Source organism: Phocoena phocoena, chromosome 2 (assembly GCF_963924675.1).
Source record: "Phocoena phocoena chromosome 2, mPhoPho1.1, whole genome shotgun sequence".
Classification (NCBI taxonomy): domain Eukaryota; kingdom Metazoa; phylum Chordata; class Mammalia; order Artiodactyla; family Phocoenidae; genus Phocoena; species Phocoena phocoena.
In genome coordinates, this window is record NC_089220.1 from 3,688,215 (window position 1) to 3,974,651 (window position 286,437).

Here is a 286,437-nt window from a genome sequence, read left to right on the forward strand (position 1 = left end):
GGCAGGACCCCGCGGGCCCGGGGAGCTGCATGCGCTGGCCTTTGCTTTCCAGAGCAAACATCTCGGGGCGCGAGGCCAAGCTGGAAACAGAGGAGGTCCCGTCCCTTCCCATGGTCCTGGCCGCACTGGCGGCTAATTGACCACAGGACAGTATCTATGGCGCGTATACAATAAACATTACTTCAGCCGTCTGGAACCGTCTTTCTGACGAGCTGTCCATCACCGCAGCAGCCGCCAGCCAAGTGCTAGGAGAAAGTTCTCGCTGCAGGGCCGTAGCAGGGCTCTCTTCTAGCAGAACGTGGCCTTCCAAGTTCACCAGCATGGCTGCCGCATCTTCCCAGAACCACTTCTTCCCCACCGGTCACTCCGCAAAGGCTTACGCGGAGCCACGGAGAACACGTCTCATTTCTTCCTCACGGTGTGGGAAGATGGAGGAGGGAGACTTCAGCTGAGGAGGCAGAGACCAGAGAGGCAAAGTGACTTCTCCAAGGTCACACAGGAGTCGTTATCAGACCCTGGGTGTAAACCAAGATCTGCTAGCCTCCTGTGCTGTCCTGTGACTTCCGGGAGAAACGACCACTCTCTGGGGGGCTTAAAACAACAGAAATGTATTTCCTCGTGGTTCTGGAGGCCAGAAGTGTGAAATCAAGGTGTCAGCAGGGCCACGTGCCCTCCTAAGGCTCCAGGGGAGGATCTTCCCTGGCCTCTTCCAGCTTCTGGTGGCCACCCACGTCCTTGGGTGGTGGCTGCATCACTCAGGCTGATCTCTGCCTCTGACTCCACAGGGCCTCCTCTTCTGTGTCTCCTCTCCTGTCCCTTATAAAGACACCTGTCATTGGATTTAGGTGTCCAAGTGAGGTTCAGGGTGACCTCATCTCAAGATCCTTTCTTGATCTGCAAAGACCCTATTTCCAAAACAGGTCACTTTCACTCACTGGTTCGGAGACTTAGAACATGGACTTGCCTTGTGGGAGCCACTGTTTCATCCACAGCACCTCCCAAGCCCATGTTCCTGTTAGAACCCACTTAGCTGAGAAAGAAGCTATAGGTTCAAGAGAAAGGCTTCAGTGTGCTGGCTGGGGTCAAGGGAGAGGGAAAACTCATACCCACTGAGCTCCCCTCCACAGGCCCCACCCTGAGGAACCTCCCTCCCTCTGGGGCACCTGGAAGTTTCTAGCATTTGGCTTGGCGGGGGATTCGGGATGCGTGTAAGAAGGGGCTGAAGCCCAGGGAGAGGGCGTGGTTTGGGAGCCAACAGAGGAACGGAGCAGACTGTGGCAGTAACTCGGCTTCACCCCTGCTTGTGAGCCCTGCAGGCCCGCTCCACCTCCACGCGGCGTGAGGGTGCTACCTGTGCTGCTTGGACCAGGTTGTTGGTATCCCCAAGATCCACTCTGCCCTCCATCTGTCATCCAGCCTGTGGGACTGGGGCTGGGCTTGGAGGCCTGCAGATGCCCACAGGATTCTGTGGGGTGTGGGGCTTAAGTAGACCTTGCTGGAGGTCGGGGGGGGGGAATTTTGGGTAGGGCCTCAACATTAGGGTAGCAGCCCTGGGCTCTGGGACCAGCCACGCCTGCTGCAGTAATAAGGTAACTGTTTGTTCTGAGCCTCCGATCTCCCCAGAACCCCAGGAGAATAGAAGGCCGTGTCCCCTCCCCAGGGCCAGCCTGTCGTCATCAGCTCCCACAGGTCCCCAGAGCAGAGAGAGCTGGATGTCAGGAGACACAGTCCAGAGACAAAGGTCTGGGGATCTTCTTCTGGGGGCCCCAGGAATAGTAGAGCTTGGGGTTTGGGGTACACGGGGCCAGCATAACCTCAATTCCAGGGTCACAGGCCACAAGTGGGGTCCGTCCAGCTGCTTCTTCAAGGAGGTCACGTCCAAGCCCTGCTTGGAAACTGACCGGCCCAGCAGCATCTTGGGGGCTTGGGACCCCAGCCTGGGAGGCTGCAGAGGAAAACATGAGGTAATGGCAAGGGTGTGGCGTCCAGATGTGCGAGATGGTTCTCGTCATGGGGCAGGGGCCCCGGCTCGGGGCGGGACAGTGCTGTGAGAGCCCCACCAGCCCCGCGAGTCCTGCAGGGGAAGACTCTGGGCGTCTTTCCACCCCTCCTTCTCTGTGATTATTTTCCTCCCTCAGCGGCAGCTGACCCGAGCAGCTGTCCTCTGTGGTGAGAAGACATTCCATAAAGCACTCTTCAAGGAAAGTTCACGATCTGGAAGATTTAAAGCCCCCTGGGTAGGAGGCAGCCTCCAACACCCGGCCGGAGAGATGCTTCAATATCTCCTCTTTGCTGGGGGCAGGGGTCTGACTGTAGGCTTCTAGAGGATTCAGAGGCCCGGGGGGTGGTGGGTGACCCAGGCAAGCCCCAGGAGGCTAGGGATGTTTTATTGTTTGTTTCTTTTGTGTGTGTCGGGGGTTGTTTAGGATTAAAGTTTTGAGAACTTTTAAAAATGGACACAATATTAATACATACAGAAAAGCGCATAAATCTTAGGAGGGCAGCGTATCGGATTTTACATCCAGAGACACTCAGAAAACCACCATCCAACCATAAAACATCCCCCTTATCCCAGAAAGCCCCCTTCCCCTCCCAGTCAATACCTCCCACAAAGGTAACAATGAAGCTCTCACCAAAGCTTGGTTCTGCCAGATTTGGGCAAGCATAAGTGGCCTCGAGCAATGTGTTCTTTTGGGTGTCGACATTTTTAGCTCAAAGGCAGGTCCCGGAGATTCATCTGTGTTGTTGCCTGTCTGTACTTCATCCCTTTTCCTGGCTGTGTAGTATTCCTTTGATGGCTCTGATGTATTTGCCCACACTGCAATTGGCGGGCATGAGGCTAGGGCTTTCTCCAGCACTCCACCCACTCTGGTTGTAACCCAGGGCTGCCTCCTCCCCTCCTCCTGATGCCGAAAGCTCAGCCTCTCTTTACACTGGTGCCGAATCGAATCTCAGAGACAGAATTTTGGGTGAAGTAGAAAAGAATAGCTTTATAGCTTAGCCACGCAAAGGAGGAGCACAGTGGGTTCCTGCCCTCGAAAACTATGTGTCCCAACCTGGGAGGATTTCCTGAGGAGTTTTACAGCGATAGTTCAGGGTGGGGTTGCTGATGAGATCAGGGTATGTGCAGGGACTGCCCTCAGTCTGGTCTTTGGTAAAATCTTGACAGCTTCTCTGGTTCCTTTAGTCTGGCCTCACGTGGTCTCCTCTGGTATGGAGAATGCTGACATCTTCCATTTGTTAGGTTTTAATCCTATAAAAGGGCTTAAAGACACTGTTACGTGTGTCCCTTGAGGTGGAACCAGGACCCTGCCCCAAGGCTGTAATATTGTTTCTTGACTGTTTCTCCCTTGGCTTTGCATCCCTTCTCTTCCTGGATTAGCAACTGTTTGAATCTGCTGTTTGGAACTCAGGGAAGGTCACAGAGGCTAAACAGAAAGGCTGCCCTGCCCAGGAGCCCCTATAGGGTCCGGCTCGGTTCTACTTCCTCAGCATTGCCCACTTGCCCGAGCCTTTCGGGAAAGGCAGATGCTCAAGGAGGCAAGAGACCCACCGTGTCAGTGGTGGAGGGAAATCATATCCACTGCTCCCCAGCCAGGCTGAAGACCCCCCCACCCAGCAGTTCAGAGCATGAGAGCTGCAGAGAGAGGCCAGGTGCTCACTGATGGGGTGTCCCTGGAGGCCCTGGCCCAGCCCTAGGACAGCCTCCCACAGGGTCTCAGAGAGGAAGGCCCTGGAATTCACACCCCATCCCATCCCATCCCAGGTTTCTGGGCCACACCTGTCACTGGAGAAGGAGGGAAGTCTGTGTGTCCAGGACCCAGCTCTGTTAGCTGGAACTCAAGGTCACTGCATAGCATCTCACTGAGAAGCTAGGGGCCAAGGGCAAGTGCTTGACTCCCTGAACCTCAGTTTCTCAGTCTTGAAAATGGGTATGATTATGATGACAATTAAATTAAGTGACATGCTATCTTAAAGTGCCCAGCACAGGGCCTGGACACCAGGCAAGCTTCACGTGTGGTCCTTTCTGCATTTCACTCAAAGAATCATATTTTTTCTTCTAAAGAAACTTCCCCCAAACATTTTTCTCCCCTCTTCTTGTCCTTAATTTTAGAGAAAGTTTAAATAATTGCCCCAGTTATCCCATAGCAAATAAAAATGATTTTGACTTCAAATTCAATGTTTCCCATAACTCTCCCTCGGGGAGCTAAGACTGTGGGCTTCTTCTCCTGTCCGACCCGGCAGAGGACTGGGGCCCTGGAAGGGGCCAGGTCGACTCTAGCTCTCTAGGGGTCCTCGGAAGGCAGAGAGGCTGAGGGGCTGCCTCTGTCCTGGCCCTTGGAGCTCCCACACCTCCCCGATCACCCACAACAAAGCCTCCCACCCCCCCCTTCCAGGGTCTTGCCCTTGAACCATTGTGCTGATAAATTACTTACTGGAAGCTGTCCCCTCCCTGGGGTGGCGAGTGGGACTGAGGGCCATGTGTACGTGTGCGTGGGTATTTGTGTGTCAACAGAAGGAGTATTCATGAACTATGGGGAAATGGTGGTTTTGGAAGACAGATCTGGATTTCTGAGGGAAAAGACACTAACAAGATCTCGGTGGCCAGCCAAGTTCCCTCCCTGGCCTCTCCGGCAAGGGCCTGAACAACGAGGCCCTACAATCAAGGGCAGCCGGGGCTCTCAAGAAACCTGGATACCCCTGGGGCCAAGTATTTGCTTTCTGCTGATGAAAACTTTAACGAGGGCATTCAGAAGGGCCAGACAGCCCTGGGGTGAATGGTTAATCCCAAAAAATAGCTTCAACTGGCACTTGGGCAGGAGAGGTTTAAAACCAGAAACAGTCTTCAAAGGATGCCCTGGTCCCTGGACTGACGCATTTTCATGCCAGGGCCCAGGGACCTGTTCCCCAGGGAAACTCATCCGTGTCCCCAGCAGCGGGGGGCAGATGTGGACTCTCGCACCCTGCGTGGCAGAGGCCAGCGCAGGCTCCTGGGGTGGATGAAGGAGCCTGGGGTGAGTGCCTTTCCCACCCCTGCACCCGCCATGGAAGCCTTCCTTTCTGTTAGCACAAGTTCACGAGCTCAACACACAGTGAGGCCAAAGAAACCGAAACGTCAGCATTTGGAGCGGAGAAAGGTTTATGGCGGTGCTATGCAAGGAGATCAGTGGCTCATGCCCTAAAAAACCCTGAACTCCCCGGAAGGGTTTCAGCAAAGCATTTTTAAAAGCCGGAGTGGGGGAGGGGTGCGGGTGGTGGGGGAGAAGGGTGGGGTGAGGGATAAAATGGGAGATTGGGGTAGACATACACACACTACTATACATAAACTAGATAAGCAACAAGGACCTGCTGTAGAGCACAGGGAACTCTGCTCAATGCTCTGTAATGACGTGTATGGAAAAAGAATCTAAAGAAGAGTGGATCTATGTATATGTATAGCTGATTCACTTGGCTGTACACCTGAAACTACACAACATTTTAAACCAACTATACGCCAATAAATATTTTTTTAAAAAAGTTATTGAAGAGTCTGAAATAAAACAAAATGAAATAAAATAAAAGTCAGGTAAGGGAGGGGATCGCAGGGTATGTGATGAGATCGTGAACACTTCTCTGATTGGCTGCTGGTGAGGGAACAGGGTGATGTCACAGGGGTCACATTGTCAGTCACTAGGCTTCAGGAGGCCCGGGGCTGTGTGCTCATGGTCATCAAGTAGTTAACATCTTCCATTTGGCAGCGGTGGGGGACGCAGACGCTCAACTTGGTTCCAAAGAACAAAGTTTAACTAGTCTGTAGGCGAGAACTTGATGAAAATTTGACATTTGATAAGAAACTAATTTTGGTGTGCCTTTTTAATACTTTAAAACGCTAAAGTAATAAACAACATGTACAAATGTCAAGCTTTTCTATTTTGATTATGTTGCTTTGATTTTTATCAGCTTTTTTTATTAAAAATCCACTGTAAATGAAATAGAGAAGGGGAGAAATGGCACAAGAAGATAAATTTTGCAATTTATCGAGATGTAAGCGACAGCCTCTCTTTTTTTTTTTTTTCAGCCCTGGGGATTGTTATTATTTTGCATCTCACTGTGGTTATTATGATGTTTTTAACTTTGGCTTCAAGTCTAGGAAACCTGCGGTGCTACAGGAACAGGGGTTAAACTGCAGAACGCAGGCAGCCTTGGCTAGCTGAGCAGGAAGACGCCAGGGTGGGCCAAGGAGGAGAACGTGATTGGATTCTCTGGCCCTTCAGACAGCTGCAGGGAAAACTTGGTGCTGCCTCCTCCAGAAAGGCTCCCACAGGACCATGCCTCTCCCTTGGCAGGTTCCAAAGCTCCCCTCTGGGCTCCTGTATAATCCCCCTACTGTGGATTCCCCCATATCCACTCTCCATTCTGGGTTTCCATGTTGGACTTTCCCATGGCAGTCTAGGTTTTCCTCCAGATGCGTGGGTCTGATTCAGTCTGGGTTTCCTGTGCCCCACATGGAGGAAGTGTTTGTGGGTGCTTGAAGGAGAGGTGGATAATGTATGTATGTATGGATGGATGGATGGTGGATGGATACATGCATGGCAGACAGATGGTTGGATGAGTCATAGGTGGATGGATGGAGAAATGGATGGATGGATGAAGGGAGGAATGAATTGATGGATCAATGGAGGGAGGGAGAGATGGATGGATGGATGGATGGATGGTGAATAGAAAAACATGGATAAATGGATGGACAGTTAGATGGTTGGATGAGTGATAGGTAGATGGATGGGTAGAGAGCTTGATGGATGGATGGAGGGATGGAGGGAGGGAAGGAGGAAAGGAGTGGGGGTAGGGAGGGAAAGTCGGAGTTTCAGCCCTGCCGACTGGCTGGCAATTTTAGAACCACAACGTTTCAAGGCTTTAGACCAGACTTAATAACCTCTCGAGACTCTTCCAGTTCTGATTTTTTTCAGCCCTCCAATGTCATGAGCAAAATGAAAGGGATGGGAAATAAATAGCTTCAGGTGGCCTTCATGTGCTACTGAGAATCAGGAACCTATAGAAGGACAGCCATAATAATCATTTTCATGTTCCTTCCCAAGATGCAAAACATGTTCCCAACCTCATTTAATCCTTACACCCATGGAGAGGTGAGTATCTTCCACATTTTACTCACAGGGAAACTGAGACTCAGAGAGGAAGGGACTTGCCCAAGTTCAGACAGTAAGTGACAGCCAGTCAGAATCTGACCCTGCAGAGTCGAGCCTTCAGATCCTTTTCCCCCAATAAGTCTGGTCCCTGCCACAGGGAGCGGCAGCTTGCTGGGTGCCCAGGGTGGGAGAGGGTACGTTCGCTCAGCTTCAATTTCTGCAGTTTTCTGGGGAAGAAGATGGAGCCAGAGGACGCCAGGCAGTAGCAGACGTCTTGCCTGAGAGTGTGAACACCGAAGTGCTATGGGGTTCGTGCATTCACCCCTGAGAGTCCAGACAGGAGGGGCCGTCGGGCACATTCATGGTCAGGTCAGTGGTTCCTCGGGCCACAGCCCCCGAGAATCAGCTACATCTGAGTTTTGCATGCAAAGTGGCAGCAGCTTCAACGTGGAGCCCAAGTCATCAACATCAGGATCTGTGACTCCCCTTGGAAAACTGCAGTGTGGGGTGCCGAGCTGGGGGTGCCTCAGGGCCAACGCAAGTGTGCACGTTGGAGCCCTGCTGTTCACGGTCCCCATGTTCAGCAGTTGTGCTCCTTCTTGAGAACAGGAAATCCTGGGAGACCTCAGGCTTCCCAGCTGTCAGAGGCCTCTGTGCCCTTGAATGCCAAAACGTTTGTGATCAGAGGAAGCAGCTCGAAAATCCCTTCAACGGATCCAGAGCTGACCAGCTGCGCCACAGTAAACAAACTTCCAGATGCCCGAGTGGCTCCGGAGCAGCCCATAGTTCCGGGACTGCTGTGGGCAGGGACGACACAGCCACAGTCCAAGTTCACTATCTCCATCACCTCCTACAGCACTGCGCCCACCAGCCTCACAAAGAGATGTGCCCAGGGGGCAGGGATGCTGGCCTTCTCCCCACCCCACCACCCAGCGGCAATTGTCGCATCCAGGGAAGTGGCTTTCATTTTCCCAGTTTACACCAGATTACCCATATCCCCAGGTCTCAGCCGCTCAGGTCCTGCTTTGGCTAATTCAGTAAATTATTTCGTTTGTGCCAAGACCCAGGTCGCCTGCAAGCTGAGGCCAGCCTGCGATTTTCCTCAGATGTTTTTCCGAGGTCTGTAGCCTGGGGGCTCCGTTTCAGCCCACTCTCCGTCTCTCCTTCCATAGCCATCCATCCCCAGACCCTCTGGGGGGGGCCCTGAGGAGGCAGGAGGGAGCAGCCGGGACCCCGTCTTCCCTCCAGGAAGCTAGACTCTCGAGGGAGGTGACACATGGAGGACCCAAAGAAAACACATCAGTTATAGTCGGCTCAAAGCTGACTCTTGAGCATGGCTGGGAGCTGAAGAGGCATGAGGGTCATCAGGTGGGGATGCTGGATGTGGGGCGAGAGATTACTAGTATGGCCATGCTTCTTCCCTCCGGAATGAGTTGCCATGGGCCATGGAAAGGTGTCCTCACCCCAGAGGGTCAGGACCACAGATCACATATGGAGGGGGTACAGGCAGGGCCAGGGGATGCAGGGGCAGATCTGGGGAGGGGTCAGTGGTGGGGAGAAGGAAAGATGAGGCCAGGAGAGGCAAATTAGGGTATGGAATTTCATTCATTCCTGTACTGGTTCCTCCCTCCCTTCTCCGAGTGTCAGGCCCCGTGTCAGGACCAAGGGCTCAAAGATGACCATCCGGGAGTGGCCGGGCCAGTGGGGGACGTCATGACAGAGGTCACCGTGGCGAGTGGCCCATGGGACAGAGTTGGGGCTCCAGCTGTGCCTGGATACAGGGAGATGTTCTGGGGAGGTGGCATGTGAGGTAGGCCTGGAGAGATAAACCAGGCTCCCAGGTAGAGGGAGGAGAGAAGGTGTGCCAGGCTGAGGGCACAGCGCAGGAAAGGGCGTGGAGGAGGGACTTCTGCCGGCCGCCGCCCCCCTCCCCATCCCACCCCGCTGCCACTGCCCCTTCACCGAATGTCTTTGAGAGGATGTCCTGAGATTGACACCGGCCAGGGCGGATTGGGGAAAGCGGTGCCTCGCTGTGAGATGAGGGTCACGGGAGGTGTTCTGAGCTGGGCAGGGAAGCGGGGCCAGAACATCATGGACCAGACGTCTATTTTTAAACCCAAGCGGGGCCTCTTTCTTGGCATCTCCAGGAGCCAGGAGTTCATTCCTTTGTGAGCAGCCTCAGAGGCCCCGAGCCCTCTCGGGCCCCTCGCTCCCCCTCGGCCTCTTGACTGTTGTTATTTAAAAGCATCTAAGTCCCAGCCAGAGAAAGGGGTGATTGGGGGGCCTAGGAGATGAAAGGGGCCAATCCCCCCATGCGCCTGCCCTCGCCGGGGGCAACAAAACCCTCCTTGTGGCCCTGCCAATTACAGGCACTGAGGGGGGTGTGGGCTAGACAGGAGACGTGACGGCCCCCCTCCCTGGGGTGAGCTGGGGTCACTGCTGCCCGCCTACAGGGCCCTGGGCCGCCAGGATCAGCCTGGGAAAGTGGCCCTAGGCTGAAGCCCCCAAAGCCCCTACCACCGGAGGAGGGGCAGAGCTCGCCCAGTTTTGCTTGGGGCCCATCCACCGTGAGCTCGCCAGCCCGGCCGTCAAGGGACGAGCCTGGTGGAGGTGGTCCCTTGGGGCAGGCCACCGCGGCTGATGACTCTAATGACGGCAGAGTGAGCCCGCCGAGAGCAGGTCCGCAGCCACCCAGCAGCAGGCCTGAGGACTGCAGGTGGCACGAAACGTCACCACCTGTCCCCCCGCCAGCCCGTGTCCTGCAGCCTTGGCTGGCCTGGGTGCCAGCACCTGCACCCCACTGTCCCGGGTCAGGAAAAGAGGCCCCGATGTAACTCACACGAAGCGGTCCCCAACCTCCCATGGCTGCCCCCTGGGGTCCCCAGTCCCCCAGCTGTTCGGGTCCACTCCCTCCCAGATCCGCAGAGAGGTGCCAACCAGGTCACTGCGAATTGAGGTCCCGCTGTCTCTCTGTAACACTCTGTGACTCTCTGTCTCTGTCTTTCTCTCTGTCTTTCCTCTCTGTACCTCTCTGTCTCTCTGCACTTCTCTGTCTCCCTGTCTCTCTCTGTATCTCTCTGTCTGTCTGTGTCCGTCTCTCTCTCGCTGGGGTATCGGTTCCCACTGTGGTTCGTGGCACCAGTGTCATCAGCATCACCTGAGAACCTCTTAGAGGCACTGATTCTCGGGCTGCAGACCTGCTGCAGCGGGGAGTAAAGGTGGCGGCCCTCCACAATTCCTGGGGTCACCCTGCCCCATCCCTTGCCCCAGGCCCCAGCAAGTCTCTGAGCTTCTCGGTCTTGTCTTCATCTGAGAAGCGGGAGCTGGGGCTGGAGCCTCCCTCACAGCCCTGAGCACTTGGCCTCTGGCCCCCAAAGCTGGCCCCTGACCCCTAGGCCTCCTTCTGCCCACCCTGGAGGCGTGCCTATGCTTCCAGTCTCCCGTCCGCTCACCAGGACGTTGCCACCCCCGTCCTCTACCGACACCACTGCCGTGGAGGCCCCACCAGTGTCCTCCCAGGCCACCCTCCTCCTGCTGGTCAGGGGACCACTGGGGACACTTGCCCAGCCCCCTCCTTCTGGAAGCTGCTTTTCTTCTTGGCCTGACCGGCCCCTTGCCTCGCTCTACTGCTCTGTCTCCCCAGTCCCCCACACAGCGTTGGCTGTTCATCACCTCCCCGCTTGCCACCATCCCCAGTGGGGTAGGCAGGTGAACTTTCAAGAAGTGCCCTGCCCCTTCACAACTCCACAGTGCTCCCTGACCCTCAGGGTCATCCCCAACACAGCCAGCCTTACCCCCTGGTAATCCCAAAACATACAGGGTGGGTCATTTCCCACCTCCAAGCCCTTGCTCAAGCTGACCCCTCACCTGAGGACACGTTCAGGTGTGGGGTGAGCAGAGCAGGGACATCAGAACTTGGCATGGCCCGAGACCCCTCAAGGCTCCCCAGCCCCAGTTGCCACCATAAGGAGCCTACCCCACCTCCCAAACTCACACTAGGTAATGCTGGCTCTATCTCAGACCTGCTGCATGACACAGACAACTCCTTTCCCGTCTTTGAGCCTCAGTTTCTCCACCTGTAAAATGGGCCCCCACACCAACCTTCCTCCTAGTTTGCAAGGACGAAGTGAGCTGCTCAAAGCGAGCAGGCACCTGGCAGGTGGTCTTTCCCTCACTCACCTCCTGGGACCTTCCCATCATCTGTGAGGGTCTCGGCCAAGTAGAAGGACATCCCCGGAGGGAAGCCCTTCTGGAAGCTCACATCTCAGCCCCAGAAGCATGAGCCTGTGTCTGCGGATCTCTGGTTTCCCAGGGTTCTTTTCCTTCCTGGAAGATTGATGCATTTGGGGTCGCTGTCCTTCATCCCTGCCGGGCAAACACGACACTGACCCTGGTGGGACAGCCTGGCAGCCCCTGAACGCGTGGTGCTTCCCCAAGCAGACCCTTCTGGGCTCCCAGTGAAGCACTGGGTCACAGTGGCATGGGGCCTGGGGTGGCGAATGGGGGCACGAGAGGCCGTGCGCAGTGCAGCAGGTTCTGGGGTGAAACAGTCTTCTCCTCCTTCTCAGCAGAGAGGGCATCTGGACAGACGTGTGGCCACGAGCAGGAAATCAGCCAATCCACAACCAAACTCAGGGAGAAGAAAGCCCTGAAATCGTGCAAGAATTAGGACCAGAGGACAGAGGATACTCTGGCAGCTCAGCCTCCCAGGCTGCGCGGCGGGACCAGACGTGGCCACACTGGGCCCAGTGCTCAGCTGGTGCCCTGCCCTCCCGCTCGGCCTGGCTGACTGGGGCTGGGACAGGGCCAGTGACCTTCAGGATCCAGTCCAGCTGGTGCTCGTGTTCGGCGCACACGAAATCGCAGGGTCGGCCCATTTTACAGATGGGGAAACTGAGGGGGAGGGAGTGGAGTCCCGTGCAGAGCAAGGATTCCATCCCAGAGCCTGGCTGCCCCACCCACCGCCCGGCAGTGCCTGGAGGACAAACAGGCGCTGGATCCACTGACAGCACCGTCCATGGACTGGGGCCACAGGGCGGACTTGAGGCAAGCCTCTGCCTTGTCCAGGGGCTTCTTACCACCCCCTTCCAGCCATGACCGTGACCAGCCCATCAGCCAGGGAGAGTGAGAACGATTCACCCATGGGTGGGCAGACCGAGGCCCAGAGTGTGAGGGCCCTGCCCAAGCTTAGTCATCTGCCCTACTGGGATCTGGGCTGGCAGACCCATCAGGGGTGTGACCCACGCCCCTTGGTCTGGGGCAAGATTCAGGCCAGAGGGGATGAGCGTTTGACCAAAGACTTCCAGAGGGTCAGTGGCAGCAGCTACAAGACCCGGGTTCCTGGATCTGGGCTTCCCACCGCCTGAAGAGACCAGGCTAAGCCCCGCCCCTGGGGCCACTGATCGCTGTGGTCTCAGGGGCTCTCGTGGCATCTGCACAGCAAACAGGTCACGACTCGGGGGCACCGAGAGGAGAGTGGGGGTCTGTGTCCTTCACCTGCCCCGGGCTCTGTCTGGCTCTGCAGGTGAGGGGGCATTTGACCAGCTCATCTCCGGACGGTCCCCACCCCACCCCTGAGAGGGGCCTGTCCGCTTCACAGCCTGACTCAGCCCCGGGTCTCCTCATCTGGAAGGTGAGAAGCCACACGGGTCTCTGGGGGTCAGTCCGATTCTCAGCTGCTGCGTGATATCCACCCCCTGCTTCCCTCCTCCACGGCTGAGAAATCTCCTGCCTCGGCAGGCTTCGGAGCTCTGGGCGCCAGACCCCCAGGGCGGGGTCCCAGCCTCCTGGCTGGCTGGCTCTGGAGCACACGGTGAATCTCTCCACCCAGGGAGTCACCGCCCACCTCCCCAGGGCTTTCGAGGCCCCTGATTAGAGCCCTCATACACCCCTTCACCCCAGATTCCATTCTGAGCCCCCTGGGGCCTCCACCCTCCATACAGCCTAAGTTCCGCTCACCAGATGGACAAGGGGCCACACAGGCCTGGTGGCCCTGCCTCTGGGTCTGGCCCCTGCCCTCCTTTCGGCCCTCAGGGAGAGGATGGGGCAGGCCCCGGGGCCTCGGCTGGGACAACGGTTAACTGACAGCAAACTTTTACAGAGCATCTCCTCTCTCTGCACGGGGCCCTCGCAGGCGCCCTCTAGCGCTGCTCCTGTAGGTCTTCTTATGGAGGCGACCGGGACACAGGGCCCAAGGCCCTGCCGGGGACGGGCAGACACCCAGGGCAGCCTGACCGCTGGCCCTCCCCAGGCTGCCCTGCCGCCCCTGTGGCAGATGGGGGTACACGGGCAACGTAGCTTCCAGGGGCCGCCAGCTCTGCTGGGGGTGGGGCAGGAGGGCGTGGCAGCGCGGCTGCTCTCAAGCTGTGATTGGGGGAGGCGGACCGTGACGTCATCCCCAGAACCAGCGGGAAGATGATGATCTCCACGTGCCCACACGCAGCCCCGTGGGGCCGTGGGCAAAGGGACCACTCCTGGGGCTGGGCAGGAGCTGCCACGCGGGCGGGAGCGAAGGGGGGCTGCAGAGGTGAGGGACACCGGGTAGGGAGGGCACGGCAGGGCTGAAGACACCCAGGCTTGGGTGGGCCTGGGTTTCAGGGAGCTGCACCACACGGCTCAGAAACGGGCCGCGTATCCAAAGTTCCGCAGAGAGCGCTCGACTGGCCTTGACATCGGTGAGGGGTCCCCCAACGTCCCCCAGCGGCCCTGGCTCAGCTTCCCGGGGGGGGGGGCACTCAGAGCTCACAGCCCCTCCTTCCCCTTCCCCTACATTCCACATCACTCTGTCCAGAGGAAGTGGTCCCGAATGACCCACCGCAGGCCGCCCTGGCTGCCGGGACTCCAGGGAGAGTCACTGGACAGCAGGACAGAGCCATCCGGAGCCCTGGGCCTGAAGCCCAGGACACTGTGGGTGAGGGCAGCGGCTGCGATTCCAGAGCTGGAGCGAGCAGCCCCACCTGAGGTCATTTACACCTGGCCATGGCCCGAGGCGCCCACCGACCACTTGCTAGTGTGTCTGGACCACAGGGGAGACACAGTGCCTGCTTACAGCCCAAGGCCCGTCGGGGTGCCTAGAACCCTCCAGAACACATTACTCAGTCAGGACTCGGCATTCCTTATGCCGCAGCCGAGGCTGCCCCGCCAGCCCCAGGCCCCAGCCAGCTTCCGGCCCTGCCCAGGGCCCTGCTCAAGTCCTGTTCCTTTCTGGAGCCACTCTGATCTCCCCGGGGCTCCTGAAATCCTCGTCGTGTAGGAAAGGGCTCGGGGCCCAGAGTCAGGGAAAGCGGGGTCCAGGCCCTGGCTGTGCCTCCTTCCAGGGCCTTATCCAGTCTGTGCCTGTTTTTCCGTACGGGAAATGGGCTGCGTCGAATCCAGGGCTGTTGGCAGGTGACGGAGGGGATACAGGCAGCATCCTTAGCGCACGGCCACCAGCCCCATGGGAGGCAGGTACCTGCGCTCAGCTCTTCTTCGGAGCCCGTCTGTCTCCACGGGTCCTCGGCAGCCAGGGCAGGCCGGTGCTCAAATGCCCTTAAAATAAATCCAGACTCACTCCCTAACGTCTATAAACCCATTTACATTTCGTGGGAAATTGAATCTGCGTGTTTCTGATTCATTCACAGCTAATTGGAGAATGAATGGTGGTTCAAGGGGTGGCCTGCTTGGTCCAAACACTTCAAGGTCTCAAATGCTCCAAAGCGGAGTCTCGTCTCCCTGCAGGGACCAAGCTCCCCCCATCCCCAGGCTGGTGGGAAGCTCCCCCCGGGGACCGAGAGGCTGCACGGAAGCCACAGACCCCAAAGGGGTCAGACTCCTGGTCCACTTGGAGCCTCGTGTCCCAAGTCAGGGCCACCGTCCCTCACGGTAGCCATTCTCCATCCCTGGAGGGGGCTGGCAAGGTGCGGCCTCTTGCAGGTAAAGCAGATAGCATCCAGGGGTGGGGGCACTGCCTGGGCAAAAGCCGGGATGGGGGAGTGCCCCTGGGGTGAGCCGGCCTGTGTCCCTGTATCAGTCTGCCACAACACTGGGAGGCTTAAACAACAGAAAATTACTGTTTCGCAGTTCTGGAGGCCAGGAGTTCGAGATCAAGGTGTCGGCAGGGGTGTTTCTTTCTGAGGGCTGGGAGGGAGCATCTGTTCCAGGCCTCTCCCCCAGCTTCTGGTTGTTTGCCGGCAGTCTTTGGTGTTCTTTGGCTTAGGGACGTCTCACCTCGATCTCTGCCTTAAACTTTGTGTGATGCCCTCCCTGCGTACATCTCTCTGTGTGTCCAGGTTTCCCCTTCTTATAAGGACGTCAGTCCTGTTAGATTAGGGCCTGCCTTCCTTATATGAACTTGACTACCTGCCTCTGTAAAAACCTTGTCTCCAAATAAAGTCATGTTCCAAGGTACTAGGGGTTAGGACTCCAACGCATAATTTTTTGGAGGGGGCACAATTCAGCCCATAATGCTCCCCAACGGATGGGGAGGACCCAGAGCCTGGGTCTGGGTCTGGGATGGTACAGCCCAGGTGGGTGCCCAGGGCAGGCCAGTGCCTACAGGTGTGTGAAGAGGAGGGCGCAGTGAGCTCGTGGTGGCCGGGACAGCAGGGGCAGAGGCAGAGCAAGGCTGTGAGCCAGGGACGGCCTTGAAATTAGGGTCCTTCAGAGGAGCCGGGTGAGGGCCTACGAACATGGCGAGGGCCTGAGTCGGGGGCGGCGTGCTGTGTGGTCATCCCAGGTTATGGGTCAGGATCGTTTGGGGTGGAGCCCCAGCTCCGCACTCACTGCCCCTGAGATCCCAGGTTTCTTAAGAGCTGGAGCCTCAGTTTGCCAATCAGAGAAGCAGGGTGGTAAACACTGCCTATGGTGCAGGCCAAGTACCTGGGGCCCCAGGAATAAGCCTGGGCAGCAGGGCATTTCCGGGGCCTTCAGCGCAGTCTCGGGCCCTGGACAGCCCTTTAAGTCACCCAGTCAGACACAGGGTTGCAAACAGGGAAACTCACCCCACCTGCACGGAGGATGTTGCAGGGTGTATCAGGAAGGGGGCAGGCAAGGGGAGATTTCAAAACAATAAACTTCTTAAGTTTCTCTTATTTTCTTTATGCCTGTTTCCTAGTTTCCCCGCATGACCACTTAGCTCCATCCTGTTTTAATGATGGAGAATTACTGTTGGGTTCTGCTTGCCAGGACCCTGCCCCCAAGCCCCCAGTCACACCCACTTAAGTGCACGCCTGGACTAAGTGGAAGGAGATATGGCTTCAGATGAGCCGAGGCTATAGGAGTGCTCTCCCCCTAAAGCCCCAGGCAGACTGGGAGGGGTGAGGCCCGTGCCCAGCCAGCCCCGCCAGCCCCGCCAGGCCCGCCAGGCCCAGGGCCCTGCTGATCCCACAGAGTCTGGGCACGTCTTCCAGCCCAAAAGCCATGGTCTGCTGGCCACAGAGGCCGGGGGGCTGCCAGACCAGGCCGGCTTGGGCTGTAAACACTTCCTATCAGCGGGAGTGGAAAGAGGCTCCTGTCCCCTGAGTCCCCGTCAATTCTGTTTCCAAGTGGTCGTTGAGGAATCTGGCCGCAGAGGTGGGTATGCTCCCAGCCTGGCAGGACATGCAGTCCAAGCCCTGGCGCCTGGCTCCCCGGCTGCGCACACAGGCCCCGCTGTGCTGTTGGGTAACGCTGCCTTGGTTATTTCCAGTATTTTGCAAGAAACAATGTTTCTGTGATGTTCTACCACTGACAATTTGCTCGTGGTCTTCGACGGGTGCCAAACAAGTCTCAGAAGGCTGTTGTTCCAAAAACACGTGCGGGGTGCCAGGCCTGGCCTCCCACCTTCAGGGCTGAGCCTACGAGCAGGACTTGGTGTCCACACTGCGTCTGGGGCGTCACTCGAGGGTCAGAGCCACATGCCGCCAGGCCAGGCCTTCACTCTATCCCCCAGCCCAGGCCTCACAAGGGGCCCTCATCCCAGGGAGCTGGGCTAGCTTTGCAGAGGCCAACTCAGGGGCGGAGGGACCGTGCCCTCGGGGCTCCCTGACACCTCCCTGCTGGATGAGAAGGACCCACAGGCTCCCGGGCAAATCGTCACCTTCCCACCACCAGCCTGTTCCTTCCTCCTGGGCCCTCTTCTTACAAGTAGCTTAAGAGAGCACTTAGGGCTTGAGCCAGGAGCCCCAAGTTCCCTCCCCTCATACTTCAAGCCCCCGCAGTCCTAACCATCTCGACATCCCATGGACCCATCGCTTCTCTCCAGCCCCTGGACCAAGCCAGCTCCATCTCCACCTGACGGAGCAGGAGACTCTGCCTGGTCTCCCTGCTGCCCCTCACCCCCCAAATACCCCCAACGGCATCCAGGGTGGATTCCTGAGCGGGAAGATCAGAGCATGTCACGGAACGCGCTCCCAGTGCCTCTCCAGCCCCAGCTGCCATGAGCAAGGTTCCTGTGTCCTGAAATGCCCCAGCTGTGTTTCCGTGTATTCGTTTCTCATTGCTACTGCAATAAATTACTAACTTAGCATCTTCAGTAACACAAATTTATTATCTAACACTTCCGGAGGTCAGAGGCTCAAAATGGTTCTCACTGGGTTAAAAATCAAGGTGTTGGCAGGGCTGAGTTCCTTCTGGAGGCTCCGAGGTAGAATTAGGTTTTCTGCCTTTTCCAGCTTCTAGAGGCCGCCTGCAGTCCTTGGCTCACGGCCCCCCCTCCATCTTCAAAGCCAGGTACGCGACATCTTCCTGTCTCTCTCTCTCTTTTACCTCTGCTTCCACTGTCTCCTCTCCTTTCCCCTTTGTCATGTCTGACCCTCCTGCTTGCTCTGATAGGGACACCTATGTTTACATTGGGCCCATGCAGATAATCTGGGCTCATCTCCCCAACTCAAGGTCCTTAACTGAATCACATCTGCTAAAGTCGCATATTCACAGGGGCTAGGGATTAGGATTTGGACATCTTTGGGGGTAATTATTTGGTCAACCACACCTTGGTTCCTGGATCCCAGCTGTGCTCTGATCACAGCTTCTGACCCTCTACCCCAGCAACCCTGGCGCTGGACTGGGTGGGGACCCTTAGTGACCCCATTACTCACCCCGGTCTCTCTCACCCTCTCAGTGGGCTGGAAAGCTATATCCCCAAAGGTGAGCTTAGACTCAAGAGCCTAAGGACCTAAGTTCAAACCCCAGCTGGTCATTTAGCATCTCTGTGACCTGGGCAAGTTGCTCAAACTCTCTGGCCTCAGTTTGCTCATCAGTAAAGAGGGGCTAACGGTAACACCCACCCACTGGAGGTGAGGTCAGGATTTCATGAGGCCATATTCATAAATGCTTAAAATATTAGCATCATGTCCACCAGGCTCATCCATGTTGTTCCAAATGGCAGGATTTCCTTCTTTTTCATGGCTGAATAATATTCCATTGTACACATAAAACACAGTTGCTTTACCCGTTCCTCCACTGATGGACGTTGTTTCCCTATCTGGGCTCTTGTAAATGATGCTGCAGTGAACGCGGGATGCAGATATCTTTTCAGTTATGCTTTTATCTTCTTTGGATAAATACACACAAGTGGAATTGCTGGATCATGTGGTCATTCCACTATTAAGTTTTGAGGAACACCCATACTGTTTTCCATAGTGGCCGCACCAATTTACATTCCCACCAGCAGTGCACATGGGTTCCCTTTTTTTCACATTCTCGCCGACACTGTTATTTCTTGTCTTTTTGATCATAGCCATTCTAACGGGTGAAACGTGTTATCTCATGGCGGTTTTGATCTGCATTTCCCTGATGATTGGTGATGTTGAACATCTATCTTTTCATGTGCCTGTTGGCCATCTGTTTGTCTTCTTTGGAAAAATGTCTATTCAGGTCCTCTGCCCAGTTTTGGATCAGGTTATTGGCTATTGAGTTGTATGAGCTCCTTGTATATTTTGATACTACCACCTTATCAGACATATGGTTTGCAAAGCCTTTCTCTCATTCAGTTGGTGGTCTTTTCATTTTGTTGATGGTTTCCTTTGCTGTGCAGAGGCTTTTTAGTTTGAGATAGTCCCACTTGTTTATTTTTGTTTTTATTGCCTGTGCTTTTGGTGTCGTATCCAAGAAATCACTGTCAAGACCAAAGTCAAGTAGCTTTTCCCCAATGCTTTCTTCTCAGACTTTGGTTTCAGGTTCTACATTTAAATCTTCACTCCTTTTTGAATTAATTTTTGTGAATGGTGTAAAAGTCCAGTTTCACTCTTTTGCATGTGGATATCCAGTTTTCCCAACACCATTTATTGAAGAGTCTATCCTTTCCCCATTGTGTGTTTTTTGTGTCTTTATCAAAGATTAGTTGACTGTGTAGGCATGAGTTTATTTCTGAGCCTCTATTCTGTTCCATTGCTCAATGTGCCTTGTTTTATTCCAGTACCATACTGTTTTGATTACTATAGCTTTGTAATATAGTTTGAAATCAGGACATGTGATGCCTCCAGCTTTGTCCTTCTTTCTAAAGATTGCTTTGGCTATTTAGGGTTTTTTATGGTTCCATATAAATATTAGGGTAGTTTTTTCTATTTCGGTGAAAAATGCCATTGGAATTTAACAATATTAATTCTTCTATTCCAATATTATGGGATATCTTTCCATCTATTTTTGTTCTCTTTAATTTCAAAGAAAGAATTTTTAAGGGGTCAGAGAAACAAAACTCATCTCATACAAGGGAACCTCCACAAAACTATCAATGGATTTCTCAGCAGAAGCCTTGCAGGCCAGGAAAGAATGAAATGAGGTACTCAAAGTTCTGGGGAAAAAAAAAAAAACGGCCAATCAAGAATACTTTACCCATCAAAGTTTACCTTCAGAAATGAAAGAGAGATAAAGACTTCCCCAGACAAAAGCTGAGGGAGTTCATCCCCACTAAACCTGCCTTGTAAGAAATACTAAAGGGAGGTCTTCAAGCTGAAATTAAAGGGCACCAATTAGTAACATGAAAATATATGAAAGTATAAAACTCACTGGTACAGGTAAGTATGTTGTCAAATTCAGAACACTGTAGTAATATTATTCTGGTATATAAATCACTTAACTCTAGTATAAGGGTTAAAAGACGAAGGTATTAAAAATCACTATACTTACAATAATTTGTTAATGGATATACAGTACAAAAATTTTAAATCGTGACATCAAAAACACAAAATGTGGGGGATGAATCAAAGGTTAGACCTTTTGTACGCAAAGTTAAGTTGTTACCAGCTTAAAATAGAGTGTTGTAACTGTAAGATGTATTATGTAAGCCTTATGGTAATCACAAAGGAAAAAACCTATAGTAGATGCACAAAAGATAAAGTGAAAGGAATCAAAGAACATGCTATGGAATATCACAAAAGAAGAGAGAGGAAAGAAAAAAAAAGAGAGGAATAAAGGAACAAAGGAACTACAAAATAGTCATAAAACCACAAGATAACAATACTTAGGTCTTACTTATCAGTAATTACTTTAAATGTAAGTAGGTTAAATTTTACTCTCAAAAAACATAGAGTGGCTGTATAGGCAAAAAACCAAGACTCAATTATATGCTACCTACAGGATACTCACCTCAGCTTTAAGGACACAGATAGGCTGAAAGTGAAGGGATGGGAAAAGCTATTCCATGCAAAGGGAAACCAAAAGAGAGCAGGGGTAGCTATGCTTACATCAGACAAAATAGATATTAAGTCAAAAACTGTAACAAGAGACAAAGAAGGTCACTATATAATGATAAAGTGGTGAATTCATCAAAAGCATATAACAATTAAAAATATATGTGCACCTAACATTGTAGTACCTAAATATGAAATGAATATTAGCACACCTGAAGGCAAAAATAGACAGCAATGCAAAAGTAGCAGAGAACTTCAATATTCCACTTTCAACAATGGATAGATCATCTAGATGGAAATTCAATAAGGAAATATTAGACTTGAGCTACACTTTAGAGAAAATGGATCTAACAAACATATAGGAAAATTCCATACAACATTCTTCTTAAAACACACAGAACTTCTCCAGGATAGATCATATGTTAGGCCACTAAACAAGTCTTAACAAAGTTAAGAAGATTGAAATTATATCAAGTATTTTTTCTGACCACAATGGTATGTAACTAGAAATCAATAACAGGAAGAAAATTGTAAAAGTCACAAATATGTGTAAATTAAACAACACACTCCTGAACAATCAATGAGTCAAAGAAGGAATAAAAAGGTAAATTTTTAAAATCTTGAGAAAAATGAAAATGGAAACACAATATACCAGAACTTATAAGATGCAACAAAAGCAGTTCTAAGAGGGGAAGTTTATAGAAATAAACATCTAAATTGAGAAAAAAGATGCATGTCAAATAAACAGCCTAATTTTATACCTCAAGTAACTAGAAAAAGTGGAGAAACTAAGTCCAAAGTTAGCTGAAGGAAGGAAATAATAAAGATCAGAGTGGAAATAAATGAAATAGAAGAAAAACAATAGAAAAATCAACAAAGTGAAGCACTGGTTTTTTAAAGATAATAAAATTAGCAAACCTTTAGCTAGACGAAGATAAAAAGAGAGAAGACTCAAATAAGTAAATCAGAAATGAAAGAGGAGACATCACAATTGATACCAGAAAAATACAAAGGAACATAAGAGACTCATATGGAGTCTATACATCTCATCTATTTATAGATGGTATGATATTATATAAGGAAAACCCTAAAGATTCCATTTAAAAAAACTGTTGGAGCTAATAAATGAATTCAGTAAAGGTTCAGAATACAAAATCAATATACAAAAATCTGTTGCATTTCTATACACTAATAACAAATTATCAGAAAGAGAAATTAAGACACTAATCCCATTTACAATTGCATCAAAAAGAATAAAATACTCAGGAATAAATTTAACTGAGGAGGTAAAATATCTGTATATTGAAAACTATAAGACAATTGAAAGAAATTGAAGAAGACACAAATAAATGGAAATATATCCCATGGTGCTGAATTGGAAGAATTAATATTGTTAAATGTCCATACTACCCCAAGCCATCTATAGACTCAATGCAATCCATATCAAAATATCAATGAAATTTTTCACAGAAATAGAACAAACAGTCCTCATATTTGTATGGAACCACAAAATAGCCAAGACAAAGCTGGAGCCATCACACTTCCTGATTTCAAACTGTACTACAAAGATATAGGAATCAAAACAGTATGGTACAGGCGTAAAACTGGACACAATGAAAAAGAGACTGTCTTTTCTCTGTTGTATTTTCTTGCCTCCTTTGTTGTGGATTAACTGACCATAAGTGACTGGATTTATTTCTGGGCTCTCTATTCTATTCCGTTGATCTATGTGTCTGTTTTTGTGCCAGTACCATACTGTTTTGATTACTGTAGCTTTGTTGTATAGTCTGAAGTCAGGGAGCAGGACTCCTACAACTCTGTTCTTCTTTCTCAAGATTGTTTTGGCTATTTGGGGTCTTTTGTGTTTCCATACAAATTTTAAAATTATTTGTTCTAGTTCTGTGAAAAATCCCATTGGTATTTTGAGAGGGATTGCATTGAATCTGTAGATTGCCTTGGGTAGTATAGTAATTTTGACAGCATTGATTCTTCCAGTCCAACAACATGGTATATTATTTCCATCTGTTTGTGTTATCTTCAATTTCTTTCATCAATGTCTTATAGTTTTCAGAGTACAGGTATTTTGCCTCCTTAGGTAGATTTATTCCTAGCTATTTTATTCTTTTTAATGTGATGATAAATGGGATTGTTGCCTTAATTTTTCTGATACTTCATTGTTAGAGTATAGAAATGCAACCGGTTTCTGTGTACTAATCTTGTATCCTTCAACTTTACCAAATTCATTGATGCGCTCTAGTAGTTTTCCAGTGGTGTCTTTAGGATTTTCTGTGTATACTATCATGTCATCTGCAAACAGTGACTTTTTAAATCCTCCTTTCCAATTTAAATTCCTTTTATTTCTTTTCCTTCTCTGATTGCTGTGGCTAGGATGTCCAATACTATGTTGAATAAAAGTGGCAAAAGTAGGCATCCTTGTCTTGTTCCTGATCTTAGAGGAAATGCTTTCAGCTTTTCACCATTGAGTATGATGTTAGCTGTGGGTTTGTCATATATGGCCTTATGTTGCAGTATGTTCCCTCTATGTCTGCTTTCTGGTGAGTTTTTATCATAAATGGATGTCGAATTTTGTCAAAAACTTTTTCTGTATCTATCGAGATAATCATGTGATTTTTATTCTTCAATTTGCTAATGTATCACATTGAATGATTTGTGGATATTGAAAAATCCTTGCATGTCTGGGATAAATCTCACTTGATCACGGTGTATGATCCTTTTAATGTATTGTTGGAATTGGTTTGCTAGGATTTTATTGAGAATTTCACATCTATTTTCATCAGTGATGTCGGCCTGTCGTTTTCTTTTCGTGATATCTTTGTCTGGTTTTGGTATTAGGGTGATGCTGGTCCCATAGAATGGGTTTGAAAGTGTTCCTTCCTCTGCAAATTTTTGGAGTAGTTTGAGAAGGATAGATGTTAACTCTTCTCTAAATATTTGGTAGAACTCACCTGTGAAACTGTCTGGTCCTGGACTTTTGTTCGTTGGGAGTTTTTAAACTACTGATTCAATTTCCTTACTAGTAATTGGTCTGTTTGATTTTCTATTTCTTTCTGGCTCCATTTCTTCCAGGTTGTCCAATTTATTGGCGTATAGTTGTTTGTAGTAGTCTGTTATGATCCTCTGTATTTCTGTGGTGTTGGTTGTAACTTCTTTTTCATTTCTGATTTTATTGATTTGGGCCCCCTCCCTTTTTTCCTGATGAGTCTGGCTACAGGGTTAACAATTTTGTTTCTCTTTTCAAAGAACCAGCTTAGAGTTTCATTGATCTTTTCTACTTTTTTAGTCTTTATTTAATTTACTTCTGCTCTTATCTTTATGATTTCTTTCCTTCTACTAATTTTGGGTTCTGTTTATTTTTCTTTCTCTAGTTCTTTTAGGTGTTAGGTTAGGTTGTTTATTTGAGATTTTTCTTGTTTCCTGAGGTAAGCTTGTATGGTATAAACTTCCCTCTTAGAGCTGCTTTTGCCGCCTCCCATAGGTTTTGGATCATAGTGTTTTCGTTTTCATTTACCCCTAGGTGTTTTTTGATTTCCTCTTTGAGTTCTTCAGTGATCCATTTGTTGTTTAGTAGCATAATGTTTAGTACCCATATAGCTGTGCTTTTATTTGCAGTTTTTTTTTTCTTATAGTTGATTTCTAGTCTCATAATGTTGTGGTCAGAAAAGATGATTGATACGATTTTTTCTTAAATTTAACAAGGCTTGTTTTGTGGCCTAGCATGTGATCTGTCCAGGACAATGTTCAATGTGCACTTGAAAAGAATATGTATTCTGCTGCTTTCAGATACACTGTCATCAAAAAGAACACAAATAACAAATGTTGGCACAGATGTGGAGAAAAGGGAACACTCATACACTGTTGGTGGGAATGTAACTTGGTGCAGCCACTGTGGAAAACAGTGTGGAGGTTTCTCAAAGAACTGAAAATAAAATTACCATATAACCCAGCAATCCCACCCCTGGGTATACATCTGGAAAAAAACCTCACTAATTCAAAAAGATACATGCACCCCAATGTTCATAACAGCATTATTTACAATTGCCAAGATATGGAAACAACCTGTGTCCATCAACAGATGAATGGATAAAGAAGATGTGGTAGATAGATAGATAGATAGATACCACACACACACACACACACACACACACACAAACACGCAATAGAAAACTACTCAGCCATGAAAAAGAACAAAATTTTGCCATTTGTAGCAACGTGGATAGACTTTGAGGGCATTATGCTAAGTGAAATAAGTCAGACAAAGAAAGACAAATAATGCATGATATCACTTATATGTGGAATCTAAAAAATACAACAAACTAGCGAATATAACAAAAAAAGAAGCAGACTCACAGGTATAGAGAACAAACTAGTGCTTACCAGTGGGGAGGGGGTAGTGGGAGGTACAAACTGTTGGAGGTAAGTTAGGCTACGAGGATATACTGCACAACACAAGGCCTATAGCCAGTATTTTGTAATAACTGTAAATGGATTGTGACTTTTATAAATTGTATAGAAAAAATTTTTTAAATAAAGACAACAAAGGCAAAACAAACAAACAAACAAACAGATACATTGATCAATGGAACAGAATAGAGAGCCCAGAAATAAACCCATGAATATACAGTCAACTAATCTTTGACAAGGACACCAAAAACACACAACGGGGAAAGGATAGACTCTTCAATAAATGGTGCTGGGAAAATTGGATATCCACATACAAAAGAAGAAGATTTAACTCTTATTTTACACTACTCACAAAAATTAATTCAAAATAGATCAAAGATTTAATTGTTAAGACTTAAAACCAGACGTCCTAAAAGAAAGCACTGGGACAAAGTCCCTTGACATTGGTCTTAACAGTGATGTCTTGGATATGCCACCAAAAGCACTGGCAATAAGAGCAAAGATAGATAGGCAGGACTATCTCAAACTGAAAAGCCTCTGCACAGCAAAGGAAACCACCAACAAAATGAAAAGGCCACCTACTGAATGAGAGAAAGGCTTTGCAAACCATATGTCCGATAAGGTGGTAGTATCAAAATATACAAGGAGCTCATACAACTCAATAGCCAATAACCTGATCCAAAACTGGGCAGAGGACCTGAATAGACATTTTTCCAAAGAAGACAAACAGATGGCCAACAGGCACATGAAAAGATAGATGTTCAACATCACCAATCATCAGGGAAATGCAGATCAAAACCGCCATGAGATAACACGTTTCACCCGTTAGAACGGCTATGATCAAAAAGACAAGAAATAACAGTGTCGGCGAGAATGTGAAAAAAAGGGAACCCATGTGCACTGCTGGTGGGAATGTAAATTGGTGTGGCCACTATGGAAAACAGTATGGGTGTTCCTCAAAACTTAAAAGTGGAGTGACCACATGATCCAGCAATTCCACTTGTGTGTATTTATCCAAAGAAGATAAAAGCATAACTGAAAAGATATCTGCATCCCGCATTCACTGCAGCATCATTTACAAGAGCCCAGATAGGGAAACAACCTAGGTGTCCGTCAGTGGAGGAACGGGTAAAGCAACTGTTTTATGTGTACAATGGAATATTATTCAGCCATGAAAAAGAAGGAAATCCTGCCATGGATGAGCCTGGCAGACATTATGTCATGTGAAATAAGTTGAACAAAGAAAGACAATTACTCTCACTTGATATCACTTATATGTGGAATCTTAAAAAAAAAAAAAAAGGTTAAGCCCATAGAAAACTGAGAGTAGAAGAGTAGTTGCCTGGACCTTGGAAGTGAAGATGCTGGTCAAAGGTACAAATTTCCAGTTATAAGATGAATAAGTTCTGGTGATCTAATGTACAGCGTGGTGACTATCGTTAACTATAATGTTTTGTATGCCTGAAAGATGCTAAGAGAGTAGATTTTCAACATTCTCATCACATACGAAGAAGGTAACTCTGTCAGGTGATGGATGTATTAATTAACTTGATTATGGTAATTATTTCATAATGCATAGGTATATCATCACATTGTACACTTTAAGTGTACACAGTTCTGTCAGTTACACCTCAATAAAGCTGGGGAAAAAAGAAAGAAACCCTAACCTAAAAATAAATGCTTGGAATCACGCTCCGCAGGTAGGTGTGTTCTAACAGTTTTCACTACCTCGCTCTTTACTAGGGAAGAAGAGAAAGGAGCTGGCCCCACCCCCCCAGAAGCTGGCCTGGCACTCCCAGCTGGGCAGGGTTACTCTCCTCCTGGATATAAACCATCTCACAGAGAACAACCTCACACAAGGCTCCTCAGAGACGGTGATGTGATGAGACAAAGCAAGGCCGCTTCATAACTTTGTCTCAGCACAGACAGAAACAAGGTCGCTGCGCCTTCCACAGAATGCCAAGCAGCCCCTCTCTTGGCTTAAAATGAGGGACAGCTGCTTCTTTCCCAACTGCAGCTTCATCTCCATTCTAGTCTGCAGAAAAGGCTTATTGAGACGCCCAGTCATAGAAGCTCCCGCTTTTTGACAGGATCCAATCCACCTAGAGATTGCGTAGACCCCACTCCGACCCAAGCCTCCTAATCAAACCCACATCGGAGCACACCGAGACGCCCCCAGGCTTCCTCCCTGAGATATGTAATAGCCCTGACTTGTTCACCTGCGGGTGGGATCCTGCTGGCCTCTGGCTGAGGGCACTGACACGCCAGTTGTGTGGCTCTGGGCTGCTCCATTAGAGAGCAAAGGGGAGCATTCAGTGATGTGAGGGCCAGAGTGCCAGGCTCTCCACCACCAACAGGGACACCTTTGGCTGACCCTGGCTGTCCCTCCTACAGGAAGAGCCTTGGGCCGGGTGCCTAGTGGTGCACTCACCTGCTCTCAGGAACAGACAGGGGTGAGCACCCTGAGAAGGGGCCCCACCCACCAGGGAGCCCAGAGCACAGGCACCTTGGCCACGTTATATCCTGCATTTCTGAAGCAACTTCCCCGGGGACCTCCAGAGTTTGGTGGTGCTGGCAGGGAAGGAGGGAGTCCCCCAGAGACATCTGGGACCTGAGGGCAAGTGGGTGGGCTTGGTGGCTCATGGGGACAGCCACCCATCACAGGGTGCTCTGTGCCAAGCTGCCAGTGTCCTTCCACAGTTCAGCCCCCTGGACCGGGAGGTCCGAATCTTGTAACCCCTCTTCTCCCCTCTGTTGGTCCGGGCTCACAGCTGGCTATGTCCTCCTGCAGGCTTCCTGGAGGGGGCTGGTGGTGATGGGACCCTGGAAGGAGGCTCTGGGGTGACATGAGTGAGGTGGAGGGGGTATCGGGGAGAGGAAGAGGAGGCCCCCCTGTGACAGCCTCACTGGGGCTGGGAGCAGGCTCTCTGTGGGGAGCACCTGCCCCCTCATGTGTGCCCCAACTGTGTTCTAGAAAGTGAGAAGAATCCAGCAACTCAGAGCTGGGGTCCAAAGCTGGCCCCGTAGGCTCTGGCCATCCCGGCGGCTGGTGGCGCAGGCTGCATGTTTACATGGGCGCCGACGACCTGCTCAGGAGGACTTCCCACTGTTTGCATTTTTCATTTTACCACCTGGAAACCGAAGGCTCAGAGAGGCCTGCGCCCGCCCAGGGTCACACAGCAGATTCTTAGAGAAGCCAGGGATGTCCCAGGTCTTCCGCCTCCACGCGGGGGGTGGGGGCTGGGGGGCTTCCTACAGGTGAGGGAGCTCTGGACCCGCACCCAGCCTCTCGGCCCCCCCAGGCCTGGAGCTGACCCCCCCGTGGGGCTGTTTGGCAAGCTTCCTCCCGTCACCGCACCAGAGGGCCCCAGGCGGCCTTTAGCTTTCCCAGCGCACAGCAGCGCCTGCCGGCTGCAGCCCTGCCCCCACTGCAGCCCCCAGCTCACGGGCTGCTGTCCCGCAGACACGCGGCTTGCGGACAAACCCCAGCGCCGTCCCCCCTGCCGCCCCCTCCCCACCGCGGCGGGCGAGGCGCGCGGGAGGGGGTCCTAAGCGGGCGACGCCGAAGGCTCAGACCGACTGATCTCCCCCCTCCCCCAAGCGGCGGTAGTCTGCTTGCTGCCCACGTTTCCAGGAGTCCCCAAGCCTGGGGGAGGCCCCTAATTGTGAGTGACGATGGCAAATGGTCCCCCAGCGGCTGCCCCCGCCTGGGGCAAGGTCATGATCTCTTGCAAGCCCCTCACTGCCTACCGCCCTCTCCCCTCTCAGTACCCCCTCTGTCGCCCGCCCTCATCCTGCCCCGTTGTCCCATGCGCGTGACAAGCTCTGCTCTGCGTCCCTCCCCCACCTCCCCCGTCCCAGGCCACCTCTTCCCCCTCCCCTCCCCCTCCCATCCTGCGCCAGGCAAGTGGAGAGCAGCCCTCCAGCTACCCGCCCACCACCCTCACAGACCTTCTCCAGGCCCCCCGCCCCCGCCCCGCCCCACCCCGCCGGCCTTGACGCCAGGAGCCGGGCGGTGTGTCAGCCGGTGACTCAGACCCAGCGCACTTCATTTATTCAATAGCTCTGGGCCTGAAAAATAACGGCTAAATTGCGTCCCATTTTCCCCAAGGCCATTAGCAACCAGCAGTCTCATTCTCGGTGATTTCGCCGAACCGCCCTGGGCTACGGGGAAACACAGCCCTGAGAAGAACGCAAACTTTTCTTCTTTGTGCAGCCCGGGGTACAATGTCCTGCCTTAGCCACGGGCCAGAGGGCAGGACCCCCCGGGACCCCCCAAGCCCTCCCTCTGCCCGCTGAGCCGTGTCCTGGCCTTCTCTCTGCCGTCAGTGGCTTTCCCCGCTCTGCACCCTCCCGGCACCCATTCAAAATCCACCTCCCTGGGACCCAAGTTGGGTTCTTCCCCCGCAGCCTGGCAGCCCGGACCACCCACCGGCCACCCCGGGGTGCAAGGGTGTCAGTTGGAACAGTGACAGCCAGCACCTGCCTTTCCGGAGGGTTTGCCATTGGGGGCTGTGTTAACTCCACTGCCGCCCGCCGCCTTCCCACGGGGATCTCAGGCACATGGGTTCCCAAGCCGAAGCTGCCTTTCTTCCAGCCGAAAATGGGAGAGGTGGTATTAAAAGCTGCCAGACAGGCGGCAGGTGCATTCCTGGCGATAAAGGATAGGGACGCACTTACGCTCTTTGCATTCCGCTGCCTTCCCATGCCCTGGACGGCATCCTGGGGCCGTGGGTTCATCCCACTGCGCTGAGGGAATGACCCAAGGCTCTTTCTCCCCGGCCCTGAGAGTGGGCACCCCGTCCCGTTAACTGCCCCAGGCCTCGTGGAGTCTCACTCTTTTGTCTCCTGGCCTTGCACTTGGCTAGGGAGAGACTGGGCACCACTGGCTCTCTGTCCAGCGCGTGGGGTGCTCGGAAACCACTGGTTAAGTGGAAGCTGCGTGCTTGAATATCAACGTACGCTAATGGCTGTTGTTTTGTTATAGGTTATGGCGTGCCAGGTGGCTAGGGAAGGCCACTGAGTCCCCAGCTGTTGTTTTGTTATAGGTTATGGCGTGCCAGGTGGCTAGGGAAGGCCACTGAGTCCCCAGCTGAGACTCCTTTTGCTGCAGACACTGGCACTGAGTCCCAGGAAAAGGAGATGCAGGAGGGAACAGGACAGCTGCCGTGTTTCAGGCTGGAGAGCTACCCAGGGACCCGCTCTGCTGTGCACAAATGAGGCGGGGAAGCTGGAAACCTACGGCTGTTGGGGCCTGGGGGGGGACCGATGGCGTGACCCGCCATGGGGGAGGGGCCCGTACCACCTCTTCACCGCAAGTCCAGGGAGGAGGCAGCCTTGGTAAAGCCCAGGCCCACCACCCACACCCCGTCTCCTCCCTTGCGTGTCCCGAGCAGCCACCAGCTCCCTTCCTCCTGGACTGGCCTCAGGAAAACGTCAGCACTGTGAGGGTGATGCTAAATGGAAGATGACAGCAGACAGGAGACAAACAACAGCCCTACCGACCCAGCCAGGACTCCAGGAAGGGGCCTCCGCCCCCGCATCCTGGGGACTGAGAGCCCCTGCGCCAGTCATCGCCCATGGCCCCTCGGAGGGCTTGGTTTGAGTCTTCCTCCCTCTGCGGGGGAGAGGCTGGTGCACAGCGGCCGTGCCCCAAGCTCAAGGTGGTCTGTTCCACGCACCCAGCATCCCCCGTGTCTGCGCCAGGCGGGGGGGGGGGGCAGGGGGGGGAGGGGCCGAGGATGCTGGCAGGGAGCCCTCGGGGTGACGGAGCGCCAGCTCTCCGCACGACGCTGTGTCAGGCGGGGTCTCAGGTCTCTCTCCAAAAAATTCAGGTCACGCAGTAAGGAAACGGAAGCACATAGGGTCTGAGTGACTTCCCCAAGGTCACACGGCAAGTCCATTGCAGAGCTGGGCTGGTGGCTCAGGTGTTGGAGCGTGTGGTGCTTGCAGCATCAATGACACTTTCCTCCCCATCCCTGTCTTCAGGGTTAAAGGGTTGGAACCCAAGTGGGGCGTGAAGCACCTTTAATCTATCATCCGCTTGCCCTCCCCACCCCCCAGTCTCCCATCCCTGTCCTGGGGGCTGGAAATGTAGTTGATTCTGGAAGACAAACTTTCTTCCTGTGAGAAAACTTGACTGTATTCTCGGGTGGTACATGACCCCAGCCCTGCTCCGTCAGGTGTGCCGCCAAAGGAGGGGTGTGTCTGCTGAGGAGTCCTCAGGGCAGAGCCGCGGGAAGCAAATGAGCGTGGCCATTAGGGGCGCTGGGTGTGAGTGGAAGCGACCGCCCCCCTCTGAGCAGAGAGGGCTTGTCACCAGGAGGCCACAGTGGAGTCAACTTCATCAGTGACCAGCAGAGGATGAGAGAGTCCTGTGACTCAGAGGCATCAGAGTGACCCAGGGACAGCTGCACAGGGTGTCAGTTGCTTTAGTCTCAGAAAGAACTAGTGAGTAGCCTTACTTCAGAGAGGACCAGGTCCACTCTGACCCCAGACCTTTCTTCTAGCTCAGTTTCCGATCCAGTACTCACCTTCCACTAATGCCCATTACTCTTCACCATCTCTGGCAGTAGGCACTTCTGCTTCCTGACTCCCTTGACCCCTGTGCACCCTGTCCAGGGTCCCTGACCTTGGCAAGCACACAGGAAGCCTTCTCTTCCTCATGTGCATATCTGCATGTGTGGGCATGTGCACATGGCGGGGTCGGCAATCGTTCATACACATACACACACATTCCTCAACCCTCTGACAGTCCATGCTGGGGTCGTGGGCTGGCAGGACAGAGCACCATGCCACAAGGCCCCTTGCTGAGGTTTGGGGCTGCCAGCTCAGGGGTCCCCACGGTACCCAGAACCAGCCTGAGTCACAGCGCTGACCACTGGCCAACATTGCCTGGCCCTGTCTGTCCTGTCCTCTGACACCAAGCCCTTTGGCATAAGATACATCCAAGTGTCCCCAAGCCCGGGGGCCCCCATTTTGTCATTAATTCTCCGGCTCCTCCCACGTGCCAGGCTGTGTGCTGAGTTCTGGTCTTGTCTCCCAGCATCTAGCTCCACACCCTGACTTGAATTCTATCTCTGGACCCTCCCATCCAAGCATCCGGCCACCCCTCCCCATCTCCAGCCCTCACAGCCCGGAAGCCGGGACAGGAGTGTCCCCAGCGGAGAAGGGTCTGGAGGCTGCTGAGAAGTTGACCTCTGCGATAATCGAATTGTGACCCCTCACTCTGGGGACCAAAGGTGTCAGTGATCATGGCAAGGGAGGAAAAAAATAGTGGCGCACACCACCACCTCAACCAGAAAAATAAAGGGGGACACCTTAGATATCTCACGGGGTCTCAGAGACGATGAGCAGTGAAGCGTCTCACAGCTAATATCCATCCACTTGCACGGATTAACTCATTTAATCCTCATGACAGCCCCATTTGACAGATAGGAAGCCTGAGGCCCACAGAGATGAAATACTGCACACCGTGTTACACTGGGATGAGCACTGAGGCAGCTGGTGTGCAGAGCCTGTGCCCAGGGCACTTGCTGCACTGCCTTGAGGACATGGCTGTGCTCTGTGTCCCGGGGAGCCAGCAAAGCCCCTCTGAGGCCCCAGCATCCCTGATAGGACCGGAGTCCCATGAAGGGCTACAGGAAGGGATGAGGGGAGGCCTGGCCCCCAGGCCACAGGGGCTGGACCAGGCAACAGCACCGCTCCCCATCCTGTGGCAGAACTGAAGCTTCATGAGCAATGAGGCCTGATGCTCAGATTCCGGGTGTTCCCTCTAGGGAGCTGCAACTCCCCGGGGTAACTTCTAGAAACTTCCGTGGACAGTTCTGGCTTGATGGTGCATGGGGAAGAAAAGAGCAAGGGGGCAGAGAGCAGAGGGAGGTGAGGAGGGGGTTGTGGAGTGGAGGCAGGGAGGGGGTGAGGAGTCCCAGGGAGAGAGGGCGTGTGAGCCCCGCCCTGTCCCACCTCCCTGCGAATGCAGAACTGTGGAGGGGCTGTGATCCCCTGGATGATGGAGGGAGCAGAGATGGTGGTTGGGTGTTTTGGTGGTTGAGGGGACAGTGACCCCATAACCTGGAAGCCTGGTCACATGCGGTGATGGTACAGGAAGGGAATCTTGGGACGTCAATGTCACATAGTCTGATCCAGTTACACCCATTTTACAGATGAGAAGACTGAGTCCCGGTGCAGGCAAGTGACCTCCCAGGGTTAACGTGGAGCCAGGATCCTGACAAGATCTGCCTCCAGATTTGTGCTGTTTGCCAGGACCTTCTCCTGTGGGTTTGGATGTAGCATCCAGCTCCTGCCTGGCACAAGTAGGTGCACAGTTGGAGAGGGTGGCTGTTGTATCATTATTGGAACTGTGGGCCAGCTCCAGGGGGATCATGATGAGGAAGGAAAGGCAGGTTGAGGCCATCGGAGGAAAAGTACCTGCTCCCAGATTTTCCCCAGGAAGCCAGCCCCTCAGCACATCTATTTGGGGACCCTCAGCACCCTCGTGACGTGCTGTGGAACCTTGCTGCAGAGCTGCACGTGACCCTGAACATAACAGGCTCTGTTCCTTGTGATTCTGTTTGGGGCACGCCTTCAGGAGCTGGGAGGCAGATTGAGAGTGCCCAGGGTCTGGGCACTGTGGCCAGTAACGAGGGGTAGTCTGGACCATGAGTAGTGGGTGGTCTCCAGGCCGGGGTGGGTCAGGCTGCAGGTGTGTCGTGACTTCAGGATCCCCGGGGACCCTAACCAGCCATGGGTCAGTGGGAGGGAAACCCCACTTCAATGAGAACCTGACCCGGTCAGCACTTTGTGTACGTTTGAAACGCATTTCCCTCTCATCCCATCTGCGAGGTGGGTGCTCATTTCGTAGATGAGGAAACCGAGGCTCAGTGCCAGTAAGTGACAAAGGCTGGATGTGAACCTAAGTCCTCATCGGAGCCCACGCTCCCCAGACCCCACTGTACATTTATAAGAATGGCATCTCCTCTCCCAGCATCCCCCACCAGGTATATACAGCCAGTTCAGGTTGGAAGGGCAAACTTATGCCTGTTGCCCAAAGTCAAAGTCACTTTCAAGAGTAGAAGTGTTTTTCCAGAGGTAGAGTTTGCCCACATCAAGGGACTCTGGAGAAGAGGGGAGAGGCCAGAGGTTTGGGGGTCTACCCAGCGGCTGCACTCATCCAAAGGTCTACGCTCTGACACTACTCAGAGCAACCTCTCTGGGCCTCGGTTTCCTCCTCTGTCAGATGGGGACTGTCCATCTGGAGGGCCATGGGGGGTGCAGAGGGGGGCTGAAGAAGGTACCCCCCCAACCCGAAGCGCTGGCAAAACGGTGGCTGCCTGCCTTTCCTATGCTGGGGAGCCGGGGAAGAAGCCAAGCTGGTTCCCCCGCAGTCCAGCCAGCCCAGGTCAAGGCAGCGGGCAGAGCGCGGGCGAAAGGCTCTGGGGAAAACAGCATGAGTCACCCACCGGCCGGAGCGTGTCCTTCCCGGCTGAGAACCGGCGGTGGCAGGTTTCATAGGTAATTACGTAATTTATGAGGCTCCCGCTCAGGGCTGCGTCTGAGTCAGCCCGGCTGTGTCGTGACCAGGCGGAGGCTGGCAGAGCGAGGCGTGGGCACCGACCCTGTCCCTGGGCTCTGGCCTCTCTGCCCCTCGTGGGGGCTGGCAGCTGCGGCTGGGGGACCGTCTCAGACCTGAGACTGAGAGGAAAGCACGTCCTTCCGTGGCTCTGGTTCCCACGTGGGACGGGAGCTCACAGGTTGGGGGTGGTCCGCAGGAAGACGCTCCCCGCGCAGTGCTCCGTGGGCCAAGGCCGGGGGCTCTACGTGAGAAGCCCTCCCAGAGGCAGACGGCCTCTGTTTTTAGACCCTCCACTTAACCAACACCATCTCTGAACACATAGACACACAAACGTATTTAGATTTTTATGATGTGTGTTTATTACTCAAATGGTCTGACAAGATTCAAAGTGCTTCAAAAGGAAGAGCAGGAATTCTTACGTCCTTCTAACCAGCGTTTTCACCTCCCAGCCCCGCTGTCTGGTGGGGCAGGGCATGGTCCTTGGCACCTCCATGAGCCCACACGGTCCTCGGTCCTCCCCACGGTCCATGTGAAGGCCGGTCCTTCCCGCCGCGGGGTGGTCCCCCGGTACTCAAGTCCGGGTGCTTCAAACGGTAGGGGGTGCGGGGGCCTCCCCCAGCTTCCTGGGTGAGGCGGGGAGGGCGCTGTGCATCTGTCTCCTGGGGCATGGGTGCCCTCTGCCTCGATCACCACCAGGGACCGTGGTGCAGTCGTGTGAAGCAGGAGATGAGATCAGGAGAGGAAAGGGCTGAGACTCCAAGATGGGTTCAGAGTAAGCAAGCTGGCCACTGAGAGGGGAGGCAAAACAGAGGGGAGTCAGGAGGGACAACCAGAGCCCCCTCCACAAGCCCAGTGTCATCCCGGGGTCCCTGACGCGCTCACGACTGAATCGCTGGGCCCAGCTGGCACAGGGGTCTGCCCTCCTTCCCTCTGCCTCTGTTTCCTCCCCTGGCGCCCATCTCCCTGGACAGAAAGTGGATAGAGACACCAGGCCAAGGGCCGAAGGGGTGTCGGTCCGACCTCCCCTCTCTTCCCTCCATCGCTGCCTCTCCCAACCCGGCCCCTCCCCACTCAAGCCCCCCTTGGATTTTTCCTGGCTGAAACCTGCCACAGACACCACCACACCCGGAAAGAGATAAATAAATAAAAGAAAAACAACGTCAACTGTGAAAGGCAGTCCAAAGCTGAATGTTTTCCGGCCTGAGTTAATTACACTTTAAATTGGCATGTTTACTGATGGGGATTTCAAGTTAGCAGAGACGCCCCCCTCCCCAACTGTTTGTACAGTAAAACTCCGCAGGCTGGCGGGCTCCCCCAGGCCTTGGCAGGCCCCGCCGCTCCCCTGCCAACGAGAGAGCATAACAGAAACGTCTATTTTTGAGTGTTAGCGAAAACGAAGATATCGCAGATGGTGGGGAGCAGCATGCTGGACGGTTTCCTACACCCCAGACTCTGCACCTTCTCAGCAGCGTCCTGCCACAGGGAAGACCGGGGACCCTGGGCGTGGGGCTCGGGGCACCCAAGTCAGGGCCCAGCCTGCTCAAGCGTCCCGTACGCTTACTGCAGCACTGCCCCTGTGGGGTTCCCTCCCTTCTCTGCAGCCAGAGGAAGGAGGGATGGCCTCTGCTTGGAGCAAGGCCATGGTGGGGGTCGAGGGAGCTCCGGGCAGGAGTCAGGAGGCCCTGTTTCATTCATTCACTCAACAAACACTGTTGGAAGCCAGGGGAGCTACGTCGGGTAAGGTGGCCCTGACCCTCATAATGGGCGTGGCTCCCTGGACCCTGTGTGCCCTGGGCAAACCCCACTTCTGTTCCAGACCCAAATGGGAAGCAACCAGTGGTCCTTCCGGTGAGCACTTACCAGATCCAAGGAATGCCTCCAGGGTTGGGCCAGGATCCCGAGCTCACAGTCACATCTCTCTAGGCAGAAGTGGTCCTTGCAGCCACCTCTGGCCCAGCCCTTGGCTCCTGGTTGGGGTCAACCCAAGGCTCCGCCCATGGGATGTCCATGCACTGGGCACCTGTCGAGTGCCAGGTCCAGAGTGCCTGCAAAGGCAAGACAGGGCTAACCAGCAACATGCAGTGCCTTCCCCGGGCCGAACCAAGCACAGGGGCCTCACAGCCACCATACCAGAAATAGCCCCTGTCCCCATGGAGCGTGCAGGCTGGGCCAGGAGATACCTATTGATCAAAGGATCCGAGGACTGACATCTGATTGCAAATTGAGGTTCTGTGTGGAGGGGTGGATCAGGGAGGGCTTCCTGTAGGAAGTGGCATTGGAGCGGAGCCCTGGATAGGGTCTCATAGGTATGAAAACAACAACTGCAGCACCAAGGGCATGAGGTGGGCTCTGAGATGCCTGCCTCCTCCTCCAGCCCAGCCTGCCCCTCCTCGGGGTCCTTCTCCACCCCTAGCCCGGCACTCATTCCGCCAGGCAGGCGGCGTGGCCGTGGGCTCCCCTCCATTGCCGCCGGGATAATGCGAAAGTGATGAACAAGGTTCCATCCTGCCCTTGCTTCCTGGCCCTCAAGCCCGTCCCCGCGGTGACAAATGGCCCCTCTGTCTCCGCAGGGTCTTTTCAGCAGCCTTGACTGCAGAAGCTTGGCGGCGCTTGCTGGAGATTTATGTCCGTCTCCCCCAGGTTCTTGGTTTCTCTGCTCCTTTATTCCCTCAAAGAGCATGCTTTTATTTATTCATCCCACAAATGTCCTCCCAGTGCCTCCTGTGTGCTTCCTCCTGGCAATAAAGACCTGATTCAATACACTCCCAGGTCGAATACTTACTTTGCGCTGGTGTCTGAGCCCAGCTTTGATCCAGGCGTTAGCTGAGCACCTACTATGAGCTGGCACTGCAGAGCGAAGGCACTGGCTTCTAGAAGCTCTGGAGCAGGGCAGCAGCGTCACCCCCAGCAAGCCCCTGAGAAATGAGGTATTGAGTCCCGCTTGGCGTTCCCGTAGTCCTGGGGTGCTGGGTCACCCCTGTCATTACCAAGAGGGAAACTGCTTATTTGCCAGAGGTGGTCTAGACCCCAAAGCTTAAGACTACCCTTAAGAAAAACAGTCACAGCAAAGCATTCTACCCCCTGCCCCCGGATGTCAGTTTTCTTACGTGTATGAGGATGTGAGTAGAGGGACGGAAGAGGGGGGGAATAAACTCAAGGGTCTCACTCAGCCCTGGCATTTGGGGGGGTCTTTGCATCCTCAAGGACCCATGAGGACTGTGACCTCCATGGGTCCCCAGAGCTGCACCAGCCACTGACTCTGTGCAGGGTGGTACAAGCAAGCGTGGGGCAGAGCAGAGAGGAGAAGCAGCCTGGGGGAGGGGAGGGGTGCCGAGCCCACCCTGCAGAGCTCACCGGGCTGGTCTGAGCGCTCATTCTTGCTTACCAACTGTCCTGACTTCATCTGTACTCGCCCGAGGGGTGGATACAGCCGTCAAATGCGCTCGAAGATACTCAACGTGGTCTTTGGTATTTAGACTCCCACTGTGCTTTGGGTCTTCTGATGGAGCAAGCGACCCACTCTCCGGGCCAAGGGCCATGGGCACGGCACCCAACTGAAAACACTCCATTCCAGGAGGAATGGCACCAAATTGGAGGTGCCAGGTGGGTGCAGGGGAAAACCACGAAAAGGATGGCAAGCTGTGTGTTGGGAAAAGTAAGCCTACCTCATCATGCAAAGAGAATCTGGGGCCATGGGGCCCTTGCCCACAGAGGCACCGGAACTCAGCGAGCACCCCTGAGTTGGAACCTGCGGCTGGTTTACTTACGGCACCTGGGCAATGGCCCTGAGTCACCGATCCTCTGGCTCCAGGGTCCGTGGTGACTTTCCTCCTGGCTGCTGTGGGTACAGACATTTTCATTCGGCTTGTCAGATGAAAAAGGCCCTTTGTTTATTTTCTCTTCTCCTCAAACAACAGATAAACCAGTAATTTGGCTTTTAATGAAATTCTGCACCAAGCGGCACAGGGTCACCATCTTTGGGTCTAAAATGAGTTTGGAACCTGCACGCTGCCCAGTGTCTGGTACCCTGGGCTGACCTTTTGTCTCATGCATAATTCTCAAGTGGCGGCGATGTACCCAATGCTTCTCCCAGGCAGCAGCCTGGGAGATTGAGGGGGCCGAGGCAGCCGTGCTCATTAATGCAGTGCTCTGGTGTGGGGATGCTTACATCGGAGCCATTAAATAAGGCTAATGTCTCTTCCCGCCCCCCTACACACATTTAATGTATTCCAAAGATGTGTGGATGCATTAACAACAATTTTCATCTCCAAATGTCCCCATTTATTCAGTTCCATGAATAAAATATTAGCCCTGACGCCACGCTCCAGCCTGTTGCAGATGGAGTCCCCCAGAGCACCCGGCTCCGAGTGCTGTAGAGTTTGCTAGAAGGTGGTGGTGGGGGGCCTCAATTAGGGTCTGTGGGGTTGTACTGGGGCTTGTCACTCCTTTCCGGGCCCTGGGGGCCCCCTGGAAAGTGGAAAGAAGAGCCCAGACCCAGCAGCAAACCTCAGACTCTCAAATGACATCCTGGAAGGGGCAGAAAATGATGAAAAATCAAATGGCTTTTAAAAAATGTGAAGAAATTCTAAAAACCAATTACCATATTCATATGCTCATCACCACATCTTGAGTGCCTCCTTTGTGCTTGGCACTTTCCTAGGGATTAACTTGATAAGGTCCCAGTCCTTAGGGAGTCCGTTACTCAATCGACAAACACTCACCATTCTGCTATTATGGGCCTGGCCTGGATCCCAGGGCTGGAGGCACAGCAGGCAACATGACAGAAAAATTTCCTGCCCTGAGAAATTTTACAGCCTAGAGGAGAGAGAGAAAGAAAATATTAACATCAGGTAATTTTGGATAAGCTAGGAAGACAATGGTAACAAGGTGATGAGAGAAGGTTGCTGGGAAGAGGTGGGAGCTAGGCTGGGTGATCAGGGACAGCCTTGCTGAGCAAGGGACATTTCAACACCTTCAGAATCCCAAACCCCTGCTCTAGAAAGGGGGCAACTCTTGGTGGGGACGGGGTGAAGCAAAGAGCAAGAGATCCTGCAGTGTCCCAGGAAAGAAGCATGCAGGGCATGGGGGGGCTAAGGGAGGCCTGCACCCTGGATGGGGGGAGAAGGGCGTTCAGGGCAGGCTGCACAGAGGCGGCCACCAGGGACTCAGCTCCCGGCAGGAGGACGGACGGACGTAAAATGGGCATACACCGTAAAGTGTCATAGGCAGGGAGGGGCAGGGGGTGAGGTTGGCCAGTCTGGGGGCCTTGAGCCACTAGTTACTGTTTTAGAGCCGAGCATGGGGGCAGAGGTGCCACGGTGGGGCTCTGGGCAGGGCAGAGAGAGCCAGATTGCACTCTGGAAGGTTCTCCCTGGCAGAAGGAGGAGGGGGACGGGAAGGAGACGCAGGTGGGGGGCCTGGGTAGCGGTCCAGGCCGGAAAGGGCGATCCCTCCTGCAGGGCTATGGCTGAGGGGCTGGAGAGGAGGGGTGGGCACCCCAGCAGAAGGAGGCACATCTGTAGAACTTGAAGGCCTGACGCCCCACTGGCAAGGTCACTGCTGATCTTCCTGGAGCTGAGGCGACCCCTCGCTACGTGCTGGGCACAGAGAGGCCACGACCCGAGGAGCAGCCCATGGGGAAACGCATGCCCAGAGCTGAGACTTCCAAGGCAAGGAAGTTATCTCTTGCCAGTGGGGGTGATGCAAGCCAGGCTCAGAAAGGGCAATTAGCAAATACCAAACAGCCCTAGGTCATCCTCTGGAGGTGCTCTTCGAGTTCACCTTTCCAGGGGCCCTGGACCCTTCCCCTGCCCTGGGCGATCCTGCCGTGCCTGGGTCTCGGCAGGGCTGGGGTGGGGGTGAGGGTACCAGCGTGAAATAAGAGTCACCAGGTAAACCTAGCCCAGCACCTCGGTAGCAGGGCCGTCTGGGACCGCGGGAAGCACGGAGTCCGCTCCGCGCTGCTCTCGGGAACCCTCCAGAACGGATGCGGCTGGAAAATGAAGAGGCCAGTGGCACAGGTCCTAAACCAAGTCCACGGGTCAACCCGCGTGGAGGCTTCTACCGCCCGGAGTCTGCACCAGAGCAGAAGTCGTCCAAGGCGGGATTCGATACCGGAAAGAGGTTGACTGTATAATATTCATCGTATAGAAAGTGAACACCTCACAGGCAACCTATGCCAGGTACCACTCAGCAGGGCTGATTGCAGACAGGAGGCTCCTTCCTCAGACGGCCCCGCCCACGGCCCCGCCCACGGCCCCGCCCCATGGCCCCGGATGAGTCGGCGCGTGCTCCGCCTTCGTGGACGCTGGCCGCTGGCCGCTGGGCACCGGACACTGGCGAGCTTGCAGGAGGCATGCAAGGCGGGATGTGATACTGAAGAGAGGCCGACCGTGTATTGTGCGTCATGAAGAATGCGAACGGGCCACGGGCAACCTCTCCTCAAGCACCAGGAAGATCAGCACGCACAGCAGGCAGGCCCTCGGGCTCTTCCCCGAAGGGGGTCATCCCTCTGGGTCTGGGGGCATTGGGATGGGAGGGGAAGCGGCGAGGACACACCTGCAGGCGCAGCCATGCAGAGGGTCAGCCTTCGGCGGGACGTCCTGCAGAGTGGCAGGTGCGGGCCAGTGGGGGGCCCTCTGGAGACCCCTGCGACTCAGTGGCATTGGGCATGGGCAACAGACGGAACCCGGGCCATTCGTCACACACCAAGCAAATGCTTCATGACCAGCGTCCCAGTGCAAGCCCCGCCTCCCTCCCGAAGTCAGCGTGCCCAACAGGAAGCTCTTGCAGGACGGATGAGACGTATCACACACGAAGCCCATGCATTCACGTACCCTGAAGGAGGCCAGCCTCAGGCCCGGCCCTGCGCATGAGGGGTAGGTGGTACTGAAAACAGGCCATCTGTGTTATATTCGTCATTAATAAAGCGAACTCATCACAGACAACCTCTCCTCAAGTACCCAAAGTGGCGCCTACTCCGCCGGCCGCAGCTGGGCAGCAAGGATGGTGGCCTCCCGGGAGCCGTCCTGAGGGTGGATCACATACCACAGGTGAGAGGGACAGAACACGTCACAGGCGGCGCTCGCCCCGCCCCGCCCCGCCCCGCCTTGAGGACCTCTCCATCCGGGCACCCATCCCGGCAGTGACACGAAAGTCCCCGCTCTGCTTCCACCCCCTCAAGGGCTTCGTCTCCAACTGGTCCTCCAAGGTGAGATTTGATACTGAGAAAAGATCAACCATGTATTATTCGAAGTCAATAAAGCGAATATAACACGGTCGATCTCCCTTCAGGTACCAGGAGAGGTGCTGAGCTGAGAGGCCAGTGACTTGCCCAGGCCCGCAGGCCCCGCAGGCCGCAGTGGGTACGGACGGCTAGTGGACCAGGTGAAGTACATTAGAAACAATTACTTTCCAACTGGTCGACCATCCATCCTGTACCCCAGAGTGGTGCCAATACCGATGTTCTTCCCCGAGGTGCCATGGCCTCCGAGACGGCCTCTCTGGTGGAATTTGATACCGAAAAGGGGTTCACCGAGCAACATTCGTCGTCCAGATGCAAAGTTGCTCGGGTAACCTCTCCCCGCGTACCATGGAGAGGCTCGGACGCTTGGACTAAGGCGATGCTTCAAGGTGGCTGTGCTTCCAGAAGACTCTCCCCCAGGGCAGCTTGAATGCTGGGCATTCAGGGACTGGGACACCACCCTCGACAGGGACCCTCCCAGTGGCCAAGGCCAACCAACATCACCTCCCTGGAGTGAGGTGAATACAGAGGCCCTTCCTGGAAGTTAAGCGAGAGACCCAGGTGGGATCTTATACTGCAGAGAGGTGCCCATCCTTGGATACACTGCCCCGACGGCTGCCCATGGGAGACCGTGGACATGTGAAATGCCCTTTGCCCCCAGTCATCCCGTCCACGGACTGTCTCTGCAGGTGGAGTGAACCCTGACGCAGAGTCGATGAAGATGAACCCCCATGGGGCCAAGTCTTTATCCCCAGACCCCAGAGAGGGCGACTCCAGGCCTCCCACCCCGCACAGGCAGAGGGCCTCCCTCCGGAAGATGACGCCTTTGGAGGGAGCTCAGTGAGGTGCTGTGCGAGTGCGTGACACTGACGCCCACAGCTGCACTTTCCGAGGTCCCACCAACACTGCCTCTGGCCCCACGTGGGCGTCGTCACCCCAGCATCCTTCACAGGGTGATTTAACACAAAGAAACCGGCTGACCGTTTGATCAGCCACCTGCACAAAGCAAGTGAAACACCAAATATAAAGGGTGAGGGGCGGGGGGCGGGGGAGAGGAAGAGCGAAGCAAATGAACCGCAAATGACCTCTCTCCAAAGCGAGGCAAAGCAGCTCTGCTATCAGAACCCCAGTCTCTCTCAGAGTTGAAATGCTCAGAACGTGCCCCCAATAACGGACTGGCCTGTGAAGGCTGGGGAGCAGACGAGGTATGCCACAAGCAGAGGCCGGATTCTGTGCCCACCACCCATTTTGTGAACTTTGGAGTGGGACCGACAGCAGAATCCTTTCCCTGACGTTGGCATGAGTTCAGAAAGCCCTGTGGGTCTTGCTACAATTGGAGCAAAAGGCCAGCCACGTAAGGTCTGTCCTAAAGAAAGAAAACGTATTATGGGCAGCTTCCCTTCAGGAATCATGGATACTGACCTGCACTTCTGAGACTTTTCCCAGGGCTGGCATCACCTCCCAGAAGTGCTCATGAGAACGGGCTGGACAGTGACAGCTAGTGGACCAGATGACACACATCGTCAGTACCTTCAGGGCATGTCCCGGGGCAGCACTCATGCACCTACCCTGGAGAGGGCTCTGGCTGCTGGCCACTTCCTGTGGGTGACATGGCTTCTGGGAATCCTCCAAGGCAGGCGTCGTTCTGTAAAGAGATCCACCACGCCACGTTGGTCATGTATAAAGCGTGCCGGCAAAGGACAAGCTCTTTTCACATCCCAGGCAATGGTTTTGATCACAGAAGCACCAACTCCAGGACCACGCCCCAAGCAAGGCTCAGCCTCCACGTCCACATGACATTCAGCACCAACGAGGGGCATGTCTCTGGGGCCAGCATGGGGCCCTGAGAGGTGCCAACACTGGGATACTAGGAAGGATTACACCTGGGAATGTCCCAGCCTTCCTGTGTATTCAACAATAGTACTGGAGACAACGGCCCTGAAGGACCAGACTCCACTGACCAAGGAACTTCTGCCTCACTTCTGGAATCAGCATGTGGTCCAGAACCCTACAAGGGGGTGGAAGGAGAACGAGAAGGGGCAGACCAGGGGATGCACGTCACCAAGATGGCACCAACTCTGGTGACAACATGCACCCAACTTCACCAGCATGTCACCCCTGAAGTCAGCACGTCCATCCGGAAAGCTCTCTGGGAAGATTTGGGAAAGAAAGAAAAGGTCAGCTGCATAAAGGATGCTGTGCTTTGACCCCATCTTCCTACTGACCCCATCGACTCCAGTCCAAACACAACATGAATTTAACCATCTAAATGAGAATTGGACCAACACTGATTTTCATAAAAACTCGTTTATCAGGGTGAATTCCATTAAACTAATCCAATTCCCAGTTTAGCTTTCCTGGCTACGCTGTTGAGCTGTTTTCATTTCTTTTATTTCCCTGGTTATTTTCCCCAAATCATTTTCATTAGGATCGGTTCTTTTCCATTTAAAAATTTGAATGAAGATTTGATTTCCTCAACACACTCTGTCTACATCAAATCTCACTGTCTCGAGCGGCTGCCACTGTCAGTTTCATCGTGCAGCCACCATGTCTACAATGTTCTATTTCCCCAGGTCAAATGTGGCAGCTGACATGTTGTCAAGAAAATTGGATTCTTCTGCCAATTTGTAGTCAGTTGAATACGCTCTGCTTTGCTCTGTGCCGTTTCAGTTGTTTTTAGTTTTATTTTGTGTTGGTTATTTTTATCACTCTTATTTGATACAAATGGGATGAAACACGGATAGCCTCTATTCATTTCATAACCGAGGAGAAAATTGAGAGCACTGACTGGCAGGGAGATGGAAAGACAGAGAGAGAGGGAGAAACACAATGAGAAGATGCAGCTTCTAAAATTTCCGAGGGCAAACTCCGTACCTATTCACAAGGTCAAAGTACCTTCAGAGAAAAAATGGTGGAGGAAGAACGTCTTTGGGCTCAAAGACCAAATGTAAAGGTGATTACAGAGGGTCCAAGGTAAGAACTGAAGCAGATGCAGCACCAATGCCCTCCTCCAAGGGCCCGGGTGACCCACATCATAAATCAAGCCTGTGTTCTCTGACCAGCATCCATCCTCGTCCACTGGAGAGGCGTAGACCCTCACAGCCACACCGTCCGTTCTTGATCATGGGAGAGGCGTAGACCCTGAGCTTGCCACTGGGTCCCAGAAGCCATCCCAGGCAGGATTTGATACTCAAACAAAAGTTGCCTTTGTGTGATTCAACATAAATAAAGCGAATTCACCAAGGGCAACCTCTGCTCAAGGATCAAACGTCAGCAGGGCAAGAGCACCCAGACGCCTCTTCAGCAAAGGTGGCGCTGCCTCCAGGGTCTAGCTGTCCATGTCCCCCTGGGCGGGGGTTTTGGGGGGCTGCTGAGACTCCAACTCCTCTGTCTCTGGAGAGGCTGGCGCTACATCCAAGGAGCCCTTTGCATGTGACTGAAACACGTTTGTTTTTGGTGTTTTCCCATAAGGGAGGGTATCATGCACCAGCTCTAATGGCACTGGCAGGGGGATGGTCCCCTGAGCTGGCCTAGGCCAGGCCTGAGTGGTGGATGAGGCCACGAGCACGCACGTCACAAGTCAGGCCCATGCTTGGGGCTGCACGTGGTCCCTTACCTTGAGGAGGCACACACAGCAAGGTCCTATCCCAAGGCAGGCATCTCCGAGGAGTCCCTGAGCTGGGACTGAACACAGAGAAGGGAGCAGCCATTTAAGATTCTCCATAAGTGTTGAGGCCACGCTGGGCCCATCCTGCTCCAAGCCTGCGGGATCCCTGACCTGAAGACCAGCAACTCCTTCGTGGCGGGTAGGACTACAAGGGCAAGCAGGCCTCATCATCGGGAAGGCACAGGCTCACCACCGTCCTTCATTCACCCTTCCTTCCAGGAGGCCTCAAAGAGAGCATTTAATAAAGAAAATACGTCACCAGCCACTTACTCATTCGTCCAACATCACATCCACTGTGTGTAGCGAGGGACACAGAAGTAGGCACAACAGACAAAGACTCTGCCCCCAGGGAGCTTCCAGTCTAGTGGGTGAGGGGACAAGAAAGGCAGATCTAAGATGTGATGACAATATCATAATATAAACCATTGTCATAAGAGTCAATGCTTTTTATCTTCACTGTGTACCAGACACTGTCTAAACACCTTGCATATGACTGAGTTTTTATACCTACCCTATGAGTAGGCATTAACCCCGTTTTACAGATGAATAAACTGAGCCACAGAGAGGTGGCAGATCAAGTAATCTGCTCAAGATCACACAGCTAGCAAACATAAGGTAATAATAAATGATGTTACTGATTCTTGTCTTGCACCAGGAGTAAATGAAGCAAGCCATGGAACTGTCTTCAGATACCGTCGACTTTCCCTGTGGAGGAAACACTGCCATCTCCCCTCCCCAAACACACCACCACCTGGCCATTGTTGGTTTTGATTCCCAGAGGTCACCCTGAGGATTAGGATACTTGAGGGGCAGTAATACGTTGCATAAATAAAGTGTGCGCCTTCCACTCATTCGGGGATGATGCAGAAGGTCCTTGCCCTACAAGGTGCCTCATATCCAAGATGACTTCATATCTAAAAAGAGGCTTACCAAATATGTTTTATTCACCAGTGAGTCTTCAAGGAAGGGAAGAAAACCAAGGTCTCACCTAAAAAGTCAGCATCGTTCCTGGGAATTCTGGGCCGAGTGGCATGGGTCACACATCAAGCATTTATCACCAGTGAATGATCGGTTTCCTTACCCTGGATAAGCGCCGGCTGAAACTTCCCCTTGTGGAGTTTTCCCAAGAAGAATTTAGTACTGAAAGGAGATTGGCCATGTAATACTCATCATAAATAAAATGAACACACCATGGACAACCTCCATTCAAGTACCCAACTAGGGTGCTGGCTTCTGGCGTGTCCCAGACATTGGGCCTAAGGACGGACGGGATACCAAGAGTGAAGATGCTGGCAACACAAACCATCAATGAAACAAGCATGGACCCCAGTATCCCTTCCTTGGAATTAGCACCCCTTCCAGGAAGCCACTCAGGACGGACACGCTGCAACCAAGAGGAGCAGAGCATCATATTATACACAAAGAGAGCGCCGCAGGGATGACTTCCTGTCAAACGGGAAGTGGATCTACAGTGAAAGTACTGCCTCTTTAGGGAAGCTGGCATCGTGGACCAGTGGTACCCTTAGAAGTGGACAACACACAGAGGTGAGCGAACACAGGTGACACATACATGGGGAGACGAGCACACACTCAGCTCAACCATCCACCCAGGTGTGCGGACACCAACTCTAGTTCCTGGGTGCTTTAGGGCCAGATTTGATACCTAAAAAAAGGTCAACCATGTATGATTCGTCAAAAAATAAAGCGAATGCACCATGGAAGACCTCTCTTCAAGTACCACCAAGTAGCTCTGGTAAGAAAAGCCCCACTTCTTCCTTAATGCTGGCACCACCTCCAGGATCCTCCCGTGGATGGTCTAACACACACAGCGTGAGGACCGGGACGCACACAGAGCATCAGGAAATCACGTGTTCTGCTGTCCAGCTGTAGTCAACAGCCCCTGCACTTACCCTGCAGAGGAGCTGATACCAAGGTCCTGCCCTGAAGTGGGGCTCCGCCCCAGGAAGCCCCCCCAAGGGCGGGATTTGGTACTGAAAAATAGGTGAACCGTGTATGATTCGTCACAAGTAAAGCGAAGGCTACACGGATAACCTATCTTCAAGTCCCGCAGATTAGCACTGACCAGGTGCCAGTGTCTTGTCTTCAAAGCTGGCCTCCTCCGGGAAGTCCCCCTAAGGACAGAGTGAGCATTGAGTGTTAACAGACTGACAGAGAGGGGCATGAATGAAACACACATGCCCCCCTCCAAGTTCAACCGTCCCATCCTAGACCCTGAAGTAGTCCAGACGTCAACACCTTTGCCTGCCTGGCAAGATATCTAAGAAGCACTTTCAAGGGTGTTGCATGTGGAGAGGTGAAGGGCATAAGAATTCATTATTTATCATAGCAGGGAACACTTCCTCATTTAACATGTGCATCAAAACGGACAACAGTGATCCTTTCCTCGCTTACACCTTATGTCCATGAAGCCCTCCAAGGCTAGAGTTCTTTCCAAAGAAGCTGACTTTGCAATACTGCTCATAAAGAAAATGACAGCGTGGAACACAAACCTTATTATACCAAGGTATGGCGCTGACCTCAGAACTGTGGCCTCATCTCCAAAGGTGGGCATAACTTCCAAGAAGTCTCCCTAAGGATAAATTGCATACTTAGGGTTAACAGTCCAGCAGACATATGATGAGAAAAAATCCTCTGTTGTTAAAAATGAATTCACATACCTAGCAAATGGTACAGACTCCATGTCCATCCCAGAAGGTGGTGCTACAACGAGGCATCCTGCCAAGGGGGAAGATAGTACTGAGAAGGGGGAATCTGGGTATGATTCATGTTCAATAGACAAATGTAGAGTGCAAATGACAACAGTGAGTTTTCCAGATAAGGATGGCACTGTGAGGCCAGATCACAGGTTTCTTCCTCCTCCAGTATCTAATGAAATAAACAACAAATGACCATTTATCCCAAGACAAGACCAACATATAGAATAGAAAAATAATCACAGAAATAACAGAAAACATCCTTGAAATGAAGAAACAATTAACCTGACTAATCAAGAAGGGATAGATAATATGATTCAGAAAAAGTGCTAAAGAAATGTAATGACTGAGTCAGATCCTGGTAAAGAGGTAACAGAGAACCCTTCTCCTCCACAAACTCAGAGAAATGGTGGATAAAATGCAACCACAGCCGAAATCAATTGATAAATAAATGCACAGCTCAAAGGAGTGAAAGAAAGGGAAACCCTCAGCTGTCAGTGAAGAGAGCAACAAGTTTGCAACCTGCCACCAAGGGACCTAAGGGATGCTGCACTAGAGGCTTAGAGGGTCTGTAGTCTTCATGTCCAAGCAGGAACAGGACATGTGACATTGGGCCCAAGAGGGGTGGAGAACTGGAATGGAAAGGAAAGCCAGAAAACTCTATATTGGCCCAGAGAGATGACAAGAGAGTTTGTTTCCGCCCAGGCTGTGGGTAGAATGAGTTTCCCTGTGAGAAACCAACCTCCTGGGCCAAGATGTGGTGAGGATTTATACCAGCCATAAGGTATGGGACTCCTTAGGCCAACAGATGAGTAGGAGAACTGGTTCCGACTGGTGAAAGCCTGGTACCATACAGAACCAAATGTAGAACCATAATGTCGCAAAGGGAACAACAAAACACAAACATTAATTCCCCCGATGATAACCTCACAGCGAAAAGTTACAAAACCCATGAAGGAGAGTATTATTATGAGTCAATTGGCTCAACGAAGAGTAGCTCTTATACCCCTAAAGCTGAGAGAAATTAACAACAAGTATTGTTAAAGTGACTAAAGAGAGTAAAAAGAACTAGAAGTCATAGAGCCAAATAGAAGAATATGAAAAAAAAATAGATGAGTAAAAGTGTGAGAGCCATGGTCGGACATTCTCAGAGATGAAAGACCTCACAGAAGACAGTGCCCCAGAGTCTTTCCAACGAAGTATATGAAGATTCACTACATAATACAGTCCAGCTAAGCAAGAGGTATGTAGAGAAGCCACATGAAAAAAGCTAGTGAAATACTAAATGCAGAAGACAACGGAGCAGCATCTACAAAGTTCTGAGGAAAAAAAAAAAGTAGGCTGAGAATTTTATACCTAGCTAAATGTCCCTTGTGTATATAAACAAGAGGCAGATATCTCCAAATGTGTAAGGACTAAACAGTGTTTATGAGTCATTCTTGAAGAAACAATTATAAAATCCATTTTGATATATGAATTAAAATTTAAAATTCAGGAATAAAGAAGGTTTAGTTTAAGGGAAAAAACACTAGTGGTCAGTAATGAATCCATTTAAATATAGAACTATGATTAAACATCTATAAGAATTGTGGTTACAGAATACAGTGCAAATATTTATAATGAAAAAATTATATTGTACAGTATAACTGAAAGAAAAAAGCAGGAGGTGGAGCTGATTTCCTTATTTTTCAGAACCTCGAGTGAAATTAAAACAGTTAAAATACATAATGATCCCAACTACTTCATGTTTTACATAATAATTTTTCTTAATTTTATAGGGATCTTTTAGGAATAAGTACTTCTTTTGGAAGAGCAAGAAATATTTATCAATTCTTCCAATCTTCTTCAGCTTATTATGTTAAATCCAAGTAAAATTATAGTTAATGTTTTAAAAAAAAGATTAGGTACAGCGCGATCCCATATTTGAAAAATATTTCTCTCTCACTTTGTCTGTCTACCTTTCTATCTGGATATACGCTCAGACAGGTATTTGGAAATTTCTAAAACCCTGATGGTTATTTCCGGGTGCTCAGAAATTGGGTAATTGTCTTTTACTTACATTTTCCCACACTGCTTGAATTTTTATTTTAAGGTTATGTCATTGTTATACATATGGTAATAAAGTAAAATAATTATTCTTTTTTCAAAGAAAAACAAGAAATTGAAAATAGAGCTACCGTCTGGCCTCGACTTCAGTAGGGCTTTCCGGTTGACGGATATGGTGAATCATCCATTCACTTAGCTCAGAAAAAACGCTAACACTCACGGCCCCTTCCCTGACTTTGCCAACATGTCCCAGAGGTCCTCCCTCCAGGACAAGATATAATATTGAAAGATAAAGGAACTATCCATCGGGGTTTTTTTTTTTTTAAGAAAAACAACCCCCCGCCAGAAGCATCATGGGCTGGATGCCCCTATTACCCCAATCACTTGAGTCTTAAACCTAAATCATACGCTTCTCCCTGCAAACTGGCAAGGTCATCCATAAATCAACTGAACAACAGGAACACTAGTGGCACCTGTCTGGTAGCTCCAGGGCCAACCACACGTTCAAGTATACTGGCGTGGAGCCAATATGAGTGTGTCTTCCCCGCAATCCCCATCAGCTCCAAGAAGACGCCTGGTGAGACGTGATACCGAAAAGAGATCGACCGTGTATTGGGCATCATTAAATAATGCGAACTCACCACGGACAACCTCCCTCCGAGTACCATAAGGCGGCACTGCTTGCAGCATCCCCGCATCCACACGGTCTGGGCAGCTTGGGAGTGGCCTCTGAGGGTGAACGGGACGCTGAGGATGAGTGGACCAATTGGGTCAATCCCCAAGTCAAACCCATGCCCCTGGTTCACCAACCCAGGATTTGTGTGGGCAGCAGTGCCACTTCCTGTACTTTGCTGGTCATGCAAGTGACACTCAGTAATGGAAAGAAGTCAGCCCCACGTGAGTCATCACCAGTGAAGCCACGAGCTCTTGAAAGACCACACGTTTGCAAGAGCAGGGAGGCGCCTCCCTCCTTGGTAAACCTGGCCTCACCCTAGAGGAGGTCCCTGGAAGGTGTGAGCCTGTGGAGAGTTAGCAAACCAGGGGTCACACGGGTCCCGTCCCCTCTTCTCTCCTATATCCCGAGAGCTGACTGATAAAAGATGCTTCTAGATGCCTCTTCGAGGTTGGATTCCGTAATTTAAAAAAGTCAGCCACATGTATTTCAGTGTTAATTTTTTTACAGTTAGGGCACTCCCACAGCCTCGCTAGCCTGTCCTAAGGTTGGCAGTGCCCCAGGCATTTGCTTCAGGGTCAGTGTGGACACTGGGGTGAGCGTCAGTAGCAGGCATCCTCAGGAAAGCACTTGTGGGCTCAGCCGTCCTGGCACCTACCTTGAAAGCAGCACTGGCCCGGGAAGCCCTCCGAGGCAGAATTTGACACTAAAAGAGAGGAGAGCCGTGTATGACTCGCTTTGATGAATCGAATTCATCACGGCCAGCCTCTCTTCAAGTACCATAAGTGAACACTTGTGAGAAATCCACTGCCTGTCCTGCCAAGATGGCTGCCCTGTAAGGAAGCAGTGGAACAACCTTGGGTAGTGGGCCGAGTGACATGCGAGCACATTCATTGCATGCTCACCCGAGACGCACTTACCCTAAGTGGGGGCGGCTCTCTCTACAGTCCTCCTGGACCAGAAGGGCTGCATCCCACGGTCACCATGTCAGCACACTGTGGTTGTCCCTTGGCTCCTGTGATGGAGCCACACTGACCCGAGAACCGTGGCTACTTCCCCGGGCAGGCATCACCATGGGACCTCCTGTGGAGAGACGGGAAGCCAGGGGTTAGAGTATCGGGTATCAGATCTAAAAACAAGCATGTACTGTGTGAACAGTCACACACCCCCGAGAGGAGCTGGCCGCTGGCTTCAGGTCCCTCAATGGAAGACAACGCTGTGTCCCAGGAGCGCTTCAAGGAGGCTGTGGCAATGACAGCGATGCCACTACCAAGGGTGACTCATCGCGTTTTAAGTCCACACGCCCTCCCGACCACGGTTGTCCACAGGGCAGCCACCGTCGCAAGTCCATTGCTGCTTCCCAAAGTTGGCAGGACTCCCTCCAAGTCTTCCGGGTGGGTGGGGTTGGTGCTGAGGGTCGGTGACTAGGTGGCCCAGAGGGTGAACAGAGTGCTTGCCCCTCTGGTCAACCAGTCACACACCCTGAACTGTCCTGACACCAGCATCTCTTCTGGAAGTTAGCCTTGGACCCAGGAAGCCTCTCTTCAAAGTCTTGTAAGGTGACACTGGTGACAGAACCACAGCCGTTTCCCCGGAGTTGGCATGGCCCTTAGGAAGGCCTCCTACAGATGGAGGACGCTCAGGTTAGTGGACCAGATGACTTACAGCTAGGACAAGCCTGTGGCCCTGGCCAGCCAGCCATTCTCGTCTTCTGGAGAACACGAAGACTTCTCTCCCGAAGTGGCCGTCATGTCTGGGGAGTCCTTAGTGGTAGTATTTGGTACTGAAAAAAGTGTTGTCCGTGAATGATTCGTCATAAGTAAAGCGAATCCACCACGAACAACTTCTCTTCAAGTACCACAGAAAAGCAGAGACAAGACAGACAAGGGGTCCCCTTCCACGTCTCTGAGGGGTGCAGCTTCCAACTGCCGTCCTGTGGGCAGATTGGACACCGAGTGTTAGTGTGATGGACGACGTGTGTCCCGAGAACACGCCGGGACTCAGCGGGGCTGGCCACTCACCTCCCCGAGGCTGAATGCCCTGCCCCTTCCCTAGAGCGGCAATTGCATTCCTGAGTCCTCAGGGTCAGGGCTTGGAAACGAGAAGACAGGGGCTTCACAGTGGCACCTCGTCCCAGCTCGGGACTCTCCACATGGGTGTGGACCCTGGGGTTTCAGAATGGGGACCTTGGACTTCTCAACAGAGCACTCTCGGTTCTCCACCAAGAACATCGAGGCACTGGTCAAGCTCCTTGGTGGGACTTGTGGGATCTACCAGACTAGGGGAGTTCCAGAAAGAGCCCACGGCCACCACAGGGCGCCCTGGAGAGTCTGGCCAGCCCAGGCCCCGAGGCACCCTCAGCAGGATCTGAGGGAGGCTCACCAAGCTCTTCATGATCCCGGGAGACCCCCCACTCCCTTCCCACCCCTCCACTGCACCACCCATCTCACCCCAATGAACCACTCAGGAAAGCAATTCCAAGAAGGTTGACATCAAAGGTCCCCATCTTCTCCCCAACAGCCTCAGACCAGTAGGACCAGGTCCCATTTCCCAAATTCACCACCCAGTCCTCACCCCCCCCAGCTCTTCCACATCCGGAACCATGGCCCATCACCGTGCCCTCACTTCTCCAACATGATTCGCCATCCACCCACCAAGGGCCATTTGTCCCCCCATCTCCTACACCAAAGGCTTGCAGTGGGTACATGGCATCCTGGTTCTATATCACCTACAGACCATCTTTCTTCTCTTTTCCTTTTAAAATTCCAGTTCATCCATAGCATATTCATCGGACCTCACTGCCCACTACCTGGATAACTGCCACTCAGGTCCTCCTTCTGGGTCACCATCTTCCTCCTGGAAAACCTCCCGATTTCCCTCGTGGTAACGACCACATAGCAACGCTGTTCCCAGCTTCCCAGCACTGGCGGGGGGCGGGGGGGGCTGCCTCACCTCCAGTTACCACTGCCTCCATCCCACCCTGCCGTCCAGCCCCACGGTCGCTGCCTCAGCTTGGATCTTGGCAATACTGGTAGTGACACTTCTCCCAAAGCTCCTGGCTACCCACTGACTCACTCCAGAGCCCTGACTCAGCAGTGATCACACCTGTAGAACCCCTGGTTCATCGCCTGCCTCCACCTTCGCACTCGTGATCCTGGCTGGGCTCATCCAACCCATCCCGGGATCTACCGGCTCCACCTTTGGGACATCTCATGTTCTCTGTGTCTCCCACCTCCGTGGGGGCACCCCCCTAGATCTATCTACACAATAGCCGTCCACATGCGTTCTCTATCGCCACCCTTGTGGTCAGAGTGACCATTTCAACATAGACCACACCTCCCTCCCTGCTCAGAACCCGCCCATGGCTTCCATCACGTTCAGAATAAAATCCAAAGGTGCCCAAGCCTCTGAGGCTGCCCCTCTCACCCCACAGCTCAGTCCAGCCCCAAAAGAAGGCTTTTGAGAAAAAGCCTTCTCGCTTTTTCTCAAAGATGCCAGAGGGCTTTGAAGTGCCACACCCTCCTTCTGAAACGCTCCGACCCCAAGTTCTCCATCTGACCCACCCCCACTTCATTCCCATTTCCCCTCCCCAGAGAGAGCTTTCCAGGCCCTGTATTTAAAATAAATGTCCACTCTACCTGGGCTTCTTTCTCGCACCTTATCCTGCTTTCCTTTCCTTCATAAAACTTAACAGTGGACAAAATTATGGCTGTCAAAATTCACGTGAACAAGGACTTTACCTTGTTCACTGCTCTACCCCCAGCTTAGAGGAAACAACTAAGGTCTAGAATCATCTAGAAGACAGTAATGCACTCAATCATGATTTTTGGAATGACTGAATCATTTCTCATTCATTGATCAACTCATGGACAATTCATTAGCTATGTGGTTATGCTATTAACAAGAGAATCTGACAATATAAAGGAAGAGCCCTATTGAAAAAGCATCACGGCCAAGGCAGACATCCCTTCCCCAAAGTAGTTCTCCGATGGGCTGAGTCTTGCGGGAGAGGAAACCAAGTGCGACTCACCGGAGACAAAGATCAGACTCTGCAACTCACGGTCCGTGTGCACTGGAAAGATGCGATGTCAACACGTCTCCCGGAGGTTGGCACTGCTTCCAGAAAGCCTTCCCGGGCAAGAGCTGACCATCAAAAAGTCTTTCCTGGAACAAACATCATAAAGATGACCAATTAGGTTATCTGACAGTATCACCGCCACATCCTCATGTTGCATGGTCTCCAGGGATTCATTTTACGAAAGGTCTGGGTTCCCTTGGGACAGCTGGCAGGTGTTCTGGGTGAATGGGATTCTCAGGGGTCAACATCTTAGGATGGCTTGGTGCAGATTCCAGCATCCCTTCCAGAAGATTGCAGCCCTCCTAGGCAGCCACCTTCTGCATAAATTAGATTCCGGTCACGGGTGCGACAAGTGACAGACATCCTAAAGGACGCCTGTGTACTGTGACCCACCATCCACGTACATACCTTGGGTGGGTACAAAAACCAAGACCTCCTCCCTGCAGGCGGAATGCTGTCCGGGAAGCCCTCCAGAGCAGTATTTGATACTGAAAAACTGGATGTCCCTGTATGATTCGTCATAAATACAGCGAACACAGCAGGGATAACCACTCTTCAAGTACCGAAGGCTAACGCTAATGAACCATGTCTTCACCAGAGTCGGCCTTCCCTCCAGCTAGTCCTCCTAAGGATGAATTGGGGACCGAGGGTTATAGGAGGATCAGGTGTGGCCCGTTGTAAATAAAGCCCACTGGCCAACCATGCGTGTAAATGCTCTCTGGCCAACCATGCATTCCTGTCCCCTGGGGAGGGGCTGAGGCCAACAGCTCTTCCCAGGAAGCTTCCCAGGCAAGATCAATACTGAAAAACACAAACCTTCCCTTCTATGACTCAGCATAAATAGGGCCAACCGGCAAGGAGAAGGTCTTTTCAAGGGCCAGGTACTAGCATGGAGGAGGAACCAGCGCCTCTTCTTCCGGAGTCTGTCCCAAGAAGTGACTGGATAGGTAGGGACTGTGGATCAGTTGACATACATCATTGATAAAATGTATGTTCTCTGATCAACCATCCATTCCCCTATCATGGACCACGCCCTGCCCTCGGGTTGGAGTCCTGTCGGAGCACATCTCCAGGTGGGAGCTTGTCCTGAAACACAGCAGCTCAGATGTGATTAGCCATACGCACGGTGATGCCCCAACAGCCAACCCTGCTGCCGCTCAGCCCTGGAGACTAAGTTTTCAAGGCCTCGATGCTGCAGCTGGGGGACTAGGTGGCTTCATCCTAATGAAGGCCCAGGGTCTGCGATGGGCCATTCTTTCAAGTGTTGGGGGGAGGCACTTCCTTCCTGAAGATGGAATTAGGTCCAGGAAGGATGTAACACGGCACTACATTTATAACAGAACAAGCATTGGGGAGCGACCCTGCCATGGACCGCACCTGATCAGGTGTGGTGGAGGAGAAACCCCCCTCTCCCATGGGCTTCTCCTGTATGTAGACTAGATGCTGAGGGTCAGGGGTCACATGAGCCCTCCTTAGACTTTGGATTGGCACCGAGAGCAATAACCTTTCCGTGGAACAGAGGTACCTTCCAGGAGGTCGTCCTGGGCTGAGTGGGATAACCAGAGCGGAAAGACCGGTCACACAGCCGTTGAATACAGTGCTCTCCAGACCAAAAGCCTCTTCAAGGGAGATGTAGTGAACTTGAGTGCTGAAACAGCCTGGCCCCTGAGGTCCCCTATGGATGACTGTGTTGTGAGGGCCCGGGGATCCTCACAGCCCACCCTCCACCCATGGACCCGCGGAGGGGGCGGCCATAGATCCCCGCCCTACAAGTGGGATACCACCACTCAATCTTCCATGGTGCCAGAATCTCGGCCACGAATGACGGATGAGCACCCCAACGGTCCCTCATGCTCACACTGACAAGAACACCGGCGTCTCGCCTCCAAAGCTTGGGTCACTTCTGGGGTGTCACCTGAGGATGGAAGACATTCTCTGGGTTCATGCACTGAGGACACGTGCCTCCATCCAGGGCATGCCCTGGGGTCAACTTTGCAGTCACGTACCTTAGGGGGAGGTGGACAGTTCTCTTACTGTGAAGCTGGCATCCCCAGTGGGCGTCCATCCTGAACTGATGCCATGAAAGGACTCCACTGTGCCGGCCGCCACAAAGCCAATAAAGCCAGGAAGACGGGAGCAGCGGGGCTTTGCGGCAGCCCCGGGATGTCCATACAGTCAAGATCCCAGACGTGGTGGGGCTCAGAAGCCACCGCTCTCCACCAAACGGGATCTGGGCCAGCCTCCCGCCCCCATAAGCAGGGGAGATCCAGTCCCAGGGGATGCACTGCATGCGAGCGAGGCATCAGCCGGCCAGTTCTCCTCCTGAGTGAGGCCAGGGCCCCAAGCCAGTCTCTTTAAGTGCCACATGGAGGGACAGGAACGCTGCTGGCTCTGCTGGCAGTGCCTCGGAGAACTCTACCTGGAGAGCAAATGGACACGGGGGTCAGTGACCTTGGAGGGAAACAGGGAGGCGAGCAGAGGATGATGGCCTGCCTTTCACACACCTGGAGAGACAGATGGTGGCCCTGCTTCTGGGGAGCTCTCCTGGGTGGGACTTGACCCTCGAAAACAGATTGCCTTCAGAGGAATCTTCGCGAACGAAGTGACCTCTCCTTCAAGGTCCCAAGGGAGCAGAAACCACATCCTCTCCACCCCGGCCGGCATAGCCTCTAGGAAGCCACCCTGCAAAGGACGGGGTCTGGAGGATCAGGGCCGGGGAGAGCTCTCACTCCCTGAGGGAGGCTCAGCCGTCAGGCACCCACGGACTGGCCCTGCAGTGACGTGGACTCAGCGGTCCCGTCCCTGGAGCTGACCCTGCATCACACCCTCACCCCAAGGCAGGTTGGGCTGAAAGCCTGGGTGACTTTGTCCAAATCATAAAAACACATCAAGTTCACTGCAAAACCACTGCAAAGCAACCCCGGGCGCCTCCCACGGCCAGCCTCCCTTCCAGGAAGCATGCCTTCCACAGCTCAGCCAGGCCCCGGGCCGACAGCTCACACCAGGCACACGCTCTCACGTCTCCTGTGCGGGCGGCCCTCGAGGCAGAGTTTGATATTCAAAAAGAGGTTAACCATGTATTATTCATGATGAACCAAGCGAACATAACACGGATAACCTCTCCTCAAATATCCCTGAATAGTTCTGAAACGAAAACCATGGCCTCTTCCCCACCGTCGGTCGTCTTTGCCTCCGGAAGATCCTTCTCAGGATGAGCTGAAGCCCAAGGGTCAGGGAGCCGGGAACTCAGATCCTGTAAAGAAAGCCCATGTGCCGTCATCAATCCTCCATCCCCGTACCTCGGTCCTGGGCCCCAACACCAAAGTCCAAACCCCAGGGTTGGAACCACGGTCAGAAAGACATCCAAAGCAGGTTCTGTCCTGAAAACAACAACAAAATCTTCTCCAGGGATTCCTGAGAGGTGGGATTTGATGACAAGAAGAAACGAGGAGATGAATGCGTCACAGATAATGCAAAGCCACCATGATAATACCTTTTCTGATAAAATGGAGTGCATCATGGATCCCCAAGATATGGGCTCCCCAAAAGATGGCCTCGGTCCCAGGAATGCTGCTTTGGACTGACTGGAAACGGACAACCCCAGAATCTGATGGCCCCAGTCATCAACACGGCTGTTGGCCTGGTGCCTGACGAGTCTTGACACTGGTGGCCTCTCCCCGACGCGGGTCTTGTATCCGGAAAGCCCTCTGAGGCAGGATTTGATTCTAAGGAAGAGTAATCTCATGACATTTATGCGTAAGAGAGCCCTTCGTACAGAGCCATCGTTCACAAACCGAAGAGCAACGCGTTGACCTGGGGAGTGCTCTCATGATGGGGGACGTACGCAAGGTGGGAAGCAGGGGACACACATCACAAAGAAAGCACAACGTCTCCCCGAACTGTTCCGAGTGTCATCCACCAACCAGAAGCATTAGCATCACTTGGGAACTTGCTAAAAATGCAGAATCTTGGTCCCTGAATCAGAATCTGCCTTTTGACAAGATCCCAAGTGATGAAAATCTTAGAAGCGTGTTGGAGAACACCCCTCTAGCCAGCAATCCACACACACACACGCACGCACACCCCAGAGGTGCCGTTGACCACAACCCCTCTAGCCAGCAATCCACACACACACACACACACCCCAGAGGTGCCGTTGACCACAACCCCTCTAGCCAGCAATCCACACACACACACACACACACACACACCCCAGAGGTGCCGTTGACCACAACCCCTCTAGCCAATATACACACACACACACACATGCACGCACACACCCCAGAGGTGCCATTGACAACCCCTCTAGCCAACAATTCACACACACACACACACGCACGCACACACCCCAGAGGTGCCGTTGACAACCCCTCTAGCCAACAATTCACACACACACACACACACACACACACACACACACCCCAGAGATGCTGTTGACCACAACCCCTCTAGCCAACAATTCACACACACACACACACGCACGCACACACCCCAGAGGTACCGTTGACCACAACCCCTCTAGCCAACAATTCACACACACACACACACACATGCACGCACACACCCCAGAGGTGCCGTTGACAACCCCTCTAGCCAACAAGTCACACACACACACACACACACACACACACACCCCAGAGATGCCGTTGACCACAACCCCTCTAGCCAACAATTCATACACACACACACATGCACGCACACACCCCAGAGGTACCGTTGACCACAACCCCTCTAGCCAACAATTCACACACATACACACACACGCACGCACACACCCCAGAGGTACCATTGACCACAACCCCTCTAGCCAACAATTCACACACACACACAGACAGACACATGCGCACGCACACACCTCAGAGGTGCCGTTGACCACAACCCCTCTAGCCAACAATTCATACACACACACACACACACACACCACACACACACACACGCACGCACGCACACACCCCAGAGGCGCCGTTGACCACAATGCCTTATTCCCAGGGTCTGTGTTCCATGGGAGTGTCTCTAAGATGAGGTGGATCCAGAAACAGGCACGTAGCCATGCCACGTCCCTCAAGAGCAAAAGGAACACTCAGTAGACAGCTCCTTGGAAGGGCCAAACAGTAGTGGTGACAGGAAACGGACTGTGTTTTCCTTAATTTTGCATCTCCTCTAGGACGTCTTCCATGCTCAGAATTTATGCCAAAGATCAGGGGGTGTGGGACCCAGACGCCCCAGTCCACCTTCCAGCTGCCTAGAGAGACGCTTGACAGCACCCTCTCTTCCAGGAATTCCTCATGGCTGAGATCGAATAACAAGAAGACAAAGACGGCTGAATAGTTATCAGCATCTTCCAAATGGCCCTGAGCACCCGAACTGTAGGTCTGCCCCAAAGCCGGTGTGTGTTAGTTCAAGGGCATCGAACTGCTGGCACGCATCCTGAGGTCCCCGAATTAGTTGTTACAGATTGTCAATAAAGCCATGCTCCATGGTGGGGCAGGCCCCCACGTCCTCTTGCTGAGGTCGGCACCTGGCTCGAAAAAACTGGTGAAGCAAATTTGGATACTGAAACAATGGTTGTCCGATATTAATCACCAAGAATACAGAGACCATACTACGGACAACCATTCTTTAAGCACCAAAGAATTGTGCCATCCAGAAGAGCTTGGCGTCTTCTCTAAGGTCAGTGTCCCTTCCAGAAAGTTCTTCTCGGGTGGGCCAATGAGGGTTAGTGGGTCAGCTTCAGTCACTGAGTCAGCCACACGCTTGGGGGTCGGTCACATCCTCAGGTGGGGAGGGGAGCTGACACCAATGACCTGACCCTAAAGTTGGCTTGGTGTCCAAGCAAGACCTTCAAGAAGCAGGATTTGCTGAGCCTTGAACACATGTCCACGACCAATGCAGGTCAAAGAAGCACCAGGGAGCCCACCGGCCCCTTGCCAAGCTTGGCCCTGTGGCCAGGGTTCTGAAGGTTAGAGCACTGGTCCCCCAGCATGAACCACTGCAAGCTCTCCCAGCCCCCAGCCAGGCAGGAGCCCCAAGAGGGGTCGACACATGCGTCTCCTTGTGGAACTGATCACAGGGTCCCGGAAGTCCGCCGAGTCAGGATGTGATACTCAAAAAGAAATTGTCCTTGTATGATTCATCACAAATAAAGCGAACACGCCAAGGATAATTTCTCCCCAAGTATGAAACAGCAACGTGGACAGGAACACCGGCACCTCCAGGTCTTTGGCTCAAGGATGCACAGTGACTGCAACTCGGCCAGCCCAGGCGCGCACACACACACGCGTGCACGCACCATACGCACACACTCGCAAAGCATGCATCGTGGACCACGTCTCTCTGGGCACCGGGGAGGGGGCACAGAGCTGCTCCTTGCTCTGCTCAAGGACCACACCCTAGCGCCCTGCAGAGGGCGGAGGGTGGCTTAGCCGAGTAGCCAAGGACTGACCCCCTTCCCTGGAGCGAACGCTCTCAGTGGCCCCGCTGTTGTGGGCCTAACGACCGCCGTTGCACTTGGCCTCCTTTTCTGAATGCCATCACGGGAAGGGCTTAGCTGCTGTACTTCCAAAGCCTAGGCCACCCCCATTGTGAATACAGCATAGTCTCTGGGCTTGAGAATCCACTCACATACCTGAGCGGGGGGGAGTTTGCTGTCCACATCTCAACATTGCTCCAAAACACCAAGGAGAGATTTTAATAATCACATCACCATTACCAACAGTTTCCTAGCACACAGAGTCCTGGCTATGACTCTGCTCTAAGCCGTGTACGAGTCTTAACTCATTCAGGCCCCAGGAGCTCTCCAATTCCCCTTCCACGACAGCAGCACGGCACGATGAAATCCTTGCCCAAGGTTGCCCAGTTAGTAAGTGTCAGAGGCGGGATCCAAACACAGGAACTCGGACTCAACGGTCTGCGCTCTTGATACTGAAAAAGTGGATGACCCTGTACGATTCGACATGAGTAAAACGAACAGGACAGGGATGACCACTCTCCAAGCACCAAAGGTTATAGCACGGAAAGAAAGCCACTGCCTTGGGCGGACTTGGCATGTCTTCAAGGCGCAGTCCTGGGGATGAATTAGACGCTGAGGGTTAGTGGCTCAGTTCGCGGGCACCCAGCATACACGTGCAGTGATGATGCAACCACCACCCACACAAGCGCCGACCTGGCCTTCTCAGGCCCCGGACCACACACGCAGTGCATGCCTCCTGACCCCCGCCCCCGCCAATGCAGTACTGGGAGGGGTGACGCTCCCGGGGGCCACCGCCTTCTCCGAAGTCAGCCGTGTGCCTGAGAAGTCGCCTCTGCAAAGCGGTGACCTTAAAGCGATATGCCACACACCAATGGGCACAAGGTCATGTACACACGTACCGAATCCCTCGCTGCCTGTGGACTGGGTCCAAGGTTTGATACTCACAGAGAGCTTGCCCTTGTATATTCTATGTCAAAAAACCGAATATACAAAGGGCAACCTCGCTTTAAGTACCAAACAACAGCATTGGGCAGGTCCATCGCTACCGTTCACAGAGCTGGCCTCGTCTCCCGGGAAACATCCTAGGGAGGGGGTGGGGGATGCAGGATTGGGAGACCAGGGGGCAAACGCCTCCTGCCAGGTGTGTGCCCACTGGTCTGCTCTCCATCCCACTAGCCCGGGGAGGGGTAGAAGACAGGGCTCCTTCACTGAAATCAGCTTCATTTCCAGGAATCACTCCAAATTAGGACTTGTTCCTGAAACGGAGATCAACCTCATGACCTTCAAGAATGTGCCCAGACCTCAGCCAGCCTCTCACTTTTCACAGAACAACGCTGGGGGTGGAGCCAGCCTGGACACCTCCTCCAGGAAGTTCTCCTGATAACGCACTGAGAGCAAGGGGATTGGGTGAATTTACATCGTAGATAACGCAAAGGCCCTGTGGTCACCCTCATACCTCCCACAGGGGTGTGGACATCAATGTCCTGTTCTAGCACCAGCCTCCTCCCCACACCCCCTACCCCTGGAGGTTGGCATTACGCCCAGGAAGCCATGCTAGGAAAGAGCTGACACTGAAAAGGAGTCAAACTCCACGTACCACAAGGAAATGGAGACAGCAGACCACGAGCGCTTCCCCACAGCGGCCTCTACCCCCCAGGAGGCCCCTATGGAAGGAGAAGAAACTGAAGGCTACCGCCCAGCAGGTGACCTAACTCATCCCCCGGGTGAGGTGCCCACGTCTCGCAGACGACATTCCCTCTCCTTGACAGCGGCCGCTGCAGTCCCCTTCCCCAGTGCTGGCCTCAGGGCCTGAGGACCCCCAGGGCGGTCAGGCTGTGCCAAGTGGACAGTCACGTGGCCCAAGAAATGTCTCCACAAACGCAGAACCAGAGCCCTCGTCTTCCGGCCATCGTCCTAGAGATGAACAGAATGCAGGAAGGTCAGAGGACTAGAGAACAAACATCGAGACAAAAACACTTCCCTCTGACCTTCAGCATCCACATACCTGGCCCAGGGCGATGGCTCCCGCGGCTCTTCCCCAGAGCCAGGCAGTTCCCATGGAGGACACTGTCTCCAGGAGGGACTGGAGCCACAGATCACTAACAGAGATAGTTCTTACAGATTCAGCTCAGGGACCTTGAGCAGGAGGGTGTCCTCCCGAACACTGAAGAGGAGCACTGATGAGCAAATCTCAGCCTCTTCTCCCCATGTGGGTGCCACCTCCAGGAAGCCCTCCAGGATGGACTTGCAGGGGTTGGTCAAGCTTGCTTGGAACCATCGTAAATAAAGCCAGAGCCCTGTGGTCCACCGTCACTCATGCGTTCCCCTTGAAAGGGTCTGACGTCAAGGTCTCTCTCCTGAGCTTGACATTGTACCGGGAAGCCTCCAGGGTATGATTTGGTAGTGACAAAGGGCAGGTCCACGCACGAATCATCTTTAAAAAAGCAAACCGCCATTAAAGTCAATGCAGACAATAGACAGCATGCACAAAAGGCCACCCCTGTCCCCTGCCAGCATGGCATAGCCTCCGGGGAGTCCCCCAGAGGAGGACCTGGGGCCCGTATCACAGCCGAGGCCCACGTTAGGGCCTGGAAAGTTAGGACATACCTGAGAGGGGCTGAGAACAGTGTCTCTGTCCTGAAGATGGAGCTGGGTCCAAGCCGCCTTCCCGGTCAGAGTTTGATACGCAAATAAGAGTCTCCCTCTGTATATTCGCCATTAATAAAGTGAACATACAAAGGGTATCCTCTCTTCAAGTACCAAAGAGCAGCTCCAGTGAGGACCACGCCGCACCTTCCCCAGAGGGGGCTTCACCTCCTGCAGGGCCTGAGACCAAGGGGGAGGGGCCAGTGACAACACTGACCCTGTATACTGTGACCCAGCCCTGGGATGGGCTGTACTTCCTAGCATCTCTCCAAGATAGGACTGTCTCCCAAAGACAGGGTGATCCTGTATGACTCGACAGCAAGTGTCAGCTGGCTGACCTTCCTTCAGAGCCTGCAAAACCGCCCTCTGCCCAAAGCCTTTCCCTCCAGGATGTCCCCCTGGCGACAGGTCGGCTGCTGCGGTTAGAAGACACAATAGTATGCACCGTTAAAGGAAAAAAGCAAAAGAGAAAACCAACACATTCCATGATCCACCCCTATCCACAAATCGTATAGCAGCATTAAGACCAGTGTCCCTCCCCCTGAACTTGGCATTGTGTCCAAAAAGCCACTTGAGCTATTATTCAAAAGCACTTGACTAGAGCAAGATTCACCGAAGGAAAATAGAGTCCCCATGGGCCAACTCTATCTAATGAAACAGATGAGGACATCAGTAACCCCAGCGTCCTCCCATCACAATTGGCAATGATGCCAAGAGGAGGCCTAAAGACCAAGAGAGCACGGGGGCTTATGGTCCCACAGCAAGTCCCATAAAACATGGTGCTCTGGGGCTACCCCATTCCCTTACTCTGGACTGGCAACGGCGCCCATTCCCTCCTTCAACTGGAAGTTAAGACCTGGAAGTCAGCCCAAGGATGGCCTGGGTGCGGAGAGTGGGTAGACCAGATGACCCAAGGATGAACCAGACACTGGCTTGTTGTTGACCCTCCTTTCTCATATCTGGGAGATACACTGGCATCATGTCTGGGGAGAGAGGCCAGAGTAACAGTCCACGGGTGCTTCATCATTACACTAAACAGGCCCACCAAGGAAGGCAGCACGTTCTAAACAGAAAAGCATCTGAAAAGGAAACCACTGCATCCTCTCCAAAGCCATCATCTGTTCCAGAAAGTTCTCGGGAGGATGCAGGGGATGGGGCAGGGGGTGCGAGAGACCAGGTCACAAACAGTAAGAGGGAGGCACATGCCCCGTGGTCAACCATGCATTTGCCTACCCTGCGGCGGCTCTGACCTCTGATGCTCCCAGAGGCCAGCCTCGTCTCCAGGAAGTCTTCCCAGGCAGGCATTTGCTCCTCGGAGAGAACTTGCCCTTTGTATATTCATTACAAAGCATGCAAACACAGGAAGGATAATCTCTCTTCAAGTAGCAAACAACACCACTGGTGGGAAAGCCACTCTCATGGTGACAAAGTTGGCCTCAGCTTCAGCAGTGAGCCTAAGATAAACAGATTGGATATTGCAGGGTTAGCGAGCAGGCAACACACGGCTGCATGCAGAGTTCCCGCCCGTGGGTGAATCACGCATCCCTTCCTTCCGTATGCCCAGAAATGGTACCCCCGCCAGTGCCTCTTCCTAACACTGACAGCCTACCCAGGTAATCTCTAAGATTACTGCAGAAGAGGGGATTCTGGAAAATGCATTATAAACATGGTGAACATACAGAGAACAAAATTCATTCAAGGTCAATGAAGTAATCCTGAGAGTACAGCCTCAAGACAACACAACCAGGCCGAGGGTAAGTCAGCCAGACCGCACATCTCACGCAAAGCACAGGACACCCCTGCACCACCTCTTCTTTGATGGCGAAGTCACATCCTCGGAGGTTTCCAAGCAGCATTTGATACTGAAAACGTGGATTTTCCTCTATGATTAATCATAAATAATGTACTCATAGAAGGAGAATCTACCTTTTAAATACCAAAGAAGGATTCTGTCCAGGAGAACTCGAATCTGTGCTTGAGTCATCAAACATGAAAGTCACATCTGGTGGACAAGCCTCCACGGATAAGCAGACGGCAGACCCACAACGTAAACTTCACCGGGTGGGCTGCTTGGCCAGAAATGGCTCCTGAGTATGGAAGACCCCCCAGGCAACCGTCCTTAACTAAGACACGGCATGCTGCCCACCCACCATCTTTCCGCCTGCCAGGCCCAGGGGGCCGGAAGCGAGGCTGGCCCTCCAGTCTCTTCCAGAAATATTTCCAAAGCAGCATTTGATACTGAAAACATGGATTTTCCTCTATGATTATCTATGAATCACGTAAACATAGAAGGAATATCCACCTTTTAAATACCAAAGAAAGATGGAGTTCTGGAAAGGACCAGTGTACACAATTCACCAAAAGTGGAAGCAAGACGGCCAGGGAAGCTGTGTCCAGTCCCGTGGCAGAGCTGTGACCACACGCCACGACCTCCTTGGCCGGTGGGCTCCTCAGCGAGAGGGGGCTTCTAAAGGTGATGGTCGGCAGACACATGGCACCAACGAAGCACATGTTCTGCGGCCCACCATCTTTCCACTCACCCGGGTTGGGGGCTCAGCCTTGCCTCACACCCCTGCCTGCCGTGTCAGTGCCAACAATGTCTCCAAAGCAGCATTTGATACTGACAATGTGGATTTTCCTCTATGATTAACCATCAAACACGTAATCATAGAAGGAAAATCTACCTTTTAAATACGAAAGAGGATGAATCCTGGGAAGCATGACCCCAGGCACAATCCATCCGAAATTAGAGTCACGGCACACAGCAAAGACTGTTGAGCTGCTCTGGAGAAACCGGGACCCCAGCCTCTCCCCCTAGTCGGCAGCTCGGCGGGAAGGGTCTCCCCAAGACAAGCGGGTGGTCCACAGACACATGGCGCGAATGGATCACATGTGCTGGGGTCCACCGACTTCCACTTACCCTGGAGGGGCTTAGCCCCACCTGGCTTCCCTGATGGAGATTTCAGTCCAGGAAAGTTTCCAAGCAGCATTTGATACTGAAAACGTGGAATTTCCTCTATGTTTAACCATAAATAACATAAACATAGAAGGAATATCCACCTTTTAAATACCAAAGAAGGATTTAGTCCCGGAAAGCGTGAACCTGAGCACAATCCGTCAAAGATAAAGGTAACACAGGACAGGTACACTGGGCACGGCCCACAGCGGCGAGCTCGGGGAGGCCACCTGTCCCATCACTAAGGGAGAAAGGGGCTGGGGTCCACCTTCCAATCACTTCCTCCGTGTGTGTGTGTGTGAGTGTGTGTGTGTGTTGTGTGTGTGTGTGTGAGAGTGTGTGAGTGTGAGAGTGTGTGTGTGTGTTGTGTGCGTGTGAGAGTGTGTGTATGTGTATGAGTGAGTGTGTGTGTTGGGGGGGGCGTTAACCTTCCTCTCTCTTCCCTGAGGGGGGATTTTGTGTGCAGAAGTGTTTTAAAAGCACCTTTAGATACTGAAAATGTGGATTTTCCTCTACGCTTAACTGTAAATCCTGTAAACATAGGAGGAATATCCACTTTCTGGATATCAAACGTTGAGCAGCACTGGGAAGCACAAGCCACGGCACGAGTCAGCCAGAATGAAAACAGCGCTGGGCAGCCGAGCCCCTTCTGAGCTCCGTGAAGGAACCATGACATCAGACCCCAGCCTCGCGGGCTCCCGACGATGGGCCTGATCCAGAGGCACGTGGCTTGGGGTCTGCCCTAATGCCACTCCCCTGCCGAGGGTAACCCTGACGTCTCCTCCCCGATGGGGCCTGGAGAAGCAGAGTGTCATTCGGGAAAAGTGGATGTACTTCAAAAAGTCACCATAAATAAAGCAAATACAGTTGGAATAACCATCCTTTAAGTTCCAAAAAGGATCATAGAAAGAAAGAGCAAAAGCCTATGAAGTTCCTAAGGTCAAGGCCAACTCCATGGGGCCTCCTGAGGCACCCGATGACACAGGACATAGGAAAGTGTGCAGGACAGTCAAGCAGCCTTTCACATACCTTGGAGGGAGGAGGACATCAAAGAACCTTCCAGAAAGCGAGATTTGTGTTTGGAAGGTCCCAATGGGCAGGAGTGGATAAGTCGGCAGGATAGGCTGTTGGGTATATTAGACAAATAGATCACAAACAATATCTCTTCAAACACAACCAAGAGGCAGCAAAGCATGGTGTCCACCAGCCGCCACCACCCCCACCAAAATAACTGCACAACTTCCAGAAAAATCGTTTTTCAGGTGGATTGGGGGATACAGGGACTTACCGAAATAGGTGCTGTGAATTCCTGGTAAAGCGTGCCTCCAAAAGCAAACAATAAATCAGCAATAACCCCAGACTCAGTCCCTGTTCTGCAAGGTTGCCATCACCTCCACGAGGTCCTCCTAAACACAGATTCAGTATTGAAGAAAAATGGGCCAATCGGCATTCTTCGGAAACAAAGCACACGTTCTTTGGTTGACCCTCTGTTCGTATTCCACAGAGAGGCACCCAACTCCAGTATTGCTTTTCTCAAGTTGGAATTGGTTCAAAAAAGCCTTGACCTGAAAAAGCAGTGTCTGTCACAAGGGTGAGTCAGGCACTCCTCCTAGAGATGAATGGATCCCAAGGCGGGTGGACCAGGTCACCCCCATCATCTGCAGAGCCACAGCCCCTCCCTTGCAGCTGAGACTTGCTGAGGAAACAATCCTGATCCCCCAAAGTCCCCCCAAGCATCATTTGTCATAAATAAAGCAAACACACGGGGACCAGTGTTTTTCATGCACCATCGAGAGCTATGCCACGCCGTCCAGGTTGGTGATTTCTCCGTGAAACCTTGTCCAGAATAAGTGAGACACATGGCTGGTTAGGGGATCAGAGGGTCTAAGTCTGGGGCCAACATCGTTCATGTACCCAGGAGTGGTTCTAACAAGCACGGCCATGAACGAGAAGGGCATGCTATCAAGGAATAATTCCCAGTTGGGTTTTTTTCAAAAATTGAACGGTAGGCAGCCAGGTGAGATTTGGGACAGATGTAGTGACTAGCTAAGGAACTCCTCTTCAAGTACCCTGGGAAAGCAATGTCAGCCTACCTGTTGTCTCTTCCAAGAAGCTGGCATCACACCGTAAGTGTCCCGCTAGAGCTAAAATGCTAGCTGGGGTACCAAGGGCCTGTGAGCTGAGAACTGTGCCTACTCACTGCTTCGCTTAACCCCTTCCCTCTTCTGTTACCCCCACTTCCTCCTGGAATGACCTTCCCAGAGAGCTCTCCTTGAATAAACCACTTGCCCACAAATCTTGAGGAACCCCCTCCAAGCTTAAGACAGAAGTACGTGTTAATAACAGTGGTCTGGCCCCCAGGAAAACAACAGAAAGGTAAGTCAGAGACAATTAGATGAGACAGGATATAGGGACATTTGGAGAGAGTGTAACGACCTCGTGGTCTCTTCCCGTTAAGCATTTGGAAATTGTAACTTTCCCAAGAAGGCTGGTATTTTCCCTTCAAAAAGTTATTATTAAAGTTATTTTATTTTACAAGAAAATAAGTTATGTACTGAAACATCAGTACACCTGCCATATAGTCATAAAAATCCCCATATCGGGGCTTCCCTGGTGGTGCAGTGGTTGAGAGTCCGTCTGTCGATGCAGCGGACACGGGTTCGTGCCCCGGTCCGGGAAGGTCCCACATGCCGCGGAGCGGCTGGGCCCGTGAGCCATGGCCGCTGAGCCTGCGCGTCCAGAGCCTGTGCTCCGCAACGGGAGAGGCCACGACAGTGAGAGGCCTGCGCACCGCAAAAAAAAAAAATTCCTGTATCATCTCATCTTTATCATTATAATTTGCTCAGTGTATGCCCCGTGGTTCATCTGTTCTTTTAGAGGTTAAGCTTTGGAAACCAAGGGACTGGATGGTGTATATTTCAGGATTCTTCTTAAAATCTGAAAACCGTGTTAAACAAGTTTTTGTTCACATTTATTGGTCAGTTGTTTCAAAGAAATCGGTGTTACACAACCTCATTTTTCACATTGATAGATCGACCTTAAGAAACAGGGTGATAGGGTGATTCATTCAATAAATTCTTAATTCGCAAAATAAACTAAACAGAAGAGGAACACTCGTCATCTGGTCAACCATCTGTTCACTTGCCCCCAGAGAGGGGCTGACGCCTCCCCCCTCCCCTCCCCCCACCCGAACATGACCCCGCGCGCAGCGAGTCCTTCAAGAAGGCATTTGATGAAGAAAAGAGATCAACCGTGCAATATCTGCCGCAAATAAAGCAAATACATCACGGACAACCTCCTTTCGAGCATCTCAGAGCAGCTTCCGCGACACGCTTCTCCTCCAGCTGCCAGGGCGTCCTGCAAAGGAAGTGGACGGCAAGGGCTCATGCCCAGAGGACAGACGTTGTCAAAGTCCTCACGCTCCCCCCGAGGCTTCCTGTGACATACCTGGGTGTGCAGGTAGGAGTGGCCCTCCCCGACATCAGCTGCAGGAGCCTGAGGGCCTGCACGGTGGGAAAAGAGGCTCAGTTCTGAAAGCTGTACCTTTCATGTCTCCTTGGGCATAGGACAAAGGCATCGGGCAACGGTCCACATTCCACAGGCGACGCAGAACCAGAATCCCCTCCAGGAGGTCCTCCGGGCTGTGGAGACGCTAGGGCCCTGGGGCCAGGTGGGATGTGTCCGACCCAGGATGCCCAGCGGCCCTGTATCTCGGTTCAGAAATCCCGGCCAAGTACTCCCGCATCTGGACTTTCCCATCATCCAGAAGGGTGGTACTACACTCAGTAAAACAGGTTGGACAGCCTGTCTCGACGGACCTCAGATGACAGCTGCTTCTTGTCCCAAGGTGTTTTTGCCCCCATGAAGGTCTCTGAAGGAGGACAGGCCCCCGAGGATGGGTGGGGCAGGAGCCAACCGTTACACAGGCATCCGCTGAGGCCAGCATCGCCCGAGTGCCACCGATGGGGCTTGCCGTCAGCATCTCTTCACGGAAGTCAGTGCTGGGCTTCAGTGATGGGGTATGATACTCAAATAGAAGTGCACCCGTATTTTTCGTCATAAATAAAGCGAAGAAACACGGATAACCTCTTTTCTAGTACCAAAACATAGCACCGAGAGTAACCCTAAGGTCTCTGGTCCCAGCTGGCAGAGTTCCAGAAACTCCTCCTAGGGAAGACAGATGCTGAGCGTTAGGGGACCGGGTGACCAGGACTGCCACCAGAACACTCTCTAGACAGCAACCGGCCACTTACCCTACGGAGCCGCCGACACCAAGAGCCCCAGCTCCGACGGCCTCTCCTCCACGTTGGATTTGATACTGAAAAGAGGTTGGCCAAGACTGATTCGTCACAAAGAAAACGAATTCACCTGGGAAAACCTCTCTTCAAGTACCACAGAACAGAACGGTCTGTGGAGCCCCGCGGCACCTCCTACAGGAAGACGGCCTCGAGATGGATGGAACGCAGAGGCCAAAAGACTGGACAGCAGCGTCTTTCAGGAGGCATGTCCACGTGCTGGTCCCGATCGGGGGCTGACACCAACGTCCCTTCTCTGGCATCTGGGAGCACATCCCTCTGGCACAGGACTGGAACCTGGAAAGAGGTGGGCTGGGCAGAATTAGTCCACCAAAAATGGCTGCCCTGGGAACACTGCTCTCCCAGAACCACAGGGACCGCCACCCTCCTCTACAGCAGGTGCCCCTGATCAACTCCACTATGGATGTGTGGGTGACAGTCCCCAAGGTGACAATCACAGCTAACGTCCAGGCACCTGGGCACCATGCACCTCCATCTCTGGAGAGATCCGGTGGATCGTTTCCATCGCCCCCGTGCTTTTGTTGTCACTACTGTTATTTAGTTGTATTATTTCGGGGGCGGGCTGCTCTCATCTGAACCCCTCTCAAATGCTGGGGGAAATTCTTAGCAATAGAACCTGGAAACATGTTTCCCCAGCCTCCCTTGCAGCGGGGAGTGGACATATGATCAAGGCCTCGCCATCTGTGCCCATTTTTAGAGGCAGGCATTGCCTGCATTCGGACCGAGGATGGCTGGACACTGAATGGGCCATCACACAGTGGACAAGGGGCAATCCTCCACTGACATACCCAGAGAGGCAGTGACACCAAAGTTCCATCAGGGCCAGGGAGCTCCTCCAGGTGAGATTTGATACCGAAAAAGAAGTGCACCATGTTTGTTTCGTCACGTATCAAGCGAAAAGAACATGGGCAACTTCTTTTCAGGTACCAGAGGTCCGCAGTGATGGGCAGGCACTGTGCTCACTGTCAGTGGTCCACCTGTGTGGAAGGGATACTGAGTGTTAGGGCGCAGTGGCCAGGCCGTGGCCAACACCGTGTGTCCAACGTGTGCTCGAAAGCAATGGGGCATCTGCTCACCCTGGAGAAGGCAGATGGCACTCCTCGCCTGCAGCGTCTGGGAAGCCCTCGCGGGTGACGTTGACACAGAGCAGAGGCGGACTGTGCAGTCGTCATCATGGATAAAGCAAACCAACCCAGCCTCCCTCTGCTTCAGGATTCCAGGAAGAGCTCATGGGCAGAATTCAATAATCAGGGCAGATGGATTCCAGACCGTTTGACATCAGCTCCACAAAGGTTGAGGGAGGGCATCATTTCAGAGGAAACGGGATGGTCTGGGACCTTGAAAGAAAATCTCTGTGAATCAGTGGTTCCAGTAAGGCATCCTCTTGAGAGATGGGAAACCGCGGACCTCGAATTAGGTGAAACAAGCCACCGAAGCAGCATCTGCGGTCCTTGGACCATCCCTCCGTGCTCCTGGCGTGGTTCTGACTCCAGTATCCCCTCCTTACAGGCACTCCTGGTTCCTCTGAGATGTGGTTTAGTTCTATAATGCCGGCCATTCAATATGACGTGACAAATACAGCAAACCCACCACAGAGAGCCACAGAACAGCAGGGGCGAGGAAATGATGTCTTCTCCAAAGTCACTGTCACTGTCAGGAAGTCCTCCAGGGAGAAGGGGACCCTGGGGGTGAAGGAGGCAGGGGAGACGCTCTGGGGTCCACCGTACTTCAGGTCTCCTGGAGAAGGGCCCATGTCAATGGTCCTTCCCTGGACACAAAACACATTAATCAGGCATTATTTGTCATCCATAAATTAAACCACGAGGACAACACTTCTGAAGTACAAACAAACACAGTAAGTCCACAAGAAAAAGTCACTTTTCACCAAGAACCCACCTTGGGATATTGAAGACAGCTGAACCAAGGACACATAGAACTGAAAAGAAGGGCAGGTTTTCCAATCACCACAGCACTGTGGTATCACTGTTTCTATCCCAAGTAAGATAAAACCCAACTCAAACTGGCTTAAACAATAAAGGGATTTATATGCTTTATATAACTGATAGGCTTATACAACTGAAAAGTGCTGAGGCAGGGCAAGCTTCAGGCAGGGTTTGATCCAGGGGCTCAAACAATGTCTCCCAGGTCCTTTCCTTTCTAACGACCCAATATGCCTTTTGTGGTATAGGTTTCCTCCTCTGAGTCTGCATAACATTCCCATGCACAGTCCCAGGCACTCTCCTTTTGATCTTTAAATAGCTATAGGAGCTTCAAGGCTCACATTATCATCACATCACAAGGCTGAAGCGAACATAGATGGTCTACTCTGGCAGCTCTCACAGGGAAGGGAAAGATAGTTCCTTTCCCAGAAGCCTCAGCAAACATCTTGCATCTCATTGACTCAGTGGAGTTAAGGGCCCATTTTTGAACCAATCACAGCATCAAAGGGGGAGGGATAAAGCGACTCACTAAGCCCTGGGCTGGTGTGTGTGTGTGTGTGTGTGTGTGTGTGTGTGTGTGTGTGTGTGTGTGTGTGTGTGTGTGTAGGGTGGTGGGAGAGGTTCAACCCAAGCCGAGCCACGTAGCAGACATGAGAGAAATCAGGGGACATTGGGGAAGGGAAAAGCCGCAGGGTAGCAAAAATCTTGACCACAGCCCACTACTAGTACCCACATGCCTTGCCTGAAGTTGGCACCAGAACCAAGGAGTCTTTGAGGCAGAATTGGATACTGAAAAAGAAGTGCACCGCGAATGTTTCGTCACATATAAAGCGAAAAAGACACGGGCAACTTCTCCTTAAGTACCACAGGTCAGAATCGTCCAGCAGCTCTGCTTCGCGGTAGTGTCACTTCGGCGGACTTCCTGAGAGCAAGCGGGTCCTGCTAGCCCACCAGGCAGCATGTCTTCATGAGACGGGTGCCAGAAGGGATGTTTCATGATCGTCAAAACACAGATGATGGCTCGTGGACAACACTGCCTCCGAGTAAAGGGAATGACCCTGACTATTACCGTTGCTGACCGCCTCAGCTTGCGGAAGTGTTCCCACGGCAGACAGGACACTGGAGGTTAATGAGCTACGGATAAACAGTGGAATGCAAGTTTCTGGTGGCCCACGTGGACGACTGATCAACTGGCTCCACACCCTCTCCATAACCTCCTCGGGGGTGGCGTGTACCTCCCACCCCTTGCCTTTGGGCTTAGCCGTGTGACTTGCTTTGGCCAATGAGACGCGGACAGAAATGTGCCAGTTCCAAGTTTCAGCCTTAAGCAGCCTCTGGGTTTCCACTTACTTTCTGGTGCCCCTGCCATCACTGTGAGACCAATGCGCTGGCCAGCCCAAGAAGAGGGTGACAGATGTCGAGTCCCACCTTCACCCCCCAGAGTAGGCCTCATCTCCGGAAGTCGACCTAAGGATGGAAAGGATATCTAGGATTAGTGGACCAGGAGACACACATGCTAAGCTGACCGTATGTTCTCGAGTGAAACATCCATATCCATACCTTCATTGATGGTGACTCCAAAACCCCTTCTCTGAAGTTGGTGTCACGGCCAGAATGCATCTTAAGCAGGATGTGACACTGATGAGCAACCGGTCCATTTGGGTCCTCCTAAGTCAAGCGAAGCTGGACGACCGACACAGAGATGGGTGATGACAACAAAGCCTCCTTCCCCAAGTCATGATCACGGACTTGAAATCCGCCCAAGGAGAGGCTGGATTCTAGGCGATAACGACCCAGAAGGTCACATCAAGACCTCTCTGTGAGGACAGCCCCCCATCCACGCACTCACCAGTAGTGGTACAGACACCAGTGGCCCTGCCTGGAACTGGGCTTCACATCCAGGAAATCCTTCAGGGTGGAATTTACTGCTGAAAAGAGATGAGCCGTGTGATCTTCATCTTATACATGACGAGCTCATCAGACAGCCTCTCTTCAGACCCCATAGAAGAGAGTTGACATCACAACCCCAGATGCTCCCAACATTAGTACTCCACACACACACACACACACACACACACACCATCCTGAGGACAGACTGGACCCCTGAAGCAGGTGCTACAACACATCCTGCATTCAACCTGTGCTGTGCGGTGGGCCTCCCCCGGCGCAGGCGCTGACACCAAGGCCTCCTCCCTGACGTTTTCCGTGCAGGTTAACCGTCCTCCTGAGAACGATTCGACTGGGAAGAGATTATTCATTGACAACTGCTCCTATTTATTTTTAAAAGGCGGGGGTGGGGGTTGGGGGGGCCAAGAGGCAGCCCTTCTCTCAATACGGCAGATTCACACTGGCTCCAAGTTCTCCCACATCTTTTCCAAAGTCGCCATGTGCACCAAGATGTCATCCCACAGATGGACTGGGTGCTGATGGATAGTCAAACGGGTGACCTACATCGTAAATGAAGTGCACGTCACCGGTCTACCATCCTTTCAGCTACCCTGGAGACCGGCTGGTGTGTCCAGAAAGCCATCCGAGCAGGACCTCACCCTGAAGAGCTACCACCCACCACCATGAGGCATCGAACAGGAGCAAAGCACAAGGAACAACCTCCCTCCACCACAGAAACACGGGCCCCTCTCCAAACTGGCTTCCCTTCCAGGAGCTGTCCTTGGAGGGCTGGGTCCTGCAGGCCGCCCTCCACCCCACTCTGCGACACACAACACACAATCCACCTTCCTCGTGCCTACTCAGAGTGCAGCCACGTCCCTTCCCTGAAGGCTGCATCAGGAACAGGAAGTGCCTCCAGGGTGGGATTTGATACTAAAAAAGAGGTTTCCCGTGTATGTTTCATCATAAATAAAGAGAAGACAACACGGACAACCTCTCCTTCGAGTATCAAGGATTAGCACTGATCAAAGAAAACGAAAACAGAAACAGAAACGAAACTGCTGAATCTTCAGCGACGTTGGTGTCACCTCTGGGAAGTTTTCCCAAGTCTACGTGGCCCTGGGTAGACCAGATGTCACGTGTCATATGCAAGTGGAGAGTCCGAATGGAGCATCCTGGGTTGGTTTCTGGGGGTCAGCCAGGAAAACCTTTAAGAACTGATACTGAAAAGAGGTCACTTGTGAAATATTTTCCACCAGTACAGAGAACATTTAGTTACACCACTCTCCAGGAATTGGAGCTTTCCTGATGGGGGAACCATAGTCTCTTTCTGGAAGTCCATCAGGCCTCAGCAGGAAGTGCCCCAGCAACGGTCTGCATCCCAAGGTCAATGCATCAGGAGAGAATTCACAAATAAATCCCACATTTTGTGGTCAAGAGGCAGGTGATATGGTCTGCAGTGGACTGACACCCAGGCCCCTGCATGGGATTGGCTGTGGGTCCAAGTCATCTTCCAGGTGAGCTGTGGTTGGTTCTAAAAACAGATGCATGGTATCAGGTTAGGCGTAAGTCAAGTGAGCGCCGAGGTAGGGTAGGGACGGCTGGGAACAGGGCCAGGCCTCCATCCTCCAGATGGTTCCGTAGAATTGGTTCCGTAGAATTAAGGGAGAAAAACAATTTTCATTTCTGGAAGTCAGTTCACCAAATGTTTGTGACAAATCTGGACTGGTTTTTCTGTTTGGCTGCAAAATGCCTTTGACCATAACTTTTTCACTGTAGGGGGAACACTGATCTCTTCAGACTCTTTTATCATTTCCGTGGGGATGTAGGCCCACCCTAACAGGCATGGAGAGACAGGAGTCAAAAATCAAGGAAAAGAAAAGTCCAGGTTTTCTCTTACAAAGTTGTGCAATTGTGCCCTCCCTTGTCTCTGAAGCTGGCCTCTAGAACAGAGGACAGAGAGGGTCATGGGCCACGCAGCCTCCCTCCACCCTGACAGTCTGCCTTTGACTCCTGCCTAGCCACCAGAATGGCCAGCCTGCAAGAATGTAGCAGCCACCTGCCCTGGATCCATCAGAGGTGATGGCACCTCACCACTGCCCCATTTCCTCATCTCTCTCTCTCTCTTTTCCCTCGGGGCTCTTCCCGGGTGGAAGGAATGAGGTTCGGGCATCATCTAAGAGGAAAGACTGGTCGCGCTGCGTGTGAAAGATCACGGCTGCCACCGCAACTGTTCTGACCCTCATCGAACTAAGTGGGGTTGACGTAGAAAGACCTGGGCCTTTTCAAGAACCCGGTGCCCCTTCCCCAAATGCCACGACAAAGCCCAGAACTGAGTCACGGCCTATTGCCATCAAAACAAATGCACTGCCAACAACCTACCTCTGTGCCCCCGCTTTAGAGCCGGCCAAGAACCACTTCCTTTCCCAGAGGTTGGCGTCGCCTCCATGAAGTCCTCCTGAAAAGGATGGGGTAAGAAGCATCAGTGTCAGACACACCATGAAGATCAAGGAAAGCAGACATCTCAGCTCACTCACCCCGGACTGGAGCTGACAACTTCTGTCTCATTCAGGAAGTCTTCCAAGCTGGTATTTGATATTGAAGAGTGGTCGGTGGGAACGATCTGTCATAAAAGATCGAGTACGCCAAAGGAAACCTCTCCTTAGTACCGCAGAGAAGAACCACCTACAGACAGCTTCTTCCCTAACAGCAGCATCGCCTCCTTAAGGATGAATTAGATACAATGGTAAGTGAACCAGGTGTGTCCCTGGTAAAGCACATGGCCTGTGGCCAGCTCTCTGCTTATTTCTCCTGACCCAGGGTTGATGATAAAGCCCTTTCCCCTAAACTGGCATAAATCAAGCATTCCTCCAGATTTAAAATAAGCCCACTCCAGAATTCCTGTTGGAAATAAACAGGTCCTACCACCGACCAATTCTAGAGACCCCCGAGGCTTCATCTTGATCTCAGAACTGGCTTTTCTCCCCAAAGGTGTCATTATGTCTAGGACACCTTTTCAGAATAAACCAGAGGCTGAGGGGCAGTGGTCCAGGCCACCTACACTGTCCAGGGCATGCTCTCTGTGCCACAGGCATTCACCAACATGGGTTGGGCTAAGTCCAAGATAAATGCAGCCACAGATAACCTACCTGCATGTTCTAGGCATGGAGCTATCTTGGGGACCACAGTCTTCCTCCAGGTGGGCACCCCCTTGGGAAGTACTCCTAAGAATGGATAAGATATTGATGGTTAGTGGAACAGATGATTAAAGTCAGAAATATGGGACAGGCTTTGTGGGCAACCATTAATTCGTGTCCACAGCGCCCCTTCCTGGAAGCTGAGATCTGTGCCAGAAGGTCTCTAAGGTGGGATCTGATACTGGAAAAAAGGTTAACCAGGTGTGTTTCATCCTCATGAAAGAAACAGAGACCTAGAAAACCTGTCCTCAGGTACCACCAATTACGCCGATACAGTCGCCGCTGGTTCTTCCCCAGACTTGACAGCCAGTCCTGGAAGCCCTGTTAATACGGATCGGACACGGATGGTTAGCAGAACAGGTGACATGAGTCATAAATAGAAGGCATAGATTTTGTGGTCAACCACTTATTTCTGTCCACTGGGCGGAAGCTGACAGTAACGTCTTTCCCTGAAGCTGAGGTCTGGACCAGAAGGCCTTCAAGATGGGATTTGATACTGGAAAAGAGGTTAACCAGGTGTGTTTCATCCTCATTAAAGAAACAGAAACCCAGAAAACCTCTCTTCAGGTACCACGGATGAACACTGACCAGAACACCAGTGATTCTTCCCCAGACTTGACATTCAATCCTGGACGTCCTGTTAGTGTGGAATTGGATACCGCAGTGGTTGAAGTGCTGGTGTAAGCCACCGGATGAATGCATGCTGTCAGTGACCCATCCATCCGAGTACCCCAGTGGAGCAGACCCCGACGGCATCCTCAACGTCCTGACATTGGCATCGTGGCCAGAGGGTGTTGAGGCTATAGAGACGCTGCTCATGAAAGCTGTCCCATTTTTGGTTCACCCCCACCACAGGACAAACTTTTCTCAGTTATCATAGAGACACGGATGCCCCAAGCCAAGGCGGGCTCCCCCAGAGGTCCTCCCAAGGACTCCCTGGATATGCAGGTGTGGTGGCCCAGGTGACCTGGGTCATAAAGAAAGTGCACACACCCTGGCCAGTGGGTCACTTGAGTCCTTTGGGGTGGTGCAGACAGCATGCCCTCCCCCTGAATTGGGATGGCCTCACACCTGCGAAGCCCTCCAGAGAAAGATCCTACTGAAAACAAGTCCAAGTGTGCAGTGTCTGGCACGTGGGTAGCGAACGCCTTGAGGATGCTCTCTCTTCCAAGTCTAGTGGAGCCCAGCTGGCCCTGCTTTATTGTCTCCTTCCCCAGAGTTGGCACTTCTTCCGGAAGTTCTCCAAGGGGGGATTAGATACTGAGGGTTAGTGGACCAGGTCACAAACGGCACAAATAAAGCGTGTGCTCTCTGGTCAACCATCTCATGTACCCAGGCACGTGTTGAGGCCACTCTGCTCGTCCACAAGTTAGTCCTGCCCTTGAAGCCGCCAAGCCAGCGTGGTCTGCCGGGAATAAGGCTGCCACCCGTGAGTCATCATCACACACAAGACAAACGCATCGCAGACAGACCCTGCCGAGCTACACGGAGCGCAGACCTAGTGTCCCCACCCCACCGTTGATGTTAGCTCCAGGAAAGCTTGCAAGGCGGGATTAGATACTGCAAAGAGGTCGACCGTGTAATGTGCGCCACAAATAAAGCGAACGCGCCACGGACCACCTCTCTCCAAGTACCAAGCAGCAGCAGCACTGACACCAGGGCATCTCTCCAAGTACCAAGCAGCAGCAGCACTGACACCAGGGCATCTCTCCAAGTACCAAGCAGCAGCAGCACTGACACCAGGGCAGTGGCTCTTCCTCAAAGCTGAGATCACCTCCTGGGAGTCTTCCAAGGCGAGATGTGATATTGAGAAGAAGTAGACCATGTGTCCTACGTCATAAATAAAGCGTACACACCATGGTCAACCGCGTCTTCAAATACCAGGAAGTGACGCCAACCCTGCCTCTCTTCCCTTCCTCTGGGATCACCTCCAGGGAGCCCTTGCCATCTGCATCACGAGTCATCAGCCATCAGCAAGGGTGGCAACGACCACAAACCCACGCCCACTGCTCCTACCACCTCCAGGATGCCCTGTAAGGCTGGGATTGAGTGCCGAGTGTTGGCTGGGGGGGGGGGGGGGGGGGGTAAAGCACGTGATCTGTGCTGGATGGCGCCTACCACGCAGGCCCTGCTCCCAGGTTGGAATGGCCTCCAGGAAATCCCCTCAGGCTGACTGATGCTGAGAATTAGTGGACCATGTTACATACGTCATAAACATCACGTACGTTTTATGGTCGACCATCTCTCCACATACAGGGGAATGGAGCTGAAGCCAGACCAGTGCATCTCCCGCGAAGTTGGCTTTGCCTCTGGGAAGCCCTCTGCGACTGAATCTGATATTGAGAAGACGTGGACCACATTACATACGACATAGAGACAGCGCATGTTCTATGGTCAACCATCTTTTCAGGTACCGTGGGAAGGGCTGATGTCGGACCCGGAGTCTCTTTCCTCTCGTTAGCATCACCTTCCGGAAGCCCTCTGAGGCTAGACGCAGTATTGAGAAGAGGCCACCATGCAATGTTTGCTAGAGGCATGGTGGACATGGCACAGAGGAACCCCTCAAGGACCCAGAGTGGAGATGACGCCAGGATGAGCACTATACCTGATACTCAGCATTGCCTACAGGAAGCCCCCAAGGTGCAGTGGCTGTTATGAAAAGGTGGACCGAGTCACATGCGTTGTAAGTAAGACATATGAAGCGTGGTCAACTTCTAGTAAGCATCTCAGAGCGGTCCTGGTGCCAGAACCAGTACCTTGTCTCCAGAGGTTGACGTGACCTCCCTGGAGACCTGTGAGGCTGAATATCTGATACTGAAACGAAGCAGACCACATTACATACGCTGTTGATCAAACACATGCAGTGCGGCTGAACCCTCTCCAGGTACCGTGAGGTCGGCGCTGACGCCAGAACCAGGGCTCGGACTCTACTGTCAGACTGGCAGCATCTTCCACAAGTTCTCCAAGGCTGGGTTGGAGGGAGGGGAGGAAGCGGACCCACGGACCATACATCGTCTGTGAGCATATGTGGCCCGCCAGATCTTCGTGGAGGAGCAATGTTGAGTCCCGAGAAGACTAGACTTGATATGGAAAAAAGATAGACTGTACACGCACCGTCAGTGAAAAATACGGGTCAGTGTGTCTTCAAGTACCTGGTGTGGCATCGTCTCGCGGGCACCCATATCCACCTCTACACGGGCACTCGGTCCTGGAGCCATCTGAGGATAGCTTTGAGGCTGACGAGAGGCAGAACATGGAACAACAGCCCTCCTTCGTGAACATTCGCGGTGCCAACCACCACTTCTTCGCGTACTATGGGGGGGGGGGATGCACCAAGGTGGAAACAGGACACCTTCCTAGAGGTTATCATTGTCCTAGGGAAGCCCTTAGAGGCTGCATTTGACACTGAGGAGAAGACTGTCGCAAGCATTAACAGATTAAGTACACATCTAACAGTCTACCATGCCACCAAGTACCATGGAGCAGGGAGGATGCTGAGACCAGTGTCGCTTCTCTAACTTCAGGCTCTCTTCAGGATGGTTTGGATGGCTGGGCTGGATACCAAGAAGCGGTTTACCGTCCCACATACATATTCAAAATGTATGTGGGACGGTAAACCATTTCTTCAAGTACCGCACGATGGCAGTGATGGCTGGAAGAAGGCTCGCATCTGCAAAGTTGCCTCTGGGGACCTCTTCAAGGCTGTATTTGATGCTGAGAAGAAGCAGGTCATGGTGTCATACTAAACAAGAGTCGCGAAGTCAACCATGTCATTGAATGCCAGAGAGCAGCACTGATCCCAGAAAGAGAATCAAGATCTCCTCCCCAGAGATGGTGAGATTTCCCGAGGCAGAACTTGATATAAGAAGAGTGAGAGTATGTCATTTCGCACCATGCAGAAAAGAACATGCCATACAGAAAACCATCTCTTCGAGTGTCATGGAGAGGCCTGATGCTGGGTCCAAGGGCGCCTCCCTGAAGACGACGTCATTTCTGGGAGCCTCGAGGATGGATTTGATACTGAGGGTTAGTGGACCGTGTTACATACGTCACAGATAAAGCGTACGCTATACGGTCTACTATCTCTCCAAGTACCACACAGGGATGCCGAGGATAGAGGCTGAGGACACGTCCAGAAAGCCTTCCAGAGCTGGAGGGAATCAGAGGGCAGGTCGAGTACAACACATGCATCATGCGACAAGCACACACAGGCTAGGAGTCTTGTCTCCACTGTCAGGAGGTGACGCAGACGCTTGAACTGGTGGCTTATCCCCAAAGCTGGCAACTCCTCCAGGAAGCCCTCCAAGGCTGAAAGTCCCACTGAGCAGAAGTGGACGACGTTCTGGATTTCATCATTCCAGAAATACCAATCAACGTGCCTACTAGATGCCAGGCACCATGTTGGATCTGAGGGAACGGGTAGGTGGGCGTGGTGGGAGGGTGGGCATGGCATGTGACTAACAGGACTGTGTGGGGGATGGTGGAGAGCAAAATGAGAAATAGAAGATGGCGTGTGCACCACCGAAGAGAACACCTGTCTAGTTATCCTGAGCAGGCCAAGCAAATAGCCTCGGGGCACGTGAAGCCCAGGTCATGAGCTCTCGTTTTGAGCGTTAAAAAAAATAACTGTGCCACAAGGAAAGACTGACGGCCGTCTCTGCCTCAATTCCGGGGGCATTTCCAGGAGGTCCTCTCGGGCCAGATGGGATCTGAGCAGTAACCACCGTGCCATCTTCATAAACCAGGTGGATGTTGTTTTGGTCAATGGATTCCCTAAAGTCAGAACCTCCTTCTCATCCCCAGTCTTGGCACTGCCTCCAGAAAACCTCTGACACTGAATTTAATATTGATCAGAGGTGGGCCTTCGTACAAACATAGGAACTTCAACACAGGGGAATATCTCTTCAATACCACACAGTGTGATGGAGGCTGGGCTGCTGGGTCTCCCTGAAGGTGGTGTCGGTTCCATGAAGCCCTCCAAAGCTGGCCAGGCTACTGGGAAGTGGTGGGCCACGTCACACAAATCTTTCCTCGTGCATATGCCACACGGCAAGCCATCTCTTCAAGGACCATGGCTGAGGCTGGAACCGGTGTCTCTCCCCAAAGCTGCATCACCTCCAGAAAAGCCCCCAGGGGCTGCATTTAACAGGCCTTGTTGTAAGACTCAGACATCAAACATGGGCCCCAGGGATTACCGTGGAGCAGGGCCGCAGCTAAACCCAGTGTCCTCTTCCCTCACGTTGGCAACACCTCCGGGGTGCCCTCCGAGGATGGATTGGATACTGAGAGTTAGTGGACCATGTTACATAGGTCAAAAATCATAAAGCCTACGTTCCATAGTCTACCATCTCTGCAGGAACCATGGAGTGGTGCTGACCCCAGAACCAGGGCTTGTCCCTGAAGTTGGTGTCGCTTCCAGGCTTCCAGAAAACTTTCTGAGGCCTGATTTGGCACTGGGAAGCAGGCACGTAATGAACATAAACTGCTCCCCTCAAGTCTGGGGTAGCATTTCTGATAGGGAACACGTGCTTCTCCCCTGAAGCAGCATCTCCCTTAGGAAGGCCATGCCAACTTGGAAAGACCGAGAAGCAAACCATGCAATGTTGATCGTGCTTTGGCCGCTACACGGTCAACTGTTTCTTAGTCACAGTGAAGGGCAGCGGTTTGCTCTGCATGGCAGAATGGGACATTCTAAGAGCAGAGCTCATATGTGAAAGGGGGGCCTTGACTTCTGGGTAACAACCTGCCTGAGCTCACCCAAGCTCTGAAAGTCCTCGCCACATGCCACATGCCCTTGTAGACTCAAGCCACAGAGCTGAGTGGGCAGTGGGTGCTTCCAGATCCTGCTCAACACCTCCACTTCCTCCCAGAGGTCTTCCTTGGGTCTCTCCATCCCCTCTCATAGCCCAGCTGTCAATACCATCACCCCGCATGAATGGGAGGCACGGCCATGAGGTCAGTTAGTCTCCAAGGAAAGGGCAAGGGCAGGCTCCTGGGCAGCATGGTGGGGGGCATGGCTATCCTCCAACATCTCGAAACCCACTGCATGGCACTCCCCTGCTCGCAATCCATATGTTGAACAACACACTCCACAGAACAGCATTCAAGGCTTCAGCCTTTGTCTCCGTCCTCTTCCCTGATCCCTGAGCTCTGACACTACCTTCCAGCTCCAAGCTTTGCATCCCCGATCCTCCACAGCACCCTGATCACGTCTTTCCCCCAGCTCCATCACACCTTCCATGTGGTGACTCAGAGAAATAAGCTCATATTTATAAAAAAAAAAATGGTCTCTGTCCTCCTGGAGCTTCTAGCCTTGCAGGGGAGACTCACAGGGAAATAATTATTGCAGAGCATTGATTTCAAAATTAAAAGGGGCCAAAATGTTGTGAAGGAGCAGGGAGCATATAAGAAGAAGATCTGATGAATCAGGAGGAGTTTCTCAGAAGAAGTTTAAAATAAAAGATGAAGGATGAGGAAACTAAGCTAGGAAGAGAGGGGACAAGAGTGGACAGTGCAGGGCTGAAGCAGAGGAACGGATGGAGCATGGACCATAGAGATGGCTCATGGACCAGATGGAGCATGGACCAGATAAATGGCTCATAGACCAGATAGGTGGCTCAGGGACCAGACAGCCAGAGCGTGAGCCAGATGGAACGCAGAATGGATGGAGCATGGACCAGACAAATGGCTCATGGACCAGATGGAGCATGGACCAGATAAATGGCTCATGGACCAGATAGGTGGCTCATGGACCAGACAGGTAGAGCATGAGCCAGATGGAACACAGAATGGATGGAGCATGGACCAGACAGATGGCTCATGGACCAGATGGAGCATGGACCAGATAAATGGCTCATGGACCGGACAGGTGGCTCAGGGACCAGACAGGTGGAGCATGGTCTGGATGGAGCATGGTAAGCAAAAGAGCATCTATGTGAATGATACATGGAGAGCCAGAAATGTGCCAGAAATGATGCCGAGGAGCTAGGTGGGGACTAGATCATTCAGAGCCTTACGGCAAAGGTTAATGATTACAGATTTTATCCTTAAGCCAAGGGAAAGCTCTTATTAGTTGGTAAGGGACTTGAGTTTTACATTTTTACATCTCTTGCTGATACGAAGAGAAAGCGCTGGGGGAAAAAGTGGAGGCAGGGAGAAAGAGTATAGGGTCTAAAAGAAGAGAGTGGCGCCCTGGACAGGGTAGGAGTCATGGAAATGCAGGAAAGTGGGCATGTTTGGAAATAGTTAGAAGGAAGGGCATAGCAGACTTGGTAAGGTCCCAGATGTGGGTGAGGAATGTGGAGCAGTAAGACAATGTGAAGAATCTGTGCAAGTGTTTGGAACGGACGTCAGGAGGGGTGGCACCTGCCTCTGAGCTGGGGAGCATCTGATGAAGAATAAGCGTTGGTGGGGGAACGGAAGTTTAGTTCTGAGTGCTCTGAGTTCGAAGCACTGGTGAGAAATCCTAGCAGAGATGCTGAGTCAGCAATCAGATGGAGGTCGCTGGTGATCCTAATGAAAGCACTTCCAGGGGAAAGATAAGGTGAGAAGTCAAACGAAAATGAGATACAGAGACTCTACCAAGAGGGTGGTAGCTGGATGGAGGAGGTGGACTCCTGGGATTTTTCAGACTCAAAGGACAGCAGTGTGGTAGGGGCCAATGGGAAGGCTGCAGGGTTGGGGAGGGCTGTGTGAGACTCCTGAGAAGCTGGAGGGACGGAGCCCAAGCTCGGAGGGGTGGGTGCTGCTGGCCCAGCAGCAGGTCACTTCCTCCCTGGTCCTAGGGAAAGAGAAGCCAGTGGGCGAGGAAGATGGTGGGAAGCTGCGGGGGTTCATTTGGATGGCTTTTATTTTCCCTGTGTCTGTGATGGGAGAGGAACTCAACCCCGCCGCTCCTTGGTATGGGAGCTCCTCTGATGCAGGAAGGGGTCACCGACCTTGGTTTTGCATCTCCAGTGCCCAGCACCAGATATTCCACAGAGTAGTGGGCAAGGAAAGAACAGACAACTCTGAATAGCAGAGGTGAACCCTGAAAGTACCCTCGTCCTCCTGGATAAAGTGACATGCATCCCTACTAGCCTCCTGGATCTCTAGAGACGTGGGTGAGCTCACTTTCCCCACCCAGCCTCCCGACCCCAGATGGCTGGTGGCTGGTGGCCCTTCTCACTTCCCCAGGCATTGCTCCTCTCCCTCACCTGTCCACTGGTTTGGTCACTCTTTCAACGGCACATCGATACACCCGTGCACTCCTCTGTCTCACAAACTCACCCCTTCAGGCACACATTTACTTCTCTGCTACTCATCCTTGCATTGACTCACCCACACATCCTTGCAGACACTCAACCTTAAGCACACATGTGCTAGCATCAGTCCCGTGTGGAGCCCGAGGCTGCCTGAGGGGCAACCTCAGTGTTCCTGCCTCCCAGGAGCTCACAGGATGGGAGAAGACAGACACGATCCACACACCAATACGTGATGATGGAGGTATGCCACGTGCTAGGATTTCAGGCTTCCATGATCTCTAGTCCAGAAACGGTATGGAGTTTCAGCTACCACAGAGGCGGGCTAGAGCACAGAAAGCAGATGGGTGATTTGTTCCTCCCAAAGATTAGGAGACAGGGGTGGAAAAGCTATGTAGAGGAGATGGTGATGAATCCCACTCATATCTTAGCATTTGGAAGGGGATACCCAGGAGGAAGGGGAAGAAACAGATACCTCCTCAGCTTAATAATGACAGAGGGCAGAGTGAGGACAATACTATTTCACTGCTTTACCATACAGGAATTTAGATGTAGGCATGTTTTGTTTTGTTTTGTTTTAACTGAGGCATAAGCATTAACAGACTTAGAAACTGGTTGTGTACTTCCTAAATCAGCAAAAAAAAATTTTTAAGAGAAATGTAGTCTATATAATATACTAAAAGATAGCAGGGAAGAAAGAAAGGGTGAAAGAAAGAAATCAAGCATTAAGTGCAGTTTTTTAAAGTCCAAACAAGACAATCCAGAAAAAAATGTAAATGAGTTAAACACCCTTAGAAGAGGGAGTTTTCAAGTCAAAAATTCTCAAAGCCAACTATATGTTGTCTATTTGAAGCACACTTTCAATCAATTAACTCAAAAAGACTCAAATCCAAGGGATGGGCCTCAATTTTCATGCATTTGCCTCTCTGGGAGCCCACACAATCATGCATTGACATCTGAAAAAACTACGGAATTTATACAGCAGCTGATGGCCACCAATCAACTCCCTATCAACGGCATCCCCAGTTTTGCATACACAGCAATTTGTTCAATTTGTTTCTGCAATTCCTTAAACATCTCATTGCAGAGGCTTTAAAAGGGTATTCTTAGGGGTACCTGGGGCCCCCTGTCACTGGCAGGATGGTGCCCACAGCTCAAGGTCTCCACCCAGCTCCAAAGAGGGCAGCTTTGATTTGATCTATTTTACTTACTGAGCTTCTGGGTAATATTTGGTCTGAATAAAAGGCTTGGCTGCATTTGAAAACCAGCGTTTAATTACATTTTGCTCTTATTGTTTTATAAAGATAAGTGGGAAATGGAAAAATAAAATCGCTGATACCGGTGGTAAGAACATAGATCTCGTATATACTTAAGAAATGAAGACAAAGATGGAGACCATGAGGTGAACCTAATGTGGCCAGTCCTCAGCCTCAATAATTGAATTTAAGGCAGTCAACTACGTGTTTGGAAAGAACGAAATTAAAGAACATCCGTGGAATGCTAGAAATTGCCTGGGAGGTACAGAATGTCGAGCTCTCGAAGAGCAGAATTCTTTGGAACATGCAAGTCTCTAGTTCAACTTTCAAACAACACTTTGCCTTGAATACAGACTTCCAGAAACAATTATATGAGAAAGCAGGGTTACCTAACTCGGGAACACAAATGAAAATAAAGCAGAGGTGCTTCTGAATTTCAAGTACCCAAGAGCAAAGTCATTAAGCAGGTTGAAGAAAACCACCTCTCAGAGACAGAAGGTACCATCCACAGCAACGACATTCACAAACATTTACATTAGGAATAAAATAGCATCCAAAAATGGGGAAACAGAAACAGTGTCCAAGCCCTCTCAGTCATAAAGACATCAAATAGGCAAAAAGTAAGTGAGAAACATACCTCAAATCGAGAAGCAAGTAACATTGTACTTAGAAAATGAGAAATAAAGATGCTTACTTCATCAATATTAGTATACACTGTCCTAAAAGCTCTAACCAATACAATAAAACAAAAAATAGATAAATGCTATAAACTATTAGAATGACGTTTAAATTATGGTTATTTACAGTTATTTAATTCTTTACTAAGAAAATCCAAAAGAATCAACTGAAAAGCTAGTAAAACTAAATGTCTTTACATCAAAATCTGTATCCTATAAACAAGATGTACACCTTACTTTTAAAGGCGCATGAAACATTCACAAAATTAATTAAAGAAAGAAGACATCCATAAGTTCCCCAAAGTAGAATTTGTGTGTCCACATTCTCTAAACGCAATGAAGTATGACCACAATTGAATAAAGAAGTATAAGCAACAATACACAACCCACATAAAGTAGAAATTAATTTAAAAAGTAAGCTCTACTTTTGCATATTTAATTCAGATAATCATTTCTTCTAAGAACTAGAAGAAATGAAAAGCATAATTACAAGAAGAAATGGAAAGCATAATTATAAAAATTTTTAAATATTGAAAAGACTACATATTAAAACTTATGACAGGCGGTCAAAATTGCAACCAGAGGCAAATTCATACTACGAAATGGTTTCACTATTAAAGAAGAATAACATAAGACACATATGAACAGATCCATAAAACAAGGAAATCAGAAGGAAGGGATCAATAAAGATAAAAGCAGATATTGGTGAATTTGAACACACACAAAAACAGTTGAATTGATAAACTATTCCCAAGAACTGATTCTTTGAAAAACCTCTAAAATATACACTCCTCTACCTCACCTAATAAAAAAAGAGATAAAGTACACATATACAAAATTAAGAATGAAAAAGATGATATAATCACAGAAATAGATACAATTTTATTATAAAAATACTACTTATAATTCTATGCTTAGAAATATTTAAATCTCAGAAAAATAGATTATTTTCTAGGATTAGCTTTAAAAGCATCATGGAGCACTCGCTATGTGCCAGACTCAGTTCAAGATACTTTATCTCTTTAATTCTCACAGTGGCCCTCTTAGCTACAGGCTCTCATTAACCATTTAACAAATGAGGAAACTAAGAATTAGGGAGAAGACATAGTTTTCCCGAGGTCACATGAAAAATGACAGAGCAAGAATTTGAACCCAAGTTGTCTGATTCCAGGGCCTGCACATGTAAATGCTGAGCTATATTAGGAAAAGAAACAAACATTCTAAAGATTTAGAAAATCTAAAGAATCCAATAAATACAGAAGAAATAGGAAAAGTTGCCAGAATTATCCCAGGAGAGCTATATGGCTGAGTTCTTTCAAGCTCTCATGAAATCGATCATTTAAATGATGTATATATGGTACAGAATACAGAAAAAGGTGGATGGTTCCCTAATTCATTTTACAAAGCCAGCATAACTTTGAAATCAAATGAACAAAAAATTAATTTGAGATACTAGCGGACCAAATCATGTAGTATATTAAAAGGTCAGTATACCACAACCAGGTAGAATTTGATCCAAAAATGTTTCTAAGTTATGAAACATTATTAAAATTCATTGCATCAACAGGTCAATGGAGAAAAACAACACCAGTATCTCTATAGATATCAAAAAAGTATTTCATAAAATTCTAATCCATTCCTGATTTTAATCGTACATGAAATAGAAATAAATACTTAATTAGCATGATAAAAACATACAGCCTTAAAAAAGTATTTGTTATCATACTTAACATGAACCAGAAATGAGACAAAGTTTTCTGTTATCAACAATTTAATGTTTTGGAAGATCTAGCCAATACTATAAGACAAGGAAGAGAAATAGAAGAGATAAAATTTTTTAAAATGTGCTGCAATTGTATAGATATGAATGACTCTTTACCTAGAAATTCCAAAACATTCAACTAAAAACTTGTAGAACATACGAGAGAATTCAAGGAGATAGCCAAAACAATACATACATAATCTCTTCCCTACATACCAGTAACAACCAGTCAGAAAATACAAGAAAACATTCACAATAGAAGCAGTACTTAATTCCTTGAAATAAACTTAATGACAAATTGTGAATATATATTAAACTGTAGAATATGTAAAGCCACAGTATCAAAAAATAGCAATTCTCTTTAATTTACAATTTTATAAAATTCCACAGAATATCTATAAAGCATGTTTTTAACTTCACCATATTACTAAAATTCACCTGGAAGAATAAACAAATGAGACTAAACAAGAAAACCTTGAAAAATAAGAATGAAGGAAGACTATTGCTATCAAATAATAATACATATTACAACTATACAATATATTATAACAAAGCAATACTAGGGTAAGAATAGACAGATTAATGGCATACTAGAAAGCCACAATGAGAAACAAAAACTATAAAAGTATCTAGCATGTGGTAAACGTGGAAATGAAGGATATAGTTGTTTCTCACAATAATTAAAGGATTAAAGATTCAATATAAAGAAGAAATCATGAAAGAACTAGGAAAAAATAAAAGTGACTAATTATATGAGCTTCTAAGCAAGAAGAAACTATAAGAACAAATTAGTGATAGATTTTTAGAACATAAAATTTTTTTAAATAAAAAAGTTGAAAGCTCCATGAACGAAATGGAATGGCAAATGAAAAATGGTGTGTGTGGGGGGGAAATGTTGGTAATATAGGATGGAAAAAGAGTTACTCTTCTTATTTTGAAAGGTATTATAAAATAAAAATAAAAGATACACCAGTAGAGAAAAATGGGAAAATGACTTTCAGTTCAATATGGTGAATTACATATAGATATTCACCTGCCCTCTCTCTTGAAACTGTGCTAAATGAAAGTGAAGGGATTTTCATTTGGAGCATGAGTACACAGGGAAGAGGACAAGAAGATAGGGGAGTGGTAACTGATTCAGAGCTGGGAACACTAGACTGGCAGTGAGGAAAGCTGAAATAAAGGCCAGGGTATGCCATGGAACCCACTGAAGTCTCAGGACTTGGCAGGACCAGGTGCCTCCAGGAACACCTGGGCCTAAATAAGATGAATTGGCTAAAAGTCTGTTACAGAAGAAGACAGAGCCCCAGATCTTCACCCATTAGGCAAAGCCTTCCCTAACTGTGAGAGAAGACTGAAAAGGTATTACATGCAGAAAGCAAAGCAGAGGTGACTGGAGCAGAGATGCACCAGTTGAGGGCAAGAGTCCTAAAGTTTAAAAAGAAGGCCAAGCTTTGCAAGTTGGATGCTGAGACCACCCAGTCTTCCTCCACAAATCTCCCAGAGCACTGGCAGCTAGTAATACTCTAGACCAGAAACTGAAGAACTTTCTTTGGAGCATCTGAGCAATCTAAAAGAAAAAAAACATAAAAATGCTGAAACCTGGGTTCCCCAATAAAAAAGACCAGTTAGTTCACTCTACAGTAAAGCCCATAGTTTACAAGGCCCAGCCACATACTGAGAGCTTCCAAATAGCTCAGTAGTGTATTTGGATGCGTGCATTACAGATGTGTATCTATATCATCTATATCTATATATCTATCTGTATGACCAGAGAGTTGAGAAAAGCACCTAACATGGAAGTTAGAGACTCACTTGGAAGGAGGAAGAGACAAAAAAAAAAAAAAAAAAAAAAAAAAAAAAAAAAAAAAGCTTGGAGACTCTGTAAGAGAAAGAAAATTTCAGAAAACCTATTATTAATATTTTCAGAAATATCAAAGAAGCAATTACATCCATGAAACAAAATGCTATAAAATACTGTTTAGGGTATAATAAAAAAAAAACCCTTGAATATCAGAGATTGCAGAAGTGAAAATAGGTTAAAAGAAGAAGACAGAGAAATCTCTCAGGAAGAGAACAAAGAGGTGAAGAGGTGAAAATCAGAGGAAAAATACATGAGTAGCAGAGAACCAATCAAAGAGATCCAACATACAAACAATATAAGTTCAAGAAAGAGAAAAATGATAGGAGGACCTTGTCCAAGGAATCATTTAAGAAAAATTTTCACAACTGAAGGACACATATTTTCAGATCAAAAGGGCCTGGAAAAATGGATGAACGTAGATCCCCATCAAGACGCACACACATGAAATTCAAAGTACAAGAAGAAAATAAGAAAACACTGCAAGTTCCAGAAAGGGAGGAGGAAAAAAAGATCACATACAAGGGATGAGGAATCAAAAAGTTTTCAGACTTCTGGTCAACAGCACTAGAAGCCAGAAAGCAATTATATATGCTTTCCAAATCTGAAGGGGAAAAAAGTTACTAACTAGAATTCTATTCCCAGACAAGCCATCAACATCAGTGTGGACTAGACATTTTCCTTTTCAGATGTGAAAGGTCTCCAAAAATTTACCTCCTATGAACCCTTTCTCAGGAAACTGCTAGAGGATGCACTCTAGCTAAACAAGGGAGTAAACCAAAAGAGAGGATAACACGGCATTTACAAAATCAGGGATCCAACCAAGGAGAGATGGTCAAGGGAAGCCCCGGGTAGAGAACGAGGAGGAGATCCCAAGATAAGGGCAGGAAGCCCAAAGATGAACCAACCCAGAAGAGAACAGGCAAGGAGGCTCCAGGAAGAGATTTCTTCAAAAAGATAAAACACATTAAATACAAACAAAAAATACTGATGTGTTTGAATGTCTTGAGAGGCTGGGGATAAATTTGTGATAAGTTCATTAAAAACTAACCAACCAATCAAAGAGAGAAGGAAAAAAAGAAAGAAACAAACAAAAACCAAGACAATTATTACCTCCAGAGAAAACAACAAGTTGTAAGGAGAAGTAAATAAACATCGTGCTGTTGTTCCACTATCAAGAGTATTTACACTGTTAAAATAATGTAAACACTGAATATCGATCAAACCAAAAATGTGAGCTAAATATATTGAAAGGATGAGACAGAGAGGTCTTCCTGTGTGTGGTGAGGCCAAGGGCATTTGTGAAAGAGATTTAAATCTTCATCTTCTGTGGTTGAAAGTCAAGATAATGCTTAAGCTAAAAAACTTTTTCTGAGAACTAGAAAAACCAGAATGTTACTTAGAAAAATGGTTGTAAATGTCAAGAGACTCAGTTAAAAGAGTTAAAAGCTGTTGCTTCTGTGGAGCAGGCTATGGGATTGGAGTGGAGAAGGCTGATGCTTCTACAAAATTTTGTAAAACTATTTGATGCTTAAAATGACGTATGTGCGTGACTTCAACAAAAATAAAACTCAATGAAAAATGCAAAGAACCTGAAATGACAACTCAGATACAAGGCACCAATAAAGATATGGGAGGAAATGCTCTTATCGCAGGTAATAAAATAACTGAAAATGAGAACAATGAAATATTGCGTTTTGACAAATTGGCAAATGTTTAAAAACTCTGATAATTCCCAGAAAAACGGTCACTTCTTAAACTAATTCTGAGCATGTAAGTAAGTTGGTACAAAGGAGGGCAATTTGGCCATAAAATGCTCACACCTTTTGACATGGCCATTCCACTTTCAGAGTGCACTGCAGGAAACTGAAAGATGAAAAAAACAAAGTTGTTCAGCCCAACTTACACCATCCAGCTTTTAAAAATCATGTAAATATCTGACAAGAGCAGGTCAATTTAAATCAATTATGATATAGTCATTTGCTAGGATACTAGGTTAAAAAATCACAAGACAGGAAATTACTTAATGGCATGAGAAAATGTTCAGGATGTATAGTTAGGTGAAAAATTAGGATGACTGTGATGAACCCAATTTACAATATAGAGACATATGTGTGTACACGCACACACACACACACACACGCATACACACACACTTTTGCAATTTATAGGTGAAACCAAAAGACCAGAGGCTGGTCACCAAAATGCCGGCAGTGGTCATCTCTGAGCAGTGAGACTCTTGTTCTTTTTAGTATTTTACAAGTTTTCACGATAAACGTATTTCTTTTTTCTAGAATTATTACATGCAATAAAGTTTAGTTATCAGCTTAGTAACTTTTACGGGAAAAACTCACATGGCTCCCCCGTCTTCATTCTCCACGACAGAAATGAGAATGCATAATTTATAAGAGACTCAGCGGGGGACAGGGGTGTGAAGGTAACCCTGAGTCCCAGCTCAAGCGGCCAACAAGGACTCTGGCGTCTGGTCAGCTGCAAAGTGACCACTTGGGTGGGACCAGAGATGAGGGCCAGGTGTCTGGGGTCGGGACCCTGCTGACCTCCCTTCTGTGCTCGGGGTAGCTTCTGAGTGGCTTCATCCTTCGCCCAGAGAAGCAGCTGCCAGAAACAGCCCAGCCTCTACCTGCCACTGCCCAGGTGGGCAGGGCGTGCATCTGGGCCCCTCGGAGGCCTTCACACATGCTAGTATCGCCTCTAGTCTTTACCTTTTCTAGACCAAGCCTGGCCCTTAGTCATGGGCACACAAGCCTCTTAGAGTGTAACCAGGAAAAGCACAACTCACCCAGCGAAGCAAGGGCTCCACCCATTGGAAGTGTCCTCAGGAAGCCTCGTGCTCAAGCAACCACACCTCCACGGCCTCCGTGCGAACAACCTTCCAAGACAAGAGGGCCGAGTCACAAAACCACGTCCAACTGTGTGAGCACGTGTCTGACCCCCAGGGTCCATCCCTGGAGGGGTGGCTGGTTAATGGTGAGGCCAGCCCCTGGGACGTGGGGCCAGAGCAGAGGCAGCTCCCCAACTCAGAGTGCTCCTAACCCAACGTGAGATGAACGGGGCAGATCTGGGTCCGGGTGATAGGAGGTGTGAATGGGGGAGGGACGAGAAACTCAGGCTGGAGCAGGGCGGAGGGGAGGAAGGAGAGGATGACCTCGGTTTCGGCCAGTTGGGACGTCTGTCAAGATAAAGAACACAGGGGCCTGTGGGACTGGCCTAGCCGATCAGTGCCCTCGGACCTGCACCCGCCGAGTTAGCGCCGTTGTTAGTATCACTGTCATTGTCTGTTGTATCCAGGGATACACGGAATTGGACTGATGACAGTCTTCATCCCATTACGCCAATCATCACTGGTCCACGAATGGCTCTTTTAGTTTATTCTTTTTAACTTCTTAAGGATTTAATGCTCATTCATAAACCCACCAGAGCTCCAACCCAGAGCTAGGACACTAAGTTGCATCCCCCAGGGCTGGGTGGCCATTCCGTAGAGCCCCGGGGTCATGGGGCTCCCCTCCAGCCCTGCCACTGGAGGCTGACACCCCCCGATGATGGATTTGGGAGCCACGCCCCAGCTATTTGCTCCCCGCTCCGATCCGTTCCAGCCACGCCATTCCTGACCTGGGAACTAAGCGAGGCCAGGCTCTCGACACTGTGAAAGAAACGGGCTGGTCTCAGACAAAGCCCCAGCTGGAGTTCTCCCTGAGGTCACAGAAGCCAGGGTCTGGGGGCAAGTGGGCACCAAGTGGGCTCTGGGGCAGGGGGCAGTTTGGGCGGGCCAAGGGTGGCCCTACACCTGCTCCCCTGATGGTTGGAGCCTCGCGTTCAGTGTATTTTGAAACATGCTGTTTGGGGCAACACCCAGGAGCAGAAGAGCATTTTCCAGAAGGTTCCCTGCAGGGCTTTTATGAAAGGTCACCACGCTCGCTGGTGGAGTCGGCCTGGAACATTTGTTCAGTTCTTTCATCCTGATGGGCAAACCATAAATACGTGCTGCCCTCAGGACCTGACCCCTTGCACGAAAGGGGACACTGCCTCCGATCCCACAGGTGAGGACAGCAGACACCCAGGCTCTGCCCCCAGAGCACCCCTCCGGCTTCACTCTCTCCTACCCTACGACCCAGAAAGGTGACCAGTGCCGGGACTGCTGCGGGACCCAGGGGACCGGCCCTGGGCTCGGGCACAGAGCTGGGCTCATCGCACTCGTCTGAGCCTCGGTTTCCTTCGTTGCGAGGGGAAGCCAATGATGTGCCCCCTGTGGCACTGGGGGCTTCGGTGAGGTGCAAATGCAGCAGCACCCTCTGACCCAGCCAGCTCCCGGGGAGGGGCGGGAAGGGAAGGGAGAGCAGCTCCTGGGGCGGGGGGCAGGGAGGATGTGCAGAGGTGGGCTGTGGGTCCCCGAAGGGCCTCTCCCTCCCTTGTGTCTCCAACATCTGCCCAGCATTTTCTAGCTCATAAAACCCTTCCCTCTGTGTGCCCTGTCGCAGCCCAGAGAAGGGTTATCATATGGGGAGCCTCATCTTCCAGCCATCCCCGGCCTCACGTCCCCCAGTCTCCCTCCAAACCGGGCACCAAGCGCAGTGCCCAGTTGGCGTGCCTGAGAAGGCGTGGCAGGGAGAAAGAGTTGGGAGGAGAGGCTGGGAGACGTGCAAAGTGAAGGACTCAGACCGGAGGGTCCCAGTGGCCCTCTCACGCCCTGTCTTCTGCGAAGGGAATGAGTCTCCTTTGGTGACCTCCCCGCCCTTCAAGCACGGCTCCTTCGAAGTGTGACGAGCGCCCGCCAGCTGGATAAACAGCCGAGCGAGGAATGTGGGCTCACGGCTTGCTGGGGTGCTGAATATCTGGATTTGCGACCTGCAGATCAGCGGGGTTGTTTTGTGGGGAGGGAAGGGGGGGCCGGGCAGAGGGTCTATATAGAGAGGAGGGGCATGAACAGGAGGAGGCATGGGCCCAGAGATGCAGGGGGAGGCCAGGGGCGGAGGCAGCTGGACACATGGCCTTTGAGAAGTCTGAACGTGGGCCAGGCTTCCCTGGAGAGCCCCCCAGGAGGGGCCATCAGAAAATGAAGCCAGGATCCCGGCAGCACCGGGGGTGGGCAGTACAGCAGAGGTGAGTGGACAGCTGAGGCTGCAGCAGGGACACCTGTGCCCAGGCCCACCTTCCTCCCCGCTGGGCAGCTGCCAGCAGCTCGGGCCGATACCAGGAACATCTGCCACAGACAGGGTCCAGCCCCCACCAAGCTAGCGGGACCGTCATCATATCATGTGGAAAAACCATGTGCTGGGAGAAGCCTCGGATCTCAGGGAGAAGAAAATAAAACTGGGGACTTCCCTGGTGGTCCAGTGGGTAGACTCCGCACTCCCAATGCAGGCCCAGGCTCGATTCCGGGTCAGGGAACTAGATCCCGCAGGCATGCTGCAACTAAGAGTCCACGTGCTGCAACTGAGAAGCCCACATGCCGCAACTAAGACCCAGCAAGCCAAAATAAATAAATAAAGTAATAAATAAATAAATAAATATTGAAAAAAAAAAAGAAAACTGGCCCCAAATTACAAGTGAGGCTCAAGGGCCTGGAAGGACAGAAGAGAGCAGGGTCAGGACCACAGTGAAACAGGGAGACATCTTTTCTCTCTCCCCAGCAGGCAAGACATCACCCTTCTTCCAGGTCTGCAGATGGGGAAACTGAGGCCAGGCTGGGTGGCCACTGGCTCCAGCTTGAGTCTCAGATGATGGAAGGAGGAAACATCACCCTCTGTGAGGGTCCCTGGGGGATACTGAGGTCCCCTGCGAGCCTGGGAGGCCAGTGGAGGGAAGACGTGAGGACGAAAAGGCAAGTGGGAGATTCCTCATGTGAGTGAGCACGTCTGAGGCTCCGGAAGGGCAGGGACAGGAGAAGAACCCATGGCACAGCACACGCGCCACAGGGGCGGAGCTGCATGCAGGGGCCACGAGCTCTGGTCAGTGCACAGCTCTTAGCACTTTCGAGGTGTCTGCAGAATAAATGAATGAAATTTACTTCCCTTTTACAGATGACGGGCATGGGACTTGGAGGGGCCTGGTGACTTCTCCAAGGGCACTCTCTGCTATCTTTCCTGGCAGAGAAAAGAACAAAGAAGTCAGAAGAGAACGAGAGACAACAGAATCACCTGTCCTTAGGGGCAAGTCCAGGGCCAGTGTCCACTCACCGAGGACAGCAGGGACAGGGGCCACGGGGCATGAACACTGAGAACTGATCTCCAGGACTGTGTAACCCTGTGCCCCACTGCCACCGCTTCTGTGATCCTGGAGCCCGGCCTCAGGCTTTGCTCTGTGTGTTGGTTGCCCATTGAGGAAAAGCCCAGGGAGAGCGCAGGATGTGGAATCAGGACTGTCTGGCTGAACTGCGGCCCTGAGGGGACCCAGGGCACATCTCCACCCCTCCCCCCAGGCCCCAGTGTCCTTGTCTCCACAGTGAGGAATGAGTGTAACCCATCTCCAAGTGAGATGTGGACACTTTGGGCTGTGAGAGCAGACACACTATAACGTCATTATTCTTTCACCCCAATGTCAGGCCCACTGAGCTGCAGTGCACAGCCCCTCCGGGGCCTGCTCCCAAAGCGAAGGGGAGCCTCTGGTCGCCGCGGTCCCCCAAGTGGGGCTGGATGGTCCCCGAGCCTGTTCCTGAGCATCTCTCTCCTCCAAGCCTGGGCCAAAGCCCTGGTCCCTGTAGTGCTCACACCCTTGTCGCATTGATTTCAGGACCAGCTCAAACTCCCCTCTGGCTTCGGGAGGGTTTGAGGCCTCTGCCGAAAGTTTGAAAGAAGAGCTGATGAGGGTGACCCAGCCCACTCAAGTTTCATCAGAGAAGCAAAACCAAACCGCGGAATTCTGTCTTGCAAACCTTCAGCCTATTCGGTGACGGCTGAAGGTTTGTTTTCAATCTTCCCTTCCCTTCTTTGGGAGGAGGCCACAGCGACCCTCACAAACCAGACTCGGCTCTGGCCAGTGGCCACGGGGTTTCAAATTCTGGAACGGGCCTTTTGCAAAATGTTCAGTTTCGAGCCCTGGTCCGATTGCCCACATCCTGTCCAAACTTCCTGGGGGAGCGAGATTTATTTAAGAAAGGAATAAAATCCCCATGTTCAGGCCATTGAGTGAAAACACGCTCCATCACAGGCAATTTCAAGGATTAAGGTTACATATCTCTTAATGAGTCACAGGCAGAAAGCAAAGTGGAGTTGGCTGGAGGAGGAGGGCCGGCCTCGGTCCTGAGGAGGCGCTAGGCCTCAGCGCCAAGGACCCCGGTTCTCTGCCAGGGATATAATCTGCCCCCCAGCACGGCCTCACAACCATTCTTTTGTGCATTCATTCATTCTTTCACTCAACCCATATTCTTACTGATGGATGAGCTACTCTGCACAGGTTCTGTACTGGAGAGTGGGGAGTCCGAGGAACCCAAGACCGAGCACCCCGAGTCGGGAAGCTCAAGGTGTGGTTGGGAAGAAGATGCCTAACCAGATCATGACCAAGCAACAGGACCGGTTTCAAGTTCATGGAAAGTCATGGAAGTCAAGTTCATGTCCATGGAACAGTTGTGAGTGTGGGGGCACTCATCCCATCTGGAGGGGCAGGACAAGCCCTCCGGTGATTGAGCACCGTGGGGTGAGGGCTAAAGGGTGAGCTTGTGCAAAAGGCACAGGGACACAGATGCACGCAAACTCGGGGGTGGGGGGATGGTCTGCTGGGTGATGTACGAGGTCAGGGAGCTTGTGGTGGGAGGTGTGATGAGAGGCCAAGTCATGAGGATCCTTGAGCATGAAGCCAAGGAGCCTGGACTTCACCCTGGGGCTTTGGGAACTCATGAGAGAGCTCTAAGGAGCAGAGGACTCTTTCTCAGTCATTCTAGAAGGATGCACATGGAGGAGAGCAAATTGGAGGAGGAGCAAGAAGACCAGTCGGAGGTGGATGACAGCCCAAGGAGCCTGGACCAACATGGGGGTGATGGTGATGAGAACCGTAGACTCATGGGCTCCCTGGAGAGATGCTGAAGGGGGTGGACTGGAGTTGGAAGCAGAGGGAGGGAGGCATCAGGGATGGCGACTGAAACAACGTAGGCCCATTTGCCGGGGGTGCTGTAGAACATTCTAGTAATGTTAGCGATAGCCAGTGTCCCAGGCAGCCGTTTTGAGAAACTCAAAGAAATATGGTAGAGGGAAGCAAAAAGGTCAACATATATTCCATTCTACCCTCGGTTTGTCATTTGGCAACACATCTAAGAGAAATACTTGAAAGTTGACAGGGCAGACCAAACCCTGACACTCAACAGAACTTTCCTTAACAAGCACGGTGCTTGAGTGAATGTTGTGTTGGGCTGGCTGGTCACAACTGCCCAGGAAATGGCCAGGCAGCAGCTGCACAAACTCCAAAGTACACTCGTCTCCCTTTCCTCCAAGGATGTCCAAAGACTCTGCTGACCTGATTGACCCCAGGGAGCCAAAGCCATCAAGCAGCTCCCACCAAGCCTATGGCTTCGTCCTCCTTTCAGTGGCCCCCTAAAACACAGGAGAGAAGCAGATTCAGCTTCTTATGAGGGTCAAGACCAGTCCAGCTGGCAGGTTAACAAAGCCCCGGGCACCTGGGCTTCATAGCACTGGTCACATGTGTAATCAGGTAATTTTGCCATATGCATAGTTGTTTAAAATCTATCTCCCACTCAAGACTTGACGCTCCACCAGGATAGAGATGGGATATGTCTTACTTCTTGCTATTTATCACCCAGCTTCTGGCACCATAGGAAGGGCCCAATATTTTTTGAGTAAATGAAAGAATGAATGATTAATTCGCCAAGCATTTCCAGGTGCCCAGATCTTCTGCTGGGTGAGCATGACTCAAAAAGAAGACCCCGACTTCAAGAATTTCAGAGACCTTTGGGAGAGACTGGCGGCTCATAATTTAACAACGTAATATGGGCTCTGTCTGTGGTACTGATGAAGGATGAATGAGTGAGGAAGGGCAAATTTGGACACAGGGATGTGGGAAGTCAAAGGAGGGGCAAGGGACTGTGGGAATGTGAGAGGCAGGTGACATCTGTGTTAGGCAGTGAGGGAAGCACACCTCGTTTACCCAGGAACTCTGGGGAAATGTGAGAAACTGATTCCCATATGTGTACACACTTGACAACTGAATCTTAGCCTCTGGCCCAAAGGCATCAACGCTGACCATGCTGCTCACCCTCAGCATGCGGAGGGCCCACCTGCTACCCACACGGTCTGAACACCTCGCCGGAGGGACTGGAGTTTGCCCAGATGGGAGAGAGTTGACCCAGAAGACTCAAAATTAGAGGCCCAGATGCCCACAGTTAAAAAGGGGGATTCTACCTGATTCAGGTGAATGGTTTGAGTGGACATCAAATCCTTGAGAAGGAGATGGCTATATTCCAAGCCAGATGACCAAGTACCATCACCAAGTTCAAAGGAAGGATGCAAGACCAGGAGTGGGAGACGGAATCCAGGATCAGGAGCTGGTCAAGACAAGAGAGGAAGAGTAGTGGTCGGTATTAGGTAAATAGTGGATACTGAATATGTAATTGCTGGGGGGAGGGAGGGAGGAATAGAAGGAGGGAGGGAAGGAGGACGGGAGGGAGGGAGAATCTTGGGCAAATGCCCCACACAGTGCAAAATTGTTGCCAACTCACATTTCTTGTTGTCTGTCCCTGGTAGAGGGTATGATATGATGCCTTAAATGTGCATGGTCTGGGCTGGCCTGTCCCATCCAAACTGGTATTCTTCCAAAACTTAGTTGAACTCTCTATTCTTCTGGGACAGGGGAATTTGGGTACCACATCCATTTGGGAGCTTTTAAATGAATGCAGTTGACACCATCAATTACAGCTCCTTCAGGTAATTTCTGAGGCATCTCTTTCCTCTCTGGTACCATACTATTATGTATAGAATAGGTATTACGCCAGATAAGGGCCTTATAATAAGCTCCTTTTAGACAAGGTTAATTCTCACAACAATCCAGCCAGGTAGGTATCGTTATTCTCATCTAATAGGTGACACTGAGGCTGGAGGTCCGGAGTGCTTCCTGTCTAACCCAAAGTCCCACAGCTAGAAGCAGGATGAAAGACAAGGAGTGCCCCCCCTCACTGGAGGCATGAAAACAAGACTGGGTTATTTTCAATCTCCTGTCTTGGCAGAGGCCGGGGCAGCTTTCGGGAAGACCCAGGGTTTCCATTCCACCAGTCCAAGCCAATGTTGCCCAAGGATGGGCCAAGGTCCAGGGCAGTCAGAACTGCCAGGATCCTGTCTCACTGTCTGGCACTGGCCACAGGAAGCTGGACTCAAGGGAGAATTTGCACTTGGGCAGGAGGATGCCACAGACCATCTGACACACAGCACACCTCCCTGCAGAAGAGTTCCCGGGCCGTTCTGAGAAGGGCCATCCCGGTTCCACAAAAGCACATGTATTTTTAGCTATTCATTCATTCATTCAGCAGTAATTTACCGGGCGCCTCCTAGGCTCAGGCTGGGCAGGCCCTGGGGAGACAGAGAAGAATTTGACCCAGTTCTTGGCTCATGGAGCAGGTCAGTTTAATGGTGACATGTAAACAAATGCCCACGACGGAGTGGGATGGGTGTTCCGTGCGGTATTTAGAATGTGCTCTGAGGCTGGGGTGTGGCTGACTTTGGACTGGTCAGGGAAGGAAGCCCAGTGGGACCTCATCTACTCATTGCCTCACACACGGCTCACTGACTCATTCATTTACTGATTCGTTCACTTATTCACTCGTTCATTCATAGAGCACTCAATTTATTCTTGGATGACATATTCATTGACTCGTTGAATCACTCAATTATTAGTCTTTTATTCAATGACTCTAAGATACTCATCCCTCCATCCATTTGCCTGTCCATTCCCTCATTAATTTGTCTCAGGCCTTGACTTACTTATCTAGTCATTAGTTAAATTATTCAACGTTGTCCTCTTTTCATTGACTTCTTTATTCCCACACTCCTTTTTTGACTTATTCATCAATTAATTCATTTGGTTCCTCATTGACTCACTGGCTCACTCATTCTGTCCTTACCAATTAACTTTCACTAATCCATTTATTGATAAACTCATTCTGGAATCCACTTATTAATTCACCCATCTGGTTGCGTACTCATCTTTCTCTTATTGAGTCATTGAACAACTAGTCTTTCATTCATTCCCTCCTTCACTTACTCATTCATCACTCGCCATCCACCTCTTGACATCTGTACCTACACATCGACTCATCCACTCATGAATTCATCATACACTTAAGTACTCATTGATTTAGTTACTCTACACGTTATCAATGTGTTCACTCATTTGTGTACTCCACATTTTCGCTCCTTTTTTTCCATTCCTTTTTTTACTCAAAGACTCATTCAGGGGCTTCCCTGGTGGCGCAATGGTTTTGAATCCACCTGCCAATGCAGGGGACACGGGTTCAAGCTCTAGTCCAGGAAGATCCCACATGCCGCGGGGCAACTAAGCCTGTGTGCCACAACTCCTGAGCCTGCGCTCTAGAGCCTGCGAGCCACAGCTACTGAAGCCCGTGCATCTAGAGCCTGTGCCCTGCAACAAGAGAAGCCACCAGTGAGAAGCCCTCACACTGCAACAAAGAGTAGCCCCCACTCGCCACAACTAGAGAAAGCCGGCAGGCAGCAACAAAGACCCAACACAGCCAAAATTAAAATAAATAAAATTAAATAAATAAATTTATTTTAAAAAAGACTCATTCACTCACTTACTCGCTGCTTCATTCATTCATTATTTCATTCACCTTTTATTCAATGACTCATTCAACAAATGTATTACATGTGCTCTTTGTGCAGTGTGTAGGAGGAGTGTGAGTCCTAACGCCCTGGACCTTACAGCCCAGGGAGGTGGTCATTGGCACAGGCATCTTCTCTTTTATAAAGCATCTGATACTTGAGACTGAGCTGAAGTCCTGCCATCTGTGCTTCTGGAAAGCCCATCTACTTGCCCTATTTATACTGAATTATTATATTTATCAGTAGGTCTCCACCTAATCCCAAAGATCTACTTGATTGCTGGAACTAGAACAGATTTAGATATGAATGCCATAGGGGGCTTCCCTGGTGGCGCAGTGGTTGAGAGTCCACCTACCGATGTAGGGGACACGGGTTCGTGCCCCAGTCTGGGAAGATCCCACATGCCGCGGAGCGGCTGCGCCCGTGAGCCATGGCCGCTGAGCCTGCGCGTCCAGAGCCTGTGCTCCGCGCCGGGAGGGGCCAGAACAGTGAGAGGCCCACGTACCGCAAAAAAAAACATAGCCAGTAGATATGAATGCCATGACCAATACAGAGCCTGACACAGATTTGGATCAATACTTGTTGAGCTGAAATTAATACCTTAGTATCAGTTATTTTTGCACTCTCTCAGATACCAAGTGCCAGAACATTTTAAAATATGGGGTACAGGGACCTCTTGCCACCACCCCCAATCAGGTCATTAGTATTTGTTCCTGAGATAGGGTGAAAAAAAAAAAATCCAGGTAAGCAGCATGCAAAAATATCCAAATTAGTTCAGTACAACATGAACTACACACTACATACTATTAAAACAAACATTTTAAAAAGTGTTTTATTTTTATAAATGTCAGTGGCTCAGAACCGTAATGTGTTTCAAAGCACATTTCCATCACTGGCCCCCTTCTAACTTACTTTTTCATAGATTGATTTACTAAACAATAATAATAATGATGATAGGAACACCCAAGAACCCACTAAAATACAACAACAAAAACAACAAATATTTTAATATCTATGTCCCCCTTATAAATGGAGGTTAACAGATTAAATCTTTTTGGTTAAATGGATATCAGAGAAGTAAAGCTGGGCCACTCATAATTCTTGTTTCATAAAATGTTATCAGTGAAGTACTCTTGGTCATTTTCATTTTCTTTATATATGGATTTTCTCTTATTTATTAATTTAGTCAGGTACTCATTTTCAAAAGTAAAGTCAACAGCAAAGAATCCACTTCCAAACAAGAGGGTAAACTTTGACTCTTACGTCTCCCTATATACTCCTTTAACAGAGTGGTACAATAGCTGACTTGAGTTAAACAAATCCTTGTTTCATGAATAATCACATCATTGGTCATGAGTGGCCATTGTGATTTTACTAGCATATCTATCTTTAATTTGCTCAATTATTTATTACCCAAGGAAAACACAACCGACCCAAGAACAAGATCTTGGACTAAGCCTAGAATTCATCTATGCTCTTCTTACTGTAAGAGGTAGCAGTCTAAATCTATTTTTTAACAGAAATCTTTTTTTTTTTGGGTTTTGCAAAATGAATTAACCACGATCCTTGTCAGACAAAGTCTTATCATTGGTCCCTGCATAATCTTCTTTGATTTGTTCTATAGTTACATGCAGCCATCTATTCTTTTTAAAGAATATAGTCATCATCCATAAACAAAATGACCAAACCAAGAATAAAAACTTAATCTCTTACTTACCCTGATCTATACTCTCCTTGGCCACACAGGTAACAGTCAAGATCTTCATCATTAAATAATGACTAAAACAACCAAGGTGTGGCCATTCTGGGGCACAAAGCAGATGGAAAAAAGAATAACAGGCATTGATCATTGGTTCCTATTTTGCACTCTTTCATTTAGTTAACCATTTGTTTAATCCTAATTTTGTTTCCTTCATGAATCAAACATCTAGTAACCCACTTCAGACCAAAAGCTGAATATTGATTATTAAATACCTCTTTCTAGCTGCTTCCTACACAAAGTGGTAACAACTTTATGTATATGTTTTCTTATTGGGCCAACATATTTCAGAACTGAAGTAATTATATTCCTTATTTTATAACACATCCTAAAAATTGGTCCATGTTTTGACCTCTCTTTCTTTTCTTTCGAATGTATTTGTTTATTGATCCATTCATGTATTCACTAATAGTATAAAAGCAATATCTATGAACTAGATTCTCAAACTTTCCTGAGATCATTCCCAAAAAAGTCAAACACTAGTTCTCTTTTTGCCATGGACCTCAGTGGTTCAAAAAATGATTGATCATAATTTTTATTCAGATGCATTCCATTCACATCACTGGTCCAGGTGTGGCCCTTCTGCATTTAATTTGAACAATTTTTAGATGTTACAATGAACAACCATGAAACTGTTGTCCTACTCAACAACTAGAGTACTGACTTCCTAAATGAGTAACAGCCTAGATGTTTATCAAGAGGGGGATGTTTAAATAATCAATGGGACAAACATAAAATGGGACATTTCAGTTTTGAAATGAATGGGAAAAGTTAAGTTTTTTTCTTATACTTCATTTGTGCTAAATTGCATTAATCATAAACTTTGGCTCATAACACATTCGCATTGTAGGTCTATGCATGGCATTTAATTTTAATTACATTTATTCTTTTTTAATGATACAACGGAAACCCATGAGCTAACCACCCAAACCAAGAACTTTATTACTTACATGGCAAGATATGGTCCTCCGCCAGAGGGATTAGGCAAAGATCTTCATGATTGGAGAATAATTTAATTAGTGATAGTTCATCCATCCTGTGGAATGTAAGATGCTGACAAATGAAAAAGCCTGGATTGGGGTTTTAATTTAGTGAACATGAGGTAACCATGACAACAATTAATTGTAAACAATGATTTATGCCACATTCTTATCTCTGCTTCATGAATGGACCTCCATTTTATTAATTAATGTATTCAGTTATTCATTTTAATAACACAATAAGCACCTGTAAATGAACCACCCAATATAAGAAGAACTATGAGTGTTGCAGACAAGAGACTCTAGGTCCCTTACCCACAGAGCTAAGAAGTCAGAACTTCATTTTTTTTTTTTTAATTGGGGTATAGCTCTTTTACAGTGTTGTGTTAGTTTCTACCATACAGCGAAGTGAGGTAGAATTCCCTGTGCCACACAGCAGGTTCTCATGAGTTATCTGTTTTATACATATTAGTGTATATATGGCAATCCCAATCTCCCAATTCATCCCACAACCCCCTTACCCCCCTTGGTGTTCATACGTTTGTAGAACTTCATTTTTTACAAGGGGTCTGTTGTGCTGAATCAGATTCTTCACGAACCTTGGTTTACGACCCAATCTTATCATTGGTCCTTATGTGGCCTTCTTTGATTATATTCCATACCTTCTCTTTTTCAATTGTTCGATCTGCAAAAATCAGGAGTCACTATCGGACAGACAATCCATCCGCATGGTGCTCTGAGTGAAAACAGATCAGCTTGCTATATGATGGACTAAAATCCCACTACCCAAGATGTAAAGTAGTGAGAGGAACAGCCATCAAATGTATTCCATACTTTGAAATCATACACTGAATATTCTAAATAAGTTATCCCAACAAAGACAAGAACTTGACCATTACTCACATTGAGCCATGAAGGTCTTGATAATTACAAAATGATTATCCACTCATGTCCATTCTGTGAAGCACAAATTAAACAGCACAAAGAAGTAGGGGGGTGGGAAATGATTACAGATTCTTTTATAACTTTAAAAATGTTAAATAAAATATGACAGAATATCTTTTGGCCAAAAAGGCAAATATGCAAAATTCTCTCCACTGATTCGTGTTTTCCACTTGATTGACTTGCTATTTAGGTATTAATTCATTTCATTATTTGTTTCTGTTTCTCTTAATTAAATAAACTAGAACTCACCACTGACCTAGACCAAGAACATTGACTATGACTATTCTCTGTCTAAATGACCTTCATCCCAAACAGGTAACACCTCTGATTTGTTTGTTTATTAATGAACCTCAGTGTCCTAGGATGATATTTAAAAATATATAGTTCAACAGTTATACTGACTGGTTACATACTAATCCTTGATGTGTAATTCATTCTCATCTCTGGTCTTGTAAAATTTTGTGTACATATATAGGCATTTATCCAGTTTTTGTAATACAGCGAACACCCATGAGCAAACTACCCACCCAAGGATGAGAACTTTGTGTACCACGTATACAGGCCTATAGGCTTCTTACCCAGAGACTCCCCAGCCATGACGTTTAACCATGAGAAGACATTCTGGGGAGTAGAAAGCAAATGTTAAAAAGAATGAAACAGCCTAGATCTTGACTTTGCTCTAATACGCTAATGGATGCAGGGTGAGCTGGTTGAGATTAACCTTAAAACTTTGGGCCATGTTACTTGCTACAATCGGCAAAAAGGTAACCCCTCTTTTAATTTAATTAATTCAATGATAAAGTTTACATAAAAAAGGGACACCTTTGAATCCAGTACCTGAATCAAGGACAGGAGCATCTGTGAGGCATCCGTCTCTATGCTCCACACATACATACAACCACCTGAATCTCTGAGCCTTACTTGCGCAGAATTAGATTCATCTCAGCCCTTGTTCCAAGGTAATTTCATACCAATGAACAATACTCAATCCTACTTTATTTATTTATTTATTCATAAATTAATTCGGAAACTAGTCATTCTTTTTAAAGAAATGGAACAACGTTTAAAACCTCCAAAACCCTGAACAGAAATGCTACTGTATATATCAATGTTCTTCTTACCCAAACTAGCAAGAGCCAGAATGTCTGCCCTAAGAGGGACATCAACTGAATGGAACTGGTTAAATCATAATTACTTCAAGACACGCTCATTACTGGCCCACACTTTGTCCCTTCGAGCTAGTGATTGTTATTAACTTATCCATTTATTCACTGTAAAGATAAAACTGCACATGCTCAATGTGATAGCATGAATAATAGTAATACCTGCACAGGTTGCTGCCCACTAGCAAGCTGATAACAGACTGTAACTCTGCAGTGGAGTTCAGTGAGCACAGTAGCTCACGCTGCCCAACAAACTTTTATCACTGGCCTTCTTTAATTTAAATAGCACTTAATCTTTTATTTAATTTGATAAACATGTTTCCGAATTAGTAATAAAACAAACAACCCGTAGACCAAAGACATCCCAGAATGAGAACATTGACAATTCATGCATCTGTCTGTATGTGCTGCATTCTGAGAGATAAGGAACATGAATCCCAACTCCTCAAAACTAGATTAGTACTGATACCTGTTTCATCACATCTGCGATAGTTGGTCCAGGACTGGCCATGTTTTTATTCACTTATTCCTATTTTTTAAACCTCCATGCATTAATTCACTTATACTAATATAATCGTTATCCTTGACCCACAAAAGCGCAAAAACAGGATAGCTGAATATTCGAAACAACTGTCTGTAAGATCATTTCCAGTACAGACATAGACTAGATTCTTCTTGTGGTGGACCTCAGATGTCCCGACACATATTACTCAACATCCTTGACTCAGACATCACGAGTTGTCAGCAAAGGTCCAAGCACGGAATCTTTTGCCTTCATTTATACTTTGCCTCTTGATTTTATTTATTAAGTTACGACTTACAGATAAAGAAATATACATGAATCAGAAAAAACCCAAAATAAGAACCTTGATATCCCTAATGTAGATCTATAAAATCATTTCCTAGACACTAGATCTGTTTCTTGAATTGACCTCAGTGTTTCATACATGGATGACTCAACGTGTTTCCATGTCCATTATTGGACTATGGTCGCCCTTCTCTGATTATATTTCCTATTTCTTAATAATGCATTGACCACCATAAACCACCCAAACCAAGACAAGAACTTTGACTATTACTCACACTGGTCTCCATGTTCCTAAGACAACTGAGTTTGAGGCCACAGTAGAATGCTAAAATCAGTGCAGGAGTGACCATTCTGAGGAGTAGAAAAAAGAACAAAAAGTAAAGTTTGAGACCTTCTATGTATTGATTGTTTGCGTTCCACCTTTCATGGACTCAGTCATTTAATATTTATTAGTTTATGGTAATTCTTTCCAGTTGGACCTCAGAGTTCCAGACACGCATTCATCATGTACGACTCATACGCCACCAGTAGTCATCATCGATCCAGTATTGCCCCTCTTTTTCTTCATTCATTTCTATGTGTTTATTGATCAAATCACTAATTCACTAATAATAATTTTAAATCACTATGATTCACAAAAACCCAAGAAGAGTTTTTACATACATAATCTGTACACAGAATAATTCTCACATCAATATATATTTAACTATATCCTCAGTTTTACAAACATTCAATAAACAATACAATGCATCATATCAATCTCATATTTATTGCTAGTCTAGAGTTGACCATCTTTGATTATTTTTCCACTTTTTAATAATATTTTGAATACTCTTAAACAAACCAACCAAACCAAGACAAGAACTTTGACTATTACTCACATGGTCTTCATGCTCCTAACACAGATGTAACCAGAAAGCTCCTGATAATGGAAGATGCTTAAATCAGCTCAAGGGCATTCAGTCTGAAGAGTACAAAGCAGGACAAAGAAATCAAAAAAACTCAGACCTCATCTCCATTGATCCTTGATTTCTGCATTTCAATTACTCATTGAGGTATTTATTAATTTTGCATAAATATACATTTTTCCTTAACAAAAAAGGACTAACCTTAAACTTGGAACTGATCCAGATCAAAAAGCTGATTCTTACAAAACAGTGTCCAGATGATCCTAAACCGAAGAGGTAACATTCTTTAATCATTTATTTCTTAAGGAACAACGTTTTAATATTAACATGAAAACTTTTATGAGCAATATTTTTTGGGTCACCACATATGCTCATGTTGAAAAATGCTTCACCCTCCTCTTCTTTATCTATTTATTTATATTTGCTTAATGGTTCTATCATTGATTCATTAGTAATAGCAATTCTAAATCTATGAATCTAAATAAGAACACGATATTTGTGTATTGCTGACATCTGTCTATAGGATCATCTCAGAGGGAACAGACTAGATCTCAGGTTGACCCCGAGTTCCACACACATACTATTCATCATCCATGACTCACATGCCCCAGACATCATTAACGGTCCACATTAGACCCTCGTTTTCTTCATTTGTTTTACATTGGTATCAATTAAATAACTCATTCATGGATTTTAACAAAAATCAAATTATTTAAGAAAACACACAAACAAGATCCTTAAATATTCCTGAAGTCTGTCTACAGAATCTTTTCCCATAAACACTATATTTTTTCATTAAGTGACTTCAACATTGATTAGTCAACACGATGGTTCCTATGACATCTCTTATGGATAATTTTTCATTATATTTAGTACTTTTTAATAATGCCAGGAATGCTCAAACAAATTACTGAAACCAAAATAAGATCTCTGACTACTACTACTCATCTGTTCTCTTTCCTGACACAGAGGCAACATAACCTTGATCACGACAGAACCTAAGATCAGCTCCATTCTGAAGAGTAGCAAGCAGACAGAATGTAAAAAAAAGTTGAGATATTCTCTTCTCTCCATTTATCCACAATTTCCATCCTCCGTGTACATAGTCATTTAAGTGTTTATTAATTCACGGTAATTTTTATTTTTCTTTCAATACAATAAATATCAAACATGCAACTGACTCAGGGCAATAACTGGCTACTACTTATCACTGTCAATATCATGCTTATTTAGTTCAAGACATAATATATTTGGTCCATATCATTATCTATTCCAGTATATATTAATATTCATTTTGCTGACTAAATATTTTATTAATTAACAATGCTTCACCCCTCTTCATCTTTATTCATTTATACATTTGTTAATTTATTCTGCCATTGATTCTTTTATAATTATATTTTTTAAATTCATGAGCACAAAGACCAAGAAAAAGATCACTGTATAATCCTGAAATCTATCTATAGTCGCTTAAAATATGATGAATAGACAGAGTCCCTTTGTGTTGATCCTCAGACTTCTGGACACGTAGAATTCATCGTGTATGACTCATACACTAGTCATCATCATTAGACCATGATTGGCCAACTTTCTCTTTATGTCACCAATATTTGTTTAGTAATTCACTAATAAGGAAATACATGTAAATCACCAAAAAAAGACAAGAATAACGTTCTTGAATATCTCATAACATCCACCTATAGACTCATTCATTTCAATCATCTCTTTCAATTAACTGAACTCAATGTTCCATTTATGGATTAATCAATGTAATGCTTCATATTAATCCGATATTAAGCATCAGTATGGTTGGCTTTCTTTGATTATATTCAATACTTTTTAATAATACAGTGAATAGTTGTTTTAAAAAAAACACTCAAACCAAGTCAAGAACTTTGACTATTATGCTGTTCTCCACACTCCTAATACAAAGATGCAACCATACAGCTTGTGACTTTGGAAGAACCTTTATATAAGCTCGAGTGGGTCCATTCTGAGGAGCAAAAAGAGGAGCAGATGATAAAAAAAAAATAAGACATTCTATCCATTGATCTATAGACTACACCGTTCATTTACATAGTTGTTGAAGTATTTATTAAAATAGGTTAACATATTTCTCCTTAATAAATCAAATTGTCAAACTGGAAACTGACTCAACAATAACTGACTCTTACTTACAAGGTTCTGTTATCATCCTTTTGTCAAAGACAAAACACACTTGGCAAAATGCACACGGTACGTTTACTGTCCATTCCAAATTATAATATTATTTTTCCTCATACATTCCTGCCATTAGTTTAAAGGGTCAATTCAAACAGAGATAATGAACTAGATTTTTTTCAGGTTGGACCATGTTCCAGACACATTCATCATATATGACTCATATGCCATCAGTGGTCATCACTGATCCAATATTGCCCCTCCTTTATTTCATTAATTTCTATAGGTTTGTTGATTAAATCATTACCTCATTAATAATCATTTTTAAATGTTATGATTCACAAAAACCCAAGAGTACTTTTTGTGTCCCGAATCTATATATGGAATTATTCTCACAACAGTATATCTCTCACTAATTATCCTCAGTTTTTCATATATACATTGATATGATAACTTTATCCCATATTTATCACTGAGACAGAGTTGCATTCTCTAAATCTATTTTGCACTTTTTTAAAAATTAATTAATTTATTTTTGGCTGTGTTGGGTCTTCGTTTCTGTGCAAGGGCTTTCTCTAGTCGTGGCAAGCGGGGGCCACTCTTCATCGCAGTGCACGGGCCTCTCACTATCGCGACCTCTCTTGTTGCAGAGCACAGGCTCCAGACGTGCAGGCTCAGTAGTTGTGGCTCACGGGCCTAGTTGCTCTGCGGCCTGTGGGATCTTCCCAGACCAGGGCTCGAACCCGTGTCCCCTGCATTAGCAGGCAGATTCTCAACCACTGAGCCACCAAGGAAGCCCCTTATTTTGCACTTTTAAATGAATCACTTAAAAAAAAAAACAACACTGAAACCAAGAGAGTAACCTCACGATTACTCACATTAATCTCTGTCTTCCTAGTATATACAGGCAACCGTAGAGCTCATGAGGGTGGAAGATGCTGAAAGCAGCTCGAGGGCATCTGTACTGAGAAGTACAACACGGAGCAGACAATTAAAAAAATGAGACTTAATCACCTTTTCTGAATAGGTATCAATGTTTTCAATTTTATTAATATCTTTTGCCACGCAACATACATTCATAATTGGACAATGCTTCACCCTATTGTTTTTTAGTGTATGCATTTATATTTGTCTAATGATTCTATAGTAATTCCATAATAGTAACAAATCTAAGTTATGAAATGAATACAAGAATATGATATTTGTATATGTCTCACATCTCTTTATAGAAACAATTTCAACAGAGGAACAGGTTAATTTTGTTCTGTGTTGGACCTCCGAGTTTCAGACACAAATTGTTTCCTCGTCCATGACTCCTATGCCATCAGACATCATCACTGGTCCATGATTTGGTCTGTTTCTCTTCATTTGTATGTTTGTACTGATTAAATTATGAATTCATTGATAAGAATGAAAATAATACATGGTTCACAAAAACTCTAGGACAAGATTCCTAACACTGGTTTACGGAATCATTTTCCACACAGACTATATCTTTTTCATTAATAGACCTCAATCCTGCACATTATTGATTAATCAACATAATGTTTCATATCCTATTTATCATTAGGAATTTTTTAATGAATTTAATACTTTTTAATAATATTGTAAATACCCTTAAACACATGACCCAATCCAAGACAACAGTGTGGACCATTACTCACCTTGGTCTCTTTCCACACAAGGAAGCAGCAGACAATCTTGATGACAACAGGTGCTGAAGTCACCTCCAGCATCTGTTCTGAAGAGGACGAAGCAGACAAGATGATAAAAATGTTGAGACTTTCTCTCCACTGATTTAAAGTTTCCACAACTCATCTGCATAGTCATTTAGGCATTTATTAATTTATGGTAAGATTTATTTATTTTGCTCTTAAGAAATCAAATGTCAAAGTTGTAACTGAATCAGTAAATGACAATTATCACTACTATTCTCACTCAAAGACATATACACTTGATCATTTTATTTTCCATCCCAATTTACATCATCAGATTTCTTCATAATACTTTTTAACAATGAACAGTGTTTCCACTCTTCATATTTATTTACTTACCTATTTATTTACTTATCTTGCCATTGATTTCTTAATAATAATACTTTTAGGTATTCTGTACACTAAGACTAAGAACATGATCCTCATATATGCCTGGCATCTCCCTACAGGATCACTTCAAAAGAGGGGAGAGGGCTTCCCTGGTGGTGCAGTGGTTGAGAGTCCGCCTGCCGATGCAGGGGACACGGGTTCGTGCCCCGGTCCAGGAAGATCCCACATGCCACAGAGCGGCTGCGCCCGTGAGCCACGGCTGCTGAGCCTGCGTGTCCGGAGCCTGTGCTCCGAAACGGGAGAGGCCACGACAGTGAGAGGCCCGCATACCGCAAAAAAAAAAAAAAAAAAAAAGAGGGGAGAATGTTAGATTTGTTTTGTGTTGGGCCTCAGAACTCCAGACCCGTAGTGTTCCTCATCAAAGACTCGTACCACAAGTCATCATTGTTTATGCAGACTTGGTCCTCATTGCCTTGATTCACGTCAACACTTTTTATTGATTAATTCATCAATTCACTAATAATAATAAAATAAATGCTTCACGGTCACAAAAACTTAAAACAAACAAGGTCCTTGGCTCTTTCATTTATCTATAGAATTACTTCCCACAGAAACTGTCATTAATTGACCTCAAAGTTTCCTATATAGATTCATTAATATGAATCCTATATAAATTTATCAATGCTTCATATCAACCCTACTTTTACTGTTTAGCCATGGTCGACAATCATCAATTATATTTCACATTTTTTTTTAAGATTTTTTGATGTGGACCATTTTAAAAGTCCTTATTGAATTTGTTACAATATTGTTTCTGTTTTATGTTTTGGTTTTTTGGCCCCGCGGCATGTGGGATCTCAGCTCCCTGACCAGGGATTGAACCCACACCCCCTGCAACCACTGGACCACCAGGGAAGTCCCTCACAGGTTTTAAGATTGCAGGGAAAATCTTATAAAAAAGAAAACCACAAAACCAAGAAAATAATTTTGACTATTACTCACTTTGCTCTCCAAGCTCTTAACACATAGATGCAACCACAGGATTCGTGACATCGGTGGAACACTTAAGTCAGCCCATTGCAACGATTCTAAGGAGTACAAGACAAAGTAGAAGATAAAAAAAGAGTAACAGATATTTTCATTAGTCCTTGAATTCCACATTTCATTTAGTCAGTCATTTAGGTAGGTAGTGAATTGGGATAATTTGTATTTTATTTTCTCCTAAGTAAATGAACAATATCGATCTTGACAATGACAGAGAACATGAAAATTTGACTTATCAATAACTATATCATCCTTAGTCAAAGAATAACCCCCTTGTACCATATGTTTCCTAACATACATTTGTTTTTAGTATATGTTGATAGTATTTCTTGCATAACCACATATTTCTATAACTGGAGAAAGTTCCACCACCTTCATCTTTATTTATCATATGTTTCCTAACCATATGTTTCCTAACATACATTTGTACCATATGTTTCCTAACATACATTTGTTTTTAATATATGTTGATAGTATTTCTTGCATAACCACATATTTCTATAACTGGAGAAAGTTCCACCACCTTCATCTTTATTTATCTATTTATTATTTGATTGATCCCATTATAAAAAGAAAAAGAAAATGAATGAACATAAAACAAGATTCTTGCATACTCCTGACATGTGTCTATAGGATCACCTGAAATAGGGGCAATGGGCCAGAATCCATTTGCATTGGACCTCAGAGTTCCAGACACGTATTCATCATACACGACTCATAACGCACCGAACAGTCATCATGGATCCAATGTTGTACCTGTTTTCTTCATTCATTTCTACAGTGTTTATTGATTAATTCACTAATAATAATTTTAAAACCCAATTATTCGCAAAAAGCCAGAAAAGCCCTGAAATACCTATTCTGTATATATAATAGAATTATTTACACATCAGTATATCTCTTTGTTTATATCCTTTGTTTTTATGTTACATATTAATTCAGGATCTATCACTGGGCTGCAGTTGGCCATTCTTATTATATATGGCACTATTCGATAACACATTAAATACCCTGAAAGGAATCACTGAAATCCATACAAGACTTTGACTATTACTCACATTGGTGTCTGTTCTCCTAACCCAGAGATGCAATCACAGAGGTCACCATCACAGTACACTGCTTAAATCAGCTCAAGTGTTTCCATTCTGTACAAAGTACAAAGCAGTCGATGATAAAAAAATGTTTAAGTATAATCCCCATTGATCCTTGATATCCATATTTCATTTACTCATGCATTTAGGTATTTATAAATTATTCACAGTGGAGATATTTTTTTGTTTGTTTGTTTTGTTTTTTAAATTTACGGCTTTATTGAGCTAAGATGGACAAATAAAAATTGTTCATGTCTAAGTTGTACAAAATGATGTTTAAAGCTATTCAACATTATTTAACACACATACAGATTGTGAAATGATCACTAAAATCAAGTTAATGAACACATCCATCACCTCACGTAGTTGACTTTCTGTGTGATGAGAACACTTAAGACTTACTCTATTTGCAAATTCCAAGAACACAATAGAGTATTATTAACCATAGCCATGAAGGTGTGCATTACATCCCTAGATATTATGCATTGTGTAATGGAAATGTGTACCCTTTGACTAACATCTCCCATTTCTCCCACCTCCCGGTGGTCCCTGGCTACTCAGCATTTTTTTTTTTTACATCTTTATTGGAGTATAATTGCTTTACAATGGTGTGTTAGTTTCTGCTTTATAACAAAGTGAATCAGTTATACATATACATATGTTCCCATATCTCCTCCCTCTTGCATCTCCCTCCCTCCCACCCTCCCTATCCCACCCCTGTAGGTGGTCACAAAGCACCGAGCTGATCTCCATGTGCTATGTGGCTGCTTCCCACTAGCTATCTATTTTACATTTGGTAGTGTATATATGTCCATGCCTCTCTCTCACTTTGTCACAGCTTACCCTTCCCCCTCCCCATATCCTCAAGTCCATTCTCTAGAAGGTCTGTGTCTTTATTCCCATCTTACCCCTAGGTTCTTCATGACATAATTTTTTCTTAAATTCCATATATATGTGTTAGCATACAGTATTTGTTTTTCTCTTTCTGACTTACTTCACTCTGTATGACAGACTCTAGGTCCCTCCACCTCATTACAAATAGCTCAATTTTGTTTGTTTTGATGGCTGAGTAATATTCCATTTTATATATGTGCCACATCTTATTTATCCATTCATCCGATGATGGACACTTAGGTTGTTTCCATCTAAGGGCTATTGTAAATAGAGCTGCAATGAACATTTTGGTACATGACTCTTTTTGAATTATGGTTTCCTCAGGGTATATGGCCAGTAGTGGGATTGCCGGGTCATATGGTAGTTCTATTTTTAGTTTTTTAAGGAACCTCCATACTGTTCTCCATAGTGGCTGAACCAATTCACATTCCCAACAGCAGTGCAAGAGTGTTCCCTTTTCTCCACACCGTCTCCAGCATTTATTGTTTCTAGATTTTTTGATGATGGCCATTCTGACTGGTGTGAGATGATATCTTATTGTAGTTTTGATTTGTATTGCTCGAATGATCAATGACGTTGAGCATTCTTTCATGTGTTTGTTGGCAATCTGTATATCTTCTTTGGAGAAATGTCTGTTTAGGTCTTCTGCCCATTTTTGGATTGGGTTGTTGGTTTTTTTGTTATTGAGCTGAATGAGCTGCTTGTAAATTTTGGAGATTAATCCTTTGTCAGTTGCTTCATTTGCAAATATTTTCTCCCATTCTGAGGGTTGTCTTTCGGTCTTGTTTATGGTTTCCTTTGCTGTGCAAAAGCTTTGAAGTTTCATTAGGTCCCATTTGTATATTTTTGTTTTTATTTCCATTTCTCTAGGAGGTGGGTCAAAAAGGATCTTGCTGTGATTTAGAATACATAGAGTATTCTATGTTTTCTTCTAAGAGTTTGATAGTTTCTGGCTTTACATTTAGATCTTTAATCCATTTTGAGCTTATTTTTGTGTACAGTGTTAGGGAGTGATCTAATCTCATAATTTTACATGTACCTGTCCACTTTTCCCAGCACTACTTATTGAAGAGGCTGTCCTTTCTCCACTGTACATTCCTGCCTCCTTTATCAAAGATAAGGTGACCATATGTGCGTGGGTTTATCTCTGGGCTTTCTATCCTGTTCCATTGATCTATATTTCTGTTTTTGTGCCAGTCCCATATTGTCTTGATTACTGTAGCATTGTAGTATAGTCTGAAGTCAGGGAGCCTGATTCCTCCAGCTCCGTTTTTCGTTCTCAAGATTGTTTTGGCTATTCGGGGTCTTTTGTGTTTCCATACAAATTGTGAAATTTTTTGTTCTAGTTCTGTGAAAAATGCCAGTGGTAGTTTGATAGGGATTGCATTGAATCTGTAGATTGCTTTGGGTAGTTGAGTCATTTTCACAATGTTGATTCTTCCATTCCAAGAACATGGTATATCTCTTCATCTATTTGTATCATCTTTAATTTCTTTCATCACTGTCTTATAATTTTCTGCATACAGGTCTTTTGTCTCCTTTGGTAGGTTTATCCCTAGATATTTTATTCTTTTTGTTGCAATGGTAAAGGGGAGTGTTTTCTTGATTTCACTTTCAGATGTTTCATCATTAGTGCACAGGAATGCCAGAGATATCTGTGCATTAATTTTGTATCCTGCTACTTTACCAAATTCATTCATTAGCTCTAGTAGTTTTCTGGTAGCATCTTTAGGATTCTCTATGTATAGTATCATGTCATCTGCAAACAGTGACAGCTTTACTTCTTCTTTTCCGATTTGGATTCCTATTATTTCCTCTTCTTCTCTGATTGCTGTGGCTAAAACTTCCAAAACTATGTTGAATAAGAGTGGTGAGAGTGGGCAACTTTGTCTTGTTCCTGATCTTAGTGGAAATGCTTTCAGTTTTTCACCATTGAGGATGATGTTGGCTGTGGGTTTGTCATATATGGTCTTCATTATGTTGAGGAAAGTTCCCTCTATGTCTACTTTCTGGAGGGTTTTTATCATAAATCGGTGTTGAAATTTGTCGAAAGCTTTCTCTGCATCTATTGAGATGACTATATGGTTTTTCTCCTTCAGTTTGTTAATATGGTGTATCATATTGATTGATTTGCATATATTGAAACATCCTTGCATTCCTGGAATAAACCCCACTTGATCATGGTGTATGATCCTTTTAATGTGCTGTTGGATTCTGTTTGCTAGTATTTTCTTGAGGATTATTGCATCTATGTTCATCAGTGATATTGGCCTGTAGTTTTCTTTCTTTGTGACATCCTTGTCTGGTTTTGGTATCCGGGTGATGGTGGCCTCGTACAATGGGTTTGGGAATGTTCCTCCCTCTGTTGTATTTTGTAAGAGTTTGAGAAGGATAGGTGTCAGCTCTTCTCTAAATGTTTGGAAGAATTAGCCTGTGAAGCCATCTGGTCCTGGGCTTTTATTTGTTGGAAGATTTTTAATCACAGTTTCAATTTCAGTGCTTGTGATTGGTCTGTTCATATTTTCTATTTCTTCCTGATTCAGTCTTGGCAGGTTGTGCATTTCTAAGAATTTGTCCATTTCTTCATGGTTGTCCATTTTATTGGCATAGAGTTGCTTGTAGTAATCTCTCATGATGCTTATATTTCTGCAGTGTCAGTTGTTACTTCTCCTTTTTCATTTCTAATTCTATTGATTTGAGTCTTCTCCCTTTTTTTCTTGATGAGTCTGGCTAATGGGTTATCAATTTTGTTTATCTTCTCAAAGAACCAGCTCTTAGTTTTATTGATCTTTGCTATCATTTCCTTCATTTCTTTTTCATTTATTTCTGATCTGATCTTTATGATTTCTTTCCTTCTGCTAACTTTGGGGTTTTTTTGTTCTTCTTCCTCTAATTGCTTTAGGTGCAAGGTTAGGTTGTTTATTCGAGATGTTTCCTGTTTCTTAAGGTAGGATTGTATTGCTATAAACTTCCCTCTTAGCACTGCTTTTGCTGCATCCCATAGGTTTTGGGTCATTGTGTCTCCATTGTCATTTGTTTCTAGGTATTTTTTGATTTCTTCAGTGATCACTTCGTTATTAAGTAGTGTATTGTTTAGCTTCCATGTGTTTGTATTTTTTACAGATCTTTTCCTGTAATTGATATCCAGTCTCATAGCATTGTGGTCGGAAAATATACTTGATACAATTTCAATTTTCTTAAATTTACTGAGGCTTGATTTGTGACCCAAGATATGATCTATCATGGAGAATGTTCCATGAGCACTTGAGAAAAATGTGTATTCTGTTGTTTTTGGTTGGAATGTCCTATAAATATCAATTGAGTCCATCTTGTTTAATGTATCATTTAAAGCTTGTGTTTCCTTATTTATTTTCATTTTGGATGATCTGTCCATTGGTGAAAGTGGGGTGTTAAAGCCCCCTACTATGAATGTGTTACTGTTGATTTGCCCTTTTATGGCTGTTAGTATTTGCCTTATGTATTGAGGTGCTCCTATGTTGGGTGCATAAATATTTACAATTGTTATATCTTCTTCTTGGATTGATCCCTTGATCATTGTGTAGTGTCCTTCTTTGTCTCTTGTAATAATCTTCATTTTAAAGTCTGTTTTGTCTGATATGAGAATTGCTACTCCAGCTTTCTTTTGGTTTCCATTTGCATGGAATACACAGTGGAGATATTTTTATCTTAACAAAATGAACAACAGCAAACTTGAGACAAACCCACAACAATATAATTGACTCTTAATTATCTGTATTGATATGATCCTTAGTCAAAGCGATGCTCTTGACCCATTTATTCCTGAGTTCCAGTGTTTTCAATTTTATTAATAGTATTTCTTGTCTCACCACATGTTTATACTTAGACAAAGTTCACCCTTTTTTCTTTACCTGTTATTTATATTTATTTAATGGTTCTATAATTAATCCATTAATAATAATAAATCTAAATCTATGAACCAAATACATATACTGGGTATATCTTAACATGAAATACAAGAAATACACTAGGTATTTTGTTGGACCTCAGTATCTAGACATATATTACTCATTATCCAGACTCATCTGCTACCATTCATCATCACTGGCCCATGAAAGCCCTCTTTCTTTTCATTCTCATAAACATCTGTTTATTGATAAATTCATTGCTAAATACACAGAAATAAAAAATAAACTAAAATATTGTCAATATCTATCTCTAAAATCTTTTCCAGAGACTAACTCTGTTTCAAAAACTGACCTCAAGGATACATTTATAGATTAATCAACATAACATTTCATGTCACTCTGATACTAACATGGCATTTTTCCTTCTTTGATTATATTTCATATTTTGAATAATACATGAATAACCTTAAACAAACCACTGAAACTAAAACATTGACTATTACTCACATGGTCTTCATACTCCTACAGCACAGATGAAACCAGAGAGCTCGTGACCACGCAGGATGCTTCAATCAGCTCCAGTGTGTCCGTTCTGAGGAATATAAAGCAGAGGAGATGATAATAAAATGAGATGCTCTTCCTGACATCTGTCTATAGGATGCCTTCTCAAGTTGAGAATGGACTAGCTTAATTCAATATTGGACCTCAGAGTTCTAGATATGTATTCATCGTATATGACTCATATTGATGATGACCAGAAATCATCATCGATCCAATATTGGTCCTATTTTTCTACATACATTTCTATATCTTTATTGCTTAAATCAAAAATCCACTAATAATTTCAGCAGTACAATTCAAAAAATAAAACAAGAAGAGCCTGGGTGTACACAGAAGTATTGTTACTGTAACATATCTTCCTCGATAATACATTGTTTTCCATATATACATTAATCAATAGAATGGTTCATATATTCATACTCAGCACTGAGATGTGGCTGCCTTCTTTACTTATATTCCACATTTCTTAATAATACCGTAAATTACTTTAATAAAAAAACAGAGAACGTCAACTGTTACTCAGAGCTCCTGTCCATGGAAGATGCTAAATCATCTCTACTGCCTTCATTCTGAGGAGTACACAACACAGAAGATGATAAAAATATTGAGACCTAATAACCACTGATCCTTGTTTTCTGCATTTCATTTACTCAGTATTTAGGTATTTATTACTTTTTCTTTCTGTCTATATTTTTTATCTTGTTAAAAGAGAAAGCTTAATCTATAGTCTGAGGCAGAACAATTAAACTGTCTTTACTGATGCATTTCTATCTAAGCTTGGTCAAAGAGATGACCTTCAGCCATTTATTTAATGGGCATCAGTGTTTTCAGTGTTTACTAACACTGTCTTTTGCTAAACCAAACACGTTCATATTTGGACAGCGCTTCACCCTATTTTTCCTTATGTTTATTTGTATTTGTTTAATGGTTCTATCAGAGATCCATTAATAATAACAAATCTAAGTCTGTGAAATCCATACAAAGATATGATCTATTTATATTCCTGTCATCTCTCTATAGAGACAATTTCACCAGAAGGAAGAGATTACTTATGGTCTGGGCTGGACCTCAGAGTTTCAGACATGTTTTCATCATTCAGGACTCTTCCCATCACGATCATCATCATTGGTCCATCACTGAGTCTCTTTTCTTCCATCATTTCCATATTTGTATTGATTAAATCATTAATTAATGGGTAATAATAAAAATAATATATGGTTCACTAAATATTCCAAGAATAAGACTCTTCAATGCCCCTAACCTCAGTTTACAGAATCATTTCCCACTAAGGGCCCATCTCTTCCAATTTTCAACCTCAATCCTATCCATTATCAATTATTCAAAAGAATATTTCTTAGATTTATCATTGAACTATGAGTAAGTTTTTGATTAATGTAATACTTTTAAATAACACCATGAGTACCCTCAAACGCACCACCAGTCCAAGACAACAACCTTGCCCATTGCTCACCTTAGTTTCCTTCCTGACACAGGGGCAGTGTGACAAGTGAGCACAGCAGAAGCTGAAATAGCAGGAACATCCATCCTGAAGAATAACAAGCAGACAAGGTGATAAAAATACTGAGATATGCTCTCCATTGATCCAAATATCACACTATTCATTTGCACAGTAATTGAGGCATTGACTAAATTATGGTAATAATTGTTTCTTTTTCCCTTAATAAATCAAATGTCAAAGTTGTAACTGACTCAGTCAGTAACCAATACCTGTCACTTTCTATATCACCCAAAGAGGTAACACCCTTACACCACATCTTTCTCAATGGTTATCAGGCTTTTCAATATTTATTAATGTATTACTATATGATAGTAACTTTTGCCTAACCACATATTTTTATAATTGAAAAAGGCTTCACTTTCATCATTTTTTTATTCTACACATTTGTATATTGACTATTTCATTGATTCAATTATAAAAATAGAAAAAATGCACGGTAATAATAACCGAAACAAAGATCTTTGTATATTCCTAACCACTGCCTATAAGGTCACTTCAAACAGGACAATGGACTAGATTCTATTTGCATCAGACCTCAGAGCTCCAGACACATATTCATCGTACACAACCCATATGCCACAGATAGTCATCATCAGACCAATACTGTCCATCTTTTTCAACATGCATTTCTATTTCTTTATTGTGTAAATCACAAATTCACTAATAATTTTAATTAGTACAATTTAAAAAAAACAAAGAGAGCCTTGATGTATAAAGAATTATTCTTACTTTAACACATTAATACAAGAATATGATCTATTTATATTCCTGAAACCTCTCAACAGAAAAAGTTTCATCAGAGGAAATATACTACTCATGTCTGCATTGGACCTCAGAGTTCCAGACATGTTTTCATCGTTTAGGACTCTTCCCGAAACGATCATCATCATTGGTCCATGATTGAATCTCTTTTCTTTGCTCAATTCTGTTCATTGACTAATTCAGTAATGCACTCATAATAACTAAAAAAACCCTATTATTCACAAAATCTTAGAAGAGTCATGATATCCCTATTGTGTATATAGATCATTCTCACATCAACGTATCCCTTTTTTTAATTAGATGCTGTTTTTCACTGATGCAGTAATCAATTAATGTGTCATAAAATTCAATAGTTATCACTGAGCTACACTTGGCCTTCTGTTATTCTATATGGAACATTCAAACAATACAATGAATACACACACAAACAAAAACAAACAAACAAACAGAAATCAACAAAATTGTGACAAGAAATTTGACTATGACTCACATTGGTCTCTGTGCTTCTAACCCAGAGATGCAATCATAAGGTGCATCACCACAGAATAATGCTTCATCAGCGCGAATGTGTCCATTTTGAACAATATGAAGTACAGCCAATGAGAAAAATAAAGGAAAGAAAATTTATCGTCATTGACTCTTGCATTCTACGTCTCATTTACCCAGACCTTTAGGAATGCATAGCTTTTTCTAATGTAGACATTGTTTTCTCCTGAAAGAAAGAAAAACCTCATACTTGACACTGACTCAGAAAAACAAAATCGACTTCCCATACTTCAAGTCTATCTGAATCTTAGCCACAGAGGTAACATCTTTCATCCACTGATTTCATAACGGGCACCAGTGTTGGGAATTTCTCTTACTATTTCTTTCCTCACCATTTATGTTCACAATTAGACAATAATATATCTGTTCTTCTTCATCTATTATCTATATCTTTGAAGGTACTCTCACTGATGTATTAATAATTTTAAAACTCAATCTTAGAACTTGAACTTTAAACATTCATAACGTCTGTCCATAGGATGAAATAAACAAAGAACTAGAGTATGAAATGTCTTGGGCCTCAAGGTTCCAGACCTTTTTCATTTGTCATCCATGACCCATCTGCTAATCATCACTGGTTCATTTGAGACCTAGTTTTAGTTCATTCATTTATATATTTGCATCAATTAAATCCTTATTCATTGATAATAATAAAATAAATACATGATTAACAAAAAACAAAGAAAAAGACACTCGAATACCCCTGACTTGTCTCTAATTAATACCAAAATAGATTATACCTTTCATTAATAAATATCAATGTTATATATTATCAACAAATCAACATAAGGTTTCATATCATATTTATCATTGGGCCATAGTTAACCTTTTGATGATATCGATCACGTTTGAGAATACAATGAAAACAGTTGAACCAATTCCCCAAACCAAGACAGGACCCCACCCGGGTCTCTGTCCCACAGCAACCTGAAAAGGAGAACCTTGATCAAAATGGAGGCTGAAATCACCTTGAGCTTCTATTCTGAAAAGTACCAGAGAAGGTGATGACCGAGATTGAGACTTTCACACCATGGATCGGCGGATTTGTTGACTGATGCTTTCATTGAATCAATTAGCATAACCAATGAAAACGCATGAAGAGAAAGACCACATTTCTTGTGTATTGGACCTCAGAGTTCCAGACACGTAACGATTCGTCATCGATGACTCATACGCTGGCATTTATCGTCATCGATACAGAAAAGATGACTTTCTCTTCATTCTATATGGTTCACTGATTCATACGTTAATTCACTAATGCCAATTTTGACACTCTTGGGTTTGCAAAACCCAACGAGGCCTCAATATCGTTCACCTGTCTCTATAAACATTCTCACATCATCATACCTCTCTCATATTTATTACCGGGTTTTTGCTTCACAACAGTTCCTTGTTTATCAGTGGGATAAAGATGCCCTCCTTTAATTTTCTTTCACTCATTTTGTTAGCACAGTCATTACTTTTAGAGAATCCATCGACCCCCAGACTAGGAACTAGATGATGCTCACATGGGTGTTCTGGCTCTTACAACCAAGATGCCATCCTAGGCTGGCACTTGAGGAAGAATCCTCATTTCTGGTCCAGTGTGTCCACTCTGAGGAGTATAAAACAAAGCAGAAGATAAAAATGGTGGAGACACTCCACTCATCCCTGCTTCCACATTCACATTGTTATGTAAGCTATCTCTAATGTAGCAGATATGTGAAATCTTATGAAGATGAACCATTTTGATCTTGACACTGCGCTACATGATGAAGATTGTCCATCACTTCTCTCGGCCCTCCCATTCTTACCCTAAGTGGTAACAGTCAGGTACCATTCATTTTTAATTGAAATTCTGGGTGTCCGTGGTACATCAATAGTATTTTTTGGCTCAGCACATATTTCAGTAATTGGAAATTGTTTTACTCCATTCATCTTTATTTTTAATTATATATTTATTTACAGATTCTCGCATTTTCCAATTACAATAATAGAATGACTATCCATGAACACAAAGACCACAAAGAAGCCCCTCCTTTATTCTTGACATCTGTTTACAGGATGCCTTCTCGAGTTGAGAATGGACTCAATTAATTTAATATTGGACCTCAGAGTTCCTCAGAGCTCCAGAGTTCCAGAATATACTGGTATATTCACCATATACCACTCATAATGATGACCGGAAATCATCACTGATCCAATATTGTTCCTATTTTCCTACATATATTTCTATTTTTTATTGATTAAATAAAAAATTCACCAATACTTTTGGCAGTACAACTCAAAAAAAAGAAACAAGAAAAGCCTTGATGTATATAGAATAATTTGTACTTAAATATATCTCTCTTTAATACATTGTTTTCCATATGTGCATTAATCAATATAATAGTTTGTATATCAATACTCAACAATGAGATGTAGCTGCCTTCTTTACTTATATTCCACACTTCTTAATAATACGGTAAATTACTTTAATAAAAAAACAGAGAATTTCAACTGTTACTCACATTAATCTCCATCCTCCTATTATACCGAGGCAACCAGAGCTCCTGTCCATGGAAGATGCTAAGTCATCTCTACTACCTTCATTCTGAGGAGTACAGAACACGGAAGATGATAAAAATATTGAGACCTAATCGCCACTGATCCTTGTTTTCTGCATTTCATTTACTCAGTAGTTAGGTATTATTAGTTTTTCTTTCTCTCTTATCTCGTTAAAAGAAAAAACACTCAATCTTTAGTCTGAGGCAAAACAATTAAACTGTCTTTACTGATGCATTTCTATCTAACTTTGGTCCAAGAGGTGACCTTCACCCATTTATTTAATGGGCAGCAGTGTTTTCAATGTTTGTTAACAGTAACTTTTGCCAAACAAAACACATTCACATTTGGACAACGCTTCACCTTATTTTTCCTTATGTTTATTTATATTTGCTTAAAGGTTCTAACACAGATTCATTAATAATAACAAATCTAAGTCTGTGAAATCCATACAAAGATATGATCTATTTATATTCCTGTCATCTCTCTATAGAAACAGTTTCACCAGAAGGAAGAGACTACCAGGGTCTGGGTTGGACCTCAGAGTTTCAGACATGTTTTCATCGTTCAGGACTCTTCCCGTCACGATCGTCATCATTGGTCCATCACTGAGTCTCTTTTCTTCCATCATTTCTATATTTGTATTGATTAAATCATTAATTAATGGGTAATAATAAAAATAACATATGGTTCACTAAATATTCCAAGAATAAGACTCTTCAATACCCTTAACCTCAGTTTACAGAATCATTTCCCACTAAGGGCCCATCTCTTCCAATTTTCAACCTCAATCCTATCCATTATCAATTATTCAAAAGAATATTTCTTAGATTTATCATTGAACTATGAGTAAGTTTTTGATTAATGTAATACTTTTTAATAACACCATGAGTACCCTCAAACGCACCACCAGTCCAAGACAACAACCTTGCCCATTGCTCACCTTAGTTTCCTTCCTGACACAGGGGCAGTGTGACAAGTGAGCACAGCAGAAGCTGAAATAGCAGGAACATCCATCCTGAAGAATAACAAGCAGACAAGGTGATAAAAATACTGAGATATGCTCTCCATTGATCCAAATATCACACTATTCATTTGCACAGTAATTGAGGCATTGACTAAATTATGGTAATAATTGTTTCTTTTTCCCTTAATAAATCAAATGTCAAAGTTGTAACTGACTCAGTCAGTAACCAATACCTGTCACTTTCTATATCGCCCCTAGCCAAAGAGGTGATATACCACTTCTTTCCCCATGGTTATAAGTCTTTTCAATAAATTTTTAAAAAAAGAATTATGGGGGTTTTTTTGGATGTGGACCACTTTTAAAGTCTTTACTGAATTTGTTCCAATATCGCTTCTGTTTTATGTTTTGTTTTTTTGGCCACGAGGCATGTGGGATCTTAGCTCCCCGACCAGGGATCGAAACTGCACTCACTGCATTGGAAGACGAATTCTTAACCACTGGACCGCCAGGGAAGCCCCTCAAAAAATATTAATGTATTAATATACGATAGTAATTTTTGCCTAACCACATATTTTTATAATTGGAAAAGGCTTCACATTCATTTTTTAAATTTTACACATCTGTATATTCACTATTTCATTGATTCAGTTATAAAAATAGAAAAAATGCCTGGTCATAATAACCAAAACAAACATCTTTGTGTATTCCTAACCACTGCCTATAAGGTCACTGCAAACAGGAAAATGGACTAGAATCCATTTGCATCGGACCTCAGAGCTCCAGACACGTATTCATCGTACACGACTCATACGCCACCGGTAGTCATCATCGATCCCATATTGTCCCTTTTTTTCTAAATATATTTCTATTTCTTTATTGTGTAAACCACAAATTCACTAATAATTTTATCAGTACAATTAGAAAAACAAGAAGAGCTTTGATGTATATAGAATATTCTTACTTTAATACATCTCTCATGAACACTCTCAGTTTTCCGTATATTCATTAATCAATATAATGATTCTTTTACCAATACTCAACACTGAGATGCAGCCGCCTTCTTTGCTTATAGTCCACATTTCTTAATCATACATTGAATTACTTCAATAAAAAAACAAACTGAGAAAAGAACTTCGACTATTACTCACATTAATCTCCATCCTCCTACTGTCCAGAGGCAAGCACAGAGCTCATGCCCATGAAGGATGCTAAATCATCTCTATTGCCTTCATTCTGAGGAGTACAGAACACAGGAGATGATAAAAATATTCAGACCTAATTGCCATTGATCCTTATTTTCCAAATTTCATTTACTCAGTATTTAGGTAGTTATAATTTTTTCTTTCAGTACTTTCTATTTTGTTAAAAGAGAAAGCTCAGTCTTTAGTCTGAGGCAGAACAAGTAAACTGACTCTTACATATGCATTTCTATCCAAACTGGGTCAAATAGGTGACCCTCAGCCATTTATTTAATGGGCATCAGTGTTTTCAATGTTTGTTAACAGTAACTTTTGTCACAAAGTTCCAGTTTGGACAATGTTTCACCCTACTTTTCCTTATAGGTTTATTTATACTTGCTTAATGGTTCCATCACAGATCCATTAATAACAACAAATCTAAGTCTATGAAATCAATATAAGAATATGATTTCTTTATATTCCTGACATCTCTCTATAGAAATAATTTCAAACAGGGAATAGACTACTTTTGATCTGGGTTGAACCTCAGTTTCAACCATGTTTTCATCGTTCAGGACTCTCCCCATCATAATCATCATCGTTGGCCCATGATTGAGTCTCTTTTTTGTTCATTTCTATTTGTTTATTGACTAATTCAGTAAGTCACTCATAATAATTTTAAAACCCTATTATTCACAAATCCCAAGAAGAGTCATGATATTTCTATCTATAAATAGATCATTCTCACAGCAATGTACCTCTTTTTAAATTATATGTTGTTACTCATTTATGCATTAATCAATTAATGTTTCATAAACTTCTGTATCACTGAGCTGCATTGTCCCTCTGTTATCCTATATGGAACTTTCAAATAGTACACTGTATACACACACAGAGGGGAAAAAAATCACTGAAACCAAGACAAGAAATTTGACTATTACTCACATTGGTCTCTGTGCTTCTAACACAGAGATGCAATCATTAAGGTGCATCACCATGGAATAACGCTCCATCAGCGTGAACGTGTCCATTTTGAACAATATGAAGTATAGCCAATGAGAAAAAAAAAACAAATTTATTGTCATTGACTCTTGCATTCTACATTTCATTTACCCAGTCATTTAGGAATTTATAACTTTTTTATAATGCAGACATTGTTTTCTCTTAACAGAAAGAACAACTTCAAACTTGAGATTGACTCAGAACAATAAAATCAACGCTGAATAGTTCAAGTCTATTTGATACTTGGCCAGAGAGGTGATACCCTTGAGCCATCCATTTCCTAATGGACATCAATGTTGGCAATTTTTATTAATATTTCTTGCCTCATTATATATATTCCTAACTAGACAATAATTTACTGTTCTTCTTCATCTATTATCTACATATTTTTAATGGTGCTCTCATTGCTGTATTACTAATTTTTAAACTCGGTCTAAGCACTTGAACTTCTTAACATCTGTGCATAGGATGAAATAAACAAAGAAAAAGAGTATGGATTGTGTTGGGCCTCAGCGTTCCAGACCCTTATTTTTCATCATCCATGGTCATGTGTTAATCATCACTGATTCATTTGGGCCCATGTTTAGTTCATTTATTTATATATTTGTATCAATTAAATGATTACTTCACTTATAATAATAAAATAAATATTTGAGTAACAAAAACCAAAGAACTAGCCATTGGATATCCCTGACTTGTCTCTAATACCAACATAGATTATATCATTCATTAATAAATATGAATGTTATATATTATCAATTAATCAACATAAGGTCTTATATGATATTTATCATTGGGCCATAGTTAACTTTTTGATTATATTTACTACTTTCAAAGAATACAATGAAAACACTTAAACCAACTCCCCAAACCAAGACAGGAACCCTGGCTATAGCTCACCTGGGTCTCTGTCCCATAGCAACCTGAAACGGAGAACCTTGATCAACATGGAGGCTGAACTCACCTTGAGCTTCTATTCTGAAAAGTACCAAACAGAGAAGGTGATGACCGAGATTGAGACTTTCACACCATGGATCGGCGGATTTGTTGACTGATGCTTTCATTAGCATAACCAATGAAAACACATGAAGAGAAGACCACATTTCTTTTGTATTGGACCTCAGCGTTCCAGACACGTATTGTTCGTCATCGATGACTCACACGCTGGCATTTATCATCATCAATCCAGAAAAGTTGACTTTCTCTTCATTCATTCTATATCATTTATTGGTTAATTCATTAATTCACTAATTACAACTTTAAAACAATATGATTCACAAAACACCAAGAAGTCCTTGTTATTCCTGATATGTATCTTGAGTCATTCTCAAATCAATGTATCTTTGTTATTAATTATACAACTTTTCATAAATGCTTTAATCATTGTGATTCTATTAATCACATATTTGTTACAAGGACACATTGGACTTTCTGGAATATTTTTAATTATTTTTGTTAACACAATGAAGACCCTTAACAAAACATTCAAACCAAGGAAAGAATTTGCTTATTACTCACATAGATCTCTGGGATCCTAAAACACAGATCCTATCCTAAGGCTGTCAATCAAGGAAAGGTCCTTAAATCAGGTCCACTGTGTTGCTTCTGAGGAGAAGAGGGAAGAACAGATGACAAAAATGGTTGAGACATTCTCTTCACTGATCATTGATTGCTTTTATCTTCCATTTAATCAATCCTTAGGCAATCATTAATTTGGTGTGAATATTCATTTCTCTTAAGAAAATGAACAAGTTTGACCCTTGACCAGATTATGAACATTATGTAAGACTATTATTCCCTTAGAAAATAGTTAACAGTCATATACCATTCCCATATTTATATAATGGCCAATGCTTCACGTATTCATCTTTACTGATTTATATAATTCTTTATAGATTCTCTCATTTATCCAATTACAATAATAGATGAAAATGCATGCACATAAGGAACAAATCAAGATCTCGGTATATTCCTGACATCTGTCTATAGAATACCTTCAAATAATGAAAATGGACTAGATTAATTTTATTGGGCCTCAGAGTTCCAGACACACACTCATCGTATATGACTCACACACTGCCAGTAGTCCTCATTAATCCAGTACTGTATCTCTTTTTATTCATTCCTTTCCACACTATTTGTTGCTCAATTCATAATTCAGTAATTATAATTTTTTAAATGGTTATTCATCGGAACCACCGAAGAGCTTAGAAATATCTAATATATATTTAGAATCATTCTCGTGTCAACATCTTTCATTAATAACTCTCATTTTTCATTTTATGAATGAATCAATATAGTACTTCATATTAATCCCATATTTCACTCTGGGCTATTTGGATTTCATTGATTATATTTCACAACTTGCAATAATACAGTCAATAGCCTTAAATAAAATATTGAAACTAAGGCCAAAATTTGTCTATTACTCACATGGTCTCCACAGTCCTAACACGTGAATGCAACCAGAGCTCTCAGGACCACAGAAGAATCCTTCAACCAGCTTAAGTGCTCCCATTCTAAGGAGTACAGAGCAGAAAAGATGATAAAAAATTTCAGACCTTATCTCCATTGATCCTTGTTATCCACATTTCATTTACTCATTTAAGCATTCATGAATTTTTCATAGTGTAGTATTTTTTTCTCTTAAGAAAAGAAAACCTTAAATTTGAGACTGACCCAGAACAATAATGTTGACTCTTATTTATCAGTGTCTGTATGATCCTTTCAGCAAAAGGGCAAGACACTTATTCATTTATTGCTTAAAGGGCATGAATGTTTTCTATTTTATTAATAATATTTCTTGCCTGACCACATATGATCCTGGTGGACAATGCTTCACCTTCTTCTTTTCATCTTTTTTTTACATTTTTTCAGGGCTCAATTACTGATTTATTATTATTAATACATCTAACCCCCAAAATGGAATATGATGTTTGTATTTTCCTAACATTGACCCGTGGGGTCATTTATAACAGAACATTGGCTAGATTTTGCATGGATAGATTTTACATGGTATTCACCATATATAACTCCTATGCCTCCAGTCATCATCAGTGGTCCAGGAGGGGCTCTTTTCTCCAGTATCATCTACATCTGTTTATTGATTAATTCACTATTATTTAAATAACTTCCCTGGTAGCCCAGTGGTTAAGACTCCATGCTCCCAATGCAGGGGGTCCGGGTTTGATCCCTGGTCAGGGAACTAGATACCGCATGCCACAACTAAGAGCTCACATGCTGCAACTAAAGACCCTGCATGCTGCAAATAAAGATCCTGAATGCTGCAACTAAGACCTGGCATAGCCAAATAAATAAATAAATATTTTAAAATAAATAACATAAGTCACATAAATAAATCATGAGTAAGACCCTTAAATATCCCTAACATCTATCTAAACCATCATCTCCCCTGACACTCAACTCTCTCAGTAACTGAACTCAGTGTTTCATATATGGATTCATGATCATATTCCTTGACTTTGGCAAGTTTGGACTTCTACTATATTTTTTAACAATACAGTAAGTGTCTTTTTAAGAATACGGCTCAAATCCAAGACACGAACACTGACTACTACTCACATTGTTCTCCATCCTCCTAACACAGATGCAACCATAGGGCTCCTGACCATGCAAGATGCTTAGATCAGCTCAAGGGCATCCATTCTGAGGAGCACAGGGCAGAGCACATGATAAAAAATTGAGAACTAATCTCCACTGATCCTTGTTTCTGCATTTCATTTTTCAGTGGTTTAGACAATCGTTAATTTGGAGTATATTTATTTCAATTTCTCTTAAGAAAATGAACCTAAAACTTGATGCTGACCAAGAAAATGAGCAGTGATTATTACTACAATTGTCCATCTTTCTCTTAGTCAAAGATTTTTCATGTACCATTTATTCCTCTTTGGACTTCACTGTTTTCAAATTTACTAATATTGTTTCTTCTATCACCACATATGTTTATAATTGGACAATATTTCACTGCCTTCATCTTTATTTATTTATATGCTTATTTATTGCTTATTTGATTAACCCAATTATAAAATATAAAGAAAATGCACACACATAAAGACCAAAAACAAGTCCCTTGTATATATATTAGACAAGTGTCTCTAGAATCAACTCAAATAGGACAATGGACTAGATTCCATTTGCATCGGACATCAGACTGCCAGTCATCGTACACAACTCATACGTCACCAGTAGTCATCATCGATCCAATATTGTTCCTCTTTTTCTTCACTCATTTCTACATGGTTTATTGACTAATTCAGAAAATCAATCATAATAATTTAAAAGTTTATTCACAAAACCCAAGAAGAGTCATGATATCCTTATTCTGTAAATAATTCATTCTCACAGCAGAGTATCTTTCTTAAAAATAATGGTGCCATTTTTCATCTAAGCAGTATTCAATATATGTCACTGAGCTACAGTTGGCCTTCTTTTATCCTGTATGGAACTTTCAAATAAAACTGAATAAATGCACAGGAAAAAAAAATCACTGAAACTGAGACAAGAAATTTGACTATTACTCACATTGGTTCCTGTGAATCTAACACAGTGATGCAATCATAAGGTGCATGACCATGGAATCATGGTTAATCAGTTCGAACGTGTCCATTTTCAGAAGTACAATGCACAGCAGATGTTTAAAAAAAAGGAAAATGTATTGAGATTGATTCTTGCTTTCTAGATTTATAGTCACAAATCATGAGGAATTTATAACTTTTTCATAATTTAGAGAACTTTTCTATGAACAAAAAGAACCTCAAACTCTGAGAATGACACAGATCAATAAAACTGGCAATCATCACATCTGTATGATGCTTGGTCAAAGACGTGACACCATTGATCCGTTCATTTCCTAACGGGCATCAGTGCTGGCAATTTTCATTACTATTTCTTGGCTGACAATATATTTTCATAGGTACATAATAATTTACCTTTTCTTCTTAAGCTATTATTTATATATCTTTAATGGTTCTATTATTTATCCATTAATAATACTAAATCAAAATCTATTAACCCAAACTAAGAGCATGACTTTATATATTTCAAACATGTGTCCATAGGACGAAATCAATGTAGAAAATAGAGTGTGTACACTTCTTGGTCCTCAGGCTTCCAGATACTTATGGTTCCTTGCCCATTAATGCCTCATCCTCTACCCAACTTCATCGTTGGTCCCCTTGGGTCCAATTTTAGTTCATTCATTGGTACACCTCTATCAATTAAATCATTACATTATTAATACTAATGAAAGAAAAACATGAATACCCCAAACCCAAGAACCAGACCAGCGAATATCCCTAACTTCTCTGCAAACATTATCACCATACATGAGATCTCCTTGGTTAATGAATTTCCAGGTTCTAGATTATCACTTCATCAGCATAAGCTCTCATGGTTTTTTATCAACAGGCCATCATCAACCCTTTGATATATAACGATTATGTTTGAAAATACAATGAAAACACTTAAACCAATTCCCCAAACCAAGAGAGGAACACTGGCCATTACTCACCTGGGTCTCTGTCCCATAGCAACCCGAAAAGGAAAGCCTTGATCACAATGGAGGCTGAAATCACCTTGAGCTACTATTCTGAAAAGTACCAAACAGAGAAAGTGATGACCGAGATGGAGACTTTCTCTCCTTTGATCCGCAGATTTCTTGATTGATGCTTTCAGTGGCTTAATTAGCATAACCAATGAACATGCATGAAAAGAAAGACCACATTTCTTTTGTATTGGACCTCAGAGTTCGAGACACGTATTATTCATCATCGATGACTCATACGCCGGCATTTATCATCACTGATCCAGAAAAGATGAATGTCTCTTCATTCTATATTGTTAATTGATTAGTTCATTGATTCACTAATTATAATCTATAACTCTATGAGTCACAAAACCCAACAAGGCCTTGATACCACTAACATGCCTCTGGAAAGATACTCACATAATTATATCACTTTCATATCTATGATCAGTTTTTCAAATCTGCATTAATCAATATAATGCTTCATATTAATCTCTTTATTATCAATAGAATAAAAATGGCCTTCTTTAATTATACTTCAAATATTTTATTAATACAGTAAATATGTTAGACAAACCACCCAACCCAAGACTAAAAATTTGATTTTGCTCACACTGGTCTCTTGGCTCCTAAAACAAAGATGCCATCCTAGGCTGGTGCTCAAGGAAGAATCTTTCTTTCAGGTCCAGTGTGTCCACTCTGAGGAGTATAAAGCAAAGCAGATGATAAAAATGGTGGAGACACTCTCCACTTACCCTTACTTCAACATTCACACAGATATTTAGGCAATCATTAATTTAGTGTATGTATTAAGTCTGTTGAAAACGAACCACTTCAATCTTGCCACTGAGCCAGAATATGAAGGTTGTCTACAAATTATCCTGTCTACCTCATTCTTACCCTAAGTGGTAATGGTCATGTACCATTCATTACTGATTGAACTTCAGGGTTTCCATGATATACTAATAACATTTCTTGTCTCACCACATATTTTGGTAATTGGAAAGTGTTTTACTCCATTCATCGTTAGTTTTAATTACATATTTATTTATAGATTCTCATATTATCCAATTATAATAATAGAATGAAATGCATGAACACAAAGACGAAAAACAAGCCCCTCATTTATTCCTAACATTTGTCTATAGGACACCTTCTCAAGCTGAGAATGGACAAGCTTAATTTAATATTGGACCTCAGAGTTCCAGACATGTATTCATCATATACAACTCATATTGATGATGACCAGAAATCATCATCGATCCAGTACTGTTCTTCTTTCTACATACATTTCTATTTCTTTATTGATTAAATTAAAAACTCACTAATAATTTTAGCAGTACAATTCAAAAAACCCAAGAAGACCCCTGATGTACATAGAATTATTCTCAGTGTAATACATCCCATACTAACAGTCTCAGTTTTCCATATATGCATTAATCAATATGGTGGTTTGTATATCCATACTCAATACTGAGATACAGCTGCCTTCTTTATTTATATTCCACATTCCAAACAATACAGTGAATTACTTTAATAAAAAAGCAAACTGAAAAAAGAACTTCAACTATTACTCACATTAATCTTCACCCTCCTATTATACAGAAGCAACCACAGAGCTCATGTTCATGGAAGATGCTAAATGATGCATGCATTCTGGGGAGTACAGAACATGAAAGATAATAAAAATATTGAGACCTAATCACCAGTGATCCTTGTTTTTTACATTTCATTTAGTCAGTATTTAGATATTTATTAGTTTTTCTTATTCTCTCTATTTTTTGTCTTGTTAAAAGAAAAAACACAACCATTTGGCTAAAGCAGAACAATTAAACTGATTCCTACTTATGCATTTCTATCTAATCTTGGTCAAATAAGTGACCCTCACCCATTTATCTAATGGGCATCAGTGTTTTTAATGTTTATTAACCATATCTTTTGCCTCACGAAATACGTTCAATTTGGACCATGCTTCACCCTATTCTTTCCTTACATGTTAATTTATATTTGCTTAATGGTTCCATCACAGATCCATTAATACTAACAAATCTAAATCCATGAAATCAATACAAGAATATGATCTTTAAATATTCCTGACCTCTTTCTACAAAAGCAATTTCAAAGAGAGAGAGACTATTTATGTTCTGGGTTGGACCTCAGAGTTTCAGACATGTTTTCATCGTTCAGGACTCTTCCCGAAACGATCATCATCATTGGTCCACGACTGAGTCTCTTCTCTTCATTCATTTGTATATTTGCATTGATTAAATCATTAATTAGTTGATAATAACCCCAAGAATAAGACCCTTCAATATCCCTAATTCTCAGTTTAAGAATCATTTCCTATTAAGGGTCCACCTCTTGCATTATTCAACCTCAATCCTGCCCACTATCAATTACTCAAAATAATATTTCTTCTCAGATTTATCATTGAACTATGAGTAATTTTTGATTAATTTAATACTTTTTAATAACACCATGAGTACCCTCAAACACATTACCTAATCCAAGAACACCAACCTTGCCTGTTATTTACCTTAGTTACTTTCTGACACAGAAGCAGCAGGACAGCTGAGCACAGCAGAAGCTGAAGTAGGGGGAACATCTGTCCTGAAGAGTAACAAGCAGACAAGGTGATAAAAATATTCAGATTTATCCATCTATTTATTTATTCTCCATTTATCCAATATCCTGCTATTCATTTGCACAGTAATTTAGTCATTTACTAAATTATGGTAATTATTTATTTGCTTTTTCCTTAATGAATCAAATGTCAAAGTGCTTACTGACTCAGTCAGTAACTAATACCTATCATTTTCTGTATCACTCTTAACCAAAGAGATAACATCGTTATATAACTTTTTACCTAAAAAGTCTTTTCAATATATATTAATGTATTTGTATATAATAGTAATTTTGACCAACCGCATATTTTTATTATTGAAAAGCCTTCATATTCATCATTATTTAATTTACAAATTTGTATATTGACTACTTCATTGATCCAATCATAAAAATTTTTTAAATGCATGGTCATAATAACCAAAACAAATATCTTTGTATATTCCTAACCTCTGCCTATAGGATCACTTCAAACAAGACAATGGAATAGATTCCATTTGCATTGGACCTCAGAGTTCCAGACACGTATTCATCGTACACGACTCTTACGCCACGGGTAGTCATCATTGATCCAATATTGACCCTCTTTTCTACATACATTTTTATTTCTTTATTGTATAAATCACAAATTCACTGATAATTTTAGCATTACAATAAAAAACAAGAGCACTGATGTATATGGAATTATTCTTAGTTTAATATATGTCTCATATTAATGCTCAGTTTTCCATATATGCATTAATCAATATAATGGTTTGTAATAACATACTCAACACTGAAATGCAGCTATCTTCTTTACTCATATTCCACATTTCTTAACGATACAGTGAATTTCTTTAATAAAAAAAAACTGAAAAAAGAACTTCAACTGTTACTCACATTAATCTCCATCCTCTTATTATACAGAGGCAACCACAGACCTGGTGACCATGGATGATTCTAAACCATCGCTAGTGCATTCATTCTGAGTACAAAACACAGAAGATGATGAAAATACTGAGACCAGAAGCCACCGATCCTTGTTTTTGGAATTTCATATACTCAGTATTTAATTATTTATTAGTTATTGTTTTTCTATTTATTTTTTACCTTATTAAAAGAAAAACCTAAACCTTTAGTCTGAAAAAGAATAATTTAATGACTCTTACATAGGCATGTCTATAGAACTCTGGTCAAGGAGGTGACCCTCACCCATTTATTTAATGGGATTCAGAATTTTCAGTTTTTATTCACAATATCTTTTGCTTCAACAAAGGTGTTCATATGAGAAAAATACTTCACCCTATTTTTCCTTATACATTTATATTTGCTTAATGAGTCCATCACAGATCAATTACAAATAACAACTATAACTCTATGAAATCAACAAGAATATGATCTTTTGGTATTCCTGACATCTCCCTATACAATTTTAATGAAAGAAATAGACTACTTATGCTCTGTGTTGGACCTCAGAGTTTCAGACATGTTTTCATCACTAAGGACTATTCCTGGAACGATCATCATACTTCGTCCATGAATATGTCTCTGTTCTTTGTTCATTTCTATTTGTTTATTGACTGATCAAGTAATCCATTCACAAACATTTTTAAATTCTATTATCTGCAAAACCCAAAAAGAGCATGATATCCCTACTGTGTAAATAGCTCAATTTCATATCAATGAAACTCTTTTTTGAATTAGATGCTGTTTTCATTTATTTATTAATCATTTAATGTTTCATCAAATTCTCTATTTCTTATTGAGCTTGGCCATCTACTATTCTGTATGGAAATTTTGAACTTTACCCTTAATACACACAGACACACACACACACAAACACAGAAATCAACAAAACCATGAGAAAAAATATGATTAAATATTTCTTAATAGATCTTTATTGGAGTATAATTGCTTCACAATACTGTCATCTTTAGTTTCTGTTGCACAACAAAGCAAATCAGCCATATGCATACACATGTCCCCATATCCCCTCCCTCTTGAGCCTCCCTCCCATCCTCCCTACCCCACCCCTCTAGGTCATCGCAAAGCACTGACCTGATCTCCCTGTGCTATGCTGTTGTTTCCCACCAGCCAAATATTTTACATTCGGTAGTGTATATATGTCAATTCTACTCTCACTTCGCCCCACTTTCGCCCTCCCACCCCATGTCCAAAAGTCTATCTTCTATGTCTACCTCTTTATTCCTGCTCTGCATCTAGGTTCATCAGTACCTTTTTTCTTTTAGGTTCCATATATATGCGTTAGCATACGGTGTTTGTTTTTCTTTCTGACTTACTTCACTCTGTATGACAGACTCTAGGTCCATCCACCTCACTACAAAACTCAATTTCCTTTCTTTTTATGGCTGAGAAATATTCCATTGTTTACATGTGCCACATCTTCTTTATCCATTCATCTGTCAATGGGCATTTAGGTTGGTTCCATATCCTGGCTATTGTAAATAGTGCTGCAATGAACATTGTGGTGTATGTCTCATTTTGAATTATGTTTTTCTCAGGGTATTTGTCCAGTAGTGGGATTGCTGGGTTGTATGGTAGCTCTATTTTTAGTTTTTTAAGGAAACTCCATACTGTTTTCCATAGCGGTTGTATCAATTTACATTCCCACCAACAGTGCAGGAGGGTTCCCTTTTCACCACACCCTTACCAGCATTTACTGTTTCTAGATTTTTTGATAATGGCCATTCTGACCAGCATGAGGTGATACCTCATTGTAGTTTTGATTTGCATCTCTAATAATTAGTGACGTTGAGGATCTTTTAATGTGCCTGTTGGCCATCTGTATGTCTTCCTTGGTGAAATATCTATTTAAGTCTTTGGCCCATTTTTTAACTGGATTGTTTTGGGTTTTTTTGATATTGAGTTCCATGACCTGTTGTATATTTTGAAGATTAATCCTTTGTCTGTTGTTTCATTTGCAAATATCTTCTCCCATTCTGAGGGTTGTCTTTTGTCTTGTTTATGGTTTCCTTTTCTGTGCAAAAGCTTTTAAGTTTCATTAAGTCCCATTGTTTAGTTTTGTTTTTATTTCTGTTACTCTAAGAGGTGGGTGAAAAAGATCTTGCTGTGGTTTATGTCAAAGAGTGTTTTTCCTATGTTTTCCTCTAAGAGTTTTATAGTGTCTGGTCTTACGTTTAAGTCTTTAATCCATTTGGAGTTAAGTTTTGTGTATGGTGTTAGGTAGTGTTCTAATTTCACTCTTTTACATGTAGCTGTCCAGTTTTCCAGCACCACTTACTGAAGAGGCTGTCTTTTCTCCATTGTATGTTCTTGCCTCCTTTGTTGTAAATTAGGTGCCCATATGTGTGTGGGCTTATCTCTGGGCATTCTATCCTATAACACTGATCTATATTTCTGTTTTTCTGCCAGTACCATACTGTCCTGATTACTATAGCTTTGTGGTATAGTTTGAAGTCAGGGAGCCTCATTCCTCCAACTCCGTTTTTCTTTCTCAAGATTGCTTTGGTTATTCAGGGTCTTTTGTGTTTCCATAGAAATTGTAAAATTTTTTGTTCTAATTCTGTGAAGGATGTCATTGGTAGTTTGATAGGGATTGCATTGAATCTGTAGACTGCTTTGGGTAGTATAGTCATTTTCACAATATTGATTCTTCCAACCAATTGATCAGAAGATCAACTGATCGCCTCCTTAGGAAGATTTATTCCTAGATATATTATTCTTTTTCTTGCAATGGTAAATGGGAGTGTTTTCTTAATTTCTCTTTCTGATTTTTCGTTGGTGGTGTAGAGGAATGCCAGAGATTTCTGTGCATTAATTTTGTATCCTGCAACCTTACCAAATTCATTGATTAGTTCTAGTAGTTTTCTGGTGGCATCTTTAGGATTTTCTGTGTATAGTATCATGTCATCAGCAAACAGTTACAGTTTTCCTTCTTCTTTTCCAATTTGTATTACTTTTATTTCTTTTTCTTCTCTGACTGCTGTGGTTAGGACTTCCAAAACTATGCTGAATAAGAGAGGTGAGAGTGGACATCCTTGTCTTGTTCCTGATCTTAGTGGAAATGCTTTCAGTTTTTCACCATTGAGTATGATGCTTGCTGTGGTTTTGTCACATATGGCCTTTATTATGTTGAGACAGGTTCCCTCTATGCCCATTTTCTGGAGAATTTTTATCATAAATGGGTGTTGACTTTTGTCAAAAGCTTTTCTGCATCTACTGAGATGATCATATGGGTTTTATTCCTTATTTTGTTAATGTGGTGTATCACATTGATTGATTTGCACATATTGAAGCATCCTTGCGTCCCTGGAATAAACCCCACTTGATCATGGTGTATGATCCTTTTAATATGTTGTTGGATTCTGTTTGATAGTATTTTGTTGAAGATTTTTGCATCTATGTTCATCAGTGATATTGGTCTATAATTTTCTTTTTTTGTGATATCTTTTTCTGGTTTTGGTATCAGGGTGATGGTGGCTTCGTAGATTGAATTTGGGAGTGTTTGTGCCTCTGAAATTTTCTGGAAGAGTTTGAGAAGGATGGGTGTTAGCTCTTCTCTAAATGTTTGATAGAATTCGCCTGTGAAGCCATCTGGTCCTGGGCTTTTGTTTGCTGGAAGATTTTTAATTACGATTTCAATTTCACTACTTGTGATAGGTCTGTTTATAGTTTCTAATTCTTTCTGGCTCAGTCTTGGAAAATTGTACTTTTCCAAGAATTTCCATTTCTTCCAGGTTGTCCATTTTATTGGCATATAGTTGTTTGTAGTAGTCTGTTATAATCCTTTGTATTTCTGCACTGTCTGTTGTGATTTCTCCTTTTTCATTCCTAATTTTATTGATTTGCGTCCTCTCCCTTTTTTTCTTGATGAGTCTGGCTAAGGGTTTATCAATTTTGTTCATCTTCTCAAAGAACCAGCTTTTAGTTTTATTGATTGTTGCTATTGTTTTCTTCATTTCTATTCCATTTATTCCTGCTCTGATCTTTATGATTTCTTTCCTTCTACTGACTTTGGATTTTCTTTGTTCTTCTTTCTCTAGTTGTTTTAAATGTAGAGTTAGATTGTTTATTTGAAATGTTTCTTGAGGTGAGAGTGCATTGCTCTAAACTTCCCTCTTAGAACTGCTTTTGCTGCATCCCATAGGTTTTGGGTCGCTGTGTTTTTATTGTCATTTGTTTCTATGTATTCTTTTATTTCTTCTTTGAGTTCTTCAGTGATCTTTTGGTTATTAAGTAGCACACTGTTTAGCCTCCACGTATTTGTGTTTTTTACAGTTTTTATCCTGTAATGGATTTCCAGTCTTATAGCTTTGTGGTCAGAAAAGATGCTTGATATGATTTCAATTTTCCAAGCCTTCATTTGTGACCCAAGATGTGATCTATCCTGGAGAATGTTCCATGTGCACTTGAGAAGAAAGTGTAATCTATCACTTTTGGGTGGAATGTTCTATAAATATCAATTAGATCTATCTGGTCTGTTGTGTCATTTTAAAGCTTGTGTTTCCTTATTTATTTTCTGTTCGGATGATCTGTCCATTGGTGTAAGTGGGGTGCTAAAGTTCTCTACTATTATTGTGTTACTGTCAATTTCCCTTTCATGGTTGTTGGCATTTGCCTTATGTATTGAGGTGCTCCTATGTTGGCTGCATAAATATTTATAATTGTTATATCTTCTTCTTGGATTGATCCTTTGATCATTATGTAGTGTCCCTCCATATCTCTTGTAAGAGTCTTTATTATAAAGTCTATTTTATCTGATACGAGTATTGCTACTCCAGCTTTCTTTTGATTTCCATTTGCATGAAATATCTTTTTTCCATCCCTTCACTTTCAGTCTGTATGTGTCACTAGGTCTAAAGTGGGTCTCTTGTAGACAGCACTGGTCTCCTGGCTCCTAAAAAAAGATGCCACCCAGGGCAGATGCCCAAAGAAAAATCCTTAGATTAGCTTTGAATAGGATATCAAAGTTACAGACACAAATTCAACTTTCATGACCCATAAGCCACCAGGAGTAATCAGCCATACAATGTAACTTCTGTGACCTCAAGTATTTGGTCATTGTTTATTGAATAATTCAATACATCACAAAATAATTGAAAGTGCTATTAAACACAAAACCTAAGGAGAATCATGATATCCCTATTCTGTAAATAGTTCATTCTCACAGCAATGAATCTCTTCTGTGAATTATGATGCTGCTTTTGTATTTTTTTTCAGCTATGTAGTAATCAACTAATGCTTGAAAAATGCAACATTTAAAACTGAGGTGCACTGGCTTTATGTTATCCTATATGGATCTTTCTAAAAATAAACTGAGTGTATACTCAGAGGAAGGAAAAAGACTGAAAGAAAGGCACGAAATTAGATTATTGATTACATGGGTTCCTGCAGTTATATGATGCATCACCATGGAATCGATCTATTATGGCCCTTCCTTCTCTTTGCTTATTACTACATTGTTTACTGATTGAAGAAATAAATCTCTCATAAATATTGGAAAACCTATTAATCACAAAACCTAAGGGCAGTCATGATATCCCTCTTATCAAAAGAGTCCATTCTCACAGCAGTGCGTCTCTCCTGTAAACCATGATGCTGGGTTTGTGTTGATTTGTTTTGTATTGTCTTGATTTGTTTGTTTTTTCCATCCGGGCAGTAATCAATTAATGTTTCATAAAATGTAACATTTATCACTGAGCTGCATTGGCCTTACTTTTCCTGTATGTATCTCTCCAATAATACACTCAATGCACACACAGAGGGACAAAAAAAATAACGGAAACCATGACATGAAATTTATTACCCACATGGGTTCCAGCAATCATAAGGTGCATCACCATGGAATACTGATAGCTTAATCAGCTTGAACATGTCCATTTTAATCAGTAGAAAGCACAGTCAATGAAACAAAAAAGAGAAAGAAAAAGGAAACTGTATGGACATTGATGCTTTCTGTCCAAATTTAGAGTTCTCAATACTCACGAATTGATCACTCTTTCATAATGCAGAGATTTTTCTTCTTCTACAATCAAAAATACCTGCAAACTTGAGAGTGCTCCAGAACAATAAAACTGAATCTTAATTATTCACATCCAAATGATGCTTGGAAACAGTTGACCTCCTAGGTCCATTTGTTATTAACGGTCCTAACTGATGGAAATATTTAGGATTGCTTCTTGCCGAACCCCATGTGTCCACAGTAGACAATAATGGACCTTTTCTTCTTAATCTACTATTTATACATTTTGAAGTGTTCTATCACTGACCGATTAATAGTATGAAATATAAATTGAGTAACGCAAAGTAGGAGCATGATTTTATATATTCCGAACATCTGTCCAAGGGAAGAAATCAATGTAGAAAATGAAGTATGTAGCCTTTCTTGGACCTCAGGATTCCAAATACTTATAGTTCCTTGGCCATGCCTCATCCTCTACCAAACATCATCGTTGGTCCCCTTGGGTCCAATTTTAGTTCATTCATTGATACATCACTATCAATTAAATCATTACATCATTGATATTAATGAAAGAAAGACACAAAAAACCAAAACCCAAGAACAGTATACCCACGAACATCCCTAATTTCTCTCCAATCACTATCACCATACATGAGATCTCTTTCCTTAATGCATTTCCAGTATCTAGATGATCACTTCATCAGCATAAGCTATCATGTCTTGTTTTTAAATGGGCCATATCATCAACCCTTTAATATATATCGACGACTTTTGAGAATACAATGAAAATACTTAAATCAATTCCCCAAACCAAGGCAGAAACCTTGGCCATAACTCACCTGGGTCTCTGTCCTACAGCAACCTGAGAAGGAGAACCTTGATCACAATGGAGGCTGAAATCACCTTGTGCTTCTATTCTGAAAAGTACCAAACAGAGAAGGTGTCGACTGAGATTGAAACTTTCTCTCCATGGATAGGCAGATTTGTTGACTGATGCTTTCTTTGGCTTACTTAGCAAAACCAATGAAAAAGCATGAAGAGAAAGATCACATTTCTTTTGTATTGGACCTGAGTTCCAGACACTTATTATTCATAATCAGGGACTCATACGTTGGCATTGATCATCATCAATCCAGAAAAGATGACTTTCTCTTCATTCTATATGTTTCACTGATGCATGCGTTAATTCACTAATGCCAGTTATGACCCTCTAGGGTTCGCAAAACTCAGTGAGGCCTTGATATCGCTCACCTGTCTCTAGAACCATTCTCACATCATCATATCTCTCTCATATTTATTATCTGGTTTTTGCTTCACAAGAGTTCCTGTTTATCGATGGGATAAAGATGCCCTCCTTTAATTTCCTTTCATCCATTTGGTTAGCATAGTCATTACTTTTAGTGAAAGCGCCCACCCCTAGACTAGGAACTAGATGATGATCACACAGGTCTCCTGGCTCCTACGACCATGATGCCATCCTAGGCTGGCCCTCGAGGACGAATCCTCGTTTCTGGTCCAGTGCATCCATTCTGAGGAGTATAAAGCGAAGCAGGTTATAAAAATGGTGGAGACACTCTCCACTCATCCTTGCTTCCACATTCACATCGTTACTTAGGCTATCCCTAACATAGCAAGTATGTGAGATCTGTTGAAAAGGAACAACTTCAATCTTGCCTCTGTGCCAGAATATGAAGGTTGTCTACCACTTCCCCTGGTCCCCTTCTCCTTACCCTAAGTGGTAACAGTCATGTCGCATGGCTTTAAAATTGAAATCCAGGCTTTCCTTGACATATTAATGGTATATCTTGTTTCCACCCATATATCCATGAATAGAAATTGTTTTCCGTCATTTTTCTTTATTTTAACTCATATATTTATGAAGAGGGTCTCAGTTTTTCATTTGCACGAACAAAATGAAAAGGCATGAACACAAAGACTGCAAAGGAGCCCCTCATTCATTCCTGACCTCAGCCCCTAGGGTCACTTCCAATAGGACAATGGACTAGATTCCATTTGCATCGGACCTCAGAGTTCCAGACATGTATTCATCATACACGACTCGTACGCCACCAGTAGTCATCATCAATCCAATAGTGTCCCTCCTTCTCTTCATGTATTTCTACACTGTGTACTGATTAAGGCAATAAATCTCTCATAAATACTGAAAAGCCTATTAATCACAAAACCCAAGGGCAGTCATGATTTCCCTCCTCTCTGCATAGTTCATTCTCACAGCAGTGTGTCTCTCCTATAAATCATGATGCTGATTTTGTGTTGTTTTGTTTTGTTTTGTTTTGTTTTGTTTTTTTCATTGGGGCAGTAATCAATTAATGTTTCATAAAATGTAACATTTATCGCCGAACTGCACTGGCCTTTTGTTTTCCTATATGAATATCTCGAATAATACCTTGGATGCACACCCAGGCATACAAAAATAAATGGAAACCATGACAAGAAATTTGCTTATTACTCACACGGGTTCCTGCAATCATAAGGTGCATCACCATGGAATACTGATAGCTTGCTCAGCTCAAATGTGTCCATTTTAATCAATAAAAGCACAGTCGATGAAACAAAAGAGAGAGTAAGGAAACTTATGAACATTGATGCTTTCTTTCCACATTTAATGTTCTCAGTCATGAGGAATTGACCACTCTTTCATAATGAAGAGATGTTTTTTTCTTCAGAAAATAATACCCTCAAACTTGAGAGTGGCCAAGAACAATAAAATTGACTCAATTATTCACATCTACATGACTCTTGGCCAAACAGTTGACCTCCTAGGTCCAATTGTAATTAAGGGGCGTAAGGGGTGGAAATCTTTAGGATTACTTCTTGCCAGCCCACATGTGTCCACATTTGGCAATAACTGACCATCTCTTCTTAATCTACTATTTACATATTTTGAATGGTTCTATCATTGATCGATCAATAGTATTAAATATAAATTTAGTAAACCAAACTAAGAGCATGACTTTATATATTCTGAACATCTGTCCATAGGAAGAAATCAAAAAAGAGTACGTATCCTTGGCCCTCAGGCTTCCAGATACATATGGTTCCTTGCCTATGCCTCGTCCTCTACCCACCTTGTTTGTTGGTCCCCTTGGGCTCAATTTTATTTCATTCATTGACATATCTCTGTCAATTAAATCATTATACCATTGGTATTAATGAAAGAAAGACACGAATATCCAAAACCCAAGAATAAGACCTGCGAATATCCATACATTCTATCCAATCACTATCACCATACATGTGATCACTTTCCTTAATGAATTTCCAGGATCTAGATGATCACTTCATCAGCATAAGCTCTCATGGCTTATTTTTCAACAGGCATCATCAACCCTTTGATATATATCAATGACTTTTGAGAATGTAATGAAAACACTTAAACCAATTCCCCAAACCAAGACACGAGCCCTGGCCATAACTCACCTGGGTGTCTGTCCCATAGCAAACTGAAAAGGAGGACCTTGATCACAATGGAGGCTGAAATCACTTTGAGCTTCTATTCTGAAAAGTACCAAACAGAGAAGGTGATCACCGAAATTCAGACTTTCTCTCCATAGATCCGAAGATTTGTTGACTGATGCCTTCACAGGCTCAATTAGCATAACCAAAGAAAACACATAAGAAAGACCACATTTCTTTTGAGCCAGCTGCACTGGCTTTCTGTTTTCCTATAGGGATCTTTCCAATAATACACTGAATGTAACACAGAGGGACAAAAAATAATGGAAACATGACATGAAATTTGATTATTACTCACATGGGTTCTGGCAATGATAAGATGCCATCACCGTGAAATACTGATAGCTTGCTCAACTCGAATGTGTCCATTTTAATCAGTAGAAAGAACAGTCGATGACAGAAAAGAGAGAGAGAAAAGAAACTTTATGGACCTTGATGCTTTCGTTGCAGATTTAATGTTCTCAGTCATGGAGAATTGATCACTCTTTCGTAATGCAGAGATTTTTCTTTTTCTACACACCAAAATACCCTCAAACTTCACAGCGACCCAGAACAATAAAACTGACTCTTAATTATTCACATCTAAATGATGCTTGGCCAAAAATTTGACCTCATAGGTCCATTTGTTATCAATGAGCATCAGTGGTGGTAATCTTCAGGATTACTTATTGCTGGAACACATGTCCAATGTAGGCAATGATTGACCTTTTCTTCTTAATATACTATTTATATATTTTGAACCATTCTATCACTGATCTATTAATAGCATGAAATCAGAATTGTGTAACCCAAACAAAGGGCATGACTTTATATATGCTGGACATCTGTCTATAGGAAGAAACCAATGGAGAAAACAGAGTATGAATCCTTCTTGGCCATCAGGCTTCCAGATACTTATGGTTCCCTACCCAGGCCTCATCCTATACCCAACTTGATCGTTGGTCCCCTTGGTTCCAATTTTATTTCATTCATTGATATATATCAATTAAATCATTACATCAGTGATACTAATGAACAAAAGACACGAATACCCAAGAACAAGACCCGCAAATATCCCTAACTTCTCTTCAATCACTATCACCATACATAAGGTCACTTTCCTTAATGAACTTCCAGGATCTAGATAATCACTTCTTCAGCATAAGCTCTCATGGCTTGTTTATCAACAGGCCTTCGTCAACCCTTTTATGTATATTGATGACTTTTACAAATACAATAAAAACAGTTAAACCAATTCCCCAAACCAAGACAGGAAACCTGGCCATAGCTCACCTGGGTGTCTGTCCCATAGCAACCTGAAAAGGAGAACCTTGATCACAATGGAGGCTGAAATCTCCTTGAGCTTCTATTCTGAAAAGTACCAAACAGAGAAGGTGATGACGAGATGGAGACTTTCTCTCCATGGATCTGCCTATTTGTTGATTGATGCTTTCATTGGCTCAATTCACATAACCAATGAAAACCAATGAGGAGAAAGACCACATTTCTTGTGTATTGGACCTCAAAGTTCCAGACACATATTATTCATCACCGATGACTCATATGCTAGCATTTATCATCATCGATCCAGAAAAGATGACTTTCTCTTCATTCAATATGTTTCACTGATTCATGCGTTACTTCACTAATGCCAATTTTGAAACTCTAGGCTTTGCAGAACCCAGCAAGGCCTCAATGTCGCTCACCTGTCTCTAGAACCATTCTCACATCATCATATCTCTCTCATATTTATTATCGGCTTTCTGCTTCACAGCAGTTCCTTATTCATCAGTGGGATAAAGATGCCCTCCTTCAATTTTCTTTCACCCATTTTGTTAGCATACTCATTACTTTTAGTGAAAACACCCACCCCCAGACTAGGAACTAGATGATGCTCACACGGGCTCCTATGACCAAGATGCCATCCCTAGGCTGGCACTCGAGGACGAAGCCTCTTTTTTGGTCCAGTGCATCCACTCTGAGGAGTATAAAGCAAAGCAGAAGATAAAAATGGTGGAGACACTCACCACTCATCCCGGCTTCCACATTCCCACTGTTATTTAGGCAATCTCTAACACAGCGGATATGTGAAATCTGTTGAAAAGAAACCAGTTCAATCTTGCCGGTGTGCCATATTATGAAGTTTTTCTACCCATTATCCTGGCCTGCTCTTTACCCTAGTGGTAACAGTCATGTGCCATGGCTTTCTAATTGAAATTCAGGCTTTCCTTGATATATTAATTGTATATCTCGTCTCCACCCATATTTCTGTGATTGGAAATTGTTTTCCATCATTCATCTTTAGTTTTATTAATATATTTATGAAGACAGCCTCAGTTTTTCAATTGTTGAACAGACCGCCAAGAAGCCCCTCATCATTCCTGACCTCTGCCTCTAGGGTCACTTCCCATAGGACAACGGACTAGATTCCATGTGCACTGGAACTCCTAGGTCCACTTGTTATTAATGGGCATCACTAGTGGCAGTCCATAGGATTACTTCTTGCTGAGGCACATGTGTCCACAGTAGGCAATAATTGACCTTTTCTTCTTAATCTACTATTTACTTATTTTGAAGGGTTCTATCTCTGATCGATTAACAGTATGAAAACTAAATTGAGTAACCAAAATAAAAGCATGACATCATATATTCCGAACATCTGTCCATAGGAGAAATCAATGTAGAAAACAGAGTATGTATCCTTCTTTGCTGTCCGGCCTCCAAATACTTATGGCTCCTTGCCGATGCCTCATCCTCTACCCATCTTCATCATTGGTCCCCTTGGGTCGAATTTTACTTCATTTATTTATAAATCTCTATCAATTAAATCATTACCTTATTGATACTAATGAAAGAAAGACACAAATACCCAAAACCCAAGAACAAGACCTGCGAATATCCCTAACTTCTCTCCAACCACTACCACCATACATGAGATCTCTTTTCTTAATGAATTTCCAGGATCTAGATGACCACTTCATCAGCATAAGTTCTCATGGCTTGTTTTACAACAGGCCATTATCAACCCTTTGAAATATGTCAATGAATTTTGAGAATACAATGAAAGCACTTAAATCAATTCCCCAAACCAAGACAGGAACCCTGGACAAAACTCACCTGGGTCTCTGTCCCACAGCAACCTGGAATGGAGAAACTTGATCAAAATGGAGGCTGAAATTACCTTGAGTTTCTATTCTAAAAAGTACCAAACAGAGAAGGTGATGACGAGATGGAGACTTTCTTTCCATGGATCAGCAGATTTGTTGCTTGATGCATTCATTGGCTCAGTTAGCATAACCAATGAAAATGCATGAAGAGAAAGATCACATTTCTTTTGTATTGGACCTCAGAGTTCCAGACACGTATTATTCATCATCGACGACTCATACGCTGGCATTTATCAACATCAACTCATACGCTGGCATTTATCAACATCGATCCAGAAAAGATGACTTTCTCTTCATTCTGTACGGTTCACTGATTCATGCATTAATTAACTAATGCGAATTTTGACACTGGGGTTCGCAAAACCCAATGAGGCCTCGTTATCGCTCACCTGTCTTGAACTATTCTCACACCATTATATCTTTCTCATATTTATTATCAGCGTTTTGCTTCACAACAGTTCCTTGTTTATCAATGGGATAAAGATGCCATTCTTTAATTTTCTTTCACCCATTTTGTTAACATACTCATTACTTTTAGGGAAAACACCCATCCCCAGACTAGGAACTAGATGATGCTCACAAGGGTCTCCTGGCTCCTACGACCAAGATGCCATCCTAGGCTGGCACTCAAGGAAGAATCTTCATTTCTGGTCCAGTGAGTCCACTCTGAGGTGTATAAAGCAAAGCAGAAGATTAAAATGGTGGAGACACTCTCCACTCAGCCCTGCTTCCACAGTCACATCATTATATAAAAAATCCCTAATATAGTGGATATACAAAAGCTTTTGAAAAGGAACCACTTCAATATTGCCTCTGTGCCAGAATATGAATGTTGTCTACCACTTCTCCGGCCCCCACCTCATTACCATAAGTGGTAACAGTCATGTGCCATGGCTTTCTAATTGAAATTCAGGCTTTCCTTGATATATTAATTGTATATCTCGTCTCCACCCATATTTCTGTGATTGGAAATTGTTTTCCATCATTCATCTTTAGTTTTATTCATATATTTATGAAGAGAGCCTCAGTTTTTCAATTGTACAAACAGAATGAAAAGGCATAAACACAAAGACTGTAAAGAAGACCCTCATTCATTCCTGACTTCAGCCTCTAGGATCACTACCAATAGGACAATGGACTAGATTCCATTTGCATCGGACCTCAGAGCTCCAGACACGTATTCATCGTACACGACTCGTACGCCACCAGTAGTCATCATCAATCCAGTAGTATCCCTCCTTCTCTTCACGTATTTCTACATCGTGTACTGATTGAGGCATAAATCTCTCATAGGTATTGAAGACCCTATTAATCACGAAACCTAAGGGCAGTCATGATATCCCTCTTCTCTCCATAATTTATTCTCACAGCAGTGTGTCTCACCTGTAAATCACAATGCTGATTTTGTGTTGTGGTTTGTTTTGTTTTGCCTTGTTTTTTTAATTGGGGCAGTAAGCAATTAATATTTCATAAAATGTAACATTTATCACTGAGCTGACTGGCCTTCTGTTTTCCTATAGGGATCTCTCTAGTAATATACTGAATGCATACACAGAGGGACAAAATAATAACAGAAACCATGACATGAAATTTGATTATTACTCACATGGGTTCCTGCAATTATAAGGTGCCTCACCATGGAATACTGACGGCTTGATCAGCTCGAACATGCCCACTTTAATCAATAGAAAGCACAGTCGATGAAACAAAAGAGAGAGAGAAAGGAAACTTTATGGACTTTGATGCATTCTTTCCAGATTTAATGTTCTCAATCATGAGGAATTGGTCACTCTTTCATAACGCAGAGATTTTTCTTTTTCCACTAACAAAAATACTGTCAAACTTGAGAGCACCCCAGAACAATAAAATTGACTCTTAATTATTCACATCCACATGAAGCTTGGCCAAACAGCTGACCTCCTAGATCCATTTGTTATTAACGGTCATCACCAGTGGAAATATTTAGGATTGCTTCTTGCAAGACCACATGTGTCCACAGTAGGAATTAACTGACTTTTTCTTCTTAATCTACTATTTACATATTTTGAACGGTTCTATCACTTATCGATTAATAATATGAAATCTAAATTGAGTAACCCAAACTAAGAGCATGATGTTATATATTCTGAACATCTATCCATAGGAAGAAATCAATGTAGAAAACAGAGTATGTATCCTTCTTGGCCCTCAAATTCCAGATACTTATAGTTCCTTGCCCATGCTCTATCCTCTACCCAACTTCATCTTTGGTCCCCTTGGGTCCAATTTTACTTCATTCATTGACATATCTCTATCAAATAAATCATTATACCATTGATACTAATGAAAGAAAGACACAAATACCCCAAACCCAAGAACAAAACTTGCAAATATCCCTAACTTCTGTCCAAACACTATCACCACACATGAGATCTCTTTCCTTAATGCATTTCCAGGATCTAGATGATCACTTCATCAGCATAAGCTCTCATGGCTTATTTTTCAATGGGCCATCATCAACCCTTTGATATATACCCTTTGAGAATACAATGAAAACACTTAAACAAATTTCCCAAACCAAGACAGGAACGCTGGCCATGACTCACCTGGGTCTCTGTCCCATAGCAACCTGAAAAGGAGAAGCTTGATCAAAATGGAGGCTTAAATCACCTGAGCTTCTATTCTGAAAAATACCAAACAGAGAAGGTAATGACCGAGATTGAGACTTTCTCTCCATGGACCAGCAGATTTATTTACTGATGCTTTCATTGGCTCAATTAGCATAACCAGTGAAAACGCATGAAGAGATGGACCACATTTCTTGTGTATTGGACCTGAGAGGTCCAGACACATATTATTCGTCATCGATGACTCATGCGCTGGCATTTATCATCATCGACCCAGAAAAGATGACTTTCTCTTCATTCTATATGTTTCACTGATGCATGCGTTACTTCACTAATGCAAATTTTGACACTCTAGGGTTTGCAAAACCCAGCGAGACCTCGATATCGTTTACCTGTCTCTATAACCATTCTCATATCATCATATCTCTCATATTTATTATCGGGATTTTGCTTCACAACAGTTCCTTTTTTATCAATGGGATAAAGATGTCCTCCTTTAATTTTCTTTCACCCATATTTTTTAGCTTAGTCATTACTTTTTGAGAAACCACCCACCCCCAGACTAGGAACTAGATGATGCTCACATGGGTGTCCAGGCTCTTATGACAAAGATGCCATCCTAGGCTGGCACTCAAGGAAGAATCCTCATTTCTGGTCCAGTGCATCCACTCTGAGGAGTATAAAACAAAGCAGAAGATAAAAATGGTGGAGACACTCTCCACTTATCCCTGCTTCCGCATTCACATCATTATTTAGGCAATCCCTAATGTTGAGGATATGTGAAATCTGTTGAAAATGAATCTTTGATCCTGCCGCTGCGCCAGAATATGAAGGTTGTCAACCACTTCTCCTGACCCTCCTCCTTACCCTAAGTGGTAACAGTCATGTCCTTTGGCTTTATAATTGAAATTCCGGCTTTGCTTGACATATTACTGGTATATCTTTTTTTTTTTAAACATCTTTATTGGAGTATAATTGCTTTACAATGGTGTGTTAGTTTCTGCTATATAGCAAAGTGAATCAGCTATACATATACATTTGTCTCCATATCTCTTCCCTCTTGGGTCTCCCTCCCTCCCACCCTCCCTATCCCACCCCTCTAGGCGGTGACAAAGCACGGAGCTGATCTCCCTGTGCTACGCGGCTGCTTCCCACTAGCTCTCCATTGTCTCCACCCATATTTCCCGTAATTGGAAATTGGTATTTTTTTCGCTCACCTAATATTTTAAATTTTTTATTTGGGTATAATTCAGCATAGTTTTGGAAGCCCTAACCACTGGTATCAGAGAAGAAAAGAATTAAAAGTGATCCAAATTGGAAAAGGAAATTTAAAACTGTCACTATTTCCCAATGATATTATATTATACATATAAAATCATATATATGATACCGGAAAACTAGTAGAGCTCTTCAATGAACTTGGAAAAGTTGCAGGATTCACAATTAATACACAGAAATCTCTTGCTTTACTATACTCTAACAACAGAAGTTCATAAATAGGGATTACGGAAACAATCACATTTACTGTTGCGTCAAAAAGAATAAAATAGCTAGGAATAAATCTTCGTAAGGAAGCCAAAGACGTGTAATTAGAAAACTATAAGATGCTGATGAAAGAAATAAAAGATGACACAAACAGATGATGAGATATACCATATTCTTGGATGAAAGAATCAATATTCTGAAAATGGCTACATATCCAAAGATATCTACAGATTCAATGCAATCCTTATCAAATTACCAATTTTTTTTTCAGAATTAGAACAAAAAACTTTAAAATTTGTATGGAAATACAAAAGACCATGAATAGCCAAAGCAATCTGGAGAAAGAAAAACAGATCTGGAGAAATCAGGCTCCCTGACTTCAGACTCTTCTAGAAAGCTATAGTCATCAAACAGTATGATACTGGCACAGAAAGAGAAATATAGATCAATGGTACAGGATAGAAAGTCCAGAGATAAACCCATGCAGTTATGGTCACCTAATCTATGACAAAAGTGGCAAGTATACATATACAATGGAGAAAAGGCAGTCTCTTCAATAAGTGGTGTTGGGAAAACTGGACAGCTACATGTTGAAGAATGAAATTAGAACATACCCTAGCACCATACACAAAAATAAACTCAAAATGGATTAAAGACCTAAATGTAAGGCCAGATAGTGTAAAACTTTTAGAGGAAAACATAGGGAGAACCCTCTGTGACACAAATTGCAGCAAGATCTTTTTTGATCCATCTCCTAAACTAATGAACATAAAAACAGTAATAAACAAATGGGACCTAATTAAACTTAAAGGCTTTTGCACAACAAAGGAAACCATTAACAAAACGAAAAGAAAACCCTCAGAATGGGAGAAAATATTTGCAAACCAAGCAACTAACAAGGGATTAGTCTCCAAAATATACAAACAGCTCATGCAGCTCTGATTCATTTTGTTGTGCAGTGGAAGCTAACACAACATTGTAAAGCAACAATGCTCCAATACACGTTAATTTAAAAAATAATAAATAAATAACAACAACCCAATCAAAAAATGGGCGATCTAAATAGACATTTCTCCCACGAAGGTATACAGATCATTCACCTTTATTTTTAATTACATATGTATTTATAGATTCTCCCATTTTCCTATTTTAATAATAGAATGAAAAATATGAACACAAGACCAAAGTAAGCTCCTCATTTATTCCTGCCTATAGGATGCCTTCTTGAGTTGAGAATGGAATAGATTAATGTAATATCGGACCTCAAAATTCCAGACAAGTATTCACTTTATACCACTCATACTGATGAACAGAAATCATCATCGATCCAATATTGGTCCTTTTTCTACGTACACATCTTTTTTTTGATTAAATAAAAAATTCATTAATTATTTTTAGCAGTACAATTCAAGAAAAAATACGAAAAGCCTTCATCTATATAGAATAATTATTACTTAAATATATATCTCTCTTTAATACATTGTTTTCTATATATGTATTAAACCATATAGTGGATTTTATATCCATACTCAACACTGAGATGCGGTCTCCTTCTTTACTTATATTCCTCATTTCTTATTAAATACACTGAATTACTTTAATAAAACCATAGAGGAAAGAACTTCTACTATGACTCACAATAATCTCCATCTCCTATTTCGTAGAGGCAAACCCATAGCTCATATCCATGGACGATTCTAAATCACGTCTAGTGACTTCACTCTGAGGTGTGTGCAACACACAAGATGATAAAAATATTCAGACCTAATCACCACTATCTTTGTTTTCGGCTTTTCTGTTACTCAGTATTTATGTTTTTATTACTTTTTCTCTCTAAATTTTTTACCTTGTTAAAAGAAAATCTCAGTCTTTTGTCTGAAGCAGAACAATTAAACTGACTCTTGCTTATGCATGTCTTTCTATCTAACCTTGGCCAAACAGGTGACCCTCACCCATTTATTTAAAGGGCATCAGTGTTTTCAATATTTATTAACAGTATCTTTTGTCTCGCTTCACCCTGTTTTTCCTTATGTTCATCTATATTTGCTAAATGGTTCATTATAGATCTATTAATAATAACAAATCTGTCTATGAAATCCACACAAAAATGTGACCTATTTATAATCCTGTCATCTCTCTATAGAAACAGTTTCACCAGAAGGAAGAGACTACTTACGGTCTGGGTTGGACCTCAGAGTTTCAGACATGTTTTCATCATTCAGGACTCTTCCTGTCACAATCATCATCACTGTTCCATCACTGAGTCTCTTTTCTTCCATCATTTCTATATGGAAGAATAATAAAATAATATATGGTTCACTAAATATTCCAAGAATAACACCCTTCAATACCCCTAACCTCAGTTTACAGAATCATTTCCCATTAAGGGTCCATCTCTTCCAATTTTCGACTTCAATCCTGCCCATTATCAATTATTCAAAAGAATATTTCTTATATTTATCATTGAATTATGAGTTTTTGATTAATACTTTTTACTCTTTTCTTCATTCATTTCTATTTGTTTATTGACTATTTCAGTAAGTCACTCATAATAATTTAAAAATTATTAGTCACAAAACCCAAGAAGAGTCGTGATATCGCTAACTGTAAATAGATCATTCTCACAACAACGTACCTCTTTTTAAATTATATGCTATTATACATCTATGCATTAATCAATTAGTGTTTAATGAAGGTCTATACTTATCACTGAGCTACACTGGCCTTCTGTTACTCTATATGGAAGTTTCAAGTAATACACTGAATACACAGGGGGAAAAAAATCACTGAAACTAAGACGAGAAATTTGACTATTACTCCCATTTGTCTCTGTGCTTCTAATACAGAGATGTAATCATAAGGTGCATCACCATGGAATAACACTTCATCAGCACAAATGTGTCCATTTTGAACAATATGAAGCACAGTCAATGAGAAAATAAGAAAATTTATCTCCATTGACTCTTGCATTCTACATTTCTTTCACCCAGTCATTTAGGAATTTATATAACTTTTTCTTAATGTAGAAATTGTTTTCTCTTAACAGAAAGAACAAGCTCATACTTAAGACTGACTCAGAACAATAAAATTGACTCCTAATTGTTCAAGTCTATCTGGCATCTGGAAAAAGTGATGACACCCTTGATCCATCTATTTCATAATGGTCATCAGTGCTGGAAATTTTTATTAATATTTCTTGTCTCATCATAGATGTTCATAATGAGAACATAATTTATCTTTTCTTTGTAATCTATTATTTATGTAATTTTAATAGTGCTCTCATTGATCTAGTAATAATTTTAAAACTTAATCGAAGAACTTGAAAATTATACATTCCTAACATCTGTTCATAGGATCAAATAAACACGAAAATAGAGTATGTATTGTCTTGGACCTCAGGGTTCCAGATACTTATTATTTATTGTCTGTGCCTCAACTTCTACCAATCCAATTTCAGTCCATTCATTTATATATTTGTATCAATTAAATCATTACTTCATTGATAGTAATTAAAAAAATATATGATTAACAAAAGACAAAGAACAAGACACTCGAATATCCCTAACTTCTCTCTAATCATTACCAAAATAGATTACAACTCTTTCATTAATGAATATCAATGTTATACAATATCAATTTTTTAAAATAAATTTATTTATTTTTGGCTGCGTTGGGTCTTTGTTGCTGCGCTCAGGCTTTCTCTAGTTGTGACAAATAGGGGCTATCTTCGTTGTGGTGTGCGGGCTTCTCATTGTGGTGGCTTCTCTCGTTGCAGAGCACAGGCTCTAAGTACACAGGCTCAGTACTTGTGGCTCATGGGCTCTTGAGCACAGCTCAGTAGTTGTGGCACACGGGCTTAGTTGCTCTGCAGCATGTAGGATCTTCCCGTACAAGGGCTGGAACCCGTGTCCCCTGCATTGGCAGGCAGATTCTAACCACTGCACCACCAGGGAAGTCCCTACAATATCAATTAATCAGTATAAGGTTTCAGGTCATATTTATCAATGGGCCATTACTAACCTGTTGATTGGATTTATTACTTTTTAGAATACAATGAAAACACTTAAGTAAATTACCCAAACCAAGAGAGGAACATTGGTCATTACTCACCTGGGTTTCTGTCCTATACCAACCTGAAAATGATAACCTTGATCACAATAGAGGCTGAAATCACTCTGAGCTTCTATTCTGAAAAGTACTAAACAGAAGGTGATAAAGATTGAGACTTTCTCTCCATTTGTCCACATGTTTGTTTATTGATTCTTTCATTGCTTCAATTATAATAAAGAGTGAAAATGCATGAAGAGAAGAAAGACATTTCTTTCGCATCGGACCTCAGAGTTCCAGAACGTATTCATTGTACACGACTCATACGCCACCAGTAGTCATCATTGATCCAATACCATACGTCTTTTTACTCATTCATTTATATATTACTTATTGCTCAATTCATAATTCAGTAATTATAATTTTAAAAATGGTTATTCATTGGAACCACCGAAGAGCTTAGAAATCTCTAATATATATTTAGAATCATTCTTGTGTCAACATCTTTCACTAATTACTCTCATTTTTCATTTTATGAATGAATCAATATAATACTTCATATTAATCCCATATTTCACTCTGGGCTATTTGGATTTCATTGATTATATTTCACAACTTGCAATAATACAGTCAATAGCTTTAAATAAAATATTGAAACTAAGGCCAAAATTTGTCTATTACTCACATAGTCTCCACAGTCCTAACACGTGAATGCAACCAGAGCTCTCAGGATCCTTCCACCAGCTTAAGTGCTCCCATTCTAAGAGGTACAGAGCAGAAAAGATGATAAAAAATTTCAGACCTTATCTCCATTGATCCTTGTTATCCACATTTCATTTACTCATTTAGGCATTCATTAATTTTTCCTAACATAGTATTTTTTCTCTTAAGAAAAGAAAACCTTAAACTTGAGACTGACCCAGATCAACAATGTTGACTCTTACTTATCAGTGTCTGTATGATCCTTTCAGCAAAAGGGCAAAACATTCGTTTACTGCTTAAAGGGAATGAATGTTTTCTATTTTATTAATAATATTTCTTGCCTGACCACATATGTTCCTAGTGAACAATGCTTTGCCACCTTCTTTTTATGTGTTTTTTTACATTTTTTAATGGCTACACTGCTGATTTATTATTAATAATACGTCTAAATCTATTAACCCAGAATAGGAATATAATGTTTGTATATTCCTAACATTGGCCCATGGGGTCATTTATAACAGAAGATAGGCTAGATTTTGCGTTGTGTGGAATCAGGGTTACAGACACATGGTATTCACCATATATGACTCCTATGCCTCAAGTCGTGGCCAACGGTCCAGGAGAGGCAGTTTTCTCTACTGTCCTCTACATTTGTTTATTAATTAATTCCCTATTATTTAAATAAACATAAATCAGGGACTTCCCTGGTGGCCCAGTGGTTGAGAGACCACCTGCCGATGCAGGGGACACGGGTTCAATCCCTGGTCCGGGGAGATCCCACATGCTGCAGAGCAACAAAGCCCATGCACCACAACTACTGAGCCTGCACTCTAGAGCCCGCGAGTCACAACTACTGAGCCAGCACACCCTAGAGCCCTCATGCCGCAACTACTGAGCCCATGTGCTACAACTACTGAAGCCTGTGCGCTCTAGGGCCTGTTTGCCACAACTACTGAAGCCACATGTCTAGAGCCCGTTCTCCGCAACAAGAGAAGCCACTGCAACGAGAAGCCTGCGCACCACAATGAAGAGTAGCTCCCACTCGCCGCAACCAGAGAAGCCCATGCACAGCAACGAAGACCCAACAAAGCCAAATAAATAAATAAATAAATCACACCAAAAATTATGTGTAAGAGTCTTGAATATCCCTAACATTTATCTATACAATCATTTCCCCTGACACCCAACTCTTTCATTAACTGAACTCAGTGTTTCATATATGGATTAATCATACTGTTTTGTGTCAATGGTATTTGACATTAGCATGCTTGGACTTTTTTATTATATTTAATTTTTTAAATAATATCTTTTAAAGTAATAATTAAAAGAAAATATGGCTCAATCCAAGACAAGAACATTGACTACTACTCACATTGTTCTCCATCCTCCTAACACAGATGCAACCATAGGGCTCCTGTCCATGGAAGATGCTTAAATCAGCTCAAGGGCATCCATTCTGAGAAGTACAGGTCAGAGCAGATAATAAATATTGAGAACTAATCTCCATTGATCCTTGCTTCTGCATTTCATTTTTAGTGACTTAGACAATCGTTAATTTGGAGTATGTTTATTTCATTTTCTCTTAAAAAAGTGAACTTAAAACTTGTCCCTGACACAGAAAATGAGCCATGACTTACAGTAAGTAATCTTACTGACTACAGTAAATAATCTTACTATTGTCTGTATTATTCTTAGCCAAAGATTTAACAGTTATGCACCATTCGTTTCTCATTGGACTTCACTGTTTTCAAATTTATTAACAGTATTTCTTGCATGACGACATATTTTTATAATTGGATAAGGAACCATCCATTCAGCTTTATTTATTTACATATTTGGTTTTTGATTATTTCATTTCTCCAATTATAACAGTAAAGTGAAAATGCATGAATGAACACAAAGAATAAACAAGATCCTTGTATATTCCTGACTTTTATCTATAGGATCTTTACAAACAGAGTTTATGCATTAGATTTCTTTTGCTGCACCTCAGAGTTTCAGACACATATTATTTATCATCCTTGATTCAAATCATCAGTCATCATCATTGGTCCAGGATTGGCTCAATTTCTCTTTGTTCATTTCTAAATTGTTTATTAATTCATTAATTCACACTAATCATACAGTAACTACTCTTAAGCAAACCACCCAAACCAACACGAGAACTTTGACTTACAGTGGTCTCCATGCTTCTAATGCATAGATGCAACCAAAGAGCTTGTGATCATGTAAGATGGTTAAATCCCTCAAGGGTATTCACTCTGAAGAGTATAGAGCAGAACAGTTTATAAAAAAAAAAAAAAAAAGTTAGGACCTTATCTACATTGGTCCTTCCTTTCCACATCACTTACTCCAAATTTTTAGGTATTCATTAATTTTTTCATTATATATACACATTTTTTCTATTAACAAAGAGAACAACCTCAACCTTGCAACTGATCCAGAATAATGAAACTGACTGTTAATTATCTATGTCTACATGATCCGTAGCCAAAGAAGTAACACCCTTGATCCATTTATTTCTTAAAGGGCTTCACTGTTTTCAATATTTATTAATAATATATCTTGCCTCACTACATATGTTCATGATTGAATAATGCTTCATTTTCACTTTTACCTTTCTCTAATGGTTCTATCTATGATCCATTAAATCTATGAATCTAATATAAGAACACGACCTTTGTATATTGCAGACATATTCTGTCTATATGATCATTTCCAAAAGAAGGATCAAACACATTATGTTGTGTATTGGATCTCAGCATTTCAGACACTTATTTTCATCATCCACTACTCATATGTCACCAGTAGTCATCAATGTCATGTTATTCCATATTAGGTTGTCATTTTCTTCATTGGTGTTTGTATTGATTAAACTATTAATAATTATTAATTCTTTGATAATAATAAAATAAGTATATAACTCACAAAAAAAAAAACAAACCAAGAGCAAGATCCTACAGTCTGTCTATACAATCATTTCCCACATGGATCATATCTCTTCTGTTATTCAATCTCAGTGTTACACATTATTGATTAATCAACATGTTTCATACATATTTATCATTGACAATAGTTAACTTTTTGATTTAAGAATTTTTAATAATACCATGAACACCCTTAAATGAAGACCCAAACCAAGACAAGATCTTTGACCGTTACCTACCTGTGTCTCTTTCTTGACAAAGGCAGTACGGTAACCTTGATCATGGTGGAAGTTGAAATCAGCTCCAGTATCTGTTCTGAAGAGTACCAAGCAGAGAAGGTAATAAAAAGATTGAGACATTCACGCCCTTAATCCATACTTTCTACCATTCATATACATAGTAATTTAGGTATTTATTAATTTATAGTAATATTTATTTTTCTCTTAATCAATCAAACATCAACCTTACTCTGCTATTGATACTTTTATAACAATATTTTTTAAGTCTATGGCCACAAGTTCAAGAAAAAGATCCTTGCATATATGTGACAAATGTCTAATGGAACATGTCAAACAGGGTGAACGTACTAGATTCTTTTTAAGTTGGACCTCAGAGCTCCCGACACGTAATATTCACTGTATATGACTCATATGCGCCAGTCATCATCATTGGTCCATAATTTACCCTTATTCTTCATCTTCTGTTTAACTCAATCATTCACAAATAATAACAAAATAAATTCATGTAAATCACAAAAACCTAAGAAGTTTCTTGAAAATCCCTAAGATCTGTCTATAGAACTATTTCCCACAGAGACTAGATCTCTTTCTCTACTTGACCTCAATGTTTAATATATCAATTAATCGACATCATGCTTCATGGCAACACCAGCTTCACTATCAGGCTATGGTTGGTCTTCTGTCATTATATTTCATAGATATTTTTTTTCTGGCTGTGCAACATGTGGGATCTTAGTTCCCCAATGAGGGATTGAACCCTTGCCCCCTGCAGTGAAAGCATGGAGTCTTAACCGCTGGACCACCAGGGAAGTCCCCAATAGTGAATGCCATTAGTCGCCTTGACAAGAAATTTAATTATTACTTACGACGGTCCGCACATGTAGATGCAAGCGTAAATTTTTTGATCACAGGGATCATGGCAGAACCTTGAACAGCATTCAGTACCCACCCTGAGGAGTATAAAGCATAGCAGATGATAAAAAGATTGAAGCATTATTTCCATTGATCATTGCTGTCCACATTTCATTTTCTTAGGCATTTAAATATTTACTAATTGATGTTAATAATTATTTGTCTCATCTCCTAAAAAAAGAGAACAACATTGAACTGACTACTGATTCAGAACAGTAACATTGACTATATATTATCCCTGGCTATGTGACAGCTGACTATATATTATCCCTGGCTATGTGATAGTTAGCCAAAGAGGTAATACCCTTTATCCAATTATTTCTTTTATTTTTTTAATACAACTCAAGTAAATTTATTACATAAAACAAACATATGACAAGGCCAAGTAAAATGAAGGCTCAGTGTTTGGTATAAGTGAAAAAATTATTCATGAAAATTCAAGATAGGTCAATTGCTACTAAAATACTTGCCAGAGAGAGGAGCTTCAAGATGGCAGAAGAGTAAGACGTGGAGATCACCTTCCTCCCCACAAATACATCAGAAATACATCTACACGTGGAACAACTGCTACAGAACACCTACTGAACGCTGGCAGAAGACCTCAGACCTCCAAAAAGGCAAGAAACTCCCCCACATACCTGGGTAGGGCAAAAGAGAAAACAAAAAACAGAGACAAAAGAATAGGGACGGGACCTGCACCTCGGAGAGGGAGCCGTGAAGGAGGAAAGGTTTCCACACACTAGAAGCCCCTTCTCAGGCAGAGACAGCGGGTGGCGGAGGGGGAGCTTCGGGGCCACGGAGGAGAGCGCAGCCACAGGGGTGCGGGGGGCAAAGTGGAGAGATTCCCGCACAGAGGATCGGTGCCGACCAGCACTCACCAGCCCGAGAGGCTTGTCTGCTCACCCGCCGGGGCGGGCGGGGCTGGGAGCTGAGGCTCGGGCTTCGGTCAGAGCGCAGGGAGAGGACTGAGGTTGGCGGCGTGAACACAGCCTGAAGGGGTTAGTGCACCACGGCTAGCCGGGAGGGAGTCCGGGGAAAAGTCTGGACCTGCCGAAGAGGCAAGAGACTTTTTCTTACCTCTTTGTTTCCTGGTGCGCGAGGAGAGGGGATTAAGGGCACTGCTTAAAGGAGCTCCAGAGATGGGCGCGAGCCGCAGCTAAAAGCACGGACCCCAGAGACGGGCAGGAGACGCTAAGGCTGCTGCTGCCGCCACCAAGAAGCCTGTGTGCGAGCACAAGTTACTATCCACACCCCCCTCCCGGGGAGCCTGTGCAGCCTGCCACTGCCAGAGTCCCAGGATCCAGGGACAACTTACCCAGGAGAACGCATGGCGCACCTCAGGCTGGTGCAACGTCAGGCCAGCCTCTGCCGCCGCAGGCTCGCCCCGCACTCCGTGCCCCTCCCTCCGTCCGGCCTGAGTGAGCCAGAGCCCCCGAATCAGCGGCTCCTTTAACCCCGTCCTGTCTGAGCGAAGAACAGACACCCTCAGGTGACCTACACGCAGAGGCGGGGCCAAATCCAAAGCTAAGCCCCAGGAGCTGTGTGAACAAAGAAGAGAAAGGGAAATCTCTCCCAGCAGCCTCAGGAGCAGCGGATTAAAGCTCCACAGTCAACCTGATGTACCTGCATCTGTGGAATACCTGAATACACAACGAATCATCCCAAACTGAGGAGGTGGACTTTGGGAGCAACGAGATATATATTTCCTTTTTCCCCTTTTTCTCTTTACGTGAGTGTCTACGTGTGTGCTTCTGTGTGAGACTTTGTCCGTATAGCTTTGCTTTTACCATTTGTCCTAGGGTTCTGTCTGTTCGTTTCTTTTTTTTTTTTTAGTATAGTTTTTAGCACTTGTTATAATTGGTGGATTTGTTTTTTGGTTTGGTTGCTCTCTTCTTTCTTTCTTTCTTTATTACTTTAAAAAACTTTTTTAATAATTATTTTTTATTTTTTAAAAACTTTTACTTTCTTTTATCTTCTTCTTTCTTTTTTTTTCTCCCTTTTATTCTGAGTCATGTGGATGACAGGCTCTTGGTGCTCCAGCCAAGCATCAGGGCTGTGCCTCTGAGGTGGGAGAGCCAAGTTCAGGACATTGGCCCACAAAGGACCTTCCAGCTCCACGTATTATCAAACAGTGAAAATCTCCCAGAGATCTCCATCTCAATGCTAAGACCCAGCTCCACTCAAAAGACCAGCAAGCTACAATGCTGGTCACCCTATGCCAAACAACTAGCAAGACAGGAACACAACCCCACCCATTAGCAGAGAGGCTGCCTAAAATCATAATAAGGCCACAGACACCCCAAAACACACCACCAGACGTGGACCTGCCCACCAGAAAGACAAGATCCAGCCTCATCCACCAGAACACAGGCACTAGTCCCCTCCACCAGGAAGCCTACACAACCCACTGAACCAACCTTAGCCACTGGGCACCAAAAACAACAGGAACTACGAACCTGCAGCCTGTGAAAAGAAGACCCCGAACACAGTAAGTTAAGCAAAATGAGAATACAGAGAAATGCACAGCAGATGAAGGATCAAGGTAAAAACCCACCAGACCTAACAAATGAAGAGGAAATAGGCAGTCTACCTGAAAAAGAATTCGGAATAATGATAGTAAAGATGATCCAAATCTTGGAAATAGAATGCAGAAAACACAAGAAACATTTAACAAGGACCTAGAAGAACTAAAGAGCAGAGAAACAGTGAGGAACAACACAATAAATGAAATTTAAAATACTCTAGAAGGGATCAATAGCAGAATAACTGAGGCAGAAGAACAGATAAGTGACCTGGAAGATAAAATAGTGAAAATAACTACCGCAGTGCAGAGAAAAGAAAAAATAATGAAAAGAATTGAGGAAAGTCTCAGAGACCTCTGGGACAACAATAAACGCACCAACATTTGAATTATAGGGGTCCCAGAAGAAGAAGAGAAAAAGAAAGGGACTGAGAAAATATTTGAAGAGATTATAGTTGAAAACTTCCCTAATATGGGAAAGGAAATAGTTAATCAAGTCCAGGAAGCACAGAGAGTCCCATACAGGATAAATCCAAGGAGAAACACGCCAAGACACATATTAATCAAACTATCAAAAATTAAATGCAAAGAAAAAATATTAAAAGCAGCAAGGGAAAAACAACAAATAACCCACAAGGGAATCCCCATAAGGTTAAAAGCTGATCTTTCAGCAGAAATTCTGCAAGCCAGAAGGAAGTGGCAGGACATATTTAAAGTGATGAAGGGGAAAAACCTACAACCAAGATTACTCTACCCAGCAAGGATCTCATTCAGATTTGATGGAGAAATTAAAACCTTTACAGACAAGCAAAAGCTGAGAGAGTTCAGCACAACCAAACCAGCTTTACAACAAATGCTAAAGGAACTTCTCTAGGCAGGAAACACAAGAGAAGGAAAAAATCTACAATAACAAAACCAAAACAATTAAGAAAATTGTAATAGGAATATACATATTGATAATTACCTTAAATGTAAATGGATTAAATGCTCCAACCAAAAGACATAGACTGGCTGAATCCATACAAAAACAAGACCCGTATAGATGCTGTCTACAAGAGACCCACTTCAGACCTAGGGACACATACAGACTGAAAGTGAGAGGATGGAAAAAGATATTCCATTCAAATGGAAATCAAAAGAAAGCTGGAGTAGCAATTCTCATATCAGACAAAATAGACTTTAAAATAAAGACTATTATAAGAGACAAAGAAGGACACTACATAATGATCAAGGAATTGATCCAAAAAGAAGATATAACAATTGTAAATATTTATGCACCCAATATAGCAGCACCTCAATACATAAGGCACATACTAACAACCATAAAAGGGGAAATCGACAGTAACACAATCATAGCAGGGGACTTTAACACCCTACTTTCACCAATGGACAGATCATCCAAAATGAAAATAAATAAGGAAACACAAGCATTAAATTATACATTAAACAAGATGGACTTAACTGATATTTATAGGACATTCCATCCAGAAACAACAGAATACACTTTCTTCTCAAGTGCTCACAGAACGTTCTCCAGGATAGATCATATGTTGGGTCACAAATCAAGCCTCAGTAAATTTAAGAAAACTGAAATTGTATCAAGTACCATTTCCGACCACAGCACTATGAGACTAGATATCAATTACAGGAGAAAAAATCTCTAAATAGTACAAACATATGGAGGTTAAACAATACACTACTTAATAACCAAGACATCACTGAAGAAATCAAAGAGGAAATCAAAAAATACCTAGAAAAAAATGACAATGAAAACACGATGACCCAAAACCTATTGGATGCAGCAAAAGCAGTTCTAAGAAGGAAGTTTATAGCAATAAAATCCTATGTAAAGAAACAAGAAACATCTCAAATAAACAACCTAACCTTACACTTAAAACAATTAGAGAAAGAAAAACAAAACCCAAACTTAGCAGAAGGAAAGAAATCATAAAAACCAGATCAGTAATAAATGAAAAATAAATGAAGGAAATGATAGCAAATATCAATAAAACTAAAAGCTGGTTCTTTGAGAAGATAAACAAAATTGATAAACCATTAGCCAGACTCATCAAGAAAAAAAGGGAGAAGACTCAAATCAATAAAATTAGAAACGAAAAAGGAGAAGTAACAACTGACACCGCAGAAATATAAGCATCATGAGAGGTTACTACAAGCAACTCTATGCCAATAAAATGGACAACCTGGAAGAAATGGATAAATTCTTAGAAATGCACAACCTTCCAAGACTGAATCAGGAAGAAATGGAAAATATGAACAGACCAATCACAAGCATTGAAATTGATACTGCCATTAAAAATCTTCCAACAAACAAAAGCCCAGGACCAGATGGCTTCACGGGCGAATTCTATCAAACATTTAGAGAAGAGCTGACACCTATCCTTCTCAAAATCCTCCAGAGAATAGCAGAGGGAGGAACACTTGCAAACTCATTCTATGAGGCCACCATCACCCTGATACCAAAACCAGACAAAGATGTCACAAAGAAAGAAAACTACAGGCCAAAGTCACTGATGAACATAGATGGAAATATCCTCAACAAAATACTAGCAAACAAATCCAACAACACATTAAAAGGATCATACACCATGATCAAGTGGGGTTTATCCCAGGAATGCAAGGATTCTTCAATATATGCAAATCAATCAATGTGATACACCATATTAACAAACTGAAGAATAAAATCCATATGATCATCTCAATTGATGCAGAGAAATCTTTCAACAAAATTCAACACACGTTTATAATAAAAACCCTCCAGAAATTAGGCACAGAGGGAACTTACCTCAACATAATAAAGGCCATATATGACAAGCCCATAGCCAACATCGTCCTCAATGGTGAAAAACTGAAACCATTTGCACTAGGATGAGGAACAAGACAAGGTTGCCCACTCTCACCACGATTATTCAACATAGTTTTGGAAGTTTTAGCCACAGGAATCAGAGAAGAAAAGGAATCCAAATTGGAAAAGAAGAAGTAAAGCTGTCACTGTTTGCAGATGACATGATACTATACATAGAGAATCCTAAAGATGCTACCGGAAAGCTACTAGAGCTAATCAATGAATTTGGTAAAGTAGCAGGATACAAAATTAATGCACAGAAATCTCTTGCATTCCTATACACTAATGATGAAAAATCTGAAAGTGAAATTAAGTAAACACTCCCATTTACCATTGCAACAAAAAGAATAAAATACCTAGGAATAAACCTACCTAAGGAGACAAAAGACCTGTATGCAGAAAATTATAAGACAGTGATGAAAGAAGTTAAATATGATACAAAGAGATGGAGAGATATACCATGTTCTTGGATTGGAAGAATCAACATTGTGAAAATGACTCTACTACCCAAAGCAATCTACAGATTCAGTGCAATCCCTATCAAACTACCACTGGCATTTTTCACAGAACTAGAACAAAAAATTTCACAATTTGTATGGAAACACAAAAGACCCCGAATAGCCAAAGCAATCTTGAGAAAGAAAAACGGAGCTGGAGTACTCAGGCTTCCTGCCTTCAGACTATACTACAAAGCTACAGTAATCAAAACAGTATGGTACTGGCACAAAAACAGAAATACAGATCAATGGAACAGGATAGAAAGCCCAGAGATAAGCCCACACACACATGGTCACCTTATCTTTGATAAAGGAGGCAAGAATATACAATGGAGACAAGACAGCTTCTTCAATAAGTGGTGCTGGGAAAACTGGACAACTACAGGTAAAAAAATGAAATTAGAACACTCCCTAACACCATACACAAAAATAAACTCAAAATGGATTAAAGACCTACATGTAGGGCCAGAAACTATCAAACTCTTAGAGGGAAACATAGGCAGAACACTCTATGACATAAATCACAGCAAGATCCTTTTTGACCCATCTCCTAGAGAAATGGAAATAAAAACAAAAATAAACAAATGGGACCTCATGAAACTTATAAGCTTTTGCACAGCAAAGGAAACCATAAACAAGACCAAAAGACAACCCTCAGAATGGGAGAAAATATTTGCAAATGAAGCAACTGACAAAGGATTAATCTCCAAAATTTACAAGCAGCTCATTCAGCTCAATATCAAAAAAACAAATAACCCAATCCAAAACTGGGCAGAAGAGCTAACTAGACATTTCTCCAAAGAAGATATACAGATTGCCAACAAACACATGAAAGAATGCTCAACATCATTAATCATTAGAGCAATACAAATCAAAACTACAATGAGATATCATCTCACACCAGTCAGAACGGCCATCATCAAAAAATCTACAAACAATAAATGCTGGAGAGGGTGTGGAGAAAAGGGAACACTCTTGCACTGTTGGTGGGAATGTAAATTGATACAGCCACTATGGAGAACAGTATGGAGGTTCCTCAAAAAACTACAAATAGAACTACCATATGACCCAGCAATCCCACTACTGGGCATATACCCTGAGAAAACCATAATTCAAAAAGAGTCATGTACCACAATGTTCATTGCAGCTCTATTTACAATAGCCAGGACATGGAAGCAACCTAAGTGTCCATCAACAGATGAATGGATAAAGAAGATGCGGCACATATATACAATGGAATATTACTCAGCCATCAAAAGAAACGAAATTGAGTTATTTGTAGTGAGGTGGATGGACCTAGAGTCTGTCATACAGAGTGAAGTCAGTCAGAAAGAGAAAAACAAATACCATACGCTAACACATATATATGGAATCTAAACAACAAAATGGTCATGAAGAACCTAGGGACAAGACGGGAATAAAGGCGCAGACCTTCTAGAGAATGGACTTGAGGATACGGAGTTGGGGGGGAATGGTAAGCTGACACAAAATGAGAGAGTGGCATGGACATATATACACTACCAAATGTAAAATAGATAGCTAGTGGGAAGCAGCCGCATAGCACAGGGAGATCAGCTCGGTGCTTTGTGACCACCTAGAGGGTGGGAGGGAGAGAGATGCAAGAGGGAAGAGTTATGGGGATATATGCATAACTGATTCACTTTGTTATAAAGCAGAAACTAACACACCATTGTAAAGCAATTATACTCCAATAAAGATGTAAATAAATAAATATATAAAATTAAATAAAATACTTTCCAGAATTTAATAACTAACTTTTATATAGTGTTGATCCAACTATATCTTAATGGATACTCATATTTACAAATTAAATCAATAGTAGTTCTTGTCTCATATAACTGGACAGTACTTCACCCTTTCATCTTTATTTACGTAATTGTATAGATTTTGTTATTGATATCTTGTAGCCATAATACCATCAAAATTCATGAACCACAAAAGTCCAAGAACAGACTTCAGTGCATTCCTAGTCTGTCTTGAGGATCACTTCCAACAGAGACCATAGACTAGATCTCTTTCTGTACAGTTCCTCAGAGCCAGATACATATCATCCATCACCCGTGATTCATACCCCACCAGCGGTCCCTTATCAGTCCAGGATTTGCCCTCTTTCTCCTCGTTCATTTGCACACTCGTTGATTTTTAATTTTTAATTGCCTAATAATAATAAAATAAATTTACATGAAGCACAAAAACTCAAGAACAAGAGTTTCAAGTATCCCTAACACCTGTACATAGAATAATTTCCCTCAGCAACTATATCTTTCATTAATCAATCTTAGTTTGCACCTATTCATTAAGGGACATATGTGACATATGAAACCCATAGTGGGCCATGGCTAACTTCTTAGATTATACTTAGTACACGTTTTTAACAAAACAGTGAATATTCTTAAACAAGCCCCCCACACCAAGATAAGGGCTTTGACTATTACTCATATTGGTCTCTTTGCTCCTAATACAGAATTCACAGCCAGGGCAAAAGGCTTACGTCAGTTCAGTTCATTCATTCTGAGTATAAGCAATGCAGATAATAAAATATTGAGACATTCTTCCCATTAATACATGGTTTTCTCATTTCATTTTCTTAATATTTAAGTATTTATTATTTATCGTGTGGTACACTTCTTTTTATCTAAAGTAAACAAACTACTCAAACTCATGACTGACTCAAAGCAAGAAGACAGACTAATACATACAATTATCTATATCATCCTTACCCCAAAGTGTAACCTGCTTGATCCATTTATCACTTAATGAACTCTCATGGTTCTAAGTTATATTAATAGTAATTCATACCTCACCACATATTTTCATAATTTGATATGCTTCACCCTTTTCATCTTTATCCACTGACATATCTGTTTATTCTTTCATTTATTCACTTAACAAAATCAAAATCCATGAAGCACCAAAGACTGAGAATACGATCCTTGAATATTACTGAAATCTATCCATGGGCTCATTCCCACAAATGTAAACACTTAATATTTTTTTGTAATGGACCTCAGTAGTTCGTAGATGTTTTCATCATAAAATATAGTTCAGAATCGGTCCATGGTTGGCCTTTTCTTCATATAATTTGTATATTGTTTCTATATATAGCATGAACCCACCATGAGCACAATACTGACTAGTACTTACGTATCCTATGTGCTCCGTCCTCATAATGAAAGTAGCTTACATCGTTATCGATTAAGGAATGTGTAGGGAAAACCTAAAACACATTTAAAGAGCTATAAAATGAATGACATGGACTCAACCTGTTTTTAAAATCATCCTAAGTGATCAAATTAATCATAATCAAATTAATCATAAACTTTGGTTCCCCATCCTTAGTACAAGCCTAACCTTGTTTGATTTTGTTCATGTATGTAGCCACATACTCATTTTACATATACATTCCTAAACATACTGGCAGCCTACAGATCTTGGTCTTTTCAGAATGCTTAAATCAGTTCAGGGGCACCCATTTTGTAGAGTACAAAGATGATGTTAAAAGAATGAGACATTTTCTCCATTGGACCATGCTTTTCTCCTTTCGTTTACTTAGACTTTTAGATGTTTATTAATTAATGTATTTGTTATTTCTTTAAAAATGAGCAACCTGGAACTCATCACTGACACACAGCAACAGCACTAACTATTATGACATATATTTGACTTTTTCGGTGATTCTGGAAACGTTGTTTCCTGATAGGCAGCATTAGCAGAACTTGGGAACGTGTTAGGAATGCAGATTAGCGGATCCGACACTAATTTTACTGAATCAGAAATGCTGAGAGTGGGACCAGCAATCTGTAGTTTAACAAGCCCTTCGGGTGATTCTGATTCTCACTCAAGAACACTGCTCTATTATTAACCTATCCCAGAGAGGTAAAACCCTTGATCTACTGGTTTCTTAATGCACTGCTGTGCTTCAGAATTATATGAACAAAAATTTCTCTCACAACATTTCTTCTTAATTAACCCAGCTTTACTCTCTTTATCTATCTACCTATCACCTATCTATCCGTCTTTTGATTCTTTAATTTATTCCCTTAGAATAATGTAGTAAAAGTCCCCATGATCCATTTAAACCCCGGAATTAGTTGCTTGAAAATTACTGAAATCTAGCTATACACTTATTCCCACAGATATCTCAAATCTCCTTTTGAAATGAACTTCAGTGATGCAGAAACGAATTAATCACAAGACACATTCAGACTGCATTCCATTCACATCATGGATCCGTGCTTGACTCATTTTCATTTAACTTCTGCATTCTTTAAAGATGTAAGAAAGAACCACCATGGGCCTGCCAACCACTCCACATCCAAACGCCGTAAATATCTGACATTTTCCTGTGGGTTGCTTCACTCAATTCACAGCTTAGATCTTTTCCACAGAGGAAAGTTTATAAACTGTGGTGCAAACCTAATATGGAATAAGTAGCTGTGAAAGTGAATGTAAAACCCTCAGACTTTTAAAAAATTGTACTGAATTCGATGACTTCATAAAACTTGCCACATTGCATATCTTCAGCATATATTCATATTTGGTCTCCTTTGAATTTATTTGTCGGTAGCTATTTATTAATAGCTTTAATTTTCATTCATCCATTCTTTAATGCGTGAAAGAATCTGACAAACTATTCATGTCGTAAAGAAAATGCAAAACGTTTAACTTCCCAGAAACCAAGAGACAAATGCCTATTGTGTATATCTGTCTAATCCCCCTTATTCAAACTGGCCAGAGCTAAGATTCGTTTTTCTCAAGAGGGACACAACAGGAGTAAAACGGATGAATCATGCTTCATCACATATTCATCACTGGCCAGGTGCTTTGTCCCCTCTGATTTTATTCAGGTATTAACATATATTAATTTATAATACTAAGATCAGTATCCTTGTATACAAACTCAATTCAATAACACTCTTTAATAGTAACTGCATCCAGCCCCTCATTATCATTAAGCATCAAGGGACTATATACTTTTTATTCCCAACTTTATTTAGGAGGAATTGACAAACATAGTTTGCATATATTTAAAATGTACAACATGAAGATTTGATTTACATATACACTGTGGAATGATTACCAATGGAACACTGAAGCTAAGGGCTTGATCATAACTTGTCATATGACACATTTTTTGTCACTGGTTCATGTTAAGCCCTCTTTAATGTAGTAAGGGGGTTCAATTATATAAACTTTTTTTCCCATTTCTTAATTAAAAAAAAAAATGCCTGCAACCCAAAGATAACCCAGAACATAACCATCAACAATTACACACATCTTTCTCTGGGTCTCATGATATAAAAGCCTCTACATATTTTTAATAGACTTTGGTTCCTTAGAAATAGATTGGTAATTATTATCACATACTCTATAGTTATTCCAGATTTGGCCCTATTTTTCCTTCATTTATTCATACATTTGTTTAGATATTATTGTACTGATTAACTTTTAATAAGCAATCAATATCTATGAAACTCAAAAGCCTAAGATCTTATCCAATAAGATCCTTGGATATCCGTAACAAGTCTTTATAGGCTCATTTATATCAGAAGAATGGACTAGATTTCTATTGCTTTGGACTTCGGCGTTCTAGGTAAGCATTGCTCATCCTTGACTCACATGCCACCAGTCCTCAATATTACTTCAGACTCCATCCTCTTTTTTTCATTCAATTATAATTTTGTTTAAAGATAAATCGTTAATTCATAATGAGAGACATATACTCATAAATTTTTAAAGTAGTTTTAATAACCCTATTATCTGTATGTAGAATCATTTTTTACAGAGTGAAAAGTCCAGATCTCTTTTGTTAATCGGCCTTGTGTTGAATGTAGGGATTAGTCATCATATTTGCTTCACTTTCACGTCTAACTTTACTTATTGTTAGTCCAAGGCTAGCATGGACTAATCCCTAACATCTGTCTGTAGAATTATTTCCCTCAGCAAACCATCTCTTCCATTAATTGACCTCAATGTTTTGACTTGGATGAATAAACATAATGCTTCATATTAATTGCATTTGGGGGCCATGGTTGGCATTCACTGATTATATTTCACATTTTTAAATAATACAATGAATACCCTTAAACAAACAACCCAAACCGAGGCAATAACTTTGACTATTACTCACATTAGTCACCATGCTCTAAACCATAGAACTTGTGACCATGGAAGAATCATTAAGCCAGCTTGAGGGGGTCCATTCTGAGTAGTACAGAGCAGACGAGATGATTTTAAAAGGCTGAGACCTAATCAACATTGGTCCTTGTATTTCACCTTTCATTTAGTGAGTTATTTAGGAAATTAGCAACTTGGGAAAATGTTTACTTAATGTCTCCTAAGTAAACAAACAATAACGATCTTGCCACTGACACAGAATATGGACATTGCCTATTAACGACTTCACACTGCCTATAAAATTCTTAGCCAGAGGTAACACCTTGTATGATTTGTTTCCTAATAAATAGAAGTATTTTCAAAATATGTTAATAGTATTTCTTGTCTTGCTACATATTTTTATAATTGGACAATGCTTAATGACCTTCCTCTTTATTTATGTATGTATTTATCGATTATTTCATTGATCTGACTATAAAAATAGAGAATGCATGAACGTAAACCAAAAATGAGATTCTTGTATATTCATGGCATCTGTCTATAGGATCACTTCACACAGGGCAATGGACTAGTTTCCATTTGCATCGGACCTCAGAGTTCCAGACACAGATTCATCATACACGACATACATGACTACACCAATAGTCATCATCGATCCAGTATTGTCCCTCCTTTTCTTCAATCGTTTGTACATTGTCCATTGATTAATTCATTAATTCACTAATAATAATTTTTAAATGCTATTATTCACAGAAGCCCAAGAAGAGCCTTGATAGCCCTAAACTGTATACAGGATAATTCTCACATCAATATATCTCTCTCATTTATTATTCTGATTTTCCTATATGCATTAATCAATATAATCAACCCCATATTTATATAATCAATTCCACATTTGTCACTGGGCTATAGCTAGTCTTATGCAATTATACTTCACATTAATACTTCATAATGATACAGGGAATATGCTTTTTTTAAAAACACTAAAATAAGACAAGAACTTTGTTACTCACATTGGTCTGTATGCTACGGGTGCAACCGTAGACCTGGTACCCATGGAAGATGCTTAAATCAGCTCAGGTGTGTCCATTCTGAGGCCTACAGAGCAGAGCAGATGATAAAGGTAATTGAGACCTTACTTCCATTGATCCCTGCTTTCCACCGTCCAGTTACTCAGTCATTTAGGTATTTATATATTTTTCATGATATAGATTTTTTTTCTCTTAACAAAGGAAACTCTCTCAAACGTGAAACTGATCCAGTAAATAAAACTGACTCTTATTCATCAGCCTACGTGATTCTTAGCCACAGAGGTAACATCCTTGATTCATTTATTTCTTAGGAGGCAGCAGTGTCTTCTTCCATTTTTATGAGTAATATTTCTGGCCTCACCACATATGTTCATAGTTGGACAATGCTTAACATTCTTCTTTATCTATTTACTTCTATTTTATTCTACCGTCAATCCATTAGTAATAATAAATCTAAATCTATGAACTCAAAATAAGAACACAGTATTTGTATATTTCTGACATCTGTCTACTGCAGGGGTCTCCAACCCCCAGACTGTGGACCGGTGCTGGTCCAAGGCCTGTTAGGAACCGGGCTGCACAGCAGGAAGTGAGCAGCGGGCGAGCGAGCGAAGCTTCGTCTGCCGCTCCCCATCGCTGCTCTCCATCGCTCGCATTGCCGCGTGAACCATCTCTCTCCATGCCATCCGTGGAAAAATTGTCTTCCACGAAACCGGTCCCTGGTGCCAAAAATGTTGGGGACCGCTGGTCTACTGCATCATTTCCAAAAGAGAGATTCAACTAATTATGTTTTGTGTTGGACCCCGGAGTTCCAGACACGTAGTATTCATCGTTTATAACTCATATGCCACCAGTTGTCATCACCGGTATATGTTTCTCTTTTTCCTCATTCATTTCTGCATCTGTATTAAGTAAATCAAATTAATTCACTGATAATAATATAATGAATACATGATTCCAAAACCCAAAAGCAAGATATTTGCATATCCCAAGCATAGTATATAGAGCCATATCCCATGTAGACTTTATCTCTTTGATCAGTGAATTTCAATGTTGATTAAATAACATAATATTTCACATGATTTTTAAATTTAGACATAGTTCATTTTAATTATATTTATTATTTTTTTAAATAATACTGTGAAACCTTTAAACAAATAACCCAAACCAAGACAAGAACTTTGACCTTTGACCGTTACTCACCTTTGTCTCTTTCCTGACACGGGAGCAACATGACGATCTTAATCAGCTTGGAAGATCCATTCTGAATAGTACCAAGCAGAGAAGAAAATAAAAAGATGGAGACATTCTCTCCATTGATTCATTGTCTCCGCCATCCAGATACATAGTCATTTAGGTATTTATTGATTAATGGTAATATTTATTTATTTTCCTCTTAACAAATTCAGCATTAAAGTTGTAACTCACTCAGATCAAAAACTGTACATATCACTGTCTATACCATCCTTGGTCAAAGATGTAATACACTTGATCCATTTAATATTGATTTCAATTTATATTAGTATTATTTTCTTTACTATACACTTTAAAGATGAACAATACTTCAGCCTCTTCATTTTTACTTACACATTTGTTTATTTATTCTGCCATTTATTCTTTTAGAATAAGGTTTTGTAAAATTCACAGACACAAACATCAAGAACAATATCTTTGTATATTCCTGACATCTGTCTATAGAATCACTTTAAACAGGAGGAATGGGCTGGATTTCTTTGTGCTGGACCTCAGAGTTTCAGACACACAAGTACTCATCGTATACAACTCATACGTCACTAGCCGTCATCATCGGTCCACGATTGGACTCTTTCTTCATTCTGATCTATATTTACTGATCAATTCATCAATAATAATAAAATAAATATCTGTGAATCACAAATACTCAAGAACTACTAGATCCTTAATATCCTTAATATCTATCTATAGAATCATTTGCCTCATTGAATATTCTTCTTTCATTGATCATCTTCATTGAGGCAAATACCTACTAAGCAACATAACATCTCATGTCAATTCTATATTTATCCATAGACCATGACTAGCCTTCTTTGAACACATTTATTTATTATCACAGCGAATAAACGAACACCCAAACCAAGAGAAGAATTTGACAATTACTTACATGGACCACATGTACTTATACACAGGACAACCAGCAGAGTTCCTGATCATGGTCAATGCTTAACCAATTCAGGTGCATCCATTCTGAGGAATACAAAGCAGAGAAGATGTTAAGAAGATTGACAGACACTCCACTGATACGTACATTTCAACTTTCACGTGGTCACTTACTTAGGAAAACAGTACATTGGGGTCATGTTTATTAATTTATTCTTAACAAGCAAAACAGCATCAAGCTTGACACAGACCAATAATAAGAACTTTGATGGTTATTTACTGTCTGTATCATTCTCAACCAAAGAGGTCAGACATTTGAGTCACTTACATTTCCTAATGAACTTCCGTATTTTCAATCAATGTTAATAGTTTTTATTGACTCACCACATATATTAAGAGTGAATATGCTTCAGCTTCTTAATCTTAACTTATTTAGGCTTGTACATTGATTATTTCTTTGGGCTAATTTTTACAGTATCAATAAAATCAAAGACTCATAAACACAAACCAAAGAAAATGTTCTTTTATTTTCCTAATACTTGTCAGTAATAGCATGCCAAATAGAGGTGACAAATTATACTTCTTTTTTTACTGGACCTCAGAGTTTCAGACACATAGTATTCATCATCCATGACTCATACGATATCAGTCATCATCACTGGTCCATATATGGGCCTCTATTTCTTTATTCTCATCGGCATAGTTCATTGATTAACTCATTAAGTGACTGATATTATATTTCACACTTTTACAATATAGTGAATACTTGAGAAAAAAAAACTCTCAAAGACATGAATTTATACTGTATTACTCACATTGGTCTATAGAGCACAGGACTGTGCAAGATGCTTCAACCCACCAGCATGCGTCCATTCTGAGGAGTACAGAGCAGAGCAGAAAAAAAAAATTTGAGACGTTCTCTGAATTGGTCCTGGTTTTCTTCATTTTATTTACTCGGACATGAAAGTTTTTACTATTTTCCATAATTTATACACATATATAAGCATAAATATAAATATAATATGATCCTTAAAAAAACGATCCTAACATCTTTCCATAAGATCACTTCAAACAGAGGCAACAGATTATATTTCCTTTTTGATTGGACCTCAGAGTTTCAGACACAAAGTAGTCATCGTCCATGGCTCATACTCCACCAACGGTCATCACTGGTCCACGCCTGAGCCTCTGTTTCTTCATTCTCTGGACATTTTCTAGGACTGGTGTTTTGGATTATATTTCACACTTTTAACAGTGCAGTGAATACCCTTAAAAAAAACCTTCTTAAACACAAGAACTTAACCTTTACTCACATTCATCTCTAGGCTCTTAACACACAGAGGAAACCATAGACAATGCTTGAATCAGCTTGAGTGTGTCGATTCTGGGGAGTACAAGATGAGGCGGGTGATTAAAAATCTAGACCTTTCAAAAGAAGATCCACATCAGTCTTTGTTTACATCATTTCATTTTTTCATTTACAAAGGTATTTATTAATTTTTCTGAATATATGTACATATGAGATATATACATATGAAACAAGATTGACATCCTCTACTGAGACAGACCCAGGCCTATAAAACTAGGTATTACTTATCAAGGTCAGTGTCTGTATGATCCTTAGGAAAAGAGGTAACACCGTTGGTCCATTTATTTCTCAACATGCATCAGTTTCCTCAGTTTATATTAATAGTATTTCTTGCCTCTCGTGTATATTCATAGGTGGGCAAAGCATCATCCTCATTTTTATTTATTTGTATTTTGTTTATTGGCTCTATCACTGATCGATTTATATTAATAATATATAAGTCCATGAATCCAAAATTACAAGAACAGTATCCTTGTAAACTCTTAACATCGATCCACAGGATCATTTGTGAGAGAGGAAACAGATTAGATTTTGTTTTGTGTTGGACCTCAGACTTCCAAACATGTGGCATTCATCGTATTAAGACTCCTAGGTCATCAGACATCATCACTAATCTGGGGTTGGGCCCCTTTTTCTTCATTCTCCTCTACAGTTGTTTATACATTAATTCATCAACCTACTAATAAAAATTAAGTAAATGTATGTGAATTACAAAAATGCAAGGACAAGAGCCTTCAGTATCCCTGTCATTTATCTTTAGAATCATTGCCTAATTGAATATACCTCTTCCATTAATCATCATTGTTGTAAAAACATTAATCAACATAATGTTTCAGACACTTTCAATTTAATCGCTGGACCATAGTTGGTCTTTTTTCTTATATTTAATACATTTTTAATTATTACAGGGATACCCTGAACAAATCACCCAAACCAGGACAAGAACTTTGATTATTACTCACACTGGACTTAATGCTCCTACACAGAGATGCTCCCATGAGCTCCTGCGTTCAGGGTCCTCTTTCTGAGAAGTACAAAGCAAAACAGATATAACAAGATCAAGACATTATCTCCATTGTTCTGCGCACTCCACCTTACATTTAGTCAATCATTTAGTAATATGTTAATCTGGGATAATGCTTAACAAATTTCCTCTTTAAAAAATGAATAAGATCAGACTCGCTATGGACTCAGAATAAGAACGTCTCTATTAGCATGAGCCAAAGAGGTAAGGCACTCGAACCACTTATTTTTCGTAACGGCATTCAGTATTCTCAGCACATTTTAACAGTTCCCATTGCCTTACCCCATACCTCAAGAGTGCATATGCTTCATGCTCAGTGTCCTCGCTGTTTTATATTTGTACACTGATTCTTTAATTGATCCATTTACAATAAAAGAATCAAAATTCACAGAAATAGTCTAAGAAAATAGTCCCTTTAGATTCCTAAAATCAGTCTATAGGATTTCAAGCAGAGGCAACAGACTATATTTCTTTCTGATTGGACCTCAGATTCCAGAATGAAGTAGTCATCATCCACGACTCATACTCCACCAGCGGTCATCATCGATCCACATATCAGCCTCTTTTTGCTCATCCCCCTGTACAGTAGCTCATTAATTAATTTCTTATCCACTGATATTAATTTTTAAAACCCCATGATTCACATAAAAACAAAGAATAAGAACCTTGGGGCTTCCCTGGTGGTGCAGTGGTTGAGAATCTACCTGTCAATGCAGGGGACACGGGTTCTAGCCCTGGTCTGGGAAGATCCCACAGGCCGCGGAGCAAGTGGGCCTGTGAGCCACAATTACTGAGCCTGCGCGTCTGGAGCCTGTGCTCCACAACAACAGAGGCCACAATAGCGAAAGGCCCGTGCACCGCAATGAAGAGTGGCCCCCGCTTGCCACAACTAGAGAAAGCCCTCGCGCAGAAACAAAGACCCAACACAGCCATAAATAAATAAATAAGATAAATTTAAGAATAAGAACCTTGACTATTTTACTTCTGTCCATAGAATCATTTATCACATTGATATCTCTCTTTCATTAATTACTCTTACAATACCATAAATTGATTAATAAATACTATTGGGAATAATCCCATATTTATCACTGGCCATGGATGGCCAATAAGTACACTTTTTAAAAAAATGTTTCAAATGAAGACATGAACGTTATTACTCACATTGGTCTCTAACACCAAAGACGTGGAGACAACCAGAGAACGTGACCACAAGAGAATTTTCCAATCAGCTCGACTGGTCCATTCTGAGGAATATAAAGCAGAGTAGATGATGTTTTAAAAATGAGACTGGGCTTCCCTGGTGGCGCAGTGGTTAAGAATCCTCCTGCCGATGCAGGGGACATGGGTTTGAGCCCTAGTCCGGAAAGATCCCACATGCCACGGAGCAACTAAGCCCGTGTGCCACAACTACTGAGCCTGCGCTCTAGAGCCCACGAGCCGCAACTACTGAGCCTATGTGCCACAACTACTAAAGCCCGTGCGCCTAGAGCCCGTGTTCCACAACACGAGAAGCCACCGCAATGAGAAGCCTGCGCACCACAACGAAGAGTAGCCCCCACTCGCCGCAACTAGAGAAAGCCGGCGCGCAGCAACGAAGACCCGACGCAGCAAAAAATAAATAAATAAAATAAATTTATGAAAATGAGACCTTGTCTGAATGGATTTTTCCTTTTCACAATATATTCGTTCAGTCCTTTAGGTAGTTATTAATTTTTCATAATTTAGATTTTACCTCTTAACAAAAGGAACAACCTTAAATTTGAGACTGATCTAGAAAATAAAATTGACTCTAATTATGAATCTATATGATCCTTATCCAAAGAGGTGACACTCTTGATACATTTATTTCTAAAGAGGCATCAATATTTTCAATTTTTATTAATAGTAATTCTTGCCTTACCACAAATGCTCACAGTTGAACAATGCTTCACTCTCTTTTTATCTGTTTATTTATTATTTCTTTAATGGTCCTTTATTTATTGATACTTCTTCAACAGTAATATCATTCATCCATTCATTAACAATAATAAATTTAATCAATGAATCCAGGGTAAGAACATGATCTCTGTATATTTCTAATATCTGCCTCCAAGATCATTTCCAACACAGGTATTTGACGAATTATGTTTTGTGTTGGACCTCAAAGTTCCAGACACATATTATTCATCATCCACAACACATACACCACCAGTTGTCTTCATTGGTTCAGGTTTGGCTGTCTTTTTCCTCATTCATGTATCAAGTAAATCATTAATTTATTAATAACAATAAAATAAACACATAATTCACAAAATCCAAGAATAGGATCCTTGAATATTCCCAACATCTGTCTATAGAACTATTTCACACATGGACTGATTCTCTTTATTAACCAACCTCAATGGTGCACAATACTGATGACTCAACATAATGTTTCATATCATATTTATCATTGGGCCATAGTTAACTTTTTTATTATGTTTAATACTTTTAATAATTCAATGAATACCTTTAAACAAATGACCCAGTCTAAGATGACAAACTTGACCATTACTCACCTTTGTCTCTTTCTAATACAGAGGCAATAGGACAATCTTGATCACAGCAGAAGCTGAAATCAGCTGGGGCATCAATTCTGAATAGTACCAAGCAGAGCAGGTGATAAAAAGTTTGATATTCTCTCCATTGATCCATACTTTCCACCATTCATATACGTAGTCATTTAGGTATTTATTAATTTATGGTAATATTTATTTGTTTTTTCCTTAATAAAACAAACATCAAGCTTGCAATAGACTCAGATCAATAACTGAATATTACGTATCACTGTCTATATCATCCTTACGCAAAAATGCATAATATACTTGATCTGTTAATTATCCATTCTAACTTATATTAATATTATTTCTCTTTACTATGTATTTAAGTAATGAACAGTACTTAACCCTCTTCATCTTTAGTCACTTATATACTTGTTTATTCGGCCAGTAACATTTTATAATAATATTTTTAAAAACTCGTGAACCACAAAGAATAAAACAAGGTCCCTATATATTCCTGACATCTGTCTATAGGAACACTTCCAGCGGAGGAAATGGACTAGATTTCTTTTGCTGGACCTCAGAGTTTCAGACACGCAGTATTCATCATATACGACTCATATGCCATCAGTCATCATCAATGGTCCAAGCTTAGACTCTTTTTCTTTATTCTCATCGACATTTGTTTACTGATCACTTTATTAATTCATTAATAATAATAAAATAAATATCTGTGAGTCAAAAAACTCAAGGACAGGATCTTAAATACTAACTTCTGCCTATAGAATCTTTTGCCTCATGGAATGTACTTATTTCAATAATCATCCTCATTGTGGCAAATATCGATTAATCAACACAAAGTTTCATGTCAATTCCATGGTAATCATTAAGCCATGTTTGGCCATCTTTGAATATATTTAATAATTTTTAGTATCACACTGAATATCCTATACAAACCACCTAAACCATGAGAGGAATCTGTTGTTCACATTGGTCTTCATGCTCTTACACACAGGGGCATCCATGGAGGTCCTGATCATGGCCAAATACATAAATAGGTTCCAGTGTATCCATTCTGAGGCGTAAAAAGCAGGAGAGATAATAACAACATTGAGATACTCATTATTGATCCACACATTCCACCTTCATCTAGTCAGTCATTTAGGAATATAATAAATTCAGGTCATATTTCCTATTTTTCTCTTAGAAAAGAGAACAATATCAAACCTGGTACTACCATAGAATAAGAACTTTGACTGTTATTCATTTTCTATATCATTCTTAGCCAAAGATGTAAGACATTTGCACCATTTACATTTCCAAATGGACTTCAGTATTTTCAATCAATATTAATAGCTTTTATTGCCTTACCACATATATTAAGAGTGAATATGCTTCAACCTCTTCATCTTAACTTATTTATACTTATACTTATTTCTTTGGGCTATTTTTTTAAAGTAAAATCAAAATTCATGAACACAAAACAAGAAAATTGCTCTTTTTTTTTCCTAATATTTGTCTGTGGTGTAATACCAAATAGAGGCAACAGATTATATTTCTTTTTTTTAACTGAACCTGAGTTTCAGACACGTAGTATTCATCATCCATGACTCATATGATATCAGTCATCATCATTGGTCCATACATGGGCCTCTATTTCTTCATTCTCATCTGCATAAGTTCATTGATTAACTCATTATTACTAATATTAATTCTATTCCACACTTCTAACAATACAGTGACTATTTGAGGAAAAAAAGAAGCTCTCAAAGACATGAATTTGCTTACTGCATTACTCACATTGGTCTATAGAGCACATGACCATGAAAGATGCTTAAATCCACTAGCGTGCATCCATTCTGAGGAGTACAGAGCAGAGCAGATGATAGAAAAAAATTGAGACTTTCTCTAAATTGGTCCTTGTTTTCCTCATTTCATTTACTCAGTCACAAAGGTATTTATTATTTTCCATGATTTATACACATATATAAGCATAAATGTGAATATAATGACATGATCCTTAGAAAAAGAGCTAACACCCTTGGTCCATCCATTTATTAATATGCATCAGTTTCTTCAATTTATATTAATAGTACTTCTTGCCTCACCACATATACTCATGGTTGATAAGGCTTCATTCTTGTTTTTATTTAGTTATACTTTGTTTATTGGTTCTATCATTGATCTATTTATATTAATAACATAGAAATTCATGGATCCAAAATTAGAAGAACAATATCCTTGTTTATAGGGATGATTTGCAAGAGAGGAAACAGACTAGATTTTGTTTTGTGTTGGACCTCAGACTTCCAGACACATGGTATTCATCGTATATGACTCCTACGCCACCAGATGTCATCATTGGTCCAGCTTTGCGACTCTTTTTTTTCCTCCCATCTACTTCTGTTTAGTGATTAATTTATCAATTTACTGATGGTAATTAAATAAATATCTATGAGTCACAAAAGCTCAAGGACAAGGGCCTTCAGTATCTTTATAATTTTCTTTAGAACCGCTGCCTAATTGAGTACACTTCTTTCATTAATCACCCTCATTATTCTAAAGATAGATTAATCAACAGAATGATTCATACATTTCCAATTTAATGACTGGACCATGGTTAGTATTTTTTCTTATAGTGAATTTTTTTTAATATTTCAAAGAATACCCTAAACAAACTACCCACAGTAAGATGAGACCACTGACTATTACTCACGTTGGTTTCCATGTACAGGCAAATTCAGAGACTGTTGACCAAGACATATGTTTAAATCAGCTAAAGCGTGTCCATTCTAAAGCACAGAATGCAGAGTAGATGATAACATGATTGAGATGTTTCCTCTACTGATCTTTGTATCTACATTTAATTTTCAGTGATTATGTTATATATGAATTGGGTAATATATAACTTTTTCCTAAGAAAACAAACCACATTGAACTTTCTACTAACCCAGAGTAAATACTGGCCATTATTTATATTATCTATAACATCCTTAGCTAGAGGAAACACCCTTGAACCATTTATTTCTTAACTGACTTAGTGTTTCCATATTTATTAATATTATCTCTAGCCTTAACTTTCTTCATAATTGGACGATGCTTCACCTCTTCATCTTATTTAGTTACATCTGTACATTGATTCTTTATTGATCCATTTATTATAATAGAATCAAAATCCATAAACACAATGACCCCTGAGCATGAGCTTTATAAAATAAATCCTAAATCTGTCTATAGGATCATTTCCAACAGAGGCAATAAACTAGATTTCTTTTTTATATTGGACCTCAGAGTTCCAGACACGTATGCATCATCCACGATGCATATGCCACCAGTGGTCATCACTGCTCCAGGTTTGGCCTCTTTTCTTCCCCACTCTCATCTACCTTTGTTTAGTAATTAATTCAACAAATTCTCTAATAGGAATAAAATGGATACCTATGAAGCACAAAAAACCTAGAACATAGGCCTTGAATAGTTTAACTTCTGTCTATAGAATCGTTTACTACACTGATATAGCTCTTTCATTAATTACCCTCAAAGGTTCATATAGGAAGTAATCAATATAATGCTGCATTGTTAATCAACGGACCACGTCTGGCATTCTTTGCTTATATTTCATACTTTTCAAATAGGGTGTTTACCCATAAAAACTCACATTTGTCTCTATGTGTCAAACACAGAGACAGCCAGACATCTTGTGACCTTAGATGAATCCTTAAATCAGCTCCAATGTATCCATGCTGAGAAGTACAAAGCACAGAAGGTGGTTTTAAAAAATTGAGACCTTGTCTGCATTGACTTTGCTCTCCACGTTTCAGCTCTTCAGCCTCTTAGGGATTTATTAACTTTCATAATTTACAGTGTGCTTCATTTCATTTATCTGTTTATACGAATAAAATCAAAGTTCTTGAACACAAAAACCAAGAACACAATCCTTGTATATTACTAACAGCTGTGAGTATGGCAATTTCCAACAGAGAAAATAGACTAGGTCTCCTATTGTGATGGACCTCAGAGTTCTTGACACATAGTATTCATCATCCGTGACTCATACACTACCAGTGGTCATCATTGGTCCAGGCTCAGCCCACTTTTTCTTCATTCACTTCTACATTCCTTTACCGATTAACTTACCAATAAAGCAACAATTGTAAAATAAATATCTATGAGTCAAAAAAACCTTGAAAATAAAACCTTCAAGAATCTCTACAAACATATGGACACCAAGGGGGGAAAGCGCAGGGGGGGTGGGGGGATGAATTGGGAGATTGGGATTGACGTGTACACACTAATATGTATAAAATAGACAACTAATAAGAGCCTGCTGTATAAAAAATTAATTAATTAAATAAAGCTCAAAGAAAAAAGAATCTCTAACATGTCTCTATAGAATCATTTGCCTCCTTGAATTTACATTTCGCTAATCACCTACGTGGTTGCAAATACTGATTCATCAATATAATGTTTCATGTCAGTTCCGTATTTATTAGGGGGCCATGCTTGGCCTTTTTTATTATATTTAACTATTTTTTAATATTACAGTTAACGTCCTAAACAAACCACCAGAAACAAGACAAGAACTTTGACTATTTCTTACACTTAGAGCTCACGATCATGCAAGACATTTAAGTTGGCTTGGTGCACCCACTCTAAGAAGTACAAAGCAGAGAAGATTAAAAAAAAAAAACTGAGATATTATCTTCATTAATCCTTGTATTTCACCTTTGATTACATCAGTAATTTAGGTATTCATTAAGTGGGGTAATATTTATTGATATTTCCCTCAAAATAACATCAAACTTGCCACTGAGCCAGAATAGGAATAATAATTATTACTTGTACTTTCTATAGAACCATTAGCCAAAGAAATATCATAAAACCATGTCCTTCTTAATTGAATCAGTGTTTTTAACATATATTAACAGATTCTCTTACTTCATGACATATTATCATAATTGGACAATGCTTCACCCTCTTTATTTATTTGTATACAGTTGACCCTTGAACAACACGGGTTTGAACTGCATGGGTCCATTTGTACATGGATTTTTTTCAATAAATATAGTACCTGCATTTTCATTTTAGGGATCTTTAAATTAACTGAGTGTGGGAAAAATTTGTGTTTGATTAGAGATCACAACATGTGGTATGAAAAGAACCAGGGTTTGAGTCCTGATTCTATCCAAATTATTTAAGATTCCTGGCCTTGGGTGAGTCATTTATCAATTCCTTTGCTTCTGAAGCAGAGATAACCGTACAAGGACTTTCGACTGCGTGGGGTTACACCACGTTGTTCAAGGGTCAACTGTATTTACTGATTGATTCTTTCATTGATCCACCTGTAATAACAGAATCAAATTCCATAACAAAAACTAAGAACAAGATCCTTGAATATTACTAACATATGTCCACAGGATAATTTCTAACGGATGTATGGTATAGACTAGATTTCTTACTGGGTTGGACCTCAGAGTTCCAGACAAGTACTCATCATCCATGACTCACACCCCACCAGCATCACCATTGGTCCAGGATTGGCCCTCATTACCTTCAATCATGTCTGCATGTTTTTATTGATTAAGCCATCAATTCACTAGTAATAATAAAATAAATGTCTGGAGGTCATAAAAACTTGAAACAAGATCCTTGAATATCTCTAACATTTCTCTATAGAATTACTTCCCACTGACAATATATATATATTTCATTAATTGGCCACAATGTTTTCTATATAGATTAATTAATACAATACTTTATATTGACCCCATTTTACTGTCTGAATGTGACAAAACCATGTCTTTATAGAGGGAGGTTTAAATCAACTGTGACTCAAATTAAAATTGATAATACATTGTACATTAATTAATTAATTGAATAATTAACTGTGAAAATAAATAAAATGTCTTTCTTTTTTCTCCTTAATTGACCACAGATATACTGAATTGGCCCGCACATGATCTCCATTCATTTAATTTGTACATGTAGCCATTTATTCCCTTCCAATAACAGAGTTAACACCCATGACAAACCACCAAACCAGAAGCAATTACTTTGACTGCTACTTACGTAAGTTTCTATAGTCCTTAATTGAATCATTGTGCATCCAGTCTGTAGAGTACAAAGCAAATATGAAAATAGACAGATTAGATTAGGTAGATAGATAGATAGATAGAAAGGGCTAGATTCAGATTTTTCTAGTTGACTTCAAGTCAACAACTGATGAGGAATAAACCTTAAGTGCTTGTTGTATATTAAAACTCTCCATGGTATATTGCTTGATTGATTGAATCAAGTATTAAATGTAACAAATATAATGAACACCTCTGAAAGCAACACCGGACAAAAGAATAAGAACTATGTGTGTCCCCTACCCAGTCAGGTAAGAGCTACAACAACTTTCTAAATGAACCTTTCTTGGAGAGAATCGGTTAATCTGAGTCTTAGATTCGAGCACATTCTCAGCAATTGTCCATGCTTGTCCCATCTTTATATATGTATGTATGTATATAGCTATACATGGAGTCATTTTATCTTCCATTTTTTTAAAGTAATTGCACCAACAAGCCAGGAAGAGAAATCCTCTCTAAGTATATTGACCATTTCAAAAATTAAGAGCCTAGGTCTACATTTTTTATCTAGAGAGCAGCTGTTAGAACTGGATTAATCACTCTCCTTGTTTCAAAACACATGGTCCTCACTGGGCCATGCGTTACCTTCTTTCAAGGAACTGATTAAAATATCAACTTATTCCTTGATACATTTATAATAATAGCATTAATACTGTGACTCCACAGAAACAGAACAATATTAATGCCTGTGCATATGCTCATTAGGCACAGAAAAAAGATCAGGTCATTCTTTCTTGTTCTTTTTTTAATTAAAAAGTAGAAGATCATTGAATTAATCATAACTTGTCATGTGACATTCTCAACATAGGTCCAAGTATAAGCCCACTCTCAATTATGTAGTTATTTAATCAATAATTAAGTAAATGTTTTGCCCTTCTCTTAATAAAACAAAAACCAACAACCCAACCCAGGAAAACAGCATGAGCTCTTACACCCATTTATCGAAACGCTCTTTACTCAAAAGGGTCAGCTTTAATCAATTTATTTTACTGGAACTCAGTGCTTCAGAAATGTATTAATAATGATTTTTATATCACATATATTACATTACATTCTCCCATATTTGGACCAGGAATAAACCATTTTGTCCTTATTCATGTATACTTTCTTGATTTATTCATGCACTGATTTACTGAAAACACAATACTCAGAAACCCAAGCACAAGAACAAACTCTTGAATATTTTTAACTCTTTGAACAAGTTCATTTCCTGTACAGATAAAGAGGAATGAATCTTTTTGTAATGGACCTCAGAGTTATAGGGTTTAATCAAAGTCCTTGACTTCAGACACCCCAGGGTACTCATCATCGATCCAGGCTAAGCAATCTTTTTCTTCATTTATACCTTTGTTCATTGATCCATTCATTGAGCCACCAACAGTAATAACATCAATATCCATGAATTTAAAAAAAGCCAAGAACAAGACCCTTGAATATGACCAACATCTGTGTATAGGCTCTTTTCCCATAAACTAGATCTTTCTCAATAGATGAGATCTCTTTTTGTAGTGGCCCTCATTGAGGTATGTATGGATCAATTATCATCCTTGCTTTCTATGCTTCCCCTTCCAGCTCTCTTGCGTCTTCCCAATCTAAATAATTCAACAAACACTAATGAAAAATTCACTCCAAGATCTTTTGACTATTATTATTTTAGTTTAGTCATTAGAATCCTTACCCCCAAATGTAACAGTCAAGATCTTCCTCAAAACAGACTGATTAAAGCAGCCACGGTCTTCATTCTGTGGAGTCAAATGCCAATGTTCAAAAGAATGAACAGTCCAGAATTAGATTGATTTAAAAGGACATTAGTTGCGTGGTACTAGGTTAATCATTAAGTTGATTCAAGTGTCATTTTCATCACTGACCTGAGAACAGCACTCCTTTTTATTACTTGATTTAACTATTACTTATAAATAATATAATGAACACTGTTGAATTCATCACTCAAAAATAAGAACTATGACTATTGCTCATATCTGTCTATAGACCCCTACTCACATAGGTAAGAGCCTAGATAACCGTTTTTTAATGGTCTTAATTTGTGTAGAAATGGTTGAATTTAAAATCTGTGATTTATGGCATAGTCTCACCAAGGTCTATGCTTGACCCTACTCATATATTAATTCAATTGTTCATTGTTTTATTTATTCATTTATGGAATTATTCATGGAATACTTGATCTATGTTCAAATATACAAACACACGCACACACAAAGTGATAAACCCATGAACAACCCAGAATAGAAATGATCTTCATGTACATGTCTATATGTTCATACCTAAACTAGGAAGAGAGGATTAGTAGTATACATAAAGATTAGTCATTATTCTTGCTTCTTACTGAGCCATGTTTGCCTCCTTTTAGACTATTGACTGTGATTAGGACTTCATCTATTTACATGTAAGAATACATCAATATCTAGGAATTAACTAACATTAGATAGGAAACTTGAATAATATTTATTGTCTCCATATGTCTATTTCACTACACAGAGGTTTAAAAACTAGATGCTTTTATCATTTTTAATAAAACTCAGTGAACAGAGTTGGATTAATAATAACTCTTCTCATAAGGCACATTCTGAAGATGAGCTTTGCTCATTCTTTTTTCAATTAAATAATTATTTAATAAGCATTTATTTATGTAATTTTTCCCTTCTCTAAGTAAAAACAACCAACCAGCAAACAACCACCTACATCAAACAATAATTCTGAATCTTACATACATCTGTATACATATTCCTTCCAAAAGAAGGCAAACAGCCTTTATGTATATATTTCACTGGAATTTAGTGCTACAGAAACATATAACAATAATCCATGTTTCATTACATACTCTCATAACTGGTCCAGGCCCAGCTTCTTTTACATTTACCCATCTTTACATTTCTTCATTTATTCATGCATTGATTTACTTATGAAAATCAATCTATACCCAGAAGGTGTGGACACCTGTCATCAAGACACCTGAATATTCTGAACTTCTGCTCTACACTCATTTCCATAAGGAAAAAAAAGAGAAGGTCACTTTTAAATGATGGACCTCAGAGTTACAGATGGCTTTAATCAAAAGTTTTGATTCAGACACCCTCCAATCTCATCATTGGTCCAGGCTCGGCACTCTTTTTCTTTGTTATTTATACCTTCATTTTCCCATGAGTCACAGACTCCCAAGAACAGGATCCTTGATATAACTATGATAATTGTCTCTAGACTGATTTCTGGCAGAGCTTTCAGACTAGATCTAAGGGTAGCCTTGCTTCATCTCAGTACCATCACAAAAAATGACCCATGATTGGGCCATGTTCATTTAATTCACCCAATTTTAAACGTGCTGTAGTGAACATCCAAAAACCACAATGGTACCCTACATCTAGAACACACACAGTAAGTTCCACCTTCTAAGAGCTTCCTCTAAACAATTAATAGGCTGGATCTCTAACAATATGGAAATGCTTAAACCAACTGCAGTGCAGAAATAATATGAAATAGCAAATCGTTCTGAAAATTAATTAAATGCCTTTCATTTCTTTTTAAAGTGAATCTCAGAGGTGCTGAAATGTGTTCCTTCTACTCCTTGGCCCATAACACATTCTTCACTATTGGTCCATACTTGGAGTTCTTGGATTTGGTTTTTATGTATACAGCCTTTTGTTCTCTTGAACTACCTCAGTGACCACATATGAACAAACCATACAAACAAAACACAGAAACTTTGATTGTTACTTACATTGCTCCTTACCTACAGAAGTAACAGCTAAGATCTTCATCATTGGACAACGACTGAATCCAACGTGGAGTGTTCATTCAGAAGGAAAAGGCAGATTTTTAAAAAAATGAAAAGTGTAAACTTAGATTTTTAAAATAGAAGTTAGTTCTGCATTACTAGATTAACCAGAAACATTGGTTTGTGTCACATTTTCATCAACCCATCCAACAGTGGTATCCTTTTCATCTATTGACTTAATTTTTAGTGTGAAATAAGATAATGAAGACTTCTTAAATGTTTTTATGAAGGTGTTTTAATCTATCACCCAATATAAGGACTATAACTATTATTAATATTTGTCTATACCCCTACATAATCGCAAAAAGGCCACATAATTTTTTTAATGGGGAAAACTTTTGCAAAATGTGATAAATTTAAATTCTTATTTCAAAACACAATCTGATCCCTTGGTGCCATATACTTTAACTATGTACTTATTGATTAATTTATTCACTCATTTATTTAATAATTCTAAGCATAATTTAATTATCTAGACTTTTTTTTTTTTGAAAGGAAATACAAACCGATAGAGCCATCTGCTATTCAAAACTAAATACTATTACATGCAACTTTCTCTATCAGCAATGACCAAAATGGTAGCCACTGGCCACTTATAGCTTGAAATGTGCCTACTGTTACTAAGGAACTAAATTTTTATTTTTGGCTGTTTGAACTTAAATGTTAACAGCAAGATGTGTTTAGAGAGTGGGGTCTATGTGATCCTTCCTTAAAGATGGAGGGGCTCAGATCTTTTTTATTTAAGTGGATTTCTAGGCGATAAAACAGGATTAATCATGCTCCTTCACATATTACATATGCTCCTAACGGGCCCACAGTTTGTACTCTTTTAAATAATAGATTGAGATATGAAATTATGCTTTTACTCACTTATAATAATAGCACCAATATTGGTGAAGCCTAAGAACACTTGACAAAAGCGCTGAGAGACACTAATCTATCCATTTGATGATTACTCACAAAAACCATCAACAACATGCATTTACTTTTATAAAAATAAAAATCAATGAACACAAGAGGATTCATAATGAGTATATTCTCATGCTTAGACCTTTTGTATGTTTCAATAACTATCTAATCATTTGTATTTTATTTTTTCATTATTGATTATATTAAACTACTACTTATTAAATATGTTATATTAATATGTTTATCATTATTTGTTATATTACTATTGAATATATTTATTATTATTATTGTACAGCTATGTAAATATTCTTAAAGTAAGACATACAACCAGAAACTCACCACCAACCAAGAACAACACTGATGTTCACATATATCTATGCTCCCAAAGGAGGAGTAGCCTTGGTCTATTTTATTGAACTCAAATTTTCAGAAATGTATTAACAATCATTTTTGGTTCATAAGCTCCTTTCATAATTGGACAAGATGTAGCCCTCCTATTCATTTATTCATACATTTATTTACTTACAATAATACAATCCATATTCATAAACAACAAAAGGTCAAGAACACAATCCTTGAATATTTCTGACTTCGTATGCACATTTCCCAAAGATGCAACGGACCTCAGAGTTACAGACTGGGTTTAATCAAAATGTTATTCAGATGCCCCACGCATACTCATCATTGATCCAGACTTGGTATTCTGTGCCTTTGTTTGATATATTTTTCTTGACTTATTCATTGATTCATTAATAATAATACAGTCAATAATGTCCATTAATTAGGAAAATAAAACCAAGATCCTTGAAGATATGAATATGTCTGTGAACATTCACTTCCTACAGAGCTAGAGAAGTAGCTCTCTTTGTGCAATGCAGCCCAGCATTGAAAATAGGAGTGAATCCATTTCGTTGCATCATATCAGTTCCACATTAGCCATTCGTCCATGCTTGGACCTCTTTCACTTAACATCCATATTTTAAAGATGAACAATGAACTTCCATTTTATACCACAACTAAGAAAAATGCAAAATTTTCCATTTTTGTATATTCTCCTCCTCAGTGGGTTCATGGTCTATAACAATACCAATGGAGAAGTTTATATCCGCTGTGGTAAAAAAATTAAATGGAATATTAAAATTTTCTGAAAATGAGTGAAATGCCTTTCATCTTATTGTCCTAATAAATTCAGTCATGCTGAAATATTGAAATGGAGTAATCATAATTCTGAATTCCTAACACACTTTAACCGTTGGTCATCCACCTTGAATTGTTTGTGTATGTAGCCATTTATTCCTTCAAAACATCTCAGTGGATACCCATGACCAAGGCCCCCAAGTAGAACAAGAACTTTATTACTTACATAGATCTCTTCTCTCTTTATCCAAAGAGGTAAAACTCAAGATCTTTGCCATGGGCTAATAATCAAATATGGTAGAGTTGTTCATTCTGAGCAGTAAAAAGCAAATTTTAAAAAGAATCAATCTACAATTACCCATTTTTAAACATCAATAATCAGGTAACAATAATCCTTGGTTTGCATTCTATTCTCAACATTTGGAAAGAGAGAGCCCTACTTTATATTTATTAACTTGTGTAATTTTTAATTTTAAATAATACAATGAACACCACTGGATCTAGCAGTAAACAGAAGAAAAATAATTATAATTATTAAGAATATGTCTCTCTACTTACTACCCACGAAGAGCCAAGATCATCTTTTTTATTGAACTTTATTTGTGTGGCATTGGATACATGGGAGATTCAACTCATGGCACAATCTCACCAATGGTCCAAGCTTTACCCTACTTAATATATTTATTAATTCACTCACTAATTCCTTTATTTAATTACTCATGGAATAATAAGACCATCCCTTTATTTTTCTAAAATAATTCCAAAAAGCTTAAATAATCATCAAAACAGAACTGAAACACTATTATTTACAAATGTCTATGTACACCATTGGAAAGGCCTATGACTCTTTATCTTCCTGTGGACATCAGTTGTGTAAAACATGATGAATCGCAATCTTTACATCCAATTGCATGCTTTCCATTGAGGTAATATTGACTGACTTTTTTGAAAACTTGATTGAGATACAAATGTATACATTTGTTCACTTATAATTAAACTTCAATATCTGTGACCCACCCACACTGGATAAGTACCTTGAATAATATTTACATTTGTCCTAATGTCATTACCCAATTGAATAATATTTACATTTGTCCTAATGTCATTACCCAAAAGAATAGCAAACTGGTTCCTTTAAAAGTTTGTTTGTATGCAACATAAAATTGCATAAAAAGATTGAATTAATCACAAATGTGGCTGAATAAAAGAGTTTCATCATCATTCAATGCTTTCCCTCCCAATTACACAGTTTATTCAATCAACTATTTATGTAAATGTATTTCTCTTTCCTTAATAAAATGATTGATTGGCAACTCGCCTCCACACAAAACAAAAACATTGAGTTTTGTGTGCAAATGACCATATGCTCCTTACAAAAGTGATAAGAGCCTTGATTATTAATTTACTGGGACTAAAAATCTCAAAATTGTTTTCGTAATTATCAAAGTTTCATTGCATGCCTTAAAAAGTAGTACACATATATCTCTCTTATTCCTCATTCACTGATATATTTCTTTATTCATAGGCTAAATTTATTCTAATAATGCTATTCATACCCCAAACCAAAAAGCCTGAGAATAAGGTGTTGTACGCTCATTTCCCACAAAGAGAATAATGAGATGTCTCTTCGTTATGGACCTCAGAGTTGCAGATGGGCTTAATCAAAATTCTTGTTTCACAAACCCCATGAGATTCATCACTGGTACTTGCTAGAAAATTTTTTTCATTTATTGATTAATTTTCTGATGCACAAATAATACAATCACAAAATTCCAAAAACAAGATCCTTGAATTTTAGGCTCTCACCCTATAGAGCTAATAAACGACATTTCTTCTATAATGGAACTCAAACCTGCACATGTGGATGGATCAACATCCCGGCTTTGTATCAAACCCACATTCAGCATTGCTTCCTGCATGGCCCTCTTTTATTTAATTCATCTGTATGTCAAAGATGGTCCCATAAAAAATAATGAAACCACCATCTGAATCACCTCTGGGCTGCCCACAAAGAGTTATCAGCCCCTCTACCCATATGCAAATGGTGAAATCAACCATGGTAGAAAATAGAAAATAATATTAAACAGCTAGGAGAATAAATTAAATAATTTCTATCTGTTTTTAAAATGACCTCAGTTGTGCTGATTTAGATTAAACATAATTTGGGGTTTGTAACACATTCCCATCATTGGTCCATACTTGAAGTGTTTTATATATTTCATGTATGTCGTACATAATTATTACTTTGGAATTCTTCAGCTAACACTCATGAATAAACTATTCAAACAAAGAATGTGAACCAAGGGACTTACTTATATTAGACTTTATGCTCCTTGCTTGCGACAACAATTCTTTATTAAATGATTAAATCAGCTGTCCTGTGTTCACTCTGGGGAGGAAGAAAGCAGATTTAGACTAGATTTCAATTTTTAAATTATTGTTAGCCAGGCAGAACTAGATAACAATAAACTTTGGCTCAAAAATGTGATTTTTTTACTAATCCAGTATTGAATTCTTAGTTATGAATAATATAATAAACATTATTAACTCCACCACTTAGTCCAAGATTAAGATCTGTAATGATTACAGATATCCACGAATATAAACATCTGTTAAGTACATGGTGATTTAATAGATTTTTGACTGATGCAAACGCTTTTCCTTTTCCTAATTAAAAAATAGCAAACTACCAAAACTCAAAACATTGCCTCCTGACCACAGATACTCATATGCTCCATGTGAAAGAGGATTGCAGATTAAACCTGTTCATTCTACTTCAGAACTGTATCAATATTAATACTTAATTTATCGCACTCTACTGATTGCTCCATGAGCAGATCTCTTCGTTTTTCAGATGTACATTTCTTTCTTTATTCACGCACTGATTCACTTGCAATAATACAATCCATATCCATGAGCCACAAAAGCCCAGGAACAAGTTTATTGCCTTTTCCTAACTTCCACTACTAGTTAATGTCTACAGAGAATATTTACTAGTTCTCTTTCCATAGTGGACCTCAAAGTTACACAGAGCGCTTAATCAAAGTTATTGACTCAGATACCTCCACCAACACCCATCATCGACCCAGGCATGTCCTTCCATTTCTTCATCCACTTATGCCTTCTTGAACTGATTCACTCATTCATGAATTCACGAATAATTATACAATCAATTACCTTCGGTGACGCAAAACTAAGAACAAAAGCCTTAAATACAACCAAGTTCTGTTCGTTGCCCCTGTTCATGTAGAGTGAATAGACTCAGTCACTTTTCACCGTGAGGCTCTGTTTTACATGTAGGGGTTAATCAACATGCTTGCTTCATATCAATCCTTTACTTAAGATTAGTGCCCACCTGCTACTCTTTCACTTGATTCGTCCTTACGTTAAAGCTAGTGTAATCAACAACCACAGACCTATCATCTTAGCCCACAACTGACAAAAATGACATCTGCCATCTTCCAAAGTACTCCAGCCTCAAAGAGTTAACAACTGAGATCTTAATCAATGAAGAAATGGATTCAGCAAATGCGGCAAGAATATTAAGTAGGAAGTTAAACTGCTCTGAAAATATGTGAAATGCCCTCCATCACTTTAGTAACGGTCCTTAGTTGGGCCGAGTCAAATTAATCATAAATGTTAGTTTATGACACATTCCAATCATGGGCTGGTAATTGGCATTCCTTAATTTCATGTACTATTTAACTATTTATTTTATTGAAATAATTTAGTGGGATCCCATTAATAACCCCCATTGGAGCTTAGAACACCAACATTGATGTTTCCTTATTTCGGTCTTTAAGCTCCTTAGTCTCAGAAGGAAGGGTCTTCACCTTTAGAGAATGATTAAATCAGATGTGTGGTGTTCATTCTATAAAGAAAAATAAGAGCCTATTATCAAAAACTAGAGAGTTAGCTTTTTTCAAATTGCTATAACACATTCTCATCATTTTCCTAAGAATGGGACTCTTTTATTTACTTACTTAAATTTTACTATTAAATTATATGAATACCACCGAATTCATTGTTCAACACAAAATTAAAACTACAATTACAGATATCTGACTTTACCTGCTACTTACATAGGAAGAGCCAAGATCATCTTATTGGACTTCTGCAGAATTGGACATATTTAATATGTTTCATGGTACAATCTCACCGATCCTCCACTATATGGACTTATGGATTCATTCACCTACTGATTTATTTTATTTTTCAGGGAATAATATTATCATGTCTTTAGTTTTCTAAAGAAAACTCAAAATGTTTAGACACTAACCCATAATCAAATTACTGGAACTTGGAAAAGTTCAGGTGTACCTCTCAAAGAACAGAAGAGCTTAGAATTTTTCCTAGAATATCTGACTCAGAAAACAAGATGAGTCAGTATCCTGATATCAGAACATGTGTTCTGAATTGGTCTGTGGTTTGCTGACTTCCTAAAAAATAGATTAAGATATAAAATTATACCTTCTTTCTCTTATACAAACATATCAGTATCTGTGATCTTATCCACTAGACAAGAACACTGAACAAAATTTATGTCTATCTATGGTCATTGCCACTGAGAATAACAGACTTGCTTCTTTTTTTATTGTTTTAACAAAAATCAATAAAAAAAGGATTGGATTAATTAGAAGTGTTGTCTTACAAAACATTCTCATCAGTGGTCTCTGGCTCTCAATTACGTGGTTATTTAAACAAGTATTTATACAAGTAGATGCATTTGCATTTCCTTAATACCACAACCAGTCAGCAACCCACCACCACCACAGAACAAAAACTGTTATATACAAATGACCATACATATACCACTTTCCAGAGCAGTAACAGTCTCTACTATTAATGTATAGTAAAGAGTCAGAGTCTCAGCTAGATTTTAATAACAATCCATGTTTCGTTACATTCCTTAATAACAGGGACATGACTTATTATATTTTTAAATTCATTGATACATTTCACTTATTTATGGCTCAACTTTATAATAAAAATACAATCCATCCCCAAGAACCACAAAAGTACAAACACAAGGTACCATGTGCTCATTTCCCACAGAGGCAATAATTTAACCATGTGCCTCTTTGCAACGGACCTCAGAATTGCATATGGGTTTAATCAAAACTCCTGTTTCAGATACCCCATGGAACTCATCATCGATCCAGACACGTTGTTCTTTCTGTATTTACTTATTAATTGATCCATGAATAACAATACAATCATAAAAATCCAGGAACAAAATCTCCTTTTATAATGGACCTCAGAGAACATGTGTGATCAATCAACATCCATGCTTCATACCAAATCCACATTCACCATTGGTCCATCTGGGTGTTACTTTTATCTAGTTTGCCCATGTTTTAATGATGGTTCAATGAAAAGTGATGAAAGCACCATCTTTAATCACTTCTCAAACACAGAGTCTTCCATGGGCTTGTGGGTTGCCACACAGTTACCAGCCAGTGCTATACCGATATGGAAATGTTTAAGTCATTTGTGGAGGAACATAAAATGTAATATTAAGTAGTTCTAAAAATGAATGAAACGACTACTGAATTCGACTGCTGAGTTAGACTAAACATAATTTTTGATTCATAACATATTTCCATCACTGGTTCATATTTGGGATTTTTATTTCCTTTATACACATTGATTCTTTTGAAATACCACTAAATATTTGTGAACAAATCATCCTACCCAAGGATAGGAACTTCAATTCTTACTTACTTATTTTTCTCTAGGTTCTTAACTCACAGAGCTAACTGCCAAGATTTTGCTTCTTAGAAAATGAATAAGTGTGCTGTCCTGTTGTCATTCTGTGGAGGAAGAAGGAGAATTAAACTAGAATTTAAGCATATTTTAGTTACTTGGAGCTAAGTAGTTATAAACTTTGGTCCTTTTTAATTAATCCAGTATGCGACTTTTACTTTTAGATACTTTTAGTTATAGTCACTGTTGAATTCACACATAAGAATAAGAAAGATATTTATCAAAAATATCTTTATAGGGGGCTTCCCTGGTGGTGCAGTTGTTGAGAGTCCGCCTGCCGATGTAGGGGACATGGGTTCTTGCCCCGGTCCGGAAAGATCCCACATGCCATGGAGCAGCTGGGCCCGTGAGCCATGGACGCTGGGCCTGCGCGTCCGGAGCCTGTGCTCCACAACGGGAGAGGCCACAACAGTGAGAGGCCCGCGTACCGCAAAAAAAAAAAAAAAAAAAAAAAAAAATATATATATATATATATATATATATCTTTATAGTTTAACAGTTTTAACAGAATAAAAGATAATTTTAATGGATGCTACTTTTGCAGAATTAGGTACATTTAAATCTTTATTTGGGTACCTTTAAATGCAATAAGGGGTTAATATCTAACATATATAAACAGCTCATACAACTCAACATAAAAAAAAAAAATTAAAAATGAGCAGAAGAACTGAATAAGCATTCTTCCAAAGAGGAAAAGCAGGCACATGAGAAGATACTCAACATCGCTAATCATCAGGGAAATGCAAATCAAAACCACAGTGAGATATCACCTCACACCTGTCAGAATGGCCATGATGAAACATAACACAAATAACAAATGTTGGCAAGGATGTGGAGAAAAGGAAACCCTCATATACTGTTGGTAGGAATGCAAAACATGGAAAACAGTATGGAGGTTTCTCAGAAACCTAAAAATAGAACTATCATATAATCCAGCAATTCCACTCCTGGGTATATATTCAGAAAAAAACCCACTAATTTGAAAAGATACATGCACCCCAATATTCACAGCAGCATTATTTACAATTGCTAAGATATGGAAGAAACCTAAGTGTCCATGAACAGATGAATGGATAAAGAAGATGTGGGGTGTGTGTGTGTGTGTAATGGAATACTACTCAGCCATAAAAAAGAATGAAATGATGCCATTTGCAGCAACATGGATGGACCTAGAGATTATCATATTGATATTAAGTGAAGTCAGACAGAGAAAGTATGAACCTAACAAATACAACAAACTAGTGAATATAACGAAAAAGAAGCAGACTAACAGATACAGAGAACAAACTAGTGCTTATCAGTGGGGAGAGAAAAGGGAGAGGGGAAATATAGGGGTAAGGAATTATGAGGTACAAACTATTAGGTATAAAATAAGCTACAAGGATGTGTTGTATAACACGGGGAATATAGTCAATAGTTTATAATAATTATAAATGGAGTATATAACCTTTAAAAATTGTGAATCACTATATTGTACCCCTGTAATTTATATATTATATATCAACTGTACTTCAGTTTAAAAAAAACAGAAAAGGAAAGAACCCATAATCTCATTTTTTAAAATTCTTATTTCACATTCTCAGTGATGACTCTGCTTGATTCAATTTTATATGTTCATTTATTTATTTACTTAACTACTCATGGAATGATTAAATTATATGCTTATTATATGAAGAAAGTCAAAATGGTAAACCAGCCAGTAATCCAGAACAGAAATATTATTATATGCAATGAATTATATGTCCCTTATCAAAAATGGGAGTAGGCTAGGAATTTTTTCTTTCTATAAACATCAGTAGCAAAAACCCAAACTAATAATTATCATTGTCTCATAAAACATGGTCTTCCAATGATCTGTGCTTTCTCTTATTTTAAACAATTAAGATAGGATTTTATTTATGCATTCAATTATAACAATACATCAATATCTATGAATGCAAAGACACTAGGAATAAATCCTGAATGATACAAACATCTGTCTATCCACTTGTTAGTCACAGACATAACTGACTAGATCATGTTTGGGCTGTTAATAAAATTTAGAGAACACAATCTGTTCAATCCTAATGTTTTTTATATGACCTGTCATCAACATATGTCCATAATTGCTTCTCATTCAATGAGCTTCTCGTTCATTTATGTTAACGTCTCCTGTTTCAAAAACACCAAAAAAACAAAAAAATGGATGCAGCAAAAACAGTACTTGGAGGGCAATTCATAGCATTGAATGCATACATTAGAAAAGAAGACCTAAGTGTTTGCTGGCAGATGAGTGGATAAAGAAATTCTGGTATATATATACAGTGTAATATTTTTCAGCCTTAAAGGAGGACATCCTGTCTTTTGCAACAACATGGATGAACATGGAGGACATTATGCTAAGTGAAATAAGCCAGATACAGAAAGAAAAATGCTGAATGATCTGACACATGGAATCTAAAAAAAGGTGAATTCATAGAATCAGAGACTAGACTAGTGGTTAACAGAAGCAGGGAGGTAGAGGAAATACAAAGATGTTGGTCTAAGGTACAAATCTGCTATTATGTAAGGTAGGTAAGTTCCAGAAATCTAATGTACAGCATGGTGACCATAGTTAATAAATATATTGTATACTGGAAATTTGTTAAGAGAGTAGTTTCAGATGCTCTTATCACAAAAACAAAAAAGCAAAATATAAAAGCGTGTGAGATGAATATGTTAATTAGCTTGTCTGTGGTAATTATTTCTCTCTATACATATGTACATCAAAACATCATGTTGTACATCTTAAATATATACAATTTTTATTTAAAGAAAAAAAAATATGCAAAATCAGTAATCTAAGTTTCTGCCTTATAAAACTAGGAAAAGAACAAACTAAATCCAGACTAAGCAGAAAAAAAGACATAATAAAAATTAAAGCAGAATCAATGAAATTGAAAACAGAGAATCAACAGAGAAAAATCAATGAAACGAAAATCTATTTATTTTAAAAGATCAATAAAAACAGTAAGCTACTAGCCAGGCTAAGAAAAAAAATGAGAGGACACAAATTACTATTATAGAAAGTCTAAGGAGAAAGCACTACAGATCCCTGGGACATTAGAAGAATAGTCACAGAATGCTGTGAAATCTATGCCCACAAATTTGATAACCTAGATGAAATAGCCTAGTTCCTAAAAAGACACAATTTGCTAAAACCCAAACAAGAAGAAATAGACAATATAAATAGGCCTACATCCATTAAAGAAATAGATCTATAATTAATAACCTTCCAAAACAGACAGAACCACACCCAGGTGGGTTCTCTGGTGAATTTTACCAAATATTTAAGGAAAAAATTATAACAGTTCTCTTAAAGCCTTTTTTATGTATTTATTTATTTAACATCTTTATTGGAGTATAATTGCTTTTCAATGCTGTGTTAGTTTCTGCTGTATAACAAAGTGAATCAGTTATACATATACATATGTCCCCATATCTCTTCCCTCTTGCATTTCCTTCCCTCCTACCCTTCCTATCCCACCCCTCTAGGTGGTCACAAAGCACCGAGCTGATCTCCCTGTGCTATGTGGCTGCTTCCCACTAGCTATCTATTTTACGTTTGGTAGTGTATATATGTCCATGCCACTCTCTCACTTTGTCCCAGCTTACCCTTCCCCCTCCCCATAACCTCAAGTCCATGATCTAGTAGGTCTGTGCCTTTATTCCCGTCTTACCCCTAGGTTCTTCATGACCTTTTTTTTTTTCTTAGATTCCATATATATGTGTTAGCATATGGTATTTGTTTTTCTCTTTCTGACTTACTTCACTCTGTATGACAGACTCTAGGTCCATCCACCTCACTGCAAATAACTCAATTTTGTTTCTTTTGATGGCTGAGTAATATTCCATTGTATATATGTGCCACATCTTATTTATCCATTCATCCGATGATGGACACTTAGGTTGTTTCCATCTAAGGGCTATTGTAAATACAGCTGCAATGAACATTTTGGTACATGACTCTTTTTGAATTATGGTTTTCTCAGGGTATATGCCCATTAGTGGTATTGCTGGGTCGTATGGTAGTTCTATTTTTAGTTTTTTAAGGAACCTCCATACTGTTCTTCATAGTGGCTGTATCAATATACATTCTCACCAACAGTGCAAGAGTGTTCCCTTTTCTCCACATCCTCTCCAGCATTCATTGTTTCTAGATTTTTTGATGATGGCCATTCTGACTGGTGTGAGATGATATCTCACTGTAGTTTTGATTTGCATTGCTCTAATGATTAATGATGTTGAGCATTCTTTCATGTGTTTGTTGGCAATGTGTATATCTTCTTTGGAGAAATGTCTGTTTAGGTCTTCTGCCCATTTTGGGATTGGGTTGTTTGTTTTTTTGTTATTGAGCTGAATGAGCTGCTTGTAAATTTTGGAGATTAATCCTTTGTCAGTTGCTTCATTTGCAAATATTTTCTCCCATTCTGAGGGTTGTCTTTTGGTTTTGTTTATGGTTTCCTTTGCTGTGCAAAAGCTTATAAGTTTCATTAGGTCCCATTTGTATATTTTTGTTTTTATTTCCATTTTGATGTAAAATGATGACTTTTTAAATACAACACCAAAGATATATGTGAAACAATTGATAAGTTGGACTTCATTAAAATGAAAAGTTTTGGCTCTGCAAAGAAAGTTTCAAAAGAACAAAATACAAGCCACAGATTGGGGGAAAAAATATTTGCAAGACATGTCTGATAAATGACTATTATCCAAAACACACAAAGAATCCTTAAAGTCAACAATAAGAAAACAAACAACTTGGGACTTCCCTGGTGGTGCAGTGCTTAAGAATCTGTCTGCCAACGCAGGAGACACAGGTTCGAGCCCTGGCCCAGGAAGATCTCACATGCCACAGAGCAACTAAGCCCGTGTGCCACAACTACTGAGCCTGCGCTCTAGAGCCCACAGGCCACAACTACTGAGCCTGTGTGCCACAACTACTGAAACCCACACACCTAGAGCCCGTGCTCTGCAACAAGAGAAGCCACCACAATGAGAAGCCCATGCACTGCAACGAAGAGTAGCCCCTGCTTGCTGCAAGTAGAGAAAGACCATGCGCAGCAACAAAGACCAACAGAGCCAGAAATAAATAAATAAAATTAAGGGGAAAAAAAGAAAGTAAAGAACTTCATTAAAAAATGAGTAAAAGAAGCCACTTCGATAGCCTCATCCATGAGAGGGCAGAGAGCAGAAGCAAGAAGAACTACAATCCTGCAGCCTGTGGAACAAAATCCACATTCACAGGAGGATAGACAAGATGAAAAGGCAGAGGACTATGCACCAGATGAAGGAACAAGATAAAACCCCAGAAAAGCAACTAAATGAATGGAGATAGGCAATCTTCCAGAAAAAGAATTCAGAATAATGATAGTGAAGATGATCCAGGACCTCGGAAAAAGAATGGAGGCAAAGATCGAGAAGGTGCAAGAAATGTTTAACAAAGACCTAGAAGAATTAAAGAACAAACAAACAGAGATGAACAATACAATAACTGAAATGAAAAGTACACTAGAAGGAATCAATAGCAGAATAACTGAGGCAGAAGAACAGATAAGTGACCTGGAAGACAGAATGGTGGAATTCACTGCTATGGAACAGAATAAAGAAAAAAGAATGAAAAGAAATGAAGACAGCCTAAGAGACCTCCGGGAAAACATTAAACACAACAACATTCACATTATAGGGGTGCCAGAAGGAGAAGAGAGAGAGAAAGGACCAGAGAAAATAGTTGAAGAGATTATAGTCAAAAACTTCCATAACATGGGAAAGGAAATAGCCACCCAAGTCCAGGAAACGCAGTGAGTCCCATACAGGATAAACCCAAGGAGAAACATGCCGAGACACATAGTAATCAAATTGGCAAAAATTAAAGACAAAGAAAAATTATTGAAAGCAGCAAGGGAAAAACGACAAACATACAGGGGAACTCCCATAAGGTTAACAGCTGATTTCTCATTAGAAACTCTACAAGCCAGAAGGGAGAGGCATGATAAACATAAAGTGATGAAAGGGAAGAATCTACAACCAAGATTACTCTACCTGGCAAGGATCTCATTCAGATTCAATGGAGAAATCAAAAGCTTTACAGACAAGTAAAAGCTAAGAGAATTCAGCACCACCAAACCAGCTCTACAACAAATGCTAAAGGAACTTCTCTAAGTGGGAAACACAGAGAAGAAAAGGACCTACTAAAACAAACCACAACAATTAAGAAAATGGCCACAGGAACATACATATCGATAATTACCTTAAATGTGAATGGATTAAATGCTCCAACCAAAAGACATAGACTGGCTGAATCGATACAAAAACAAGACCCATATATATGCTGTCTACAAGAGACCCACTTCAGATCTAGGGACACATACAGACTGAAAGTGAAGGGATGAAAAAGGATATTCCATGCAAATGGAAATCAAAAGAAAGCTGGAGTAGCAATACTCATATCAGACAAAATAGACTTTAAAATAGAGAATGTTACAAGAGACAAGGAAGGACACTACATAATGATCAATGGATCAATCCAAGAAGAAGATATAACAATTATAAATATATATGCACCCAACATAGGAGCACTTCAATACATAAGGCAACTGCTAACAGCTATAAAAGAGGAAATCGACAGTAACACAATAATAGTGGGGGACTTGTACACTTCACTTACACCAATGGACCGATCATTCAAAATGAAAATAAATAAGGAAACAGAAGCTTTAAATGACACAATAGACCAGATAGATTTAATTGATATTTATAGGACATTCCGTCCAAAAACAGCAGATAACACTTTCTTCTCAAGTGTGCATGAAACATTCTCCAGGATAGATCACATCTTGGGTCACAAATCAAGCCTCAGTAAATTTTAAAAAATTGAAATCATATCAAGCATCTTTTCTGACCACAACACTATGAGATTAAAAGGAATTAAAGGGAAAAAACCTAAAAAACACAAACACATGGAGGCTAAACAATACATTACTAAATAACCAAGAGATCAGTGAAGAAATCAAAGAGGAAATCAGAAAATACCTAGAGACAAATGACAATGAAAACACGACGATCCAAAACCTATGGGATGCAGCAAAAGCTGTTCTATGAGGGAAGTTTATAGCTATACAAGCCTACCTCAAGAAACAAGAAAAATCTCAAATAAACAATCTAACCTTACACCTAAAGAAACTAGAGAAAGAAGAAAAAACAGAACCCAAACTTAGCAGAAGGAAAGAAATCATAAAGTTCAGAGCAGAAATAAATGAAATAGAAACAAAGAAAACAATAGCAAAGATCAATAAAACTAAAAGCTGTTTCTTTGAGAAGATAAACAAAATTGATAAACCATTAGCCAGACTCATCAAGAATAAGAGGGAGAGGACTCAAATCAATAAAGTTAGAAATGAAAAAGGAAAAGTTACAACAGACACTGCAGAAATACAAAGCATCCTAAGAGACTACTACAATCAACTCTATGCCAAAAAAATGGACAACCTGGAAGAAATGGACAAATTCTTAGAAAGGTATAACCTCCAAAGACTGAACCAGGAAGAAATAGAAAATATGAACAGACCAATCACAAGTAATGAAATTGAAATTGTGATTAAAAATCTTCCAACAAATAAAAGTACAGGACCAGACGACTTCACAGGTGAATTCTATCAAACATTTAGAGAAGTGCTAACACCAATCCTTTTCAAACTCTTCCAAAAAATTGCAGAGGAAGGAACACTCTCAAATTCATTCTATGAGGCCATCATCACCCTGATACCAAAACCAGACAAAGATACTACAAAAAAAGAAAATTACAGACCAATATCACTGATGAATATAGATGCAAATATCCTCAACAAAATACTAGCAAACAGAATCCAACAACACATTAAAAGGATCATACACCATGAACAAGGGAGATTTATCCCAGGGATGCAAGGATTCTTCAATATATGCAAATCAATCAATGTGATACACCATATTACAAATTAAAGACTAAAAACCATACGATCATCTCAATAGATGCAGAAAAAGCTTTTGACAAAATTCAACACCCATTTATGATTAAAACTCTCCAGAAACTGGGCATAGAGGGAACCTACCTCAACATAATAAAGGCCATATATGACAAACCCACAGCAAACATTATTCTCAATGGTGAAAAATTGAAAGCCTTTTCTCTAAGATCAGGAACAAGACAAGGATGTCCACTCACCATTATTATTCAACATAGTTTTGGAAGTCCTAGCCATGGCAATCAGAGAAGAAAAAGAAATAAAAGGAATACATATTGAAAAGAAGAAGTAAAACTCTCACTGTTTGCAGATGACATAATACTATTCATAGAGAATCCAAAAATTGCCACCAGAAAACTACTAGAGCTAATCAATGAATTTGGCAAAGTTGCAGGATACAAAATTAATGCACAGAAATTTCTTTCATTCCTATACACTAATGATGAAAAATCTGAAAGAGAAATTAAGGAAACACTCTCATTTACCAATGCACCAAAAAGAATAAAATACCTAGGAATAAACCTACCTAGGGAGACAAAAGACCTGTATGCAGAAAACTATAAGACATTGATGAAAGAAATTAAAGATGATATCAACAGATGGAGAGATATAACATGTTCTTGGATTGGAAGAATCAATATTGTGAAAATGACTATACCACCCACAGCAATCTACAGATTCAATGCAATCCCTATCAAATTAACAATGGCATTTCTTATGGAACTAGAACAAAAAATCTTAAAATTTGTATGGAGACGTAAAAGAGGGAAAAAAACGGAGCGGGAGGAATCAGACTCCCTGACTTCAGACTATACTACAAAACTACACTAATCAAGACAATATGGTACTGGCACAAAAACAGAAACATAGATCAATGGAACAAGATAGAAAGCCCAGAGATAAACCCATGCACCTATGGTCAACTAATCTATGACAAAGGGGGCAAGTATATACAATGGAAAAAAGACAGTCTCTTCAATAAGTGGTGCTGGGAAAACTGGAAAACTACATGTAAAAGAATGAAATTAGAACACTCCCTAACACCATACACAAAAATAAACTCAAAATGGATTCAAGATCTAAATTTAAGACTGGACACTATAAAACTCTTAGACAAAAACATAGGAAGAACACTCTTTGACATAAATCACAGCAAGATCTTTTTTGATCCACCTCCTAGAATAATGGAAATAAAAATAAAAATAAACAAATGGGACCTAATGAAACTTATAAGCTTTGGCACAGCAAAGGAAACCATAAACAAGACGAAAAGACAACCCTCAGAATGGGAGAAAATATTTGCAAATGAATCAACAGACAAAGGATTAATCTCCAAAATATATAAACAGTTCATGCAGCTCAATATTAAAGAAACAAACAACCCAATCCAAAAATAGGCTGAAGATCAAAATAGACATTGCTCCAAAGAAGACATACAGATGGCCAAGAAGCATATGAAAAGCTGCTCAACATCACTAATCATTAGAGAAATGTAAATCAAAACTACAATGAGGTATCACCTCACACCAGTTAGAATGGGCGTCATCAGAAAATCTACAAACAACAAACGCTGGAGAGGGTGTGAATAAAAGGGAACCCTCTTGCACTGTTGGTGGGAATGTAAACTGATACAGCCACTGTGTAGAACAGTATGGAGGTTCCTTAAAAAACTAAAAATAGAATTACTATATGATCCAGCAATCCCACTACTGGGCCTATAGCCAGAGAAAACCATAATTCAAAAAGACACATGTACCCCAATGTTCATTGCAGCACTATTTACAGTAGCCAGGTCATGGAAGCAACCTAAATGCCCACTGACAGATTAATGGATAAAGAAGTTGTGGTACATATATACAATGGAATATTACTCAGCCATAAAGAGGAACAAAACTGGGTCATTTGTTGAGACGTGGATGGATCTAGAGTCTGTCATACAGAGTGAAGTACGTCACAAAGAGAAAAACAAATATCGTATATTAATGCATGTATGTGGAACCTAGAAAAATGGTACAGATGAACCGGTTTGCAGGGCAGAAGTTGAGACACAGATGTAGAGAACAAATGTATGGACACCAAGGGGGGAAAGCCGTGGGGGGGTGGGGATGGTGGTGTGATGAATTGGGCGATTGGGATTGACATGTATACACTGATGTGTATAAAACTGATGACTAATAAGAACCTGCTGTATAAAAAATCAATAAAATTCAAAACAAAAAAGAAACGAAATTGAGTTATTTGTAGTGAGGTGGATGGACTCAGAGTCTGTCATACAGAGTGAAGTACGTCAGAAAGAGAAAAACAAATACCACATGCTAACACATATATATGGAATCTAAAAAAAAAAAAAATGATACTGCTGAACCTAGCTGCAGGGCAGGAATAAAGAGGTAAGCACAGAGAATGGACTTGATGACATGGGTGGGAGGGTGAAGCTGGGGCGAAGTGAGAGTAGCATCGACTTATATACACTACTGAATTTAAAACAGTTGGCTGGTGGGAAGCAGCAGCATAGCACAGGGAGATCAGCTCGGTGATTTGGGATGACCTAGAGGGGTGGAACAGGGAGGACGGGAGGGAAGCTTACGAGGGAGGGGATATGGGGACATGTGTGTGCATTATGGCTGATTCACTTTGTTGTGCAACAGAAACTAACATGGTATTGTGAAGCAAGTATACTCCAATAAAGATCTATTTAAAAAAAAAAAGTCAAAGACCTCAACAGATAGCTCACCTAAGAAGATATACAGATGGCAAATAAGCATATGAAAAGATTCTCCACATCATATGTCATGAGGGAAATGCAAATTAAAACAATGAAATACCACTACACACCTATTAGAATAGATATTTGGCAGCTCCTTACGAAACTAGACACCTTCTTACCATACGATCCAGAAATCACACTCCTTGGTATTTACCCAAAGGAGCTGAAAACTTATGTCCAGACAGAAACTTCCACATGGATATTTATAGCAGCTTTATTCATAATTGCCAAAACTTGGAAGCAGCTAAGCTATCCTTCAGTAGGTGAATGGATAAACTGTGTTATATCAAAATAATGGAAGATTATTCTTCGCTAAAAAGAAATGAGCTATCAAAGCCATAAAAAGGTGTGAAGGAACCTTAAACACATATTACTAAATTTAAAAAGACAATAAGAAATGGCTATGTGCTGTATAATTCCAACACTACTACATTCTGAAAAAGGCAAAACTAGGGGGACAGTAAATGGAGAGGTTGCCGGAGGTTAAGGGGAGAGAAGGATGAATGGAGCACAGAGGATTTTTAGGGCAGCAAAATATTCTGTATGATACTATAATGGTGGATACATGTCATTATACATTTGTCCAAAACCACTGAATTTACAACCAAGAGTGAACCCTGAGGTCAACTATGGACTTTGGGTGAAAATGATGTGTCAGTGAAGGTTCATCAATTATAATAAATGTACCCCTCTGGTGCAGGATGTTGATAATGGGGGAGGCTATATACATGTAGAGCCAGGGGGATTATGGGAAATCTCTGTACATTCCTCTCAATTATGCCATGAACCTAAAACTGCTCTAAAAAAATTAAGTATTTTAGAAAAATAAGCAACATCTAAGAAGAAAAGAACAAAAACAAAAAATTTGCTTTTCATCAATTGCAACATTGACTCATATAAAATTGTCTTTTATGTTTCTTACTCAAAAGTGTAAGAGCTTCGATCTATTTAATTTTATTGGAACTCAGCATTTCTAAATCATATTAGTTTTGTTCCTTATTTAATTACATACACTCATAATTGATCCATTCAGGACATTCCTTGTCTTCATTCATTTACATATTTTATTCTGATTTAGTTAAAATATAATCTATACTCAAGAACCTCAACAGACCAAGAATAAGAACTGACACTTTCTCAGTTCTGCTATATGATCATTTCCCACAGAGATAATAGGGTAATTTTCTTTTTCTAATAGATCTCACAGCTATAAGGCTTAATCAGAATTTCAGATTCAGACACCCCAGGATACTCATCATTGGTTTAGGCTTGGCACTCTTTTTCTTCATTCATTTGCACCTTTATTGATTGACTCATTCAGTGATTCACTAACAATAAAAAGTAAACACACAAAAATCCCAAAATTAAGAACTCTGATATTGCTAAGATCAATGTATGAATCTCAAAGTCACACACATGGATTAATTAACTTCCTTGCTTCTTAGAAATTCTGTACTCATGGCAGATCCATGCTTACTCCTTTTCATTTAATTTGTCCCTATTTTAAACATGATACAATAAATGACCATGAACCCACAATCTTTACCCCACAATAGGAGCCCTGACAACATCAACCATCTTCTTATGTGCTCTCATTAAAGAGTCAATAGCCTAGGTCACTTGAGGAAATTTAAATTAGCTGTGGTACAAAAATACAGTGGAATAATCATCCACTCTGAAAGGGATGAAAATGTCCTCCATCTTATTTTCTTTCACAGCCCAACTTAGGTTGAGTAGATGTCACTTGTGCAGGATTGGATTCACTTAAATACTTCTTTCATGGCACATTTTCACCAATAGTCCATGCTAGACCCTACTTTGTGTATTTATTTATCCATTCATTGTTTTATTTATTCATTTACTTTTGTATTCATGAATAATTTGAACATCAATTTATTTTTCCAGAGAAAACACAATATGATCAATCCATCAACAACTCAAAATGCAATACAATTAGATACACATGAACCTGAGATAATGTGGGAAGAGCCTAGTTTGATTTTTCTTTGTCTTAATATCAGCAAGGAACAATAGGACAAATGAGTCACATTGTTTTTTAACACATGTTCCTCTTTGGTCCATGCTTTACCTAGTGGTCCTCAATGGGGGCGATATTGCCCCCAGAGGACATATGTCAATGTTGAGATATTTTTGGTGGTCACAATGGGAGAGGGGGTCAATACTGGCATCTAGTTAGTAGAAGTCAGTGAAGTTAACAAACATTCTACAATGCACCGGACAGCGCTCCAACAGCAATGAGTTACCCAGCTCAAAATGTCAATAGTGCGAGGTTGAGAAATTCCACTTTACCTTCTTCAAGATAACTGGTTGAAAGATGACTGTATTTATACATTCACTCATAATATCACCAGTACCACTGAACATAGAAACTGGATCAGACATTTCAATGGTATTAACAGCTGCTCATGTGCTCATTACTCCCAGACATAACCAATTAGATCATATCTCCTTATCTTCAATAAGCAAACAGCACTGCCCAAATAATGCAGAACAACATTGATTTCCAGGTATTTATCTCTATATGCTACTGACTCAAATAGATTCATGTTGGAACTGAGTATTTCAGAAAAATATTAATAATAAAAAATATATTAAACATTCATAATTGGGCCACATATGGCTCTCCTTGTCTTCATTTATATATATATATATTTCTTTGTTCATTAATTCACTTACAGTAATACAATCCAGACCTACGAACCTTAATAGCCTAACAAAATCCTAAATATTATTAACTTCTGCTGTAAGTTCATTTACCATATAGGTATTAACTAGGTCTCTGGCTTCAGAGTTATAGGGTTTAATCAAAATCATTGATCCAGGCACCCCAGATATTCACTGGTCCAAACTTGGAGCCTTTTCCATTCATGCATACTTTTGTTTACTGATTCTCTCATTAAGCCACTAATAATAATAAAGTCAATGTGTAAAAATAAAATTAAAAAAACTAAAAACAATATCCTAGAATGTTACGAAGCTCTATCTATAGGTTTGTTTTCCATAAAACTAAGAGGCTACATCTTTTTTGCAGCAGATCTCAGCATTATACATAGAGATTATCAGCTGACTTGCTTCATGCCAATCCCATATTTATACCTTGTCCATGCTTGTCCATCTTTTATTTAATTTTTCCACATTTTAAAGATGGTAGCTGTGGTAGCCAGCCTCCAAGATGGCACCCAATGATCCATGAGGCCTGGTATTCATAGCCTTGCACAATCTCCTCCCATATTAAATCATGCCTGGCCTCTATAACCAACAGAATACTTGAGAGAGTGATGGTGTATGACTTCTGAATTTAGGTTATAAATACACTGAGTTTTCCACCTCCCTTTCTCTTGTATTTATTACTTTTGGGGAAGTCAGCTGTCATGTTGTAAGGACACTCAAGCAGTCCTGAGGAGAGGCCCATGTAGGGAGAAATTGTGGCCTCCTGCCAACAACCAGCACCAACTTCCTAGCCACGTAAGTGAGCCATGGAGGCAGATCCTCCAGCCCAAGCTTTCATATATCTACAATTCTACCTGACATCTTGACTGCAACCTCACGAAAGACCCTAAGCCAAAACTGCCCACTAATCCTCTCCTGGAGTCCTGCCCCATAGCAATTGTGATAGGTAACAAATACTTACTGTTGTTTTCAGCCACTAACTTGTAGGGTAATTTGTTACACAGCAATAAATGACTAATACAATACAATGATCAACCAACCACTGTCATATCTCACCATGAGGACATTAATACTATTTTCTCTTCTATCTACTCCCCCTTCAAGGAGTTATGGACTAGTTCTTTATCACTGAGGAAAGGTTTAAATTAACCATGGTATAAAATAAAATAAAATATTAAAAACTCTGAAGATGAATAAAAGCCCTCCATCATTTTTAATGAATCTCAGTTGCCCTTAATTGGATTACATGTAAAATTCGGTTAATTACCATTATTGGTCCCTGCATGGCATACTTTGATTTTATTTATGTATTTAGTATTTTTTCCTTTAACATAATGTCAGGGTGAACAAATCACCTTCACCAAGGACATGAATTGTGACTGTTGTCTACCAGCATCTCTAGACTCCTTACCCAGAGGTAAAAACTAAAACCTTATGACTATTGAATAATTAAATCAGCTATAGTGCTTTCATTCTGTGACGTGAGATGCACATTTTTATAGAGAATGGAACAAGATAAATTTAACTATTTTTAAAGAACTGGAGTCATGAGGTACTAGATTAATCATAAACCTTGGTTCCTATCACTTTCTTATTATTGAATTTTCATATATCGACTTGTTTACTGTTTAGTTTTTAATTAACGTAGTGAATGCTGTTAAGTCTGCCACCTAACATGAGAATAATTAACGTAACTGGTACTTCTATTGATCTATATACTCCCTAGCCACACAGTTCACAGCCCCATTCATCTTTTTTAAAGGACCACATTCATGCATTGCTCAGAGTGTACCATGAAATATTGGTCCAAGATTTACCCTAATTTTTCATCCACTGACTCACTCATGTTTTTCTCTTATTTAAATACTCAAAGAATAATGTGATCATTTATTCATCTTTTTAAAGAAAGAGTAAAACCCACCAGTATTCAGAATTGAAATACCATTTCATGCAAATGCTGACATGCTTTGTCCAAAGTAAAATAAGGCTAGATTTCTTTTCTTTCATCTAAAATGGTGTAATCATTATCTTTGTTTCATGATGCCTGCTCCTCACTGACCCACGTACTACCTTCTTTTAAATAATTGAGCAAATGTGAACTCATTCATTTATTCACTTTTAACAACACATCCGAAATGAATGCAAGCCAAGACCCTGAAAGAGAATATTAACAAATACTAGTTTCTGTCCATACACTCATTGTCCACAGATATAACTTGTTAGATCCTTTCTTGTTTTTTAAAATAATAGTCAGTGAATAGAATTGATTTCATCACATATACTATCATATTCCCAGTATTAGTCCATGCTTGGCCTTCTTTCAATTAGGCACTTATTTAAACAATTATTTCTAATGTAAATGATTTGTTCCTTTTCTAAATAAACTAACAACAAACTACCCAACACCAACCCCAAAACAACATGGACTCCTGGAATAGAATATATCCCATATGTAGAACAGTTAAGAGAGACTTGATCTATTTAGGTTATGAAACTCAGTGCTTCAGGAAATAATATATTTAAATAATAATCCTTGTTTCATTGCAGACTTGAATCATTGGTCATCATTCATTTACACTTCTTCATTTATTCTTGCATTGCTTCACTTACAATACATTTCACAGGCATTAAGAACTAAACCTCAAGAACCACATCCTTGACTACTCCTGACTTTCGCTGTAAGCCCCTCTTCCACAAAGGAAATAAACAAGATTTTTTTTTTCTAATAAATCTCAAAGTTACAGAGCTTAATCAAAATCTTTGATTGATACATCTCAGAATACTCATCATTGGTCTATATTGGGCATCTTTTTCTTCCTTTTTTATGCATTGTTTATTCCTTTATTCATTGATTCACTAATAATAATATAATCAATTCTCATGAATCAAAAAGTCCAAGAACAACATCCTTGAATATCACTAATAACTGTCTATATGCCTATTTTCCACAGTACTAACAGACATTTTTTGCAATATATATATGTGCTTTTTGCACATATAGGTTAATCAGCATCCTTGCTTCATATCAGTCCCATTGGTCCATGCTTGGCCCTTTTCATTTAATGATGACGCAGTGAATAACTAAGGGACCCATAATCTCACTCCACAACTAGAACAATTTTTTCCATCTTCTTATGTGCTCCTCCCTCAAAAAATTAATAGCTTAAATCTTTATCAATGGAGCCATACTTAAATGAATTGCACTACAAAAATAAAACACAATGTGTTTTATTCTGTCACAAAGTGATGGAAACACCTGCATCTTTTTTATTGGACTTTAAGAGTACTAAATCAGGGCTTCCCTGTGGCACAGTGCTTAAGAATCCACCTGCCAATGCAGGGGACACGGGTTTGAGCCCTGGACCGGGAAGATCCCACATGCCACGGAGCAACTAAGCCCGTGCGCCACAACTACTGAGCCTGTGCTCTAGACATCGCAAGCCACAACTTCTGAGCCCGCGTGCCTAGAGTCCGTGCTCTGCAATGAGCCCGTGCTCCACAACAAGAGAAGCCACCGCAATGAGAAGGCTGCGCACCGCAACGAAGAGTAGCCCCCGCTCGCCGCAGCTAGAGAAAAACCGCGCACAGCAACGAAGACCCAACGCAGCCAAAAATAAATAAATAAATAAATTTATTTTTTAAAAAGAGTACTAAATCAGATTAATCAATCATAAATCCCAGTTCTGGTCTATGTTGGTGCTATTTGGTTTTATTTATTAATATACCCAATTATTACTTTGAAAACTTTAAGCAACACCCATAAACCAACCGCCCAACCCAAGAACATAAACTCTGTTACTTACATCACTCTCTTCTGTCCTTACCCACCAAATTTGTAAAAGCCAAGATCTTTAGCATTAGATAATGATTAAATCATCTGTAGTACGTTCACTTGGTGAAAACACAGACTTTCCAAAAAAGGAAAGAGCCTATAGTTAGATTTTCTTTAATGGGAGTTACTTTTTCAGTATTTGATTAATTATAAACTTGGGTCATTTAATAATCTCATCATTGCCCAAGAATGGCACTCTTTATTTGTTGATTCATTTAATTTTTATTTTTAAATAATACAATGAATACCAATATGAGAATAAGAAGCTTCATCTGTCATAAATTGTGTCTACATACTCCCTATTCATAAATTTAACAGCTTGGTGAGTGCTTTTAATGGATCTCACTTGTGCAAAATTGGATACATGTAAATCTTCGTTCTGTGGTATATTCTCACCAATTCACACAATTTTTTCTGATTTATATATCTAGTGATTCATTTATTGATTCACGTATATAACTAGGCATGAAATAAATTACCCATTTTTCTAAAGAATTTCTCCATGTGAATTTCTATATCAGTCCCATTGGTCCGTGCTTGACCACTTTTAGCCAAAGTGGGGAGAAACCCAGAATTCTCGTTCTTTATCTGGACAACATTTGGGTATAACTGGAGTAATCATTACCTCTGGTTCATAACACATGTTCCTCACTGGCCCTTCCTTGGCCTTCTTTTGAGTAACTAATCTATATATAAAATACATTCCTTCATTCTCTTATAACAACATATCAATATCAATGAAAAGCAAGGCACTGCATAAGACCACTGAATATTACTGCTTAGTGCTCCATGGACATAACTGACTAAATCCTCTTGATTTTTTTAAAAATAAGACTCAGCGAATAGAGTTAGATTAATCCTAACTCTGATCATATGACACAGTCTCAGTATTGGTTCATGTTTGGCCCTCTCTCAATAAGACAATTATTTAAGCAACTCTTTATGTAAACTTTTTTTTTCTCCTTTTCTAATTAAAACAACCAAACCAGCAATGAAAGCAGCAACCTGGACTCTGAGGTATCTCTGTCTATACTGTCCCTATGGAAGGGTTCAGAGCTTTGATCTCTTCATCTATGGAACCCCGTGTTTCAAACAGGCGCTAATAATAACCTTTATCACATAATTTCATAATTGGTCTCTGTGTGGCCCTCCTTATCTTCATTCATTTACATATTTCTTTATCCATTCATGAGTTCATTTCCCAGGGAGTTTACCTTCTGCTTTTTACTCAATAGACCACAGATTTTGAGATAGGAATTAATTACAATTTTGGATTCAGACCTAACCCCCACTCTAGGAGTCATCATTGGTCTAAGCTCAGCACTCTTTTTCTTCAGTACTTTATCCCTTTGTTTATTGATTCATTCACTAGTCCAATAATAACACAATCACTACATATAAATTACAGAATCTTGAGAATAAGATCCTTGAATGTTACTATGATCTATCTATATGCTCATTTCCTATAGAGTCAATAACACTAGATCTCTTTGCAATGACCCTCAATGTAGGACATATGTCCTTCCTCTCACTGAGATCTTTTGAAGGGAAAAATGTTGATATCAACTGGCATGTAAATATAAAAGAGAGTAGCAAACATCTCTGAAAATGTGTGAAACACTTCCGTCTTTTTGTAGGAGTCATCAGTTGTGCAGAAGTGAATTAAACATCATTACCTATGGTTCATAAGCTATTCTTGTCATTGGTAATGTACAGCCTTCTTTAATTTTATACTTTTATCGAGCCATGTATTTTTTTTAATATTTCAGTGAGCACAAATGAACAAATTCCCCTAGCCAAGAACATAAACTTTGAATGTTACCCACCTTGGTATGTATGCTTCTTAAACAGAGAAGCATTAGCCAAATGCTTCTTCATTAGATATGATTAAATCAGTTATGGTGTGTTAATTCTGAGGTGAAAAGCAGGCTTTAATGAAAAACCATGAATTTAGGTATGTTTAGAGGATACTAACTGTAGAGTTCTAGATTAGACCTAAAACTTGTTTCATTTCTTTGACCCAAGAATATCACTATTTTTTATTTACTCAATTATTTAATTTTCACTTTAAGTAATATAATGAACAACACTGAATCCACAGTCTAACCCACAAGTCAGAACTCTAACTCAGATTTCCTTTTTAATGACTCTTTCTTGTGCAAATTGGACAAATTTTAATCCTTGTTTTTCATGGCCCAAGCTTGACTCTTCTTTATGTATTCATTCACTCACTCACTCATTCATTCATTCAGTTAATTACTCATGGAGTAAGTTCACCAGCTGCTCATTATATAAAGAAAACAGAAAATGCTAAATTGGGCAGCAACCCAGAAACAAAATACTATTATGTGCATCTGTCTATGTGCACATTATGCAAAACAGGAAAAGCCTAGAGTTTTTTTAAAGTATGGAAATCAACTGTGTAAAACAGGATAATCACTATGCTTATTTCATAATAGAGCTCCTCATTGGTGTGCGATTTGCATCTTTTAAGGAAAATATGAATCCATTCATTCACAAACAGTAATATGTAATTATAATATGTCACTATTTTAATTATAACCCACCGGACAAAAACTTTCCAATAATATTAACATGTGATCATATACTCACAGTCAACCATCTTAAATTAATCATAACTCTCGTTATAGGACATATTCTCATCACTGGTCCATGATTTTTTTTCCATTAGATATTTAATTATTTGTGCAAACATTTTGCCCTTTTCTTAACAAAATAAATGATCAGTAACCCACCATCAATCCGTAATAACAACATTCAATCTTGGGCAGACTTGTCTGTTTGCTCCCTGCTGAAAGAGGTAAAACCTTGATATATTTATTTTCCTAGACCTCAGTGCTTCAGAAATATTTGAAAACATACTCTCATAATTGAACAGTGTATGGCTTTCCTTGTCTTTCCTCATTCCTTCGTGTCTTTCTTTACTCATGCATTGTTTCATTTATAATAAAAAAAAATCCATAGGGAAGGTGGGAGGGAGACGCAAAAGGGAGGAGAAATGGGGATATATGTATATGTATAGCTGATGCACTTTGTTATACAGCAGAAACTAACACACCATTGTAAAGCAATTATACTCCAAAAGAGATGTTAAGAAAAAAAAAAGCCATACCCAAGGAACACGTAGCCCAAGAACAGGATCCTGAATATTCCTTTCTTATGCCACAAGCACCCTTACCATAGAGTGAATAACTAGATCTCTTTTTATAACGACCTCAGAGCTCTAGAGTTTAATCAGAATCCTTAATTCCGACACCCCAAGACACTCATCATGGATCCAGACTTTGCATTTTTTGTCTTCTTCATTCATATCTTCCTTTCTGGATCATTTTTACATGCATAAATTATAATACAATCAATATCCATGAATTATAAATGCCAAGAACAAGATGAGTGATTGTTACTAAGGAAGGTCTGTTCACACTTGTCCCACAGAACTAATACATTTAATGTCTTCTTTCAATGCACCTCTGTGTTGCATGTACAGATTGATCAACAGTTGTGCTTCATAGCAATGCCATATTGATAAAAGGTCTTTGCTTGTCTCTTTACCTAATCTGTCCATATTGTAAAGATGGTAGAATAAAAACTATGAACCACCATCTTCCCTCACAACTAAAACAATGTAATTTTCTTCCTATGTTCTCCATCCTCAACAGGTAAATGACCTTGATCTTGATCAAGGAATGGATTTCTAAATATATTTGGGGGTCAAACTAAAATGGAATATTATGTGGCCCTAAAAATGATTAATCATGAACCTTGGTTCATAACATTCCCATTCTTGGTCGATGTTTGGTGTTCTTTAATTTTATTTATATATGTAAAACCAGTTTTTAAAAAATAACTCCTTAAAAATCCATGAACAAGCTCCCCAAATTAAGAACATGAACTTTAACAGTTATTTATATTGGTCTCTGTGCTCTTTACTGACAAAGGCCAACAGCTAAAATATTCGCCATTAGAAAATGATTGAGTTGGCTGTGGTATGTTCATTCAGTAAAGGAAAAAGCCAGTTCTAAATAGTCTACATTAGATGTTTTTAAATGGATGTGAGCTCTGCACTGCCAGATTAATCATAAACTTGGATCATATCACATTCTCATTATTGGTGCAAAAGCTGCAATCCTTTTTAATTTATCAACTTATTCTATTTTTAATTTTAAGCTATGTAGCAACAAGCATCATTGAATCCAACACCTAACTCAAGAATCAGGCTTTTAAACATCACGGTGCGTGACTGTATACTCCCTGCTCTTAGTTAATAGCTTACTAATTATTTTCACGAACTTTGTGCAGAATTAGATAAATTTTAAATCTAGCATCATGGCACATTCTCACAAATAATCCTAGCTTTATCTTACTTTATGACTGTACAAATCCTTTCATTTATTTATTTAATTTTCAATGGAATAATCTGACCAGGATTAGTCATTAACCTTACTTCACATTACATGCTCCATATTTGTTCATAGTCTGCCCTTTTTTAAATAATCATTTGAGATACAATCATATTAATTCAATAACTTATAACCATAAATAATTACCTGAGAATCTATACCTGAACACCAAAAATGCTAACAATTGCCCACAGGCTGATTACCCACAGAAATACATGACTAGATCACCCTCCCACCAACCCAGAATGCCAACATGGACACTCAGGTGTAACCTGTTTTGTCTTCATTCACTTACACATTTATTCATTTATTCATTCATGCACTCATTGATTCATTTACATCAATACACACCATAACCAGGAACAACTAAGACCTAAGAACAGATCCCCAGTTGGCTCTGAACTCTATTCCCCTAGAGGGAAAAACTAAGTCTTTTTCTAATGGACCTCAGAGTTAGGGTTTAATCAAAATTCTTGATTCATATACCCCAGAACTCTCATCATTGATCCAAGCTCTTGTTTATGGATTGTTTATGCCTTCATTATTTACTGGTTATTTCATTCATGGTTTCATTGAGTTAAAAAAAAAATGATTCCCGTGAATCACAAAAACCCAAGAGCAAGATCTTTGAATATTGCAGAGAGCTGTTACAGCTATTTATTCCCCACAGAGCTAGCAAATGAGGTCTATTTTCAATTGGCTCTCAGTGTTTCACATATAGATTAATCAATAACCTTGCATCATGTCCATCCCATGGGCATGTAGTTTTACTACTCCCTGCTTACTCATCTTTCATCTAATTTCTTCATCTTTTAAAAGTACTACAATGAACCTACTATCTTACCCCACAACTAGAGCACTGACAATACTTTCTATCTTTCTAGGTGCCCCCTCCTCCATGATTTAACAATCTAGACTGTTATCAGCTGAAAAATATTCTTAAAATGTTGTGCAAAAATAAAATGGAATATTAAGCAACTGTGAAAATGAATGCAAAACCCTCCAACTTTGTTTTTAATGGATCTCAGTTTCACTAAAATGGATCAGTCTTAACCCATGGTTCATTACACTTTCTCAGCAGTGGTCCATATGTGACATCTTTTGATTTTATGTCTGCAGTAGCCACTCATTCCTTTGAAACAATTCCATGGACCACATGAATTATCTTCAAACCAAGAACACAAACTTTTTTACTTACATGAGTCCCTTTGCTTTTTATCCACAGAAGTGACAGCCGAGATCTTCATCATTGGTAATGAATAAATCAGATTGGGGTATATTGAATCTGTGCAGTAAAAAACAGATTTTAGAAAACTGAAGAGGCAGTGTAGATTTTTTTTAAGAGACCTTAGTCTTACTGTAACAGATTTATCATAAAATCCTGTTTTCATCACACTCAGTTAGCCCAAGAATGGCCCTCTTTTTATTTATTTTTTAATTATTAATGTACATAATATGATGACAACTGCTAAATTTACATCCTAGTAGAATAATTAAGAACTATGCCTGTTCCAACTTCTTTCTATTAAACCTTACTCACATAGGTAAGAGCCCATATTACCTTCTTTATAGGTCTTCCTTGATTAGAATGAGGTGAATTTACATCATTGTTTCTTGATATATTCTCACCAGGTTTGACCCTACTTTATGACTTTATTCATATATTTGTTTATTTTTTATTTATTTACTCATGGAATAACTTGTTCATTTTTTCAAAGCAAATGCAAAATGGTCTAAAATACTATTATAGGTAACTATCTCTATGGCTCTTTACCCAAAGTGGGCATAGCTCAGTCCCCTTTTATTTATACGCATGGCAGAAGAGTACAGTGAGATTAATAAACCATTTTTAATGACACAATATACTCATTGGTCCATGTTTGCCCTCTTTTAAATAACCTCTTCCTTCATTCACGAACAATAATATCACTTACATACCTCAGGTAAGGATCCTAAATAACACTAACGTCTGCCCATAAACTCAATACCCACGGACTTCCCCGGTGGCGCAGTGGTTAAGAATCCACCTGCCAATGCAGGGGGCACGGGTTCGAGCCCTGGTCCAGGAAGATCCCACATGCTGCAGAGCAACTAAGCCCGTGCACCACAAATACTGAGCTCACGTGACACAACTGCTGAAGCTCGCGCACCTAGAGTCCATGTTCCACAACAAGAGAAGCCAACGCAATGAGAAGCCCATGCACTGCAACGAAGAGTAGCCCCGCTCGCCACAACTAGAGAAAGCCGGCGCGCAGCAATGAAGACCCAATGCAGTCATAAATAAATTTATAAAAACTCAATACCCACAGAATAACAACTAGATGTGTTTTTCAAAAATGATACTGGTTGAGACAAACTGATTTAATCATAACTCCTCTCATGTCATGAATTCTTAATATTGGCCCATGCTTGATCTTCTTTAATTAAGTAGTTCTGTAATCGATTATTACGTTTCCCTTTTCCCCCCTTTCTTAATAAAATTAATAACCACCAACCCAGAAACAACACTGACTCTTACATAGAGTTGCCCATAGTTCCTGATCAACATGTTAAATGCCTTGGACCCTTCATCTATTAGAACTCAACTCCTCACAAATGTTTTAAGAATAATCTGTTTTTCATCAGATACTCTCATTGTTGGTGGTTATCTTGCCCTCTTTGCCTTCATTAAATAATGCATTTATTTATTTACTCATTACTGATTCACTAATAAAAGGATCTATACCTAAGATCTATCAAAGCTAAGAGCAAGATGCCTGCATTCCTAACTTCAGCTACAAGTTCATGTCCCACCACGGCAGGAAATTAGGTTTGTTTTGATAATGGACCTCAGAGTTATGGGGTTTAATCAAAATCCTTGGTTTGGACACCTCAGAGTACTCATCAGTGATCTAGGCTTGGGCCTTTTTTCTTTATTCATTTATACATTTGTTTATTAATTCATTCATTGATTGACTAATCATTAATCAATATCCATTAATCACCACAAAGCAAGAATAAGATCTAAGAACATTACCACCTTCTGGTTTATGCTCATTTCTCTCAGAACTAATACACTCTTTCTACAATGGACCCCATTATAGCACATATGGATCAATCAACAGTCTTCATGCAAACCCAAACTCATCAGGGCCATTCTTGGTCCTTTAATCTTTCTTTAATTTGTTCAAATTTTAAATGTGCAACAAAACAATCCAGGAACATCTCATTTTACTTCACTAACAATTTTCCAGCTTTCCTTGTGTTTTGCCTCTCGATAGATTAGAAACCTAAATCTTTATCCCTGACAAATGTGTAAATCAACAGTGGTAAATAAATAAATAAAGCAAAATAGTAAACAACTGTAAAATGAATGAAGCAACCTCTTTTATCTTTTTTTTTTTTTTTTAAGTGGACCTCACTTGTTCAATCTTAGGTTAATCTGGGACTTCCCTGGCGGGCCAGTGGTTAAGACTCCGAGCTTCCAACGCAGCAGGCATGGGTTCGATCCCCGGTCAGATAACTAAGATGCCACATGCCACAGGGCATGGCCAATTAATCAATTTTAAAAATTGAAGAAGAAACAAAGTTGGGTTAATCTAATATTTCATTTCATGGCACATCTTGCCAGTGCTCAATTTTGACCCTTATTATGTATTTATCTATTTGCTTATCTATCATTTAATTTGATTAGTCATGGATTAATTTAATCATATGCCTGTAGTTAATTAACAAGAGTAAATCCAAGCTCATATAACTCAATATCATAAAAACAAACAACCCAATCAAAAAATGGGCAGAAGGGGCTTCCCTGGTGGTGCAGTGGTTGAGAGTCCGCCTGCCGATGCAGGGGACACAGGTTCGTGCCCCGGTCCGGGAAGATCCCACATGCCACGGAGCGGCTGGGCCCGTGAGCCATGGCCGCTGAGCCTGTGTGTCCGGAGCCTGTGCTCCTCAACGGGAGAGGCCACAACAGTGAGAGGCCCGCGTGCCGGGAAAAAAAAAAAAAAAAAAGGGCAGAAGACATCAATAGACATGTTTCCAATGAAAACATACAGATGGCCAACAGGCATATGAAAAGACGCTCATAACGCTATTAGAGAAATGCAAATCAAAACCACGATGAGGTATCACCTGTCAGAATAGCTATTATCAAAGTCTACAAAAACAAATGTTAGAGAGGAGGTGATGGGAATGCAAACTGGTGCAGCCACTATGGAAAACAGTATGAAGATTCCTTAAAAAACTAAAAATAGAACTACCATATCATCCAACAATTCCACTCCTGCGATATATCTGGAAAAAATGAAAACACTAACTGAAAAAGATATATGCACCCCAATGTTCATAGCGGCCCTATTTACAATGGCCAAGACATGGAAGCAACCTAAGTGCCCATTAAGAGACACATGGATAAACAAAATTATACACACACACACACACACACACACACACACACACAGCAGTAACGTGGATGGACCTAGAGAATATTATGCTTAGTGAAATATGTCAGACATAGAAAGACAAATACTATATAACTTATGTGTGGAATCTAAAAAATAATACAAATGAATGCATATGCAAAACAGAAACAGATAATAGAAAACAAACTTGTGGATATATTGTATAGCACAGGGAATTATACCCACTATCTTGTAATAATTTATAATAGAGTATAATCTGCAAAAATACTGAATCACTATGCTGTAGAGCTGCAAATAATATAGTAAATCAACTATACTTAACTTAAAAACTAGTAAGCCCACAAGCAGCCCAAACTGAAACATTATAACATGAATTTATCTGTGAACCTTAAACAAACAGGTTGGAGCCTAGACTTCATATTCTTTACATGGACACCAGCAGTGAAGGATGTACTTGCTTTATAACTTAAAAGTGTTCATCACTGGTCCATGATTTGTCCCCTTTTAAATAACTGACTGTGACATAAATGTATTCATTCATTCCCTTACAATCCATAGCTTGGAATCCAAAGAAACTGATCAAAAACTCTGAAAAAAAGAAACGAAATTGAGTTATTTGTAGTGAGGTGGATGGACCTAGAGTCTGTCATACAGAGTGAAGTAAGTCAGAAAGAGAAAAACAAATACCATATGCTAACACATATATATGGAATTTAAGAAAGAAAAAAAAAGAGGTCATGAAGAACCTAGGGGTAAGACGGGAATAAAGACACAGACCAAAAAAAAAACAAAAACAAAGACACAGACCTACTAGAGAATGGACTTGAGGATATGGGGAGGGGGAAGGGTAAGCTGTGACAAAGTGAGAGAGTAGCATGGACATATATACACTACCAAATGTAAAATAGATAGCTAGTGGGAAGCAGCCGCATAGCACAGGGAGATCAGCTCGGTGCTTTGTGACCACCTAGAGGGGTGGGATAGGGAGGGTGGGAGGGAGGGAGACGCAAGAGGGAAGAGATATGGGAACATGTGTATATGTATAACTGATTCACTTTGTTATAAAGCAGAAACTAACACACCATTGTAAAGCAATTATACTCCAATAAAGATGTTAAAAAAAGAAAACTAATATCTGTCAACCTGTTCTTTTCCTACAGAGATAACAAACTAGATCTTTGTTGTTGTTTAATGAACTCAATGAATAAACTGGATTAATCATAATTCTTATCATCTGACACAATGTCAACACTGGCCCTCTTTAATTTTCTTATTTATGTAAATATCTTCCCTTTTTAAAAAAAGGAATGTCAGTGCCTTTTTTAATGGACTTTAGTGCTTCACAAACATATTAGTAATAGTTCTTGCATCATTGGTCCATGCTTTGCCCTCTTTTTCCATTCATTTATACACTTGTTTAATTTATGCATTGATTCACTTAAACAGTAATAACATAATCAATACTCGGGAGACTCAAAGTCTAAGATTAAGACCTGGCGAACTTCCTAATCACTGACTAGAGGCTCATTTCCCACAGAGCTGAGACTGGATTTTTTTTGCCGTGGATATCAGTGGTGCCAAAAGGATTGACCAATACCATTATCACTATGCTGTCTTCATTTGACACTTGCCATGCTCGACCCTCTTCTATTTAGTTGGTTAATTAATCAGCTATTTGTCCATGTCATTTTCTTTAAAAAAAATAATAATAAATTAATTTAAAAATTTAAGGCTAGCAACACACCACCAATCCAATACAACAGCACTGATTACTACACACATCTGTTCGTATGTTCATTACCCAGACGGATTAACCACTTTACATTGTTTTTATGGGCTTTAGTGCTTTATTTAAAATAATCCTTGTGTCAATATACACTTTAATATTTAGTGTGTGCTTTTTCCCATTTTTCTCATTCATTTATCCATTTTTCATTAATTGGTCCATTAGTTGACTAATAATAATACAATCAATACCCATGCGTCAGAAAAACATAAAGGAAAAGATCCTTGAGTATCCCTCTCATTAGTCTATAGCAGTGCTGGCCAATAAAAATATAATGCAAGCCTCCCATATATTTTAAGTTTTCTAGAATCTATATTTTTAAAAAGAAACAGGTGAAATCAATTATAATTTTATATTTTATTTAATCCAATAGATCTAAAATACTATCATTTCAACAAGTAATCGGTATAAATAACTTACTAAAGAAATATTTTATGGGCTTCCCTGGTGGCGCAGTGGTTAAGAATCCACCTGCCTGGGCTTCCCTGGTGGCGCAGTGGTTGAGAGTCCACCTGCCGATGCAGGGGACACAGGATCGTGCCCCGGTCCGGGAAGATCCCACATGCCGCGGAGCGGCTGGGCCCGTGAGCCATGGCCGCTGAGCCTGCGCATCTGGAGCCTGTGCTCCGCAACGGGAGAGGCCACAACAGTGAGAGGCCCACGTACCGCAAAAAAAATAAAAATAAATTAAAAAAAAAAAAAAAAAAAAAAAAAAGAATCCACCTGCCAATGCAGGGGACACGGGTTCGAGCCCTGGTCCGGGAAGATCCGCCGTGCCGCAGAGCAGCTAAGCCTGTGCGCCACAACTACTGAGCTTGAGCTCTAGAGCCCGCGAGCCACAATTACTGAAGCCCGCATGCCTAGACAACTAGAGAAAGCCCAGGCACAGCAACAAAGACCCAACACAGCCAAAAATAATAAATAAATTTTTTTTAATATTTTTTTAAAAAAGAGAAGTATTTTACACTTTTTGGTACTGACTTTTCTGAATTTGGTGTGTGTTTTCCACATAGGTCACATCTCAGTTCAGCCTAGCCATGTGCTCAGTACCCACCTGTGGCTAGTGGTCATTGTATTGAACAGCACTTGTCCATAGGCTAATTTCCCACAGAAATAGGACACTAGATGTCTTTCTATAATGATCAATAACATATGAATCAATCAACATTCTTGCTACATAGCAATTCCCCACTCATCATTGGCCTGTTCTTAGCCCTCTTACTTTTAATTTGTCTATATTTCAAAGATGACACAGTGAACTCTTCTGAGCCTACCATCTTCTTCCACAATAGAACACTGATAATATCTCTTCACCTTCCTATGTGCTACCATCTCAACCAGTTATCAGCATAGATCTTTGTCAGTGGGGAATGTCTAAGTCAAAGTCACAGTGGATATAACATGAGTATGGAATAGTCAAATGCCAATAACATAAATTAAATGGCCTTGGTGTATTTTTAATGGAATTAAGTAGTGTTGAATTAGATTCATCACGATTCTTGGTTCATATCACACTCTAAACACTGGTTCATGCTTGGTCTGCTATTATATTAACAAGTGATGAATGAAGCCATTTGTTTCTTTTAAGTAATACAGTCAACGTCCATGAGCAAACCATCCAAACCAAGAACAAGGACTCTGACTGTCACTTACATCGGCCTCCATGCTCCTTACCCACAGAGGTAAGCCCTTCATCAGTTAAGGATGGCTGATCAGCTCTAGTGTGTTCATTCTGTAGAACAGAAATCAGGCATAAAAAAAAGTGAACAGTATTCGATGTAAACTTTTTAAATGAATGTTAGTTGTGAAATACTGAATTAACCATAATCCTTGCCTCGTGCTTGGCCCTCCTTCTCCCCTTTGACCACAAACAATACTCCATTTTTTAACTTAATTAATGACTCTCAACGTTTATATCAATGAACATCATTGAACTGATCACCTACAAGAAGGAGACGAATGGCGGCCATTACCGACATCCACCTTTGTTCTCCCTCCTATACAGGTGACAGCTGCAGGTAGGAAAGCTCACATCTTTGGCCCAGCAGACTTGGAATGAACTGCTTTGTGCCTCCCATTTTCTCCCTTTGCAAGTGGGGGTGTTTCCAACACAGTACGTTTACCATGTGGGGACAGATAACCCATCTCTTATTTATAAGTCTCTGAATAAAGAAGAGTCACATCCAAACCAGAAGTGAATCAAGATGCTCTGGATTACAAACTAAAGCACTGGTTTCATGGACTTCTGGGATGTTTTGAAGAGAGAATGATTGTGTTTCATGTAGGAACATGAAGTAAACATTTCTCACCAGTTGGGAGAAATGGGGTAAGTTATGTCATTTTTCAGCAAATATCCCCTCTCCCTTCCCTATCCTCTATAGGAAGACTGTCCTTCCCCACACCACTGATGCTGTGCCATATGACTTGCATTGCCCAATGGAGTATGAGTGGATATGACTTAAACCACGTCAAAGCAAAGTCTTTAAATGTGCAGGGGTGGTTTTGCTTGCGCTCTGGAGCTTCAGGCTTTCACTGTGAGAAGAGCATGGCCCAGACGCTACAACTCCTTTATCTAAGAACCTTGAAAAAGAAGGCAAGTTGGGCAGATGTGAACCCAGCCCACAGCCTGGAGCACAACTGCTGCAAGATACCCACAGATCCATATGTGAGAAATAAATATTGTAATTGTTGTAATAATTGCTGTTTTTTAAGTCATTGATATTGTGGGTTACTTGTTATGCAGCACTGCCACAACAATGACTAACTCATACATTTCCTTCCTCTTATTTTTAAGAATTTATTCATGTATTGGTTTTTGTATAATATAGTCAATGAAATCACCATGAATGTACCATCAAACCTAAGAAAAACTATAATTTGTATCCATATCTATGATATATGTATATATAATATGTATGGATATAAAGGATAGGTAGATAAATCTTTGTAATTCTTACCCATAAATGGAGAGGAACAAAGACCTTTATAAAATGAGTTTCAGTTGTTCAGAAATGTATTAATATAAAAATTTGGTTCGTGATATACTTTCTTCATTGGTCCTTGCTTAGTCCTATACGTATATTGACAATTAGGTACATATGTCTCTATGTTCCTCACCAAAAAATGTAAAAGAGATGTTTTATTTATGGACCACAGTTATTATTTATGTATTAATCACAAATGTCGGTACATGTCATACTGTCTTCCTTGCACCACACATGGACTCTCTATTATTTATTATTCATTTTTTGAAATAAATAATAATATAATGAATATCTGCAAAACCTCTATTCAACTCACCAGCTACAACTTTGACAATAAAATTTTTGATCTCCTCTCACCAAAATACGTAGATCTTCAATATTAGAGAAATGTTCACATAAACTATGGGGCACACATTCAAAGTAGTACTTCATAGTTGATAAAATAAATGAATAAGCGTATGTCTATTTTTCATGAACCAAAGACTTTTTTGCCAGTGAATCTCAGTTGTGCAGAACTGGATTAATTATGATCTTTTTCTCATGGTATATTCTCATCTCTGGCCCATAATCAACCCTCTTTATTAATTTATATATTTAATTATTCATACCTAATAGTCAAGAAACTCTCATTAACCAACCATCCAATGCAACTAATAGAGTAGCCATGATCCACATATGACTATTTAAGTTCAAATTAATAAAAATAAAGTAAAATTAAAAATTCAGGTCCCATGAACACCAGCCACAATTTTTTTTTTTTTTTTTTTTTTTTTTCGGTACGCGGGCTTCTTACTGTTGCGGCCTCTCCCACTGAGGAGCACAGGCTCTGGACACGCAGGCTCAGCGGCCATGGCTCACCGGCCCAGCCGCTCCGCAGCATGTGGGATCCTCCCGGACCGGGGCACGAACCCGCGCCCCCTGCATCGGCAGGCGGACTCTCAACCACTGCACCACCAGGGAAGCCCCCGGCCACATTTTAAGTGCTCTGTAGTCACATGTAACTAATGGCTACCATATTGAACAGAACAAATTACAGACCATGTCCATCAGTGCAGAAATTTCTATTGGACAGCACTAACATACATTCTTTACCCTTAGGTAATAGTCTAGAACTGTTTCTAATGAAGCTAGAGGGAATTAATTATAATTCTTAATCATTGGTCTATGCTGATTCTCTCTGGTTTGAGTCGATCATTTCTAAAGGAGTTTTAATTAGCAACCATAAACCCAGTCTCATACTCCACCGGTAGAACACTGACGTTATCTTTCATCTCCTTTTGTGCTCCTTGCTCAGTGAGTTAATAAGCTAGATCTTTCTCCATGGAAGGATGTTTAAATAAACGAGGTACATATACACCGTGAAATACAAAATATCTGGTAAAAGGAATGAAACATACTATTTTTATGGCAGTAAAGAGCACAGAACTAAATGAACTGTAATCCTCTAATCTTTGGGTCTTTCTCATCACCAGTCTCCGTTTTGGCTTCTTTGTACTTTATACATTTACTAATTTTTTTAGCACTGAAATTAACATGCAACACACCACCATGTAAAAACAGGAATAATGAGTATCTGCTCCTTAACCAACACATACTTTAAATGGACCTGGAATGTACACAATTAGAATAATTTTAATTCTGGAATAATGAATCATTATCGGCCCATGTATGCCCTCTTGTTTTATTCATTAATTTGTTCATTCATTCATTTACTTACTTATCAACACCCTTAAGCCACTTTCCAGCTGAAGATTTAAGAATGTCAACTATTACTTACATTTTATTTACCTTATCCACCCAAATAAGAATCAAAATTCTCATAAATGTTGTATGATTATATAAACTATGGTGTGTCCATTTCATGCAACAGAAAGGAACCGTTTAAAAGAATGAACAGCCTGGATCATTTTTAATGAGTCTCACTTGTGTAGAATTGAATTAATCAGCCTTAGTGTATGAAACATTCTCCTCATTGGTCTGTGCTTTGCCTTTTTTAATTTTATTTATCCCTTTTAAAAAATCCTGAAAGAACACCCATGAATCTTCCCCAAAATATAATAAACTACCAATTCTTTTCATTTCTATGTGCATCTCTGAGTTAACAGTCTAAACTTCACCAACAGGAAAGTGTTTATATAAACCGTAGTGTATAAATAGTAGAATGCTATTAAAATACATGAAATAGTATAGATTTTTTTGTTGTTTTAACGTCCCTCAAATTTGCAGAATTGGCTAATCATAAGTCTTGGGTCGTGATACATTTTCTTCATTAGTCCACGCTTGACCTCTTTGATTTTATTTATGCATGCATCCTTTACTTTTTAATAAATCAGTAAAGATACCTGGGCATACCATTCACCCCAAGAATAAGAAAAAGTAACAATTATATTTATATAAACATACATTATTAATGTATAATGTAATTATACATACACATATATAAAATTAACATAATGAGTCATATATAATCATTTGTTTTTATCTGCTCATTTACTACACAGAGAACAGCCCAGTTATATTATTTTTCAATTTGCTGACAGTTATGCCAAAGGAGATTCATCACCCGGGTTCATGACAGAGTCTCATCGTTGGTCTATGCTTGGACACCTTTGATTTCATTTGTGTCCATTCATGTTTAATAGCGCATACACACCCATCAACCAACCACCCAACCGTAAAACAACACTAACCATCACTCACGTCGGTTGGTCCATGGCTCATTTCCCACAGAAGTCACAGCCAAGATCTTCATCAACAGAGGGTCAGTAGACCCACTCTGGGGCCCCCATTCTGTGGAACACAAGGCAGATATTCAAAAGGATGAAACAACCTAGATATTTTCTAACAGCCGTCGGGGGGCCCCCATTCTGTGGAACACAAGGCAGATATTCAAAAGGATGAAACAACCTAGATATTTTCTAACAGCCATCGGGGGGCCCCCATTCTGTGGAACACAAGGCAGATATTCAAAAGCATGAAACAACCTAGATATTTTCTAACGGCCGTCGGGGGGCCCCCATTCTGTGGAACACAAGGCAGATATTCAAAAGCATGAAACAACCTAGATATTTTCTAACGGCCGTCGGGGGGCCCCCATTCTGTGGAACACAAGGCAGATATTCAAAAGCATGAAACAACCTAGATATTTTCTAACGGCCGTCGGGGGGCCCCCATTCTGTGGAACACAAGGCAGATATTCAAAAGCATGAAACAACCTAGATATTTTCTAACGGCCGTCGGGGGGCCCCCATTCTGTGGAACACAAGGCAGATATTCAAAAGCATGAAACAACCTAGATATTTTCTAACAGGCGTCGGGGGGCCCCCATTCTGTGGAACACAAGGCAGATATTCAAAAGCATGAAACAACCTAGATGTTTTCTAACGGCCGTCGGGTGGGCAGCATAGTATTAATCACATGACACAGTCTCCTCATTGGCCCAAGCATAGCTCTCACTGTACATATTTCTCCATTTAATAACCGTATTCATTACAATAAACATGTATGAATTCACCACCCTAATCGAAAACAAGAATAATGGCTATTACAAGCATCTGTCTCTATGCTTCTAACTCAGAAGAACCAGCCCAGATCTTCTTCCTAATGGACTCGGCTATGCAGAATTGAAGTAATAATCATCTTTGATTCCAGATATAATCTCATCCTTGTTTCCTACTTGTCTTTTTTATTGTTTTTACTTATTTTTTGAAACACAGTAACCACACAGGAGCTCAGCACTAACCCACAACAGAAACATCGATTAGTACTTATAGACCAATGGTAAGAGAGGTAAGAGCTTTGGTTTCGTTGTTTTAAGTACTCCACCATTGTCCATAAATGGATTCACCTTAAGCCGTAAGCCATAAAACATGATCTTTGGTGGTCTGCTCTTGGCTGCCTTTCATTTTGTCATGTATTTTATTGTCATCTAATTCATTCCTAACCATATATCAAGAACACCTGAAGCCACCATTCAGCCCAAGACCAATGACTGTTCTGTCTACCTGTTAATATGCTTCCTACCCACAGTCCCAACAGCCTAGAACCTATTGGTGTTCGTACTATTCTTTTTAATAACTACTGTCGTGTAGAACTAGCTTACTCATAACACTTGTCTGAAAACACATTCTCATCAGTGGTGTGAGCTTGGCTCTCTTTAATTGGATCTGTGCGTTCATTCGTTTGTAACTATGCAGCGAGCACCCATGAATCCCCGCTTATACCTGCCTACAGTGTCTTTCCCCAGAGCCAGGATCCTGTCCAGCGGAGAAACCCCAGTGTGCCCATTCTATGGAACACAAATCCCCATGAAAAGGAAGAAAATTGCCCAGACCTTCTTTGCTCGTTAATGTCAGGTTAGCAGACCTGGATTCATCACCACCTTTTATGCAGAACACATTTTCACCCTTGAGCTACTCAAGGCCATTATGACAGTATTTCTTTATTCTTTTATACTTTTTAACAATAAAATGAAGGACCACAAACCACTCTGATCTCTTTTTTCACATCCCTCGGGTGTGGAGAATTAATCTCAATCCTTGGTTCGCAGCCCACTCTCATTCCTGCTCCTGACATGCCTCTCTTATTTTACTGATTATTAAAAGCTGTACAATAACCATGCACTGCCCCCACCTCCTGTTCTCCACCCCGTAGTCCCCTGCTGCCCTCTACCTTAAATAATCCCTCTCAAATCTCCTGTGTACCCTCCCCTTCCCCTTTCATATATGTAAAATTTTACCACATACGTATTCTTAAAAAATATTTTCCATGGTTCAGTGGCTGGCTGGGCCTCTGCAGGGCCTTGTCAAGAGGGAGAATTAAATACATATGATTGACTTACAAGCACACCCAGCAGGGGGGTGGTAGAAGGACTCGAACCCAGATCCTTGAACTCCACGTGCCCTCTTAATCTGTGCTCACAGCCGTGAGGCACTGTGGGCCAATGGTTAAAGCACATATGTTGGCATCACACTGCCTGCCTCAAATCCAGCCTCAAATCCTGACTAGCTGGGCCACATCAGGAAAGTTAACCAAACTCTCTGTGCCTGTTTTCCCACCCGCAGTCACAGCCCTAGTCCTTAAGCAGAATCAGCTATTATTTTCATGCCAAAGTCAGTCAGGTGACCCCCACCCACCCACTCCCAGCCCAGGCTCTGAGCCCATCCCCCAAATCTTTCTTTCCTCTGCAGCAGCTGTGGTGCTAGACAGACAGACAGACCAGGTTCCACCCCAGCAGGCACTCGTGAGCTGTGTAACTGCAGAGACGTGACCTGGCTTCTCTGCCTTGTGCCCCGACTTGTGCGACTGGTCGACTGAGGACAGCGACAGCCTCGAGGGTCCAACGTGAGGGTGCGTACCGACCGTTCCTCAAGCAGCTCCCACCCTGCACTCACCCTGCCCTTCCCCCGCCCCACGCCGCCCACTCTGCGGGTCCAACAGCCCCCCATCTGATTAGAGAAACGAATGATCTCGATGCTCAGGCCAAGCTGAGTGTTTCGGAAAGGATGGGCCTCGGGCAGGAAATTGTTGGGATCTGTTCTTTTTGGACCCGGCATCAAAGCTTAAACAAGTGCCCTGGAAAACAGAAATCCAACTAAGGGATGCACTTTGGAAAACTAAAATTCATTTCATGAAATGGGGCTGCCTTCAGAGGAGTCCATGCCATGAGATTCTTGACGTTCACGTTGTTTCCCAGAAACCAAAAAACTGTGACCCTTACTGACAAGACACAGCCAGCTTCCCTCCTACCCTCCCAGACTGTCCTGGTGGGTGCCCAGCATGCTGGCCTCAGAGCAACTCTGAGGCACGAGAAATAAAAAATAAACGACAAGTTAAAACATACTTCCATTACGTAGATGTATATATAATGTAATATGTACATACATATACCCAAGTGGGGACTTAACATAAGGGAGACGTAGAAAGACCCCTAGGCTGGGGAGCCCAGCGCAGTCTCCTGCCTCTGCCTTGAGCCCACTGTGAGCCTCCGGCAAGGCCCTTCCCCGTGCTGAGCCTCAGGGGGCAGTGATCTCTCAGGCTTCCCTCCCTCCCAGGTGGTGTGAAAATGAAAAGCATAAAGTTTAAGTGTAAGTCCCCTCAAAGTAGCAGAGGATCATTAATGCTGTACCTCCTGCCCTGGGCACGCAGAATTCACAGAATGCCTCCGCATACATTATCTTGTTTGATCCCCACAACAGTCCTGTGAAGAAGACATAATAATCAAAATTAGCCAATATTCACTGAATGAACACTCCACCCGGCACCATGCTGCCTACTTTGCAGGCACTGACAATACTCTGGGATGGGAACAATTCAACAGCATCTCTTTCTTTTTTATCCCCCCAAAAGTTTTGAGCATGCATTTTGTGCCAGGTACAGGCCAGGGGAGACAGCAATGAATGAAACAGACAAAATCTGAGAGCTAACTTCCTTGTGGGTGGAGACAGGACCAGACAATATTCAAATTAAACAAGTACTACATACAGGATATAAGATGGTGATGAGAGCTATGGAGAAAAAGAACGCTGAAAAAAGGAGTGATAGAAAGCAACAAGAAGGCGAAAGTGTCACTGAGAAGGTGATATTTGAGCAAAGCTATGATTAGCCCCATTTTACACGTGAGGAAATGGAGCCTCAGAGAAGTTAAGCGAAGTCGCACACAGCTAGGGAGATGCTGAGCAAGGTAGCCAGTGCGGGAAGTCTGGCCCCAGTGTCTCTTCCCCAGTTAGCCCCAATGCCTCATTTTGGGGGCATTTCTTGCTCTCTGATACCTGACTCTCAGCCTACAAGGTGAGCGTGTGAATGCATGTGTGGGCAAACAGGAGGGCTTGTCTCACCTCCCACACAGGCATCCCCAGGGGCACAGGGCATTTCCAGGATGTACCAATAATCCTGAATGAATAAGTAAACTTTCTTGGAGGAGATGCAGTGGTGTCAGTTCCCACAGGACTTGCACGGATTCTGGGATCAGGTCATGCTGGGATCATCCGCCCAACGTGGCCCAGCAAGTCAGCAGAGATGCTAAACCCATCTCCTGTCACCTGGCTGTTAGGGCGTCCAAATGCCCTCACCCCCCACCCCCGGTGCCACCCTCACACACAGTCACATGCCACCTAGGCTTAAGTTGCAAATGTTCTGCCCAGGAATGGGAGCGGGTCACCCAATCCTCATGCCCCACATGGTGTGAGACTCAACTAGAAAGAACTATGCTTTGTTCCAACTGGCCACCCTCAAAAGACCAAACAAGAAACATGTCTAATGTGGCTATTTTCTACCCCCCACCCCCATCCCCCCCAAAAAATGTAGGGAAACAAGTTTGGTCAGAGCATATATGGGAAACTTGCCCACTGCTTCTAGAAGCCATGAAGCTGAACCAAGAGAATTGTAATTCATCTTGCCCTTCAACTACTCAGCTTCTTCTCAACTCCCATCCAACCTCATTAAAACTCTCAACACCCTCAAGTAAATCTCTTCAGAGGAGTTTCACCTATTCCAGGGCTTAATCTTTTATAAGACAGATCATGTCCAATTGGTGCGTACAGCTCTTGTTTCTACAACGAGAACTGAAATTGTCTAGTCTTAAATTTATATTTCTACTTCACTGACTCCCCTCTCCAAAGGCAAAGTCTCATACACCTCTACGGGCACCTACTCAGCTGTCTGTAAAAAGTGGGTAATGATTCTTACCAGTCAGAGATATTAAATATGCCACCTCAAGGAAAACAGTGATAACAATTATAATTTTAATTATAATGAAATATTTATTTGCATCTCACCAAATGGGAAGCATTGTTTCAAGCACTTTAAATGTTTGACTCATTTAATCTTCAAGTACCCATTAATAAGGTACTATTGGTATTTCCATATTACAACTGAGGAAACTGAGGCACAGAGATTAAACACTTTGTCCAAACTCACGAAACTAGTACATGGCAGAGCTGGGACTGAAATCTGAGCATCTTGGATGTGTGTAACATGGCTTAGCCCATAAGCAGATTATCGAAACATATCTGAATTTAAGCCAGGTCTTTGGGGACACTAGCTGAATTGCCCTTCAGCCCTCTGTCTGACTCCCTCTCTCCTTGCCTTGCAGCCTTCTGGGCTCTAGAGTCTACATCCGCTTCTCTGAGCATTCAGTCCGAATCTGAGCTACCAGAAATTTAAGTTGTAACTTGATAATTGTACCGCAGGGGTCAGTGATACGTTTGATCCCTGCGTGTGTGATAGCTACAAGTAGGATAAACTAGAGAAGGTGTTACTTGAGAAATAAATTTAAAGTCCGGGGGGTAGAAGGCCAGCTCCCTGACAGGCCGGGAAGGTGAGTCTGACATGGGTGAACCCCAAGGAGTGCAGACTTTTTCAGGCACGGTCACAGAGAAAGCAAATGGGAAAAGGGTATGGGTTTGTTAGAAGAGTAGACTAGGGTTCAAATCCTGGTTCTGCCCTTGGTCCCTACACGATGTGCGGCAAGGCACTTACCACTTCTAAACCTCAGTTTCCTTTTAATTTGATTGAGGATGGTAACGGCGATCATGGAGGGTGGCTCTGATGATTTAGAGGTCAGAAAACTATGCCGAGGAACTAGAGAAAGACTGAGCGTGGGGTCGGGCTTAGGGCTTAGTCACCCAGGAGAGTCAGTGGAAAGGAGGCTGTCTTCTGTTTCTCAGTGAGTGTGAAAGCAGCTGGGACCGAGAGCTGCAACTGAGCAGCTCCAGCCCCAGAACTGGAACTTGGTCCCTATCGGCTGGCAGCCCACCTGTTGTCCCAGAGCCCCCTGAGCCAGTGAGTGCGCTCAGAAGCAGCACATCTTCACCAGCAAGCTCCACTCAGAGGAAGCCTCTCTCCACAAATCAAGTGAGCCTTCGATCTTGGTGAGAAACTGACTATTCTCTCCCATTCGTCCATCCATCCACCGTCTGCGCTTTCATTCATCCACCCATCTCACCAGTCTTCATCAGCCAGCCAGCCATCTCTCTACTGCATCCCGATGCAGGGTTCCATCCATCCGACAGACCTAACATCCGTCCTCTGCCTTTCCATTATGCAGAGGAAACAGACGAACCTGGATTGGAATCCTGGGTCCTGCTTCCTAACTGACCTTGGACAAGTCACTAACCTCTCAAAGTCCTCTCATCTGTAAAAGAAAGGGAAATCAGACGTAGCTGGGGCGAGGATTTAAAGAGAGAGTGGATATACCAGCACCTGACCTGAGCAAATGATCATGAAATGTTCATTCCCTCTGCGTGTGCAATCAGGCTGGGATTTACGCAGAGAGAAAACTGCTGTATCTTGCATGACATATTGAGAAATGCTTTTCAGAAATTATCTGCAGTGTTTCAGTGGCATGCAACCCCCTGCGGCACCCAGAGCTGGGCGGTGGCCAGAGCAGGTTGGGGTAGTGGTCCCCCCTGGACTCACAGCAGAGATTGCCATCTAGTGGATTGGCAACCTGTGGGATCCCCAGTGGGTCCCCAGTTGCAGCGGCTACTGTCTGCGGTTGGGCAGCTGAGTTGCGAGCCAGCTGGGAGGTCCCAGCCCCCTGGGCTGCAGGCTGCCATGTTGGGATGTGGTGCACGTACTGTCTTAATCACTCAGGGGGCCTGGCCTGCCAGGAGCCTTTTGTTTTGCGGACGATTGCCAACTCTGATTTGTCTACCCCAGCCCAAGTCCCCTTTAGAAGTCTCCAGGAAAAAAAGAATAATCCTAGCGGCTACAGCTTGCTGAGTGTCTGTTATGTATTAGATACAGGGCTGGGGGTTTCATATGCATTATCTCTAATCCTCTAAAGGACCCTAGCAGAGACCCAGAATTTGCCCCATTTTCTGTGAGAAAACTAAAGTTTGCTGAGGTTGAGTTACTCACTTAAGGAGAGAGACTAGATATTCAAACCCCTGGATTTGTAACTGCATTTACCTTCTCTAATCCCAGTGCCCCCTGAAAGTGCAGGAAAGAGTTTGGGCACTGATCTGAACAAGCCAACTGTAAAGGAAATTTATGAGTCCACTGGGGCCTATTTGAATATGCTGAGCAGCTATTGGATGACATTAAGAAAACGCTGTTAATTCTTTAACTGTGATAATGGCATTGTGGTTATGTTTTCAAAACAGAAAAGAGTCCTTCTTTTTTAGAGATACACACTGAAGAATGCTGGAGGAAAGGGCACGGTGTCTGGAATTTGCTTCAGAGCAGTCTGGGGGCGGGTGGGGGTAGTAGAAGGACAGTATGAGGTTTGGATAGAATGAGAGGGGCTGAGAGTTGATGGCGGCAGCAGTATGAAAACTGTGTTAATTGCGATGAAAATAGGTACCGTTTTCTCTACTTTTGTGCTGTTTGAAATTTCTCATAATTAAAGGTTTTTAAAATCATCGTGTAAAACTAAAGTGCAGGAGCTGAGGAGGTAGGAGAGGGGAAGCCTTTTCAAAGAGCAAAGGGGCCCAGGGTCTCAGCTAAATCCTGGAGCCTGTTAGGGAGCCGATCCAAAGGCAAAAAAAAAAAAAAAATGCCTCAAAGTGGAAAGGGGGTGAGAAAGGGGCCTGGGTCAGTGGAAGGAAACCATTCTAAGTTGGGGAGATGAAGGAGAAAGTGCGAGGCACTGCAGAGCAAGGCCCCCAACTGCTACCCCAGCCCCTACCTTCCAGACGATCCTGCCCCCCCTAGACCCTCCAGACCCTTCCCAGGCCCTCCTGTCTCCCCCGGGGCCTGCTGATCCCTTTCCTAGGCCCTGCTGCCCCCTCCCCGGCCCCTCTACCCCGCTCCGCAGGTCCTCCTGGCCCCATGCAACCTCTTCTGGCTCTGAAAGGGCCTGCAGAAGCCTCCCTTCTCCAAGGCAGCGCTGGCCACCTAAGACTCCTTCCCTGGGAGCAGCTCAGCCAGGCTGGGAAGGATTCAGCTGTCTAGCTTGTCAGATGCTTTTATTTACTTATTTATTTTTTGGCTCGTTCTGGGAGGACAAGAGGTGGCGGTTTTTGTCCTAAAACTGTGTGCCAAGCTGGCCTCACCATCCTCGGTCCCTCTCTGCCCCACCAAAGCCTCCCTCTTTTCTGTCAGTCACATCACTGGAAACTGACTCACGCTCCAGCCCAGGTCCACACCAATCTCCCCAGACCCCCGGGGCCCCTCATCCCTGCCCCCCGCCTCTTCCCACTCCAGCCTTCCTGCAGCTGCCAGACCCTCTGCGCAGTCTGCTTCCTGGGCGCCACTCCACCCTCTGCCCCTCCAGGAAATGCTCCCTCCCGCAGCCTTCCTTTCCCACTTTGGAAAGCCGGCCACCGGACAGCTCCCCGGACCCTCCCGGCAGCCTGCTGCCTTGCAGCTCGGCCCTCGGTGAGGGAGGGGCGCAGCCTGCAGTCACCCCCAAGGTAGGGTGGGCCACCCCCTCCTGGCTGCCCCCAGCCCAGGGCAGGGCCCGGCCCCTGCACGCATGCACGCATCGGGGCTGCAATGGAAATCAAAATCGCCGCTGCAAAAGCAAAAAGCGCCGATCCCCACTGTCTGTCTCCCCCTCCTCACTTTCCGGGCTTAAAAATGTGGCCCAGGCAGCCCCCTTGTGGCACTTGGGGGCTCCACAGACGCTTGGCTGGTGTCTGAAGAATTCGGACTGTCTGATTCCACTGCACCGTGAGTTGGCACAAATCTGAAGTAGCCCAACTCCTGCCCAACGCAGAGCAGCCTCTCTGAGTTGGGGACATCAGCCCCCTCTCCTTTCTCCCTTCCACGTCTCTCCCTGTGGCTCCCTCCCTCCCCCCCCCCACCCGGATCTGGGATCTGGAGCTCTCCTGTCGAGTACTTCTCCGACAGGCAGACAGGTGTCCAGGGACTGTCACCACCACGGTAGGGGGCTGGAGGGAAGGTGTGGGACCGGAGCTCTCCCTGCAGTGACGATGGTTTTCATCTCCATCTCACACGGATGGGGAAACTGAGGTGAAGGGGGCCCATCGTCCTAGCCTGTGTCGGAGAAGGAGCAGGGGATCCTGCCCTGGAGAGGGGGCTCCAGCTCGGGCATTTTTCTGAGTGAGAGGGCTGCCCCTCTCAGCCAGCAGGCCCTCATCCTCGCCAAAGCTAGTCCTCCCCAGGAGGCAGCCCCGATGGGCCCCCCGATGTGCTCCCTCCCCTCCAACTCCCCGTCCACACAAACAAGCCCCAGCCCCCTCTATCTGCAAGCTGCCTGGAGGTGGGCAGGGCCCCCTCCACATCAGGTTAATAATGCCATTTTCATAAGCCTCTGCCCGTAGGTGCTACCACCTAATTTTGAATCTGCCCTTCAAACGGATTGGGCCACAGAGGAGCTGAGATCTCAAGCACCACTGGGAGGTGCTTATAACTAATCAATCCATCCCCTGCCCACCCACACCCCCCCAGCACTCAGCACAGCCTCGCTGAGCTGTCTTCAGCAGCAGGGTGTGGTGGGGAGCCTCGGAGGGACTGGGGTTCCATCCCAGCCCGGCCTCACACCAGCTGAGAGACAGTGAGTATGGGACTCTGTCTTTCCCTGCCTCAGTTTCTTCATCAATCAAATGGGGATTTTTGAGGCTGGTGCTCAGAGTTCCTGCTGGGGTAAGTCCTAGGCAGACAGCCCGGCTCAGGGCTTGTCCCCTAGAACACAGGACTCCGTGATCTCAGCTGCTTCATCCCCCCTTCATCACTTGATTCACAGTGACTTATTCCCTGTCTCTTTCCCCCCACCCCAGACTGAGCTTCGAGGACAAGAAGCCGGCCGATCGGCACTGCTCCGTGTCCAGCCTTCCAGTCGGGTCTGGGCCCAGGAAGGTAGGTGCTCTGCGTTGGTTTGGAGAATGAGTGCCCAGAAGGATGACTGCACCCCACAGTCTGTGGGGTGCCTGGACTCCACTGGGCTTCTCTTCCCCAGACACCGCCGTCTAAGCTGACCCTTCTAGGGAGCAGCCGGGAAAAATGTTCCTTTCTGCCTTACCCCAGGGTCCCCTCGTGCTGCTGTAGAAGTGCGAATTCTTGCTCTATTAAAGGCAGATGTGGGCTTGCACGTCTTTTCTGCCGCCTTCTGCATCTACTGTGAGCTCACAGGCCAGAGGCTTCCTCTGGCTGACTTGATTTGTGCGATGGAGCCGGCAGAGGGGTCTCTGCCTGGTGAGGTTCCTGTTTGTATTCGGAGCAGAGTCTCCAAAGGCCAGACTGTCTTCTTTCCTGCGACACTTGTTACACGCGGGCGTCCTCTCCGGGTCCCACCGTCTACCCCACGAGCACTGATGAACTCTCTGATGTGTGTTGGGCTACTCTTATCTCATTTAGCCTCCCTTCGAGCCGGTGTGGGGGCCCCTCTCATCTCCACTTCACAGAGGAAAAACCGAGGCTCTGAAAAGAAAGGGGAATCGTGTGGTCTCCCAGCTAGAGAGCGGGGAGCGGAGCCTGGGAGCCCCCAACCCCGCCGCGGGCGCCTGCCGCCGCTGCGGGCTGACCAGGGCCGGCCCGGCCGCCAGTGGCTCCTGCGGAAAAGGCAGGGGGTTTGCATAGAGAGCGTTCTCCCTGGCAACTGGCAAAGGGGCCATAAAAAGCCGAGAGGGCTCAGAAGCCACTTAACAGATAGCTACAGAGCAGCTGGACCCGGGAGGGGAGACCTGCGCCCTCCCCTGGGCTCTGTGCAGAACAGCAGGGCAAAGGGCTCCGTCCCTGATGCGGGCGGGCAGGGGCAGAGGCGCCCCGGGACAGGTGTAGACGGCCGAGATCGGACGGGGCCAGGGGACCCCAAGCCTGATCCCACGGTGGATGGAGGGCTCGCTACCGAGCACGGAAAAGAGAGGACTGAGAACGAGCTTGCTGCCTGCAAAGAGACGAGGGCTGAGGGGGCGAGGGGGCTGCGTCGGAGCCGCGGAGGCAGACGCAGAAAGCGGGAGGGCTCGGCAAAGCAGCTCGGTGTGCGAGCCCCAAGCGGGCTGCTTGGGGAGAGAGGGAGCTCCCTGTTACGGGAGGCATCCGAGCAGAGAGAGGCAGGCCGGTACTTGGCCAGGAGGCTGCAGCACGGCTCCCTGCCCGGGCTGGCAGCCCGCACGTCTAGGCCTTCGAGACGCTCCTGCAGCAGTAGGTCCCGGAGAAGGCAGGCTGGGGTCAGAGCGAGGATGGGCAGACTCGCCCATGCCCCTTGCCCCGAGCTCAGTGGCAAAGGCACCGAGATGGCAGGTGGAGCGCTTCTGTGTCGATGAGGCAGTGAGGGGAGAGGAGCGGAGGATGGGGGTGAGTGCGGGGCGGACGGGGGAGGGGGGAGCTGTCCTGCGGCCAACTCCCCGTCTCAAGGGCCAGCCCACCTGGAGTGGCCAAGCACCCGCCCCGCTCCCAGGCCCGGAAAGGCTGGCCCGGGTCCTCTCTGGGGCAACAGGCTGGTGCACAGGACTGGGGGGAGCCTTTCTGGCTGGGGTGGGGAGGACAGAAGTAATGGGGGTCTGGTGAGTAGAGGGGCTGGCCCGGTCATGGGAAAACCAGGGCCCTTTTCTGGAGGCTGGGCCGCAGCCCCGGATTCGGCCGGCGGCTGGACCGTAACTTGGATGCTCTGGGGACTCGTGAAAGCCCCCTCACCCGGCGCCGGGGCCGAGGGGCCTGCATGTTGATGAATGCGGCCCACGCTGATGTCGGGCGCTGGCCCTCCAGGGCCATTCATGGGGGCTCAGTTCCCAGGAACTCTGGGTGGATGGGGCCTTTATCAGGGGACCTGCACTAGACGAGGCTCTGTTCTGCAGTTTCTAAAGGAGTTTTCTTGTCTTTGTTCCCAGCGCAGGCACTGAGCGCGCGCGCGCACACATGTGTGTGTGTGTGTGTGGTGTGTGTGTGTGTGTGTGTGTGTGTGTGTGAGAGAGAGAGAGAGAGAGAGAGAGAGAGAGAGAGAGAGAGAGAGACAGGCTGGCTGAGGGACCAGCCCGGGTTCCTTGTCTGAAATGACCGGGCTGCCCTCGCTAAGCCTTGGGGGCAGGGATGCACCTCCACAGGGCAGAAAGATTCGGGTAAGACAACAAAGGCACCCAGGTACCCAGGGATGGCAACCTCGTCACAACTGCCTAACGGTCCCAGTCCTGCCAGCCTCGAGGTCCCGACAGCTGCTCTGACCCGCCGGGGGGGGGCAGCATCGTGCCGTAGGTGGAGAGTGCGGGCTGGCTCCGCAGACAGACAGACAGACTGCCCCGCCGTGCCCGGCTCAGGAGCTGGGAGCAGCCCTGGGAGAAACTGTTTGCTTTCTCAGAGCCTGGGGTGGGGGTGTGTCGGGGGGGTGTCGGCTGTTTTCCGTCGTTGCTGTTGTTTCAATCAATTAAAAGATGGCTTTGAAACTGTCGATGTGACAATGTTTGGTAAAGCATTTACAAGTGCGTCACAGCCTCTGCGGCAGCACATGGAGGTGGGGCAGGGGAGGGGGGATGCGGCAGAAGAAATCACGCACGTGCGAAATTTTGCAAATACCGGATCCTGATCCGGGTAGCAGCAAAGGGTTCAAAAGAGCTTTGGTGTGGATTTGAAAAGTCACCTGCCCAAATCTCTAACGGGGCAGAGGCCACGGGGCAGCCTGGCTAGAGAGGGGATTCCCACTAACGGTTCCTTTTGCCCCAGACACAAACAGAGCCTCACCCAGGCACGAGGACATTAGGGATGGACGGGGCTCCATGCTAGAGGCACGGACAGCTCCACGAACAGCACAGAGAAACACCCCGGCGTGAGACGTGTGTCTGACCAAGCCCGTGCTCCAGAGTAAATAAACTGAAAATACAGGAGAGAGGGGTCTTTGTGCTTGGTGGCCGAGGAAGTTCACTTTTGTGTAAAAGGCGAGTCACGCTCCCACTAGGTAAGGCTGCACTGGCGCACAAAAACCTCATTTAGGCTGGGCCTGGCCCAGGGAGCAGTTTCTGTGAATTTTAGGAGAAGCCAGGTTTAGCTAGAAGTTTTTCCAGGAATTATTAACCTCTCTAGACTGTAACCACTGTTTCTTCCGAACTGCCCTTGCCAAAGTCTATAAAATACAAGCCTAAAAAATCTGCCTGAAGAGCAGTCTGACATTTTATATATATTTATAAAAAAATAAAATAAACTATCGCCAAACTTTTTAGGAGAACCCAATTAAAGCTGGCGGGGGGCAGCCCCTTCCCCAGCTCCCCAGGGTTCGAGGAAAGGCCCGCGTCTCCCTTGGGAGGGTGTCTGCACTGGGGCGACAGGAGCAGAGCCGTTCCCCCCCCCCCCGGTCACTCGCCCTCTTGGCCTTTGTGTCTTCCCCTGTGGGTCTCTCTGCCCTCAAAAGGAGCTGCCTGTGTCTCTGGACGCAGGGTTAAGGACTTCGGGCAGGATGAGGTGGGACAGGCTACTGAGCTTTGCTGGGTACTGCATACCGGCTACGGTGCAGCGTGGTTTAATTGTACTATTGTCTCACTCAGCCGCTCAATACGCTGTGTGGGCGATTATGATTCCTTCTTTTAATGTGAGGAAACCGAGGCACAGAAATTCTTGGGAGATTTGCCAAAGACACACAGCTCTATGTCTGCCCTGTAGCCAGGTTTGTGCTCGAGATGGCCGCCCTCCTGGGGTGCTTCCTACCCGTCCCCAACCCCAGGGAAACAGAGGGGACCAAAACCCTGAACACGCTGGTGCGCCTGTGCTTTCCAATAAGCAGCTGAAGTCCTCTGCCCCAAGGGAGCTGCAGACTTGGCGTCACGGCCCCTCTACCCGGAAGCCTGTGCTCTTTCTAGAACATGACCATGTCTCAAAGGTAGAAGCACCACTCTTAACCTTGTCCCCTCCCCAGGGCATCACCATCACCCCTGCTGTCACATGCTACGTCATGGCTCCCTCTCATGTTCCAGAACCCCCTTTTCTCTCTGGCAAGGAGCAGGTCACAGAAGATGCAATCACCATCACCCGTTTCCAGGATATAATTATGTTCTGAGAACCCATCACTGGCACTCCACCCCTGAGACGTAGCACCCCAGCCCATGCACCCCAGGACACAGGGTTCCAGGGCCTGGGGGAGCCTGGCGTGCGCACCCAGGAGGGTGGGACAGAGCGGCCCGGGGCGGTGGGGATGCCAGCCTGGCCCCCCGGTGTGCATCTGCAGTGTGACGGCGTTCTGAGGACTCACCCAGCGCCACAGAGCATACAGCTCAGTCCTCTGAAGCTGCCCATGGGCCCGGGGGAATATGAGGCGGTTTTCAGTTAGGGGAAGTTGGATCCAGGCGACATGGGAGCCAAGGGCACTGGAAAGGGACAAAGGAAAGGGGGTGATTAACATGTGGCCAGTTTCACGAATTCGAGAAAAATGTAAAACGTTCTCCTAGATGAGGCAAATGTGTCAATGAGTCATCACGATTCCACAGACTATGCTTTGCTGAACTTTAGCATGAGGCGTTGGGGGGGCAGCGGTGCCTCTAAATTTGGGTTCACCCTAGCGAGTATTTCAAGCCTTGTCTTAAGCTCCGAGGGGAAGCTGGCTGGGACGGCTTGGCCGGAGCCCTGAAGGGTAAAAGGCAGGGCACACACAGAGAGGAGAGGGTAGCTGGTAGGGGCTGCCGTGTGCCTAGCACACATATGTGTGCGTGCGTGCGTGTGTGTGTGTGTGTGCATGGGGAGGGGGCGCGAGGCTGGGGAGCTTCCAGCCAGACCCTGAAGGGTCTTACATGCCAGGCTAAGGCTCTTGGACCACGTCCCAGACACTCCGGGAAGTCAGATGGAGGATTTAAAGCAAGACAGCGACAAGGTCAAAACGGCATGTTACAAAGATCACTCAGTGAAAATAAACTTTGCTGCAAACCATTTAATCTAGCTATCCCACCTCTAAGAAGCCAGACCAAAAGAACAGTCAGGGACGTGTTTACAGATTCAGCTACAAGAATGCTCACTGCAGGGTCGCTAGCAATAACAACAAAAATAAAACAGGACGGCTTAGATCTTTTTCAGCAGGCGTCAGTTCAGCAAAATCATATTAATTAAAACCTCGGTTCATGACATGCTCTCCTCATTTATCTATGCCAGGACCTCTTTTATTTTATGTTATCTTTCTTATTTATTTTCTTAAATAATGTAACGAGCACACATGGACCCGTGACCCACCCCGATGACTAGGACTTTGACCAAAGCATCTATAGGCTCACACTGGCCTACCCCAGCAGACTTACAGCTGGGATTTTCAACAACAGAGGAAGCTCTAATCAACAATGGTGCAAACACACCCCAGAATATTAAACAGCTCTTAAAAAGAATGAAACAGCAGAGACCTATTGTCTTTTAATGGACCTCAGTATTCTGCGCAGAGCTGGATTAATCACGATCCTTTGTTCACAAACACTTTCTCATCATTGGTCCAGGCATGTCCTGCTTTTATTTTGCTAATTTATGCATTCATATATTCATTTGTAATAATGTCATAAACACTTGTGAGCCCACTCCTCAAATCCAGACCTTGGCAATTACTTACACCTGCTTCCACAAGCCAGCCCCGCCGGGGAAGGACCCGGAGCTTTAGTGACAGCGACAAGGTGGTGAACTCAACTTCAGTGTGTACAGAATACAGGCTACTAAGGTGTTGTTATAAGGAATGGTGTTTATCTTTTATGATCTCCAAGCACATTCTTGAGTGAAGAGAAACAAGCTGTGCAAAAAGAAATGTACATGGTGATATAGTCTACGTTAAAAAAAAAATCATATATTGGAGAGGTCTATTTAGATATATATGCAAATGCACAGGGAAAAAAAAAAGAAGTCTGGAACCAGACACCTGACTCTGACAACAGGAGTTAAAATGGTGGTGATTGGGGGGTGGGGGGGGCTACTGGGATGGAGGAAGGAGTTGACGATGGCTTTAGCTTTTATCCGCAGTGTTTGATTTTCCGTAATGAGCGTATTAATTATCAATGCATTTCTGGCATAATTAAAATAAACATTTTGTGTGTGGGTTTTGTTTTGCTTTGCTGTGTTTGTGTGTGGGGTTTCTGTTAGCTTTTAGCTTTTTCTTTTTTAACAAATACAAAAGGAAGAGCATTTTGACTGTTGGATCAGGAGTGAGCATATCTCCCCCAGACAAGGTCTGCAGACATGAGGGATTTATTGTATCTCCCAGATCATTCTTTTCAGAATTTTCTATGTTCTAAAACTGGAGCCCTGGGCCTCCGAGTGGCGTGTCAGTGACATGAGGCCAGCAGGTGTGTGCCTGCTGGCTGTGACTGAGCCACCCACAGGCCCCAAGTCCCTCCAGAGCCACGGGGCGGGTGTCTGCAAGGCACCCATCGGGGAGGACTTTCCTTTCTGGTCTTTAAGAGGCCCTAAAGCTAATGCCCTGGTCCGTGTTCTCAGGGATTAGCTAATTAGAATGAGGACTCGGGAGAATGTGACACGAGACAGTCCTGGGCGAAGGGTATACGGGATCCTCTGGGGAGCAGCAGCCCTGTAGCCCACGTGCACCGGCAGCCTCCCAGCCGGGCGGAACCCACAGCTGTCACATTGCCCACGCCCCAGTTCTAACCAACAGGGGGTGTGGCTAACATGTCAGCTCCCTGAGAATGGGGTGCAAACTTGCAGGTCCTTGCCTGCCCCCCTTCACGTCCCGGGTAGCACACCGCACCCCGACTTCCCATCAGAACCCCTTCTCTCCCCCAGGCACCCCAACCCCTGCTTGCACAGTAAGCTTCAGACCCGGCTCCCCAGGTCCCCTCCAGCTGTCGCAGGCACAAACTGAGTGTGCGACTGGGAAGACCCTTTATCCGCAGATCAAGACATCAAGGCTCGGCGAGCCCAAGAACACAAAACTAAGCCAACTTGAAACCCAAAGCGGCCTGAAATCAGGTTTTGTCCTGGCCTCCCTGTGCACAGATGGACTGACTAGTTAGCTGGTTAATGTCTCCCCCTCCCTAAGCTAACACAGGCAGGACCTTCTGAGTTCTCTCCCCTCTGCCAGGCAGACACTTATTTTCAACCACGACTTTGGGCGGAAGAAATGTGAGTACAGGTTAGCCAGCCCTCTGCCGGCGCTTAATCACCTTTCCCGCATGTAAGCCTCCGCTATTTATTACATGGTGTTTTATCTCGGACAGGGTTTGGTCCTGGTGAATGCTTTGAGATGCTTGTCATAGTTTTGCAGCTACAAAAGATTTTTACGATAAATAAAAATAAAATACAGCAGTACCCAGGTTACCTGTATCTGCCTCCGGACCAAGGTCATTCCACCTGAAGAAGTTCATTCCTCAGAAAGGCTACATAAATCCCACAATGCCAATAAAGTTACAGGGTTGACTCAAGAAAAGGCCCTCTGTACCCAACGCTGACCTGTCTAACCCTCCCTGTTCCCCTCTGGACTCTACAAAAATGAGAAGGGCTTTCAAAGGGACAGTTAAGGGACAGATCCACCTGAAAGAAGAACCATTTTTGCATAGGCTGAGCACCTAATATGTGCCAGGCATTTTATAGTTGACTTCATTAAAAGCGTCAAGGCGACACTTGAAGATGGCTGTCCCCATCCTACCAGAGCAGGCGAGGGGAATTATAGTCCAAGGCCACCCACCTCCTCCCAGGGCAGCCCACCCTCTCCTGCCCCCCGAGCAGACCCCTTAAGCCCCCATCACGGACACCCCAGCTGTAGGCATCCCTCTGTATTACGGTGAGAGATTTTAACATCTCCCTGGGGGGATGTATAACGGACAGAAAAGAGTAACAGTGTCGTCCTGGATTTTTAATTATATTACTATCTTAATATAGGGCCCCCAGTCTTTGAGGGCCCTACCTCCCAAAGAGGCTGTCAGTGTGACAGAGCAGGGCATACGTACCTGGTCTGCTTCAAGGTCAGCCTAGGAGGGCCTCACACTCCTCTGGGCAAGTGTGCCATCCTGGGGGCCAGGGCTAGGCCACACCCTGGCCTCGGGAATGCACCGACTCACTGCCCACCGGGGGCAGTGAGAGCCTCAGCTGCAGAACAAAGGGCTTGAGTTAGTTCCCTCCTGAGGACTCTACACATTTACAAATTGTTCAAATGTACAAATCAGGGATTAAAAAATATCATTTTTCAGACCTTTCTATTCGATCCTGGGCCAGGCATCTACTCCCTTCCTGGAGAAAGCCGCCATCTCACCTCTCCGCCACCTGGGAGGGGAGAAGAGAAAATGCCCACCAGGTCCCCTGGCAGAGGCGCAGGCCACCTCTCTGAGCCGCTGCCCCGGGCCTCGCCTGCTGCCGGCGGCCCTACTCTACTGTGTGCTAAGGGGGAGGGGTGAAGCAAGGAGTAGCCAGTGCAGACTGACATCAGGGGCAGAACAAAACACTACAGGGGTCCAGCAAGAACAGGGGGCTTGCCGAGAGCTGAGGTGTCACAGAGCAAAGGCAGGACCCAAGTGCCGCCAGTGTGGACCTTAGCTGGGTTGACATGCGGGCCCTGAGACCGATGAGATGTGCGGCCTGGGTCAGTCCCAGTTACAGAAGTGAGATCGACCCATAGGCTCTGAGGTTTGTCTCTGGGCCTCAGGCTCCTCTTCTGCAAAATGGGGATAATAACTAACACCTTGACGGGGTATTCTGAGGATCAGAGGAATGAAAACAGTGCCTGGCACATAGTAAGTGCTCAAGAAATATCACGGAGGGACCCAAACGTAGCGATGGGGGGACTGTATCACATGACGTGATACAGTCCCATGAGAAAAGCAAGACAGAGGCTGTGAGTGGACTGTGGTGCTACTGTGGAGAGCGCATGCACCTCCCAAACCTAGGCTTTCATACTTAAAGAAACCCATTTATCCAACAACTTTCTAGAAAGAAGCGAAGTTCCAGCTGACGGGACAGGAGCAGAGCCACTGATCGCTTGCATCAAAGGTAAGACTTGGGGTGGGGACCTCATGCTGACCTCCCCCTGGGGGGCCTGGGCAATGAACGGGGCCTGGGCCAGCGCTCAGGAAGAGAGGTTAAAGGGTTGGCTTGCCTGCAAGAAAAAACCATGACATGGAGGACTCCATAGCTCTGCTCAAATACTTGAGCGGCTATAATTAGCAGGTCCTGGGCCAGCTGTCCTGTCCCTCTGCCCACGACCAAACCAGCCAAAATGAGTCGGGGATGACCGCGTGAGTGAGATTTTCGAGGAGACGGAGGGGAGACACCGAGGTCCCCACTCCTTTGGTCTGGGCTCCCGTCGGGCCATGAAACGCAAGGGGCCCCTCCAGTCCTCAGGGGCCCCAAATGGCCACTGCCCACTGCACCCAGGGCATCGGTTCCTGCCCCTCAGTCCACCAGTGCAGGGAAGAAAGCTTAAGCCTGGCTTTGAACACTGCCTCTGCCTCTTCCTTCCTGATCCGAGCTCTCTGAATCCCAGTTAAAGCTGTGAGACCAGAACACGCCCACCCGATAAGGAACGAAGTCAGTATTAGGGGCCCTGTGCCCAGGGTCAAGCCTGACACAGAGCAGACACTCGGGAAACACCCATTTTAATAAATGAGCGCTAATTACCCCCATCTGGAGGACACATGCCTCTGCACCCTACACCGCCCCCCCGCCCCCGTCCCTCAGTAGCTCCAGTCACAGGCGGCTTATTGCCGGGGCCGTTCAATGACCTGGATCCGAGCGCCTTCGTCCCCGCTAATTACGGCTCCTGGGCAAGCCGCTCCACCCTCTGGACTCTGGTTCACTCACTTGCAAGGCAGGGCGTCATCACCTCTCAGGGTTAATGGGAAAATTAAAGTTGACACCATGCGTGAAAACAGTCTGAGTCTGTCTGACCATTCCAATTATAGCGGGTGTTCTAAAAGTAGTCATCGCAAGGGTCCTAATGAAAATAACAGGCCCTGACTCGTCGGTAGCATTTCACAGTTTACAAAGGGCTTGCTGCGCCCACCTCCCCTGGGAAGGCCGTGCTCCTTCCATTATGTGAATGGGGAGGCTGAGGCCAGCCTTGGCCTCCCACTCCGGCCCAAGATGCCCTGCACGCCCCCAGACCCCACGCTCCTAGGCCTGAAGCCACAGCACACCAGGCACAGAGGGAGCCCACCAGAGATGCGGAAAAGTCCACCGAGACCCCTCCCAGCCCAGCTGTCAAACCTGGACCAACACTGAAAGAAGCCACCCAGCCTGTGTTCCCAACTGTGGAACTAGTACGAGAGCCCCCAGTTTGTAAGAGTGGCTGGTGGAACTACCTTCCGCCTGCCAGGGTCACCCCTCGAGCTCCTCTCAGGACCCCAGAACTACAGGGGACAAGTGAGAAGACCACAGCCTAAGCCTCCCTGCAGATGTGGGGAAACTGAGGGCCCAGGGGGAGAAGGGCAGCCTGCAAGTCAGCGTGGGCCCCAGGCTGGCAGCTGGTACGGGCTCCTTGCCCTGCCCACTTGCCTTGAAAGGCAAGAGCAGCCTTAGGACCAACTGATTGGCCCGGCCGATTGGGGCAGCCCAAAGAAGGAGGCCACTCTCCCCGTGACCCTCTCCTGGCCCCGCCCGCAGGTGGCACTCTCCCCCTCCCCGGGTTATTCTGGTCAGAGGGATCCAGCTGCCCCAATTGACTGTCAGTCAAGCGGTGGCAGGACAGGCACTCTGCATCGGAGGGAACACTGCTGGGTCAGGGGCACTGCCCTTCACCTCGACGGCCTGGGGAGGCGAGGGGCTGCAGGAACCCTCTCCAGGAGACCTCCACCTAGCCCAGGATGGAGGTGGAGGTGAAGCCCAGGGGACAGCCCCAGCTCTGCCATAACTCGCTGTCTTCCTGAGTCACCGTTTCCCCCTTCTAGTGTCCCCAGTTATGTCGGAGGCCCGGGGGGGGGCCTGACAGTCAAGGACCTCTGTCCAGGCCCCAGGGGAAGAAAGGGGAGTAACAGAGACCAGCTGTTCTGGGCCAAGGTGAGAAGGGTCTCCTATCTGTAAGGCCCAAGGGGTCTTTAGCGCAAGTCAGGGAGTTGAGTGCCAAGGCAGGGTCTCGGAAGGGAGGGACCCCCAACTTGAGCTCTGCCAGGCCAGCAGCCCTTGAAGGTCCCATGGTCCACTGGGACCCGGGACCCAATCCCAGCTACTCTTGGGACCCTCAGGGAGCCACCCTCAGAAGTCCCACCACCCTTCTCCTCTGCTCCCAACTAGCAAGCTGAATGCGGAGAGGGACCACGCCACTGGTCCACACCAGGGGAATCAAGAAGGACCCCCAGCCTCAGCCTGCTAAGGGCACAACTTGACCTTGACATTAGTTTAACAGAATAACTAACAACAGCCTGTGGCCCTCCCAGCGCCCCTGTGCGCCCACCCGCATCGTGATACCCCATTCCATCCATGCCACCAGCAGGACTGGGGCAGTGCAGGGAGCAGCACATGAAAGACACTCATTTCCAGACGACCGAGCCCCCAAGACCCGGCAGTTGTGTCCCTCGAGCCCAACTGGTTCTGAGCACAGCCTTGAGGCCGCGCAGGGCAGAGAGGGGTCTTCACCTGACAACAGCCCTGGTGCCCACCTGACGGCCTAGAAAGCCAGGGGGCTCCAGGTGTGACAGCCAGCGTCTGGGAGGCCGGAAAAGGGGAACACGAGAAGCCCTCCTTCCCCTTCCCCCCTCACCCCTCCTCTTTCTCGCTGTCCTACCTTCTCCCCAGCAACTTGGGCCTCCGCCCCCCGCCCCAGGCTCAACCCCGCTCCTAAACATCCTCTCAGCTCCTCTTCCAAGCTCTATTTTTAAAATCAGATTTCCTTTACTGTGCAAGTGAGCTGACGGGGAGAGGTATTCGCTGAGGGATTGGCGCCCCCACGTCTCCCCACACCCAACCCTTCACAGACACACGTTGGCAGCCCTGACCCAATGGGTCACTTGCTCAGAGGCGAGCGAGGAGCTGACCTGACCGAGAAGGCTCCAGGCACTGAAGGTGGTGAGGCTGGGCTGTCTGTGTGTGAGGGTCGGGAGGGCAAGAAAGAGGGTCCAACCCAAAGAACCCAAACCGGGTGCACTAAATCATCCTGGATTTTGGAGGGTTTTTTTCTTTTTTTTTTTTTTTTGGTAAGGTTAAGAATTTCCAAATCAGTAGACATTTCTGAAAGAAATTTTTGTGAGGTTTGAGACTTCAACCTGTGTCCAGCTTCATTCGTAGGACTGCGAATTCTACTTCCGGAGAGCCCAGAGGAGAGGCAGGGGCAGCCCCTGGGCTGCATGGGGCTGCGGTGGGTGGGCCCGTGGAGGACAGGAGTCAGAAGGAAGCCCACAGTGGTTGTCCAAAGCGGTACGTGGGTCTCCGACGATGCCCAAAGCCCTTGCAAAGGGGCAGACAGCTGAGCCCAGTGGAGCTTCAAGGGGGCGCTCGCAGGAGTACAGGGAGACCCCCGCCCTGCCCCTCCAGGACCCCGAGCTCACCTCCGCCACAGTATTGAACACAAGGGTGTGGTTCTCATCTCTTTGCTGGTGACGTTCTGCAAGGTTGCCTCCATTCCTTTATCTTGGAGATCTAGCGTAATGCCTGGTCCGGAAAAAAAGAATCAGGGCATGCTGCGTGAATTAATGAATCATAGGTAGAGAGATGAGTTTTAAAAAATAAAAGGACCTGGGACAGTGAAATCCAGATGTGTTTGGGGGGCGAGAAGTAAGAAACCCAGTCTTTGAGGAGTGAAGGGTGAAAGGAATAAGAAACTGAAGCTAAGAATCGTAGACGGTGCAAAATGTTGGTTTTGTGCAAATTTAGGCTTTTTACACCCTAAGTAATAAAGAGCAATGTGACGACTCTTCAGTATAGCCAACACGTGGTCCAATTTGCATTTCATGCTCAGGCAATTGGATTGTATGTTATGGACATGCATGTGGAGGGTTTTAAACTGAGGAAACCATGATTAAATTTGGAAGCCATGCTAAGACAGGGAGACATTTTGTTAGTGATGAAAATTCATTAAAAAGATTTTAAGTGGGGGGTTTCATGAATAGATTTGGGGTTTGGGGGGAAGAAATTTGGACTTTATTTTGAGAAGTGACAGGATCAAACCTTTATAATCATGCTGAGTTTGGATTCTTGCCAGTGTGTTTGAAGAAATGTGATGGGGAGATTTTTGCTTGTGGGAGGTAAGTCTGCAAAAAAACATCAAATATGTTTTAAGGCTTTGGACTTTATATCACAGGCAATGAGGGAACATTGGAAAATTGTGCAGAGAAAAGTAAGAGGCACACATTTAAGTATCATGCTAAAACATCTGGACTTTACATGTCGAAGGGTGCCAGAGTCTGACTTTAAGAGCACACCAAGGAGATCTGATTGGTGCTGACAGTCAGGCTGAAAGACTTTGATCAGAGGAGTTACATGATCGACATTGGGAATACGCACAGAAACGTGGAATTTATTTTGAGGCTCTGACATGATGAGATTTTTGCACGTGCCTAGGAATTTGATTTTAGGCAATAAAAAGTTCTAAGAGCGTGACATGCTGAGCTTTGTTGTATTAGATAAAGAGTATGCAGCGACATTACAAAATAAAATTCACATATGATGCTAAGATTTTGGATTTTTTTTCCATAATTCCACAATCAAGAGACACTGTGAGATTTTAAGTGCAGTGACAAGATCAAACTTTATTGACCGTGCTAGAAAGCGTGAATTTTATTTTAAGGGATGACAAGATCAAATTTTTATATCATGCTAATAAGTTTGGATTTAAGCCAATAAAGGGTTTCAAAGAATGACGGGGTGAGATGTGAGGATGTTTTTATAGACCAGTCCGAAGATAAATTACATGGTAAAACGCTGTATTTTACGATGAGTAGTTGGGACTTTATGTTACAGGCTATGAAGAAACCTTGAAAAGTTTTAAACTGGGGAGTTACACGATCAAACGTACACATTTCAGCAGAGCTACGAGAGTGGATTTTTATGGTAAAGACAATATGATCAGATTTTTATAACATGCCAAGGAGATGTGATTTTATGTGAGAGTTGAAGGCATTCAAGCATCTCATTCGGGGGAGGGATATGATCTCATTTTTGAACCCTCATGCAGAGGCATTTGGGTTTTAGCCAGTGAAGGGTCTTAAGGAGTGACTGATGAGAGTTTTTTCTCCAGGGGAATTAGCTGGTATAATATATCTTATGCTAAGGTGTCTGGATTTGATGAACCAGATAATGAAGGCACATCGACAGCTCAGGGGAGGCACCCCTTGGTACAAGCGCACGCTGTCTGTACTTTATGCTGAGGGATTGGAGCATTTATGGCAAGTAATATAGAGGCAGGGCAGGACTTTACGCTTATACAGAGGTTATATGATTGAATTTGCACAGCATGCTAAGAAGTTTGGACACTATTTTGAGGAACAACAGGATCACTTTTTTGTGTCGGGCTAAGGAATCTGGACGTCAGCCATTAAAGAGATTTTAAGAAAAGTTTCTGTGTTTGATAAGAGCAGTGTGCAGAGAAATTGTATAGTAAAATGCGTATTTTCTGCTAAGGAGTTTAGATCCTATCTCACAGGTGACTAGAGACATTGTAAGATTTGAAGCAGAAGTTACAAGACCAAATTCACGCATCTGGCAAGGAAATGTGACCTTTCATGACATGGTCAAATTTTGATATCATGCCTAATTTAGAGGTTTGGAATGAAGCCAATAACAAGTTTAAGAAGTGACCTGGTGAGATGTGGGGTTTTATATCCATGAGTTTGCAGATAAATTACATGATAAAAATTTTTATTTTATGCTAAGTGATTGGAACTTCATATGACAGGCAATGAAAAGAAAGTTTTGTAAGCTTTAAATAGAGAAGTTATGGATAACTTTTATGCCTCTTGCTAAAAGTTTAAACGTTGATGTGAAAGAGTAGCAAAAGCAAGTTTTCACAACACGCCAAGGATATCAGATTGTAGGGTGAAGTCGAGAAAGCTGAAGGATTTAGTCAGGTACCTCATCAAATTTATAAATATGCTGAGAGTCTCGGCTTTTTATTTATTTATTTATTTATCTATTTATTTATTTAAACTGAGCGCCAGGTCTTCGTTGTAGCACGCAGGATCTTTAGTTGGGGCGTGCGGAATCTTTCAGTTGTGACATGCGGGCCCCTAGCTGCAGCACATGCAGGACCTAGTTCCCTGACCAGCGATCAAACCCCGGGCCCCCTGCATTGGGAGCGCAGAGTCTTAACCGTTGGACCCCCAGAGAAGTCCCAAGAGTGTAAACTTTATATTAAGAAGGGGATAATCTAGTTTTGAAATCAGCTTGCTAAGGTGTTCAGATTTTAGCTAATTAAGGGTTTTAAGAGACATAACTGAGATTGTGTATTTTACATTTTAGCCAATTTCAATTTTTCAATTGTAAATTTTAGCCAATAAAGGATTTTAAAGGTAGTAAGAGACCTACTTACTGAGATTTTATATTTTAAATTTCGGCCAATTTAAAATTTTTAATTTTAAAATTCAAATTTTAGCCAATTTAATTTTTTTAGTTTTCAATTTTAGCCAGTAAAGCACTCTAAGGGTTTTTAAAGACATACTGAGATTTTATATTTCAAATTTTAGTCAATTTAAAATTTTAGCCAATAAAGGGTTTTAAGGGTTGTAGGTGACATACTGAGATTTTATGTTCTAAATTTTAAATGTTAGCCAATTAAAATTTTTATTTTAAAATTCAAATTTTAGCCAATTTAAGTTTTCAATTTTTAAATTTTAGCCACTAAAGTGTTTTAAGGGTTTTAAGAGACATACTGGGATTTTTATTTCTAATAGATGAGTCTGCAGATGAATTACTGTGTCAAATTTTGTATTTCAGTTAGAGACTTGGAATTTTATAATAATACACAGTTAACAGGACTTTCATGAAGAGGAAATGAGTTAATTTATGCAATGTGCTATATACATATTCTCATAACGGAGATGATGGTGATGGTGATGATTTTACCTAAAAAAATGTAATCTCTGCCTTGAGGGAATGACATGATCAGAATTTTCTATTATTCTAAGGCCTTAAATTTTAGCCAGAAAAAGATTTCGGTGAGTTTATGTGTCAGGAATGTTTATGCTAACAGGTTTGGATTTAATATCGTAGACAGCAAATAAACAGCGAAAGGTTTTAATCAGAGGGACTGCAGGATCAAATTTAACTGTCATGCTAACAAGAATGTATTTAATTTTGAGAAACAGCAGATCAGAATTTCGTATCGTGTTAGAAAGTCTGGATTTTAGCCAATGAGGAGTTTTACACAAGGGAATGCATTTTTTTTCTAATAGATTGGCCCGGTGGCTAAAAAGAAAACTGGGAAGCAACAAAAAGCGTTAAATGCATAAAGAGTGGTAACTGTAGAGCTAATTGATTGGAGAGCCAGAACTCAATCCGCTCTGGCCCAGCACAGAAGGGTACAAATAACCCCAACCAAAACATCTCTGTAAATTCAGCCTTGGCCCACTAAAAGCACCCATGATCAGATTTTCAAAAATCCATCCTAAGTCACTCAGATGTCAAAGTTATCTGATGCCCTCCGCACACCCCGACCCCTTACTGAACATCCCAGCTCTACTAGATATACCCTGATGCTGGCGGGGAAACCAACCAGCAACGGAGAAGGGGCATCTGCTAGAGCAAAGAGATTGCAGGGGCATACGAAGATTTTTGCGCAAGCGGAACGGAGGCCAAATGTTTGACGTTCCTGAGCCCCCACAGACAGCGAGGGCAATCTCGGGAGAGTGCAGGTTTTAGGAGGGGTGGGCAAATGATTTGCAGGTCTCCTCGACAGCTCAGAGCTAGGGAGAATGCTGCACTGGAAGTTGGTGAAAGACAGGAAATCAGCAAAAACTCCTAGTCAGAATCAAGTCACAAATGCACAAGTCTCTGGCACACAGTAGGTGTGTGTGCCACACACAGATCACTACTTCTTCCTGCCCCCGATGTCTGCTTCGAACCTCTGAGAGGAAAGAAGAGCTATTTTGGGCGTCTGAGCCAACCGACGGGATAGCAGCCAAGTGCCCATGTTCTCCTCTTGCCCTGGACTTGTTAAACAGTAGGCATCTCTGCTGGAGATCCACACCTCAGAAGCGAGGAGGCCCAGCCTGCCAGGGGCGGCTTTGGACGGCACTGAGATGTGACCTCTGTGACTCTCTGGTGACCAAGGAAGGGAAGGGAGGCTGACCAGGCCTGTGTGCCAGGGTTGAAATGAAGCAGCTAATGCATCCTGCCAGGTGCCTGCCTGCCACGGCGGCCACTCCGGGCCCATCAACTCCACAGAATTTATGGGCTGTGAATTTCTTACAGCCACGGGGGAGTAGTCAGGCCAGAGGGGCAGAGTAAGCCTGGGAGAGTAGGCGGGAAGGTCAGGGGTTTGCAGATTTTTCTCTCCATGGGATGCCCCAAGTTGGACCCAGGGAGCCTTTCCCCAGCTTCTCTCTGCTCTGCCAAGTTGGGCATCTGATTTGTCCTGGAGACACTGACCTCGTGAGACCCTAAACCACTGCCTTTCCTTGCACCCCCTCCCCACCCCCAGGTTCTGACCTCTGCCATCCCAGTCACTGACCGGACACGTCACAACCTTACCAGTCTTCAGAGAACACTCCTTCCCATCCGACGAAATGATAGAACCCTCTGAAGACTCATTTGAGACGATGATGGAGCGTAAGAATCCATCATCAAAACAAATGGAGTCCTCCGAGGGCTCATCCAACACCACCGTGGAGACACCAGGGAGCAGAGTGGAGGCGGCGGCAGCGGCGGCAGGGCTGGCCAGTGGCCTGGCCCGGGAAATGGAAGAGCTGCCCATTGATCTCCTCCAAGACATGGAGGAGCCATCCAGTGGCCCACATAGGGAAATAAAGGATCCACCCAATGACCTACTCCAAGACCTGGAGGAGTCACGCAATGGTTCACATCTGGAAGTGGGGGGTCCCTTTGGTGGGGCACCTGGCAGAACGGAAGAGGCATCAGTCAACCCACGGGGAGCCCAGGAAGAGCAAGACGACTACACTGACCTGGCTGGGTGGAAAGAGGCGCACCCCGAGGAGCCGGCGGACAGCGTGACCGCAGAAATCACGGGCATGGTGAGGTCCATCATCTCTCTGTACTTCCGGGTGCAGGACCTCAGAGAGCAGCAGAGGGAGGCGGAAGAGATCTTGGCGAAAGGGATCAGCGCCGGCCAGCTGCCGGTCCCGGGCAGATTCTCGGGCGATCGCAGAGAGTACCACGAGTTCATCGTCCTCTGCCAGCTGATCTTACAGAGCTGCCCCAGAACACTCCACGACGACCGCCTGCGGGTGGGCTACGTCATCAGCCACCTCTCGGGCCTGGCCTTGGAGTGGGCCAAAGATCTGGTGGAGAGAGAAAGCCCCCTGATTGACGACTTCCCGGCCTTCCTGGAGGCCATGTCCGATATGTTCCAGTACCGCCAGGCCCTGCGGGTGGCGGAAGAGGCCATGTTCAACCTCAGGCAGGGGGATCGCGCCGCCATCGAATACATCCACGAGTTCCAGGGCCTGGTGCCCACCCTGGGCTGGCCAGACGAAGTCCTGCAGGCCCACCTGTGCCAGGGGCTCAAGGAGGAGATCAGGCACTATCTGTTCCGTGTCCCTCAGCCGGATTCGCTGGACAGTCTGATCCTGCTGGTCCTGCAGATAGAAGAGAAGCTGGCAGAGAGAAGGGCGATGCTCAGGCTGCCCCCGGAGGCCCGCCCGCGGAACCTGACCTGGATGGACTCGCCTGCCCCGGAGAGGTGGGTGGTGAGCAGCTGGCTGCCCCGCGAGGCCCACCCCGCCATCAACCGCGACCACCTGTTCCTGCTGCTCATGGTGAGGGTGAACCCCTACCACAGCGTGGCGGTTCAGGCCCTGGTCGACTCGGGGGTGGGCGGCAACTTCATGGATGAGAGGTTCGCCCAAGAACACCACGTCGAGCTCTACGAGAAGCCCTGCCCGCGGTCGGTCCCGTCCGCGGACGGCTCGCCGGTCGGCCACGAGCCCGTCTGGCTCTACACCGGACCCCTGGTGTGCATCCACCAGAGCCACCACGAGTCCCTGCAATTCGACATCATTCCGTCTCCCAACTTCTCCGTGATACTAGGCATCGACTGGCTCCGAGTCCACACCCCAGAGGTCGACTGGGTCAAAGGCCGCTGCACCTTCCACTCTCCCTACTGCCTGAAGAACTGCTTCCGCCCGCCCCCACCATGCATCGCTCTGGAAAGACATGCCATAAGCTTGCTGCCCGGACTGCCACCCCTGTACTCCGACCTGGCCGACGTGTTTAACCCGAAGGAAGCAGATGAGGAGACTTCCGACCAGCCAAGCTCAGACGGATCCGATGATCTTTCTGAATCAGAGCCCTCTGAGCTTCAGCAGGCTGGAGACAGTGATCACAGCGAGACCTATCGCGAGTGTCCCTCCACCGCGCCGTGGGAACCTGTGGGAGCCGGGATGCGAGAAAGGGCCAGGCGGGAGGAATACTGGGACCCGCAGGACATGCTGACCAGCACACACGACTACGTACAGATGATTCCAGAACTGTTTGACCAGTTACACGGAGCCACGTGGTTCACAAAGCTGGAGCTGCGCGGCACCATCGTGGAGGAAAGCATGAACATACACCAAACGGAAGATGTGTGGAAAGCAGCGTTCGGCTTGGAGCTTCAAGAGATGACGAGCTACCGGCCCTTCCTGATCTGCGCAGACCCTATCATCCCTCAGGGCGTGATTCACTTTATCCTAAAGGACATGCTCGGTTTCTTTGTCCTCTCATACGGGCAGCACGTCCTGGTCTACTCAATGAGCCAGGAGGAGCACCTCCACCACGTCCGCCAGGTGCTGGCCCGCTTCCGCTACCACCACGTCTACTGCTCCCTGGACAGGAGCCAGTTCCACCGACACACGGCCGAATTCCTGGGATTCGTCATGACCCCCAAAGGGGTGAAACTCAGCGAGAGCATCGTGACCACCATCACAGGGTACCCCATCCCCGGCTCTAAGAAGTCCCTGCGAAACCTCATCGAATTCGCCTTCCCGTACCGGCACTTCGTGGAGCGCTTCGCCGTCATCACGGAGCCCCTGGTGCGGCAGCTACTGAGCGACCGGCCCTTCTACTGGGGGCACGAGGAACAGGAGGCCTTCGAGGGCCTGAAGTGGGCTTTCCGCAAGGCGCCCCTCCTCCACCACCCCAAGCCCCAGAACCCGTTCTACTTGGAAACGGGCGTCACCAAGACGGCCCTGCACGCCTCCCTGATCCAAGTCGACGACCAAACCGGCAAGCGAGTCTGCTGCGCTTTCTATTCTCGAAACATCTCCCCGATCGAGGTGGAGGCCTCGCCGGCGGAGATGAAGACCCTTCCAGTACGGGCTGCCTTCGTGGTGTGGTGTCGCTACCTGGAGAACACCGAGGAGCCTATCATGATCCTTCTCAACACAGAGGATCTGGCCTCTCTGAATAATGACAGGCTCACCGTACTTCTCCCCGGGCATTGGGTCTTCTTCTTCTCCCACTTCCACTTTGACGTCATGGAGCGGCCAGAACAAAAGGGTGGCCGGCCCCCGCCGCCCACGCGGAAACGCCTCCAGAGAAGAGCCTTCCAGCAGCGTGCTGCCACTCGGCCAGGGATGCTTTTTGCTACGGGAGGGTCCCCCAGGGCTCAGTCCCCAGAACCGGGGGACGAAGAGGAGAATGAAGATGCCCTTCATCAGGACGGGCCGCATGGGCAGCGCCTCCGGCAGGAGCTCCTGGCTCTGATACCAGCAGACCAAATACTCAACAGCTTCCTTGCCCATTTCAGCATGGCCCAGATCAGGGCAGTCATTCTGCACTTCTTCCGAGGCCTCCTGTTCTGGAAGAACCTCCTGGCCGTGGCCGCCCTCCTCGTGCTGCTGAGGTTCAGGACGCCCCTCGCCCTGCCGCCCGCACCCACCTCGGACACGGCCTGGCCGCCGCCGCGGCGCTCTCTGTGCCTGCTGCTGGACCCGTCCCTCATCGCTGGCAGTGGCATCGCCCCCGCCGTCGCCCAGCTGTTCACCCAGATGCCCCCGCTCACGGGCGCCAACGCCATCCCAGCCGAGGAACCGGCCGAGCTGTTCCTGGGCCCTGGCCAGCGGCGGCGCGACGCTCTGCTGGGCCTGCGACTCACGCCCGAGTCCTGGCAGATGCTGTGCGAGCTCTTCGCCGTCAGAGTCGCCCCCCGTGAGGGGACCCACCCCCACCTGCACCCGAACCGCTACCTGGAGCTGCACGTCGTCGACGATGAGGATGTCGTCTTGCGAGAAGCCCTGCAAGACGACCTGCAACGTTACCGTCAGTGTGGCCTGCATGACGGCCTGCAAGACACCTCGCAGGACGAGCAGGAGAACGACGTGCAGGAGAGCCTGAGCCCCGACGCCTCGGGCGCCCTCGGGCCCCGCCAGCACCTCCCCAGCGACACCGATGTCCACCGCCTGCTCTACCTCCGCAGCGCCCAACGGGGTTCCATCGCGATCAACAGGCAGCTGGCAGCCAGGGCCCTGACCCACTTCCTGACCGCCGTCTACACCCAGTCTACATCCACCCTCGCCGGGGTGAGCCCCCCCGGGGAAGGAGCAACGCTGGAGGAGCTGCCCGGGGAAGAGCAGGACGCGGACCTCGACTGAAAACGCCTCCTCTCCTCCGCCCCGCCGCCCCACAGATCCTCCCTCCAGCCTCCCCGTGCCTCAGCCGGCTTCGCTCGGACCCCGGGCCCCCTTCCTGCCGCTCCTGACCCAAGGGGGAAACACTTGAGAAGGGCAAACAATCGACTCATCGACCAGCAACAGTATCCGTGCCAACAGGCTACCCAGTGGGCCGTCCAACATCAGAGACCCAGAGTCGGCTCAGGGCTACCCAACTCCGTCTTAATTCTCCAGGTCCCAGGCCTGCAACTGGGCGTGAGATCAACGAGGGGAGAGAGCAGTGATGAGCAGGAGATGACCCCGTGACCCAAGGCCGGGTGAAGAACCAGCAGGGCAGACGCAGCCAAGCAAGCAGACGCCAGGGACCCCCCACCTGAAGCGACGAGTGGCCACCTTGGGCCACCCTGGGACACTGACCTCGGCTGCTCTACTGACATCTACCTCCACCAGCGGCGCTCCCACGCCCCCGGGCCCGACCCCGACCTCCCACGCCTCGTGGGGTGCTGGGGGGCCTCCCCCAACCCCCCTCCCTGCCAAGCTGCACCCGCGCCCCTGTCTGGTCCAGCGCCCTCGACACCGACTGTCTGACCCTGAGCTCTGGCTCTCACCTGGATGGTGCCGCTACAGAGGGGCCCGCCGTGCCAGTACTCACCGGTTTCGCAGCCTCAGGCGTCCCTGCGACCGTCCAGGACACTGATGGGGTGACCTCACCTGGGGGGGCTCCCTCCCCCACCCCAACACTGACAGCACAGGGGCCTGAGGCCCGAGACAAGGGGAGGGGCTCCAAGAGAGACTGAGAGAGGCCCGAGAAGCCAAGTAGCTGAGAATGCTCCCACCAGGCCACCGCTCTCTGCCACGCCTGCGCTCCTCACCGCCTCCCACCCCCAAAATAAAGTAGAGCTAAAAGATGATCTGACTCTGTGGCTTGTTCTGAAGGTGGAGGGTGGGGACAGGCGGGGTGGAGGGCCGGCAGGTGGAGGGGGGGAGGGGAGGGGGTGGGGCTCCCCCTGGACCACGCCCACCAGGCGCCTGGCACGCAAGCTGGGGGGGTGGGGGGGCGGGGGAGGAGGGCAACACGGGGAGCTGACTCTTCCAGAGGGTCCGGATCAGGGACGCCAGAAATCCAAGTCCCAATTCGTCCCACACGAGAAATGGGGGTGGGCGGGCTGTGCCCTGCCCCCCTAACTCGGAGGGTCTTTGAACCAAGGAACCTCGGCTTCAGCAATTCCCCCACCACCACCGCTAGTGGAGAAGGCCAAGGTCCCACCATCCTAAAAGTGGCAGAAAAGCTGTTCTGAGGGTGCACTGCCCTGGGCAGGCAGAAGGCATCCCGGGGAGGGAGGACAGCAGTGACCGGGCACTCAGGCACTCAGGGCTCACTCAGCCCACAGCCCAGTCCATGCTGACCGAGGGTCCCTCTGCCTGGCCTCAGGGCCCACCCATCCGGCAGCGGCCTTGGACCTCCCAGATCCGCCACCCCTCCACATGGGACCACTCCTTGCGGGGGACCTAGAACCTCCACTTGGGGGGGGCTCCAACACGGATGTCCATGCACGTGGGCCCTCACACACCACGGCATGGGCCTTAAGTCTGCCCTCTGGGGCACAGAATCTGCCCCTGACAGTGGCACCATGAGACCACCAAGCAGATCTCAGGTTCAAAGGTCAGGGGCTCTGCAGGGGCCTGACTCCCTACCCCCTCACGGGCCTGACTCCCTACCCCCTCTCAGGCCTGCCCCTCCCCAACCCTAAGGAAAGTCGTGTCCCTCACGGATCCCCCAGAGTTCCGTGCCCTCTCCGGCCCCACCCGGCGTTATGCCCGGTGCCCTCACTGGTCCCCAGGAGCGACCGACTGTCACTCACCACCCACCCGTCTGTCTGAGGCATCTACCCCCGACGGCAGCACCGCGAGATCATGGTCAGGATCCCCAGGTTCAAAGCCGGGGGCTCGGCTACACCTCCGGGCTTCTCACCGCCCCCCTGGCCCCCTGCTGACCGGCTGCACCCCCTCTCCCAGCCTCCTCTCCTCTGTCGCTCCGAGCCATCGGAGCTCCTGTCACAAAGGAAGTCACACTCGGAGTCCCTGCCCTCCACCGCCCCCCATGCATGGACTTCTCAGGCAGCTTATTCAGGAGAAACTTGGGAAACCGAGGCCCAGAGAGGGCAGTTGACCTGATGCTGGCTGAGAAGGGGTCAAGAACAGAGCCGGGACTGGGGTCCACCTCGGTGGCCTCCGCCCTCTCACCCTGGGCCCCTCCATCCCCGCCACGCCCTGCACACGTGCAGTCACGGACCCAGGAACGACGCCCACAAACAGCCACCATCACTGAGGCCCCAGGAGCCAAGGGCACGCTACCTGTCTGTCTGTCCACCCACTGGCAGCAACTCCAAGAAGCCATGGGCAAGCCGCGTGGGTCGAGGTCAGGGGCTCATCTCCAAGCACCCCAAGACCCCCTTAGCGGCCCTGACTCCAACTTGCTGGGTGACCCTGGCTAGCAGCTGTCTGGTCTTCAGGGCTGTTTTCCTATCATCAAATAGGGGGTGTGGTTAGAGGGGAGGGGAGTCTCAGGGGCAATGAGACACAATCTCCAAGGGCCTCTGATTCCTAAAATCCCCTCTGTTCCCAGATGACACTCTTCTGGGGGTTCCCGAACCCCTTGGCATGAGCTCCCCTGGAGCAGAGCCTTGGGGTCATGGTGGGGAGGCCACGCCCAGCACTGGCCCCTCGCCCAGCCCACCCTCGGGGGGTCCTACAGGCTGAACCTCCAGGGCAAACCTGCTTGGAATGGGCTGCCCTGGGCGATGGGATGGATGATGACCCCTCCCATCCCTGCAGCCCAGGACCTGCCAGGAGAGCCACTCTTTCCAGCCAGGCCTGTGCAGGTGGAGGGGCAACGGGACAGCCTCTCGGCTAAGGTCGAACAGAATTCGCCACCAGACAACCAGCCCTGCCCTACAGTGGGGAGCCCAGACGCCCAGCAAGGTGCACACACTTATCCACGGTGACACGCCTGCACGCTCACACACACGTAGAGCAGTGGGGCTGCCGGCGCAACAGTGCGTCTGGACACAGTGGACGGCGGGGCACTGGTCTAACTGGGTCCCCTGCCCCCGTCCAGCCAGAAGGGGCTTTATCCCCATTTACAGACAAGAGAGGCAGCTCCCAGGTCAAGGAGGACAAACTCCTGACAGGGCAAAAAAACACTGGGTGATGGTGTCCCCACTTTCCTAGAAAAAGAGGTTAGAGAACACAGTACAAACCTTTTTTCTCCTGAAAGCAAGAAAAAAGTCAGTACTGAATGAGGTGCTGGGTTATGACATCATGGCACCACAACAAAGGTGGAAACTCAAGACAAAAGACAGGTTACACAACCGCCTGTGCCCAGGTCGCCCCTCCCTCCACAAGACCACTGCCATCCAGTGAGCTCTGACAGCATCCAGGGACACAGGGGAGCCCCGGATTCCAACCAGGTGAGGCTGCCAGCCTCTTTGCCACCCCCCTGCCCTTCCCAGCCCACCCCAGCCCCCCCAGCCCACCCATGGCCAAGAGCTCCAGCCTCCAGGCCTGGTACACATAGGCCTGTTTCTGGAAACACGTAACAATACACACTCCCCGGCAGCTGGTGGCTACTCACCACTCGGATCCTGATATGCCCATCCCTCTTGCAGGCAGCCGCAGGTCCAGCCTCTGTCAGGCCCCCCGACACAGGCTCCCATGTTAGGGGGTGTGACAGGAGCTTGAAATCCCCTCCCTGCCCACCAGGGCGGTGCCCGCTTGTGCCCAAAGTGAGCAAGAAGCCAGCATCACACAGAGCCCATCCCCACAGCCCGGCCCCCACTCCACCCATCCACCAAGCAGCACATGCTGTCCACTCCTCAGAGCTCTGGTTTCTATCCAAGGTCCTGAGCAGGAAGAGGCCTTTCCTTGGCCAACATCGAGGCCTCTCGCGATGGGACCTCGATCTTCCCCGTGCCACATCTCGCTCCAACACACTGCACCTGACAGAGGCAACCATGACACTCCCACCACCACCTGAAGGCCCCGCCTTTGCTCAAGCGGTCCCCTGACCAGGAGGGCCTTCCCGACCTCAACAAGGACGTCCTGAAGCTGCCAAGTGGGGAAACATGCAAAGCTGGGCGGAGGCAGGGGAGGATGGTGGAAGGCCCTCCTGTCCTGGCTGGGGGCCTTGGCTGCCTCGTGGGCAAATGACTAGTCACACAGGGGCTCGGTGTGGTCTCCTTCCGCCACGCGTGGGACCTAAGTTAGCGGGACAGTCAAAGTCAGCAGCCAGGGCCCAGGGGGACATGAGTCTAGTGCCCTTGGGCACCAAGCTTGGACAAGGAGAAGAAGGGGGCACCTGCTGACAGCTTCCAGCCGAGAGACACGGGACCCAGGGTTAGGAATAGCTGGGGAGCCAGGGATGTCTCCAGACGGGGTTTAAGGAGAGAGTAGGAAGCAGCGGCCTGTGAGGGGCCTCAGCCTCCTGGTCATGAGAGAGTCCTGGGCAGAGGCTAAGGCCCCTCGAGGAGACCCTCCTCCAGGGGCAGTAAGAAGGGGCAGGCCTAGGAAAAAAGGGCACTGTCTCTCCGACGTCCACCTGTCTGTCCTAGGAGCTGGGTCCTCTCAGAGGGCTCCCTACAGGAGCACAGCCACTGCCCCATCAGTGGGAGAAGCCCCAGGGCAGGCCCTGTCTCCACCTCTGGCCTGGGCCCACCCCTGGGGAGTGTCCCACCGGGGGCATAACTTTCCCCTCCAAGAAGGGGATCTCAGAGATGGCCCAGCCATAGGCCCTCCCCTCCGGGAACTCGAGGTCTGCAGACCAGAAAGAAGACCATGCCAGGAAGAGGCTGGGGGGGCAGCAACGAGCTTGAGGACATGCCCCCACGCAGCCAGGGACTCAGAGGATGGCTGGGGAATGGACTCCACAAAATACATGAACGAGTGAGGGACTTAGCATGGCACATGGGGGAGGGGCTCGTTGTAAAGCATGGGTGGAAGGTGGGCTCCCTGTCACACACGAGTGGGTGAGTAACTCAATCTGACACATGAAAGAAGGGGCTCAGTGGGACACATGAGAGGGGGAGGGGCTCAGGGGGACACATGTATGTTGCAGGCTCTCAGTGTAACGTACAGGTAGGGGAGGGACTGGTGTGACACATGAGCAAGGGAGTTTACTGTGACACACAGGTGGAACAGAGCTCTACTGGCACGGGAGTGGAGAAGGGGCCTAGGTGACTCACACGTAGCAGGAAAAGCTCAGTGTCCAGTGTCATACCTGAGGCAGGAAGGGACTCGGTGTCACACATGAGCAGCAAATGATCCGTGTGACTCAATAATGGGGGAAGGACTCAGTGTGACAATGAGTGGGGAGATCCGGTGTGACGTGTGGAGGAGGGGCTCCATGTGACAAATGGGCAGGGGAGCGGCTCAGGGTACACATGAAAGGGTTGCGGGGCACAAAGCGACACAGTGAATGGAGGAGCAAGGTGACCCAAGCGCATTAAGGCTCTAAATGTGACACAAGAGTGCAGGAGGGGGTCTCTGTGACACATGACTGGAGGAGGGGCTCTGGTGACACATGAGTGCATGAGGGGGTCTGTGTGAGACGTCAGTGCAGGAGGGGTTCTGTGTGACACATGAGTACAGGAGGGCGTCTGTGTGACACAAGAGTGGAGGAGGGGGTCTGTGCGACACCTGAATGCAGGAGGGGCTCTGTGTGAGATGTCAGTGCAGGAGGGGTTCTGTGTGACACAAGAGTGGAGGAGGGGGTCTGTGTCACACATGAGTGCATGAGATATTCTGTGTAACACATGAGTGCAGGAGGCGGTCTATTTGACACTGAATGGAGGAGGGGCTCTGTGTGACACATTAATGGAGGAGGGGGTCTGTGTGACACATGAGTGGTGGATGGGGTTCTGTGTGACACCTGAGTGGAGTAGTGGGTCCGTGTGACACTTGAGTGGAGGAGGGTGTTCGGTGTGACACCTGAGTGGAAGAGGGGGTCTGTGTGACACCTGAGTGGAGATGTGGTCTGTGTGACGCCTGAGTGTAGGAGAGGATCTTTGTGACACAAGAGTGCACGAGAGGGTCTCTGTGACACCTGAGTGGAGGAGGGGTCTGTATCACACTTGATGCAGGAGAGGGTCAGTGTGAAACATGAGTGCAGAACGGGTTCTGTGTGAATCATAACTGCAGAAGTGGGTTAGTGTGACACATGAGTGCAGGAGGGGGTTTGTGTGACACTGAGTGGAGGAGGGGGTCTGTGTCACACCTGAGTCGGTCAGGTTGTCTGTGTGACACCTGAGTGGAGGAGGGGGTCCGTGTGACACCTGAGTGGAGGAGGGGGTCTGTGTGACACCTGAGTGCAGGATGGGTTTTGTGTGACACATGGGTACAGAAGTGGGTTGGTGTGACACATGACTGCATGAGAAGATCTGTGTGACACGTGAGTGGAGGAGGGGGTCTGTGTCACACATGAGTGCGTGAGATGTTCTGTGTCACACATGAGTGCAGGAGGCGGTCTATTTGACACTTAGTGGAGGAGGGGCTCTGTGTGACACGTTAGTGGAGGAGGGGGTCTGTGTAACGCATGAGTGGTGGATGGGGTTCTGTGTGACACCTGAGTGGAAGAGGGGTTCTGTGTGACACATGAGTGTAGGTGGGGTTCTGTGTGACACTGAGTGGAGGACGGGGTCTGTATGACACCTGAGTCGATGAGGGTGTGTGTGTGACACTTTAGAGGGGGAGGATGTCTGTGTGACGCCTGAGAGAAGGGGGTCTGCGTGACACCTGTGTGGATGAGTGAGTCTGTGTGACACCTGATAGGAAGTGGGGGTCTGTGTGCCATCTGAGTGGAGGAGGGGGTTCTGTGTGATACATGAGTGGAGGAGGGGGTCTTTTTGACACCTGAGTGGAAGAGCGTGGTCTGAGTACACCTGAGTGGAGGAGGGGGTCTGTGTGACACCTGAGAGGAAGTGGGGTCTGTGTGACACATGTGTGGAGGAGGGGGTCTGCATGACAGCTGAGTGGAGGAGGGGTGTGTGACACTTGAGTGGAGGATGAGGTCTTTGCAACACATGAGTGGAGGAGGTGGTCTGTGTGACACATCAGGGGAGGACGGTGTCTGTTGGACACCTGAGTGGCGGAGGTGGTCTGTGTCACACCTGAGAAGAAGTTGGGGTCTGTGTCACACCTGAGAGGAAGTTGGGGTCTGCGTGACACCTGAGAGGAGGAGGGGGTTCTGTGTTACACATGAGTGGAGGAGGGGGTCTTTGTGATATCTGAGTTGAGGAGAGGGATCTGTGTGACACCTGAGTGGATGAGGGGGTCTGTGTGACACCTGAGTGGAGGATGAGGTCTGCATGACACCTGAGAGGAAGTGGGGGTCTGTGTGACACCTAGAGTAGTAGGGGGTTTGTGTGACACCTGAGTGGAGTACGGGGTCTGCATGACACCTGAGAGGAGGACGGGGTCTGCATGAAACCTGAGAGGAAGTGGGGGTCAGTGTGACACCTGAGTGAAGGAGGGGGTCTGTGGGACACCTGAGAGGAGGAGGGGGTCTGTGTGACTCATGAGTGCACAAGGGGATCTGTGTCACTGAGTGGAGGAGGGTGTCTGTGTGACACCTGAATGGAGGAGGGTGTCTGTGTGACATCTCAGTGGAGGAGAGGGTCTGTGTGACACCTGATTGGAGGATGGGGTCTGCGTGACACCTGAGTGAAGGAGGGCTCTGTGTGACAGCTGAGTGGAGGAGGGGTTCTGTGTGACACGTGAGTGGAGGAGGGGGTCTGTGTGACACATGAGTGCACGAGGGGGTCTGTGTTACACATAAGTGCAGGAGGGTGTCTCTGTGACACCTGAGTGAAGGAGTGGGTCTTTGTGACACCTGAGTGCAGGAGCGGATGTGTGTGAGAAATGAGTGCAGGAGGGTGTGTGTGTGACACATGAGTGCAGGAGCGGGTCTGTGTGACATCTCAGTGGAGGAGTGGGTCTCGTGACACCTGAGTGGAGGAGAGGGTCTGCGTGACACCTGAGTGGAGGAGGGTGTCTGTGTGACACCAGAGCGTAGGAGGGCCTCTGTGTGACAACTGAGTGGAGGAGGGCGTGTGTGTGACATGAGTGGAGGAGGTGATCCTTGTGACAACTGAGTGTGGGAGGGGATCTGTTTGACACCTGAGTGGAGAAGGGGGTCTGTGTGACACCTGAGTGTAGGAAGGGGTCTGTGTCACACCTGCCTGGAGAAGGGGTCTGTGTCACACCTGCCTGGAGGAGGGGATCTGTTTACACCTGACGGGAGGAGGCGGTCTGTGTGACACATGAGTGTAGAAAAGGGTCTGTGTGACACCTGAGTGTAGGAGAGCATCTGTGTAACTCATGAGTGAAGGAGGGGTCTCTGTGACACATTTGTGGAGAAGGGGGTCTGTGTGACACATGAGGGTAGGAAGGGGTCTATCTGACACCTGAATGGAGGAGGGGCTCTGTGTGACAGCTGAGTGGAGAAGGGGGTTGTGTGACACCTGAATGCAGGAGGGGGTCTGTGTGACACATAAGTGCAGGAGGGAATCTGTGTAACACCTGAGGGAAGGAGGGGGTCTGTTTGACACCTGAATGCAGCAGGGTGCCTGTGTGACACGAGTGCAGGAGGGTGTCTCTGTGACACCTGAGTGAAGGAGTGGGTCTGTGTGACACCTGAGTGCAGAAGGGTGTCTGAGTGGCACCTGAGTGCAGAAGGTGGTCTGTGTACACATGAGTGGAGAAGGCGGTCTGTGTACAAGTGAGTGAAGGAGCAGGTCTGTGTGACACCTGAGTTAAGGAGGGGTTCTGTTTGACACATGAGTGGAGGAGGAGGTCTGTGTTACACCTGAGTGGAGGTGAAATGCGTGACACCTGAGTGGAGGACGGGGGTCTGTGTGACACCTGAGTTGACGAGGGGGTCTGTGTTACACCTGACGGGAGGAGGGGGTTCTGTGACACATGTGTGGAGTAGGGGGACTGTGTGACACATGAGGGTAGGAAGCGGTCTGTGTGACACCGGAGAGTAGGAGTCGGTCTATGTGAAGACTGAGTAAAGGAAGGGGTCTGTGTGACTCATGAGTGGAGGAGGGGTTCTGTGTGACACCTGAGTGGAGGACGGGGTCTGTTTGACACCTGAGTGCAGAAGGGAGTCTGTGTGACACCTGAGTGCAGGAGTGGGTCTGTGTCACACCTGAGTGGAGGAGGGCTTCTGTGTGACACGTAAGTGGAGGACGGTGTCTGTTTGACCCCTGAGTGGAGGAGGGGTGTCTGTGTCACACATGAGTGGAGAAGGGGTTCTGTGTGACACGTGAGTGGACGAGGGGCTCTGAGTGACACATGAGTGCAGGACGGGGTCTGTCTAACACCATAGTGGAGGAGGGGGTCTACGTGACACGTTAGTGGAGGAGGGGGTCTGTGTGACACTTGAGTGCAGGAGGGCGTTCTGTGTGACACATGAGTGGAGAAGGGCGTCTGTGTGACACCTGAGTAGAGTGGGGGTCTCTCTGACACCTGAGTGGAGGAGGGGGTCTGTGTGACACCTGAGTTCAGGAATAGGTCTGTGTGACACCTGAGTGTAGGAGGGCCTCTGTGTGACAACTGAGTGGAGGAGGGTGTGTGTGTGACACGAGTGGAGGAGGTGATCTGTGTGACACCTGAGTGGAGGAGGGGGTCTGTGTGACACCTGAGTGTACGAGGCGGTCTGTGTGACACCTGAGTGCAGGAGTGGGTCTGTGTCACACCTGAGTGAAGGAGGGGGTCAGTGTGACACCTGAGTGGAGGATGGGGTCTGTGTGACACCTGAGTGTAGGACTGGGTCTGTGTGACACCTGAGTGGAGGAGGGCGTGTGTGTGACACCTGAGTGCAGGAGGGGGTCTGTGTGACACCTGAGTGGGGATAGGCATAGCTTTTGCATGAACCTAGCAGTGCTTTTCAGCCTCCAACTGCCATGAAGTGCAGCCCCACCCTGCGAGATGATGGACATTCTCGGGTCAAAGCGGAAACCCATGGGACCACCTCATACCTACAGACTCCCAGGCAGTATGCACATGCCACACCAATTCTGATTCAGATTCAGAGTCTAACAGGCAATTTAAGGATCGTCAACGTTACAGAAGTTCCTTCTCCAAGGGGAGAACTCCAAATAACCAAACCTAACACATCTGATGACTGACACCCAAGGTCCCCTAAAACCGAGTCCACTCCAGGACTTGCAGAGGACCTTGAAGACATCCGCCATCACTCCCCACAAGCCGGTGCCCCTCGCCCAGCACATCCACAGGGTCCTGGTGGACACTAGAGGGTCCCAGTTTCTGACTCTCCAAGACCTGGAAAATGCCCAGATGGATATCTGACAACTACCACCTGGCCAAGCAAAGACATTCAAGTCAATAGACCAAACCATCCTTGACCACCATGATGTGAGAGAACAGAAGTGCATCGTAACAGACCAAACTACAAGGACACAGCTCAGAATTTTACAATGAAATGAATTTTGCTTTACAAGAAATTCACTGCCTTGTCCACCATTGTCTGGTTTTACCCTAACCCTAACCCTCCATCACAGACTTGGCTGCCCCTCCCTGACCGCTGTGACCCCCCGTCCTCCAATGTGGCCTAACTCTGCCCTGAAACCCCTCCAAGACTGAGAAGTCCGCATCTTCCCCACCACCCACCTCCTTTCTCTTACGTCATCAATTCATTCGTTCACTCATTCGTTCTTTCATTCATTTCAACTTTGGTGGAAAGAGCACAAAATTAGTCCTTAACCCTCCCTCCAAGTCCTGACATGTGACACTCAGGGACCCAGTCTGAGCAACAGTTTACCATCTAAAAAGTGGAAATATGTGACCAACATCGAAGGATCTGGGCAGGACTGGGTGATCCCCAGCAAAGGGGACAGCAAGGAGGCTGAGTCAGAGAACAGGGTGCACAGTGCAAGGAGCCCAGGCTGCCAGAGGGGCTGGACTTGTGCCAGGGGCCTGGGAGCAAGGACCCTGCAGGCAGGCTGGGAGGGCCTGGGCTCCTGGTGCCAGTTTTGAGATGCCGGCCACCAGCAGGGAAGAAAGTGGGCACAGGTAGGCTCTCCTTGCAGAACTCACTCAGCAGGACCTGGGCTGAACGTCCCCACCGCCATGCAGTCAGACCCGCCCTTCTCTGCACCACGTCCCCAAGCCGCCCTGGCCCAGGCTCTGTGCCATCCGCCGGCTCTCGTGCGTCTCCCCGAGGTGTGCACTCCCACGGGCCACGTCCATTTACTTGCTGCCTGGCACAGGGCCTGGCACACAGTAGACCTTCACCGAATGAGCAAACGAATGAATGAAAGCCTACCATGTACAAGGCCCTGGGGGCCAGAGTGAGCCCCGAAGCAAGGTGAGGCAGAGGATGGATGGGTGATGGCCAGGTCCACAGTGACAGAGGTGAGATGCTGCGCTCAGGGTGACAGAGGCCAGGTGGAGGTGATGGGAGCCCGAGATGGCCAGCCCACGGGGAAGGATGGGCCAGGCCCCGGGACCCGGTAGTTGCAGGGTATGGTGAAGTGGTGATGATGGGTGCCAGGATGATGGAGCCCACAGTGACAGACATGCGTGAGATGGACCCCAAAGACTAGAGGCGGGTGGAGGAGGAACCCAGGACCCCACGAACTGGGTGTGGAAATCTCTGAGGCTCAAGACCTGGGCGTCCTGCTCTACACCCCCGCCCACTTGCATTAACAGAATAGCCATCGTGTGCTAAAACTCAGAGAGCAACTACCAAGCTGACAACCTTGCCAGTGAGGAGCAGTGGATGCCCTAGACTGGGGGTCAGCAAACATTTTTGCTTGCAGACCCCATTAAGGAATTTTGCAAAGCCATCCCGCCTTCCCCCAGCCCCTTTTTAAATTGGCACCAAAGCTTTCATGCCAAGCTTACAGAGTTGCAATGATATAACCTCCTGGGTATCGCATACTAGATGTGTAACATGTAGATATATATCTGTCAAAAGCACAGAGCTCGTTGGACTCATCCACTCTCAACCTCGCTGGCAAACCAATCGGACAAAACAGACTTTCATCAGCGAGTCTGTCACTTTTAGCACTTTTCACTCCAGGCCAATGCGATCTATGCATCGCGACGGCAAACGTGGCCCCTCTGGGTTCTGAGTCTCAGGTAGACGCGTCACCTGGGTGAGAAGAGGGTGGGGCACCGTGGGGCAGGCGGGAACTGACCTGGATGGTGCAGCATCTGGGCTGAGTGCCATGGGGGCGCAGGCATACTCCGGGTCCGAGGCTCTGTGGAGGGCAGAGTGCAGCTGCCAAGGTCTGGCTCCAGAGGTCCCGGCCAGCGCCCGTGGGTGGCAGCCGCTCCCAGGCGGTGGCCAGGGAGGCTGGGCAGGCTGCGGAGACCGGCACAAGACCCAGTGCACCTTGCTCAAGCCATCCTTGTCCCTCCATCCAGGAAGTGGCTGAACGTGTCCTGCGAGCTGCCGGGGAAGCTGGGGTCTGAGACCTGGCGTGGGGGAGCTGAGCAGAACCCCAGGTGGGTGGGGAGGAGGTGGGGGGCTGCGGCAGGGAAGGCACCACTCCGGGACACTGGGCAGAGCTGGTGAGTGGGTGTGTCAGCAACTCACCGGCGCAAGTTCCCCCCCACCTGTGGGCGCATCGCCAAGGAGAGGCAATGTGGGGGGGGTCACAGAAGGGTTGGGGTGAGGGCCAAGGCTGCCACTTTTCTACTTGCTGTGGCTGCAGTGGACGCACAGACGGGCTGGTGGAAAGCTACGGGGGGCACGTGGCAGGGGTGGCTGCGCGGAGTGGGTCTAGAGGAGAGTGGACGTGGAATCCACAGTCAGGGCGTCTGGCATTAGGGAGAGACCCACTGTCTCTCATCTCCAGTCACTCTCCACCCTGTGTCTCTCTTTCATACGCATGCACGTGTGTGCACGCACACACTCGCACACGTGCACACACACCCAGGCGCACACACCCGTGCACACCCAGGCACACACAGGCAGGCTCAGGCTCACATCTGTCCCCACCCCGGGCCAGGACCCCCTGCACCCTGAGCACCGTCCCCCAGGGCTGGGACAGCACTTGGGCCTAACCTGGGGTAGCCACGTGACACCAACCGGGCACCCGTCTGGCACTGGGGGCAGTGCAGGAGCTGCGGTGAAGGGGTGCAGACTGATCCCTGGATCAGGGGTCCCAGGTTGCAGAAACCTCCAGAAGCAGCACCCGTGCAAGGTGGCAGGAGCCCAGGCTGCATGGGGGGTTTGATAAGACCCTTTGGAGTCACAGTCAATTCTAAAGAGGTAAGTTCCAGCCTGGGTAATTAATCCCAGACGGCCAAGCAGGGGTGCCCTGGGCGCTTTCTTCCTAGCAGAGTGGCCTCTGATTGCCGTGCACTGAGGCCCCGGCCAGGACATCGCAGAAAAGGCCGCTCCTGGCTCCATCGCCCCTACGGACATGTGAGTGTCCTGTCTCTGAGCCCGAGGTCTCCACCGTGACATGGGGGGGCCCGAGGAGCACCCAGCCCCTGACAGGCACACATCCATCCACTCCTTCCACCATCAGCCACCACCGAGCAAACAGATAAAGTGCTTTGTGAAGTGCAGGTATATAGGTAACATTCCACAACGCCCTGCCAGCCCCTCCGGACCCTCACCCAGCCCCCCCAAGGGCAACTCGGAGTCCAGGGGAGCTCTGGCCTCGGAGGCTCCTCAGCCGCAGAAGACAGCTCCGGGACTGTGGGCTGTCTGGGAAGCACACAGCTATCAAATTAGCCTTAAAAATGTCTCCCGGGAGTAGGGGCTCCCCCTCGTTGCTGTCGCATTTGGCTGGAATTTGGCCCGACTCTAGACCACTTGGCTGTTGTGTTACCCCTTACTGCCTGCCATCTGTCCTCCCAACCCACCTCCACCCACCCCCTGGGCGGGCCCAGCCTCTGCAGAGAGTTTTGGCCACTACTGGGACTGGCTTCCCCAGAGACCCGACATGACGGCTGCGTGCAGGAGTAGGGGCAGAGCACAAACTGTCTCCTGAGACGTACAGGGAGGGCCCCATGGGAGAATACCCCTCCCCGTGAAGGGAGCTGGAGAGAAAGCTTTCCACGGGCCGCCTGCCCCTGCCTCGCTCCGGCCGCCAGCTCCAAAACGATGGCCACCAGTGTGGATAAGAGGGGAAGATTACAATCTGCTGGGAGAAAACTGCAGCCCAAGGCATCTTCATTCCCTGCTTCCTCTAGGAGCTGAGCTGGGAGTGTCTGTGAAATCTGAGGCATGGCCCGACCCCTCCTGGGAAGGAAGAAGGCCATGATTTTCCTCTCCCTCAGTACTCGTCTGCCTCTTTGCCACGAAGCCGTTTCACCCAGTGGCCACTTCTGACAAAGCGGGAGTGGGAAATCCCACCAGAGAATGTCCCTCCAAAAAGCGGGAGGAGGACAGCGTGAGTGATGGGGAAACTAAAGCCCCGAGGGAGAGTCAGAGACCAACAGTGGCCGGGCCTGGCTCCCTAGACTCCCGGACGGGGGTCCTCCTGTGCCATCCCCCCCACCCCCCAACCCTCTGGCCTGGTCTTCCAGGATGGCGCTGGGGCTGGGCTCTTGGAGAACGGGTACACAGTCACTCCGGCGCCAAGCCTTCCTACTCCTCTTGATGGGTGTCTGTGGGCAATCCACTCAGCCTTCTGGGCTCTTCCTGAATCTCAGTACAATCAGAGGCTGCCTGGGGTAGGGAACGTTGACCTCCAGAGAGGTCTGGTCTTAATGGACATCGAGTAACCAATCTTTCTCTCGGCCTCAGTGCTCTCATCTGTAAAGTGGGAGCTGACTGGGAGACCACGATGGCCGGCCGTCCAGCCCTGCCCAAAGGGCAGCCCTCCACACTGAGGGCTGTAGCAGTAGCACCTGGAATTTGGTCTTTTGCACTTGGAGGGCAGGGGCTGAATCAAATTCATCTCTTCCTCCAGAGTCTCGGCACAATACCTAGCACACTCCAGAAAATCTTAAGAGTTCGGCAACCTTCCCGGGAGGGGCTGTATCAGAATCTCTGACCTATGTTAAGTCAGGAGATCCAGAAGTTCCATCTGTCCTTATTTCCACTACTGTGGTTCTACTTTGAGCCTCGCCCCCTGAAGCTGATGATGTCATGGAGTGGTTTCACATTTTCTTCACAAACATTACAAGCCCGCTGGCTCACCCATTTTTCATTTGGCTTCAGAATTTGTTGTGGAAACTTCTAGGAAGTCAGCAACGGGTGATTCTAATAATTGCTTGTTCTTGGAAATCTCCTAAAATAACTTGGCCAAATGAGAGTGGGGGCGGGGGAGGGGGGAGGGGGGCAGGGCAGTCCTCTAAGAGGACATTTCTCCTCCATTCCATCCCAGGTCTCGAGTTCCAGTTACTCATAAAAGAAGTTTTTGTGTGCATAGTTTCAAATTCGAATGAATTTCCAGGAAATATCACCAAAATGATGTTGGCATCGTTAGGATGTGTTTTTCAAGAACGCTTGCTAGCTGCTCCCTTTTCCTGCAGACTCCAACTGCAGAAAATAAGTCCGTTTCTGGGATATATTATTGTAGCTATGTCTGAATGGCATAAATGATGATATCAGATCCTCAGAACCTCCCAGTCTAAAGATTTCAAAGTCAGCACATCCAGGCCCACACTCAGCGTTCTCTCCTCCCAACGTTGACACTTTTCATCACTTCAACTGTGTCAACCCACGACGTTCTTACGGTTTCTGAACAAGGCGATGTTTTCAGCCTTATTTCATTCGTTGCCATCTCTCTCCAGTTTAGTGGACAGTCTTGTGTCAACCCAATGTCTGAAGGGCCACAGTGACCTTCAAGGTGCTCGGGGCAGGGTCCCAGCCCAGAATGCAGCTGCATCTGGGAAGCTGCCATCGTGTCCCTGTGTACTGGGGGGCCTCCTTTGCTGTCCATGCCATCTGCACCACCCATCGCGATGGCCTGGCCCCGTCTCAGTCCCAACCTCAGCGGACTTCCATTGCTGGAAAGAGGCAACCAGATCTGACCAGCCCCGAGGTGTGGCTTCATGCCGGGCTGGCGAGTGGGTGTTTAGCACCTTCCCCTGGGAGAGGAGCTAAGCCGCAGAAACGAGCTTGGGTTACATTCCAGGGTCCAGCCAACTTGGCAGCCCCGTGGGTCAAGTCTGGTGTGCAGCCAGCCATGAGTCCGGCACAACTAAAAGGCATAAAACGGCAGTTTGCTGCCGAGATACGCACTCACGGGCAGGCTCCGACAGCAGGGCCCCGCCCGCAATCCATGACTTCCGCTGTCAGGCTCTTCCTAACACGCTTCCTCCGGCCAGCAGCCCCTGCTCCACGTCTCTCCTTATGCACCTGGAACCCAGCTTCCTGCGGGCTTCAGTACCTCCAGTGTCGCTAGTGAAGAGAGCTGCAGGCCGTGCGTGGAGAGCACAGTCTCCTCTGCCACCTCCCGTCAAGTCAAACCTTGGCCACACCCAGTCGTGCCCAGGCAAGCCCATGGCCTTGAGGCTTTCTCAGCAGTTCTGCACGTCTGAGCTTCATCAGAGGCTGCAGCTAGGGTCTCAGTTCTGAAATATCAAGGGGGCCCTCATTTTGGAGGCTCAAGGTTCGCCGGAGGCCAGAGCTGGAGTCTCAGTTCTGGAACATCAATGGGGCCCCTCATCATGGGCCTCTGAGCTTCAACAGAGGCTGGAGCTGGGGTCTCCGCTCTGGAACATCACAGGGGCCCTCCCGCCGGCTGCCCAAGGTTCACTGGAGGCTGGAGCTGGGGTCTCCGCTCTGGAACATCAAGGGGACTTTCGTTTGGACACACAAGCTTCATCAGAGGCTGGGGGCCCACCGCATGCAGGACTCTCCCGGACTCTCGGCTGCCCCCTGGCTGGCAGTGGACTCATCCAGCTGAGCACGCTTGGAGGCTGTCTTCTTCTCATCTCAGTGCTGCCTGGACCCTCACTCAGCACCATCCGCGTCTCCATCTTGATCAGGGACCGGGGTCAGGTCTCCTTGGCTGAGATGTGCCCACGATCCCCCGAGGTGGTTCTTTCTTTCTGCAAAGGAGCCGTGCTCAGCCCCATGCAGTCATGGCTGGACTTGCCTGAGGTTCCCTTGAGGCCCCTCCCTGTGGGGAGGGGAGGGGAGGAGGGAGGAAGGGGGGAGGGAGAAGGAGGAAGGTGGAAAAAGAAAGAGGAGGAGGTGGCCATAGTGGTGGTGGTTGTCACGGCTTTGGCGTTGACAGTGGCATTGACGGTGGCAGTGGCAGCGGTCAGCCTCTCTCTCCCACTGGTTGCGTGTCCAGCTCATCTGCTCCGGCAAAGCCAGGTGCGCTGACCCCAGGACTCCTCGTGGACTCGAGTCCGAAGCTCCCTTGCCCTTGCTCCCCTCTGTCCCCATTCGGCCCCAGCCACACACTGCTGGCCGACGGCCTGAGCTTCCTTGAGCTGGGCGGCGCCCTGCCAGTGGGGCAGGGGCTGCATCTCGGGCTCTACCTCTGCGGTCCCTCAGGGCCTGCTCAGTAGCCAACGTGTGGAATGAGTGTCGGCCCCAGGTCGCAGCCAGGCTGGAGCGGAACAGCTCGGCCGTCCGCTCCCCTTTAGTTTAAGCAGGATGACTGCTCTACCAGGCCCCCACCAGGGCCCTGGGAATATGTGAGGAGCGGGGCGGGGGCGGGAAGAGTCGCGGCTCTGGGGGCGGCCCCTCCGGGGCTCCAGGGACCAGCGC

At 44.5% G+C, this 286,437-nt stretch overlaps 1 protein-coding gene, 59 non-coding genes and 9 pseudogenes across 60 annotated transcripts; 1 reads left to right on the forward strand and 68 right to left on the reverse strand.

Moving 5' to 3' along the window:
* Nucleotides 1-106,381: 106,381 nt before the first annotated feature.
* On the reverse strand, nucleotides 106,382-106,455 carry LOC136119706 (small nucleolar RNA SNORD113/SNORD114 family). The gene has a single exon (XR_010655668.1). It is a non-coding gene; the product is annotated as a small nucleolar RNA SNORD113/SNORD114 family (small nucleolar RNA).
* A 1,084-nt stretch (nucleotides 106,456-107,539) lies between these two features.
* On the reverse strand, nucleotides 107,540-107,685 carry LOC136119727 (small nucleolar RNA SNORA79). Its single transcript, XR_010655688.1, has one exon. It is a non-coding gene; the product is annotated as a small nucleolar RNA SNORA79 (small nucleolar RNA).
* A 1,968-nt stretch (nucleotides 107,686-109,653) lies between these two features.
* Nucleotides 109,654-109,728, reverse strand: LOC136119669 (small nucleolar RNA SNORD113/SNORD114 family). Its single transcript, XR_010655637.1, has one exon. It is a non-coding gene; the product is annotated as a small nucleolar RNA SNORD113/SNORD114 family (small nucleolar RNA).
* A 526-nt stretch (nucleotides 109,729-110,254) lies between these two features.
* On the reverse strand, nucleotides 110,255-110,326 carry LOC136119637 (small nucleolar RNA SNORD113/SNORD114 family). Its single transcript, XR_010655610.1, has one exon. It is a non-coding gene; the product is annotated as a small nucleolar RNA SNORD113/SNORD114 family (small nucleolar RNA).
* Nucleotides 110,327-111,244: 918 nt separating this feature from the next.
* LOC136119693 (small nucleolar RNA SNORD113/SNORD114 family) lies at nucleotides 111,245-111,317 on the reverse strand. Its single transcript, XR_010655657.1, has one exon. It is a non-coding gene; the product is annotated as a small nucleolar RNA SNORD113/SNORD114 family (small nucleolar RNA).
* An 876-nt stretch (nucleotides 111,318-112,193) lies between these two features.
* Nucleotides 112,194-112,265, reverse strand: LOC136119672 (small nucleolar RNA SNORD113/SNORD114 family). Its single transcript, XR_010655640.1, has one exon. It is a non-coding gene; the product is annotated as a small nucleolar RNA SNORD113/SNORD114 family (small nucleolar RNA).
* A 768-nt stretch (nucleotides 112,266-113,033) lies between these two features.
* On the reverse strand, nucleotides 113,034-113,100 carry LOC136119665 (small nucleolar RNA SNORD113/SNORD114 family; annotated as a pseudogene).
* A 1,018-nt stretch (nucleotides 113,101-114,118) lies between these two features.
* Nucleotides 114,119-114,194, reverse strand: LOC136119671 (small nucleolar RNA SNORD113/SNORD114 family). Its single transcript, XR_010655639.1, has one exon. It is a non-coding gene; the product is annotated as a small nucleolar RNA SNORD113/SNORD114 family (small nucleolar RNA).
* Nucleotides 114,195-116,612: 2,418 nt separating this feature from the next.
* Nucleotides 116,613-116,685, reverse strand: LOC136119658 (small nucleolar RNA SNORD113/SNORD114 family). Its single transcript, XR_010655628.1, has one exon. It is a non-coding gene; the product is annotated as a small nucleolar RNA SNORD113/SNORD114 family (small nucleolar RNA).
* A 5,256-nt stretch (nucleotides 116,686-121,941) lies between these two features.
* Nucleotides 121,942-122,014, reverse strand: LOC136119695 (small nucleolar RNA SNORD113/SNORD114 family). The gene has a single exon (XR_010655659.1). It is a non-coding gene; the product is annotated as a small nucleolar RNA SNORD113/SNORD114 family (small nucleolar RNA).
* Nucleotides 122,015-122,508: 494 nt separating this feature from the next.
* Nucleotides 122,509-122,585, reverse strand: LOC136119664 (small nucleolar RNA SNORD113/SNORD114 family). Its single transcript, XR_010655633.1, has one exon. It is a non-coding gene; the product is annotated as a small nucleolar RNA SNORD113/SNORD114 family (small nucleolar RNA).
* An 847-nt stretch (nucleotides 122,586-123,432) lies between these two features.
* Nucleotides 123,433-123,504, reverse strand: LOC136119678 (small nucleolar RNA SNORD113/SNORD114 family). Its single transcript, XR_010655645.1, has one exon. It is a non-coding gene; the product is annotated as a small nucleolar RNA SNORD113/SNORD114 family (small nucleolar RNA).
* Nucleotides 123,505-124,418: 914 nt separating this feature from the next.
* On the reverse strand, nucleotides 124,419-124,490 carry LOC136119675 (small nucleolar RNA SNORD113/SNORD114 family). Its single transcript, XR_010655643.1, has one exon. It is a non-coding gene; the product is annotated as a small nucleolar RNA SNORD113/SNORD114 family (small nucleolar RNA).
* Nucleotides 124,491-124,715: 225 nt separating this feature from the next.
* Nucleotides 124,716-124,787, reverse strand: LOC136119680 (small nucleolar RNA SNORD113/SNORD114 family). Its single transcript, XR_010655647.1, has one exon. It is a non-coding gene; the product is annotated as a small nucleolar RNA SNORD113/SNORD114 family (small nucleolar RNA).
* Nucleotides 124,788-126,321: 1,534 nt separating this feature from the next.
* LOC136119673 (small nucleolar RNA SNORD113/SNORD114 family) lies at nucleotides 126,322-126,397 on the reverse strand. Its single transcript, XR_010655641.1, has one exon. It is a non-coding gene; the product is annotated as a small nucleolar RNA SNORD113/SNORD114 family (small nucleolar RNA).
* Nucleotides 126,398-127,281: 884 nt separating this feature from the next.
* On the reverse strand, nucleotides 127,282-127,380 carry LOC136119698 (small nucleolar RNA SNORD113/SNORD114 family; annotated as a pseudogene).
* Nucleotides 127,381-128,254: 874 nt separating this feature from the next.
* On the reverse strand, nucleotides 128,255-128,326 carry LOC136119674 (small nucleolar RNA SNORD113/SNORD114 family). The gene has a single exon (XR_010655642.1). It is a non-coding gene; the product is annotated as a small nucleolar RNA SNORD113/SNORD114 family (small nucleolar RNA).
* A 1,126-nt stretch (nucleotides 128,327-129,452) lies between these two features.
* Nucleotides 129,453-129,524, reverse strand: LOC136119650 (small nucleolar RNA SNORD113/SNORD114 family). The gene has a single exon (XR_010655621.1). It is a non-coding gene; the product is annotated as a small nucleolar RNA SNORD113/SNORD114 family (small nucleolar RNA).
* A 2,457-nt stretch (nucleotides 129,525-131,981) lies between these two features.
* On the reverse strand, nucleotides 131,982-132,056 carry LOC136119660 (small nucleolar RNA SNORD113/SNORD114 family). Its single transcript, XR_010655629.1, has one exon. It is a non-coding gene; the product is annotated as a small nucleolar RNA SNORD113/SNORD114 family (small nucleolar RNA).
* Nucleotides 132,057-132,896: 840 nt separating this feature from the next.
* Nucleotides 132,897-132,968, reverse strand: LOC136119667 (small nucleolar RNA SNORD113/SNORD114 family). Its single transcript, XR_010655635.1, has one exon. It is a non-coding gene; the product is annotated as a small nucleolar RNA SNORD113/SNORD114 family (small nucleolar RNA).
* An 897-nt stretch (nucleotides 132,969-133,865) lies between these two features.
* On the reverse strand, nucleotides 133,866-133,932 carry LOC136119701 (small nucleolar RNA SNORD113/SNORD114 family; annotated as a pseudogene).
* A 1,095-nt stretch (nucleotides 133,933-135,027) lies between these two features.
* On the reverse strand, nucleotides 135,028-135,091 carry LOC136119687 (small nucleolar RNA SNORD113/SNORD114 family; annotated as a pseudogene).
* Nucleotides 135,092-136,621: 1,530 nt separating this feature from the next.
* Nucleotides 136,622-136,696, reverse strand: LOC136119648 (small nucleolar RNA SNORD113/SNORD114 family). The gene has a single exon (XR_010655619.1). It is a non-coding gene; the product is annotated as a small nucleolar RNA SNORD113/SNORD114 family (small nucleolar RNA).
* A 906-nt stretch (nucleotides 136,697-137,602) lies between these two features.
* Nucleotides 137,603-137,679, reverse strand: LOC136119663 (small nucleolar RNA SNORD113/SNORD114 family). Its single transcript, XR_010655632.1, has one exon. It is a non-coding gene; the product is annotated as a small nucleolar RNA SNORD113/SNORD114 family (small nucleolar RNA).
* Nucleotides 137,680-138,562: 883 nt separating this feature from the next.
* LOC136119684 (small nucleolar RNA SNORD113/SNORD114 family) lies at nucleotides 138,563-138,634 on the reverse strand. Its single transcript, XR_010655651.1, has one exon. It is a non-coding gene; the product is annotated as a small nucleolar RNA SNORD113/SNORD114 family (small nucleolar RNA).
* A 903-nt stretch (nucleotides 138,635-139,537) lies between these two features.
* LOC136119645 (small nucleolar RNA SNORD113/SNORD114 family) lies at nucleotides 139,538-139,609 on the reverse strand. Its single transcript, XR_010655617.1, has one exon. It is a non-coding gene; the product is annotated as a small nucleolar RNA SNORD113/SNORD114 family (small nucleolar RNA).
* An 870-nt stretch (nucleotides 139,610-140,479) lies between these two features.
* Nucleotides 140,480-140,551, reverse strand: LOC136119707 (small nucleolar RNA SNORD113/SNORD114 family). Its single transcript, XR_010655669.1, has one exon. It is a non-coding gene; the product is annotated as a small nucleolar RNA SNORD113/SNORD114 family (small nucleolar RNA).
* A 4,401-nt stretch (nucleotides 140,552-144,952) lies between these two features.
* Nucleotides 144,953-145,024, reverse strand: LOC136119694 (small nucleolar RNA SNORD113/SNORD114 family). Its single transcript, XR_010655658.1, has one exon. It is a non-coding gene; the product is annotated as a small nucleolar RNA SNORD113/SNORD114 family (small nucleolar RNA).
* Nucleotides 145,025-146,380: 1,356 nt separating this feature from the next.
* On the reverse strand, nucleotides 146,381-146,455 carry LOC136119703 (small nucleolar RNA SNORD113/SNORD114 family). Its single transcript, XR_010655665.1, has one exon. It is a non-coding gene; the product is annotated as a small nucleolar RNA SNORD113/SNORD114 family (small nucleolar RNA).
* A 564-nt stretch (nucleotides 146,456-147,019) lies between these two features.
* Nucleotides 147,020-147,092, reverse strand: LOC136119682 (small nucleolar RNA SNORD113/SNORD114 family). Its single transcript, XR_010655649.1, has one exon. It is a non-coding gene; the product is annotated as a small nucleolar RNA SNORD113/SNORD114 family (small nucleolar RNA).
* Nucleotides 147,093-147,975: 883 nt separating this feature from the next.
* Nucleotides 147,976-148,047, reverse strand: LOC136119640 (small nucleolar RNA SNORD113/SNORD114 family). The gene has a single exon (XR_010655613.1). It is a non-coding gene; the product is annotated as a small nucleolar RNA SNORD113/SNORD114 family (small nucleolar RNA).
* A 2,881-nt stretch (nucleotides 148,048-150,928) lies between these two features.
* LOC136119647 (small nucleolar RNA SNORD113/SNORD114 family) lies at nucleotides 150,929-151,003 on the reverse strand. The gene has a single exon (XR_010655618.1). It is a non-coding gene; the product is annotated as a small nucleolar RNA SNORD113/SNORD114 family (small nucleolar RNA).
* Nucleotides 151,004-152,752: 1,749 nt separating this feature from the next.
* Nucleotides 152,753-152,855, reverse strand: LOC136119659 (small nucleolar RNA SNORD113/SNORD114 family; annotated as a pseudogene).
* Nucleotides 152,856-153,734: 879 nt separating this feature from the next.
* On the reverse strand, nucleotides 153,735-153,806 carry LOC136119649 (small nucleolar RNA SNORD113/SNORD114 family). Its single transcript, XR_010655620.1, has one exon. It is a non-coding gene; the product is annotated as a small nucleolar RNA SNORD113/SNORD114 family (small nucleolar RNA).
* Nucleotides 153,807-155,387: 1,581 nt separating this feature from the next.
* On the reverse strand, nucleotides 155,388-155,462 carry LOC136119676 (small nucleolar RNA SNORD113/SNORD114 family). Its single transcript, XR_010655644.1, has one exon. It is a non-coding gene; the product is annotated as a small nucleolar RNA SNORD113/SNORD114 family (small nucleolar RNA).
* A 2,465-nt stretch (nucleotides 155,463-157,927) lies between these two features.
* On the reverse strand, nucleotides 157,928-158,001 carry LOC136119691 (small nucleolar RNA SNORD113/SNORD114 family). Its single transcript, XR_010655656.1, has one exon. It is a non-coding gene; the product is annotated as a small nucleolar RNA SNORD113/SNORD114 family (small nucleolar RNA).
* Nucleotides 158,002-158,855: 854 nt separating this feature from the next.
* Nucleotides 158,856-158,927, reverse strand: LOC136119685 (small nucleolar RNA SNORD113/SNORD114 family). The gene has a single exon (XR_010655652.1). It is a non-coding gene; the product is annotated as a small nucleolar RNA SNORD113/SNORD114 family (small nucleolar RNA).
* Nucleotides 158,928-160,999: 2,072 nt separating this feature from the next.
* LOC136119644 (small nucleolar RNA SNORD113/SNORD114 family) lies at nucleotides 161,000-161,070 on the reverse strand (annotated as a pseudogene).
* Nucleotides 161,071-161,965: 895 nt separating this feature from the next.
* On the reverse strand, nucleotides 161,966-162,039 carry LOC136119702 (small nucleolar RNA SNORD113/SNORD114 family). The gene has a single exon (XR_010655664.1). It is a non-coding gene; the product is annotated as a small nucleolar RNA SNORD113/SNORD114 family (small nucleolar RNA).
* Nucleotides 162,040-163,402: 1,363 nt separating this feature from the next.
* Nucleotides 163,403-163,475, reverse strand: LOC136119681 (small nucleolar RNA SNORD113/SNORD114 family). Its single transcript, XR_010655648.1, has one exon. It is a non-coding gene; the product is annotated as a small nucleolar RNA SNORD113/SNORD114 family (small nucleolar RNA).
* Nucleotides 163,476-164,171: 696 nt separating this feature from the next.
* Nucleotides 164,172-164,244, reverse strand: LOC136119689 (small nucleolar RNA SNORD113/SNORD114 family). The gene has a single exon (XR_010655655.1). It is a non-coding gene; the product is annotated as a small nucleolar RNA SNORD113/SNORD114 family (small nucleolar RNA).
* A 705-nt stretch (nucleotides 164,245-164,949) lies between these two features.
* LOC136119662 (small nucleolar RNA SNORD113/SNORD114 family) lies at nucleotides 164,950-165,023 on the reverse strand. The gene has a single exon (XR_010655631.1). It is a non-coding gene; the product is annotated as a small nucleolar RNA SNORD113/SNORD114 family (small nucleolar RNA).
* A 13,078-nt stretch (nucleotides 165,024-178,101) lies between these two features.
* On the reverse strand, nucleotides 178,102-178,176 carry LOC136119668 (small nucleolar RNA SNORD113/SNORD114 family). Its single transcript, XR_010655636.1, has one exon. It is a non-coding gene; the product is annotated as a small nucleolar RNA SNORD113/SNORD114 family (small nucleolar RNA).
* Nucleotides 178,177-179,344: 1,168 nt separating this feature from the next.
* Nucleotides 179,345-179,419, reverse strand: LOC136119652 (small nucleolar RNA SNORD113/SNORD114 family). Its single transcript, XR_010655623.1, has one exon. It is a non-coding gene; the product is annotated as a small nucleolar RNA SNORD113/SNORD114 family (small nucleolar RNA).
* An 867-nt stretch (nucleotides 179,420-180,286) lies between these two features.
* On the reverse strand, nucleotides 180,287-180,362 carry LOC136119656 (small nucleolar RNA SNORD113/SNORD114 family). Its single transcript, XR_010655626.1, has one exon. It is a non-coding gene; the product is annotated as a small nucleolar RNA SNORD113/SNORD114 family (small nucleolar RNA).
* A 913-nt stretch (nucleotides 180,363-181,275) lies between these two features.
* LOC136119641 (small nucleolar RNA SNORD113/SNORD114 family) lies at nucleotides 181,276-181,350 on the reverse strand. The gene has a single exon (XR_010655614.1). It is a non-coding gene; the product is annotated as a small nucleolar RNA SNORD113/SNORD114 family (small nucleolar RNA).
* A 436-nt stretch (nucleotides 181,351-181,786) lies between these two features.
* LOC136119642 (small nucleolar RNA SNORD113/SNORD114 family) lies at nucleotides 181,787-181,861 on the reverse strand. The gene has a single exon (XR_010655615.1). It is a non-coding gene; the product is annotated as a small nucleolar RNA SNORD113/SNORD114 family (small nucleolar RNA).
* Nucleotides 181,862-182,594: 733 nt separating this feature from the next.
* Nucleotides 182,595-182,670, reverse strand: LOC136119686 (small nucleolar RNA SNORD113/SNORD114 family). The gene has a single exon (XR_010655653.1). It is a non-coding gene; the product is annotated as a small nucleolar RNA SNORD113/SNORD114 family (small nucleolar RNA).
* Nucleotides 182,671-183,555: 885 nt separating this feature from the next.
* LOC136119657 (small nucleolar RNA SNORD113/SNORD114 family) lies at nucleotides 183,556-183,628 on the reverse strand. Its single transcript, XR_010655627.1, has one exon. It is a non-coding gene; the product is annotated as a small nucleolar RNA SNORD113/SNORD114 family (small nucleolar RNA).
* Nucleotides 183,629-185,213: 1,585 nt separating this feature from the next.
* Nucleotides 185,214-185,288, reverse strand: LOC136119654 (small nucleolar RNA SNORD113/SNORD114 family). The gene has a single exon (XR_010655624.1). It is a non-coding gene; the product is annotated as a small nucleolar RNA SNORD113/SNORD114 family (small nucleolar RNA).
* Nucleotides 185,289-186,172: 884 nt separating this feature from the next.
* LOC136119639 (small nucleolar RNA SNORD113/SNORD114 family) lies at nucleotides 186,173-186,247 on the reverse strand. Its single transcript, XR_010655612.1, has one exon. It is a non-coding gene; the product is annotated as a small nucleolar RNA SNORD113/SNORD114 family (small nucleolar RNA).
* A 921-nt stretch (nucleotides 186,248-187,168) lies between these two features.
* LOC136119661 (small nucleolar RNA SNORD113/SNORD114 family) lies at nucleotides 187,169-187,241 on the reverse strand. The gene has a single exon (XR_010655630.1). It is a non-coding gene; the product is annotated as a small nucleolar RNA SNORD113/SNORD114 family (small nucleolar RNA).
* A 652-nt stretch (nucleotides 187,242-187,893) lies between these two features.
* On the reverse strand, nucleotides 187,894-187,968 carry LOC136119636 (small nucleolar RNA SNORD113/SNORD114 family). Its single transcript, XR_010655609.1, has one exon. It is a non-coding gene; the product is annotated as a small nucleolar RNA SNORD113/SNORD114 family (small nucleolar RNA).
* Nucleotides 187,969-188,879: 911 nt separating this feature from the next.
* LOC136119651 (small nucleolar RNA SNORD113/SNORD114 family) lies at nucleotides 188,880-188,951 on the reverse strand. Its single transcript, XR_010655622.1, has one exon. It is a non-coding gene; the product is annotated as a small nucleolar RNA SNORD113/SNORD114 family (small nucleolar RNA).
* Nucleotides 188,952-189,606: 655 nt separating this feature from the next.
* Nucleotides 189,607-189,681, reverse strand: LOC136119638 (small nucleolar RNA SNORD113/SNORD114 family). The gene has a single exon (XR_010655611.1). It is a non-coding gene; the product is annotated as a small nucleolar RNA SNORD113/SNORD114 family (small nucleolar RNA).
* Nucleotides 189,682-191,062: 1,381 nt separating this feature from the next.
* Nucleotides 191,063-191,133, reverse strand: LOC136119653 (small nucleolar RNA SNORD113/SNORD114 family; annotated as a pseudogene).
* Nucleotides 191,134-192,973: 1,840 nt separating this feature from the next.
* On the reverse strand, nucleotides 192,974-193,046 carry LOC136119683 (small nucleolar RNA SNORD113/SNORD114 family). The gene has a single exon (XR_010655650.1). It is a non-coding gene; the product is annotated as a small nucleolar RNA SNORD113/SNORD114 family (small nucleolar RNA).
* A 1,724-nt stretch (nucleotides 193,047-194,770) lies between these two features.
* On the reverse strand, nucleotides 194,771-194,844 carry LOC136119670 (small nucleolar RNA SNORD113/SNORD114 family). Its single transcript, XR_010655638.1, has one exon. It is a non-coding gene; the product is annotated as a small nucleolar RNA SNORD113/SNORD114 family (small nucleolar RNA).
* Nucleotides 194,845-197,046: 2,202 nt separating this feature from the next.
* On the reverse strand, nucleotides 197,047-197,121 carry LOC136119679 (small nucleolar RNA SNORD113/SNORD114 family). The gene has a single exon (XR_010655646.1). It is a non-coding gene; the product is annotated as a small nucleolar RNA SNORD113/SNORD114 family (small nucleolar RNA).
* A 2,077-nt stretch (nucleotides 197,122-199,198) lies between these two features.
* Nucleotides 199,199-199,273, reverse strand: LOC136119699 (small nucleolar RNA SNORD113/SNORD114 family). The gene has a single exon (XR_010655662.1). It is a non-coding gene; the product is annotated as a small nucleolar RNA SNORD113/SNORD114 family (small nucleolar RNA).
* A 1,303-nt stretch (nucleotides 199,274-200,576) lies between these two features.
* LOC136119697 (small nucleolar RNA SNORD113/SNORD114 family) lies at nucleotides 200,577-200,654 on the reverse strand. Its single transcript, XR_010655661.1, has one exon. It is a non-coding gene; the product is annotated as a small nucleolar RNA SNORD113/SNORD114 family (small nucleolar RNA).
* A 1,998-nt stretch (nucleotides 200,655-202,652) lies between these two features.
* On the reverse strand, nucleotides 202,653-202,727 carry LOC136119696 (small nucleolar RNA SNORD113/SNORD114 family). Its single transcript, XR_010655660.1, has one exon. It is a non-coding gene; the product is annotated as a small nucleolar RNA SNORD113/SNORD114 family (small nucleolar RNA).
* Nucleotides 202,728-219,536: 16,809 nt separating this feature from the next.
* LOC136119704 (small nucleolar RNA SNORD113/SNORD114 family) lies at nucleotides 219,537-219,608 on the reverse strand. The gene has a single exon (XR_010655666.1). It is a non-coding gene; the product is annotated as a small nucleolar RNA SNORD113/SNORD114 family (small nucleolar RNA).
* A 2,266-nt stretch (nucleotides 219,609-221,874) lies between these two features.
* On the reverse strand, nucleotides 221,875-221,957 carry LOC136119709 (small nucleolar RNA SNORD113/SNORD114 family; annotated as a pseudogene).
* Nucleotides 221,958-223,872: 1,915 nt separating this feature from the next.
* Nucleotides 223,873-223,944, reverse strand: LOC136119708 (small nucleolar RNA SNORD113/SNORD114 family). The gene has a single exon (XR_010655670.1). It is a non-coding gene; the product is annotated as a small nucleolar RNA SNORD113/SNORD114 family (small nucleolar RNA).
* Nucleotides 223,945-225,504: 1,560 nt separating this feature from the next.
* LOC136119690 (small nucleolar RNA SNORD113/SNORD114 family) lies at nucleotides 225,505-225,574 on the reverse strand (annotated as a pseudogene).
* A 2,312-nt stretch (nucleotides 225,575-227,886) lies between these two features.
* On the reverse strand, nucleotides 227,887-227,958 carry LOC136119705 (small nucleolar RNA SNORD113/SNORD114 family). The gene has a single exon (XR_010655667.1). It is a non-coding gene; the product is annotated as a small nucleolar RNA SNORD113/SNORD114 family (small nucleolar RNA).
* A 24,500-nt stretch (nucleotides 227,959-252,458) lies between these two features.
* On the reverse strand, nucleotides 252,459-252,535 carry LOC136119740 (small nucleolar RNA SNORD112). Its single transcript, XR_010655699.1, has one exon. It is a non-coding gene; the product is annotated as a small nucleolar RNA SNORD112 (small nucleolar RNA).
* Nucleotides 252,536-264,683: 12,148 nt separating this feature from the next.
* Nucleotides 264,684-268,706, forward strand: RTL1 (retrotransposon Gag like 1). Its single transcript, XM_065871010.1, has one exon. It carries the CDS (start codon nucleotides 264,684-264,686, stop codon nucleotides 268,704-268,706), a length of 4,023 nt encoding a protein of 1,340 aa, XP_065727082.1.
* Nucleotides 268,707-286,437: the final 17,731 nt, after the last annotated feature.

Bases quoted from the DNA above. Each gene is read 5' to 3' on its own strand.
- RTL1 (XM_065871010.1), top strand. From the start codon at position 264,684: ATGATAGAACCCTCTGAAGACTCATTTGAGACGATGATGGAGCGTAAG.